We start from the raw sequence: 288,358 nt of genomic DNA on the forward strand, positions 1-288,358 counted from the left end.
GTCCCTGATTGCAACTTAGGATCAACAGAAGAAAACCACAGTGTACTCCTAGACCATCACATAGGATGCTCTGCCTCTAGTTTGTCCATCTGTAGCTTCACCAGGGCGACAGCCTCCAATCAGGGCACACCTGGAGCCTTCCATTTTTTTCCACTATAAAGCTTTCCCTCTCCTCTGCCTACATTTGAGTCTCTGCCAAAATGCTAACGATAGAAATTGACTCTTTTGTGATAGCAAACCCTGAATAAATAGCCTTTGCTTTTCTCTTTGCTGGCTGGTTATTATTCCCACGGGCTCAGTATGTGTAATTCTATGTAATCACCACCCAGATCAAGATACGGAACATTTCCAGCACCCTGAAAAGCTCTCTCATCTCTTCCCAGATAATACCCAACTGCCAAAACTCCACTACCTAGAGACAATCTACTCTGACTTCAAACATAATAGGTTAGTTTTGCCTCTTCTTGAATTAAATGGTACAATACGAGATCATGCACTATGTATTCTAATGTTGCTGTTGTTTAGTCGCTAAGTCGTGTCTGACTCTTTTGAGACCCCATGGACTCTAGCCCGCCAGGCTCCTCTGTCCATGGGATTTCCCAGGCAAGAATACTGGAGTGGGTTGCCATTTCCTTCTCCAGGGATCTTCCCCACCCAGGGGTCAAACCTGCACACCCTTCAGTGGCAGGCAGACTCTTTACCGCTGAACCACCAGGGAAGCTCATGTATTCTTACAAATGGAATCAGAAAGCTTGTACTCTTGTGTCTAGCTAATTTTGCCCAATATTTTGTCTAGGAGATTCATTCATATTTTGAATTCATATTTTGAATGCTATAGGAGTATAGCATTTGTCTTTTCTCCTGAGTAATCTTTTATATGAATGTAACACAACTTTATTCATTCTACTATTGATAGGTCTAGGTGATTCTTTGTTTCTTGGATTTTATGAATAAAATTGCAGTCAATATTCATGAATATGCTTTTCTCTGTAATCAGCCTTCATTTCTCTGAGATATTACTTAGAAGTTGAATACTGAGTCATAAAGTAAGTGTGTGTTTGGCTTTAATAGATACTTCCAAATAGTTTTTCAAGGTGATTGTATCAATTTGCATCTATGAGACCTCCGATTACCCCACAACTTTGATAAAATGTGGCGTTATCAGTCTCTAATTGTTTGCCATTCTGGAAGCTGTGTATTATTATCTAATTGTGGTTTTCATTTCCCTGATATATACTGTACATCATTGTTTTGGTGTTTTTAAACAATGTCATTACCTAAATGGCTATTTCTGCTTAGAGAGGAAATGACTATGTATAGTAACACAGATCTGTGGGCTTGAATTGTATATAGTACTGATCTAATATTTAGATACTGTTGATCAAGACAAAATTGGGAAATAAGCAAGCAAGTCATCTAAACTATTTGATTTCCTAAAATTTGTTTCTACTTCTAATGCCATCTAAGTGGGGTTAGTGATCTAGAATATTCCTTCCCTACTTTCTAGCCTCATAGGAGTTAAAATCTTGCCTTGAGTGTTTATGCTTAGTCCTAAAGGGTATTTAAGTCTCCTCTGGTGCTATGGGCTGCATCTAAACTCCAGGAACAAAGCCCCAGAGGCATGAATCTACAACTCGAAGCTTGGTTTTGCCTCACTGCCAGAGACTGTGGAACTTGTGGGTACCACTTTACTTAAATAGAGATTAAGATGATGGTGACAGTGCTAACCAGGATGCTTTCTGGCTGCAAAATGAAGAGTTGGCCTCAGTTATCTCTAAATCCCTTCCAACTAAAGTCCCAGAGTCCTTCTCCCAAGTCAGCAGTGCTGGGGCTCAGGTTTCTGTCACTCAGTCATGTCTGACTCTTTGCCACCCCATGGACTGTAGCCAGGCTCCTCTGTCCATGGAATTTCCCAGGCAAGAATACTGGAAGGGTTGCCATTCCCTTCTCGAGGGAATCTTCCTGATCCAGGGATTGAACCCGGGTCTCCTGCTTTGCAGGCAACTTCTTTACCGTTTGAGCCATCAGGGAAGCCCAAAACTGGTAAAATATCTGTTAAATGGATGAAAGAGAAATCGGGGTCAATTTGCTGCCCCCAGCAAAGTCCATTTCTCCACCAGGAAGTAATATGATGGCAACTCTGTGGTATGGTGACAATTACCCAGTTGGATGGCATCACTGACTCAATGGACATAAGTTTGGGTTAACTCTGGGAGTTGGTGATGGACAGGGAGGCCTGGCGTGCTGCAGTTCATGGGGTCTCAAAGAGTCGGACACGACTGAGCAACTGAACTGCACTGAACTGACAATTACCCAGAGAAAATACCCCTCCACAGATTAGGATAAAGCAGGAGATGAACAGATGGCTAAAGCAGGAGATGATCAGACAGAGTATGACCCCTTTTCTTTCCACCACCCCCTCAAGAGAATGGTTCAGGGAAGGCTCTGGAAGGCACCTTGTGTAGGATAAGGAAAAAGTTGGGTACGGGAGATGTCTGAAGAGCCTTTGTAATACAATCTCAGTATTTCCTTTGAATTGGAATTGTAATCCTCAAATCCACTTCTCAGCACAGCGTCCTGGTTTTAGCTGTGGGGGAGGTGGTTCTGCAGGAGGCTGCAAAAGCAGCTTGGTGCTCCCCCAGAGCTGCTGTGCTCACAAGGCTGAGCCACAGAGCCCTGCGGGGAAGGCGACAGCCCCACTCTAACCGCAGCTAATGACACCCCCAGGCTCCCCCGATCCTCCCAGGGGCAGCGGCCTGGGTAATTCTAATGCTCAGGTGTAAATCTTGGAAGATTAATCATGCCCTCATCTCTGGCCTCTCTTGGCACATTTAGCACTTAACAGAGACACGCTCACAGGTAATGATGCTAGGGACTGCGGCAGAGATCATGGAGGTCAGGGCAGCTTTCTCTGTGACCAGCACTTTCTATTGCAGCTTGGTGTTAAGGCTGTAGAGAGTCTGGACATGTCTAGGGCTTGCTTAGGCTCCCCTGGTGACTCAGACGGTAAAGAATTTGCCTGCAACGCAGGAGATCTGAGTTCGATCCTTGGGTTAGGAAAATGCCCTGGAGAAGGGCATGGCAACCCAGTCCAGTATTCTTGCCTGGAGAATCCCATGGACAGAGGAGCCTGGCGGGCTACAATCCATAGGGTCGCAAAGAGTTGGATACAACTGAATGACTAAGCACAGCAAAGGGCTTGCTCATGGCATAAAGTGTCGCTGATGTCCTTGTTGGAGTCCCAGCTCCCTGTGCGTGTGGCGGTGTAGAGTCACAGGCCCCAACGCCGCTAAGTTTCTGAGGACCAACCATGGCAGCATCAGCAGGGTGGAAACACACCAATGGGGCAAGGCCTGTGCTGCGTCCTAAGAGCTTTCCTCAAGATGCCAGGAAAGTGTGAATCATCTGGGAGAGTCGTGTCCAAGCAAGGTTATTGCAGCCTTGTTTGTAAAAGCAAAATTGCCAGTAACCATCATATCCATCAAAAGGAGAACGGCTAAATAAAACTTCTTTTTTGACTCACACATTTAGGATAAGAGGCAACAATGAATAAGAATAAGGTAGATCCAGATGTAATGCCATGGGAATATCTCCAAAATTTATTCAGTTACTATATTTTGAAGGCAAAAGGAGAAGAGGAGGGCAGAGGATAAGATGGTTAGATAGCTTCACTAACCAATGGACATGAATTTGAGCAAACTCTGGGAGATAGTGAAGGACAGGGAAGCCTGGCATGCCACAGTCCACAGGGTCACAAAGAGTCAGACACAACTTAAAAACTGAAAAACAATATTCAGTTAAAAAAAAAAGTAGAAACAGTGTGATGCCATTTCTCATAAAACCTACAAATCAAAACCAAGGTTTTCTAACTAGAGATACATGTATGTAAATACACAGTAATGGATCTATAAGGACATATACCAAAATGATAATTATGGAAGCTTTCTAGGTAAAAGTGGACTGAGGAGAGGATGGTCGGTAGTGGTGGGGACTCCAGTTTTATTCATAGTTCTTGGGTTTTTTATTAATGAGAATGTATATATATAAGGTATGTCTTTAGTAATAACTTTAAAAGTGCTAATAAATAAAACACAACAAAGATACTATGAGAAGGCACAAAATGTCTTTTTATCCTGCATAATGATAGTATGATCCATCTCAACGTGGTCCAAAGTTTTGGAAAGTGATATTTTGGAAATTTAAACTTTGACATATTCAGGCAAATCCTTATTGTTATGAAGTAGATCTTTATGTGCGTTTAAAGCCAATAAGAGAATATTTGCACTCAGAAGTTTTTCACATGAAATATGTATCTAAAACTTAGATGCTTTTCATTTATTAGAATGCAACAACTGAAAAGACTGAAAATAAATGGTGAGGACAGGGTGGGTGGGAATAGGCACAGGGTAAAAACTCTTTCAAGGGCACTTACCATCTATCGAAATTGTAAATACTAATCCCCTTGACCTAACACTTCCACTGCTGGGAATTCCTCCTACACAAGTCCACAAAGATACACATTAGGACTCCTCACAGCATTATTTCTAAGAGCAAAATCCTAGAATCTTGTCTCAGTTCAGTTGCTCAGTCATGTCCGACTCTTTGCAACCCCATGGACTGCAGCACGCCAGGCCTCCCTGTCCATCACCAACTCCCGGAGCTAGCTCAAACTTATGTCCATTGAGTTGGTGATGCCATCCAACCATCTCATACTCTGTCGTCCCCTTCTCTTGTCTTCAATCTCTCCCAGCATCGGGGTTTTTTCCGATGAGTCAGTTCTTCCCATCAGGTGGCCAAAGCATTGGATCTTCAGCTTCAGCATCAGTCTTCCAATGAATATTCAGGACTGATTTCCTTTAGGATGGACTGGTTGGATCTCCTTGCAGTCCAAGAGACTCTCAAGAGTCTTCTCCAACACCACAGTTCAAAAGTATCAATTCTTCAGTGCTCAGCTTTCTTTATGGCTCAACTCTCACATCCATGCATGACTACTGGGAAAAACCATGGCTCTGACTAGACGGACCTTTGTTAGTAATGTCTCTGTTTTTTAATGTGCTGTCCAGGTTGGTCATAGCTTTTCTTCCAAGGAGCAAGCATCTTTTAATTTCATGGCTGCAGTCACCATCTGCAGTGATTTTGGAGCCCCAGAAAATAAAGTCTTTCACTGTTTCCATTGTTTCGCCATCTATTTGCCATGAAGTGATGGGATTGAATGCCATGATCTTCATTTTTTGAACGTTGAGTTTTAAGCCAGTTTTTAAGGATCCTTGTGAATATTCATAAATGCATGTTTTTCAAAGCACTGGTAGCAGTAAAATGGATAAGTGAGGATGAATTTGAGGTGGTTTATCAGTGAGGCTTGGGGCTTCCCTGGTGGCTCAGAGGTTAAAGCATCTGCCTGCAATGCGGGAGACCTGGGTCCGATCCCTGGGTCCGGAAGATCCCCTGGAGAAGGAAATGGCAACCCACTCCAGTATTCTTGCCTGAAGAATCCCATGGATGGAGGAGCCTGGTGGGCTACATTAGTCCATGGGGTCGCAAAGAGTCGGACACAACTGAGCGACTTCACTTCACTATCAGTGAGGCTTAGTGACTTCTACGGTTGGCCTGGACAACAGTGTGGGTGGTTAAGGCAGTCACTGAGACAAAGGTAACATAAGGTGTTTGTGGATTATCTGAGTGGAGATACCAGCAAGTACATTAGTTTCAGTGCCTGTGTGGCATGTGAAATCAGAGGAAGTTTGGGGTGAGGGTGGGGTTGGTTGTCAAGGAGAAGAAAACAAGAAGCACTAAGGGTTTAAAACAAGGTGAAATAGTGAATATAAATAATTCTAAATTTATTTAGAATTTATCCAGGGATCAGCCAGACCTGGATGCTTACCAACAAGAATCATAGCACTTGAGAAATTATGTAATTGATGTGACTAAAGCTATAAAGCTTTAAAGGGCTGAAATATGATTTGAATTTAGTTCCATCTCTTCCCAGGTGATATTAAGCTAAAATGCCCCTGTTGTGGTAATATGTGATTATCAAAAAGACATGAATGTAGTGAGCTGATATAACAAAATTCTATGAAAAAACAAAATTATCAAATATCAATGCCTGACAAGTCTCTGTAATATTCATCAGTCTGTAACATGGGAATAATGGTAGTAATATACACTTACTAAGATAGATATAGGACCTTTCCTGATGGCTCAGCGGGTAAGAATCGCTTGAAATATAGGAGACACAGGTGACATGGGTTCAGTCCCTGGGTTGGAAAGATCCCCTGGAGGAGAAAAATGGCAACCCACTCCAGTATTCTTGCCTGAAAAATTCCATGGACAAAAAAGCCTGGTGGGCTATAGTTCAAAGAGTCATGAAGAGTTGGACATGACTGAGCGACTATGCATAAACACGAAGGTAGATACTAATGTGTGGGTTAGGTGCCTTATATAAATAATCCCATTTAATCCTCATCAAGTTCTTCAAGGTAGGTCATATCTGTCCCTATCCTACAGATGAAGAAATGGAGGCTCAGAAAGACTGAGTGGTTTTTCTGAGACCACAGCCCTGGGAAGTTAAAGATTCTCATAGAAACTCAAACGTAAGCACTCCTGAAAATGTTTTTCCTTGTGCTACAAGGTCTCCTTTGGGGATAGTAGTACCTACCTATCTGCCTCAGAGGTTGCCTTGGTTTAACCTAGGGAATTCTGAGGGCCTGGGAATCTGTCTTTTATTTATTTATTTCATTTTTATTATTTTTGACTGCACCGTGAGACATGCAGGCTGGACCTGTACCCCTGGACCACCGGGGAAGTCCCCAGGAATCTGTCTTCTAAGATGGCACCCTGGTGATTTTCATGTGGGTGGTTTTATGTGTTTTGAGAGTAATAAACCATGGCAGCCCTATGTAAATGTTATCGTTATTATTATTATTGATTGCCATGAGGTGTCTTAGAAGGGACAAGTCCATCTTCATCTAAAACCCTGAATGAATATTTTCTCTGTGTATGTGAGTGTGTGTGTATGTGTGTGGTTTTACTGCCGTCATGAGTGTGATGGATTCAGGTTGCTTTCTCAGCCCGATTCCAGCCTGGCCAGCTCCTTGTTTGGTTTATTCATGCATGTCGCTGAATCACTTTCCTAAGAACCGTGTCAGTTACAGGCTTGCCTCCTTCCCGTTACCTAGGCATCAAGAGTAAAGGGCTTGGTGTATGTGGCTGGATCCTGCTTTTCCTTTCTTTCCTGCTGATGGTCATTACCTTCCCGATCTCCATATGGATGTGCTTGAAGGTAATACCCTGGGAAACAGATTGGTCTTTCTGTGTGAGTTGATGAACTATTAACACTAAATGCTCTCCCTTCATCTCTCAGATCATTAAGGAGTACGAACGTGCTGTTGTATTCCGACTGGGACGCATCCAAGCTGACAAAGCCAAGGGACCAGGTATAACACTGGTTTCGCTGAACTATCACCAGGTTTAGCTGAACTCTATGACATTGCTAATGTTTGTTTTCAACTCACCAAAATGGCAATTTCATGGGACAGATTCTAATATTCTTGAAAGAAGAGTCTATTCAAACTAACTTAAAAGGCACATGGAGGAGAAGGGTTATTTGCTATACCTCTCTAGTATCATCTGTTGTCTGCCCCCTAATAAGGTGTATTTAAGTAAAACCATTCTCTGTTCAGCTGCACTGTAGGGTCTCTGGGGAACTTCCTTATCCACGCCGTGTGCTCTGCACTTGGCCGTGTACTAAAGCAGGCGCTCAGGTGTCTGTTACATTTTTAAACATATGAGAAACTTCAAAAGGAGAAGCTTGTTACAGAGACCTGGCCACTTCAAGTAGTATGATCCTACTTGTCTAATATAGACTTCCCTTGTGATCCAGTGAAACTGAAAGTCGCTCAGTCGTGTCTGACTCTTTGTGACCCCATGGACTATACAGCCCATGGAATTCTCTGGGCCAGAATACTAGGGCTTCCCTGGTAGCTCAGTCTGTAAAGAATCTGCCTGCAGTACAGGACGCTCAGGTTTGATCCCTGGGTCGGGAAGATCCCCTGGAGAAGGGAATGGCAAACCACTCCCGTATCCTTGCCTGGAAAATCCCATGGACAGAGGAGCCTGGTGGGCTGCAGTCCACAGGGTCGCAAAGAGTCGGGCACGAATGAGTGACTAACACTTTCACACTGGGAGTCCAGTGGCTAAGTCTCCGAGCTCCCAATGCAGAGGAGCTGTGTTCAATCCCTGGTCAGGGAGTTAGATCCCACATGCTAAACTTCCATGCCTCAAGGAAGACCCTGTGTCTTGTCTAATAAGGAACCTAAGGGAAAGAAAGCAAGAAATGCTTGTTAACGGGTATTTTTAGACGTTCATCCAAATAGAGGTGATGGAATTATCCAACTGAGGAATAACAGAGCAAAGCTAAATCTTCTAGTCGTGTTTTACCTGGTGGAGCCAAGATTATAACTTAGAAAAAAAACTGGATTTGAGAGAGGTCAAATAACCACAGCTTGAAAGACTCTGGAGAAAAGTCTCTTCTAAATGAATTTTCCCAGAAGAGTTCACCACTAAATGTCCCAGGATAACAAATCTCGTCATACACGTCTCTGGGGCAAAGGAGTTATCTCAGAATGTCACAAGAAGCAGAGGGAAACAGGCCAAATTGCTAACAGAGAATCTCTCCACTTCTGTAAATCGTAAACTATTCTTTAACAATAAAAGTGTTCATAACAAGAGCTGCTACTTCTTGAGCTCTTAGTACATGCCTGGCACTATGATTTTTTTAAAAATAATTTTGCTTATTTACTTTTATTTTTGTTTCTTCTGCATCCTCCTTGCTGTGTTTTTTTCTGTAGTTGTGGTGAGCGGGGGCTACTCTCTAATTGCGGTGTGCGGGTTTCCCATTAGAGTGGCTTTGCGGGCTGCAGCAGGGCTCTAGGGCATGCAGGCTTCAGGAGCTGCAGCTCCGGGCTCCAGAGCACTGGCTCAATAGTGGTGGTGCACAGGCTTAGCTGCCCTGTGGCGCGTGGGATCTTCCCGGACCAGGGATTAAACCTGTGTCTCCTGCATTGACAGGTGGATTCTTTACCACTGAACCACAGGGCACTACGTTTAGCACTTTTTTTTTTTCGTTATCATGTTGTGTGTATACTGGTCGCTCATTTGTGTCTGACTCTTTTCGACTCCATGGACTGTAGCTGGCCAGGCTCCTCTGTCCATGGGATTTCTCAGGCAAGAATACTGGAGAGGGTTGCCATTCCCTTCTCCGGGGGATCTTCCTGACCCAGGGATCGAACCCAGGTCTTCTGTATTGCAGGCAGATCCTTTTACCATCTGAGCCACCAGGGAGGCCATAATCATGCTTAATCTTCACTTTCATCTTACAGGAATTAGGTGACTGAAGCTCAGAAAAATTAGATGAATGTTCCTAGGTCACAAGCTAGTAACCAATAGGGCTAGGGCTTACCGCTGTCTAGTTCTAAGGGCCATGATTATAACTGGTGACTTAGCACCCAAAAAAGGAGTAAATTAGGAAGTAATCCTCACCTCAGAGAGGCTTAGCGATCAAAAGAAAGAAAGCAGCATAGCAGTGTTTTCTGTTGATGCTACCAGCCCTTTTCAAGGTATTCAATGAAAAAACTTGTTTCTTCTTTGAAAACAAAAACAACAGCACCAGAATCTTTCCGGTAAATGGAAATGAATGGGTGTCCCCATCTTGCTGACATGCTTATGGTTCTAGTCTTGGTCACTCTTGCTGTAGAGAAGCTTCACCAGAGCAAAGTTAAGGCATCATAGAATCCTCAAATGAGTGTCCTCAGCCCTTCCCGCCCCCCAGTCTAATCCTTGACAGCTCAGAGAGAAGTAAGAGTATTCACAATTGAGGAAAGTTGTATATGAGCTAGAACACAGTTACAGAGAAACTACAAACGTTGTAATACACTAGTTTTAGGGACACTGAAATCCTGGGGAGATTTTAATGCTAACGTTCCTTCACTCCTGAAGAATATAAATGAGAATGTGGACAGACACTGATATTCAAGGCTTAAAGTCTGTGCTTGAATCTTTTGTACAGATACCTTTAACCCAGGGAAAAACCAATTTCCAAAATATTCTTATAAATAAATGTCTAATTCAATACTTGAATTAGAAGTAGGTCCAATGTTTTTAAATTTTAACTGGAGGATAATTGCTTTATAATATTGTGTTGCTTTCTGCCATACATCAACATGAATCAGCCACAGGTATACATATGTTCCGCCCCTCTCGAAGAATATCTAATAATTAAATGTTAGGGCTTCCCTGGTGGTCCAGTGGTTAAGACTCGGTACTTTCACTGCAAGGGTGTGGGTTTGATCCCTGGTTGGGGAGTTAAGATGCCACAGGCCTCTCAGCCAAAAATCCAAAATGTAAGACAGAAGCAATATTGTAACAAATTCAATAAGGACTTAAAAAAATGGCCCACAGAAAAAATATTGAAAGAAATCAAAATTAAATGTCGAGAATCTTTAGTTTCTTAACAAAAGATTTTAATTTCTAGGGAATCACTTTCCTTTAGTCTTTGACTCATAAGGGGAAATAATTACCCCAAAGTTAAAGATGTACTTATTGAAGATCATCTGAGAAGCCTTTATACTCCCACAAAAACAATGTACTGTATATCTAGGAGACAATCTGTTGCAGTTATTTTCAGTTGGGTCAAATTTTAAACTGTATTTACTTTTGCACAGGTCTGATTCTGATCTTGCCCTGCATAGATGTGTTTGTCAAAGTTGATCTTCGGACCGTTACTTGCAACATTCCTCCCCAGGAGGTAATGCTGACTAAAGATACGTTTCTGGAAATAAAACCAATCTCTTCCCTGTTACATGGACAGTTGAGAATTCATAATATGTTTTCAAACGATAAAAGGAAAGATGAACTGAATTCTTAGAGACCTGCTGGAGGAGTCCTAGGTGGCACTTGAAACTTTTGGGCCTTGTTTCGCCAAACAAGAATGGAGCCAAGAGCAAGGGCTGAAAAGCTAGAAGAGGTGGAATGATTGGGTGGGAGAAAGTCTGAAAGAAGAGAAAGAATGGATACAGAAGGCAGAGAAGCTGAGATGCAGAATGACAAGCAGATGCTGGCGAGGGTCTGACAAATCATTTTAAGGAAGAGCTGAAATTAATTTGGTAGATGGCAGTCACTGGTTATGATATTATCCTTTTCATCACCTTTTCAGAAAATGCTTTAGTACCATCTGTATCTCTCACCTCTGCTTTAAAGTTTTTCATATGTTTGGATGCAACAATGTGAGATGGGCATGGAGAAGGAACACCCAGGGTGCAGGCCTCACCTGCCATTGGATTTCAAATAATTCTTTTCCGTTCTTGAAGTGCTGAAACTGAAGGAAGCAGGCCAGGGACTGGGTGACAGGGGAGAGAAACAGAGTTATTAACAGTCATGCAACTTTCTAATAAACAAAAACAATCCAGGAAGAGAAAGGAAAGTGTGTGGAAGAGCAAAGGGGATTAGAAGAGAGAAAAATCAACATCTTTGGGTAAATGATAATTTTCCTCTCTCTGGTCCAGAAAACTCAATCAAGACCCAACCATGATGTCTTCATGCCACTGGCGGAAGTTACAGAGTCCTTACGTTAGAATTCAGCCCTAATTATAAGAGACCTTGGGATGCCTAGGGACCTATCACAGGCTTTTTATGGCTCCATGGTAAATAGTTCTAGATGGGAGAATGGAGTTCTAGGGCCTACTTCCGTGGTACACCCAGAAATCTGATTTTTTCCAAAGTCCCTCATCATGTTAATGCAGAATAACTAACACAGAGCCTCTATAAAGTTAAATTGGTTTTTCTTTATCTGAATACAGAACACGGGTCTCTGGTGCCATCTATGTTTTCTAAGAAGCATTGCTATTCATCAAACTGATGAAACTGACCGAAAAGATTTCAATTATAGGGGAAATGACGTTTCTACCTCTCTTTAGAAGGTAGAATTTCAGCAGGGTTCTACAATTTAAAGTGGAAACACCTACTTCACCTCTGAGTAGGGGGTGAGACTTCCATAAGATGAAGTTACAGGGATAGGTACATATCACACCTATGTAGGAATTTGGTTACTGATTAGGATGATAGTAGATTCAAGTCAAGTGCTGCTGGCATGAGTTGTCGTGAAGGCTCTCCTTTGGTGGAGTGGAATCCGAGGCAGTCTGACGCTTTTTTGGTCATTGTGAAAGTCATGTGTATGTGTGCTCAGTCGCTCAGTCGTGTCTGACTCTTTGTGTGAAAGTCATATGCATGTGATTTTCCGTGTTCTTGCTCTCCAGATCCTCACCAGAGACTCTGTGACCACTCAGGTGGATGGAGTGGTCTATTACAGGATCTATAGTGCCGTCTCGGCGGTGGCTAATGTCAATGATGTCCACCAAGCCACATTTCTGCTGGCTCAGACCACTCTGAGAAATGTCTTAGGGACACAGACTTTGTCCCAGATCCTAGCTGGCCGAGAAGAGATCGCCCATAACATCCAGGTAAAGACACTGAGAACAAATAGCCTGCATTGTTAATCCACTCATTTTAATTATCAGTGATAATCAAATATTAGCAGTTCAAAGCACCACCTCCATTTGTGCACACACATGTGTGCACTGCTCCTCTTAACAGATGGGCTTCAGTTGAGCATTTCTTTTCTTTTTTTTTAAACAATCATGAGGTCCAGATTTAAATATGTAGGTGGGAAAAGGGAGCCGCTGGAATTGCTTTTGGAACTCAAAATGATGAATTGACATCATACACTTCAGCTTTTTCCTCCTAGGAAAGCTGACTTCGTGCTCCTAATGTCAATAAAGATGTGAATAGCAATCGTAGTTATACTATTGATGAGGATGTAACAGGTAGCCCTCTTACCTCTTGTTCACCCTAGATTATGTATATGTGTGTATGTGTGCTAAGTCTTGTCCAATTCCTTGTGATCCCATGGACTGTAGCCTACCAGGCTCCTCTGTGGAATTTTCCAGACAAGAATACTGGAGTGGGTTGCTATTTCCCACTTCTACTTCCTGACCCAGGGATTGAACCTGCATCTCTTGTGTCTCCTGCATTGGCAGGCAAATTCTTTACCACTGCGCCACCTGGGAAGCCCTAGATTATAGACAATCACATTTCTGTGTTTTTGGAATCAATTACGTTTTTATTCTGAGCCTGCCTTCTCTAAGAAGGAAATTGATCTTTGGTCCTTCTCGGCTTCTGCTCCAGTCTCTAAGGTAGTGCAAAGTCCCTGAGGCTTTATAAGATAATATCAGTTCTGCACGATAATGCTCCACGCCATTTTAAGAGCTTCACAAGTTCAATGACGCAGATGTTTCCCCATCACAGTCAGGTCAGTGGCTTCTTGGGAGGTCTCCCCATCTCCTGGCTCTCTGCAGGCATCACAGGAAAGCAAGGGCTCATTTGCTATTTGGTAGCCTGGAGATCTCTGCCCTTTACGCTTTGGGAGAATTATTCATCTGATCTCACTATTTCTTGAGGCATTCTTACTCATCCCTACCCCTCCAGGATAACCAGCAAGTTATCTTCAGTTGTCTGAAGCTCTAACGAACGATGAGGATGTCTTTGGTTTTAGGTTTCATCTGCCCTAAAAAAACATGTATGCCTTGCTACCTGTTTAAAACTGAGCCACAGGTCAGAGGTTAAACAGAGCAAGAAAAAGAGTATCTCAAAAAGTACCCAGTGATAATATTAATATGTATTGAATTATGACTGGGCCATGATAGATATCTTATGTGTATTCTATCCAAACCTCATGACTATCCTGAAAGAAAACCTTTCATAGGTATGAAGACTGAGAATCAGAAAGGTTAAGGAGTGAGCCCAATGATTCACAGCTGTAAATGGCAGAACCAGGACAAAAGCCACTGCTGGCTGCTTGGTGTCAGGGACAAGAAAATGTTGGGTATTTGCTCAAATCTAGATGGACAGTGTATGTTCCTTAGGAATGGTTTGGGTGCATCTGCTGAGTAACCACCTCCTAAAAGAAATACCAACTTTTGTTTCTGACTCTTTCCTGGGATTTACTTCAATTCCAGGAAGGGAGTGATAAGAATTCTTATTTTCTTCCCAAATAGTCTCACTCCAAATGCTGTAAATTCAAAAGGAGAAAAAGAAGAGGGCTTCTCTTGCATATGTAAAATATAGCAGAAACTTTGATTGCATTGCCTGGATTCTGATCGATGTCCTTTCTTTTGACTTGGAAACAGACCTTACTTGATGATGCCACCGAGCTGTGGGGGATCCGGGTGGCCCGGGTGGAAATCAAAGACGTCCGGATTCCCGTGCAGTTGCAGAGGTCCATGGCCGCTGAGGCCGAGGCCACCCGGGAAGCCAGGGCCAAGGTAAGGGCACCTCCAGTTGGCACTGGAGGGCGAGCCCCCCACCCTGGAGCCGATGAGGAAGCAGCTTGAATGGAAGCTCAGGCTTCCTCAATGACGTCAATAAGAAGAGGGCTGCTTCTTCTCCTCTTTTTTTTTTTTAGAAGGTTTACTGAGAATTTCTTCCTGAATTAAAAGGTCATGGGCAACTTTGAGGGGAAGGAGGGGGGAAGCGATATTTAGGCAGTTTGGGATGGACATGTACATCTGCTGTATTTAAAATGGGTAACCAACAAGGACCTACTGTAGAGCACGGGCAACTCTGCCAATGTTATGTGGCCGCCTGGATGGGAGGGAAGCTGGGGGAGAACGGATACGTGTATATGTGTGGCTGAGTTCTTTTGCTGTCCATCTGAAACTATCACAGCATTGTTAATCAGCAATGTTGTTCAGTTACTCAGTCGTGTTGGACTCTGCGACGCCAGACATCCCTGTCCTTCATTATCTCACGGAGTTTGCTCAAACTCACATTAATCATCTCTGCTGTTAAATCACTTCAGTCGTGTCTGACTCTGTGCGACCCCATAGATGGCAGCCCACCAGGCTCCCCTGTCCCTGGGATTCTCCAGGCAAGAACACTGGAGTGGATTGCCATTTCCTTCTCCAATGCATGAAAGTGAAAAGTGAAAGTGAAGTCGCTTAGTCGTGTCTGACTCTTCACGACCCCATGGACTGCAGCCTACCAGGCTTCTACATCCATGGGATTTTCCAGGCAAGAGTACTGGAGTGGGTTCCAGGCAAGAGTACTGGAGTAGCCTTCTCCTAATGTAAAATATTATACTCAGTGACTTAGCAAGGTGGGTCTCCTTGAGAGACATGAGCAAGGCAAACACCAATCCCCAGGTCTCACCTCAGACTCAGTGAAGCAGAAGCTCCAGTGGGCCCAGGAACCTACATTTTTATGTAGCTGGCTGGGGATTCTGATGTAGCAACCTGGTGCCTGCCTCTGGAGCATCAACCCTCTAGTGTGTTAAGTGAACACACTCGATTAAGAGGACCAGGTGACTACAATCCAGGTTCGAGTTACAAAATGTGAGTGCAACTTGGTCTCGCGTGTTCTTGAATCTCTTGGATTCATAGCCTTCTTGTCTGTGTGGATGAATTTCCTGAAGTATTAGAAACCAACTGAGATTAGAAGCCTCCAACTATCCTCTTTGGAATCTTACTTGGGAGTCCAGGAAGATTCCCTCTATGTATCTCTGACTTCTCTGTTGAGCTCCAGCAGCTTCTAAGCAGTGGACTTGGGAGGCATTTTTGCACATGGGCAGTGAGTTGGATGCCCCACGGATGGGGCAGTTGAGTTCCAAGTCATTCCTGGGCAGCTGGAGAACCAGAGGATGTGCAGGGTGCTTAGGAGAGTTCCAAAGAGGGTTTGCAGACTGGCATTGCTGCTGCTTGTAATCAAGAGCAGGCGGAACTGGAAACAATTCTTACATTGTAAGAAGGAACAAAATTGGAATTTTTTTTGTTCTAATTCTGTGAAAAGTGCCATTGGTAGTTTATTAGGGGTTGCATTGAAACTGCAGATTGCTTTAAGTAGTATAGTCATTTTCACAGTATTGATTCTTCCACGCCAAGAACATGGTACAGCTCTCCATCTGTTTGTGTTACCTTTGATTTCTTCTGTGAGTGTTTTTAAAAAAGTTTTCTGAGTACAGGTCTTTTGCCTCCTTAGGTAGGCATTTTATTCTTTTTGTTGCAATGGTAAATGGGATTGTTTCCTTAATCTCTCTTTCTAATCTTTCATTGTTGGTCCATAGCACAGGGAGCTCAGCTGGGTTCTCTGTGATGACCTAGGTGGTGGGATGGGGGGTGTGGTGGGAGGGAGGTCCAAAAGGGAGGCGATATATGTATACATGTCGCTGATTCACTTCCTTGTACACAGAAACTAACACAATGTAAAGTAATTACACTCTAATTAAGAAATGAAACAAAATTGGCAACAGAAGGAAATTTTAAAAAGTCTGTGATAAATAAAACTCACAGAAGAAAAAGCCATTTGGAAGCCTTGAATTTCAGACTTCTCCGCAAATGAAAGCAGCAGATGGGGAGCATAGATTCAAGAGCATCACTAGGGTGGCTGGACCGGTATTTGTTTGGGTTAAAGGCAGGGCTTTTATTTTGTTTGGAATGAAAACTAGGGACTCATAATTTGTAAGTTATCTCCCTGTTTCCTGCAACCTCCTCAAATGTCTCTAATCACTTAAGGATGTGAAACTCTAATCCTTGCCGAAGAAACAGTGGGGGCTGGGAGGGAAACATCAGTGCAGACCCAGATAAAGAAATCACTAGTCACAGTCGGGAACCTTCATTTCTAAAGTCTTTTCTTTCTGTTGGTGTAGGTCCTTGCAGCGGAAGGAGAAATGAATGCTTCTAAAGCTCTGAAGTCCGCCTCCATGGTGCTGGCTGAGTCCCCGGCAGCCCTCCAGTTGCGTTACCTGCAGACCTTAGCCACCGTGGCCACAGAGAAGAATTCCACCATTGTGTTTCCTCTGCCCATAAATATGCTAGAGGGCATTGGTGGCATCACCTACGACAACCACAAGAAGGTCCCCAACAGAGCCTGAGGTCCTCCTGCTGCCTCCGGCCATCACTTAGGCATATCTGTTCCTATGGCAACCCCAGCAGTTAGCAGTGTTGAGAATGTCAATACTATTCAAGCAGAGTAACTTTACAGCTAGATCAGCATTAGCAGGAAAAGGCATAGAGGCTACAAAAAGAAAATAGAAAGAAAGAAAGAAAAAAAACGGCTGTATGCTACTTTTATTTTTAAGAAAGGAAAGAAAACTTTGCATTAGTCTTAGGATAATCAGTAAGTAGGCATCGCTGACTTAGAGCAGGAACTTTCTTGCTGTAGCTGGGGTGATCTTTGGGTGACCGTGATTAAGATTTCAGAATTACTTTTTAATGAGTTTAAGCAGGGCTTCCCTGGTAGCTCAGATGGTAAAGAATCTGCCTGCAATGCAAGAGACTTGGATTCAATCCCTGGGTTGGGAAGATTCCCCTGGCACTCTAGATAATCGGCAAAGTAACACATTTATACTAGCCATTTGCCTTATCAATTGAAAGTGATTATTTGCTCACTTTCCAGTTCTAGCTATCTGCTTTGTAATTCCAAAGTAGTTATTAGCTAAATTTCTAATTGTGACAACAAAATCCCCAGAATGCTTAAAATTATGATTGATTTTGATGTTTAGGACTAAAGACGCACTGAGGCTTCTGGCTGCAAATTTATCACCACCTCCCTCTCCCAGGCTGATTGCCCTCAGCTCCCTGGCTGCATGTCCTCCTCCTGGGACGGGTGGCCAATCCTGGCCTCCCAGCACCTTTGTCAGAGGGTGAGATGAGATGTTTGACCCTGCAGGCTCCAGTCTGCTTATTTGTTCACAAGTGAGAAGCTGGCAAAAGGTTGTGTTGTTGGAACTCACGGGGGAACAGTAGCCCGCGAACTTCTTGTTTCCAGTCTCTCCTTAGTCCCAAGAGCCACAAGTCACCAAGGATTGTTTGTAAACTCTACTGTTCCTCTCTAACCCATGCCCCCAAACCTCTCAGAAATAAAGGCTCCATAGAATGTGAATGTATTTTAAAAATTGCTTTTCTGGAGATTGTTTTGTTGCCATGGTGCAGTTTTCTTTTGGGATCCATTTTGAGCAATGGGATAGAATTTTTCAAAGTTATCCTTTATTGAATGTCTGCTGTGTGTGACGCTGTGTTCAGCCCCTCATGGATGCTAAAAAGTATTCTTACGTTTAAAAAGGGAAAGTGGTGTCAAAAAGTTGAATGACTTATGCAGAGTCCCTTAGCTTGTGAGTGATGGATTTGGGACTGGAAGTCAGATCTGCCTCCAAAGTTCTTGCTCTTAAAAATCATTGAGTTTCCCCGGGGGGAGGTGAGTGGGGGAGGTGATGGAGCCCTTGCATTGCTTTTTTGACTTCAATTCCAATCTTTTAGGTTCTAGAAGTCTGGGTGCTCACTATAGTTTTCCACTGTGTCTTGAGACACTTGAGACACTCACTGACTCTTGAGAGCTTGCACACACGTGTGCACACGAATCATCATACACTCAAACTCCTTTTCACACTCCACCCATACTTCCCATGTAACGCCCACCTTCACTTTCTCCCTCTCCACCTACCTCCATCTCCATTCATATTCCCTCCGTGTGCTCCCCTCAAAACACAGGAACTATCTGCATATAAATGCAAAATGGAGATCCCACTCTACTTTTGATTTTCTAACCTGTTTTTTCCCCATAAAGCCATATCATGCTTTGTATGATTTTTGGACAATTCATAACTTAGGAATTTTTCAGTCGATTCAACTGACTCTACAGCTCTAGTGAAAGAAAGAGTGAAAGTGTGGCATCTGACTCTTTGCAACCCCAGGGACTGTAACCCACCAGGGTCTTCTGCTCATGGAATTCTCCAAGAAATAATTCTTTCTTTCTTGAATCCAAGAAAGCCTCCTTTCTCTGGCTCTAACACTCTGGTCCAGATCTATGTGCTCCAATCACCCCAGTACCAGACACTAGATAAGCAGGGACAGCTCTGTCTAGAGCCCAGTGAAATGATTCAAACCTAATAATTTCAGCTCTGAATTCAGTTCATCCTAAACCAGTTCACCTGCCTTATCCATCCCTTCCCATGGAAACCACAGTGGTGGCTCTTGCCTACACTTTACCTTCACTCCTTTTGCCTCCTGATGGACACTGTTGCTCCCCTGGTGTTCCTCTTGGGAGCTGAGTATAATAAGTATCTTTTCAATAGCAATTATCTCTTAATCTGTTGGCCTTGTCATACCTGAATTACAATAAAACTTACATTTAAGAGTTTTATTGGGCTTCCCTGGTGGCTCAGTCAGTAAAGAATCTGCCTGCAATGCAGGAGACCCAGGTTTGATCCTTGGGTTGGGAAGATCCCCTGGAGAAGGCAGTGGCAACCTACTCCAGTATTCTTGCCTGGAGAATCCCATGGACAGAGGAGCCTGGCGGGCTACAGTCCACGGGTCGCAACGAGTTGGACACAACTGAGAGACTAGCACTTTCACTTTGCATTTAACATATGGCAGCTGGGGGTTAGGTAGGAGTCTGTATAGGGTCAGCTCAAATCGGCCTGACTCGTCTCCTGATGGCTTTTTTTCTCTAGTCAGGTCCACTTTGACGAATTCCAGTTTGGGGACGTTTCGTTTAAATTGAGTGCCTCTGGGAGTGGTTGTGACTTTCTGGCAGGGAGATCTTAGTTCGAACTGTGAGCATCCTTCTGGAGCTGGATGATGGTCAGTCTTCCCTTTCTTGGTTCCCTTCCCCAAGCTCCTGAAGGCCAGGCTTTCTCTCTCACAACTTGGAAATTTCCAGCACACAGACCTTCTTTTTCTTCTGTGGTGGGGACTGATCAATCCATACACACATTTCTGTTGCTGATCACAACCTTTCTGCTAAAACACAACCTTTTCTCCCCTGAGTCTTGGAAGTGTTGGGAGAACTTTGACACAGGAGTTTCCACCGCCTCCCCCCCTCCCCAGCTCCACCTAATTCTGTATATTTTGCCCATTTTGGGGGATAATTCTTTAATAGCAGGGTTTCCCTGATAGCTCAGTTGGTAAAGAATCCACCTGCAATGCAAGAGACCCCGGTTCAATCCCTGGGTCAGGAGGATCTGCTGGAGAAGGGATAGGCTACCTACTCCAGTATTCTTGGGCTTCCCTTGTGGCTCAGCTGGTAAAGAATCAGCCTTCAATTCGGGAGACCTGGGTTCAATTCCTGGGTTGGGAAGATCCCCTGGAGAAGGGAAAGGCTTTCCAATTCAGGGATAGAACCTGAGTCTCCTGCATTGGCAGGTGGATTCTTTGCTACTGAGGCACCAGGGAAGCCCATTGACTTAGGTTAACTTTGCAAAGAAGTGACTAATCTCCTTGGCAGTAAAGACCCTTGGCAACAGATCAGATGATTTGGTTCATCTTCACCAGTGCAGCTGGGCAGGTTCAGAGCTTAGCCAGGTCTGGTCAACCTTCCCTCTCACCCCCCATGGTCCCACCCCATGAAGTGTTAGTCACTTAAGTATGTTATTGCCTCTAAATATCCATTGCCTTGGCAGCCCTCTGGCTGTGTCTGCCCCTGTTACAATGGGTAGGCAGGCGCTAAAACCCTGAGGAGCAGCAATATTTTACCACCAGCATTAAGGAAGTCATGGGGGTTCAGGTCCCAGGCTGAAAACCTACAGATGCTCAAGGCTGTAGAATCAGAATGGAAAACAACTGCCAGTCATTGCAGACTACAGGGATTCCATGATTTTTGTGTGGCTAAAAGGTATAGAATACCCCCCAATGACTTAGCCATTTGAACACTTTTATGTTTATATGGGTTTTATTTATATTCAACATGTGATATGTTGTAAAGGAAAACTGGTGCAGTTATAAAACACAAGGGGTAGCAAGAATTCGTTTAGACATGGACTTAAGACTGAATAACTCCAAATTGCTTGCATAATTGAATTCCCAGGGATAAACTTCAATATCCAGCAAATATGCAGTGCCTTAGTAAATAGAGGAAAAGAACCTAGACTCTCTTTGAGGAATTCCCATGGGAAAAAAATCACAAAGGCTATTAAGTTCTCAAATAATTCTATTACACACAGTTATGTCACTTGGTGGCTAGACAAACATAAATTTGTTGAGTGTTTTGGAGGGCACTTGATATACAAGCAGGCACTTAAAATGATTATAAAGCATACAATTCTTTGTCCAGGATAAAGTTTTTTGTATAGACAAATGGACTTAAAAAATATCTTGCCAAAAGTTTGAATTCCTAAAGCCACAGACAAAGACTGCTTTGTACTTCTTTTGTAATGTGCTTAATGTGGGCCCTTACAGAAATTTTCTTTTAGTCTTACCAATAATTATCTTCTTATATAAGTGATTTTTATTATAATGGTCTTTGTTTTTAATGTTAGTTTTTAAAGTTTACATTTCTCTTTTCTTTCTTCTTATTAGCTATAGCACTGTTACAGGATCTGTCAAACATCAGAAAAAATAAATATCTGTAGCAGAAATTCACTGAGAGTGTCTAAATAATCATGTACTCAGTGGAGGCCACATCTGGGCAGTAGTAAAAGAGTTTTGTGCATTTGATGATTGTAATTTTAAACACTTCAACATTGTTAACATTTTAACAAAGTTTTTGGCCATTCATTTCATTCCAAGGTATTCCATCATCCAAAAGAACCTCATCTTGTGATCTTTGACCTTTTATTCTTGCTCAATTAAATTCTTAAAGGGATGTTTTTCACATTTTAAATGTCAATGTTAAAAAAAAAAAATAAATGTCAATGTTGAATCTCCACTGAGAGAAAAATCAAGACAGATTGTCATCACATTATTCAATATGATGCTTTTGATCTTTTGCAGGAAGTTCTTTCTCCCCCTACATCCAAAAGCCTTAATGTTTTCTAAAGAAGGGACACTACACAAGCCCTGTGCTCACTTGCCAGCTTTCAGATGACTGAGAACACTAATGATTTAGTGAAAACAGTAATGGTTTGAAAACTAAAAGGGAAGCATTACTGAAAAAACGACAAATCTCAGGGAGGGAAAAAAACAAGCCCATGAGAGAAACAAGGAAAGAAAGGAAAGAAAACAAAGTAAAAGTAGATATTGTTGTTAGAGCGGTTGTTTTTGATGTTGTTGCATTTGTTCTTTAGCAAAACACAATATTGAAAAAAATATAAACAAATGTCAAGGAATAGAAAGCAAATGCACTTGAAAGACAGGAAAGGAAAAAAAAAACCTTTCTTGTTTAAAATTTGTAAGTTCAACGTTCTCCTTTTTCTTCCATGAAAACAAAGAGTCTCACATTAGTCTGTATTGTTTTATCAACTTTAGTTCTAAAAGAATCAGCTTTCTTTCCCTATTTTAAAGGTTTCTTTGTAATCGTTTTAGTAAAAACTGTAGGAAAATATCATGCACTTTTGTTTTAGAATCTCTTATCAAAATAATTACCAAAATCTCAAAGCATTATGTTCTTAATATCCTAGGATATGGAAACAAAGAATTAAACAGGGTTACCTTGAACATGTGGATAATAGTTTCTAAGAAGAAACTAGAAACCTATGTCATTACTATGTATTAATAATAATAGAATCAGTTCTAGGGAAAAGATCTCTTCAGGAAACACATTAACCTTCGAATTAGTATCAAAGAAACTCCCCCTGTGGTCTGTTTTTACAAATGAGCATTGTGTTGACCTTGAAAATCTTCATAATGGGCAATTTCAGTTAAAACTATGGTTTTCGGGTCATTATTTCCTAGAAGTGTGATTTTTTTTTTTTTTTTAATGCATGTGAGCTTCTGTGTGTGTGTTAAGACAGTATTTATAGTTTCTGGCCAAATTATACTTTTTAAAGCCTTGACAAGTTGGACTGTTGAGCATGTGCATTCTATTCATTTGCCATATGGTCAGTGAAGACACCTGTTTCTATCCTTTCATTATTGCTATCATGTCTAGAAAAAAAATGAAAGTTTCAAAGATCCATAATATTCTGGCTTTCAAATTAGTACAATTATGTAAATTCTAATTTGTAAATTATTTACATCTTAAAAAAATTTTTTTTCCTATTAAAGTATAACATTGATTTCTAAGTTAATCCTAAATAGATAATTTCAAAGCAGTAGCTGAAATCAAATTTCCAACTCTTAAAATCTAAATGTCGTTACATTTCACTGTTATTGTTACCCTAACATTTCTCAGGCTGGGGCTATTTTAACCCCTGGCACCGAATTGTCTGAGGAAGGGCTCTCTGTGGTTTTTATGCAGTTCTGTTTTCATTTTAAAAATTGACTTTGGAGTTGGTGAGTTGACTGGTGGCTCAGATGGTTAAAAATCTGCCTGCAATGCAGGAGACACAGAAGACACCAGTTCGATCCCTGGGTTGGGAAGATCCCCTGGCGAAGGAAGTGGCAATCCACTCCAGAATTCTTGCCTGGAGAATTTCATGGACACCAGGCAGGATACAGTCCCTGGGGTTGCAAAGAGTTGGACATGACTGAGTGACTGACACTTTGCAGTTGGTACCTTGAAAAATAATAAGAGGTAAGGTGACTTGATAAAGAGACTCTTTCATTGCTTCCAGAACTGAATCCCTTGGCATTGAGCCCAGAGTCAACCCTCTAGTCACAAACGCTCTGCAGTAGAATGGCAGCAGATTTCTAGTTGACCTTTCTTCATATCATTTGCAAATCGTGATGCTTGTGTGAATCACGATGTGCAACTTTAGGAGATGGGGTTGATGTTTAAGAACCAGTAGAGCTTAGCTGTTACACCACATCCTTGGAATAAAGTGGGCCTATCTTCCATGAAGAAGAAAAAATATGCCAGGCCTCCCACATCGCTGGGGCTTCCCTGGTGGCTCAGTGGTAAAGAATTTGCCTGCCAATGCAGGAGATGGGGGTTCAATCCCTGGGTCAGGAAGATCCCCTGGAGAAGGAAATGGCAACCCACTCCAGTATTCTTGCCTGGGAAATTCCATGGATGGAGGAGCCTGGCGGGCTACAGTCCATGGTGTTGCAAAAGAGTCAGACACGACTTAGCGACGGACATCTCGGCAACATACTTTCTCTGAGTGGTTTTGCAAAGGATGATTCCATTAAATTTCTGATTTGAAATATTTGGTGTTAGATCTGCGTTCAGAATGATCCATAACACGTTGGGTTCTTTAGATGGAGAAGAGCTGACTCTTCTGCTAGAATCGAGAGAGAGACTGTTAAATTGTAGTTCATAGATGGGCTTAGAGTCTTCTTCATCCAAGATCGAAACAAACGCAAGTCTTGATTCCTTTCGTCCAAAGAAACAGCCGCATTTGATTGTAACCTGCCCCAGGGTAAGGAGAGTAGCTTGGGCTAACCCTAGAGGAACATTCAGTAAACATTAACTGAGGGAATGAACTGAAATAAATAAAACCATCTGTTAAAACACACCTATGTATTTTAATGCTTCCTGGTTCACATGCCAGGTGAGAAGTTAATGCTTAATACTGAGTTTTCTGTTTCCTATGCAATGTCAACGGACCTTGTTTTATTGGAGTCAGAAGCTACTGAGATCTAAGGAGCGATTTCTGCTTACACCCTGTCCTCACTGGGAATTTATTTTAGGTATTTATTTTATATATATATGGGAATTTATTTTATCAGAATGATTCTCTAAAAATAGAATATTGAAATTATTCTACAAGGGTCTGTCTTACTTCACAGCAAAGCATATGTCTGATGCCTTTTTTTTTCCCCACTGAAGAGTTTTTAATGATTAGACGTCATTAATGATTAAATCACATATTATGTATACAGATATTAAAAAATGATGCAGAAGTCCAAGTAGTTCATATTTAAGAAAGCTATACCTGCCTATTTCCCATAGGCTCTTTTCCCTCCACCCCCATGGGGAGGAAAGAAGGAAGAAGAAGAGAAAAGGAAAGAAATAGAGGAGATGGGCAGAGAGGAAGAGATTTTTCTAGAAAGGGCATTTGCTATATTATGTGAGCTCTCCAATTTATCCAAAGTCATCTCATCAGAACAACTCATTGCAGAGAGAAGTTTGGTATAAAACCAGCCTGGCCCAAAGGCTTACAATAGGCTTCTTATAATGACATTTCACTGAGCATACTCAGTGACAGAAACCCCCAAGGTTGTATGACAGTCAGGCTCAGAGCATCTTAATTAAACATAATATAAAGTCAACTGAGAGTAGTTGTTCTCAGTTTCCATAAAACTGAATCCAATACTAAGTAGTAAAAAAAAGTCCACATGCTATTTAAAGTTGTTTAAGAAATGCTCATTCCTACGCAAGTCACGAGGTAGCCAAAGAAGCCGCTAAGCATCTACCAGAAAGCAAAGTAAAAGGAAAAGGGATCATTAAGAAAGTATTAATGAAAAAAAAAAGAAAGTATTAATGTTTATTTGATAAGTGATCTCCTGGGTCATACAGTACTTTCTGTGTATAGAAGTCCTCCCGTGGACCACCTACCTTGGAGTTGTAGGTGACATTTATGTATTCCCCAATGGAAGGAGACTACAGTCTACCTTATTCTTGAAAAGACTTTGAATGTCAAGTTCAGGGCTGCCCCAAAGAAGAGAGAAGCACTGGTTACTTCTGGCTGCTCTCCCAGCACCAACGTCACTTCTTTTCAGAGAAGCGAAATGACTGGGGCTCACAGACACCAGCTTGAAAGCGCCTGAATGACCTGCAGAGGCCGCTGTGACTGTGTTAGTCACTTAGTCGCGTCTGACCCTACCGCCCGTGGACTGCAGTCCACCAGGCTCCTCTGTCCTTGGGATTTCCCAGGCAAGTGGGTTGCCATGCCCTGCTCCAGGGGATCTACCCGACCCAGGGATGGAACTTGCGTCTCCTGCATTGCAGGCGGTTTCTTTACTGACTGAGCCATTGACCTTCTAAAAATCTCCAGGATGTCCAGGTTGGCCATGTTATGCCTAGGCATGAGAGGGAAACCCAGGCAGCACTTGAGGGTGAGTCTTTAGGTCAGGTTCTTTTCCTGCTGACCTATTTTCACTTGATTTTGGAAGACTGGTCACTAAACTACTTATATTTTCTCTTATCAACTGAAAATTCTGCTATTTGGTGAAAGTACATTTCTCAGAAAGAAAATGGGAGGCTTTCCAAACAAACTCACTCAAGTTCCTTGGATTTTAACCCTGGAAGCAGTATTTTTAGATACTGAGATGGACTGCAACGCGTCATTTCACTGAACTGAAGATGTCAGAGAGCTGAAGCTTTCCTCTTTGATCAAAGAAGAATATGATTGGGGATTCCCTGGTGGTCCAGTGGTTAGAACTCTGAGCTCCAGTGCAGGGGACATGGGTTCGATCCTTGGTTGGGGAAGTAAGATCTTGCATGCCTTGTGCATGGACAAAAAAAGAAGAAGAAGAAGAATATGATCAGTGATGCTGGCCATCTCTAAGATGATCTCTGGAATGACGGTTGAAGGGATTCCCATCGTTTGGACCAGGTGCTGATTAGAAAGCTAATAAAATGTCTTCTGGACAATTTAAGTTTTGGACCTCATTGTGTAATGCTACTGTGAGGGTTAACCTCATGTGTCATCGTCAAAATGTTCTTTTATTCTATATAAAGTATATGTAAGAGGCACTTTGGTTAAACATATTATATTAATAAATACCACTTTTCTCCCTTCACCATCATAATGACATTTCTCCTTATCATTTATGGGTTCAATACTGCAAACATCTAGGCTCAGTTCTTCGAGAACATTGTCTTGTAAATGGGGATCTAACTCTATGGCATTTCTTCATCATCAAACTGTCAGCATCCTTCTCATGTCCCACAAATGAGCACCAATAAGGTATATTATCATGCAAGAACTCTACTATTTCTTACTATGTACCCAAACAGAGTAGTCTCTCTTCAACCATCTTCTCCAGACTTAACATATTCTTTGGTTTAATTTAAAATTAAATAAGCAAATGAAACAAGAAGGATCCAGGGAAGATGAGGAACAAGACAAATGCAAGAGACTGAGCTACTTGCCCTCTATCTTTCCTTCCACTCCCTCTCAAGTAGGAAAAAGAGGTGATTTGTGGGTTGAGCTACCCTTGGTCGTAATTCCATGCTGTCTTCGCCTATTAGAAAACTTGTCACAATAAACAGTGTGTTTATCATTCTTCAAGACTACTAATGAAAACCTTTTGAGTACTAAAATGTTATATAATGAATAAGCAGTGTGATAATTGCACCTTCAAGATTCACACCAACATAGCAATAGGAGACTCCTGTTAAGTTTCTGAAGGAGTCTGTGAGCACCAGGTTCATCTCCACTGCGTAGAGAAAATGCCTAAGGTGAGTACATTCGTCGCCGTCTACCATGGCTCTGTGTGGCACTGGATATATACTTGATGCCTTCTAGGCAAGAGGAAAGATGTGGTCTACATCTGAATGTGTCCTCTGATGCCTGAACGAGTAGACAGAATGAGAACGTTCACTAGTACAGTCAGGTCCTCTGAGCAGCTTTGTCACAGAAGTCCCCAATTCTCTGCCGTCGACAGAAGCACTGGGTTTCGATTGTCTTTTTCTGGGCACTGGAGGAAAAGGCTGGGTTTCCCCTGCGGCCGTCAAACCTCCGAGCTGTCGCTGTGGGGGCTCACGGAGGGCATCATGGGCTCACGGCTGCCGGGGTCCTTGGGCGAGTCCTTCCTCCTGGCACCCTTCTTGCGCTGGTGCATCATCACCGCGATGGCAGTGAGGAGGACGGCCAGGAGTCCCACCGCGACGCCCCCCACCACCGTGAGCAGGCTGACCTCAGAGCTGGGACTGTCGAGCTCCCGGGGGAGGACGCCGTCAGGGGAGACCCTCCCGTGAAGGATCTGCTTCCTGCTGCTGCGGTCCAGGGCGATGTGCTGGATGTTTGTTCCCCGGTTGTTCTCAGCCCCGATTTCCCACGCCAGCGGAGGGTTGCTTCTGATCTCCCTCTTCTTCCGGCTCTTGGTAGCTGCCTGGGGCTTCCCTTGACTCAGCAGAGAGTGGGACAGGTACTCCACGCTGCGTTTGCCAATGCCTCGATTGGCGTTGTCTTTCGATCTTACTGTGTAGATGGTGTGTATATACCATTCTCGACCCAGAGCGACCTAGAAACACAATGCTACTCATTAGAAAATTTAATCCTAGGCCAACCTAAAATTCATGACTCTCTGCAAGAGAAATTCATAATAGAGATCATGAATAATCATTTAATTTAGTCTGCAGAATTAATATATTTAATATCGTTACATGTGTAGTCTGCGCAAGGCTTTGTGTAAAGCACTCTGTAAAATACTCTGTGCAGCTCTTAAGGGAGCATGTGCTGGTAAACATTTGTCAGGGCTGCAGAGAAGTCCAGACCACACAGTCTAACATACTCACTTAAAAAATGAGTGGATGGGAGGATGGGGAATGTATGTAAATCCATGGCTGATTCATGTCAATGTATGGCAAAAACCACTACAATATTGTAAAGTAATTAGCCTCCAACTAATAAAAATTAAAAACAAACAAACAAACAAAAATGAGTGGATAATACAGATAGAGAATAAATGAGTGGCTATCAGCAGAGGGGAGGAGCAACATAAGGATTGGGAAGTGGGAGATAAAAAAACTACTGGATGCAAGATAGGTTACAAGGATGTACTATATGACATGGAGATAGAACCAATATCTTGTAATATTAATACCTATAAATAAGACAGTAACCTTTAAAAATGTATAAAAATTAAAAAAAATTAAAAAATGAGCAAACGAGAATACATATCAGTTAAGTGACTTGCCCAATATCATTGAACTAGTTAGAATCACAGGCAGGTCTAGAGGTTCTGAAGCTCAGAACTCTTTTTCTAGTATGTCTTGCTGTGTATTTACATATATGGCCATAGAAAATTTTCCTGCTTTTTTCAGGGTCTGTGGAAAGAAGGTGTTTTCTGATGACTCTTCGAAGACGTCAGGATTTGACTTCAGGTCAAATGCTTTGAGGGTTAACAATAAAAACAAACACAAAAGAAAAAAAAAATCAGGATTTCCCTGGTGGCCCAGTGGCTCAGTTCCTGTGCTCCCAATGCAGGGGGCCTGAGTTCAATCCCTGGTCCAGGAACTAGATCCTGCATGCTGCAACTCAGAGTTCACATGCTAGAACTAAAGATCCTGCTTGCTACAGTTAAGACCTGGCACAGTCAAATAAATAAATTAACAAGTAAATATTCTAAAAAATCATACTTCAACTTCCTATTTGAAAAGATTCAGGATAACAGATATGCTTCCTTAAATTCCCTCTTTAGAGAAATAGTGAAGTGAAAGTTGCTCAGTTGTGTCCAACTCTTTGCGACCCCATGGACTATACAGTCCATTCAATTCTCCAGGCCAGAATACTGGAGTGGGTAGCCTTTCCCTTCTCCAGGGGATCTTCCTAACCCATGGACTGAACCCAAGTCTTCCGCATTGCAGGTGAATTCTTTACCAGCTGAGCCACAAGAGAAACCCTTAGTGGAATAAGGGTAATATATTTCTCCAGCCCATCCTATTTGGTCAATTTTCAGTAAACATTCTAAAAGATGCACTTGCTACCCCAAGGATTCACAATGTGAACACATCTCTGAATTTGTCTCATTTGTCTGCTCAGTGTTATGGTCTCCTGGGTCTCTTTCTACCTTCTGTCTCTAGGTTGGCTCTTCCTGTTTTGGTCTATGAAGAATGGAGATTTCTGTGCTGTGCACAGTTGTTTTTCTGAGTCCAGCTGTTCATTTAAGATCACTTTAATAAAGATAGTCATGAAAAGTCAAATGAAAGGAGATTTTGAAGAAGACCACCAGAGTTCCTAACCAATAGGTTTAGATTTATACTCTGGGCTGAATAAGGGTCTTCATTATACATAGACATAAAACAGGACGATGCATTGATAAACATAATAATAGCTAATGTTTATGGAATGCTCATGATGCACTCAGGACGGTCTGGTGTGGTTTACACGCATTATCTTACTCAAAGTTCACATTAACTCTACACAATATGGCAATTACTGTCTCTTTTGTGGGAAACATCTGAGACATTCCGATGTTAAGTGACTTGCATGTGATTGCACGGCTATCATAAGTAACCTTGTTTCTGGCTCACCTGAAAGAGTGGTGTTGAGTCGACTTTAAATCCATCAGATCCAGGCTGATTCACTAAGAGGATAGCTTCAGGGTCATCCACCGCCAGTTTGGCATTAAACAGGACGTTTCCAAAGCTGGTGGCTTGTGTCTCTGGTTGAGCTTTGTCCTTCAGGCAATAAGGAAAACGAGGATTGCTGTGGATAATGCCAACGTTTGTGAACGCAGGAGGTTTTCCTATTAGTTTGTGCAAGTACCCTTTACCATAAAATGTCACCATTTGGTTTCATTTTAAAAGATGCTTTTGTTTTAAAACAGAAGACAGAAACAATTAACTTTGACTGTCTAATCTGGTGCATTGTTTGGGTCAGAGCACTTACCACAATTTTAAATCTATATAAGAGTGAAGGCGAATCAGCCAAGCAGCCGTATTCTGCATTCGTTGGATTGTACTTGGGAACGTAGCCGTCGGCCCCGGTGCACAGAAACACCTTCTCGATGCTGCAGTAAAAGGAATCACCTAGATTCTGCACTGGATCCACCATGACCCGACCATAAATGATGTCACCTGCAACAGACACGTGGAAATGTCCTTTCGATTAAGGGATATGGTGTGTCTATGTGACACAGCAAACAGTCTATGACAATAATGACACTAACAGTAGTATTCCCTTCTCTTCCTAATCTGGTATCAAATGTTGAAGAACTTCCTGCATGAGATCAGGGTCTGGTCCACTCCCAGGCCTCAGATAGGACCACTTGGCAGATGACCACAAGTACTGAAGATTTATTGACCCTTACATGCCAGGGGGAATAACCTTGAGGCATGGCTTATAACTTAACATTCATAACATCCCATTGTAGTTCAAGTCCAGTTTACACAAGTACAGTAGTTGGCAAGATGTAGGCAAATCCTTATAGGATAACACAAAAAAGAAAACACCAATAAAAAGCCGAATTAGCTTTATTTGCTTTTAAAGGAGGGTTTAAGGAAACTCCCTGGTATTTCCTCATCTATTTCACAGCTACTACTGAACACCTACCATGTGTACTAGGCATTTTGCTAGGTTCTCAGAATATACCACTGAACAAGACAGGCACAGCCCTAACCCATGAGCTACATTCTCATGTACTTGAGTGTATGAAATATTGAGTGCATGCAAATTGAAAAAAAAAAAAACATTCAAGGAAAAAATTGCAGACTTGTTTCAAAAATCACTTAGTTAAGGGAAATCTCAGTTGGTAAAGAATCCGCCTGTAGTGCAGGAGACCCCTGTTTGATTCCAAGATCCCCTGGAGACGGGATAGGCTACCCACTCCAGTATTCTTGGGCTTCCCTGGTGGCTCAGCTTGTAAAGAATCCACCTGCAACGTGGGAGATCTGGGTTCGATCCCTGGGTTGGGAAGATCCCCTGGGGAAGGGAAAGGCTACCCACTCCAGTATTCTGGCCTGGAGAATTCCATGGACTGTATAGTCCATGAGATTGCAAAGAGTCAGACCGACTGAGAGACTTCCACTTCACTAAGGGAAATAAAGGTTGATTTTCTGAGAATAAAAACCAGCCTATAATATATATCTGGATTCCCAGGAGGCTTGGTGGTAAAGAATCCACCTGCCAATGCAGGAGATGTAGGTTTGATCCTTGGGTCAGGAAGATCCCCTGGAAAAGGAAATGGCAACCCACTCCAGTATTCTTGCCTGGGAAATCCCATGGACAGAAGAACCTGGAGGGCTATAGTCTATGGGGTCACAAAGCACATTAAACACAAATCGAGTTTCAACAACCCCCTCCCCCATCTCTGCCAAAATGATGAAGACCCAATTACACTCTCAAAACCATAAAATAAGTTATAATTGTCCCCCTCAATCACAATCCCAATAAAGCAAAGGATAACAGACACAATGGCAAACAGACAGAGCAGGCCTCCCCTTTGTAAAGTGATACCTTCTGCGAAGGCAACGTCGCTCTCCTGCCCAAATCCCATGGATCCATCAGACAACCAGAGGCTCTTCTTGGAGAGGAGGTACATCTGGGTGTTCAAGCTAAACTCAGCCGCCACTGGGTCACTGACCTAAAATCAAGTGTAAAAGCCCTCTTATGTGTTGTTGATGGTTCTGGTGGCGTACAAACACTTTATTTGCAGAAACGCACATGTACTGTACTCTGGCATAAAAAACACTAAACTGTACTGTGATCAATTTTCATATCCAACCAAACCGACTTAAGGAATTATAACACTGGCTTTGTCCTTCTTAAGAAGGCAAAATGGTCAACATTAAACCATTTTTTAAAACACTTTTTTATGTGGACCATTTTTAAAGTCTTCATTGAATTCGTTACAATATTGCTTCTGTTTTTTATGTTCTGTTTTTTTTTTGGCTGCTAGGCATGTGGGATCTTAGCTTCCTGACTAGGGATCAAACTTGCACCCCTTGCATTGGAAGCTGAAGCCTTAACCACTGGACCACCAGGGAAGTTCCAAGGTTAAATCATTTTTTGAATGGGACAAACGAGCATTGCTTGAGCTTATTTCCACTGATTTATCGGGATATACAAAGGATGTGTAAATATCACGGTCAGTGGAAGGCCAACATTTAGTGTAAGTTCTCGGGCAAAAGATTTTATCACATTTCTTTTAATGCATATTGACAATTAGGTACTTTGAGGTGGCATACACTACAGGATATTCATTCTCCTCAATGATCAAGAACAAGACAAAGAAGTACAGAACTCTGGGGAAAAGTCTCAAATCTCCGAGGCAGCAGACTCCAGAGGAGACCACATCACATAAGAAAAAATAACCCTTACATACTCTTAAACAGTGAATTTGATATACTGAACCAATAAGGAATAAAGGGCAATGCTTTCCTCTATTGCTCCCTTCCTGCCTGACTTCCTTTTTTCTCAGCATGCAAGAATTGAAGTCACTGGGTGAGATTTTTTTTTTTTTAACTGATAAAAGTAAACTATGCCTTTAACAAAGTGGGCTTCTACTTGGGAAAAGGGACTTCCCTATAACTCAAACGGTAAAGAATCTGCCCGCAATGAAGGAGACCAGGGTTTGATCCCTGGGTCTGCAAGATCCTCTGGAGAAGGGAATGGCAATTCACTTCAGTATTCTTACCTGGAGAATCCCATGGACAGAGGAGGCTGGTGGGCTACAGTCCATGGGGTCACAAAGAGTTGGACATGACTGAGCAACTAACACACACACACACACACACACACGTACACATGTACACACGGGAAAAGCATTCTATGAGACACACCTGTTGGAAGCGGATGTCAAGGTCAAAAGTGATAGGCTCTCTGGGGTTGCAGGTGACAGGCAGGCGGTATTCCTGATGGGATGGAGTGGTGCATGGCAGCAGTTTTACTGTGTAGGTCCCCGAGTAGTCACGGACCTTTGAGGATCAGAGAGGACATTCGTGTTTTTCACTTAAAAATCTGAGGTGCAACAAAGGCAGTAACAAAGATAAATGAAGAGTCTTAGTCACTTACTGCAAAGTCAGATATGAAGCTCCACTGCTGGACTGGCTGGTTATAGGTTGGTTCACTTCTTATGAGACGCAGGGAAAACGTTAGACCTGGATGATCTACTGACACGATCATTGAGCTTGTGAAGGATGCTAGAAAAGTGCCAACAACAATAATGGTCTAGTGGTTAAGAGGGTCATAACAGCTTAGAGTGTTCAAAGTGCCCTTTGATACATTATTTGCATGTATGCTTATAATAAGCCTGCAAAGTTGGTATAATTATCCTCATTTCGCAGATAAAGAAACTGGACTAAGAGTGACGGTGTGACTCTCTCCAGATCACACAGCTGGGATATGTGCCTTCTCATTCCTACTGCAGTGCTTTTTCCACTCTATAATTCTGTCAAAAAATAATTGTACAGAAATGCCTAGATGGTTCAAGGCTACTTTCCAGGGAGGCACAGCCATTCAATAAAGGCTGATGTGAATGCATTCATTGTGCACTGAAGCTATGAAGCGAACCTCAGTCTACTCGCCTCTGGGTAAACAGATCCGGGAAAACCCAATTTATAAATGGAGTCTAATTTTAATTAGATTGCCTCAATCTTGTCTAAACAAAGCCTCAGTTTATTAAAAAGGCAGACAGGCAGAAGGACACTGTAAAGACCAGGAAATCCTCATTTTCCCAAAACAGTCAGCTGCAATAAAGCTAAATGATTCTTTTTGGTTCTGCATTTTGGAACTCAGACTCACAAAATTACAGCAAATCATCTTTCTCTTCCTGTATCTTCAGCCTTAGTCTCTCTTTTATTTAGAGCTTGGATCCAGGAAAAGGAAGGACACAGAAGACAGCATGTGAACTATTTTCCCCTTCCAATCTGACATGAGCTGGCACACCAGTAAAACGTGCAAGCCAATTTAATAATGTGAAGTCGAATAAGAAGTTATTTCTGATGAAATGAAATTTTTAGAAAAGCTTAAACATGGGACATTAGTGACTGCCACATTATTGATATGCATAGCACAATCCACCAAATTAGTAAAATTATGTAGCTAATACTTAAGAGAGTTAACATGTCTGAAACTAGGTATCATAGTGAAATGCTACTTCTGACATCATTATAACGGTTTCTTACAATACCTGGAAAAGAGCTGTGCTTGCTGAATAAATGATCAAAATTCAAATTTCTGAACAATGCATTTGAAGTAGAGAATGGGAATGTTGTGGTTATGCTCTCTATCTAAAGGAAAATTCCTCTTAATTAACTTGGTAGATTTTTCTTTTATTTCTATTATTTAATTAATTTATTGTTTTGGCCGTACCACGTGGCTTGTGATATCCATTCCTTGACTAGGGATTGAATCCGGGCCACGGAAGTAAAAATGTTGGATCTTGGCTACTAGGGAACTCCCAATAGAGTTTTCTTTTAAATTAACTTTAACCATTTGGTATTTTTTCTAGAAGTCTCCAGCGATGATTTTGCAGCTTATGAGACATATAGCTGAACAATGTCAAGCCCTCTTGTAGATACTTGCACATACACAATTCATTTGAAATTAAGGGCTTCAAAGCTCATAGGTAAGCATGTGGAAACACATGCAAATATGGAAACCTATCTTCTTGTTGTCTGGAGAGTGGCTGTGTGTGGGCAATGGGGCTTACCAGGATGTGACAGCACAAACAAGCCATGGAACTGAGCCTCCGTCTTGAAGTTCACAACCAAACGCCCCTCTTCACCGATGCGCATGCTGGTTGGGTAGAGAGAACCTAGGATGGGATGATGCACAAGAGTGGAAATATTGGTGATTCTTCCAAAACCAAATTCAGATTCATCTCATTTTTAAGCATTCTAGCCAAAGGGTATTATCAGAAAAATTCTAAGTGATCAGAGAGACAGAAGTATTCTTATTTTGCTCTGTTTTTCTAACAAGAAGAATTGTCTGGAAGGTAGGCAAAATAGAATTAGGTCATACAAATGAGGTTCATATGAAATATACAGATTGACAACAATAGGTCAAGGTATTTTTGAAAGCTTTAGTCTACATAAATTAAACTGTAAATTGAGAGACAGAATGAACTGGTCAAACTTTGAAGATCTGCACATGTAGGTGGAAACAGGTTTTTGTTCTCCAGAATAATTCCAAATGTTATAGGCTTAATGAAAACTCCAAAGCCTTCCTAAGAAATTTAGCAAGTTGATCAAAGTTGGCTCCAGGTATAAGAAGGAAACAGGAGATTCTTATGTGGAAGCTGAGAACTGAGAGATGAATCTGCAGTAAGATTCATTTAAATGTACATTTCTAAGGCAAGATATGGGATTAAAACATTTACAGTGATCTAGAAGGTTTATTCAGGGTGATCATATTCCTTTCACATAGCTTTAAGGTATTCTTAATCTGTTTAAGATAATAGATTTTGAGATTTTGGAGAAAATATCAACAGTATTTTCTCTCTGTCTCATAAAAGGTAATGATGGTCAGATATGCAAAGAACCAGGACAGCAGTATGTGCCTGAAAACAAACAGCATTAATTCTACTAATGGAGTAATTCACTTTCTGCTTATGGACTTTGAGTTATGATTCTGACACTGAGATTGAAACTAAGTTATGTTTGGGGCAAATGATTTGGGGGCCCAACAGTTAGTGGCTCACACCACCACTCTTCCAAGGCATTCAGCTTAAGTATTACAAAACAATAGAATTTTTAAACTGAAAGAATATTAGAAGTCTAATCTATCTTTCATAAGAAATTGAGTGCCAGAGATTAAGCAATATCTTTGAGATCACACAGCCAGTTAGCTGTAAACCCAGAAATAGAAGCCAGGACACAATTTATACTAGGCTTTAAAATGCCTCTCCCACTTTCAGAAACAAAAATGTGGAACTTTTTCTCTGAATTCATTCCTTTCTTTCAATTGGAACTTCTTTCATCCATTATCTAAAATCTAGAGGGAGAGAGACTGTGTTGAGTACCACATGAGCGATTAATCACCCTTAAATGGACATTATATTTAACAGTCACAAATGCAAAAATTTGGGGCATTATTATAATTTAGTTAAAATAAATTTTTCCATGACAAAATGAAATTATTTTAAAGTATGAACGATAACAATAAAATTATTGGAAGTTGCTTCTCTTATTTTTAGCTGCAGCAAAAACGTCACTTAAGTCATTCATATAGGTAAGAAAATTTTTCATTCTCCAAGTCTCTGTTAACTCACCTTGGAGTTCAGCTTCTGGGGGGCTGCCAATTCCGTCGGTCCACAAGATGGCAGTGTCATACACGAATGTCAGACGGAGTTCGGACTTCAAGTCAAAATGCTGCCAGCCTCCAACCCCAACGGGGGAGTGGAACACGTAGGAGACATACAGAGGGACCCGAAGAGTCACATAGGACTGCACTAGGTTTAGGACCTAAAACAATACAATTATATCTACCAGCACCATCCGGGGTTAATTAGACACACTTAATTTTGTACAAGCCATTTTCTCCTTTCACTCATCTGAAGATTTTGAGTTAATCATAGAGGAAAAGAAATGGTAGCATTTACAGCACTACTGTCCCCTCACTTAATTTTGGATTGGGTCATGGAGGATAAACAATTATGTACTGAGCGCCTACTACTGTCATTGTGTTGGGTTCACAAATAAAGCTACTCAGTATTTTCATTCTCTCCCGTAATTGTATTTATAGGTATGGATGTATTTATAGGTGTGGATGACTGAATGAGTGGATAGAGAGGTGAAGGATAGAGACAGGAAAGTTAAGACTGAAAGAAATAAAGCAAATTTCCCAACAGAAATTTCCCACTTCCTCCTGGAGTAGCCCTGCCAGTAACAGAAACCAGTCTTTGGCCCATGCTTATTCTACTCTTTCACACTTGATCATATTCCAAAGCTGAGTGTTGTCTTATGATCACCTAACAAAGGTTATCATCCTTAATTCTCAGAATAGCTCTGAAGAATAGCAGGGCAAAGACAACTATCTTCTTCTTATACATGAGGAAATGGGCTTAGGTCAGATCATACTGCTCACAAGTTTGAGTCAGGTTTTTTGATACATCTATTTCTCTTTCTACCCTGAGCTGGCAACAGGAATCACACATGTGAGTTATTGAATAATTAAAAACATGATAAATTCTCATTTATCATGTTTTCATGGAGTTAAAAGTAAACTCCTCAAATCACAAAATGACCACCTGAATCATGAACAAAAATACATCAAACGAAAACCATCTGGGGCTTCCCTCATGGTAAAGAATCCACCTGCCAATGCAGGGGACACAGGTTCAATCCCTGATCCAGAAAGAAAAGATCCCACATGCTGTGGAGTAACTAAGCCCACACACCACAACTATGGAGCCTGTGACCTAAAGTCTGTGCTCCACAACAAGAAAAGCCAACTCAATGAGAAGCCCTTGCATTGCAACTAAAGAAAGCCCACCCAGGAATGAAGACCAAGCACAACCAAAAATAAATAAATAAAAGAACACCATCCACCAAGCCCATTATTTGATTTTCAGCTGTGTAGTAGCTAACACTCCCCGTTATCTGCTAACGTAGCCAGCAGAAGAGGGGCTTTACATCGAGGTCCTTTAAGATAGCATTTTCTAAGACTTGCTATTCTTGCAGTCATTGAGAAAGTGATCGTGAAGTGCAGTTTTAACACCCTGACAGTGTAATGGAGGGTGATTGCTAATCCATATGCCACCAGTAATTAAGATGACCTGTGATTTTAATAAATACTCATTAAAAAATAGGCTGCAGACATGGATTCCCAATTAAACTAAAAGAATAATTTTGCCTACATTACACACTATCCATCAAATGTTACTGAGTGTGCTATTTTGGAGAAAACTAACATTGATGTCCTAGGGACAAGTTACTTGGTGTACAGCTCCCTTACTATTTCTCACTTGATTTCATTTGATTTCACTGGTAAACTAGAGTTTAACTGTTTCTGGATGTGGAATCAGCATCTTATTGCATCTTCTTCTCAGCTTAGAATCTCTGTCTAAAGGAACTGGAACCTAAATGGAACTAGGTAGATCATCCAGGTAAATGAACATTTACCTGTTCATTCCTATAAAAATGAAGAATGCAATGCATTCATTTAATTTCTAAATGTCATGTGAATGAGCAGTTAATTTTCTTAATCCAATACATCAAACATACTACACTTTAATATGCCATCAATAAAAATAATTTTAATGTAATATTTTACATTATTAATTTTTCTTGCACCAAGTCTTTGAAACCTGGTATGAATTTTACATGCACAGCACATCCCGTTTTGGACTGATGCCGTTCTGAATGCTCAATGGCTACACATGGCCAATGACTGCCAAATTGGACAGCACAGATTAGACTCTTCTACCTGAGGTCTTTTAATTAGAACACACACTGAGAACAATAATCATTTAAAAATATTTGATAGTCACGTATCAACAGTCATGATGGATATGGGATATGTGATAGCTATGATATTCTATGTGGGATATGTGACTTGTGCTTACGTCAAGGAAAACTGAGCCAGAGTTGTTAGAATCCTATTTGAGGACTTCCCACTGGTTGAGATTTCTTTCTGTTGCTGCTTTTGTTGACAGACACATGTCTACATCATCAAGACGGTGGTGTGTGTGAATGTGTAAGGACAGCTCATATATCTCAATAGCTTGACGTCTCAATAAAGTGTGTACTTAGCTATTCAGCAGAGAACATTGTTTGAACAAGTTAGAACTCTTAGCCAAAGTCTCTTGAGTAATAGCAGTCTACACATCCAGAACACTTGGACGGAGACCTTGGCATCTGTCCCATTAGATGCCTTTCTGAACAACTGTGGTATCAGAGATGAATGAGGGACCTTGAAACAAGGGGGAGTCAATAGTAGTCCACACATTCTTTAGGAGTAAGGACAACTCTATAGGACGTTACAATAGTAGAATCAGAAATAATCTAAATGGCCAAGAATAGAAGAATGGTTAAATAATTATGATGGCACACCAACAAGGTGAAAGATCAAGTTCAGTTCAGTTCAGTCACTCAGTCGTGTCTGACTCTTTGTGACCCCATGAACCACAGCACACCAGGCCTCCCTGTTCATCACCAACTCCCGGAGTCCACCCAAACTCATGTCCATTGAGTCGGTGATGCCATCCAACCATCTCACCCTTTGTCGTCCCTTCTCCTGCCCTCAATTTTTCCCAGCATCAGGGTCTTTTCAAATGAGTCAGCTCTTTGCATCAGGTGGCCAAAGTATTGGAGTTTCAGCTTCAACGTCAGTCCTTCCAATGAACACCCAGGACTGATCTCCTTTAGGATGGACTGGTTGGATCTCCTTGCAGTCCAAGGGACTCTCAAGAGTCTTCTCCAACACCACAGTTCAAACGCATCAGTTCTCCTGCACTCAGCTTTCTTTATAGTCCAACTCTCACATCCATACATGACCACTGGAAAAACCATAGCCTTGACCAGACGGACCTTTGTTGGCAAAGTAATGTCTCTGCTTTTTAATATGAAAGATCAAGTAGTAACCAAAAATCATGTTTATGAAGGACTCCCTTGGTGATCTGGTAGTTAAGAATCGGCCTGCCAGTGCAAGTGACATGGGTTCGATTTCTGGTTCAGGAAGATTCCACATGCCACAGGGCAGCCAAGCCCACGCACCGCACCTGCTGAGCCTGTGCTCTGGAACAACAGAAGCCACCGCAATGAGAAGCCCACACACTGCAACTAGAGAGCAGCCCCCATTCGCTGCAACAAGAGAAAGCCTCTGCGCAGCAGCGAAGACCCAGTGCAGCCAAAAATAAATGAATAAATATAAGGGCTTCCCTGGGGACTCATTGGGAAAGAATCTGCCTGCCAATGCAGGAGACACGAATTCAATCCCTGGTCCAGAAAGATCCCACACGCTGTGGAGCAACCGAAGCCTGCATGCTGTAGAGCCTGTGCTCCGCGACAAGACAGTAGTCCTGCTCGCTGCAACTACAGAAAAGCCTGCACAGCAACAAAGACCCAGAACAGCCAGTAAATGAATGAAAATAAATAAATAAAATTTAAAAACACAGAAAAAATCATGTATGTGATGAATTTTCCTTGTCAGGGGGAAAAAGGATTATACTATGTTAAATTAAAAAGTCATAACCAAAGAGTATAAATAATATGCCGTTACTATTAAAAATGCATATCCATACTGAAAAGAGGCTAGGAAATATGCCTGTGTACAGTGACTGTGGGATAAGGAGTGAGTTCTTTTGTACACTTTTAGTTTCCCAGCTTTCCATAGTACTATCATTACTTTCACTAACCAAAAAAGCCTACATCACTAAAAATATTGACAAACTTGACAACATAGGAAGCAACGTAGTTCATGAAAGTTATACATTTTGGATTCTTGCTATTTCTCACAAAATGATTTCGAGTGGCTTACATGTTTTTTTTTTTTTTTTTGGTATATATATACTATGGAATATTACTCAGCCATTAAAAAGAATACATTTGAATCAGTTCTAATGAGATGGATGAAACTGGAGCCCATTATACAGAATGAAGTCAGCCAGAAAGATAAAGACCAATACAGTATACTAACACATATATATGGAATTTAAAAAGATGGTAATGATAACCCTATATGCAAAACAGAAAAAGAGACACAGAAGTACAGAACAGACTTTTGGACTCTGTGGGAGAAGGCGAGGGTGGGATGTTCTGAGAGAATAGCATTGAAACAAGTATACTATCAAGGGTGAAATAGATCACCAGCCCAGGTTGGATGCATGAGACAAGTGCTCAGGGCTGGTGCACTGGGAAGACCCAGATGGATGGGATGGGGAGGGAGGCGGGAGGGGGGATCGGGATGGGGAATACATGTAAATCCATGGCTGATTCATGTCAATGTATGGCAAAAACCACTACAATACTGTAAAGTAATTAGCCTCAAACTAAAAAAAAAAAAAACAAAAAACACAAAACAGTAAATTTGTGTGCTAAGTGGAAAATAATGGGATGGAAAGAGATGACTTCTAAAGTAGACTCCAGCCCCAGAGGTGTATGTTTCTAAATCAAACACATAGTTTTTTTTTAAAAAAGAAAATTATTCCACTAATCAACAACTAAAAAAAACATATATACTTTTCCAGAATCATATTATGTCTTTTCATGAGTAAACTGCCATTTCATGTGATTGAGGCTGAATTTCTGCAACTTGTTCATTCTCCATGAACAATGTTATCTGTTGCTAATAAGGTGATAGTTAAACCTCTGACCTTTCAATACTGCTGACCAGGATGTGAAAGGTGGAATGAACTGAGATCTTTTAGCCTTAAGAGAAATGGTTTACAAGAGAAAGTCTCCAAAAGAATCCAATGGTTTAAAAATTTAGTTCAACTTTAATAACTATTTTGCATCACTAGTGTTTTTCTTTGTGCACCCAAACAATTTAAAAGTTTATTTATAAAACAGGTCACACTAAACAATGGAGCAGAATAATTTTCAATTTATCTCTATTTTTCTCTTCCTGCTGTATCTGCTTTTACATTTTAGAAACTAACTATTAAGAGGGATTTTAGGATTGACTATCATTAGAGAAATTCCAAATTTCTTTTTGTTGGAAAGTAAATTGTTAACTTTTATAAGAATGAGTATTTAACTCCTATAACTCAACTTGGAGGGAGTTTAATGTCTGTGTTTGATGTCCTCACTGGGTACCCATACAGACCCTGGCACAGAGTAGGTGCTTATTGAAAATTTCTTTAATGACTAAGTGGGCAATAAATTAGATAGAAAAAGCAGAAGCAGTCTTATGTGTGTGTGTGCTCAGCTGTGTATGACTTTTTGCAACCCTTTGTATTGTAGCCTGCTAGGCTCCTCTGTCCATTGGATTTTTCAGGCAAGAATACTGGTGTGAGTTGCCATTTCTTACTCCAGCGGATCTTCCTGACCCAGAGACTGAACCCACATCTCCTGCATTGCAGGCGGATTTTTCACTGCTGAGACACAATGAATAAGATAGAAAAAGCAGAACCAGTCTTAATATTAGCTAAAACTAGTTGTAGTCAAACTGAATAAAACTTAATAAAACTTCATTTGCTGTTAACAGATAACTATCTTGGATATTTCATGTGATTCCTTCAGTTTAGCAACTCTGTCTTGTAAATTAAATAACTTGAAGCTGGGAGGTTAGACAAGCCAGAAACCTTTTTTTTTTTTTTAAGCCAGAAACCTTTAAGAGTGTGTTACAAACAGCTTTTTAATCACAAAGAAAAATGCAGAAACCTGGCAATATTTCCAGTCAGTAGCTTTTGCTACTAAAAACATTAAAGATAAAAATCGGTCCTTCATCATGTTGTTCCTGGCAGAAGCAATTACCACTTAGTAAAATTTGTTTGCATAGTGATTACCTTGATCTAAGTTGGCAAGTTTAGAAAAGGACTAGAAGAGAGAAAGGCATATCTATTTGCTGCTTGGCCAGGGAGATGTGGAATTGGCTGGCAGAGGACAAACAGACCTGGGGTTATTTCTGTTCTTGTATCAGGAACAGAGAACAAAGTTTATTTGTCTTTCTTGCAATTTCATCTGTGACCATAACCATTCCTCACATTCACCCAACTAAATGACACTGAATTCACTCAATTAAATGTCCAGATAAGTATCATGATGTGGTTAAGAGCACAGGCTTACAAATGAATTGAATTGGGATGAATTATTTGAATTTTTTTTGCTTCAGCATCTCCAAAAAGGGAAAAAAATTCGTATTTGTCTCATAGTGTTGTTGTGAGGGCAGGTTTAGTGGAAATATGTAAAGTACTTAGACATGATGACAGGTATATAGTAAACATTAAACAGATGTTGGCTATACTGTCTTCCCTGGTGGCTCAGTTGGTAAAGAATCGGCCTACAATGCAGGAGATGCAAGTTTGATCCATGGCTTGGGAAGATCCCCTGGAGTACGAAATGACAACCCACTCCGGTATTCTTACTGGGAAAATCCCACCAACAGAGGAGCCTGGCGGGCTACAGTCCATGGCATCCTGAAGAGTCGGACATGACTGAAGTGACTGAGCATAGGGTTAAGCGCAGGCTTTTCAGTAGGGAAGCCTGTCTGGATTGCATGCATAAAAGACAAAGAAGTACTGTCATTTTGCAGAGAAGATAGAAAACATTCTTGAGACTAAAGAGTAAACCTAGATTAGATAAGACCAACAGAGAAGCTCCATGGTACGAAGAGCTTTTTAACAAACAAGAACCAGAACAACAGTGGAATCCTATTACTGGGTCCCATTGGGTTTATGCCAGTAGAGCCCATGACTCTAGCAAGATCCTGAGAGAAGAGCATCCAGACAGAATACAGGGATGATTTAATAATGGATCGAAAACAGGCTCTGTGAGGAACAATCAAAGGACTGGAGATACTTGTCCTCTAAAGAAAAACGCTGATGTAGATGTGCTAACATGAATCTTTATTCTGGGGTAGGACTTTGCTTCTTTCATGTTTCTTCCAGGTGGCAAAGAGGGACTTGAACAGCAACACTTATGAGGGTTTAAGTAGCCTGCCCAAGAAGATGCAGCTGGAAAATGTCAGAGCCAACTTTAGGTCTGCATTTGCTAAATTTCAATATGCAGGCTCTTTACACTGTTCTATACTGTCTTCCTGTTGGTGTTCTTACTTGGGATTTTTAGTAATTCAAGCAAGTTTCTGGATATTTGTAGCTTTTAGAGGACATAGAGATAAGGTCTCACATCCTTGGAGTCCAATAGATCCCAGACATAAAATACAGGGCTATTCGACATCAACACCAGCAGAACTGGTCAAGGTTTACAGCTTTGCTTTAGGAGTAAACCCACAGTTATGATCTACGTTTCCCTTGCTATTAGTTGTCTTATATTTTAACATCACAGGAATATAGCACAGAAAGAAATATAGACTCATGGTTAACTTTTGAAAGACAAGATGTATTCTGGATACCATTTGACACTTTAATGTATGCAAGTGTGCAAAGCCTGCCAGGCTCCTCTGTCCATGGAATTCTTCAGGCAAGAATACTGGAGTGTGTTATTGTGCCCTCTTCCAGGGGATCTTCCTGACCCAGGGATCGAACCCGCATCTCTTACACCTACTGCATTAGCAGGCAGGTTCTTTAACCACTAGCGCCACCGGGGAAGTCCTAGTTTAATGTATAAGCCTACTTATATAAACTCTGTTCAGCCAGGTAGGATGGAACATGAGTTTTAATTCAAATACTCATTTCAAATCTAAGCTACACCCTATATATTTTAGATTTTCTGTTATAACCGCTAATGAAGACCTTGCTTCACCACCATTTTAACAACAACTTTACTGCTGATGGTGGTGGGGGTGGGGGGTGGACTGTGTTTATGTGTGTGTATTTTTATGTATAAATGTCTGCCTGTGTCGTATGAAGAGGAATAAGTAATTGTAGAGTAGAAATAACAGTAAGCTTTAAATGAAAATACTTTTGACTATGTTAGTGATGGACTATGTTAGTGATGAACCAGATAGGGAAGAAAAGGGGAGAAAACTAGAAAGATAAAGGAGGCAAAATGGAGGTAGAAGGAGAGAAAGATAGAAGGTAGATGAAGAAGAAAGTAAGGAGGGAGAAAAACTGGACAGACTCTGAGGACTAAATCCTTATTTTAGATGGTTCATGATACACCCCAGGCATCTGGAACATAACACAAAAAATGCAAATGTATAATTTGAAGAGAAATTAGTATTTGCAGTTTTATAATATCAGAGTAGATTTGGAGCTTACCGCATAGTTATATGGTGTCCTTTCAATCCAAAGATAATGCTACTGACCCATTGCTTAAAAAAAGACATAGATTTCTAGAAATAGAAATGGGTTTTTATAGCACTCATGCCAATCACCTACTCTTTCTTGTGCCCAATAACCTACATCACCAAGATGGAAAACAGAAGCCGGGACTTCTGTCCAACCGGTTTGTCCAGTGACCAAAGCTCAGATGTTAAAGGTCCATACCTGTCCATCGGTTCCAATGGTCCCGCCACAGTCAGTGAGTAGCTCGGACATGTCGTAGTAGCTAACAAACTCCCATAAGCAGGCCTCCAGGTTCAGGTTTCGGTAGAAGCGTAAGGTATTGGAACCTCTGATAGACGAGCTGTACTGGTAAGGATATGTCTCTCCAATTATTTCTGGATTTTTGGTAGCATCAGTCAAGAAACCATAGTGGGTCTTTACTTCGGTGTAATCCAAGAGGTTGGAGCACTTGTGGTTTCCAACACGGGTGCCATCAGGGCTGAGTGTGAGCTCAAAGTTGGAAAGCTCTTTGGTAGAGATTATGGGGAGCATGCCTACAAGGAATTGTGATAATCACTGTTACCATTTTCACCAACAGCAAAGGGTTTTGAGCCCTTGCTTCATAATCTCTTTATCTCTTGAAAAGGTAAGTGAGCAGTGATGGCTCAGATGGTAAAGAAGAGCCTGCAATGCAGGAAACCAGGCTTCGATTTCTGGGTTGGGAAGATCCCCTGGAGAAGGGATTCTTGCTTGGAAAATCCCAAGGACAGAGGAGCCTGGCGGGATACAGTCCATGAGGTCGCAAAGAGTCAGACACCACTAAGCGACTAACACTTTCACTTTCTTTTTCAGTGATTATTAAAGTGGTATTTAGGACCCCTGAGGATCCTGAGAATTTTTCAGGAAATCTGTAATACTAATGCTCTTTTCACGACTCTAAGGTGTTATTTGACTTCTCCATGCTTATTTTCTCAGTAGTGTACAATGGATTTTTCCAGTCTAAACTAAATCATATATTGTAATAGGTTGAATGTAGAAGTAGATATAAGGATCCAGCTCTTTTATTAAGCCCGACACTAAAGATGTTTTTAAAAATGTGAAACAATGCCATTCTTTTGTTTTGTTCTATAAAGTATAGTTCTTTTTCTTAAAAGTGTATTTTTCATGTTAACATGTAATGGATTTCTTGTTATTTTTTAACATTAATGAATAAATATTTAACAATTCTTCAATTTTAATTTTAAATCCAGTTAATACTTAAGGCTATAACCCACAAAAATGAAAGGTCTTTGTGGCTATAATTTTGAATGTGCCCTAAGACCAAAAATTTTGAAAACTACCACCATAGAGTATTGGATAAGAATTGCCCAACTTCTTCTATAAAGATTCAAATTGTAAATATTTTAGGATTTGTGAGCCATAAGGATCTGCTGTAACTGTTTAGAGTTGCGATTTCAGAGCCAAGGTTGCCATAGATGGTTTGTAAAGGAATTCACATAACTGTGTGCAAGAAGCCTTTATTAGGGATTATAATTTAAAATCCCATGGACGGAGGAGCCTGGTAGGCTGCAGTCCATGGGGATGCTAGGAGTCGGACACGACTGAGCAACATCACTTTCACTTTTCACTTTCATGCATTGGAGAAGGAAATGGCAACCCACTCCAGTGTTCTTGCCTGGAGAATCCCAGGGACAGGGGAGCCTGGTGGGCTGCCGTCTGTGGGGTCGCACAGAGTCGGACATGACTGAAGCTACTTAGCAGCAGCAGCAGCATAATTTTAAATAATTTTCATGTATCATGAAATGTTCTTTTGGTTTCTTCCAAACATTTAAAAATGTAAAAAGCATTCTTAGTTTGCAGACCACACAAAAACAGGCAGCAGGTTAGATTCGGTCGATGGGACCTAGTTTGTTGAACCTTGTGGTAAGCAATGCAGCAAAAAGGGCTATGAAAGAGGTTTTCTCCTGGAATCTTTTCTACCTCTCCTTCTTAGATTCTCCCAGAGCAAAATGCTGGCCCCACAAAAGAACTGGTCAGCTTCTGCAGAGCTATGAGCATTGACTGTCTTAGAAAATGCTAAGTCAAGCTCTAGGCGATGCATGAGGGACAAGTCTTTCTATTAGGAAGGACTGTTATAGGTCTGCCCGTCCCTGATGGTCTCCTCCACTGTCTGCATGTCTGAGTCACACCTCTCACATGGTGAGAGCTCACATGGGTCTAAAGGTAGGGTGGTCAAACATGGACCCAACTTTACACTATGAAATAAGGAGGGGCAGATTCCTGTCCATATAGCAAAAATTTGGGTATGCAATAAGCAGACAAGGCAAAATGATGCCCTTTTTTATGAGGCAGATAAATTCTACCTTATATATAAATTCTACCTTATACATATACATACATATATATTTGCTGTTGTTAAGTCTCTAAGTTGTGTCTGACTCCTTTTCAACGCCATGGACTGTAGCCTGTCAGGATCCTCTGTCCATGGGATTTCCCAGGCACGAATACTGGAGCCAGTTGTCATTTCCTTCTCATATATATATATATATATATATACATACACACACACACACACAAACACATACATGCATATATTTTAGTTTGTAATATTACCTATATTGCCTAATATTGCCTCTCCATTAGCTACTTAAACTATAACTAACATACCAAGTAATAGAATTAATGTTTATATACTTTAGCTATAAAGTGAATTAAGAGGAATAGAATGTGAAAATGTCTTCTGTACATGAGGAAATGTTCCTAAGGTGTGGATAAAGTTACTAATTTAGAAATTCTGGCCACAGTTCCCTATCCAGAGAAAATGAACACAAAATTTATCATTGTTAGGGGCATTTTTGTCTTATTTTAATGGCTAAGAAATGTCTTAGCTGTTGCAATAAATATTGGCAGAGATCTATGAGATTCTTGCTATGAAATAGCAAATAGATGTTGAAGGCAGGCATTGAAATACCATGTGCTTTAATGCAAGTCCAAATTTAAGAGTTTTGAAGGCACACTATGCCATTTCATAAAAGATAGCACATCAACCAAAGCTTTGTTTCATTGTGTTGTGACATGTATGACATTTACTTAATTTTAAGGGCTGAAATTGTCAGAAAAAATAAAACTGAGCAGACAGATATCAAAAAACACTCAAAAGAAGCAAGGCTTGAAACTTAAGTTGTAAACTGAGCATTTATTGTACGCTTGGTTATTCAGAAAACAGGCAGACCTCAGAGATACTGCCGGTTTGGTTCTAGATCACCGAAATAAAGTGAATATCAAAATGAAGTGAGTTCCATGAATTTTTTTTTGTTTCCCAGTGCAACTATACTGTAAAGTGTGTAATAGCATCATGTGTAAAACACAGTGGACCCATCTTCACTGGAAAATATTTTATTGTTGAAAAATGCTAACCATCACCTGAGCCTTCAGTGAATCAAAATCTTTTTGCTGGTGGAGGGTTTGAAATATTGAGAGAATTACCAAAATGTGGCATAGAGATGTAAGCAAGCAGATGCTGTTGGGAAAATGGTGCCAACAGATTGCTGGAAGCAGGGTTGCCACCCACCTTCAACTTGTAAAAACCACAGTATCTTCGAAGTGCAATGAAATGAGCTCTGCCTGTTTTCAGTAAAATAAACCAGGTAAAGAGAAGCCCAAACTATCTCCACGGCTTTGCTTACCCAAGTCACCTACCGTCTATGTGGGGCATCGTGACAGTGAGTTTGATGAGGTTCGTGTACTCTGGGTCCTCGGGGCCCGTGTAGCGCAGTTTAGCTGAGAAGGGCTCTGCTCCCACTATCCCAGGCACTCGGGGCTGGCAAAGACCTAAGGCACAATGAATATACATTTATGCTAAAAGAAGATAACGGTTGACACCTGAAGTATATACATTTTTAATAGGCACTATTATTTTTCTATGTACTTTAAAATTCTCTGTGGACCAAGGCATTGCTGAGAGTAGATATTATGAGGAATCAAAAGACCATGGTGTGAGAAGTAACTCCAGCAGACAGTTCAATGGCTACTTCTTAAGACTTGGAGTATCTTCTAAAGTTTGAGAAAAAAACAGTTACTGTTCAACGTGATTTAACATGTGCTGCACATCACCAGTTATGGTCATATTTACAAGATCATTTTAATATAAACAGATATAGTAAAAATGACTGAAAAACAATAGGAGAAAAGTAAGTGTCAGTTCAGTCGCTCAGTCGTGTCCGACTCTTTGTGACCCCATGAACTGCAGCTTGCCAGGCTTCCCTGTCCATCACCAACTCCCGGAGCTTGCTCAAACTCACATCCATTGAGTCAGTGATGCAATCCAACCATCTCATCCTCTGTCGTCCCCTTCTCCTGCCCTCAATCTTTCCTAGCATCAGGATCTTTTCCAATGAGTCAGTTCTTCGCATCAGGTGGCCAAAGATTTCCTGTCTTTTCAATGTTGTCTCCAGCCACATCTATTTCTCACCTCCACTGTGTCTGGGCTCCAGTCCTGCCTCATCATCAGTTACAGTCATATTCACAAGATCATTTTAATATAAACATAGTAAAGATGATTGGAAAACAACAGGATAAAAGTAACTATTGCTTAACTAAATGAATGAGATTGTTATCCTAGAATTAAATACTTAAGACTAGTCATAAAAGATACATTATTTATAATAAAATAAAGCTAAAAATGTACTCATTTTAGAAACAGAAACTAGAATCAGAGAGTCTTGAGACAAAAATATATAGCTTTCTCTCTATATATGATTTCTTACAGTATGTACATCCCTTATTAACTCCCTTGTAACAATAAAGTATAGATACTCTTACATACGTCTGTTCTTGGACTGTCCTTCCCCTCCTGACCCAGCAAGCTCTTGCGCCCAACAACCAGAGAGGAGTGCCCTGGCTTCACACCTTTCACATGAGCCACCCTGCCCAGATCCAACCCACGTGTACCATCTGCTTCATCTGATTGCCCCTCCCCTCCCTCACATGTTGCCTTATTTTTCCACTTGCAGCTCCCAGAATACTCTAGGTTTCTTCATGCGTCTATGAGTCATTGCTTATGCCTTTCCCCCACTCCCGTTTTCAAGATTCAGCTTAAGCATCTCCTTTTTGATGAAACCTTTCATGATCCATTCAGATTAGAACTCATCACAATGACTTGCATTTCTGTGCCCCCGCCAGACTAAAATGCATCTGTCTTCAACTTGCGTGTGAACTCCGGGAGGGCAGGAATCATGCCTTATTTTTCATATTCCAGCAAAATTGTGACATTTGCACAGTGACTGAAAAGTGAACAATGAGTATATATTTGTTTTCTAATGACTATTTTTGTAAAAATAGATTATCATTTTAAAATACCTATCATTTTAAGAGCAGCAATGGCTCAGATGGTAAAGAATCCTCCTGCAATGCAGGAAACCAGGGTTCGATTCCTGGGTTGGGAAGATCCCCTGGAGAAGGGAATGGTAACCTGCTCCAGTATTCTTGCTTGGAAAATCCCATGGACAGAGGTGGGCTACGGTCCATAGGGTTGCAAAGAGTCAGACACAACTGAGTGACTAACACTTTCACTTTATCATTTAAAATTATCAACATATCACAGAATACATGGGGCATTTGGACGAATGAATAACTAGAAATTAGACATATATAACATTCCTTGGTATTCCAGCAAACATGTTGTGAAAACCGCCATGTACTACCTTCTTCTCTGCCGATGGTCACAATGGGACTCATCAGCTCCAAGCCTTCACTGCCGTCAGCATTCACAGCTCGAGCTGCACACTGCACTCTGGAGCCAGGCTGGAAATATATGGAGTCTAAAGTGATCATCTTGGACGACGTGAAAAAGGTGTCAAAGTCCACTTCTCTCATGGGGCTGGTCACGCCATCGGGGCCCGCGGGGGCGCTGATCAGCCATCGGTACCGGGTCAAAGTGTCATTGATGTTCTCACTTGCACAAAGAGAGCCTGTTTTTTCGTAGTCTGAATATTTAGGGTTGCAAGCCTATGGGAAACAAATAACTGTGTTAGGGCCACAGGATAGAACAAGGTGGAAATTATTCCTCTTAAATTCTCTCTACTTTACTATCTTCAGTGCTACTCTTTTCCCCCCTAAGTCAACAATGCTACTCATGCAACTTTCAATTTCCTATTCCTAGCCATGCTAGCTTTCAGAGACTCTGACCTTGCATTTCAAACAGCTTATGGAGCTTTTCCACCTTTAACTTGATAACTTGAATAAAAGTGACACTCATTTCATCATCTCTCACATCCCTAGAGTTGTCAGATCATCCCTGTCTTTCTCTCTCCCTCACTCCCCCACTTTTTACATTGTCCCCCATGTCCGGTGGGCCAGTGAACTTGGTTGATTCTTTTTGTGTCTCGTAAGCTGGCCCCTTCTTTCCATTCCCAGCATCACCTTTCTATCTAATTCAGAGCCTTTCTAGTCGGGGGGCCACTGTTGCCATGGTAACACTCCCACTACAACCTGTCTGCTCCTGTCATTCTTCTGGGCAGGAGCTCCCTGCTACCCAACAAATGAGGTCCATGTTCCTTAATAAATTTCAAGACTTCTATTACTTGTACCACATAATCATTGCTTGCCTTGATAACCCAACACACACTTACTGTATACCTATTATATATAGGTCATTAAACCCGGGATATTGCAATATAAAAATAAGTAGCGGAAGGAAGGGTTGGACGAATTGGGAGAGTAGTGTTGGGATACATACACTACGTGTGTTAGTCACTCAGTTGTGTGTCTGACTCTTTGTGACCCTGTGGACTGTAGCCCGTCAAACTCCTCTGTCCATGGGATTCTCCAGGCAAGAATACTGCCTTGGGTTGCCATTTCCTTCTCCAGGGCATCTTCCCAACCCAGGGATCAAATCCATATCTCCTGCATTGCAGGCAAATTCTTTACTGTCTCAGCCACCAGGGAAGCCCAGTACATACACTACCATGTATAAAATAGATAGCTAGTGGGAAGCGGCTGGGAGCACAGGGAGCTCAGCTCAGCTCTGTGATGACTTAGAGAGGTGGGAGGCAGGCCCTGAGAGAGGAGACATGTGTATACAGACACACAGCTCTGTTGAACAGCAGAAACTAACACAAAATTGTAAAGCAACATAAAATAAGTAAATGTGTCCGAATTTTTGCTCACAAGGTGCTTATAATTTATAGCAAAGAGATGGTTCATTACTAAAAAAGGTAATGATACTATGCCATTTGTAATGCAACCACTTCATTCTGGAATGATGTTTCCTTATGTGACTCAAACTACTGACACTCCATCAGACCATCCCAAACCTTCCCTCACAGGTGGAGCTGCTGTTCTATTTCCTAGTTTGTATCATGATAATGCTCATTGTGCCTTATAGTAGAGTGATAAATTCGTACATATTTTCCTCTTCCTTATTTTTAAATTCCTCAAGCACAAAGTTTATATCTTATTAATTTTTCTCTCTGAGATAATATGAGACACACACTATGGGCACATCAGTTAGTAAACCTTTGTCGGATGAAGGGAGAAAAATGGGAGCTTCACTTGAGTGATATTTTCCTTTCCAAAGACCAAAGAGTAAATCCTGCAGTATTTTCCCACTTTTATCTCATCATGGCAAAGCCCATGCTACCTTGGTTAATGTTCATAACTATTTTAACTACTTTACAATTTTCCTCCATTTCCTACTCACTGTGATACAGACGACAGGATAACCAGACACAGGTCCAGCACTCTCTTTGGCCCTGGAAGTGTCATCGTAGATCAGCAAGGACACAACTTGAGGGACAGAAGGAAAAGTGACATCGGCCATGCTGTTCATTTCTTCTATATACACAATGGCTTTGGTCGCCTTGAAGGAAAAGATAGTTATCCATGATTATTGATATATCAGACTCCTGATGCTTCTGTTGTGCAGAACAATACAGTACTTGGCAAGTACATGGTTTCAATATAATAGCAGTTGTCATGCCCAGAGACCCTGCAGTGTGACAGGTCCTATGTGGTTTGTTTCTAATAACCCTAGCATGTCCAAGGAAGGGTACCTGAGCCCAGGGCAGTCTGTTGGCCAGTGGCCCACAAAGCATGTGGTTGTAATTTTTTCTCCAAATTGCAATGATACTAGCTAAGTCTAACTTGGTTGTAAAGTGTTGTTGGGGTTGTAAAGTGGAAGACGATGACAAAGTCAATTGATTAATAGCAGGAGGAAAGCTGAAAGACACCATGGGAGAAGGTAGGTTCTAGGGACCCTGCTGAAGTGGATGGCCGTGAAAAGTGAAGCTTCAGACGAGCAGAAGCACAGCCTGAAACAAAGGCAGAGGGAGAAGCTGAGTCGCAGACAGAAGAGGGTCCCGTGAACACCTACTGCTGGTAGGGTGATAAGAACACCTTGCTGATAAATTTACCTTAGCTCCTGAACCACCTTTCAGAATCTGATGACACATCACAGTTTCTAAGCCTATACTTACCGGTGTCCTTAAAAGAGGCTTTGATCACTTGAAGTCATTTGAATGAATCTCTGTTCCTCTTACTCAGGAGAGGTTAATACAATGCTCCATAAAAGTTAAAGGCTCATTTCTTAGGTGATCAAGACTTACATTTGAAAAAGATTTGCTGTCCCTACTTCTTGAATTTTAACTATGACTTGAAAAAACCCAAGGCACTCTAAATACCATCAAGTAGCAAAAATTATAAAATATTAAAAATACCTGTACTTAAGGGAAATATATCTTACACTAATAGTGAAACCACTAATATATAAAAGAAATATAATAAATGTAAGCACAGATAATATAAAAATTGGTCAGTTCCTTAATTCTTATATCACTTATATGTGAAATCTTAAAAAAAATGGTACAAATGAACTTATTTACAAAACAGAAACAAATGAACAGATTTAGAGAATGAACTTATGGTTACTAGGGGGGAAGGGTGGTGGGGAGCGATAGAATGGGAGTTTGGGGCTGACATGTACACACTGCTATATCTAAAATAGATAAACAACAAAGACCTACTGTATAGCACAGGGAACTTTGCTCAATGATCTGTAATAACCTAAATGGGTAAAGAACTTGAAAAAAAACAGATACACCCATATGCATAACTGAATCACTTTGCTATAAACCCGGAACTCACACAACATTGTTAATCAACTATTCTCCAATATAAAATAAAAATTTAAAAATCCTTTAGTTTTAAAAATTAGATTTAAAGGTCACAATTCTATGGAAATTATGTTTATTTTGAAGAAAATCTGGTTGATGATACAAAATAAAATTAAATGAAAACAGAAAAGAATTGTTAGGACCATAACATTTGAGTCTTTGAGCCTCTGGACATCAATTTAATGGTTATGATGAACAGGTGGGAATTTTGGGGGTTAGAAAATTGTTTCATGGGTTAAAAATGTGTGTTTTAATGAGTTGTGGCACTAAACTAATAGCCTCATCTTTGTGCTGAGACTACAAAGCACAAAGGTTAATCCCAGATTCAATCATTATTGACTAAAATGGAAAGGGTAAACTGGGCTGCCGTGGGACTCAGACTCTAGTCCTTGACGTCCTACAAACATGATTTTTCAAGAAAGAGACCAGAATCTTTTTTTTTTTTTGGCCGTGCCACTTGTCTTGTGGGATCTTAGTTCTCTGACCAGGGCTCAAACGCAGGTCCCTGGCAATAAAGGCATAGCGTCCTAATCACTGAACCACTAAGGAATTTAGGAATTTCTTCATTCTTGCTTTCCAATGGAAACATTTATTTAGGAGATGAAAAGAGATTATATGCATCTTCTTTATACAAGTCTAAAGTCCATGACTTAACTGTATACTTGGGATGGTTACACACATTTTCCCTGATAAAATGCTGGCCATGACTTTATATCCATATCTGATTACTTACCTGTGTCTCTGCTATCATATTTTCATCAGGTTTTAGGTGGACAGTGAAGGCCTCTCTCATCTCTCTTACGCCATCAAATATTATTTCAATTTCAACAATGTGCTGGGTTTCTCCCTCCTTAAACTCAATTTCTACAAATGCAAAATCACAGGTTTAAATCCTTTACATAAGAATATGAGAGGTTTCTGGTAACCTTTGACAATGACCCACAATGAGAAATACATTTTATATTGTGGCCCAGTATACTTAAGACTATGTAAACATACTCACATCTGTTTGTGTGCACGTAGAGGTGTGAATAAAATGAATAAAGTTTTCAAAACATCATCTATTCTCACTACATGCATTGCATGCTAATATTTTTCCATTCCGTTTTATCCAGAAGAAAACTCTAATCATAAGCTACTAAATTGATTTTTTTGATCCACAGTTTGAAAAAATGCAGAGTGATGGAATAGGCAATTCATAATTCTAATGCTGGAACAATCAGACAAACTCACCTCTCATTTCCCAGAATTTCTAGACCAATAGGACGGGTGTCAAATATATGATCACACAGATATTACTGAGTGTGAACAGTATTTTCATTATGTATGTATTTAAAAAAGCTGGGCATAAAATGGTTGAAATTTTTAACATCATGCCAAATTATATTTTAAAAAGACTTCTTTTGGTTGTTGATGTTAATCTTAGAAATGCAGAACATTGTTTAAACAAAAGTGTTAATGGCGTTTTTGCTTTCACCCTGTTCCTCATCACTAAAAATAATTCCTTCATTGTTATGAAAATTAAACCCAATCATGATAATCCCCTTTTAATCATTTATTCTAAAATTCTCAAGATATTAAAAAATTAATTGATTTTATTGAACTCATGAATAAGCAGCTGACCAAACTTGGATAAAAAATGTTGTGGGCTTTACAATGTCTTTTGAGAAATTGGTTCAGGAGAGAAAATAAAGAATATAATGCATAATCATTCCAATCTGAGAAGATAACAAATGCTGCAGTATTTGATCATTACAATTCTAAATTAAGAAGTCCTTTAAAATGTGACAGAAGAAAATGTGTCTTTAGTGTATCTTTCTTTGCCTACTTCCATCAATTATGAAAAAGATTTTTTTCTTTAAAATTGTGTTAGTAAGCCAGACTCATCTTTCAAGTTAGTTCTGTTTCTCGGTAAAGCCATTTCTCACATTGGCCTTAGGCTGTACTTTGAGTCTATCAGTCTTAGATTCCTCCCACCCCAGGAGGGCTTATGCTTCTTGTTCCAGAGGGTGAAAATAGCTGATCACTTCCAGGTCACCAATTTGTTTGGCTTGACCTGTGGTGATGTTGCAATGGAAAGTTAGTTTCCAGTCCTTCAATATCCGGGGATTTCACAGGAAAATACAGATTTTTCATATCTTTTGCACTTTTCTAACTGCACACAGTCATCTGGCTATGACCATACAAGTTTTGCTCAGCAGGGAATGGACTTTCTGCTTGAAGAAGATTTCCATTATTCCATCTTTCCCTCACACCCTCCTTGATCTACTCACTTTCATTGCTTGTCTTAGCCTTATAAACATCTGAGTTCTGCAGTGCTGTGAATTATACAAACCCAGTTTCTAAGAAGTCAAAAACTTAAGTACTTATTTTAAACGCTTAAATTACTGTCTTCTTACGTATACACGCTAAACAATAGTTGTTTCTTCAACCACTTTATAGTGTTTATCTGCCACTTCAGTCATTTTTTTAGTTGTTTTTTTTTTTTGATGTGGAACATTTAAAATTTTTTTATTGAATTTGTTATAATATTGCGTCTGTGATGTACTGATTTTTTGGCAAAAAGGCATGTGGAATCTTAGCTCCCTGATCAGAGACTGAACCCGCACTCCTTGCATTGGAAGGCAAAGTCTTAATCATTGGACTGCCAGAGGAGTCCTCAGACATTTTTAACACAAAAATATTTCAACTTTTATTCTATGTTTCATTTTTTGTTTATTGTAAAGGACTGACCACAATTTGGTTCATAAAAAGATGTTATGTTTCAGGAAAGATTAAATCTTTATTATAAGCATTTATAAATGGCATGCTAATATTTATAGGACAAAAGAGACACAGTTTGATTTAACATTTTATGTTTTTTCTGACTTCATTTGTCAATTTACTATATACATATGACTTTGTTTTTGTTTTAGCAAAAGAATTGTTTTATTTCTAAGAAAAATATTTTCTGTTAAAGCTCATGTTGTACATATTTAGAAGATGTTTCCTTCATGTAAAACATGCTTATGTTAGAAATACTTATTTCAGATTTTATAATTTCATAGCTGATCAGTTTTTTCCTCTCCTTTTCAATTTTAAGTGATTTATTTCAAATAGATTATCATTCTTTACATAGGAAATAATATGAGGATAACTTTGAAGCTCTGTAGTAGTTCATCAAACTTTCACCATATATGCAAAGAAAATACATGCTCCATTGTAGAAGATGCTATTTTTTCCTACTGTCTCATTAACTCAGTTAATGACTGATTAGTAACTATTAGGCACTTTCTAATCTGTTCTCAAGTTAGCAGACCAAGATGAATGCCTGTAGTCTATGATCACCAAAAACTGTTGGCTGTGACAGGTAGAAAACTAGAAACAAAGTGGATAAGGACAACTAACCACAAATAATTCATAAACTTAATTTTGGACATCAGTTTATGTTTATTTTGCCAGTAAATAATCCAAAGAGAGAAAGAGAGAATAATTGATTTGCTTTATACTTCTAAAAGTAAATGGTGAAATGATCCAAAAGTTTGAAGAAGAAAAGGGATGGATGAAATGTATTTATGACAAACTCCTGAAGCCCAGAGAATTCATGGTCTCTATGGTTGGTCATCTGTCCCCCTTTTCACTGCCTTCCATTAACACAAAATTTTCAAGCTTTGACGTTTTGGATTGTTGGTATTCTATAAACTAAAAAAGACTATCTTCTTGGCTATGACACACATTTTCCATGTAATAGAATATTCAGGAAAGTTATTATTTAATATCGAAAGACCATAATGAAGGTAAAGATTGTTGAAAATGAAAGTAGACTCAAAACATCTAGCAACTTTACTCAAAATTTCCTTAAATCCTAAGACTTTGATTTTGTAAATTTGATTTGTAAATCAAAAAGGAAATGCCTGGAAATAAATTCCATTGACTTTGTTTTTCTGAAGGAAGTTAACTTAAAGGAGTATGTGAATTTGTATTTCAGATGAATGGCTATTTCTCTTTTTTTCTCAAGGACACCAGCACCAATGCAGTGTGAGCACAACTCATCCAGACACATCCCGAGAGCCCCCATACCTTCGGACACAGGGTGATAGTCTTCTCCAGAAGTGGCCGAGCCATCCTTGGTGTGAACTCTCACAATGGAAACTTTTGAAGTGTCTCCTTGGCGAATCACTGGAATTTTTATAAACATTGACTGTCCTGGTTCTTTGGGTTCACTGACGCTGAATTTGGTCTCTCCAAATTTAATAATTGTCTCTGAAACAGTGGGAAACATGGGCAAATTAGTTTGCAAAGGGAATGCTTTTTCCTCCATTTCTGACAGTTTTTTTTCCCCTCATATATGTGCATGTTAAGTCATTTCAGTCATATCCAACTCTTTGGGACCCTATGGACTGCTGTCCGCCAGGCTCCTCTGACTATGGGATTCTCCATGCAAGAATACTGGAGTGGGTTGCTATGCCCTTTTTCAGGGGATCTTCCTGAAGATTGAACCCATGTTCAATCTTCAGGGATTGAACCCACGCCTCCTGCATTGGCAGATGGGTTCTTTGCTACTAGTGCCTCCTGGGAAGCCCCTTTTCCATGTGGGAGGAGCTTAATTATATCATATGCCAGGCTTCCCTCTGTCCCCTCACTCAGTATAACTGGGGAGTGTGTCAGGAGAAACTGGGCATGCGTGGCCCAGCTCCTTTCTTGGAAATTAACCAGCCCCCAGAAATCGCGTGCTCTGGGCTGTCTCTGTGTGCCAAAATTTGTACAGGAGTGGGCCACTGGATTGAGGGAGGGGAGGGAGGAAACTGTCGTCCCAGAACTACCCACACTGAAGGCAGGAGGAGTAGCAAACAGGTATGAGTGCTCTGGACTCAGCATTTACGTATAAACAATGTTCTTCATCATCAACTGACAGTTGTAAATGGTTCACTGCATTCTCCATTTATCTTAGCCTTTTTCCTGTTTCTTTTTAACAATCTTTTTTTAAAAAAGTTCTTTTTATTTATTTAGCTGCACCACACAGCATGTGGGATCTCAATTCTCCAAATAGGGTTTGAACCTGCACCATCTGCATTGGAAGGTGGAGACTTAACCACGGGACCACCTGGGAAGTCCCCTTTTTCCTATTTCTCAACCACTTAAAAAGCCTAGTCAGGAAGAGGGGCTTATTTTCTGAGCCACCTAAAACTTGAACACAGATGGATTTCAGTTCCCAATTTACAACGGGGCACAAGACACGGCTTCTTACTATCAGCATCGTCTCGGATCCTTATCAGAGTTTCATTTTGTTCCCCAACTGCAGCTCCAAAAGGAGAGTTGCTTTGTGGGGTGCCAAGAACCAGTCGGAGCTCCTCTACCTCCTCATACAATACGTCATCCATCAGCTCCAGGATGCAAGGCTTTTCGATCTCCCCTGGAACAAACATCATGACAGCAGGTTAGTCACACCCCTTAAGCCATAAGGGATACCTCTGCAGCTAGAAGGTAAACGCCATGAGGGCGGGGATGTTTTGTCCCTTGCTGCATCAGTAGTGCAAAGAGCAATGTCTGGCATGTAATAAGCCTTCAGTTACTATTTGCCGAATGAACAACGAGGTTTGAACGTATGCAATGACAGGTTCCTGTCTGTACAGGAAATTTCTTCAATGTCTGTCTTTAAATTTTGTCACTCATGTCTGAAAACAAGGGGAAAAGTGCAAATGACAATATCATCTACAAATTTCTAACATTATGATCAGGATGCAAATTTAGCAAATTTGTACCAGTTGGTCATTGTCAATTGGATCACAGTACATGTTTCTTGGACTGCATAGTCCATGGGGTCGCAAAGAGTCAGACATGACTGAGCAACTTTCACTTCCACTTTTCACATGTTTCTTACACAATTATTGGATCAAAGCAGTCAAGTATTTTAAGACATTGAATCCATATTTAAAACGTGACACCTATTTCTTTTCATGTCTATCATTTGAACACTAAGTCTTTCCCACCATTATAAAATCTGTACATGCCATTTTCTGCTGAATAAGTTTTGAATAACCAATATAGCGTGTGTGCTCAGTAGTGTCTGACTCTTTTGCGACCCCATGGACTGTAGCCTGACAGGCTCCTCTGTCTATGGGATTTTCCAACCAAGAATACTGGAGTAGGTTGCCATTTCCTCCTCCAGGGGGATCTTCCTGACCCAGGCATCAAACTTGTATCTCCTGCATTGGCAGGCCGGTTCTTAACCACTGATCCACCAGGGAAGCCCAAACAATATAGCACATCACTGCAAACTAATCAATACACTGACAAAGAAACCAAAGGAAAACGCATTCAACCTGTTAAAATCAACCTCACTTTATTATCATCTAGTGCACATTAAACTATGTCAGAAGCTTGAGGGAATCAAGAACTTGTAGAATCAAGTGTCCTTGATAGATCCTTCATACCCGAAACTTGGCTTCTGCAGACTCCACACGAAAGCTTCAAGCTGAAACGTACCAGGGAGGAATGTGATGATGGAGATGTCAGTGTTGGGGCGCTCTTCAAAGTCCATCATCACCTGTGCGGAGCCCTGTCGCGTGTAGCATCTCACTGAAGACCGGTATTGGATATCCCCACTCCGGTGGATCATGGCGACTATCTGCCCATCATTTTCATTGCCAGTATATACTCGTTCTTTGAATTGCATCTTAGGTACTGCAGAAAACACGAGAACATAAATACCTGAATCAAAGTGAACAGAAATTTGAGGAAAATGGAATTTCAGAAAACATGGTTCAGTGGGAAGAATACCAGAACAACAACAAGAAGAACCGGATCCCAGTCTCCGCTCGGTTACTGGCCAGTATTTTGGGCTTGAGCTAACCACTTAACCCAGAGTTCTGATTTCCTTATCCTTGACATTTTGCTCTGCCTCTTTTGTGGAGTAGGGAGATGCAATGAAATGGGAAAAAGTAGATAAAACCAGAGACTTTAAGATATCTGTATCTATATACATTGGGTTTCCCTCATAGCTCAGTCAGTAAAGAATCTGCCTGCAATGCCGGAGACCTGGGTTCAATTCCTGGGTCGGGAAGATCCCCTGGAGAAGGAAATGGAAACCCACTCCACTATTCTTGCCTGGAGAATCCCATGGACAGAGAAGCCTGGTGGGCTACAGTCCATGGGTTTGCAAGAGTTGGACATGACTTAGTGACTAAACCACCACCATCTATATATATTGCTTAATCAAGAGTCTTTCAGAATTTCTTCATATGAAAAACATTAAAGACTGTGTACATAATTACAAGCGTAGTTACCCAAACCATAATGGAAAAGACGACAATGACTATAATATGTATATTACATAATACATGTGAAATTGCATTAAGAAGTGCTAGTCACTCAGTCGTGTCTGACTCTTTGCGACCCCATGGACTGTAGCCCACCAGGCTCCTCTGTCGTGGGATTCTCCAGGCAAGAATACTGGGGTGGGTTGCCATTCCCTTCTCCAGGGGATCTTCCTGACCCAGGGATCGAACCCCGGTCTCCTGCATTGCAGGCAGATTCTTTACCATCTGAGCCACCAGGGAAGCCTTTATATAAAACACAGGTAACACCTATGCCAGGTCAATTAACTATAGATGTCACTGACAATAGGTTAGACTCCTCCAAGTAATGTCAAGATCATCATGGTAGAAGATTATTCAGAATTTCTTTTAGATGACGAGTCAGAGAGCCTTGCCTTTGCTATATCCTTAGGAGTAATTTCAGGACTGTCTGGGTGTAGAGAGGTCACAGAAAGTGTCTGGTGTGGAGAAGTGGGAAAAGACCGTTAATACTCAAGGGTCTGTGCAATCTCACGCAGTTGCACCCACCTGTGGGAGGGAGTTCTTGACCCACAAGCAAGGTAATGATAACAATCTCACTTTTACTTTAATTTGAAAGGAAGACTGAAAGTTTTTCTTCTGAGACTGTCTAATTCTATCAAAACAATCAGAAAACAACCAGGAGAAGAAAGACTTTGTCAGCTAAGGTATAGTTATGGGATGAACTGTCTGTCTACCCCCACCCCCCGCCCTCCGTTCATAGAGTGAAGTCCTAACACCCAATACCTGAAAATATGACTTTATATGGAGACACGGTCTTTACAGAACTAATTAAGGAAAAACGAGGGCATCAGCATGGGCCTTAATTCAATATGACTGGCGCCCTTATACAAAAGGGAAATTTAAACACATAGATACACACAGAAGGGGATGTAAAGACACATACGGAAAAGATGGCCACTTGCAAACCAAGAGCTGGAACCGATCTTTCCCTCACATCCCTTCGAAAAGGTTGTTGCCCTTATTCAGTCGCTCAGTCGTGTCTGACTCTATGTGACCCCGTGGACTGCCGCACGCCAGGCTCCCCTGGCCTTCACTATCTTCCAGGGTTTGCTCAAATTCACATCCATATAAAGCCTAGTTTATCATTTTACTTAACATTTATGTAAACTCTAGCCTATCTTTTTACTTATCATCATCCATTAATAAACACTCACAATCTGAGACAGAATCATTTATGGTCACCGTGGCTTTGCTGGGGTTCCCAAGGGCTGCATTCATAGGCATTCGGAGCACCAATTCAAATTGCTCAATACCCTCCAGCACTGGTTGTCCGAGATCATCCAAAATGATAACACAAACGGTTTGCATGTTGACTCCAGGCGCAAAGTCTAAATTACGGCTGATTCCCACATAGTCTGTTCCGGCTGTGACAGGAACAAAAGAATTTTTCATCTGGGGACTGCCTAAATGTACACAAAATTACGAGATGCACACTATGTATTCAACAGACTTCTTTAGAATTCTTTTAAAAATATATTGACTAGCATAACATTACAGAGGAGTATATTTAATGAAATGTAAAAGATTAGCATTTACATTGGTTATTGAGATGGTAGCTCAAAGATCAGGTTCCTAACTCTGTCTTATCTATGTCTAAGTTTATTTTACTTTTTTGTTATTTTAGCTTTCTGTCTTGTAGTTTATCTATTCTGGAATTCTCAATTAGAGCTAATAAAAATCAGGTCTAAAATTAATCAGCATATCAATCAAATATTTGATCATAATAAGTTATGAAATATAAACATGGAAATAGTTAACCTTAGTTAAAAAACCATTGTTATTTTCAGAAACTACATACAGAACATCTTATTTAGGTGCGTGAATGCCTGCTGGTTAAAGCAACATATTTCAAATATAAGCTTTTGTCCAACACACTTCACCCATTCCTACCCCTGGCAAAAAGAGTAATCTTTTATTCTCAAAGACATATTTTATTTTTAGTGTATTATTTTTCAGACTGTTGGATGCATACTAATGTTGACACCTCCATATATGTCTAAAGTATTTAAGAAACAAAACTTTCTCTTAATCTTTAGGCATGACATCCATGAAGACTGGGAATAGGGGAGACAGTTCAGTATTATCTCTTTGTTTTCATATCTAATGCTCTTCTAACTCTAATTTTGTATCTATTTATCTCTGAATATGCAACTATAATTAAGTACATGTCTTTAATTTATTTTTAAAAATCTCTGTATCTCATTGTGTTTCCTTTTGTATTTTTCTTGTCCTCTGCTTCTACATCTTTATTCTCATCTCTCTGTTTGATTTGAATTTTCTCTAAAGAAATGACTAATTTGGCTAAACAAAGATTTATTGGACACGGACCACATTCAAAGCACTCTGCTGGTTTTGCAACATTTAAAAAGTGAAAACTTAAGGGTGACTTTTAAAATGGAATGCCACTACTTGCTTTGTGTGATGAGCTTGTAATGTGTGTCTTATGCGTGCATGTGGGTATGATTGAGAAAGAAGTAAATTGTACTATTGGTCATTTATTTTTTTTAAGTATTTTTATTTATTTATTTCTTGGGCTGCACTGGGTCTTAGTTGCAGATCTCATGGTTTCAGCACGTGGGATCCAGTTCCCTGACCAGTTCGATAACTGGATCTCTTGCATTGGGAGCATGGAGTCTTAGCCACTGGGCCACCAGGGAAGTCCTTTATGGGTCATTTAAATGAGACAAGAGAAGGAAATTTCATATCTTATGTTTGTCCTAAGTTTCATGATGAACTTTTTGCAGATGTAGATTCCAGAATCAAAGGCAAGCGTGTGTGAGTTAGGACAGATTGTATAAAGAAGGGTAGAAAAAGTCTTTGGGGCTCAAGTACTTATGGGGATGCTTGTTTAAAATGAAGAGGGAGCTAAGCCAGAGACCCACGCCTGCATGATACTTAAATGTCACTAGATTCTGTAAGGGTGGCCTGCAAGATTGTTCCTGTTTTGCAATGACATCATAGGATTCAGCCATGGTAGATTTGCCAAGTACAGGGAACCTATTTGGGCAAAAGAAGGCATTCAATGTTAGAGTTCTTGACTTACATGTTTATAACTTAGCTTTCAATCTGTGGCCCTGGGGTGCATTTTCTCACAAAAGTAAACAGAGTGTAAATTTAGCTACTGTATAGCAATAACGCCAGGAAAAAAGAACATTCAGTCAGACTGCTTTAACAGAAGTGAAGGATTTGGGCTTTAAGGCATTTTGCCATAGGAAGTTGAAAATTGTAGAATAATCAAAAAGAATCATTGCAGGAAACGCTCACCATCAGCAGAGGGAGGGTCTGTTTTCTGCGAGGTCACGGTGACACTGGAAGCCTGGGACAGGTCCGTGCCGCCCCTCCACACCCGCACCTCCACCAAGCCCGCACTCTCATCCACAGAGTACTCGACGTCGCCAAAGTAGAAGACGGGTTCTGTGAAGAAGGAAACAGAAACCACTTCACTTACATTTACTTTTCCACATCAACTGTGCATACGTAATTACAAAGAATTGTAATGCCTCATCTCATAGACTTCCATACAAGGTCGTGTTTTTTCCTTTTAGCAAGATAACACCTCTCTGTATTTGATTAATGTATTTTGGCCATGCCATGAGGAATGAGAGTCCTAGAACCCTGACCAGGGATCAAACCAGTGCCCTCTGCTTTGGGAGCACTGCGTCTTAGCCACTGGACCACCAGGGAGGTCCTGATGACATCTCTTTAATGTCTAGACTTATACAGGGTTTCAGATCAAAATGTCTCTGTTGAAAAACAAAAATACACACAGTAAAGTGTCTAATGGAACTTTTTTTATTGCTTGTTTTTGGGGTTTTTTTGGCCGTGCCTTGTAGCTCCCTGGATCTTAATTCCCAGACCAGGGGTCGAATCAGTGCTCCCTGAAGTGGAAGCTCGGAGTCAACCACTGGACTGCCAGGGAAGTCCCTCTAATGGAACATTCTTATTTTGAGGCATGTGAGTTACTTTGTCCCCTCTATATGGAATTATGACTGGTTCCTAAATGCATTTCCTAAACGTTTAGCTGGTAAAATAACAACAAAATGAAACAAAACAAATAAGACTAAAATTTTATAAATTTGGCCCGACTGGTCAAAATGTCTCCTACTGAGTTATCACTTTGGAGACTATTTCCTTAATGACATCTTCTAGTCCACTGAAAGTGAAAGTTGCTCAGTCCTGTCTCTGTGAACCCATGGACTATACACTCCATAGAATTCTCCAGGACAGAATACTGGAGTGGGTAACTGTTCCCTTCTCCAGGGGATCTTCCCAACCCAGGGATAAAACTCCAGTCTCCCGCATTGCAGGCATATTCTTTACTTGCTGAGCCACCAGAGAAGCCCAAGAATACCCAGGGAATACCAAGAGTGGGTAGTCTGTCCCTTCTCCAGAGGATCTTCCTGACCCAGGAATTGAATCGGGGTCTCAGCAATACACAAACTGTGAACTTCCATATGTTCAAGTTGGTTTTAGAAAAGGCAGAGGAACCAGAGATCAAATTGCCAACATCCTCTCCGCTGGATCATCGAAAAAGCAAGAGAGTTCCAGAAAAACATCTATTTCTGCTTTATTGACTATGCCAAAGCCCTTGACTGTGTGGATCACAACCAACTGTGGAAAATTCTTCAAGAGATGGGAATACCAGACCACCTAACCTGCCTCTTAAGAAACCTGTATGCAGGTCAGGAAGCAACAGTTAGAGCTGGACATGGAACAGACTGGTTCCAAATAGGAAAAGGAGTACATCAAGTCTGTATATTGTCACCCTGCTTATTTAACTTATATGCAGAGCACATCATGAGAAACGCTGGGCTGGATGAAGCACAAGCTGGAATCAAGATTGCCAGGAGAAATAGCAATAACCTCAGATATGCAGATGACACCACCCTTATGGCAAAAAGTGAAGAAGAACTAAAGAGCCTCTTGATGAAAGTGAAAGAAGAGAGTGAAAAAGTTGGCTTGAAGCTCAACATTCAGAAAACTAAGATCATGGCATCTGGTCCCATCACTTCATGGCAAATAGATGGGGAAACAGTGGAAACAGTGTCTGACTTTATTTTTTTGGGCTCCGAAATCACTGCAATGGTGACTGCAGCCATGAAATTAAAAGATGCTTACTCCTTGGAAGGAAAGTTATGACCATCCTTGAAAGCATATTAAAAAGCAGAGACCATTACTTTAAAAAGTAAAGACCATTACTTTACCAACAAAGGTCCGTCTGGTCAAGGCTATGGTTTTTCCAGTGGTCATGTATGGATGTGAGAGTTGGACTATAAAGAAAGCTGAGCGCAGAAGAATTGATGCTTTTGAACTGTGGTGTTGGAGAAGACTCTTGAGAGTCTCTTGGACTGCAAGGAGATCCAACCAGTCCATCCTAAGGGAGATCAGTCCTGGGTGTTCATTGGAAGGACTGATGTTGGAGCTGAAACTCCAATATTTTGGTCACCTGATACGAAGAGCTGACTCATTTGAAAAAACCCTGATGTTGGGAAAGATTGAAGGCAGGAGAAGAAGGGGATGACAGAGGATGAGATGGTTGGACGGCATCACAGACTCAATGGACATGAGTTTGAGTAAATTCTGGGAATTGGTGATGGACAGGGAGGCCTGGCGTATTGTAGTTCATGGAGTCACAAAGAGTTGGACACAACTGAGCGACTGAACTGAACTGAACTGATAAGGTTTTGAGGGTACTCTATACCAATGGAGGTTCCGCTAGAGAAATGATCTCATACCAAGGAGTTTACATTTGTCTTAAACATGTATGAAAATTGTGTGACTTAGGTCATTAAAATAGACACATACATTGGAGACTTTATATTTTTCTCCAGTACTGGTGACGAATTGATCTAACGACATTCCCTGATTCCCCTTGTGACCAGCAGTTTACCTTGCAAAACAGCCGGAAGTCTGAGGGACTACAGTTAGCTGACTAATGAAGAAAGTAGAGAGATGATTTGTGAGCTTATTTTAAAAAATCCCCAGACTTATTCTGAAATATTTATAGGCTCATGGGAAAAGGCAGAAATAGCATATAAAGCGTACGCTTTACCCACTGTGAGTTTATTTTATAAGCAACCATTAACAAAGATAAATTAATTGCATATATTCACGTAATAAGGCAAACAGCCTTTAGCTTGAGACATTTTAGTCATCTGTGTGGTTTTACAAGACTCCAAAGGACTAAGTCTAAAAGGTCACACAACTCACATCAGTGTTTCCTAAAAGGCAGGGCCATTCAGGAGATGACTATCCCATTTCAGATCGTCTAATTGAATTACCAAACACAAAAATTAGACAAAACTCGACAATCGTGGCTCACAGCCACACAGGAAAGCCAGTTTGGGGCACTGCTCAAGTGGAGTAAAGATTCTTTATTTTCCTGTCTGCAAGATAAATCATCTTCATTGAAACTAGTGTTTTCTTTGTTTCTTCCTATGGGTGTACAATAAAAAGCATAGAGCTCCTTGGACTCTTGAATAACACAAACAACCTTGGACGTTTTGCCGCACGTCTTGGTTCACAAAACGATAAATCTGCCCATAGCATACTTGCACCTGCTTCTCGTCCTTTAGACTCGGAGGGTGCCTGGCATGTCAGTGGATGTGTGCAGATGAAGGTGTTATCTTATTCACCTCAGCCAAGGTGGACCTCAACTACAAGCCAATAAATTCCTTACATTTCTCACACCTGAGTAGGGGGCAAAGGTGAAGACAGAACCCTGAAAATGCTTACTTGGACCAGACAGCCGCACCAAGCACATTGTATGTCTTTTAAAGGCTTTTATTAACGTAATTACGGCAGAGGCCTGATCATCCGCACCAGCGAGGAATCTAAGTCTCCTTACATTCCTGGCAAACCACATCACTGTGCAGATTAGATTTGAGGTATGGGGGAGATCTGGGAAGTGCAGTAAGGAAAACCACCTATTTAATAATGATCCCTCCTGTCCTCCTGTCTCCCTATGCCTCCCAGACACATACTAGAGGTGGAACAGAAGAAAATCACTTGAGGGAAGGTGATCATTAATCACCAAATGGGCTCCACAGAGCCAAAGATTTGTTCTGCCATTGTGTGTTCAGACTCACTCCGTCAACTGCAGATCATGTGTTTTTATGGTATCACTCAATGTGCATTTCATATAAGAAAAAATGCTTGACGTAGTACTCTGAAAATTTTTAATCCTAATTGTTGTTAAGGATGAAGAGTGATGAAAACAGTTACCATATGTAAGACATTTATTATGTGTCTGACTTATGTTCCCTGTGTGTGTGAGAGAGAGAGAGAGAATAAGAGAGGAGAGAGAGAGACAGGTGGGCGGTAACGGTGCGTGTAACAATACATAAGATTTATGGGAATGATGCAAACCACATTATCATATCGCTATTGCGTAGTATGTAGTTACTTCCAGCAGAAAGAAAGAGGGAAGATGGAAGAGGAATTTTAATCCTAAATCTCTCAATTTTACTACCGCAGGTAATAGAAGGCATTAAGAAAGATTTCTTTCCTTAAAATGGACTTTTGCATATCTATGGATTTGAGTTATTTACATAATTTCTCTTCCTCTCTGTGCTCTATTCATGATGGCTGGAAAATAGGTCTACTAATCAATTTGAAATCTTTGTGATTAAAGTATAAAGTGACTATAATGAAATTAAAACACAATTGAATATTTTTAGAAGAGAAATAACTCTTGTTAACTGCCTAGTTTCAATTTCTCAATACCTCATCATCCACCTCTAAAACTTAAAGACTATTTATATTTTGTCAACATTTGGACAGAATCTCATGTAATATGAAGGACTTAAATATCCTCAAGCAATGAGTTGAGTTATAAATAATCATTCAAAATAACTAGCAAGAGGTTACTGGACATTTTAATGCATAGATAATAATCAAGTGAAAGGAAGAAAGAATAGACGCATGAAAACTGTCAACAGCTGAAAGACATCTAGGCAAAATCCCAAAAAATTGCTTGTTCTCGCAAATTATTATAATTTATAAATAAGATTTTAACTCACCTTTCTTTGGTACAATGCTTGTTTGTTTTTATATGGGCACTTGGTTTCTCTAAAAAGTTAAGTAAACTGTAGACCTTTGTCTATTAGTTTTGTAAATATCCACATTACAACTTCAAGCAAATCAGAAAAAAAGACCTATTTAATTTTGTGAACAAAAAAAAATTTTTTTTGGTCATGCCCCATGGCATGGACCTTAGTTCCCCAACCAGGAATTGAATCCATGCCCCCTGCATTGGAAGCAAAGAGTCTTAACCAGTGGACCACTAAGAAAGTCCCTAGAGTCAGATCTTAAATACACGCTGTGTCTTGTAAGTTCATAGTCTTAATAGAGAAAAGTCAGCAGCTGATATTACTACCCGGAATGAGAGAATGATCAATTATAGTCATGTATGCCACAACCCACATCCACAAAATGCCATAAAACAGTCATTCTTCACCACTCCATCATCCACAGAAAATACGGCAGAATGCATGCTTATTCCCTCTGGAGACAAAAGATAAGTTATATCCAAATAGTGTGTGAGCACCACAAGGGAAGTTTTAAATTGGCCACATGACATAGTGTGAAATTAAGGGAAGCCAAACTTTACTCTCTGTATTCTTTGCGGTCTTAACACTTCTAAATAAAGGCATTGACTACAGAAAAGTCTGTTTTAGTTCATTAAACATTAATATGCCTTTCAAGGTTGGAGAGACTTTCAACACAAACAACACAGATAGGATCACGTCTCTTTCTTACAAACAAAGCTGATGAGGACGGCTGAGCAAGTCGCACAACACACACACCTGCAGTGAAGACAAAGGGAAAATAACTCAAGTTTTTCCCCACAGGGAAAAAGTGAACTTTTTTCCCTTGCTGAGCCTGTGGTGTCTAGATTGATGTTTACAATTACTTTGTGTCTCAGGAGATGAAAGGAAGAGGTGCCTGGAGTAATTGCTATCTGGAGCCAAATCTTATTTACTCACGTGTACCTGGACTATCAGTCAAGTAGGCGTTGTGGCTCTAAGATGTTTGCTTAGAACTGAATGAAAAAAAAAGACAAAACAAAACAAAAACTTTTATGCCGTCTTTTGGTTCAGTGCTGCAAATAATACAAAGGAACCTCCCTAAATTATTTCCAACTCAGATCTCTCTTCTGAGCTTTGGATCTTGATAACCAGCTGCCTACACAGTCCCATGCCATGGGCACCTCAAGGAAAACTTGCAAACAAGAAAGTATACTCACCACCACGGCCCTGCCCCTGGTTTCTCTCTCTGTCACTGCCCCTACCCTAGATGCAGCCCGCATCACCCCAGCATCACCCACCATTGAACCCCTCTAGCAGCCACTCAGCCAGGTTCTTAACCAGAAGCCATCCACCAAAGCAAATCTTACCATGGGAATGCCTTTGCTGAAAGCCTGTCAGTGTTTCAGTGCTCTTAGGATTGAAAACAGGCTTTTTTATTTTAAATATTTTATTTTATATTGGTATATAGCTGGAAGAAATACCAACAACCTCAGATATGCGGGTGATACCACTCTGATGGCAGAAACTGAAGAGGAACTGAAGAGCCTCCTGATGAGCGTGAAAGAGGAGAGAGCTGGCTTAAAGCTCAACACGCAAAAAACTAAGATCATGGCATCCAGTCCCATCACTTCATGTTAACAGATGGAGGAAAAAATGGAAGCAGTGACAAATTTTCTTTTCTTGTGCTCCAAAATCACTGTGGACCATGACCACAGTCATGAAATTAAAAGATGCTTGCTCCTTGTAAGGAAAGCTATGACAAACCTAGACAGAGTATTAAAAAGCAGAGACGTTACTTTGCCGACAAAGATCCATACTGTCAAAGCGATGGTTTTTTGAATGATCATGTACGGATGTGAGAGTTGGGCCATAAAGAAGGGTGAATGCTGAAGAACTGATGCTTTTGAACAGTGGTGCTGCAGAACACTCTTGGGACTCTTGAGAGCCCTTTGGACTGCAAGGAGATCAAACCAGTCAATCCTAAAGGAAATCAACCTTGAATATTGATGCTGAAACTGAAGCTCCAGTACTTTGGCCACCTGATGAGAAGAACTGACTCATTGGAAAAGACCCTGATGCGGGGAAACGAGAAGGGGCGGCAGAGGATGAAATGATTAGATAGCATCATCGATTCAATGGGCATGAATTTGAGCAAACTCCGGGAGACAGTGAAGGACAGGAAAGCCAGGAGTGCTGCAGTCCATAGGGTCGCAGAATCAGACACAACTTAGTGACGGATCAATAGCCAGTTAACAATGCTGTGATAGTCTCAGGTGGACAGCAGAGAGACTCAGCCATGCATATAACACGTATCCATTCTCCACCAAAATCCTCTCCCATCCAGCCTGCCACACAACGCTGAGCAGAGTTCCCTGTGTTATATAGAAGGATCTTGCTGGTTATTCATTTTACATATAGCAGTGTATATGTGTCCATCCCAAACTCCCTAACCATATTTTCACTAATTAAAAATGCTGGTCTGTAAAACCCTGAACATTTGGTTTTAAAAACATTTGCCTTTTAAACTGCACTTTGGCCTCCTTTCTATCCAATAATCCAGTGTCTTGAATGTCAAATGTGGCATGCCCAGTCATCGCCATTGCCTTGAGCACCCTTCACTCCTCCTCACTGGGATAACTCTTGCTCCTCTCGGGTTTCAGTTTAGAAGTCACTTGTGCTAGGGAGTCCCCTGTCTTCTCCATCAGAGCCCTCCCTCCCTCCAGCCATGGCAGGCTTGCATCTCCCACAGGCTCTGAGCTCTCTAAGGGGAAGAATTCAACCTCCTTTATTCACTGATGTTTTCCTAACAATGCCTGGCCGTAAGTTGCTCAATTATTTGTGGAGTGAATGAACATCCTGTAAAACAGGACCATTGATTTGCCAGACCAAATGAACAGATACAGGAAGTTCCCTACATATGAACCTTTAAAGTTGCGAACTTTCAAAGGTGTGAACGTGTATTCGTATGCTCAAACACAGAAGTTAGTTCATACGTCTGAACTGTCACGTGCGTGCGTCCTCTCCCAGCGGCTGTGCTTCGGGGCACTTTATTACACAGTCCTATACAGAGCGGGCTGCCCAGTGGCTCAGTGGGAACGAGTCAGCCTGCCAGTGCAGGAGACGCAGGTTCAATCCCTGGGAAGGGGAAGATTCCTTGGATGAAGAAATGATAACCCACTCCAGTATTCTTGCCTGGGAAATCCCATGGACAGAGGAGCCTGGCGGGCTACAGTCCATGCGGTCACAAAAGAGTCAGACGTGACTGAGCAACTAAGCATGCACACATGCACTGTACAGAGTACAGTAATAGAATATCTTTATTTTGAACCCAGAATGTCCTGAAGCAGGTGTAAAGGCAGCAGGGATGTAGCTGATATTACTGTCCTATGAGATTAAAAATGTTTTCTTCTGGAAATAGAACTGCCATATGACCCAGCAATCCCACCCCTGGGCATACACACCGAGGAAACCAGAACTGAAAGAGACACATGTACCCCAATATTTATCGCAGCACTGTTTATAATAGCCAGGACATGGAAGCAACCTAGATACCCATCAACAGACGAATGGATAAGAAAGCTGTGGTACATATACACCATGGAATATTACTCAGCCATTAAAAAGAATACATTTGAATCAGTTCTAATGAGGTGGATGAAACTGGAGCCTATTATACAGAGTGAAGCAAGCCAGAAAGAAAAACACCAATACAGTATACTAACGCATATATATGGAATTTAGGAAGATGGTAACGATGACCTTATATGTGAGACAGCAAAAGAGAAACAGATGTATAGAACAGTCTTTTGGACTCTGTGGGAGAAGGCAAGGGTGGGAAAAATAAATAAATAAAAATGTTTTCTTAGTTTTCTGTGTTTGTGTTTTGTATGTATTATTAACTTATTATAGCACAGTTACAGTTATAAACCTATTATAGTACTATATGGTACTATATAGAACACAAATTGTGTTAGTTGGGTGAAAAGTGTTAGTTGCTCAGTCATGTCTGACTCTTTGGGACACCATGGACTGTAGCCCACCAGGCTCCTCTGTCCACAGAATTTTCCAGGCAAGAAAAATTTTCAGGGTTTCCATTTCCTTCTCCAGTGGATCTTCCTAAGCCAGGGGTTGAACCCATGATTCCTGCATTGCAGGTGAATTCTTTACCATCTGAGCCATCACTGCTTACCAAGGTTAACTTTGTTGGACTTAGGAACAAACTGGACTGACCAGTGTGCTGTCAGAATGGAATCATTCGTATGTAGGGAACTGACTGTGTGTCTTTGTGGTGGGTGAGTTAGAAGACCACAGTCAGCAGCATGCAGTGGGGTTACAAAGCCTCAGGAGGGTGAAGAACTTGTCTGCAGTAAAATGACTGTGGAGGGCAGCCCTTTGAATCTGGAGCAAGCCCACAGGGGCGAGGGAAAGCCACCACAATGAACTCCAAGAGATTTCTTAACTTTCACTTTTAAAATACTTTGCCTGCAGGCTTTTCCAGGTTAGATGTGCATCAGATTTATCCAAGGAGATTTAAAGATACCGAGGCTCGGTCTCACCTCGAATCAGAATTTCTGGTGGGGTGACCCCCAGACACCAGCGCTCTTTTTCTTTCTCATTTTTCAGTGGACTATATTTTTTAGAGCAGTTTTCAGTTCACAGGAAAATTGTGCAGAAGGTACAGAGATAACTCCTATTCCATCCATGTATCACACCAATGTTTTTGAAACCCTCTACAGGTCTCAGCAATGTGCAGGTTGTTTTTGCTTATGTCAGTGTTTTAGCAAACAGTAATTCGTGGTTAGATACAACACTATCTTACTTCATCCTTACAGCCACCCAATGAGGTATGTGAATCCTGTTTCCACAGATAAGGAAACTAAGGATTAGGGAAATTAAGAGATCTGCCTAAAACCACACATCAGGGGACTAGTGGATTATGATCCATACCAAGAAAAAGTGTGTGTCCTTGTGTGAATGCTCAGTTGATTAAGTCGTGTTCGACTCTTTGCGACACATGGACTGTAGCCCGCCAAGCTCCTCGGTCCACGGAATCCTTCAGGCAAGAATACTGGAGTGGGTTGCCATGCCCTCCTCCAGGGGATCTTCCAGACCCAGGGATTCCACGTCTTTGTCTCTTGTATTGACAGGTGGATTCTTTACCATGGAGCCACCCGGGAAGCCCTGTGTATCCTTAAGCTCACCAACCTTAACTAAGGCAAGAGAGAGGTCATAATACAAAAGGTGGTCACAAGATTTTAACGAACATAACGTTCACCCCACAATTCAACAAGTGGGAGTTAATAAAACAGAAATGTTGATGTAAATGTACAAAGATACATACACAGGTACATGTTGTACTTCATTTATACCAGGGCATAACTGAAAACAAGCGCAAAATCCCTCAGAAGGAGACTGCTTGTATTAAGTTCATTCATAAACTGAAACACGAGGCTAGGAAGTTGATTTTTTTCCTTTCCTTTATTAAAGGTATATATGTATATATAAAAGCTAGTAAGACATTGATGTCTGGTTAAAGACAGTTTTGTGATTTTATACCCTCTACTTGGCTTCATCAGCAGTACTGAGAGATTAAAAATGAAAGACAGTATGACATTTCTTTTTGGTAGCTTTGACGATTTCCACTTATCATTATTATACTTGATAAGGAATGGGACAGCTGTGTTCAAAAGAAGGTAAACATTTCTGTGAACTAAAAATGTAAGAGAGCAACAAGACATCATAGTGGTGAGTGGAGCCAAAAGTGAAAGCTTTTGCTGGTATTTTAAGGCCATGAACCAATACTGGAATCAAAGAAAGCAAATGAAAACAGAATTCAAGGGCAAAATATAGATATTCTCAGCGATCAAAGACAAAGGTTTTACTCACCTATAGATACACATTGATAAATTGCTAAAAGTACAGAAAAAAAGTAAAATCAAAGAGAAGAACTGAATAAAAGAGACTTGGCTGAGCAACTGATAAAATCTGCTGGTAAATCCAACTACTTATTGCAAGCATAAATGATCATGATAAATGATATTTTCAACTTAATGCTGAAACTGAAACTTGAAACAACAGAGAGAAAGTTAGGAGGAGATCAGTGGGTCTCTAAACTCTTCCATGTCCTCGTCTTTTTCAAGAGAGTAAACTTTGTTAGGCAGAGAGTAAAGTATCTTCATTAAAATTATGACTTGTCACTAATAGGACAGAAACCAGCAGAAAATAAAAGTCACAAAGGATACAGAAAACTTTCTTGGCAAAAGAAGAAGCCGCAAAGGAAAAATCCACACAGACAGATGCTAAATAAAAAGCACAAATATATTACTTAACTAGAATAAGGTAAACTGTTTAACTTTTCTTATTTAAAACCGATAGACTGGATTAAAGAACAAAAAGACTTATAAACACAGCTGTAAACAAAACTGGAGGAAAATAGGTAAAATAAAAGGATGCAAGAAGGCTATATTAAGTCAATAAGAAAAAAGCAAGGGGGTGTAGAATATATACAGAATATATATTAAACTGCTAACTTGTTATTTCCTAGAGATGGGATTAGGAAGAAATTTGACCTCCTTTGCTATCCATTTCTTTCACACACTAACATGCTATATAGTTTACTTTTTTTCCCTCAAGTAGCATGTATTACTTTTGTAAATAAGAAGAAAAATAAAATCAGGTTAACTTCCTTCTATAAACAACATCTTTTAAAAAAACTAGTGTTAAATAATTTTGACTGGGCCTTTCTGTACTTTTCTTTCAAAAAATATATAAACATTCTTAAGAATGACTTCATATTTAGTCTTTAACAAGCATTTTCAAAATTCCTGTTGAAAAAATAAAGTTCAAATATAGGTTCAGTATATATCAGTTTAAAGGCATGTTTTGACATTTCTTTCCCTTGCCAACTATAATTTCCTCAGAAGGAAGAAAGAAAAGACAGGACATGTCTAAAAATGCTTATAACTTAAGGACTGAATCTTTCCAAGATTTCAGCTGAGAATATGTGGGGAGCTTTTCTCCAGAAAAAACAATGTTATCAGAGATTCTACTGTCAATCTAGTTTTACTGCCAAACTCTGATTTTGTCATTTTCAGGGTTGATATAAGTTTAAAATAAAATTTAAATGTCAAGGTCATTAGAGTTTTCTACCATCCAGTAGCCTCTGAAGAAGGCTTCCTGAATATTATTTATTCAACAAATACTGTTGAGAACCCACCTCTAGAAGAGTGTTTTTAAGACTTTTAATATTTGTTTCATATAAACAAGGGACAGGAAGGAAAACTGATCATAACTCACTAATTGATTTCTCAACTCAATGGATTCAATGCACAATTCCCTAACCACTATTCTTTATGGCATCTAAAACCTAATGTAATGATAAACACTAGAGAAATAAAAGATATTTTGCATATGTGAAAAAGATATTTACTATCTCATGTGTGTAACAGAAAAAAGATCTGAAAACAAGTTAAATGCTCATCAGTAGGGAATTTTTAAAATATGTTACAGCCACACTGTGAAATATTGTGCAGCCACTGAAAAGAATTAGTAGGGTTTATGTGTACCATCATAAAGTTTTTCATGATACACTGTTACGTGAAGTAAGTATAACATAAAATAATATTCATAACACGGTCGTTCAGTTGTGTCCGACTCTTGGCAATCCCATGGACTGTAGTCTTCCAGGCTCCTCTGTCCATTGAATTCTCCAGGCAAGAATACTGGAGTGGGTTGCTATCCCCCTTCTCCAGGGGATCTTCCCAACCCAGGGATCAAACCTGGGTCTCCCGCATTGCAGATTTTTTTTTTCACCATCTGAATCAGCAAGGGAAGGCCAAGTAAAATAGCAAACATTAATTGAGTATTTTTAGTGTGCCTGAATTGTCCTAAGCACTAATAACCCTTTGAGGTAGGTTTGCTATCATCTCTACTATGCAGATAAGGAAACTGAAGTCCAGGAATTCAAGATCAACAGCCAGTAAGTGGGAAGGAAGACAGACTGTCTCCCATATTCTAGGAAATATGTGCTCATTGCTTCTTTGCTATAACAATTAATTCTAGTCCAAGTCAAAAGAAACGTGTGCATGTGACTGTGTGCAAAAAAGCCACGCATGATGCGCAAGTGGCCTCCAGGGAGACGGACGGGTTTGACGACGGAGCTAAGGCTGCTGCCGTTCAGGTGATGTACTTCTATTTGGCTCTCATGCAACGATTTTGTAATAAAGATATTAATACTAAGCAAGGATTAATCTGCATAACATGCCTCCATGAAACACAGCCTCAAAATATTAAATCTAATATTCCTTAAAATATTAGATTTAAGAAAAGTATGTATGACAAAGCAGAGAGTCTCTTCTCTCTTGTTAAGATCGGAAACATCTTAAACTCTTAATCGAGTCTGGCCTCTTTACCGCCTTGCCGCAGCATTTTGCAGTGCTGTGGAGCAGTGTGCGTTCCAGGGAACTGAGAAGTTATTGTGCTTTCAAAAAACCACTATCTAAGAGTCTGCAAGGCCCTGCAGAGTTGGCGTCTTTCCGTTTTCACATATAACCTCCTCCCTGCTGACAGTCAAGCAAGTCCGGTCAGCTCACACTTCTCATGTTGCACTTTTCACACTCTATTCACTCACTCACTCCTCTCCCTCATTAGGCAGAGACATCCCCAAAGGCAGAAATCAAGTATTGTTCATCCGTAATCATCTGTAAACTCCAATGAGAAGCATAGAGCCTGACACATGAGATCATAAAAAAGAAAAAATGTGTGCAGACTGCTTCCAGTGTCACCAATACGGATCATCACATTTAGGGCTTCCCTGGTGGTCCAGTGGTTAACAATCTGCCTTGCAATTCAAGGGACACTGGTTTGATCCCTGGTCCAGGAAGATCCCACATACCTCGGGGCAACTAAGCCGGTGGCCCAGCAATGACTGAGCCCATGTGCCGCAACTATTGAAGTCTGCATGCCCTAGAGACTGTGCTCCACATCAAGAAAAGCCACTGCAATGAGAAGAGCCACTGCAACTAAATAGGAGGCCCAGCTTGCTGCAGCTAGAGAAAGCCTTCACACAGCGAGGAAGACCCAGCACAGCCAGAAATAAAGTATAAATAAATAAATAAATATTTAAAAACACAAAGTACTCATTACGTTTCTAAACCTCATCTTGTGAAAACACACCAATAAATATTACAGTTAGTGCAAGAGTAATATTATGACATAATTGCTACTTTTACCAAGTGTCTGCCTCTTTAGGTCACATCAGAATCTCTAGAATCTACTCTAGTGCTCCCAACAGCCTATCGGTTAATAGGCTTGTAAAGTCATTGTTTTTATCTGCTGTTTACAAAGCAAATGAAATGGAAACTTAGATTAAATAATTATCTTAGGGTTACATAGCTTGGATGTAGTAGACACAGGATTCAAGCCTAAGTCTCTAAGATTGCAAAAGCTGTGTTTCTTTTCATGATGTAGTGCTGTCTCTGAAAGTGATTAAATAATGGAAAAGTTTGCACTTTTTTTACAATATTACTTCTTTAAAGAAGCATAATGAGAGTCTGTAAAGACAGAGCTGGAATGTTCCATGTAAGAGAAAAATTAGAATATGTTATAGATCAATATTTCTCAGTTATGAAGAAAAATGTCTTCATTAAAAATAAAAACAAGATCAAACCTTTATAGAAAGGAAAGAAAAATAGGGTGTCACATTATGCTTAATTTCTCCCTTTAAAATTGTTACTGCTCCCCAAATCACCCATCAGAAGGCAGGCATATACATTTGTATTCCTGCTGACTAAAGTGAATTTCATAAGTAAGATTTCAGAATCCATAGAGACTTTGACATCAGGATGATTTATGTGGGAATCCCAACAGCTGAACGGAGAAAGAGTACGGCCAATGTGGTGTCAAGCACAGTCTGTGTGAGGTCTCAGGAATAAAGGCATGTGGTTGACACTGGAAAAATAAATAACCTTGACCACAGACTGTTCAATAATTGACACTTGAAACACGCCTGCAGGCAGCAAAGAAAGGGATTCTAGAATAAATAGCTAAAGCCATTCCATTTCCAGCTGAGACAATGGGCTCCTTTTTTGTAAGAATCCTCCTTCCCTGTTTTCCCCCGTATTACTCAGCAGCAGTGGGCGACTGCGCTCCATTGCATCTTAGTGTAGAACCTCAAAAGTGGTCCAGGACTCTTCCGTCCTCTTGCAGTGTGATGAGGAAAAAAAAAACAAAAGAAGCTCTCCTACAAGCCATGCGTGAAGTCCCCTTTCAGCCATTTCAGAAATGCCTGACACTGGGGAAGTCAACTTCTTTGGCTCTTAGGTTTCTGGTCTGCAATATGGAGAAAATCAGCCCAGCTGTGCAAAGTCAGGTCATTAAGCTTTCAGGTCTATGCAAATTCCCTTCCTGGCCTTCTCAGATTGGTGCTTTTCTTGTCGATAATGACACTAGTTCTCTCATTTAACATCCATGCGACCTGTTTATGCGGACTACCCCCATTCTTTATTGCAAGGAAAACAGTTGCTTCCTCTCAAGGAAAAATAAGAGTTAGAAAATCATCCTTTCTTATAAATGGTTTGCACAGTAAGGAGAAACCATAAACCCAGAAGATAAAAATATAGACACTCTGATTTTCAAACAATTTCTCATATTCAGATAAAATTTACTCAGTAATATATCTGGGTCCCAAGATAACATCGTATTTCACCCTTTCAACTTGTGCTTTGTCTTAATTCATAGAGAATGAAGAGCTATCTGATATTTTTAAAAAGCGAGATTAAAAAAAATAAAGCCATATAACTTCCTGGGATAAAAGGAACAACTTCAAGTGTCTGGGGGCTTAGGAAGCATTTGGCATGGCTGGTATGCTACTTGGGGTGAGGAGATGGGGGAAAAGTGAAAACAGAAGGCATCAGCCAGGGACTTCCCTGGTGGTCCAGTGCTGAAACTTCTGAGCTCCCAGTGCTGGGGGCCCAGGTTCAATCCCTGGTCAGGGAACTAGATCCCCCATGCTACAACTAAGACCCAGTGCAGTCAAATAAATATAAATAAAAAAGAAGGCAATAGCAGGTCACGTGTGCTATGCCAAGGGGTTGGAAGCTTACCCTAGAAGTTATCACATGACAAGTGGGTTCAGTTTCAAGAAGGGGAGAGATGTGATGAAATATACATGTAAAGGGTCTGGAGGATGGATGCCCGTGGCAGGTGGGCAAACTGGAAGCAGAGAGACTAGTTAGCAATCTCAGGAATGGAGGCCAGGTAACGAAGCTGGCTGGGTGCTTCCCCAGTGGCTCAGCAGTAAAGAATCTGCCTGCAATGCAGGAGCCGCAGGTTCAATCCCTGAGTCGGGAAGATCCACTGGAGGAGGGCATGGGAACCTACTTCAGTATTCTTGCCTGGAGAAATCCATGGACAGAGGAGCTTGACAGGCTACAGTCCTCGGGGTCACAAAGAGTTGGACATGACTGAAGTGACTTGGCATGCACCCATGCACGTGAAGCTGGCTAGCACAAGATGGTAGCAGTTCCGATGGGTGAAAAAGACAGTAAACACATCACATTTGGAGGTATAAAGGAAACAGAATCAAGGATCTGGGGTGGAGAGTGGAAGATAAAAGTCTAGTCATAGTAGAACTAGTCACCAAGATTAAAAATTCAGGAGGAGGGACTTCCCTGGTGGTCCAGTAGCTAAGAGTCCACATTCTTCATGCAGCGTCCCAATTTCAATCCCTGGTCAGGCAGCTGGATCCCACATGGCAGCAACTAAAGAACCCGCATGCAGCGAATAAGACTTGGTGCAGCCGAATAAATAAATAATAAATTAATTAATTAAAAAAAAAGAATACAGGAGGAAAACCAGGTTAGAGCAAGGACTACTGTTTTCTACTTTTTCCCTTGATTTGCATTGATTTCTTTCAGAAGATAAGGTGCTAGGGCCATGGTGACTTATATGCCTATGTTACTTTCCTTGTTTCAAGAGAAAAATAAGAAACAGACCCCTCACATAACTTGATTATCGGGTCCCCCACAATGATAACACAGAGTTTAATGGAGTTTCCCTCTTCACAGAAATGTCAAGGGATATCATGTTTTGAACACAGTAATGAAGTTGTCCTCAGAGAATTAATCAAACCTCTCCTGCTAATAGTTTATTTGTCCTCTCAGTATATTGAAGTAAGTTTGGTACATAGAGCTGTTAAGATGTGCTGACATTTTAAAGAACTTTATATGTTCTGGACAAGTGTCAGTTAGGGCAAGCAAGCTAGATGCATTGGGAGGATAATGACCCCTTGGAAAGTGGGTTCAAATCTCAGTATGTCTTTCAACCCTGTTGGGTAGTGTGCGTGCTTGCACGCTAAGTCGCTTCAGTCGTGTCCGACTCTTGTGACCCAATGGACTGTAGCCAGCAAGGCTCCTTTGTCCATGGGATTCTCCAGGCAAGATACTGGAGTGCGTGGTCATTTCCTTCTCCAGGGGATCTTCCCGAACCGGGGATCAAACACACATCTCCTGTGGCTCCTTGCATTGGCAAGTGGATTCTTGACCACTGAGCCACCGGGGAAGCCCATTGTGTAGTGTAGATAGTATTTTACCAGTTTACTGAGCTAGGGACCACACACCACAGGTCCACAAAGTGTGAAAGTGGCATCTATACCCTCTACAATTTTCTTCTGTACTTAGTGGATCACCCTGCAGGACTAAGAATGCGAAGCTTTTTAAAGCTTTCCCTGGTGGTGGGTGCAATCCTGAAAAATCACCCTTCTGAATAAGCGTGATTCTCAAACAATGACAGCAAAAGAAGATCGGATTTCTTGTTGGCATTCTGACCACAGAGTTCCAGCTTCGTGGCATCCTCTCCCTGAGATTGTAAAGCAGACTGTTTGTGAAACACCCTCAGGGAAATGGAAGCTGAGATACATTTCAGCCCTATGAAGTGTAAAGAGAAAGCTATCCTTCTCTCACAGTGTCAATATTCTGACTCTTCTGACTTTTAAGTACTGACTAGTAAAGCTCTACCAGTCATTTGATTTCTTTTCCCAGGACTGTGTTTATTAACTCCATGGCTGCTGACCTGTTCTGTGATTTGGCTCATCCGGACACTGTAGTGGTCTTCACGGTGATGAGACTGTCACAGCCGGAGGGGATGTGTGACAATACACGTCAATTTCTGGGCTGCCAACTCCCATGACTCAGTCTTCCTGACTCTTGGTGTGGCTTTTCCGGAACCTCAGGCAGCACTTGATGCTGTTTTGAAAGCACCACTGCATGTGGAGCCTGGTTTTATCAGTGGCTATCCTGTATCTCTTTGCCTATTTTCTTGAGGAAATCCTCTATAGATTGGGCCTGTCTTGTTCATCATGGCGTCCCTGTTGCCTTCAGGGCTGCAGGCTACTCAGGAAAGGTGCTACTAAGTGTTATGCGGTGTTGATGTGTATATATATACACATATACATATCTATCTATCTATAGATAGAGTGACTGAGGGCAGGACAAATCCTTTCTTTCACCCCAGCACAGCATCTGGGGCATTAGAGATGCTCAAAAAACGTTTTAAATAAGCAAATGTCTGAATATATGTTATTTCAGTCATCTGTCTCACTACATCAGAATGAAGACCTGTTTCTTAGGAAAAGGATGAAGAGATGCTTTATGTCTCTAAAAGTGTGAAAGGAAAGTTTTATCCATAATTTTAAGTGCTTCAAATTGCTACAAATGGCCCAAAGAAAAGAGGCTTTTCTAGTTTTAGCTACACTTGATAATCCTAACATACATTATTATTGTGATTCTTTGTAGCATGATGCAGCTCACTGGTTTTATCAAATGATATTACCTGTATTCTTTATTGGGTAATTTTGTATCTCTCGAGGTCAGTAGCAAGCTTCTTGACATCATTTAAAGGAAGATTTAAAAGGCCAATGACAAAAAAAAGTATGTATGTGACTGATAAACTAGGAATAAAGGGAGAGAAGAAGAGATGCAAACGTCTGGTTCAGTAAGGCAGGATGAAGACCTGATTCTTAGGGAAATCGTAAAATTCATGAGCCTCCTGTGAAAGGTAACATCTACCTGTGCAGAGCAAGGAAGATATCCAGAGAACATGGTGGCCCTTCCAGACTTCTAATCCGAGATCTACCTTCATTTGGTGACAAGTGTCGTAGTAAACCAAACTAACAAGTGTCACATTTCTACACTGACCAGTTGCTTAACCAAACGTCTCAGAAAACAGTACATAAATTCCAAAACGCTTTCCTAACTTTTCATTCTTAAACAGTTAGAGATGCTGATGTCTATTTAGTAATTGATTTTATGCAGCATGTATTTTCAACAGATCACAGGTACATATATGTGCACTGTCTGGACTTATTAAATAAATACTCAGACCTCTGTGATTCAGTGTAGTATTTCATAGATTCTCATTTCTCTCTACATCATGGAGCATGCAGGTCAGGCTTTAAAAGTTCTGTTTTCAGATTAACTGTAGCTTCAGCTTATCAGCATTTTGTGTTTTATGATTTAGACAAAAGGATACATTAAACTTCTGTTGCTGGTGAATAATTTGGAGTTTCTGATGCTGACACTAACATTTACTGAGAGATCTTTTCTAATGGTTTGATCCCTAATGAAGTTTGTTGTTTTTAATTTTAATATCTCTTTTAATAATAATTTCAAGCTTATTGAAATTGGGCTTATTAAAATCTGAAGTCTAGGATCTGAGAAGTTGCTTCTCACATTTATATGATTTTTAGCACTAACATGGAGCTCACCTGTGACTGAGATCTTGAGGTTTCTAATGTTTTCAGTGACCTGCTTCCAGGGATTTAGTGATAATAAATCAGCAATATTTATCCTTCAATGTCTACAAGATGGTATTACATAGCCAGCATTCTCTCTCCCATGTGGAAAAGAGGGGAGTGAGGCAGATAGTATTACCAAGCAAAAGACAAAACAAACACAAGATGCCATTTATCCATAAGAGCTCGACAAGACAGTTCAAATCCAGTCCTTCAGGTGGGAAAACCTTCCACTGGGCACTTTGCTAAACGATGTGGAAAAGCAATGCTTTACTTTGTGCAATTGAACAGCCAGACTCCACTCATATGTTATCCTAATGATCCTGGAGGAATTTTAATTGATAAAGGTGAAACAAAATAATTCATGCACAAGTTAGCCTAATACCTGTAACTGCTGACATTTGAAGTATTCTAGGATCATCAAGTGCTGCATGCATAGAAAAGTATACAGCTTGTTTCATCTCTACTAGGATGCCTCATGCTATTTTCAAATATTACAGTGTAAAATATACAAAATATAATATCTGTTAAGTATACATGCTGCCAGTACACTATGATGTGGGCAGCATACCCACTGGTGCCTTGGACTCTGTGGTCAGCCTGGCAAATTCTTCTCCGCTATTTGACCCTGAGCAGGTTACCTAGCCACTCAAAGATAATAAAACTGAGTATAACAGAACCATGCTCATAGTCTGTGTGTCTCTGTATTAAATGAAATCATTCAAGTAAAAGGCTTAGCACATCTAAGCTATTGTTACCATATACAATAGTTATATATGACTCTGCATATATGCTAAGTCGCTTCAGTCTGACACTCTGCTCCCCATGGACTGTGGGCCAGGCTCCTCTGTCCATGTGGATTCTCCAAACAAGAACACTGGGGTGGGTTGCCATGCCCTTGTCCAGGAGATCTTCCCGACCCAGGGATGTAACCCATGTCTCTTATGTCTCCTGCATTGGCACGTGGGTTCTTTACCACTAGTGCCACCTGGAAAGCCCCTATTAATGACTATATATTATAGTTATTGGGCTTCCCAGGTGGCTCAGTAGTAAAGAATCCACAATGTTCAATGCAGGAGACATGCGTTGGTCCCTGGGTTGGGAAGATGTCCTAGAGAAGGAAATGGCAACCCACTCCAGTATCCTTGTTATAGTTATTATTATATAACATATATGGAGACCTGAAAAACAAAGATATGAGTTGGCTTAACACTGCAAAAGTACGATCCTATTCAATATTGCAGCCTTAATATCTTAGAATCACTCTAGAAGACAACACAGCTGTTAGCTTACTCTCCATGAATTTGAGAGCTTACTTCTGGGTGAACCGTCCCCACGCCCTGGCACAGTTCCCTGTGCTCACTTTCTTGGGAGCCATAAGGTCATTCTTCAATGTAAATTATAGAAAATGGTGAGCAGTTCTCATAGAGAACTCTGGAGCTTTTGCCTTTTCTGGTAATAGCCGTGAATGTTTTCATGAGACTGGCAGAAGAGATTCACGTGGCTGCTTGCCAAGTTCGCGTGTGTGCAGAGAAACAAAGCTCTGAATGCCTTTCCTGCTGTGAGCAGTACACTGTATCAACAGTTTCAAAAAGGCTAGTTCCCAACAGCATTGTAGCGAGGTCCTTTAGAGCCGACGACCACACCAGGTTGAGTCAAAGGTACCCCCATTGCTAACGAACCCACCCCAGCAGCCTCAGGCGCTTGCTCACTTGCCTTTACTTTAGTGCATGTCCCTGCACCCCAGCCCCATGGAGCTGTTCCCAATAAATAGCTGGGCTTCTAGGCTCTGTGTCCAGCCAGGTCCAGAATTAAGAAGAGAGGACAGGGGTTGGGGACCCTGTGGGTCCTCCCATCATCAAGCCTGGAAAGTCTCCCTTCTCTGGACCCTCCTAAATCATATTTAGGGGATGACTCACTCATTCACATTCACAAACATTTTTTTTCTTCCTGCCCTCTCCCACTCATGAGTTTGTCAAAAATAAATTGATCCTGTAATTGCACAACTCCTCTCCTGAAACTGTTACAATTTGAAAAAATGTTATGAAGCGACCCTTTATCATAATATGGTTTATGTCTAACCCAAAGGAGGTACAAAATGAGGGAAGTAGACCTGAATATTTTAGTTTTTAGTTATTTTAAAAAGAGGCAACATTTCGGGAGATGGTGAAGGACAAGGAAGCCTGGCATGCTGCAGTCCATGGGGCTGCAAAGAGTCGGACACGACTGAGCGATTGAACTGAACTGAGCTGCCATCTTCTGTCTCCATTTTACTGTTCCAAATGATCATTTATAAATTATTCTCCTTTAACTTTTTATGTACTTAGGTTTTTTTTCCCAAACAGATTTTAAGCTTTGTGAGATCTTGGCCTCTGTATTAAATGTCTCTATAGTCCCCACACATTACACTTAGTAAGTATACAATAAATATTGGCTGTGTGTGTGGTATGTGAGATTAAATATTTTTTTAAAAGGCAAGACATTTCATATATGTTTTCCTTTATCTTATTTTTGTTTTCAAAGAGTGTAATATCTACATCATTAAACTAGTATTCTTTCCATGTGGAAAAAGTGTATAATCTTTACTATTCAGCGCATTCTTGCAATGCCTCCCACAGGCTAGAACCTCATTAAACATCCATTAGCTTTCACTGAATCCTTAGCATCATCAACTATATTAAGCAATCTGTTAATGGCTTCAATGTATTAATATTCTGAGCAGTTAAAGAAACTCATTTTTCCATTTCTTGATTTTTAATATTGTTCTAACTCAAGCATACTAAATATAGAATGTAACTTTGTCATCATTTCTCGGCCTTTTGGCTAAGATGAAGTACAGAATGTCACTTCATCAAGCTGTTAGTTTAACTGAGTTTGGCCATTCCTTGCATATTGACCTGGCATTATTTAACTGCTGAGGTGAAGGTGAAAGTTGCTCAGTCGTGTCCAACTCTTTGCGACCACATGGACTATACAGTCCATGGAATTCTCCAGGCCAGAATACTGGAGTGGGTAGCCTTTCCCTTCTCCAGGGAATCTTCCCAACCCAGGTCTCCTGCATTGCAGGTGGATTCTTTATCAGCTGAGCCACAAGGGAAGCCCTTACTTAACTGGAGTTTACCCAAATGCAAATAATAGTATTCAAGAATAAAAAGGATGGTGGCCAGGCCTGTCAGTTTAGTACAAACGAATAAACCATATCTCACTCACACACCATGCCGTGATGTATTTTTCTAGCACTAGAAATATTTTCTTCTCTATGGTACTCCTGCTGTTGAGAAAGCTTTTCTAATGTCAGTAAGCTTTTGAATGGCACTGACTTGAGTTCCATTTACCACGGGGTGCATCGTTCTACCTTTTACATGTCTCTGGTTTATATCTACCAGCGTGATAATTTCTCCAGGGTCGTCAAGGAAGCCAGCCACTATAGCTAAAACCCCTGCGGGCTGGCACACAAAAGCAGAAAATGGAATCAGCTGAAATGTTCCTTAATTAATTTCCAAAGATTGACAGCAAAGATTAGTGAAATATTGCTAGCACTGACTTAATATACTCTTCCTAACGAACAAACTGGACTTCCCTGGTGGCTCAGATGGTAAAGCATCTGTCTAGAATGTAGGAGACCTGGGTTTGATCCCTGGGTCGGGAAGATCCCCTGGAGAAGGAAACGGCAACCCACTCCAGTACTATTGCCTGGAAAACACCATGGATGGAAGAGCCTGGTAGGCTACAGTCCATGGGGTCACAAAGAGTCAGACACGACTGAGTGATTGAACTTCACTGAATGAACAAATGTGTGCGTGTGTGTACGTGTGTGTTAGTCACTCTTGTACTGCAGGTGGATTCTTTATCATCTGAGCTACCAGGGAAGCCTGGGAGAAGGATTATTTTATGGTAATTAGGCTTCCCTCATGAAGAAGAGTCAGGATAAACTCTCCTCCTTTTTGGAAGCCTATTGGACTTAATTTCCCATATACTTATCACCTTCCTAGTTCTTCATTTAATAGAATTGTCTGCTAGTTTCTTGGTTAAACAAGTGCAAACACAGAGATTCAAGTTACAAAAAAGAAACTTTTACAATCAAAGCAAAACAAATAAAATAACAAATCATTTACTAAAACTGCTTTGATTCTTCACCATGAAATTTTTAAAGTTTAATCACTTAACGGGACATGGCATTATCAAAGAAACTGTACAAAGGAGAAAACACACAAAGGCGTGACTTTACCCTTCCAAAGCAGTGAATCAAGAAAGACAATGGATAGATGCAGCCAGCCTAGAAACTTAATCACACTATAAAGTCAAGCATAAGACAAATGTGCACATGAAAATTCTTTTACACTCTCATTCATTCCGTTTAGAGGACTTTGTCTCTAGAAGGTTTAGAGGGCTGGTCTGCCCGGTAGGAGGAATAATTTTTAGGTAAATTAGTACTTACCATCGTCTTTGTCGGGTTTGATTGTAACCTGAGCCCCTGGGAACTCTGATCCAATTCTCCCACCCATCGGCATGCTCAGGAGAACGTGGAACGTTTCTTCCTCTTCATACAAGGAGTCATCAATTATAACGACCCTACACATCCTCTCCCGCTCATCTTTGTCAAAGCGGATAATACTGGTGTGGTCCTCGGGCCGGGATATGTAATCAGAATAGGAGAGCACAGACGTAGGCACGGTTCCTCTTGCTGTTCCTGGAGGCAGGGAGGATCCAAAAGGGACTTATAAAACCTACTACAAGGGTATTTCCAGAAATGATTATTTTCATCTGTAGCATTTTGATGGTCCATCATATCTATGAACACTCCTGGAAATCACAATAGCGCCTCCATACTGTTCTAGCATCATGAGGCATCTTCATAATGGTCTCCAACATATGACAAATATTACATTTCAAGTGCTTTCTCCTCTACTTCCTGCCAGTGGTCTTTTTAAAGCAACACAATAATATAATATAATAGCTCCTATTCTTCAAATGCTTATGGTATGCAGGCAAAGTGCCAAGTGATTTCCATGCATTGCCTCCTTAATACTCTTAACCAGTCTATTGGGTTTTACACGTTTGGTAACTGAGGTTTATAGAAGTCAAACCACTTGCTCTGGTACCCAGAGCTCAAGGTTGATCCTGAAATTTGCATTTTGACCACCATACTTTACTGACTTTAAATTCATATACATTAATGAAAATTTTAATGACAGTCTGCTAAGGTGTTAACTGCATCTATGACCTTTTCTTTTATATGCTTAGAAAAAATGTACATGTTTCCTAGAAAGGTGTTTAGAATACTAATGATATTATGTATTAATCTAAATTTTGTTACATAAAATCACCTTTCAGAGCAAGCTGACTCAATGAGCAAGACAAGCGTTTTTATATTTGTTTGCAATGAGTCTCAAACTAGTTTAAAATTAGTTCTTTTCCTTGGGTATGCATTTCCTTGCCTCTTTCTTTGGTTGTTGTTTTTAATAGTAACCTCCTTCTACTTGAGCAGGCTTGAGTGGGCAAGGGGAACTTCAATTTCCTGCAGTCCCAAAGGCCTTGATTATTAGAGTAAGTAAACCAAGTAAATCAGAAATGTTTTCAATAAGCATCAGAGTCCTTCCAGACCCTCCTCTCAAAGGTGTCATAGTAAAGGAGGATGTTTGCATGCAATTTTTTTCTTTTTGAAAATTGTACTAATAAAGTATAACCCTCATGGCTTAACGTTATAGCTCCGACATGTTAAGAGGCTTATTTATATCTTTGCGGGGACATTTTATTTCATTTGTAAATTGAGCTACCTTGCCGCGTATAACAGATCACCATCAACTCCTGGCTCACATCTCCACTTCTCCTGATGGGAATGAACAGTTCGCCAACGTCCTCTTCGATGGAGTATTCAGACTGGGGGATGAACACAGTTGATTCTAAGGAGAAAATACAATTGTTTTTGTCTGAGCTTCTTATATGTGAAACAATCTTGTGCAAATCAAAACTGCTCTTGTGACTGATCATTTCCCCTTGCATATTCTTTTATTTTAAAATTTTTCTTTATGTATGATCTCAATTTTATTTACTTATTTGTTATACATCTCGGTTTTATTTATTATTCTTCTTAATATCATTATTATTTTGGTTCATTGTTACCCTCCTGTTCTCTTCCTCTTCTTTATCATCATTATCATAATTGTTAGCCTGGTGCTCTGTGATGACCTAGATGGGTAGGACAGGGGGAGGTGGGAGGAAGGTTCACGAGGGAGGGAATATATGTATACTTATGGCTTATTTAGTTTTTTTTTTTAACTCATTTTTTTTTTTTTTTGGATTTCCTTCCCATTTTGCTCAACACAGAGCGCCGTGCTATACAGTCGGTTCTCACTAGTTACCTATTTTATACACAGCAGTGTACATATGTCACTCCAAACCTCCCAATTCATCAACCCTCCCCACCCCACCCTCCCTGCATGCCCCCCCCATATCTACATTTCTGTCTCTATTTCTCCTTTGCAAATAAGACCATCTTTACCATTTTCTAGCTTCCACATATATTCGTTGATATACCATATTTGCTTGTCTCTTTCTTCCTCTGTATGACAGTCTCCGTGTCTCTGCAAATGACCCAATTTCATTCCTTTTTATGGCTGAGTAATATTCCATTGTATATAGGCACCACGCCCCTCCCTCTCCCCCTCCCCACATACTCTTTCAGAAGAGCACAGTGTGAGGGGAAGGAGGGAAGACAGGGGAGAAGAAACAGCTATAATGCATGTAGGCTCTAGACCAATGAATTCTTAACCTAGAAATAGAATACAACATTGTTTTTAACTCCAGTAATTGCTTTTTCCTCAATTAGTGAGTGCTGCTGACACACTTCCTTTAAATCCAACCTCATTCTTTTGGTGAAGATCACCATCTTCCAATGGAGCAGTTTGGTTTTTAGATGTAGAAGAGACCGTAGAAGTACTCTTGTCTCACCTCTCACTTTGATGAGGGAACTTAGACCCACAGAGTTGAAATTACTTGTCAAGAACTCTTACTGATCAAGTTAAGATTAAAATTCAGATCTTGTAATGTCCATTCTATTATTTTTTTTAACCCCATGTGTCCCTTCTAAATGATTAATGATTAAAAGTATAATTATGCATTGTTTGACACCTGGTGATTTTGTTTGCTGTTTCCTAAATAGCAGTCCCTGTAGAATTGATAAATCTATGTATTGACCATAAGGGACACGTCTGTCATTTCCTTCCTCTCCTAGAGGAATAACCATAATACTGAGTATACAACATTATATTTATACAAGACTGTAAGTCTCAATGATTCATTTTGTAAAGTAGAGAAGTAGTGTAAATAGTAAAAATGGCATAATGAAGTTGTTAAAAATTATGGTTCAATGTAAAACTGTCTATCCGTCATGTACTCAGTCAGGTCCAATTCTTTGTGACCCCGTGGACTATAGCTGCCAGGCTCTTCTGTCCAGGGGATTTCCCAGACAAGAATACTAGAGTAGGTTGCCATTTCCTTCTCCAGGGGATCTTCCAGACCCAGGGATTGAACCCATGTCTCTTGCATCTCCTGCATTGGCAGAGATTCTTTACCACCAGCGCCACCTGAGAAGCCCTGGTCGTTTCCCAATTCTCGCCCTCACCTTTGCAAATAGTCTTGTTATTCAAGGATTTTAAAATTGCTAATTCTGAATGTGCCTTTTGTTTTCTCCTGGGACTCTGGTATACAAGTTTAAAAAATGGCACCATTAAAAAAGCTGTGGATATAAGCTTTCACAACTAATTATTCATTTATCAAACATTGATGGGGTGACTTCAACTTGCCAGACGCTGAACTAAGCAGAGCGATATGGAAGTAAAAAAATCCCTGGTCGCATGGAGTTTTCATTCTAGTTGGGAGTGAAGAAGAAAATACACAAATATTCAAGAAAATATATAGTATGTCGGGAGGTGATAAATGATACGGAGAAGATGAAGTGTGTTGAGGGTGTAGAGAGGGCTGGGGCATGTGTATGCCATGGCAGGTCCGTATTAAACAGGAAAGTCTCTTTGATGGAGTCACATTTGAGCTGAGATTGTAAAGTGATAATGAAATACCCCGTGTGAGTAACTCAGAGAAGCAAATTCCAGGCAAAGGTATGAACAAGTGAAAAGGGCCCCGGGCCAGGTATATAAATGGTGGTGGTGGTTTAGTCACTAAGTGGAGTCCAACTCTGAGACCCCAAAGACTGTGGCCTGCCAGACTCCTCAGTCCATGGAATTTCCCAGGTAAGAATACTGCAGCGTGTTGCCATTTCCTTCTCCAGGGGATCTTCCTGACCCAGGGATCGAACCTGTGTCTCCCACAGCACTGCAGGCAGATTCTTAACCACGGAGCCACCACGGAAGCCCATACAAGGAACGGCCAGGATGCTAATGTGGTTTGAGTAAGCTGGGCAAGGAGGACAGGACAGAACACGGGGCCAGTGAAGTGTGATGAGGTGGGTGATAGGTGGATCCATGGAGCTTTCAGGACTAAAGTCCATTGGAAGCACTTTGGTATTACTCAGAGCAAGATACTGTGGAAAAAAAGATCACCCTACGGATGAAACAAGCAAAGGTGATTTATTCAGAGCTTTGCTATAGCAAGGGGGTCAGCCACCATTACTTATATTTGGCTGAGACCCAAAGCAGTCAGAGGAGGGGGAAAGTTTTATTGTGGAATAAAACGTATGGTTACCAGTGGGGAAAGCTTGGGGGAGCAATACATTAAGAATTTGGGATTAACAGATACATACTACTGTATACACCAAGAGACAAAGCAAGGGTGATATTGGAGAAACAGTTGAACTTTCTACTAAGTAAATGTGTGAGCTGGGCTCAGTCGTGTCCAACTCTTTGCAACCCCTTGGACTGTAGACTGCCAGGCTCCTCTGTCCATGGGATTTTTCGTGCAAGAATACTGGAGTGGGTTGCCATTTCCTACTCAAGGGGATCTTCCTGACCCAGGGACCAAACCTTCCTGACCCAGGGATTCCAGGGGATCTTCCTGACCCAGGGTTGCCATTTCCTACTCTAGGGGATCTTCCTGACCCAGGGACCAAACCTGGTCTCTTGCATCTCCTGTACCCTGCATCTGCAGGCAGATTCTTTATCACTGTGCCACCTGGGAAGCCCTTACTAAGTAACAGAGACACAGAAAAGAGTGACTGTGGGGTCATCCTCTGAGATGTAAGCAATGGTTATTTTCACATGGTAGGACCACAGGTGACTTTCATTTCTTTAAATCTCTGAATTCTTGACAAGGAACATGTGTTACCTTTATATCTTCAGATTGGTCTCACTATTCTTTGTTTTGAAAGATGAAGTCGAATAAAATGAATGTACTCTGTATTAGTCTATGTGACTAAACTGAAAGAAGTACTTTGATTCATCTAACCGCAACTTTATTTTTAGGTTTTGACTGTGCTGTAACTCAGGCAAAAAATGACTTCTGTTCTCAGAAATAAAACAGTTGTAACTACATTTGAAAGATGTCCTTTTCTCAACTATATTGAGCAGATTGAAAGAGAGAGACTGCTAAAAACAGGATAGAAAAAAATATCTCCTAAAACTCTTTGCTGTAATAGAACAAAGAAGGGAAAGAAAAATACAGTGCCTGGACGAAGGCACTGAGTGTCCATCATCTTTAAGAAGTTTGGAATATTCAAAAATGTCCCAGAAGATATTCGGGGACATCTTCAGGCTGCTCGCATGCCCCCAAAGTAACCAACACATAGCACTGAATGTGGAGTCTGCCACTGATAGTTGAACATCTATGGAAAGGATGGAAAGCTTTCTTACATTTCAATGTGTTTCTTTTTTTTTTTTTTTAACTCCAAAACAGATAAATAGGCTAATTTAATAGGAACTTTAAAAAATAAGAATAATGAAAACATATCTAAGTCACATGGTAAGTGTGGTAAGTTTGCATTAGGATACCATGAGGTCCAAAAATTATTCTAAAGCACCATGGAAATATTTTGGTTAGAGTGAATCTTTGGGTAATCTTCATTCACATCATTAAATGTTTTTATTTTGGAAACTTTTGGAACGTTTTCCATCACATGAAAGTTTTATTTGGTAGCATTTTTTTTTTCTTATTGACCTTTTGGTACCAGAAATGTATAAATGTGTGTGGTCCTTTGAACAAGTGTTTAGTAATTTTTTCTTTCTCTTAAGACAATGACCCATGCTTCACAGCAATAGAAGTCAAAAAGAAGAACTTTATCAAGTAAAATGCCTACACTGGTCCAGAAGCCGGAGAGGTAGTGAGGTGAAGGAGTGAATGAAAGAAGGTGTAAAATGTGTTGAGAATACTGCCTGGCACACGGCAAGTGCTTGATGAATTTCAGTTATTACCACTATCAGTATCAGTTATGGGTAAGTAAAGAGCTGGCAAAAGTTATAATGTTAAATGGCTAATAAGTAAAAGCAGTTCCCAGCCTAAGACAAAGCAGAGCTGCTGTTCTCCCCTTCTTGTTCCCATAAGGCACATTCTTTGTTGTTCTACATCATTCTTTGTTCTACTACATCACACTCTGTTGCCATCACTTATATATAGATCTCTATTTCCCATTACTCCATACGTTCTTTGATAGAGATTTATCCTATTATCTTTGCATCCCCAATACAGAGTTCTGCACTCAGCACCAGTGTGAGTTGGATACATTTTTAATACATGCAAAAACAGTGTCATAACATGTCCTAGAATTAATATGCAGCAAGAGAGCTTATAGACACAATGGTTCCTAGAGCTAGTGAATTTATAGGTGAAGAGTTATGAGAGAGTAGAAAGAAACAACTGAACTTTTGAAATGGTTAGGAAAGCAATCCTTTGTGGAAAGAAAAAAGATTGCTTAATCTGTGAATATGAAATCTTACATTATATTTATGATAAGAGAAATAACAACCATATTTGTGTTGTGCTTCTTGTTTTTATGGAACTCTTTCATAAGAATGCAGCAAGAGAGTAATTTTTCTTTTTTGTTCATTGGGAAGCAAAATATTAATGAAAGCTATTTGACTTGATTAAGGTCAGACAACTAGAGATAGTAGGGTTGGGAATCAAAGCCAGGTCTTGTCATTTCAAGACCACTGGTCTTTGACAAGACATGGAACATACCAGGCACTTGCTGTAGCAGAACATTTGTGAGTCATCACAGGGATGATCATGGCCTGGAATGAATGGGGCTGAACTTCATCCTGAAAATGCCAAGACAGCTTAGATGACCATTACATAAGACGAAATTATGGCAAGTTTTTATTTGGTAGCCTTTAAGATTATATAAAGAGTATGCATGTGTGTGTGTGTGTTTGTGTGTGTGTGTGTATTTGTTATTAAAATCCCACTTCTCAGACTTAATATGAGTAGAGAGTATTCTGTGTAACACTGGGCTTATAAATAGGAAAGCACATGAATTTAAGTGTCTTATTCCTTAAGGTCAAGTATGGCAATTATACCAATGGGCAAATACCAAGCAATGGCTTCAAACAAGCTCTAAATAATGGGCCAGTTTATATGTAGTAAAGCTGTCATAGACTTGTTCCAAAGAGAGAAGCTTTATTATGCTAGCTTACCCAAAACTTACCCAAAACTCAGGACTAAAAGAAAATTTAATTGTTTATTCCTAGATAATGAAGATAAAATTAAATGTAATTAAATTGTTAACTGTTCTTTAATGGAAATGATAAACATAACTGAACTTCATTTTCAACTAAGGACAAAGATGTTAAACAAACAGAGCCAGGGCTCTGGTTCTCCTATCCTCTCTCCTTAATTATGCTCCGTTGTTAAACCCAGAGATTTCCACACACGTCTCCATTTCATGTACTCAGTAGATTGTATCTTCACAGAACATTTAAGAGTTTTCTGGCTGATGAAATAAAGTAGGCTGGCAGTTTAAAAGAAAGTCACGTCTGTCTTCTGACAGGATTTCAGCTTTAGCGGAGTCTCTCCAAGTTTTGTATAAATGCCAGCCCTCAAAAAGCCAATTCAACCTTTTTTTTTCTTCTTGGCTGCACTGAGACAAGTCAGGACTGTAGGAGTGTGACAGGGGAAGGGAAGGTCAAATTACACTCAAAAGCAGGGAGGTTCATTTTAACCAACATCAGCCAAGGCTGTGCAATGACAAGAAAACGTGATCTCATAGAAATTAGGAGCAATGATTCAAGACATTTTTCACCAAAGAGTGGGGCTGGGTTGGCGGTTATGTAAGAAATATGGATAAACATACAGCAGGATGAAAAGTTTTGACTGGTGATGATATGAAGAAATTTGAATAATTAAGTGTTATATGGAGAACAAATTAATCCCCAAACCACCGAATCCTTAAAGTATTTGTTTAAATGACATTCAAAAGACTTAAAAAAGTCCCTGATGCTGGGAAAGATTGAGGGCAGAAGGCGAAGAGGGCGTCAGAGGATGAGATGGCTGGATGGCATCACCAATGCAATGGACATGAACTTGGGCAAACTCTGGGAGATAGTGAAGGACAAGGAGGCCTGGTGTGCTGCGGTCCACAGGGTCGCAAAGAGCTGGACACGACTGAGTGACTAAACAACAACAACGAAGTCATGAAATAATTCTAGAAAAATGAGATCAGTGATGTTGGTTCTAAAGGATAGAATGACAATGAGAAAGAACATGTTGATAATCCTATGCATACTCGTAGTTCCCTGACTTAAAAAAAGTGGAGCTTCTCTTCTTTCATTTTTGAGTTCCCTAATCCAGCAGCATATCTAGGAATGCTGAACCATTCATCTAGAAAAGTCTGCGCTGTGGAAATCCAAACAGTACAGGTAAACACCTCCTTTGCAAAGTGCTTTGTCATAAAAATCCAACAGCGACAACACGGGCGAGGTGACAGCTGCTCTTACCATCTCCGGGGTCTACGATCTCCACTGCGGTCACTGCGGGGAACTCCAGGGCAGCCAGCACAGGCTCTGAGAGAACCACCTGGAAGGTCTCGGACTGCTCGTGCTCCCCGTCGCTCAGAATCCGCACTCTCCACGTGGCCCGGGTCTGGCCTGGGTTGAACTGCACTTGTTTCTGCGCTTTGCCCTTGAAGTCCTTGTCTTTCTTTGCAGTCCCATCTCTTGTGCCAATACCTTCACAAAAACACAACATCCGTAGTTTCATTTTCAGTTGGGTTATTAAGGGTTGTTATGTTGGGTTGTTAACGTTCTGTGTTACGATATCCTGCAGTGCAAAGTAAATCCTGCTTTGATTCCATGAAATGGATAATTTCAAGTGTCTTGCTGTAGGTATTAACAGTCCATGATTTCTGTTCTACTGTGGCCCCAGTATGGTTCTTTCGCATATTCTTTTTTAAAAAAATCTTTATTTGGCTGCTCCAGGTCTTAGTTGTGGCAAACAGGAATTTTAGTTGAGGTATGTGGATCTAGTTCCCCGACTAGGGATTGAACCCAGGCTCCCGGCAGGGGGAGCACAGAGTCTTAGCCACTGGACCCCTAGGGACCACTGGACCCTCTGTCATATATTTTTGAGTTAAGTTTGTATTAGAACTGCTTATAAAATGAGATAGAGGAAACTGATGCTCATGCTCTGAAACAGTCTTACACCCACAAATTCATATAACCTAAAAACTCTTCACACTTACTTTTTTGCATGGGTTGTATTGTATGTGTCATATTTTAAAAACTTGAGAAAAATTCTCTAACTAGAAAATATAAGCCTGACTCTGTGAGTCAGTGAATTCTTTGATAATCTGAGCTGTAAATGACCAAGCATAATACTAAAAACTTACAATATTCACTCAACATTAGAACCCTTAAAAAATCTGATTCACTGTTTGTCAACATGACTATTGCCAGGTTTTTCTTTGTGGAGCACTGCAGAATTCCATGAAGCCAAGTGAACAGAACTGGAGAGCTAAATATATACGACTTTTGTGAGCAGTATGTTTGGCTTACTCTGTGGGTTCACTCAAGGTCAATTTCCACTAGCTGGGAAGGTTGAAGGAGCTCTGAGTCTCCAAGAACATTATGAGAAGATCTTTATTTGCCATTACTATGCCACATACTCAAATAATAAAATATATTATCTATAAAGCAATGAATAAGAGTCAACAAATTCAACATCACAGAAAAATTACAAAATTACAGTTAGTACTTGTTCTATCTTTGGGCACTGAATTAGAACCTCTTAATGATTCAAGTTAATAGAATAATTTTCAAATATATTCCTTTAAATACTGGCCATTTTCAGAGAAGTTGGTAGAAAGACAGATTTAAAAGAAGAAAAATAAAATTTTGAGCCTACTGGAATTAAAAAGTCTGAAAATAAATTCTTTGCATCACTTCTCACTTAATTGAAAAACTTATCTTGTTTCCAGAAAAAAAAAATGTCCCTTTGTTTTTCAAACTAGAAATGAAACTGGACCAAGTAAGATGCGTTCAACCACCAATATACATAGAGCACCTACTATGCATGAGACAAAACAGATAAAACCTCTGCCCCTGTGGTGCTTATACAAGAACAATTTGAATAATATTTCTTCATCTGAATATATCACTTCTTATAGATCTCAGAAATATTGCCTATTGTTCAGTAAGAGGTAAAGCATAATTTATTGAATGGCAACAAAAAAGGGGCCCAGAACCAGGAATTTCAGCACTACATATCTTGTTGAGCATTTCAGGCTTCCTGTTAGCTCTCTGGTTCCTAGAACACACAAAGTGGCTGTCAACACTTCTTAGATCCACCACAATTTACTGCCAAGGTGATGATGAAAGGAATCATTCTCTTTGAGGTTCCAGCACACACGCGGCTCATTGACCCATTTATTCCCAGTGGTACGACCAGCAAAAGAATCTATTATTTCACCTCTGATAGCTACTGCCCACTTTTCTGTTTTGTTTTGTTTCATCAGCAATGCATTATTTCCCCAGAGATTCAAAAGGCAGTGAAAAACCAGAAGGATTCTGTATAACACAAGGAATGTCCACTAGTTCCAACTAGTCATCCTTCTCATTGATAATTAAGTCATCCAACCTAATAAAAAATAAATTGCAAAAGCAAATCTCAGTTGTTGCTGCCAAAAACACCCAGAACTTTCCTGGTGGATTTTATAAGAGATTTTCAATTGGATGTGATGTATAAACAGACAATATCTTTGATTTATCAAATGAAGAGAAATAGATTTCTATTTTGTGGAAAAGATTGTCATCTTAAACTGTTTGACATGTTTCTCAAACATGAGAAAACAATGAAAGGCATGTCATCTTTTTTAAAAGGTTGACTAAGAGCCAGATGGAATATTTAACTTGCTTGGAGTAAAAATAAAGATTCCCTTTTCATAATTAACACATAGGATCCACTTTAAACACAGGGCTAGTCTACCTTGTTACTTGAAGTGTGGTCCATGGGTCAGCAGCTTGAACAAGATCTGGGCACTCAGAAATTCAATTTCAAGCCATACCCCAAACTTACTTAATCAGAATCATTTTAACAGGATTCCCCATGTAATGTGCATAAGACTCACATGGGTGGGTAGACACATACTAAATACATCATACCTCCATGAGGCCCTACACAGAGGTGCCTAACTTTAATAAAGGATGAAGAAATAGTGTACAGATTGTAGAGGAGATGGTCCACACTTGAATGCAATAGACGAAACAGTCACATAGTCAATGTTCAAAAATATTGCTCCTACTTGGAGACAAAAATACTCAGCTGGAAAACCAAACCTATTACAGAAATATTATTATACGGGGCAAGAATAATTCTGGAAAGTAAAAGCTTACAAATTAGGCTTAAATTGATGTTTCTTTTTTTCAAAGATAATTATTAAAAAAACATATTACTCTGATTTACTGAATAAAGTTACAATTGCATCTCTTCCTGTGGTGTGGAAAAATTGCATGGAGGTTAAGTAAGGCACTTTGGGCTTCCCAGGTGGCGCTAGTGGTAAAGAACCTGCCTGTCAATGCAGGAGATGTAAGAGACACAGGTTCGATCCCTGGGGGAAGAAGATCCCCTGGAGAAGGGAATGGCAACCCACTCCAATATTCTTGTCTGGGAAATCCCATGGACAGAGGAGCCTAGTGGGCTACAGTCCATGGGGCCACAAAGATCAGACACGACTGAAGTGACTTAGCATGCACTTTGGAATGAGAGGTTAGATTTCAGTCCTTCCTCAGCCACACAGAGGCTATGGGATCATGGGAAGGATTTAAGAAGCCCTACACGGTGGTAATTAAGACAGTCAGGCTTGGAACCAAATCTCACCACTGCCCCTTAGTAGCTGTGTAACTTTGAGAACATGGTAACCCTTCTGCTTCCTTACCTGGATGTAAGGAAGGATGGAGGATGTAATGACCCTCTTCTAGTGGGGTTGACAATGTAAGGTATTCAGAACTAGGCCTGGCCCATTATAATAACTCAATAACTCATTACAGGAAACTCCCAGGTAGCTCAGTGGTAAAGAATCCACCTGCCACTTCAATCCTTGGGTTGGGAAGATGCCCTGGAGAAGGAAATGGCAACCCACTCCAATATTCTTGCCTGGGAAATCCCACGGACAGAGGAGACTAGTGGGCTATAGTCCATGGGGTTCCAAAAGAATCAGACATGACTTAGTGACTAAACAACATTATAGTCATTACCTCATAGTCCATTTTCTAACACAGTGTCTAGCACTTATCAAGCACTCAAGAAAATACTAGTTGAGTTAGGGAATAAAGGATTGTAAAGTGTAAAAAGCGATCGGTAAAGTACTTAACGTGCTTAGCTGAATAGCTTGTATTAGGTAAATGTTTGATAACTGGAAGCAATTATATCTTTGAAACTGAATTTCTTTTGTGAAATGCAAATACAGATTTAATTTATTACTGAGTTATTATGGTTATAAAATGAACAATTATCTCTGGAAAAATCTATGTATAAAACTCATGATTTATTAACTGTGTGCCTGTAGGTAAGTAACATAATGCATGCGTGCTCAGCTTCTCAGTCGTGTCTGACTCTTTGTGACCCCATGGACTGTGAGCTCCTCTGTCCATGAGATTCTCTAGGCAAGAATACTGGAGTTGATGGCCATTTCTTCCTCTGGGGGGATCTTCCCTACCCAGAGATCAAACCCGAGTCTCCTGCATTGGCAAGTGGATTCTTTATCACTGAGTTGCCTGGGAAGCCCCATTAGCTATAATAAAACTATCCAATTCTAAATGTCCATACATGAAATTGGAGGTTGTAGGGGAACAGTCATATGAAAAAATATCCATTGTAGAACTTCTATGGGATGACCCTTCACATTAACCTGACTTTTCCATTCCAGTCCTAATGTAAATTCTATTACCATCTTCAATGATTGATGAGTGAGGGCCATGCACAGAAGTCTTTCCAACTTTCCATCACCCCAGGTTACTGAGTAACCTGGTGAGGTTAGCCTGGTAGAGCGATAGAGCCTTTATAGGATTGTGAGTGATTTCCATACTAGAAGGAAATACTGGTTCATTGAAAAAAATAACTGCAGGAGAAAAAAAGAGCACTCATTCCATATTTTAGCATCCAGCTTAAAAGTGCAACAGAGAGAAAAACCTGAAAAGATAGGTGTGTGTGTGTTTTTTTTTAAATATTTTGTTTGATGTGGGCCATTTTTAAAGTCTTTATTGAATTTGTAATAACATTGCTTCTGCTTTACGTTTGGTATTTTGGCTGCAAGGCACATGAGATTTCAGCTCCCCAACCAGAGATCGATCCACACCCTCTGCATTGGGCAGTGAAGTCTTAACCACCGGACCTTGAGGGAAGTCCCTGAAAAGATAGTTGAAAAAATATTTTTCAACTATTAACTTTCCCATTCCTATCAAGTGACTAAGTGAGTGAATAATTAAATTCACACACTAGGAGTGGGAATTTAGGTAACATGCAAATAGATGAAAACTTGCTGAAGAATCGCTAAGATGCTCTATTTTTCAGTTATTATTTTCCCTGCAACTTCTCTGCTCTATTTTCAAGTACAAAGCAGAGTTAAGGCACACCACTGACTATGTAAGACAGAATCAATTAGATTTCTGATCTGAAGGTCACACTGTGTATGCACGGAAACAGCATAGTTCTTTGAGGGCAATAAGAGCATTCACTGTGCTCTAGAAGGTTAAACGTGGCTGTACATGACTGTCTACAAACAAGCATGTGCTAAAAGCAAAGCTGGGGGATGGGCCTAAGGGTCAACCAGTCCTCCTGAAGCTAGAACAATCTTGAGGAACTGGCGAAGCAGGGTGTGAAAAACCCTCCTCTAAAATTAAAACAACAAAAAGCATCTTTGAAATGAAGGGTAATTAATATACTGCAGCCAGGCATCAGGAGTAATCACGGCAGGTGGGTGGGGACAGAGGTCCTGGCAAAAGCTTGGGGTGTGGGCTTGTGTGTGTGTGTGTGTGTCTGTGTGTGTGCACGTGCATTGATATGGTTCTACTGTTTCAGGTTTTTTAATTTTGTGGACCAGTAAAATTTCAAATAATCATTTTGGAAACAAACACAGGGTTATCAGCTTTTTAATTTTGCCAACATTTCCCTAGATTCTTTCTTTAGTTGATACTCTCAATGAAAGCTATTTCAGCCCATGAAAACTCTATGAGCCTAGATGTCTGTATAACATTGCTGATCTTGTTTAGTCGCTAAATCATGTCTGACTCTTTTGTGACCCCAAGGACTGTAGCCCTCCAGGCTCCTCTGTCCATGGGATTCTCCAGGCAAGAATACTGGAGTGGGTTGCCAATTCCTTTTCCAAAGGATCTTCCCCACCCAGGGATTGAACCTGCATCTCTTGCATTAGCAGGTGGATTTTTCACCACTGAGAGGCCAGAGAAGCCCCTATATAACATAGGCTACCAACCAATAATATAATTGCCTGGGGTGCAATCACTCTTCACTAAGATGCCAAATATCTTGTGCCGATAAAATGGCTGCTTAAAATTACAAATATACCTCCTTTTCTCTATTTTACGCTTACATGAAATTGAGCGTGAGATGAGAGCTCGTAAAAAAAGTACGCATGTGTTTCTGACTCTCAGTTTTACATAGAGGGGTAAAGCAGCAAAAAGTGATGGATATTTAACACCTTTCTCTTGATTCTGAAGAAAAGTTACAACATATATCTTTTATGTAGCACTTTTATGTAGTGTTAGGATTCTTGAAACTTTTAGCGACCTGCCAGAACATTTGAATGCAACAGATAGTAAATTATGCTTCAATGCCTAACAGGTCACTAAGTAGGTTTTTTGTTTACTTATTATCAAACTAGCTTTCATAATTTGATATTTCAGCAGACATTTATCTTATAAATTACAGATTTGCTTGAGCCTATCCTAAGATTTTGGAGAAGGAAATGGCAACCCACTCCAGTACTCTTGCCTGGGAAATCCCATGGACAGAGGAGCCTGGTAGGCTACAGTCCATGGGGTTGCAAAGAGTTGGACATGACTGAGCGACTAAACAACCTTCTAAGATCTAGTGACATTTAAATTATTTTCACGTATGAGCAATTATTGACATTTTATTGTTAATTTATACCAGGGTAATGTCATATGTAGGTAGAAATTTTGAAGAGATATATATTTTGATTACATATTCCTTATTTTTCAGCCTTTGTTTCTTTGATTTAGCCTCAACACAAAACTTTTGGCATGTTTCATTAGGAGTATAAAGAGCCTTTAATTTAATTGTCAGTCTCTCCCTAAGCTTTAAACCTAGACCAGAAAAATGAAACATTTTTTAATTATTGTAAAATCATGAACTTTTGATAGAAAAAGGGATATGGGGACAGAAGTGCAAATTAAACTTACTTATAAAGGAAGTCTCTCCCAAATAACCTCTACGCTTAAGCACAACATCTAGAAATTTGGAGTCCTCATTGATCAAGTAATATTCCTTTTCAAAGGAGATCCATGCCCAGTTCAGACGAAAATGCTGCTTGGTTAATTTGTTTCCACCTGGAAAACAAAAGTGTAAAGCCTCAGATTAGCGCTCTCTTTAATGAATGACCTTAGACATTCCAAAGACAATTCAAATGGCGAAACATTAGGAATCCCTCTAGTTACTTGGCTTGATTCACAATCTAGTATATATCCAAGGAAAACCAGCTTACTGTCCACCAACTGTCATGAAGACACACAATAGCTGACATAAATCTTCACAAAATGCCTTAGTCTTTAGCAGGGGAAATGGATTACTAGGAAGGCGCCCAGGACTACCAAAAGCAATTCTGTTTCTTCACAAAATCAAATATTCAAGCTGAAGGATGACTCACTCCCCACAAGGTGCCGCTAGAGAGCAAGTTTTACCAGAAAGAAAGCTGCAAACCGTTTTTGTGGTGTTACACACACACACCGCTCACAAATAGCTTTTTCTGGTTCACTGAGCAATTGGGTGGAAGGCTTTAATTATAACCACTTAAGGAAAAACAAATATCCCTTCTCCGCCTCCCTTCCCCACTAGAGTCCACTCCATTCCTTAGAGCAAACAGACAGCTCCTTTCATTGATTTCATTCTACTCTGAAGATAAGGCTTTCTCCTCCCACCATCCCCCCAAAATGGAGCTGGCTTCCTATGCGGGGAAAATAAACCTTGTGTGTGATCTCTATAATGTGAAAGCTGCTCTGCTAGGTAAAAGAAAAGAGACGTGGTTATCAGCTGATCACTATGCATGTATCCTTCTATTTCCTTTGATCTACACCAATTATTTCAGAGTAAGGTGAGGTTTATAAACAAAGGCGTCAATAATTGCTTTTAAGTCTTTCTGTAAAAGGGTGGGAAAAGGCCCAAATACTAAACACAGCTAGAGGCGCAATTTTAATTCCAGTTTCTTTCCTTCTGAGTTCACACAGGGCTATGCTAGAGAGAAAGAAATGAGACAGGAAAACATCAAGGTTTTAATAGACTGAGGGCAAAAAAATCTGCACATGGAGAAACATAGCAAGTGAACAAACATGTGAAACAAATGCTCATCTTCGCCGGAAAATTTTATTTTTTAATAGCAGCATCTTTGAGCTTTGAATTGACATGTGCTAAAGATGAAAGAGAACACCCAGTAGAGCTGAGATTACGTAAGGAAATTGTTTTTCTTGTTTATTGCTGTTTAAGTCGTAAATTAGCACAAGCCATTTAGACAGCTACATGGCAATGTATGTAAGAGACAAAAAAAATGTTCATACCATTTGATCTCGTAAGTCCTTCTGTGGGAGAAGCAAAAATATATTTGTAAGGGACTGTGCATTGCAATACCTTCTGTAATAGCCTCCAAATCGAAAATCTTAGAATTTATTATTTTTCTGGTATATAAAAATCAATGAAAGAGAATTCAGCCATTAAACAAAAAAATATGAAATTTTTGTTGAAATACTTAAAACACTTAAAATACAGAAACAATGTTGATGCTTGTCAATGCTGGGATGCAACATGAGACGTGACAAATAGGGAGCTGCTTGGTGTTTCGATGGGTGGGGTTGAAGATGTTTCAACTTGTAGTTTAAGTTTTAATCTTAAGTCTTAAATTTAATTTAATTTAAATTTAAATCTTTAATTTAAATTTAAATTTAATCTTAAATTTAAATCTTAAATTTAATTTAATAAGATAAATAGACTGGAGAACAGGAGTTCCTTCCACATTCTGCTCTTAACTTATTGTGCCTGCCATGTCCTAGACACTGGGAACTGTCCTGGAGGGGGTCGCGGCACAGGCTGGGTGCTCCCCAACCTGGAGTCCACAGCCCACTTCACTTCTATCTGCTGTTTGGTTTTGAGCAAGTTTCTTTCCTAGACCTCTATTTCCTCATCTGGAGAGTCAAATGAGGGTAATGTTAATTGATGCCTGGGTCAAGTGAGATAAGCCTTCTATGCATGCATTACAGTGTGATACAAATGTAGCCTCCTTCGACAAAAGTTCGCTCGCTCCTCGCGATGCACCACGCCTGCTCAAATCCACCCAGCTCACCCACTGCCTGACTCTTGATCTGCCTTAAATCCTCAGTCCTCCTTTGCCCCATCTCCCTACAGCTGCTGCACACATCAAGCCATGAGGCCGTCTTGGCAGGTTTCTGGTTTTACCTGCCCTGTCTTATTCCACTTGCCTCTAACCTGCTTACTCTGAGGTTGAGCCGAGTCCTGCTGCTCCGTGGATTTGTCACCCTGACTCTTCTTGTCAGTTCTACTCTCCTGCCTGCAGTGATGGTATCCCCATCATTCTTCTGCTTGAACTTTCTACTCAGAGTCTCCCTTTACCATCTCCTCCATGAAGCCTCCCGTCATCATTCTAGCCCTCTCATCTCAGTAATTCTGCAGCTGTTCATCTGTCGATAGTTTTGGGCAGTTTTGCAATTTAGTGGATAGCCTCTCCTACTGTTTAATTGTACACACTTCCTAATTGTGCTCATTTCCATCAGAGACTGAGAGTGGCCGTTCATTCTTCTACTATCACCAAGACCTGGTCTTACTGTCTTTAAAAATACTTTTTTACAGTATTGCCTTTATGTTCTATTACTGAGAACATTTCTTCTAGAAAGTCATAGATACCCAACAAGAATAGAATAACATATTTAATTACATAAGTTAATACCTAACAGCTTTCTGATTTCTCATTATTACTTGAAACAACTTTATGCTGCACTTCCCTCTCATTCAGATTGTGGCTCCATCAAGTCCTAGACTTTCTTCCCAAGTTCTGGTCCAGTTATACCAAGCCAGTCAGTCCATCTGAATACCTACAGCTTCATGTCCCATCACTTCTCCGCGGGGAGGAACATCCACTCATACCCAACTTCTTATTGTTTTCTGAACTTGATGAGTGATTTTTGCATGTGGGAAGTCTTCTGCTCAGAATACCTGTAGCTTCCTCAGTTCAGTTCAGTCGCTCAGTCGTGTCCGACTCTTTGCGACCCCATGAATCACAGCACACCAGGCCTCCCTGTCCATCACCAACTCCCGGAGTTTACTCAAACTCATGCCCATCGAGTCAGTGATGCCATCCAGCCATCTCATCCTCTGTCATCCCCTTCTCCTCCTGCCCCCAATCCCTCCCAGCATCAGGGTCTTTTCCAATGAGTCAACTCTTCGCATGAGATGGCCAAAGTATTGGAGTTTCAGCTTCAGCATCAGTCCTTCCAATGAACGCTCAGGACTGATCTCCTTTAGGAGGGACTGGTTGGTTCTCCTCACAGTCCAAGGGACTCTCAAGAGTCTTCTCCAACACCACAGTTCAAAAGCATCAATTTTTCGACACCCTACTCCTCCTTAATTTGTTTAAGGCCAAATCACCAGCTCAGGAAGCCTGGCTTAGCATGCTGTGTGCACTTCTTCTGTATCTTCAATCAGGGTAACTGTAGTTCTTTATCTTCATGATTATTCTACCCAAATCCCCCCATCCCCCCCACCCCAGAACAGGCCCTGGTCAAATTCATCCTGCTAGTGTCCAAAGCCAGTGTAATGGCAGCGACACTGTGAGGTCTACCGACTTCTTCCTTGACTATCAATAAAAGGCCTATGGAGTAAGTACGATATTCAGTTATAAAATGGGTACTTTGCAACTCCTGTTTTATTCCTTATTTCTTAAAAGTTCTCAGCTTACAAGAAGAGAAAAATAAAACACATACTACAGTTTGACTTGACTGTGATTAATCACGCCTGAGCTATTCAGTAACTCTTGTGTTTAATGTGGTCAACAAATGAATTTTATTATAGTTCTGTACACTTTCTTCCTGACTGTTTCTTTCCCCTATGTTTAAGAATGAGATCATTAAACATACCATTTCTCTTTAATCATTTTTAGCTAATTTTAAGATCTGATTCTAACTCTTTCCTGAAATATTCAGGAAAATATTACCCTTTTTCTAAATATTGTATGTTTTAAGAATCTCAAGTCAATGAGGCCTTTTCTTGACATTCAATATGAAACGGCAAATACCAATAAAAAACCCAGCATTTTCTAGCACCTTTATTCTGGGTAATTTTTCCTTACAGTGCTTTCCACAACCTCATATCCCATTTATGCTTTTGTTTTAGTTTGTTCACTCTGTCTCCTCCCATTGTAACCCATGACCCAGGAGAGCAGGGAGTTCATTCTGCTTACAGTTAGAAAAGTGCTGATTTAATGAATTAGACACTTTAACATCTTGGTTGAAAGAAGTTCAGAAATGCCTCATTTATCGGGCAATATAAATATCCTATATAAGTGTAACATACCCTTTTTAGCACTTTATCTTTTTAAAACAACAACAAAAAAAATGTAATTAAAACAATCTTTTTTTGACTGTGCCATGCTGTTTGAGGGATCTTAGTTCCCCAACCAGGAACTGAAACTGGGGCCCTGGCAATGAAAGTACCAAGTCCTAACCACAGGACCACCAGGGGATTTCCTAAATAAAATTACTTTTAATAGCACTCTTCCTAAAGTGTGTATTCTTCTATGAACACCATGTAAAGATTTTAAATGATTGCCTATGAATGTGAACTACTGGGATTTGGATTTGTCTCGATCAGACCTCCAGAGGTTATTGATGACAAAAGCCCTGTTTAACCCTTCTGTTGCATTATAAAGTAGCAGAGATGGTCTTAGGGATGGCCAATTTCACCTCTACTTACAGATTTATAAAGCTTATTTTCCGGTTGGTGTTTATGTCCTGGAAGGATCAGAGTGCCAGGTTACTGGTTAATCGGGGTTTCAAGTGACAGACAGCTGAATAAGTTCGCCAAGGACTTCATATGTCCACCACTTTCAGCTTTTATTTGAAATAAAATTCAAAAGAAACACTGAGAAACTTTGCTTCACAAGATTGAGACTCAATCCAGGTAATTGTTTTAAATGCTCAGCATTCACTCTACATTGAGGATTTTTAAGTAGATATCTTACTAGAGGCTAGAATGTTAGTGTATAAAGCTTCACTTTGAATAGAATTAAATACTACATAACTCTTCTGATTTCTACATATGGGAATCATATTGCATCTCAGATCTGCAAAATTTTAGGCATTACTTATTGTGCAGGAGTGCTATAAGGATCTGAAGACCTAAGCTGAACTTTATTGTAACTCTGATTATTAAAATTGACCTTGCACATAAGTTCATTTTGATGCAGCTCCTAGTTTTAGTTCAAAGGAATGAAATTCTGCAACATTAAAAGATTTAAGGTAAAAAAAAATAAAATCGGTCTTGCACATGGAACTCTGTACTTCATCTAAAGAATGTAAAAGGACTTCCCTGGAGGTCCAGTGGTTGACCTTGCCTTCCAATGCAGGGGGTGCAGGTTCGATCCCTGGTTGGGGAGTGAAGATCCCACATGCCTCGTGGCCAAAAAAAACCAAAAAACAAAAAACGCAAAACATAGAACAGGAAAAATACTGTAACAAATTCAATAAAGTCTCAAAAACTAGTCCACAGAAGAAGAATGTAAAGACATGTTATTTACTACACGTTACAGGTTACCTACCATGTAAATTCCCCTAAAACCTCAAAGTATAGGGATAATCAGTGTTGACCCTTTTAATAATAATAGCCACAGCTTACTGAATGTGAAATTTTAGATGAATTTAAACAACCTAAAAAACTGACAAAATTTCACTTCCACGTCATTCTTTGCTTTTCTAAGAGATTCTGTCATCTATGATGCTCAAGGAGCTATTCTCATTGGAAATAAATTAAAGTTGTAACCGGTGTCATAAATCCATACAACAGGTGTCTGACAGCTGATAACTACACTCCCAAATGCTTTGTCCCCAAACCCTGACACCACAGCCATTAAGGCTGTGATGAAAAGACCTCTTTTGAACTTTTCCAGCTGGTCTTTAGTCATCTTCAGCTTCTTTCTCAATGGGAACACAACAGATTTTTTTTAGAATAACAAAGAGTCTCAACCTTCAATTAGCCCTCCCTAGGAACTTAGGGCTGCCTAATTTCTGCAAAGACAAAGGACACTGCTTTCAATACAAAACTGGTGTCACAACTTTGACTTGTGCTTAAGTAAACGGTCATTTCTGGGTGCCTGTTGAAGCTCTGACAACTTTTTTTTTTTTTTTCCATGAAGAAAAGTTAGCTTCCAATAGAACATAATTCCACTGGTAATATTTTTCCAACCTGCTAAGATTTTCTTATTGAACCTGGGTCTCCTGCATTGCAGGCAGATTCTTTACCATCTTAACCACCAGGGAAGCCCTAGGGTTTTCTAGCTTGCTCAGTTCTCAGTTCAGTGGCTCAGTCATGTCTGACTCTAGCTTGCTACAGTTCCATTTGTTCAGAATAAAGTTCACCCTGGGAGTGAATTGGAAATCAAATATATGGCTATTTTAAAAAGCTGGATATCAACCTTTAAATCAGCAGTAGAGATAGATATTAATATAGAAAAGATTAAGATGACAATATTACCTAATGTATAGGGAAAATTTGATTTTTAAGCAGTCTTGTTCTCTTAGAAAGTAAGGGCAGTAGCCATGCAACTACCATCAGCATCAATGTTATTAATTATTGTGATAATCAAAAATGAAAATTAAAATAAGGAATTTATTTCATTGCCCTTTTGGTGTTACGATGAACTTTTAAACTTTGCTAGAGATTGTCATGGTGAATGAAGTAAGTCAGACAGAAAAAGACAAATATCATGTGATATCACTTATACGTGGAATCTTATAAAATGGTATAAATGAACCTATTTATAAAACAAAAAGTGAGTCACAGATGTGGAAAACAAATTTATGGTTACCAGGAAGGAAGTGGGGTGAGGGATAGACTGGGATTGACATATACACACTATTATATATAAAAGAGATAACTAATAAGAACCTATCATATAGCACAGGGAACTCTACTTAATACTTATAATGACCATGATGCTGGGAAAGATTGAAGGCAGGAGGAGAAGGGGGCAACAGAGGATGAGATGGTTGGGTGGCATCACCGACTCAATGGACATGAGTTTGAGCAAACTGTGGGAGATAAAGAAAGACATTGAAAAAGAAAGAGAGTTCCAGAAAAACATCTACTTTTGCTTTATTGACTACGCCAAAGCCTTTGACTGTGTGGATCACAATAAACTGTGGAAAATTCTTTAAAAGATGGGAATATCAGACCACCTGACAGAGGCATCTTGAGAAATCTGTATGCAGGTCAAGAATCACAGTTAGAACTGGACATGGAACAACAGACTGGTTCCAAATTGGGAAAGGAGTACGTCAAGGCTGTATATTGTCACCCTGCTTATTTAACTTATATGCAGAGTACATCATGCAAAATGCTGGGCTAGATGAAGCACAAGCTGGACTCAAGATTGCCAGGAGAAATATCAATAACCTCAGATATGCAGATGACACCACCCTTATGGTAGAAAGCGAAGAAGAGCTAAAGAGCCTCTTGATGAAAGTGAAAGAGGAGAGTGAAAAAGTTGACTTAAAACTCAACATTCAGAAAACTAAGATCATGGCATCCAGTCCCATCACTTCATGGCAAATAGATGGGGAAACAGTGGAAACGGTGAGAAACTTTTTTTTGGGGCTCCCAAATCACTGCAGATGGTGACTGCAGCCATGAAATTAAAAGGTGCTTGCCCCTTGGAAGAAAAGGTATGACCAACCTAGACAGCATATTAAAAAGCAGAGACATTACTTTACCAACAAAGGTCCATCTAGTTATAGCTATGGTTTTTTCCAGTAGTCATGTATGGATGTGAGAGTTGGACTGGAAAGAAAGCTGAGTGCCAAAGAATTGATGCTTTTGAACTGTGATGTTGGCAAAGGCTCTTGAGAGTCTCTTGGACTGCAAGGAGATCCAACCAGTCTATCCTAAAGGAAATCAGTCCTGAATATTCATTGGAAAGACTGATGCTGAAGCTAAAACTCCAATACTTTGGCCACCTGATGTGAAGAACTGATTCCTTGGAAAAGACCCTGATGCTGGGAAAGATTGAAGGCAGGAGGACAAGGGGATGACAGAGGATGAGATGGTTGGCTGGCATCACTGATGCGATGGACATGAGTTTGAGTAGGTTCTGGAAGTTGGTGGCAGACAGGAAAGCCTGGTGTGCTGCAGTCCATGGGGTTGCAAACAGTTGGGCATGACTTAGTGACTGAACAACAACATGGGAATAGAATCTAAAAGCAAGTGGATATAAGTATGAGTGACTCATTTTGCTGTACAAACAGAAAGTAACACAACATTGTAAATCAACTATAATCCAATAAGAAAAATTAATTAGTAAAAAAAAAAAGAACAAAAAGTTTGCTTGACCTTAGAATCTTCCATAACAGAACCTCTGAGAGCTCCTGGAATTCTGTTTTCTGGCCCTTATAGTCAGGTGGATTTTACTGTTTATGGAAAACCACCAGGTACAAAGCTGGAGCCAACTGGCTCTTAACATCCACCCTCCGCCCCCAGGAGTTGACACTCAAGTATGGAAGATGGCATGAGTATGTAGATAATGTGTATAAGCTAGAGGCTGACAAGTGCTAGGAGAGAGCCACTGATAAAGAACCGGGGGAGCTCACAAGAGTGAGAGATTATGCTAACCTGAGGGGATCAAAGACAAATTCATGGCAGAGATAGCGTTTAAATGCAGTCTTAAGCACAAGTATTTGGATACTCAGCGAGATGGTGGGGAGGGGAGGCAAAGTGTTCCTGGAAGATTAAGTATAAGAACGGAGATAAGAAATTCAGTAAAAGGGGAACTTCAAAGAATTTGATAGGAGCTCAGGACATTTACTCAATATTTATTTCCCTCTCCTTTTTCTATTGAAGTAACTGAATATTAAAGACAAAGAGGGAGTAAGTAAGTAAGTGTTGGTCACTTAGTCATGTCCAACTCTTTGTGACCCCATGGACTGTAGCCCGCCAGGCTCTTCTGTCCATGGAATTCTCCAGGCAAGAATACTGGAGTGGGTTGCCATGCCGTCCTCCAGGGGATCTTCCAGACCCAGGGATCGAACCTGCATTCAGAGGCAGACTCCTTATTGCTGAGCCGTGGGGGAAGCCCTCCCACTATCAAACACATTCTGAAAAATAGGCTGCATAGCACAAGGGGTCAGATCCACAGAGACATGTAGAGAATATATGTAGAAACATACAGAAAAACAAGGACCATGACCAAGACCCAGAGCGGGAGAGAAATACGCACAGCACATATTGACTTCTATGGATACATATGCTTGTGCAGAGGTCTTCTAGGCCATTCTTAGGAAAGGCACTTACACGCACACCCTTCCTAAGAGAAAACACAGGTGCACTGTGATATCTGGGTAACTGTCACCTAAACCACGTGGAACTGAGCTTAACCATGCATTAGTTGAGTCATGTCCAACTCTTTTGCGACCCCGTGGACTGCAGCCTGCCGCGTGCCTCTGTCCATGGGATTTTCCAGGCAAGAATACTGGAGTGGATTGTTATTTCCTTCTCCAGGGGATCTTCCTGACTTGGGGACCAAACCTTCATCTCTTGCATCTTCTGCAATGGCAGGCAGATTCTTTACCACTAAGACATGGGCTTCCCAGGTGACACAATGGTAAAGAATCCACACACCTGCAACGCAGGAGACACAGGAGATGTGGGTTCAATTCCTGCATTGGGAAGATCCCCTGGAGAAGGGAATGGCAACCCACTCCAGTACTCTTGGCTGGGAAAACACATGGGCAGAGGAGCCTGGCGGGCTACAGTCCACGGGGTCGCAAAGAGTCAGACACAGCTGAACGACTAAGCAACAACAGCAACAAGAAACAGTAGGTGATAGACCTAGGATTCAAATCCAGCCTGCTAGTATTGCTTTTACACTTCTTCGGAATAATCAGATTACTTCCTTTAGGTCACCATTCTATGTACAGATGACTCCAGCTGAATTTTAATTTGCTTTAGCCTAATTTCTAAATGAGTGCCCATGGACCGAAGCAAAACTGAAGGTCTGAGTGTGCTTCCCTGGACCATCAGGAAGTCCTCTTGTGTTATGCAGAGTGAGGCTGACAAATAATAAGAATTAAGTGGGGAAACAAGGGAATGAAGGTCAGTTTTCAAATATCTGAGATTGAATCACAGAAAAGTTAAGGATACGACCCTCTGGTTTTATGAATGAATTGGGGGCCATAGCCAAAAGCAAGGGATGCTGGGAGGAGATCCCTTCTTCCAGGTTGACCGATGTGCTCCATCAGGGCCACAGCTGGGTCAGAGCCAGCAAGCCCCAACCTGCAGGAGTCCTCCACAGTTCTCCAAGCATGGGCCCTACCCCCAACTCCATCTCTAGAGAAAAAAGGAATGTGCTTATTTTCAGCCCCTGTAACAAAATGAAAAAAGTAAGGGGAGAACTATGAGCTTATATCTCCTAACCTAGGGCTTAAAAATACTTCCTTAATCAAACCTAATTGTGCAATACTTTGCTTTCTTAGTTAGGAGTTTAAACCTGGTGGAATGAATGTCTTCCCTCTTGGTATGTATGCCTAGGATATGGAATTCAGAGGTAGCTCTAGAGAGGACAAAGGACAGGGCAAATTACAATTTCAAGGTGAACTCTTATTTACAACAGGCAGGTTCCAAGCTGATCACATGCAATCAAAATTAAAAACTAGCGCCATCATTTTCATGCGGTAATATGAGTAACGAGTGAGACTATTTTCTGAAAATGAAAGTGGGATTCTGTATTCAGATCAAGAACATCAACTAATTCAAGGAATAATTATGTTGTTGAACAAGGCATGTATAAACTCCAAGCACTTTAGAGCAAGAATGAACTCTTGATTGCATTTTTTCTCATGGCCCTGTTTTCCCAAGATCCGGAAAGGCTGTGATTTGAATAAGATTACAAAGCAGCTGTTTGCAGAAGAGGAATAAATCCCGGAGGTTTTCACTCCTAGTCTACTGGTCTTTCCATTTAAGAGACTGCGATCTCAAATACTGTGGTTAAGCACAAAATCATAAAAATCATGTGTTTAAAATGATCAAATATATATACATATTTAAATGTGGGGAGACTTCCTCATTTCTTTTAAAAGCAACCCAGGAATAATTAATTTTCTATCATTTCCTCCCCCCCTCCCCATTTACAAATAGGAGTAAAATTGAAAAACCACCATACTTTCATAGAAACAATAACTACTTCAGCAAAATTGTGTTAGTTAAATCTGTCAAGAAGATTCACGCCCTCTCCTGCTTTTGGGGAAAAGAAAAAAATATACAAAACCAAACACCTGGTGAAGCAAGATTTCACGCAGGCACTGCCTGAGGCAACGTAGAAATTTATTAGATCTCTGGCAACACATTCTTAAAATAAACTTAATAGCCTTCAGGTTTCTGTTCAAACTGGAGCCTAATTCCTTTTGTGGCGCCAGACACCTCCCCCCAGCCCCAAGGAGACTCTGCAGGGAAATGAAAGCCACTGTTCTTTCTCCTGTACCTCTCGGAGTAACCGGTTTAGCACCATTTAGTTAATTCCCTGTGAAGTGAGGTGGCTCCCTAATTCCTATTTGTATAAGAGGACCATGCACATTACTATAAGACACAGCCATGACAATTAACAAGGATTATAGATTGAGTTCTATTTTGGATTGTCTTTTGAAAATGTGTTATATCTACCTTGAGATAAAAATATAAAAGGGGGAGAGGAAACGCCAGAAGTGCTTTAATCTGGTCGTTAAAAAAGAAATCTTCTTTAACCTAACTTGTTTATATTATCACCACAATTTAAATTTGATGGCTGGGATGGAGGGATTAGTCTGGTATGGCAACACAAAAGCCATTCTATCAATAAAACATGATTTTTAACTTAGTGTCCTAGGATGTTAGCGCTACATGAGAATTCCCTGAAAATTCAAGCTTTAGGTTAACCTATTATCATTGTTTTTAAATCTGAGTCATTAACACAGTTTTAGATATATTTGTTGTCAGAAGTAAAATCAAGATTTGGAAATTTTAGATTTTTAGATTGAAAATTAAAAAGAAGTGTATGGAATTGTATCACAACTGGTTACCTAGTTATGGCTCCTGTGATGAACTAAAAAAGCCTTGTCATTGATGTCTATCCAGGATGAAAGGAGAAAGGGAAGAAAGGAAGGAGGGGTAGGGTGGGGGGAAGCCGGAAGCGAGTGGAGTAGAATACCATCAGCGTCATATGTTTGTTTTCACATTCTTTTCATTTATTTCAGATTAGTTTTTCAAAGCTGGCTCTTATGTTCAACTTGTGTATTATTTAATTAATCAAACTTTTTGGTGGTTGCTCCGATCCCTTTAAAATTATGCCAGAGCTACCCTGGGTGATTTTACTGTCATATATAGCTGCCAAAAGACAACAGACACAGTAAGTATAAAGACAGGTTGGTATAGTTTAAAGCACCAGACCTTGGAAGGAAATAAGACAACATACAGTGAATGTGTTTGTTTAATCAGAGCCCTGTACAAACACACGTGTTATACAGTATAAGGATGGTTCATGTATAGTCCCTTCTGTTAAGACTTAGACTCTAGCAAGGAGGGCAAACCAAAAACCATATGTAAATTATAATGCAAAAACATAAGGTGAAACGTTGAACAAACGGGACCTGGGCTCAGAGAAGGGATGGGAGGACAGTCAACTGGGACCACAAAAATCTTGGCAGAAGAGACACCGTGGAGGGGCAGAAGGATGGTGTCCCTCTGAGAGGAAGAAATCCCAGAAAACAGGTGCAGAAGGAGAGCCTGTTATATGCATCAGTAAAATAGTCCAGCTTTGTAGGGTCTGCAGAAGTGTGGTCGGGAAGGAGGAGATAAGCTGTGGAGGGTAGGGGGGGAGAAGGAAATTTGGGGTAGAGAAGGGCAGAATCTGAATTCTGCTTTCACAAATATTAATCTGATAAAATTATTCAAGGACTTGTTAGAATTGGGATTGGGAACCAAAGGTATCATTAGCAATGTTATTAACAATGTTATTTATTTATTTGTTTACTTATTTATCTTTGGCCACCCTGGCTTGCAAGGATCTTAGTTCCCCCACCTGGAATTGAACCCCCACCCTCACAATGAGCCAGCAGAGCTCTAACCACTGGACTGCCAGGGAATTCCCCATATTAGGTTTCTGCCAGTCGAAGATATGATACAACTGAGCATATGAATATTGCCATAAGGAAAAGAAAAGTTTTGCTTACAATAAAACAGGAGTCCTTAAAATATTAAAATTTACCCAAGAATAAATAACATGGCTAACCAAAACACCCACTATAAACAATCAATGTTTATATACTTGAACTGGTAGATTTAATATAGATTTTTGCCAAAGTGCCCCAGGTAAAAGTTTCTTTCTGACTCCTCTCTCTCTACTTAAAATGACAATCAGTATGACAAAATTCTCTTTCAGGCCAAGATAAGCTGCATATTCTTCACTTGGTTAATATGCAATGTTGTGGCATGATTTGAATATTCTGAGGATGTGAGACAACGCTGACTGCAGAGAATTCATGGGTTGCAGAAAACTCTTTGAAGACAGACTTAGAAAGCCAATGGACCTCCCTTGTGGCTCATCTGGTAAACAATCTGCCTGCAATGTGGGAGATCTGGGTTAGATCCCTGGGCTGGGAAGATCCCCTGGAGAAGGGAAAGGCTACCTACTCCAGTATTCTGGCTTGGAGAATTCCATGGACTATATGGTTCATGGGGTCGCAAAGAGTTGGATGCAACTGAGCGACTTTCACTTTCACTAGAAAGCCAATATATTGACTTTGCAACTCAGAACCTAGTCCAAACAGATAGTTCTCAGTGAGGGAGAGAGGGTTAATGATTTTGCCCTCGTGGAGACATTTGTCAACACTGGGAGACAGTTTTGGTTGTCACAGTGGGGGAGAGAATGAGGGGAGGTTACTGGTATCTAGTGGGTAGAGGCCAGGGAGGTAGGGACCCTACAGTCAAAATTAGACTGTGAATTAAGGATTAGAATTACCTGGCCTCAAATGTCAATCATCTAAAACTTACTATATTTTGATATATTAACATATATAACCTCTCATAAATATACGATCTGACTTTTCTCTGTAAATTCATGCTTTCTTATGAATTGATGGTACATGTGGTCGAATGATAAATGTGCCTTCTCTTTGCACATGAATATGCAGACATTCTCAAAACCATTCTTGATGTGGAAAGTTTCCAGTACAAAGAGTGTATTCTCTTGTTTCAGGAAGTAGTTGAGCCAGTAGTTTTCCTATTTGGTCAAAATTTATGGCAGATCAGGGAAGTTAGGAGTGACTGTCTCAAGAAATGCATAAACTATGTCAAAGTGACAGTGTATGCATGACGGATTTTAGTATGAAATCAAGTATGTGGGCAGTGATTTCCCATCAGGAGCTTCTGAGCAGATGAGGCTTCACCAGAAACAGCTGAGAGTTGAGAGTATGAAGTCGAAGGGCTTTCAAAGGTCATTTTAGGAGGGTGAAGCTGGGCACAGGTCACGTTGTTTTCCATTTTTGTTGTTTTTTGTAGTTGAAAAGAGAAATCCTACCTATTCAAACGCACCTGTGTGCTGGCACACACACATACCCTTTCTTTGGCTTATACAAAGAATGAAAATACTGTCCAAAACGTCTTCCAAAAGTACAGAATACACAACCCTTTGACAGGTCTTCCGCTAAAGGAGTTAGAGAAGCATTTCCCAGGATACATTTTTTCCAAATTGTATGTTTCCTATCTGTTCATAAGCATTTTGTTTTGAAAAAAATCATCCTGAGTCAACTAGGAGAGAAATGTCTTGGGATTAAACTGTCTAAACAGAACTCTTCACTGAGGCAATTCTTAGGGGTTTAATATGTGAACGTCACTGAGCATGCACAAGAAGCATGCCAGAGGGTGATGAATTTCCCAATCTCATTTCACCAGGGAACCCATTCCTGAAGCTATCCTGTGAGATTCTGGTCTACAGACTGTACTTTGGGATAAGTTGACTTCAGGTATGCTAAGTCACTTCAGTCGTGTCCGGCTATTTATGATTCTATGGACTGTAGCTTGCCAGGCTCCTCTGTCTATGTATTCTTGTCTCCAGGCAAGAATACTGGAGTGGTTGCCATAAAGCATTTAAAATCCAGATATAAGCAGACAGTCCTGTGGAATGTTAGTCACATCCAGGTCACATCATTTTCAGTTGTTCACATTTGACACCAAACATTGGAATTGAAATTCACAATCTTGAGCAAAAACCAATAAAGTTAAGGGATTTCCTACCATCAACATACAAATTCTGGCTCAAGGTGCTTCCATTTCCTAATCCAAGTGGAAAAATAAATATGTTAGCTTGCAGAATGCCAAGAAAAATAAACTAAGTTCAAGTAAATACAACTGATTACTGGTAAACTTGTTCCCTAGAGACCACATTTACTGTTCAAGACACATGCCTTGCCATTTTTATGGCTTAACACTATAGTGCCTCAGCTCTGTTTTTTAATTAGTCAAATGTGGGATCAGATGTCAGAAGAGACAAAGATTAGAATTTTTATCAGTTCCAAAAAAACACATCGAAAATCACCAACAATGTAAAATGAGCCATGTCAGCCTCCCATTTGCAGTTGGATCTCACTCACTGTGGATATTTGAACCCGATGATCTGCCTAACTCTGATAAGGGATTTAAAGGCTTACTAAGAAGAATGCTTCTGAAGCTATTAAAACAACAGGCACGGGAAGAACAGACTTAGCTGGGTTTTGGAAAGAGGATAAGGCTGCAACAAAGACTTTTAGGTTGATAAACAGATTAAAAAAAAAATGTGAAAGCACATTGTTTCCTAGTCTGTATTTCTTCCTCACCTTGATCAGTAATTATTTCTCATGAGAATACCAATCAATATGACAGCTTTGTACTCATCAATTTCAGGAGGAAGCAGAAAAACATCATTGGATCATCAATTCACATCTCAACCGACTGTTGTAATGACACTAGCCAGCTCTCCTGGAAAATATCATTTATTCACTGAAAGACCAAGTGCAAATAGTTAATTAACTCCACTATTGGGGTATATATGTATAGAAGAGTATATATTGCAAAGTGTATATATATTTAGATACACATTCAAGAAACTGAAACTGAAAAATCTTTACAAGAGAAAATTCACACAAACAGAAAACCAGACCATGTGTATCTTTTAAAGAATAATAATAGGAAAACTATTAGGAATATAGAAGACTCTCAGGATGCTTTTTTGGTCTGTCCTATGACAAGGCTGGAGACTTAAGAGGTGTGGGTCTGAACCCTGGGTCGGGAAGATCCCCTGGAGGAGGGCATGGCAACCCACTCCAGTAGTCTCGCCTGGAGAATCCCATGGACAGTGGAGCCTGGCGGGCTACAGTCCATGGAATCACAAAGAGCCGGACACAACTGAAGCAACTTAGCACGCATGCACAAGCTGCATGCGGGATCATAGCTCCCTGACCAGGACAGGATCCATGCCCCCTGCACTGAGAACGCAGAGTGTGTTTGTATTTTTAATTGGAGGATAATTTCTTTACAATGTTATGCTGGTTTCTGCTGTATAATAACATGAATCAGTCATATGTACACGTATATCTTCTTCTTCTTGACCCTCCTGCCCGTCCCCCATCCCACCCCTCTAGGTCATCACAGAGCACCAGAATGAGCTCCTTGTGTTACACAGCAGCTTCCCACTAGCTATCTATTTTAAACATGGAAATGTATATACTTCAATGCCACTCTCTCAGTTCATCCCACCTTCTCCTTCCCCCAGCTGTGTCCACAAGTCCATCCTCTACATCTGGGGAGTTCAGAGTCTTAACCACCGGATCGCCAAAGAAGTCCCCGGATGCTTTCTTAAGAGATGAAAATCTTATAAATATCTTTTAGTCTCTTACCGATCATAAAATGAGTAAAATGGTAAGCAATACTCCTATTTCTTCTCTTTTTGGCTCTTGTTTCTCTTTTCTCAATACGGGAGGGTCAGGAGAGGTGAAGGATGGGACCCAAACAAGGGAATATCTGATAGAAATTATAGGCTGGGCTAAACGAATTTAAACAAGGGGGAACCAGACTGAATTGCCCCAGTTTGTGATCAAGTTCTGAGTTAAGATGTCTGCATTGGTTTGGAAGGCTGCACCTGGCCAGTGTTTGGTACCCTGCTCTGGTTTTCATCAAGGACCCTGGCAATATCGCCAGGTAGGCAAAATCTGCCTCTATGTGTCTCTGCTTCACCTTTGTTCTCTGGAGGAATCAATCACCTTCAGTCATTTAAAGCTCTTATTCCTTCATGCTAGCCCTCCAACTCTACAATTTCCCTTCTTTTTTCCTAACCTCCATTTTAGAGACCTTCATCTGAAAACAGTCAGCTGTTAAACAACTTCTCTTAAGTAAGTCAGCCTAAAATACACACACCTTTATTTTTTCAGGATTTTTTTTATAAGTGGGGAGCTTCTTAACATCAATTAGATATTTTAAAGCATGTATTTCAATAATTGTTTCCTATTGTAGACCATTATTCTTACTTAATCTCCCAGTGAGAAAATTCATAAAATTACATGATTGTTGCACTTTATCTTTCTTATACCAACCCCTGGCCAGCCAGCATCCCTTACCCCTATCATTTCTAGGGAGAGATTTTTGGTTAGAAAAGTGATCTGCATGTTGCGAATATGAATGTGGACATTTTTATGTGTCTTGGCAAAGTCAGGATCAGGACCTTATCATTCCTCATGCTCAACACATTTAGACAGTATTACAGATTTTTCAGTAGGATCAGTCTAAAGACTTATGGAAGCTTCTAAGTACATACATTTCTCTACTTATGAATTCTGTTTGCAGCCTTACCAAAAAGTCAAATAGGCTTGGAGATGCTGTCATGAAGAAAAACAAAGTACATGGTTACCAAGCCTATGTTTAGAGCTTCTTGTTAGCACAGAAGTGGTATAAAGATCAAGAAGATCCCCTGGAGAATGGCATGGCAACCCACTCCAGTATTCTTGCCTGGAGAGTTCCATGGACAGAGGAGCCTGGCGGGCTACAGTCCATAGGGTCACAAAGAGTCAGACATGATTGAGCAATGAACACACACACACACACAAAGGCCAAGTTAGGACAGATGAGTAGAGATGATTGCAATTGTAAGAGCTCTATAAAAAGTACACTCGTTCATCTAATAGTTATTTCAACTCGATTCAGCGAGGCAAGATTTCCTGATTTGTACAGGGATCATGAAAGTGAGAAATGGGATCAGATTCTTCGTATAGAGGAATGCTGAGGTCTAGAAAGCATACGTTACCAGAATGTGAACTAGGCTCAGGGGGTAGCTGTGGGGAGCCAGGAAAGCAACATGAAGAAATGAGGTAGGCAAACACATGCAGGCAGAAAATTCCTGTGTTTGCCCTAGATCTCTTCTAAGAATATGGATAATCCCCCCAGTGACCTAGTCAGCTTCCTGGTTTTGATGTGCTCCCATAATAGAGAAAGGAAAAAAAAAGTGGTAACGGGGTTATCATGACAACCTAGACTTCTTAGGTCAATAGAGGAGAGGAAGGGAGCAAAACATGAGAAATATTTTTAAAGTTTACATTTTATTTCTTCATAAACATTTTTAAGAGACAAAATATGTGAAAACCACACAGGAAAGACAGAAGTAAGCCTGGTATCTTCAGGGAGGTGATTAAGTACCACCTCTCAACTTTTATAAGCAATCATACCCCAGAATGAAATACACAGAATGCTATTATGAAATGTCAGGGACTATATCCATAACAAGTATGGGATGGAAGGTCAAATAACTGTGTTTAAATGAGGTATGTTTCAGGATAGTTTCTAAAATTAATTTATTTATATGGCCATGCCAGGTCTTAGTTGTATCAGGTGGAATACCTAGTTCCCTGACCAGGGATTGAATCCAGCCCCCTGCATTGGGAGCACAGAGTCTTAGCCAGTGGACTACCAGGGAAGTCCCACAGAATAGGTTTGTAGCCCAGATTGGAATTTTTTTTCATAAAGATGTATCACAAAATATGAAAAGCATGCTCAACAAAACTTTCATTTTATTACTGTATTATTAAAAACATACTTCAACAAAATTTAAAATAATTGAATCAGATTAAAGCCTGCTTAATGTATGAATATTTAGTCCCAATCATGGGATTTTATGTACTACTTATGTGCTCCTCAATTTCTATTTTCTATATTTTTTACAATAGTTCTCTTTTCCATGCAGGCATCACCTTCATATTTGAGGATTATTGAGTCATTTATACTAGCTAATATTTTAATGGCCGTGAAGTCGTTTGCCTAAGCAAAAAATAAGATATAATCCAAATGTATACAGTTTGACTTCTAGTGAAAAACAGATGATTCAGTGAACTCCACAGCGTCATGTTCGTTTATATAAAGCTAAATAAATAATGACTGAGATTATTTGTTATCACATGGCCTCTATGAGTAAAAGTCCTGTTGAAATCTGCTTAATTACCTGGATAAGGAAGGTGGCATCCTTTTTAACTGAAGAGCTGGCTTCTTTTCTATAGAATTATTTGGGATTATCTTAAGTTCAGAAACAAGTTGGAGTCATTCAAAGAAAAACTAAGGTTTGCCACTGATCTGTAAACTAGAGCTGTAACAACAAAATATTTTAGATGCTTTTCTTCTGACTTCACAGATGTTGGTAGTTTATGGTCTTAGCTGACACCCTTTAAATCCAAAAACATCTTCATGTTTACTCTGTTCACTTTGTCTTTTTTCTACCTCTCCCATTTCTATGAGAATTAGGAGAATTTTTTTTTTTTTTTTGAATTAGGAGAATTTGTCTTTATATGTTTTTATAAGTATTTCTCTGCTCTTAGGTAGCCTTTTCATTTAATTGTTTCTGTCTATCTACCTACCTGCCTATCTTTCTACATTGCTAGCCATTTTGTTAAGCCATTTACTGTACAAGTAATTACAAGTGGCTACCACGAACCAGGCACTGTGCTAGGTGCCAGGACCATGGATGTAAAAAGCCACCTCATGACGTAATAGGGGAAAACTCTCTATGAATAGAGAGATATCTTTATTGTTCTGCTTGCTAAGGACTGAGATAATCAGAGAGTAAAGGGTGCTACGGTGGTTGGCTTAGAGGCTCCGGAACACAGTTATGAACAGCTGTTATTACACTACTCTGTAATAAAGCAATGCCTCTTGGCTTATTGAGGAGCACAAGGCTTTCTGTACTTACACTAAATAGACTCCATTGTGCCCTCGGAGTTTCTGGCTTGTTTTAAAATAGATTTTCTCTTTCTTCTATTATTGCAAATTGTTTGCTGTCACTTATGTTATAGAAGCTCTCCTCTTTTAAGTAGATGCTCTGCACCCATCCTAATGTGCTCAGTTGCTCAGTCCTGTCTGACTCTTTGTGACCCCGTGAACTGTAGCCCACCAGCCTCCTCTGTACATGCGATTTTCCAGGCAAGAATACTGGAGTGAGTTGCCATTTCCTTCTGCAACCCATCCTGATATCATCTTTGAAATCTGCTGGGGGCCTGGAATAAATGACTAACTGAACTCCATAGACTGAGTGAAGCAAAGAGGAGCAACCTTGGTGCACAATGTTTTTTTGGGAAATAGCATAAAGGTAAAGAACATGCTACTCAGAAAAATCTATAGAAAACTCACCCAAGTATGCAAAAAATTAAGTTAGCTGAGGCCTCCCTGGATTGTATAAGTGTAGATTTGGACAAAAGGAGATCCTCCCTCTCCCCAGCATAAGGGAATGTCTGGGAGGAAGGCGGATAAGATGGGGTATCAATTTTGTTCCTCAGAACTTGTTTTGCTTTACTTGTTCCTTTTTTTTTTTAAATCAATGCTCCATACAGATAAGTTTGCCAACTATGCTGTGTATCACACATGTGAAATGTTACAATATTTGCAGTCCTAGTTCAATGCCTAAGTTAGCCTGCTGCTGCTGCTAAGTCGCTTCAGTCGTATCTGACTCTGTGCGACCCCATAGACGGCAGCCCACCAGGCTCCTCTGTCCCTGGGATTCTCCAGGCAAGAACACTGGAGTTGGTTGCCATTTCCTTCTCCAATGCATGAAAGTGAAAAGTGAAAGTGAAGTTGTTCAGTTGTGTCCGACTCTTCAAGACCCCATGGACTGTAGCCCACCAGGCTCCTCCGTCCATGGGATTTTCCAGGCAAAAGTGCTGGGGTGGGTTGTCATTGCCTTCTCCATAAATTAGTCTAGCAAATCTAATTCAGACCTTGTGATTGAGCCATTCCTACAAGTTATATGGTTGCCATTGCCCTGACGGTCATTTAACAGTTGCAGTAATTCACAGGTGTTGGCTCTTGCCAACATAGAAGATGTGTGCGTGTGTGCATGCTAAGTCACTTCAGTTGTGTCTGACTCTTCGCAACTCTATGGACTATAGCCCATCAGGCTCCTCTGTCCATGGGATTCTCCGGGCAAGAATACTGGAGTGGGTTTCCATGCTCTCCTCCGGGGGATTTTCCCAACCCAAGGATCGAACCTACATCTCTTATGTCTTCTGCATTGGTGGGCTGGTTCTTTACCACTAGCACCACCTGGGAAGCCCAATTTGTGTCTAAAGACATGAAAAATTGAGCTCAGAAATTGATGGCACCAGGTAGATCCTCACAGTTAGCCTCTGTTTTATACCTTCTGCCAAATTCACATTATGATACATTTTCTAGTCCATAAAATTTCTGTATGAGGAATCTGATCTCACGTCTCACTTTCATGATCCCTGTGCTGTATAAATTAGGGAATCCCGCCTCATGGAACATAGCAGAAATAAACACTCATTATCAGATGTGCATGTGTATATTTTTTTGTAGAACTCTTATAGTATATCCATCTCTACCCGTCTGTCCTAAACAGGTCTTTAAAACACTTCTACAGAGTAGTAACTTTAAACGTGAGCTCCATCTCTGGTAGAGATCCTTAAAACCCGAACAGTTGAGAACACTGCATGGAAGAAATGTTGACAGATAGGAAAATGATTACCTAGATGTTATTGTAAATAAAGTGCTAGTTTGCCTTATTTTAGGTTCATAATTCAAAGCTATATTTTTAGCAGTTTATTTCTAGTGTATGTCCAGCCTCTGAACAACATGCATTTTTTTTTAACTTTCAGTATTTATTAGGTGAACAAGAGAAAGAAAAAAAAAAAAAAGAGGATCCTCAGTGCCTCCTCTATCCTGACAAGCATATCAAGACTTCAGCCCTAGATTTACACATTTTGGCTTTGGAAACATTTGCACTGGTATTTTGATGAAGTGATTCCCATTTTCACATCCTCAGAAAAATGTGTGCCAGGAGCAGTGGCTGTATAACTATTCATGTGGATAATTACCCTCCATGACGGATGAAGACAGCTGCATCAACTCAAGTAAGGGAATGAAAACAATGCTTCCTAAAGGTTAAGAGTCAGGGAGCCCATTAACTGAAGTGCTATTAAGGTAATAACTACCTCAGATTTGTGCTGTTTCCTAGGAAAAACTAAAAGCACAGAACCTTAACATCTTGATGTACTTCTGACAATGATTGGCTTGCCATAACAGAGCTCCATGTTTGTAAATGTTTGCCACAGACTGCATTTCACATCCTCAAGAACGGACTTCAGTGGCTTGTGTATATTGATTATTCAGAAAGATGTGTTGAATTCCAAACTGGTGGCAATTCAGTGAGTAATTTCAGGGCATTAAAGTCCTCATTAGGCTATCCACCCCAGTGTTCTTGGGCATCCCCTGTGGCTCAGCTGGTAAAGAATCTGCCTGCAATGTAGGAGACCTGGGTTTGATCCCTGGGTTGGGAAGATCCCCTGGAGAAGGGAAAGGCTACCCACTCCAGTATTCTGGCCTGGAGAATTCATGGACTGTATAGTCCCTGGGGTCGCAAAGAGTCGGACACGACTGAGCGACTTTCACTTTCACTTCTGGGGAAACTTTGCTTGTTTGCCACTTATTTGTCCGTAATATTTCTTCCTTGTTTTCAGTTCAGCTGCTCATGTCTGACTCCTTGTGCCCCATGCACTGCAGCACCCCAGGCTGCCCTGTCCTTCACTACCTCCCAGAGCTTGCTCAAACTCATGTCCATCGAGTCAGTGATGCCATCCGAACATCTCATCCTCTGTGGTCCCTTTCTCCTCCTGCCTTGGATCTTCCCTAGCATCAGGGTCTTTTCCAATAAGTCAGTTCTTCACATCAGGTAGCCGAAGTATTGGAGTTTCAGTTTCAGCATCAGTCCTTCCAATGAATATTCAGGACCGATTTCCTTTAGGATGGACTGGTTGGATCGCCTTGCAGTCCAAGGGACTCTCAAGAGCCTTTGCCAACATCACAGTTCAAAACCTTCAATTCTTCGGTGCTCAGCCTTTTTTATGGTCCAGCTCTCACATCCATACATGACTACTGGAAAAACCATAGCTTTGACTAGACGAACCTTTGTCGGCAGAATAATGTCTCTGCTTTTTAACATGCTGTCTAGGTTGATCGTAGCTTTTCTTCCAAGGAGCAAATAAGTGTCTTTTACTTTCATGGCTGCACTCACCATCTGCTGTGATTCCATGTTTTAAAATGTGTTAAAAGAGCACAACGTACTTCTGTCACTTGCTCATCTTTCTATTTCACAACGTCTAGCGCTGTTTCGCCCTCTTGTGCCTCCTGGTGCTACATCGGGCACAATGTATTGTCTTGCTTGTGGCCAGATGACTCTCTTTTAGACATATAGTCTGAATCCCAGCTTTTCCAAATATTCCACGGGACTTGAGGTCTCTTATTTAGTCCCTCTGTGCCTCAGTTTCCTCCCTTGCAACCTTGAGCTGAACACCTTGCAGGATAGAGATTTGAAGTCAATGAGTACAAAGCAAAAGCATATATTCTTTATATTATTATGTAAGTTTATTTTTCCTGTGTGTGGATGACCTGCATGTACATAAGAGCCTTGCACTGCTGAAAGGTAAAGCTTAATTTCACCTGCTAATTTCACTATTAAGGCAGGAAAGAGCCAAGAGTTGCAAGTCCAGTCTCATTTCTATCTTTTAACACTAACCATTAGTAATGGGGCAAGCTTCCAAAGGCATGCCTTGCGTAAAAGTTTCCTAAAACCTTAACATACAAGAACTCATTTTTTAAAATTGACCGCATGCAACTGTGCTTCTATTTGCAATTAAAATTTTAATTATCATCATCACTTACTGATACCTACAGGGCCAATAACACTACTAAATTTTTCACCATGACAGATGCTATAACGAAACCAGAGAACTGAATACAGAATGATCCGTTTGTTTCCTTAAGAAGAATAATGCTTGCAAATGGGATACTGCAATTGTCTTTGCTTCTTTTGTAAAGAATGAAGCACAAAGAGCAACATGATCATTAGACTCACCCACTGGCTCCAGTTAATCAAATCAACAATTCACTATTCTCCTTTGAGAAGTCTTAGTTCCTAATGGTGCATGTCTTGGTAAAGGGCTGTTTCAATTTGTGCGTGTGTAAGATCTCAGATTCTCGTTTTCTATTTTGCTATGATTCTTTACTGTTTCTAACTCAAAATATTACATTTCTATAGCATGAAACTATATTATGTAATGAAAATGTTATTTTTAAACCATTTTTTTCTCTATGGCTTGTTAAATATTTGAGCAAACAGCCTACTACTTGTGTTTCAATGAATGACTTATTTACTTACAAAAAACATTAATTGAGGACATATTAAAATAGATTATTATAACTCATCACTGAAAGTTTTCTTAGAGTTTATAAAAACACAGTTACAAGTTTTGGTAAAAGTATGGATGTGGTTTGGCTTTGAACTGCCAAAAAGAATCAGTTAAATTATAGGTGGAAGGAATAGCTGAAACTGTGATCCATCTTGTTATTTTTAACAGGCTTAAATGTAGCCACTCTAAACTGAAGGACAAAATTATGCTGCTATTAGCAGGCAATAATACCTTTCTCTGAATGCTTTCAGACTCTGTGTATATCAATTTGAGGTTTTGATACCAATCACATGGCTAATTTTTAAAAAGCAACTTTAAATTACATTACAATATATTCCAGTTATGTTATCATGATCAATAAAACAAGTTCCAGCTAAGCACTGCATAACCAAGTAAGACCCCAAATCTGTGTCCTCAGAGGCATGGGCTAGAATCTCTTTGGGAAATGGTGGCACTAAAGTGATCGTGGTAGGTATTTTTGTTTTGCTTTTTATTTTTTGGCCACACCACAGGCCATGTGAGATCTTAGTTCCCCAACCAGGGATTGGATCTGAGTTCCCTGCAGTGGAAGAGCGGAGTCTTAACCACGGGACCACCAGGGAAGTCTTCATGTGAGGTGTTGGTGCAGAGGTTCTGTTTGAAAGGAGGGAACACAGGAAAGCCAGTGAAAGGGGAGATGAGAGGAGACTTCATGGAGCTGTTGGGTGTTTGGCTGTTTTAGAGAGAAGGATGATCAGGGTGGGGCTTCCCTGGTGGCTCAGAGGGTAAAGAATCCACCTGTGATGCAGAAGACCTAGGTTCAATCCTTGGGTCAGGAAGATTCCCTGGAGAAAGAAATGGCAGCCCACTCCAGTATTCTTGCCTGGGAAATCCCATGGAGAGAGGAGCCTGGAGGGCTACTGTCCACGGGGTCTCAAAGAGTCGGACATGACTGAGTGACCAACACAATACACTTAGAAGGATGTGTTTAGAAAAAACACACTGAAACCAGCTTCTGGTTTCTAGGAAGGAAACAGTATAAGGAAAGGAAGGCAAATATAGGAGGAACCATTCAATATTATGAAGGGCCAGGCTGAACAGATCAGGCGTTGGCAGCCTCAGAGGGCTAAACCTAACAGTTATCCAATTTGTCTCCTTCCCATAAAAGTCAAGGAGGACTCAACCTAATGAATACTGATTTCTTCATTAATACCTGATCTCTATTGCAGCAGGTGTTCTGGCCCCTGGAAACCTGTGTTCACCAAGATCACCAATCAAATCTCAGTAGTCAATTCCATCAGGCAGCCTTTAAGCTTGCACTTTGCAATAGGTATTTGAAAGAAAAGTGAACACTGTGTATTCCTCCCTTCAGATTGGTCTTGGATACTGTTCTTAATTTAAAGAAACCTAAAAAGTAAAAGCAGGAGCATTCCACACACCTCACAGTAAAATAACAACTGTACAGGGGAGCTTCTGGGATTTCTAATCATTCAAAAGTGAAATCTAATTCATTGTTTTATATATTCAACAAACCGTAAAAAAATGTGCCATGTGCAAGGGGCTGTTTTAGGGGTAGATAGTACCAAGATGAAGGAGACATAGCACCCAAAGGGAGATGGACAAGAGCACCAGCTGCCGAAATGCCCACACCGGGTATAAACACACACAGGACTTTCATGGGTGGGGAGCACAAAGAAGTGACATAATCCTTGTCACCAACAGTTTACAAAAGGAGACCCTGCAGAAACTGACTCTCTAAAGACAAAGAGGACTTGGTTTAAACAAAGATGGGAGTAACGACATTTGAGACAGAGAGACTGTCAAATGCAAAGGGAACTAAAAGTAAGCTGTAAGAGAGAAAACAAAAAGAATTATGGAAGCCGTAACGAAAGTAAACAGTTTATTTAATTGTGTGTTTTCTGCTAAAAGTTAACACTATCTATTGGTGAATGGAATTTTCATCACAGGGAAATGTGTTGGTTTTGAGCATCAGTACACATTTCTTTCCATGGCGGTTTTCCATTGTTTATTAAGACTAAGAATATCTACTTATTACCTGCTTTGTTTTCCTAATGCTTCAGGTTGAACCATATATGTATGGACCTGCATCTCTTACAAGCCACATGATCAAAAGGGCCTTGCTATATATTATGGATGGAGAGAATATAGTCTAATATAAAAATAAACATTTGGGATGAAAGTGTAAAAATGGAACCATTTCAATGCAAACCACCAAAAAGATTTCACATGTTGAAATAGCATAAAATACTACAATCAATTATAAATACCCTTTGTTTTTTGAAAAACAATGCCTGCTCCCTGGTTACAGAGAGCAGTTTTGAGGATATACTCATTAATAAAATCATAAAACTTCTAAACAAGTTGCCTTCACAGATCAGTCTCTCCAACCTCTATTTCCGTCATCTGCTTTTAGATGTTTTCTTTTGAAACAGTTTTGTAGCACCCCAAGGCCAGAAAACGCAAGCCAGTTAGAACCACTTGCTATAAACCATTCTTCCAAATAGGTCACTTTCTAGTTAAAAATTATCTTTCAAGGTTTGAGATATCTTGTATCATTAAGTGAACCTCTGAGGCAAAGCAAAGCTTGATTGAGTAAACAGTGCAAACTAGTCTGGTTCAGAGTGCTTGTGGCTGGATGTGTGTGTGAGTTTGGAGGGGGGGTGTTAGAATATACTGAAGTGGATTCATGAGCCAAAGAGAATCATGTTCTGCACCCCCCTCCCCATTCTGCCACTGACTGCTAACCCTCTGCTCCTTGGATAAACAGGGATTCCAGTTTTCACAGCAACAGCATCTCTGTGACTTTGAGGGGGTCCGGTAAACTAAATCCCATTTTCCTAGCTTCATCACCTGGAAAGAGGGGTGGAGACAGTAGTTGGGATGAGGAGGCAAGGGGAAGCCTTCAGTGTTACCTGCCTGGGCAGGTGCTCACGGGTCCCCCATGCACTCACTCACCTGGAACAAGGTTTCCAACAACAGAAAAGTCAGCTTCTGGGTCTACTCAAAAAGCCACTCCGTTGGTTCTCTGACTAACCAAAACAGTCTTGGACTCCTCACTGATGTGTGTGAAGCTGTCCAGCAACAGCTATTTAAGTTGTCCTAAGTTGTTCCCAAGTAAGTGTTTTTCAAAAGCTCTTGCTATGATTTCCTGCTACGCTGATAAGTAATTACTATTTTGATAATTTTTTTCTTTTTACCAAGAATAAAAACTGAAAATAGGATGACAAAGGAGCAGTGATCTTTTTCAGAGATATAATTAAGAAAGAACCATCTTACTGACATAGACATATATCCATGATGATATGATCTAAATGAATGTATATAAAAATATAACTGCTTTCCATTGTAAAGGTTCAGGAGTGATTTTAATTAAAAAATTTTTTATTTTACTTGTTTGTAATTATTCTATTATGTATTACCTATATCAAAGAATTTTTAAAATGCTAAAAAAAAAAGAGAGATCCATCAAAGAGAGCAGATCATTCCCACCTTAAATATAGCCAGTTTCAAATATAGCCATTATTGGATATATATACATTGTGGTCAGAGGTCTCTGCTTATCAAAATGTGACCATATAATTTCTAAACTAAAGGACACATTTATAAATTGGATTATGATACATGTTATAAATTGAGATGATTTAAACATCTTATGGTGGCACAGTGGTAAAGAATCTGCATGCCGAAACAGGAGATGCAAGAGATGTGGGTTCAATCCCTGGGTCAGGAAGATCCCCCAGGGTAGGAAATGGCAACCCATTCCAAAATTCTTGTCTGGAAAATTCCATGGACAGAGGAGCCTGGCAGGCTATAGTCCAAGAGGTCACAAAGAATCAGACACATGACTAAGCACAACACAAACATCTTACACATAACACTTAGCCTCAATTTCTAATAATTATATATAGTATGAAGATACTAAAATTCTCCACAAGGAAAAACAGTGAGGCTGAATAATTAATATACTTTGACCCCAATGACTTATCACTGCAAACTGAATGCAGAATCAGATATGAAAATCAGATTGTCTTTTAATTAAACCTAATGTTAAAGAGATTTCTAGAAATGTACAGCAGTGCCACTCTTCTCACTAAGATTTTTATTTAGCAATATATAGCCATTATTAATAAAAATATTAAATAATGAAAATGACAAATAATAATGGGTTCATTATTATTATGTTTAAATGAATTAATAAATGAATACTTTAAAATTTTCTTAGTTTAAATTATGGCATATATCTATAGATATATCTTCCCAGAGGTTCTTTGCAATCCTCAAGAATTATGTAAGAGTAGAAAGTTTTAAATCCAAAATAAACTGAGAACTGCTGCTACATAATATGCATAAACAATAATTTAATCACAAGGGTTCAGGGGTCAAGGAAAATCTTTTAACTGTTTATATAAATAAAATACTTCACAGCTGCAAAAGCAAGAAATACATTTTGTCCCATTAATCTGTCTGAGGTTCTCTTTTCTCATGTTGTTCTGTGCCTCTTGCCAGACTCAAAAATGTATATTGAACATGTAAAGTTCAGAAAACATGTGGTTACTGAAAAGATAGGGCAATACATGCTATTTTTTTTACAAAGTGAAAATTTTTTTTAAAATGTAAGCTGAGCTTTTAATTTTTTAAACTGTTTTTCCCCCCAGTATTTTAAAGTCTTTATTGAATTTGTTACAATATTTTTTCTGTTTTGGTTTTTTGGCCATGGGGCATGTGGCATCTTAGCTCTCCAACCTGGGATTGAACCCACACTCCCCACACTGGAAGGTGAAGTCTCAACCACTGGACTGCCAGGGAAGTCCTGAAACTTCCTAAGAATGAGCTCATTTTACTTGGTTTGTTCATTTGAAAATGTTTTTTTAAATAAGAACGTAAATAGGCAACCATAAAGTCCAGTGTTTAGTATCAATGTTGCTTTCCTTGTATTACTTACACAACCTGTTCACTAGGCTTCCTAAACATTTGTTTAAGTGAGCTTTTTTTTTTTCTCCCTGACTTGAGACTAGAAGATTTATTTTTATCATTAACTGGGTGGTAAATACAGTTCTATGTAAGCTAATTATTTATCAAATGCAGACAGCTTACGTTTCCCTAAGATAAATATCAGAGGTATTTTGTCCAATAATTTCTTACAACAGTAAAACAAAGGAAAGGGATTTGAACTGAAGAATGACATTATGCCTCCGTTTTAATCATTATACCACTTGCTGTAGATACATACAGATTAAAGATTTATAAAACTTTTTTTTGGACCACTCTGCGTGGCTCATGGGATCTTAGCTCCCTCACCAGGGATTGAACCTGGGCTGCTGGCAGTGGGGGCATGGAGCCCTAACCACTGGACCACCAGGGAATTCCCTAAAAAACTTTTTTTTAAAAAATTATGAGAAAAATCTTCTACTGTGATTCATGTAATCAGTGGCTAGTGAAATTATTTTAGTGGGTGGGTTGCAACCAATGTTTTAGTAAAAGCGGTAGACCAGAAAATGTTCATTTCCTGTAGATAGCAGGGATAAGTATGGTTTCTGGAAAAGAGCTGTGCCCTTTGTATCCCTGCTCTGTTAGAGGCAGACATTCCTGTGCATTTGAGGTTATCTGTTTTCCTTCGCTGTTTTGTCCTCACCACACCTGCACATCCCCAGGAGAAACCATTGCCCCCCAAATCGGCTCCACTAGAGGCCGCCCTGTTCTGACTACTCATTCATTAGTGAAGAGGAGGTACTGGTCCATTCCTTCATCCTCGGTGCCTCTTAGAAACGGGCAGTTCTACTCCCAATTCCCTCTTCAGAGTCCATATTACTATCTAGACCTTCAAGACACCCTTTCTCATTACTTGGCGACTCTAGCAACCACCTGATAGTTTTTCTTCTCTCCATCATCTGTTGCCATCCTCTGTGCAGGTAACTAAATACTCCATAATGAAGGCTCTTTCCTATTGTCCTTGCCAAAGAGCCTCTTCTGACATTGCTTTCACCCCAAATAGTTCTTTAACCATTGTAAAATTACTGAGACAATATCAAAACAACACAGTAATATTTCTCACCATTTACCAAGCCAGTGAGATCTTCCTCCCGTATCAGGATTCCAGATTCTGCTGGTGGTTCCACAAACCCCGTTTGATAACGTTCTCTACAGGTTCACTATTAAGTCCGTACTGAATCTTCATTGAGATTTGATAATTATTTTTACTAATTTCTTGTGAACTTCCATTATTATGCTTGCTGGGAGGATTTCTTCCTTTCAGAACTTCCATCAGGTCCTTTAGTGAGCGTTAGTGATATTTTAGAAGGACAGCATAGCTGGAGACTCGGCACATAAATTATGGACTCTGAACCCAGTCTGTCTGACGCCAGCGTCGGTTCTTTCCTCATTGTTATACCTCTTCCTGCCAGGGACTGTATCTTGGCAATCTCTGTCTATTTTAACGTGCTATTTGTGCGAAAAGTATTATAAACCTATTGTAATATAGTACTATGTGACCGACTGTGTTAGTCAGGTACCTAAGCTAACTTTGTTGGACTTAACGAAGAAACAGGACTTACAAATGTGCCTTCAGAGCAGAACTTATTCACATGTAGGGAACTTATTGTAATGACATAAAAGATCCATTTGACAAGCTAGTACATCTAACAGGGGACTTGCTGATGGCTACTTCTCATTGACATAATTTCTGTCTACTCCCCCCTCCCCCCAGTAATATCCATATGATGTTTTTTAAGCCAATTTATCTGAGAATAACTTCCATCATTTAATTTTTATGCTTAAGTCATTAGAATTTTCTTGATTTAATATTTAAATTAGTTACCAAGTAAAATAAAGTCAGTGAAGCAGAAATTATTTCCTCAGAGGCTACAATTTCTGGAAGTTAACCTAGAGCTCTCAGTCTTATCTAAGTTATTTGCTTTTTCTTTCCACTCTTATGAAAAGTTCTATAATATAAAATTTTGAATGGGGTCCTGTTATTTAAAAGGCAGTAGGCAGAAATGGAACACTAAGCATTAAGCTTTGCATGTGGATTTAAGTTCAAAAACAAAATGAATGGATCCTTTAGTTTAAACAACATTCACAGCAGCATTAGTATTTCTCAGCAAAGACATAGATGAAGACTTTGAAGAAGAGAAATTTATGGAAAATTAAGTTGCATAAAGATACTTTTATTGTCATTTTGGTGTATTTGGCTAGAATTTAAACTTTTGAAACTTGAATTAAAATAGTGTCTTTGAGCTTTCCCTCCTTTAATAGACAAACAATAATATTTTTGACTATTTTCCTCATCTTACCTGCACCTCTAAAACGAAGGCAAGGAGCCTTATCTAGATGACAAATCACGGTTCAATAAAAGTACTTTAAACTTGTAGGAATAAGCCATGAGCACATCTCAAATCACATAGGTGCAAATAATAGGTTTGGGGAGGGTGGGGAGTGAGGGTGAGTTGCCTGAGGAATAGGTCAAATATAATTCTTTTACTTTCTTCTTACAACTCTTTCCAAGAAAGTGCCAAGTCTTAATGAGAATCTCCAGGAAGGCAGCATTCCTTTCTCCCAGAACGGGATACTGATTCACACTGATAGCAAAGCGAAAGCTCACAGAAATCCCTCTAGCAAGCACCTAAGTGCCTTTACTAACTGCCAAGCTGCCAAGCTTCCCTGTACATGTTCCATATATGAAGTTCTTAGATGCCACTTGCATTTTTACCACTGAATAATGGTTGAGAGAATCACTTTATAAACAAAAAGAGTAACCATTTATAAAGAAGTTAAATGTATAACTATCCAATCCTCCCCTACACTTTTTCTTTAAACAAATGCACCAGCAGCATACTGGAACAGTCCAACAGAAAATAAGAGAATCTCAACAGTGCAACAGAAAATAAGACATCTTCATGCCGCAACCGAGGGGTACCATGAGATGTGCACGACAATGGATTCTCAGTTTATTTAGCATTAACCGAAAGCAGCATTCTAACACTGTTTCTAAATTCTTGGCCATCAGGGTTCAATCTCCTCATCTCTCCTAAACAACTATGCTCTAATTGTACAAAAAAAGAAAAAAGAAATTGCTCCTAGTGTTTTTGATCTCTTCATTTATCCACCTCATAGATTTGTAGCTTTATTCTGACAGCTGTCTCTGTTTTATCATTAAACAAATTTGGATAAAACTATGGTTAGCCAACATAAGATAACTTAATGTTTACTGCCAGGTCATAAATAAGGCTATCATTTCTCCTGATGTTACTAATTCAGTATATGAAATGATTTTAAATACTCTATGTACTTTTTTGAAAGAAACATATTGACCCCAGCTTTGACCACAAACATTAAACTACTAGGTATGATAGAGCCCACATTTAATAGTGGTGCAAACATCTAAAGAAAGCTTCAGTCCACCTATCACAATTTTGTACTCATCAAATGCATCACTCACAAACAGGTATAGTGTCCTTAAATAAGTATTTATGGGTAAATAAAGTTGATTGAGGATTAAACCCAAGTCCTTTAGAAACACTGGAGATGACAGAAATAAAAGTAGTCTAAATTCCTAGTTTGGTGTAGAATTCAGTGATAATGACTAAAATAAAATGTAAGAAAATCACAATCTTGCTGATGTTGCAATAATGGAAATTATATGCTAAGATGTTCCTGAGGCCATGACAGAATTATATTACCTTTTCGGACAGCTATGTAGCAATACATTTCAAGAATGACATACAAGTTCTTATCTTGCTATTATCTCATATATAATTCAGGGGGAAAATATCACATGCACCAAAACTCATCATTCTCTCCATAGTGTCCACAAGCCATGTTTTGGAAAGAACAATTCTACGGTATCCTAATTGATGCTACTTGAAAAAGAAAATGTCTGTGATCAAATGAGTATGGGAAATAATGAGTTAAAGGTTTCCTTTCTTCAGAACTCTCAAACTTTTAGGGCACTTTATGAGGAAGATAAAGTAGGCAGTAATTCTGAAAGATAGAGCTTTCTGTGGATTTTCTTTCATGGACTATCTCATGGGCTCAGTGACTTGTGAAACATATTCATGGAAATGATAGGGTTGGGAGCCTTAGTGAATGTTCCATCTCAAACATAAAGCCATTGATACGTGACCTTCTCAATCACTCAAATGGAGACTACCTAAGCTCACACTTACTGTATATTCAGTCCCGTAGTATTAATCCTGCTTGGTGAAAAACGGTAACACTGGCTGTCCTACCAATAATAACATTGGTGCCCTGGTCCTCATCAAAGAGTCAGGTGGAAACCACCAGGTAGAAAAAAAGAAAGGAAAAAGATATACAATGTTCTGTATTATTTATGATATCACAGTATCTGAGGATTTTAGTCTTGAATGCAACGTGAACGCTCTGTGTGAATCTAAGTGCATCCTAAACCTCTACTTGCCTAACTTCCTTCATCCAAGAAATGGGCCGACCTCACATCCAATATGCATTTACAAGGTTGATCTGATCTGGCTGAGCCGCTCAGTAGTGCTGCTGCTGAGTAACCAGCTGCCCATAAGCCATGCTCATCCAACAACTTGGATTCACTTGCAATTGTAATTAAAGATAAATAAAATTAATTTTATAGTCCTGGATTGTTCCACTTCCATCACTAAAATTACATAATGAAATTGTGAAATATTTTTGGCAGAAGCTAAACAGGGCTGAAGAAAAAAAGATATTGAGGTTACGCAGTGCAAAAAGCATGAGTACATGGCAACACTTATTACCTATCAATAGCTAATAATTAGAGAAGGGAATGGCAACCCACTGCAGTAGTCTTGCCTGGAAAATTCCATGGACAGAGGAGCCTGGAGGGCCCCAGTCCATGGAGTCCCAAAGAACTGGGCAAGACTGAATGACTGAGCACACATAATAATTCCTGTTGCTTTAATTTACTTGGTGTCCATGCATTCATTCATTCACTAGATTTTACTGATAGCTTACTCTGTGCCTGGGCTTCCCTGATAGCTCAGTTGGTAAAGAATCTGCCTGCAATGCATGAGACCCTAGTTCAATCCCTGGGTTGGGAAGATCCCCTGGAGAAGGGAATGGCTACCCACTCCAGTATTCTGGCCTGGAGAATTCCGTGAACTAACTTATGCAGTCCATGGGGCCACAGAGAGTCGGCACGACTGAGTGACTTTCAACTTTCACTACTCTGTGCCTAGGACTATGCTGCATGCATGCTCAGTCAGTCAGTCCTGTCTGACTCTTTGCAATCCCACGGACTGTACCCTCTAGGTTCCTCTGTCCATGAGATTTTCCAGGCAAGAATACTGGAGTGGGTTGTCATTTCCTTCTCCAGGGGATCTTCCCGACCCAGGAATTGAACTAGGGTCTCCTGCATTGCAGGCAGATTCTTTACCACTTAGTCACCTGGGAAACCCAAGGGCTATCTATGTTAAGTGCCAGATAAAATGATGACCAAACATGGTTCCTACCTTCAGGCAGCCTGTAATATTTTATCGATAAAAGAAAAATTTCCAAATGCATTTGAAAAGCAGAGGTAGATCTGTATTTTATGTAGCATTTAAAATAAATGAATTGAATAGTACACTATGCAGAGGAATTCTTTAAAAATTACTTGTATCGGTGATATGGTACAGATTTCTATCCTTTAGACTAGAATCTAAAACCTAAATACCTACAATTTAGAGGCGTTTTGGTGCAATAGAGGAAAATTTCTGGTTGAGTACAGCTGAAATTATACCTAAAGCATAAAAACTACCTCTGACAATCTTTGGGGAATTAAAACAATACTTTCTTTGCACCTTAATTAAAGTCAGGAAAGAATCTTACTTTGTCAGACCTGACAATCACCACTTTTCATTTCAACTATTTTAATTAAAATACCTAGCAACTTGGCAGTAGTCTTACCGATTAACTGAACCACCACTTAACTCTTTTAGAAACAGCTATCAGATTCCAAGTGAAGGTGCAGCAACAGCTGTAAGTTCATTATATCCATACTGGGTAAATATTTTTATTTTTTTCCACCCACAATCACACATCTAGGCTAAAACATCAGTAAGAATAGTTTGGGCAACAAGAAAGCAGTTGCAATTTCTTTGTCTAAGCTCCCTACAGTCACTCTTTTCTAGTGGAGGGTGAAAAAAAAAGCAACAAAAAGTATTTTTCCACCACTGTTTTGGATATTATTTTTAGCATTTACCAAAGGTATCTGGGAAGGGGCTTCTCAGGTGGCGCTAGTGGTAAAGAATCTGCCTGCCAATGCAGGAGACAAAAAAGGTGCCTGTTTGATTCCTGGGTCAGGAAGATCCCCTGGAGGACGGCACGGTAACCCATTCCAGTATTCTTTGGAGAATCCCATGGACGGAGGAGCCTGACGGGCCACGGTCCATGGGGTCACGAAGAGTAGGACCGGACTGAAGTGACTTAGCACAAAGGTGTCTGGGATAGTGAATAATTCTCAACCTTTATTTAGCACCCCTGCCCTCATAAACACATAATAGATGCCACTTACAAATTCATACCTCCAGTCCTAGATTAACTATATTTTCTGATTTTCTGTAGTTTGTTTTGGCCACATCCTGTGGCATAAGAGATCTTAGTTCCCCAACCAGGAATCGAACCTGCACCCCCTTCATTGGAAGCACTGAGTCTTAACCTCTGGACCACCATGGGAGTCCCTGATTTTCTGTATTCTTGATGTTCTGGAATCTGGGGTCTTGCTCCCAGTCACAGGCTTTTCATATGCAAAGCAACTCATCCAGAGCTTGTACTCTTTACCAACTCCTCCATTAGGTTCTTACACTCCAGGAAGCAATACTACTTTGCTTAATCATCCCAGGGTCAGGTACCAGACTGTTAAAGACAGTCCTGTTCTCCAGAGACTGCTGAAATTTTTCAAACCAGCTGCCTTTTTCTCCTAAGCCTGCCTACCCCACCTTGCCTGTGCAAAAGAAACAGTAAAGGCTCCTACCCATACTTTCCCCTTTCCCCAACCCTGGTTCTTCTCCATGTGGCCCCACATGACATGATGTACTCCTGCCTCTTGGGAACTGTGAGTAACAAACTTTTTTTTTTTTTTTTTTTATGTTTTGGTTTTTTGGCCCAGAGGCAGGTGAGATCTTAGCTCTCCAACCAGGGATCAAACTTGTACCCTCTGCATTAAAAGGTGAAATCTTAACTCCTGGGCCACCAGGACCACCCAAACCATCTTTTTAATAGCAGTCATAAGACTAATCTGTTGGCCTCGCCATATATAAATAATAATAAAACTCACATTTCAAAATAGGCCCAGACTTCAGTGAGTCCTAGATCCCATACGAAATTGCACACCCGCCGCCTCATTCGGAGACATCTCAGTCTTGATGTGTTTAAAGTAGAACTTTTCATTTTCCCCAAATTACATCCCCACACCACCAAAATGCCTTGCCATTTATCCAATTACTTGAGCTTGAAAGATGCCCAAATCAGTTCTCTATAGATCTGCAAAAGTAAATTAAATGAATGCTTTCAGCTGCTCAGAAACTCTCCATGACATCCACTGTATTTTAGATGGAATCCATGGCTATTAAGAGGGTTGTGTGCATGCTAAATCGTGACTGACTCTTTGCAATCCCATGGACTACAGCCCATCAGGCTCCTCTGTCCATGGGATTTCCCAGGCAAGAATCCTGGAGTGGGTTGCCATTTGTTTCTCCAGGGGATCTTTCTGACCCAGGGATTGAACCTGTGTCTCCAGCATTGCAGGCAGATACTTTACCACTGAGCCACCTGGGAAGCCTCTTACGAGGGTTAACATCTCTGAATGATCTGGCTTCCACTCACTTTCCCTCTACTTCAGTTTCCTTCAGCTACTCTGGTCTTCTTTCAGTTCTGAAGAGGTGAGACTCTTTTCTACCTCAGGTCTTGGCAGAAATGACCCACACTGTTCATTCTGAGTGTTTCATTTTCTCCCAAGTCTTCCTTGGTCTAAATCCCCCTCACCTATTAGGGCTCAGCTTAAATGCAGCTTGGGGCTTCGTTAGTGGTTCAGACAGGAAAAGAATCTGCCTGCAATACAGGGGACCCGGTTGGGAAGACCCCCTGAAGAAGGGAATGGCAACCCACTCAAGTATTCTTGCTTGGAGAATCCCATGGACAGAGGAGCCTGGCAGGCTACAGTCCATGGGGTCACAAGAGTTGGGCATGACTGAGAAGCTAACGCTTTAAATGCAGCTTAATGAGGGTCTTCACTGGAAGACCTTGCCTAGGAAAGTTTTAATACCTCCTGTATCTCCTCTATTTCCCCATCATTCCCCCACAATTTGTTTCTTTTTATTTTTAGACTATTTACTATGATCTATAACCATTTAAAAATTTTACCTGTTTACCTGTCCATTGTTTTTTTTCCCACCCTTAGAAGAACTATAAAGGCACAGATTCCTTGTTTTCTTCCTTGTCTAAAACCTGTACCTAATATTGTACCTGACACAAAATTGCTAAATAATGAACAGCTAATGAATGATTAAATTAATAAATGAATGTGTGTGTCTGCACATCCATTTACACACCCAAATCACTGCCTGTGGTTGACAGAATATATGCTGGGGTTACATACAATTCCCCAAAAGTCCTAGGTATAACTTCATCTTTTTCTTTTCTTCCCTAAAAAGTATATTTCAAAACAAGCGTAATTTACATTTAAAAACTGTCCATTTCAGGATTTATTTCTTTCTCCCCCAGCAGCATGGATAAGCAATCAGTGCACAGGCAGATAGATACAAAGGAAATTTTCTCTATGTAAGTGGTATCATCAACTATTTCTTCTTATATCTGACAAAATGAAAAACTCATGCCTATGTTAACAAGCTCTACTTGCTTACTGTGTGCCAGACACAGATATTAACAGATTCAAGATGAATAAACACATTGACTGCAGCACACCCCCATGGGCATCTTGAGCTGGCCTTTAAATACTTCAAAGCTCAAATTTTCAACATTCAGCAAGACTTTTTGCAAGCCTCTTCAACAGATTGTCAGAAATGAGTAATAAATAGGAAGTATTTGAAATCTCGTGTTTGATATTAACTCTGGGTCATAGATTGAATCTCTGAGGTCAAGTAGTCAGGCAATAGGATGGAAAAAATATTACCAGATATAAACTCTGCTTGATTCTATCTTTACATCATCTTGTTAGAACAGAGGTTCTCAAAATGCGCTTCTGAATCAGATACTCTAGGGGTGGGGCCTTTTAATCTGTGTTTTAACAAGCCCTACAGGTTATTTTGATGCATGCTAAAATTTGAGAACCACTTCTCAAGCAATGTAGACTTAGCTTAGTCAGTTAAATCAGTGTTAAAAAAAAAAAAAAAAAAAAGAGGTCAGAATTCCAGGCAGGATTTAGAATTTAGAGTCTAAGTGTGTTTCTCAATCTTTGGCTGCATATTAAAATTACTTGAGGAGTTAAAAAAAAAATAGCAAATGCTTGGGTCTCAGCTCCAGAGATTCAAATTCCTGGGACTGGCTTGGGCTTTGGGATTTTTCAAACTGTCTGTGTACTTTTGATACCTGACTGGGACTAAGAAATTACTCTCTCTAAGCTATAGGTGGTATTCAAGAACAATGGTCACTGTTTTCATTTTCAGAGGTTTATTTTCTGGCACTAGTAGCTTTGGGTATCATAAGGAGAAAATGAGTGTGTATTTATTCTACTAAAATGTAAGAGTAAACATTACTTAATTTACTGTTACTTGGAATAAAATTTGGCAGATTTCACTCAAATGACTGGATTCAGCAGTGCTAAAATGTTATTAAGAGTTAAACTAGTCTCAGAAATAAGAGTTATGAAAAAAGTCAATATTTTTTCCCTTGCAGCTTCACAGTGTGCTGAAATTGTGTTGCTTGAATATGCATACTCTTTCTCATAAAATGTGCCATTAACCTGCCTTTTGGATCAGCATCAGTAGATGTCACCTTTGTCACATCCATCATTGTTCTGGTACAAGTGATAAGACTGCACTCCCCCCGCCCCCTCCAAGATTGTTTCTGATGAGGACTATTTTTAAAGCATTTACTGGATTTGTTACAATAATACTTCTGTTTTTTGTTCTGGGTTTTTGCCCACAAGGCATGTGGGATCTCAGCTCCCTGACCAGGGACTGAAGCCGCTCCCTCTGCACTGGGAGGTGAAGTCTTAACCACTGGACCACCAGAGCAGTCCCCGTGGAACTCTTCTTAAAGATCAGCTTACCACTGTCCCACAGCAAAGGGGCCTCCCAGGTGGCTCAAAAGGTAAAGAATCTGCCTGCAATGTGGGAGACCTGGGTTTGATCCCTGGGTTGGGAAGATCCCCTGGGGAAGGGCAGGGCAACCCACTCCAGTGTTCCTGCCTGGAGAATGCCATGGACGGAGGAGCCTGGAGGGCTAGCGTTATTGGGTTTGCAAAGAGTCGGACACGTCGAAACAACTTGCACCACAGAAGCCCCCAGGGACTATAAAGCTGTATGGCTGGCCTGACTCTCTGTCCTCGGTGGCTCCCTCTGCCCCCCTCATCTCCCTCTGGTCTGCTGTCTTCACCCAAGGCTCATCCTCTCTTCAGGGTTGCTCTCTCTTGCCTTCCTGGTCCCTACCTATGCGCCCCATTACTCTCTTCCCTCTGATGTCTTATCAGTTAATCTCATTTTCCTCGAGTTCTAGAGACATCTGGAGTCAATTTCCATGCACTGTCAGCCTACTAAACATCTTTTTTTCCTTCCTGATCTACCAAACACACAGTTACTTCAATAGTCACAGCACCTCTTTTCATCAGTCATGATCAGAATGATCTGTGTGCTCCCACATTGAGGATACCCTCAGTAGTAGGGGATCCATAGTGAGGAGAGTAGTAATACATCTTAGAAAAAGGACTCCTTCTTTTGGACCCTAACCCTCTGGGTACCTGACCATCTCTCCGCTCACGCCAGGGAGGTCAAGGGGCCCCATGCTGTTTAGGTTCAGTCTTTCTCCCTCCCTTCTGAAGTGGGTTGCTTGAACCTGGTTTCTCTAGGGTCTGCCATTTGTCTCATAAAGTATATGCAAAATGCCCCACAGCATCTTCACTTTAATTCAGTTCATTTGGACTGAGGACTTTAGCTTTCTGCCCCTTGGGCTGTGGGCTGGGAGCCTACCCTTACCCTGGTCCAGCTCAGGCTCAGAACCCCTACCTCTGTGCATGGGACACTCCAGATACTTAATTTTATAGAATGTGATTCAGACAGCTTCCTTTAATTCACATAGATCATTCTGGTCTGAATTTATAAACCCAGGTTTTCGTATGTCAGTATCCACTCAGAATTGAGACAAAATTCGTATCTGTGAGAGCCCATATGGTCTTCCCAGGTGCTAGTATAAAGAATCCGCCTGCCGGTGCAGGAGTTGCAGGAGACTCGGTTTCAATCCCAGTGTCGGGAAGATCCCCTGGAGGAGGGCATGGCAACCCACTCCAGTATGCTTGCCTGGAGAATCCCGTGGACAGAGGAGCCTGGTGGGTTGCAGTCCACAGGGTCGCAAAGAGTCGGACACGACTGAAGCGACTTGGCACGCGCGCATGTAGAGCACATGTAAGCCCATGTTTTTAAGCAGTGTGGCTTGCACATACCAAGAAATCAATGAAATTTTGTCCAATTGAATTGACTACATTTAGTCTCAATCTCTGTAGACAAACCTACATCTCCATTCTAGTTGATAGTGAGCCAACTGATTTGCTTTAAACTGTCAAGTATCAACAAGAGAGTAGTAAATAAAGATTAAGAATACAGAAAATACATCAAGGAAAAGTTCCAATGCTGTTTGTACATGCCTCATATTCCTGAGTAAGGGGGAAATCTTACCAGTAAGACTAGCTCTGGGCCAAACGATGTAATAGACTAGGAAGAAAATTAGCATCATTCTGCTTCCCCTTTCAATGACCTTCTTTGCTACCCTTTTCCCTACTTCCTGCTCCTGAAATGTTCCTTGTATTCAATAAGTTGTCAACAAATCTCCTGAGGACCCATGGTATCTGAATTTTACTTGGGGGAGCTTGAGGGACTTTCGCACATGAACCTCAAAGACACTAATTCTGATGGTGGATTTTCAGGTATCATGGCAGGCAATGGGTGAGATATCTTTGCATAGGAGGATCTATTTTGTGGCTCTTGAGTTCTACTAACATGTGGACCAACTTGGGACTTGACTTGTCACTTGGTTTATTTCCTACAAGCAGGATTACTTTAGTAGGAAGAATAATGGCTCCCCAAAGATAGCCTCACCCTAATCCTTGGGGAATTTGTGAATATGTTAGCTTATGTGGCAAAGAGGACAGGGAAGCCTGGCAGGCTGCAGTCCACGGGGTTGCAAACAGTCGGACACGACTGAGCAACTGAACAGCAACAATAAAATGGTGATAACAGAAACCACTGACTGCTTTCCTGCTAATCCAGTAAATTGACTAGGGTGGATTGCTGGTTACACAGGAAGTATTCAATACACACTGTTTCCTATCTCTTCTATCTGCTGGCCCATACCATCTGCCACCATAAAGCTTGCAATGATGGCTCTATTCAAAACTGAGGGGATGTAATTAACAGATAAGCATCTAATAGACTTAATAGAATTATCTCTTCAATGTATTAGTGTAATTTTTTAAGAAAGAGAGAGAGAAACTGGTAGAACAAGAGCTATTAGCAAATACTAAAAAAACTCTGTTTAGGTATAGCTTATCACTGGGGGATATAAAATGACTTCGGAGCTAGTAGATGCTCTGAATAAGCATGCCAGGAATTCAAAGTTCAAAAGATTATTATAAACCATACTTTCTTTCCATTAATCCTAAAAAGGGAAAAGGAATGCCGAGGGGGTCTTGGTCTCATCAACTCTTAAAAGTAACAAGAATACAGCTTGATTCCACCTGTTAGCATGGAAGAGCAATACAGATGGGTCCAAAAATATTTTATAAAGATGTTTAGAACACCGAGAGAACAGACATGCCATTAATAGAAATGGGGACGACAGAAGCGTCGCGTTTGATAACAGCCACCTAACTACTATAAGAATTAAATGCCAAATCAAATTACCATCCAGGAATAACTCAGAATGTGAAAAAATATTTTCAGCCTTTTTTCATATTATCACTTAAGAGGGCAATTTTGAAATTGATATCAGAAAATGTTATTTAAATTCATTAAGGTGTAAAACTGGTTGACAAAAAAGTGATACATGAGGATCCCACAGGAGAAGTCTGTGTGTGCGTGAGTGTGTAAGTGAATGTGTGTGTGTACTGCCCTGTTTCAAAGTAACTGATGGGGTAAAAATAGAAACATATATAAAATGCTTTCTGAATTCTACTTAATAAAGATACTGAAGGATCATTAAAATATGAGAATGGGTCTATATTGATATATTATCCTACTGTTAGTCACTCAGTTGTGTCTGACTCTTTGTGGCCCCTGGGACTTTGGTCTGCCAAGCTTCTCTGTCCATGGAATTCTCCAGGCAAGAATGCTGGAGTGGGCAACCATCCCCTTCTCCAGGGGATCTTCCTGACTCAAGGATTGAACCCGGGTCTCCTACACTGCAGGCAAATTCTTTACCATCAGAGCCAGCAGGGAAGCCCCAGGATAACCCCTAAGGAAGTAGTAAGAATATGGCAGAATCGGTATTAAAGGAATTTGCTAGATTCAAAAGTGCCTTAATCATGAACTTAGTTGTATATATTATTTACAATAAAAAAAAAACCTTGGGCCAAGTAACTCAATCACCATGGATTAGGTAACTATCTAATAAGGCAAAATCATGATTTTCTAGAGAATTACAGAAGAGCCCTTACTCAAAACCAGTCTATACATCTGTGTTTCCAGTCTGCCCTATTTTCATAATTCCTTAACTCTTAGTTTCAGGAATCTATAAGTTAAACCATTTAATTTAAAACTGTTTGTGGTCATGGTAGATATTTGTGGATAGGAATAATGAAGTGTCAAATGCTCTTTTAATTCATGCTTTTATAATTACATGGACTTGGTTTACTTCATTTTTTCAGGGAAAAAATTGTTTTAGAATTCTAAAATTATTTTCAATTTTTAAATTAAGTAGTAAGACTTTTAAAAACTACCTCTAAATGAATATATTAAGCTACTGACTTGGTTAACATATTAAAACTTTAGGAATCTTCTATTTAAAAGGCAACTTTTTGTCTGAAATCTCAAAATCAAATGCTATATTGTGTCTAAAATTCTGAAGATTGTGTAAGTATGGTCTTCACCACATATGCTATATAAATTCATACAGGGAATGTTTAATCAAGCAGGTATAAGCAGAGACTGGTTTATTTCTAGACACGTTTACTTATCACATCACTTAGCAACACCATTTATTCAGAAGAATCTCTGGCATAAAATGCTCTGCTAATCCACTTTATCTCTTACAGTGTTACTTTTCTCCCTAATTAAATGAAACAGATATCAGGTAACATTTAATTGGCTTTGTATCTTTTCTTATCGATGCTGACTTTCACCACACACATACTTGAGGTGGTAGAAGGAAAAAGGAGGGAAAGGGGTGAGTAGTTTTCTCATCTTTGTCAAAATGATGTTGGAAAAGGGGAGTGAAGTGAGTCTATTAAGAGTATAAACTCATTCCATTCTCAGTGGTGTCTAGAACATAAATCAGTAAGATTCAGTACGCTGATTATTATACCTAAGCTAGAGAAATTGCAGCATCTACAAAAGCTGAAATGTCTAAAAGCTAAATCTTTAAACTAGATCATATCCAGGCATCACATGTAAGAAGAAGATCTCCATTATAATAAAACCAAGACAGAGTCTGATGTCACCATGAAAGCCTATGCGAAGAATATTGGGAAAGTGCATGTTCACATATAAGAATGTTCAAAGTGTTAGTCTCTCAGTCGTGTCTGACTCTTTGCGACCTTATGGACTCATGGACTTGTAGCCCGCCAGACTCTTCTGCCCATGGAATTTTCCAGGAAAGTACACTGGAATGAGTAGCCATTCCCTTCTCCAGGGGATTGTCCTGACCCAGGGATTGAACTCCTGCATTGGAGTTCATTGAATTGGTCTCCTGCATTGCAAGCAGAGTCTTTACCCTGTGAACCACCAGGGAAGCCCAAGAATGCTCCAACCACCATACACTTGAGCTCATTTCACAAGCTAACAAGGTAATGCTCAAAATCCCTCAAGTCATGCTTCAACAGTACATGAACCAAGAACTTCCCCATGTACAAGTTGGATTTAGAAATAGTAGAGGAACCAGAGATCAAATTGCCAAATCTGCTGGATCATAGAAAAAGAGAGAATTCCAGAAAAAAACATCTATTTCTGCTTCACTGACTATACTAAGGCCTTTGACTTGTGTGGATCACAGCACACTTGGAAGATTCTTAAAGAGATGGGAATACCAGACCACCTTACCTGCCTCCTGAGAATCCTGTATGCAGGTCAAGAAGCAATAGTTAGAACTGGTCATGGAACAATGGAATGGTTCAAAATTTGGAAAGAAGTACGTCAAGACTGTATATTGTCACCCTGCTTACTTAACTTATATGCAGAGTACATCATGAGAAATGCCGGGCTGGAGGAATCACAAGTTAGAATCAAGATTGTCTGGAGAAATATCAGTAATCTCTGATATGCAGATGATACCATTCTAATGGCAGAAGCAAAGAGGAACTAAAGAGCCTCTTGATGAAGGTGAAAGAGGAGAGTGAAAAAGCTGGCTTAAAATTCAACATTCAAAAAATGAAGATCATGACATCCAGTCCCATGGCAATGGGATAAAATGTGGAAACAGAGGCAGATTTTATTTTCTTGGGGTCCAAAATCACTGCAGACGGTGACTGCAGCCATGAAATTAAAAGATGATTGCTTCTTGGAAGAAAAGCTATGACAACCCTAAACAGCATATTAAAAAGCAGAGACATCACTTTGCCAACAAAGGTCCATATAGTCAAAGTTATGGTTTTACCAGTAGTCATGTTTGGATGTGAGAGCTGGACCATAAAGGAGGCTGAGCGCTGAAGAATTGATGCTTTCGAATTGTGGTGTTGTTAAAGTTTCTTGAGAGTCCCTTGGACTGCAAGGAGATCCAACCAGTCCATCCTAAAGGAAATCAGTCCTGAATATTTCATTGGAAGGACTGATGCTGAAGCTGAAACTCCAATACTTTGGCTACCTGATGTGAAGAGCCTACTCACTGGAAAAGACTCTGATGTTGGGAAAGATTGAAGGCAGGATGAGAAAGGGGACAACAGAGGATGAAATGATTGGATGGCATCACTGACTCAATGGACACGAGTTTGAGCAAATTCTGGGAGACACTGGAGGACAGGGAAGCCTGGTGTGCTGCAGTCCGTGGGGTCGCAAAGACTTGGACACGACTGAATGACCGAATAACAGTGAACAATAATAATGACAAAAGTGAGGGAACAGCTTGATCTTGTGTCAAATCATTGCCCAGGGAAGGTATCCTTTACCTTGTGAAAGCTGCTTGAAATAAAAGATGACATTGAAACAAACATTTTATTATATAAATGGCAGCACAAATAATTAAAAATAGCATAAGAGGACTTCCCTGGTGGTCCGGTGGTAAAGAAACCGTCTGCCAATGCAGTGGACACAGTTTCATTCCCTGGTCCAGAAAGACTCCACGTGTCATGGGGCAACTAAGCCCGTGTGCCACAAGTACTGATCCTGTGAGCCCTAGAGCCTGTGCTCCACAACACGAGGAGCCACCACAACAAGAAGCCCTCACACAACTAGAGAGCAGCCCCCGCTGGACGCAGCTCCAGAAAAGCCTGCGCGGCACCCAAGACCTGGTGCGGCCAAAATTAAATAATAATAACAAACTATAAGGTTGTAAGTGGAACAATATATTATGCATATGTATATATGCTTTATAGAAGTGTTTCAAGTGTACGATTATAGTACAACTCACTCATCAAATCTTTTTTTTCAATGCCAACAATTTCTTAAATGGTTAAGTGTAGCTTACTTAATTCTAGAGCAATGATGCAGTGCATTTAATTTGGGGCTATTTCTACATAAACATGTAAAGCAAGAGAAAGACTATGGGAACACAAAACAGTGCTTTTCTGGCTCTTGGATTTCTGAAGTCTACTGACCAGTTTTACTACTCTCTTTTCAATTCCTGAAGTGGCTCTCTTGAGCTACGCCTGAAAACACTGTTTTTAGTGTTCTCCGAATATGCCTGTAACAGCTACACAAATGGAGTTAAAGGTACAAGCAGGGCATTACCAGGATGAGAGGATCAGACCTTTCTGCACCAAGGAAACCAGCAAAGAAATGGAGAACAGGCAGGTCTGCTGTCTCAGTTTGGAGGACAGTCATCAGAGCTGTCTCGAAACAAAACGAGGAGAATTGTGTCCTGGCTTCCTTCATCAAAAGATACTCTAAACGCACCATTTTCTAAGCTTTCTTCACAATTAACAAGAAGGATAAAAAGTAGTTCTAAACTGAAAACCAGATATAGCGAGATAATTATGTTCCCTTAATCTTTTCTTTGGAATTTCTTAGTACCAAGAATATTAGCAGCATTGGCAAGAAGTGAATCTTACTTGAGACATTACTAGGAATAACTGAATAACTTATTCTCGAATCTTCTACCATAACAACACTATAATCATCTAAAGACACATTGTTTTCTTAACCTAATATTTATATTATTTACTCCCTAAGTGAAAAATCACTTTAGGCAACACGGCTTGGCAATTGATTTTTTATTCTTAGGGGCAGAAACAGGTCAATAAATCAATGATTTTAATTAATTTACACTGTTTAAAAACTAAAAGTTCAGGAAAACTTTCCCCCTTCATTTACACAAACATTATTGTTCCCAAGAAATGTACATTATGAAATTGATCTACATTTGTCAAACAAGAACCAAAACATCTATATTTTTGTGTGTATGTGTGTATGGTTCATACATTCCTCACTTTATCACAATGCTAAGCTTTAATAAACCATATTGTCCCTTATTTGCAGTCAGGATTAAGTATGACATTTGTCCCTTTGACTTCACCGAAATATAGCAGAAAGATCCATGGCTTTAATACTTATAAGGTAGAAACAAATAAATGAGGCTGCTAAATAAAATGTATGAAAGTTGCTCAGTCATGTCTGACTCTTTGTGATCCCATGGACTATACTGGAATTTTCCAGGCCAGAATACTGGAGGGGGTGGCCTTTCCCTTCTCCAGGGGATCTTCCCAACCCAGGTCTCCCACATTGTAGGCAGATTCTTTACCAGCTGAGCCACAAGGGAAGCCCAAATAAAATCTATAAAGTAATAACTCAAACACTATTTATAAGAACATTAGAGGGACAAAGTTTTAAAAAGCAACTAGTTTTCCTGTGATATCATAGGAAAATAAGATTTCACATTTTTATTACATAGAATCAAGAAGTATCTCTCTACTACAAATCATTTGCACAAGCAATACTGAGTTTCTAAGGAATGCTAGGAGCAAAATTTAAATATCCACAGCCCTTATTTTCCAATGACATCAATGAAGAATTTAAAAATATATGCTGCCTTATTACTTAAATTTACTAATTTTCTCAAAGATGCATTTATTGAACTGCTATTTTCTTTATAAATCTGTCAGTTTCATGACTACAGCTTTCTGTACTAAACATATTTAGTTGACTCTAAGACCTGGACAAACATGGTATGTTATCACTATCTTCAGCTGGTTGCAGCCCAGTGTATTAGACTTGCAATCAAAACTATCCTTTGAACCTCCTACAACTGCTAAATCGAGGTGTTTCAGAGTACTACATTTTGGTAAAAGTGCGTTACTATATTTAATCTTCAAGTCTATAAAAGGTACACTTCCAAGCATCAAAAAAGAGAAATAAAACATGCACAGTGAGCTCAAGAAGTATTGCATTCCCATGATTTGGCCAAAGTGGAAACTCATTATTATTAGATTAATGGAAATCTTAGCTTAGCTACTTACTAGTGGTCCAATAACTTTGGAAGCATTGTTATCCTTTAAAGTCAGCACTGAAGAAGTGTTAATTCTCTTTCCACTTTCATCCCTCCTATCCCCTCTTTCCACCAAAAACAGTCAAACTACACACAGTTACTGTGAGAAAGGCAAGAGAAAGGAAGAAAGAAAAGGACAGAAGGAGGAAGGGAGAGAGGGAAAATAAAAGCAAGGAAAAAAAAGAAAAAGAAAAAAGAAAAGCTCTGGAAACCCTCACTGTAGTAGCTACCTGCACGGTTGCTACCTTGCCACAGAAACTGTACTGCATGAATGATCCTATTTCCATGAATAATTTTACTGAAATCTTCAAAAGAACCCTAATAGCCAGGTGCTATTATTATCCCACTTTAAAAATGAAACCGAGGCTGAGAAAGGTTCAGTCTCCTGGCCCAGGGTCATATCACCAATTCTTGTTGGAGGCAGAACCTATATTTATTCCAGTTCTAATTCCCCTCACTCTGATTTCCATCAGAGTGATTTCCATCAGGAAGATATGCAGGGTCAAGAGACTGGCCTTCCTGTGTACACATTTCAAAGAAGTGAGACATCTCATAATTAAGACGTTCAAAGTGACCTCTTCATTTCCTCCCTTATACCATTCCCACGCCCCCCTAGTCTTTCCCATCTCAGTGAATGCAACGCCACTCTCCTCTGGCCAAGAAACCCAGCATCATGCTTACGTTCTCTTTCTTCCAATCCATCAATAAGTCCTGTAGATTGAGATGTGAAATTATGCAAGCCCATCCTCCTCTCCATATCACATCTGTCTTCCTGCATCAGCCCCACATCAGTCTCCCTTCTTCCTCCTTGAAATGCCCCCTTGACTCTCTACCACCACAAGAGCTATTGTCTGAAAACAGAACTTGTGAACTCCCTTGTTTTAAAAAGATCTGGGGGCGTCTCTTTCCCTTAGAACAAAATCTGAATGCCTACCCTGGGTCTGTAAGGCTCTGTACCATCTGGCCTCCATCTAGCTCTCTGGCATCCACTGCCTGGTGCCACTCTCTCACTTGTTAATTGAGCTCCAGGTGTGCTGATGCTCTTCTGGCCCCTTGAACACACCAAGCTCTGGGCCTTTGCACATGCTTTTCCTTCCACCTGGAACATTTCTTCTTCCCTTCTTCCTGTGGCAGCTTCATCTCATCCTAAGTCTAAGCTTAAACATCACCTTTCTGAAGACTTTCCTGATAGGTGCATCTTTATCTTGGATTCACTGATAACCTCTGCAATAGTTTAAACAATGTACACGTGTTGTATTTGTCTACTGTTCTATTATCCATACCTATCAGAACTTCAGATCAGATCATAATTGCCATGACTGTCACTGTTTTTCAAGGTCCCGATAGACACCTGAAATGTAGTGGCTGCTCCAAAAGTACTTGCTGAATAATTCAATAAACAAATGAATAAGGAAATTATTTTCACCCAGTAAGTTTCACCACAGAAACTCTTTCATTGCATTCTCGTTCTATTGTATTCTTAAGTGTGTGTGTGTGCTAAGTCACTTTAGTTCTGTCTGACTATGTGCGACCCTGTGGGCTTAGCCTGCCAGGCTCCTCTGTTCAAGGGTTTCTCCAGGCAAGATTACTGGAGTGGGTTGCCATACTCTCCTCCAGGGGATCTTCCGGACCCAGGAGTGGAACCCACATCTCCTTATGTCTCCTGCATTGGCTGGTAGCTTCTTTATCATTATTGCCACCTCAAGTCCTGTCCGACTCTGCGATCCCATGGACATAGCCCACAAGGCTCCTCTGTCCGTGGAATTCTCAAGGCAAGAATCCTGGAGTGGGTAGCCATTTCCTTCTCCATGGGATCTTCTCTACCCAGGGACTGAACCTGGGTCTCCTGCATTGTGGGCACATTCTTTACCATCTGAGCCACTAGGAAAACCTCATTGTATTCTTACAGGTTCTAACAAATATATAATTATACTAATTACAACTGTGTACTAGACCACTGAACATCACCACATTCTATTTCTCCTGACTGCCCAGAGCAAACTTAAAGAGACAGACTGGAATATTTTTGAGTTATATAACATATACCATGAATAAATATTTGATTTGAAACTATGGTATTTTAATCACTTATGAAACATTTGCTTAGTTTTTAAAAGGTGATTATCATTTGTTGTGAGAGTAAACATAGAACCATACTAAACTTCAAAGATGTGTCTAGTACTTATCTTGGTTGCTTCCAATTGCTGACAGTTAAAGTAAAGCTGCTATAAACAAACAAAAAAATGATATATCTAATACAGATTCATATTCATGGGAAGATTTAACGCTTTCAATAAAGCTTCCTCTGAACTAAAGCTAATAAAAATGGTACATCCATAAAATTTTGGAATGAACCTAAACAATAATAACTAATAAAATGTAGTTTATATGTTTCTACTTAAAAAGTACAACTTCCTTCATGGATACAGCACAGATATTTTATAGATTCATAGTTTTATTTTTTATTTGTTTTTTTTTTTCCTTTTTGGCCATGTGATTTTAGTGGCTTGTGGAATCTTAGTTTCCTGACCAGGGATTGAACCAGTACCCTTGCAATGGAAGCATGGCATCCTAACAACTGGACTGGAGGAGAATTTCTGATTCCTGCTTTTAAAGGCAGCGGTCTGGCATTGAAAGACCTTGATGACTTGAACTGTTCTGAACTGCTCAATGAAAAAAGGAAGGCTTACAAACATTATGCCATAGTCACCAACACCTCCTGCCAGGATCAGTTTTCTAGTGGATCTGTGCTCTCTTACAGATTAAAAAATACTTGCATCAGTGCCTGACATTACTTCACTTTCTTATTACAACTCCCTGAGACACTAGTATCTTTCCTCTGGTTCTCATGTCACTAGCAATTAACTTTATTGCCAAGAATGCTTGCTTTTTTTCCCTCTCAGCTGAATATTTGTATAATCTTTTAATGCTTGTACTCAGACCTCATTTTCCGACTTACTGCGCTTATCTATATTTTTCCAGCCTTGCTTTAAATTCAAGTTAATTATCAATAATGACTTTGCCTTAAACCGTAAAGTTACTGGTCACCTTCCAGAAGAAAGTTGTGCTCCTTCTCACCAGAATGAAGAGCGTCCAGTCTCCTTGGGTCTTGACTATTCAGTCGTCAAGTACGGACTAAAAATCTGAAAGACTCGTCCTCAACTGACATTTCACATACAGAAATGACTTTGCAGCTTTTTCTACTATGTCAAGAAGCTATTTATATCTTTCAATAGCATATGAATTAGGGATCTTGGCGGATGAAAAACTAGACCACAAAGCACAATCAAAGACAGTGGCAACACATGTCTGGCTACGGACCAGATGCTTTATAATGGCCAAGACACATATCATGTCTGACACCCGAGTTTCAGGGCCAAAACCGGAGACAGACTCTCTTAGTCAGCATGCCTGTGTCATATGAGAGCTGAAATGAGGAAATGGCCAACAATTTCCATAATGGAGAAAAAGTAGGGCCCCTCCTACTTAGTATAACCAGCCAGATGATCACATATCCTAGTTCTTTCTTCTGCCCATCAAGAAGTATCTTTATTTATGTCAGAGTCTGGGGTTGACATGTACACACTACTCTATTTACAACAGATAACCAACAAGGACCTACTGTATAGCACAGGGAACTTTGTTTAATATTCTGTAATAACTGAAGGGGAAAAGAACTTGAAAAAGAATGGATATATGTATATGTATAACTGAATCCCTTTGCTGTATGCCTGAAACTATCACAACATTGTTAATCAAGAGAGATTGTAGAAAAAGTGAACTATCTTGAATCTGATGAATCTGATGCTGACACCTTGAGACTTGAAATAAGAAACAGAAAAAATGTATATAATGACTTTTTAATAAGAGTTGAGGATAGTTTATGCTAATATACTTTCTACTTCTCTTCTTGTTGTAAAGTTGCCTCACATGAGGCAAAAAAACTGGGGTGACTAAAAACACTTTAGGCAGTGGTTCTGACTTAAATATTTCAGTTCAGTTCAGTTCAGTTCAGTCGCTCAGTCGTGTCCGACTCTTCACAACCCCATGAATCCCTGCATGCCAGGCCTCCCTGTCCATCACCAACTCCCGGAGTCTACCCAAACCCACGCCCATCGAGTTGGTGATGTCATCCAGCCATCTCATCCTCTGTTGTCCCCTTCTCCTTCTGCCCCCAATCCTTCCCAGCATTAGGGTCTTTTCCAATGAGCCAACTCTTCACAGGAGGTGGCCAAAGTATTGGAGTTTCAGCTTCAACATCAGTCTTTCCAATGAACACCCAGGACTGATCTCCTTTAGGATGGACTGATTTGATCTCCTTGCAGTCCAGGGGACTCTCAAGAGTCTTCTCCAACACCATAGTTCAAAAATATCAATTCTTCAGCACTCAGCTTTCTTCACCATCCAACTCTCACATCCATAAATATTTCAGTGATTTATAAAAAATGTCTATGTTTCTTTAAATTTTTTAAATTGTATTATATGATACAATTGTTTACATAATACACTGACAACTATTTTATTTTCTGAAAAGAATTCTTTAAAAGTAATATGAGCTCTAAACTGGTGTTTACTGTGAATCTCTTCAGTCTTAAGTATATTTCACGGACGGTTTCAAAGGCATTTTTATAGGAGTTAGTTCCATGTGTTTAAAAATGTGAAAGCTTTACTAAAAATCTTTTTTGGTGCCACAGGGATTTAAATTAATGCTAGGATAAGAGAATGTTCTAAAAGAATGCACAGGTCCCCTGGGAATTGTTTATAGGAACTTTTCATAGAATACTATTTAATCAATCCTTATTTAAAATAGAGCTTCTTTTTGCCATTTATCTATTCATTTATATTAATATTTGTGAAATATTTACTCTGTGTTTACCCATGTGCAGGCACTGTGGTGTAAAGATTAATGACATCTTTTTGATTTGAAATAGTTTCTTCTCTACAAATGAAGATCTTAACAGTAGCAAATAATCAGGATACAACTTTCTTGTTATAAATAAAGATAGGGACAGAAGCACACACACACACAAAAGGCATGACAAATTTTGTTATCAACATGCTGGGAACAACTCTAGAGAGGGAATGACATTTGAGTCGAAAGTTGAAGAGTGATTAACAGTCTTTAGGGCTGAGGGTGGGGCATGCCTGGAACAGTTACCTGAGACTGGGTTTCACATCACAATAAAGAGCTACAGGAGTTTATTGGCGAGAAAACTAAAAAGGGACAGGAGCGCTTCCATGTTAAAATACACAGAATGTGAGAATAGCAAAATTACAGAGTTAAATGCTGAGAAAAAATCAGACAAGAAATGCTCTGTTAACAAGGGGATAAAAGAATGTGTGCTTTTCTCAGAAATAGAGACACAGACACATATAACAAACGTGGATAACAAGAGGGGAAAGGTGAGGTGGGATGGATTGGGAGATTGGATTGACACATAAAACTACTATGTATAAAATAGATAACTAATGAGGACCCACTGTGTATCACAGGAAACTCTACTCAATGCTCTGAGATGACCTAAGTGGGAAGGAAACCCAAGGAAGAGAGGATACAGGTAAACGTGTGGCTGCTTCACTTTGCCGTACAGCAGAAACTAATACAACATTGTAAAGCCACTATACTACAATAAAAAAAATAAAAGAAAAATAAAAGAATGCATGCTTTTTTTCTTCCCACAAAATTCCAGCATACTAGATATGGAATTTCATTCAAAGAGGCAATTATCAAAAGAGGATGTATTTTCCAAGTCTGTATTATTATTATTATTATACTGAGTTACCCTTGTGAAGGCATAAACAGTATGGACATGGACAAAGACAAAAGACATGGACGACAGTTTAGCTAAATCCAGGTGGTGCAGTGGTAGAGAATCCACCTGCCATTGCAGGAGACGCAGGGTTCCATCCCTGAGTTGGGAAGATCCCCTAGAGGAGGAAATGGCAACACACTCCAGTATTCTTGCCTGGAAGATTCCATGGACAGAGGAGTCTGCTGGGCTACAGTCCATGGGGGTACAAAGAGTCAGACACAAGCAAGCATGCACTCATAGGTGATTGTAATGCACACTTATGTAGGAAATCTTCTCAGCAGAAGCCGCAGATAACAGAAGCACATCTCATAACTCCAGAATCTGACCTTTCAGATTGTAACTATGAAAATGCATGTGTTGCTTGGCCCCAGAAAATCTGGTTGGATGACCTATTTTGATATAATATTTCCTTTTTTTTTTTTTTTTTTTGGCTGCACCACGCTGTTTGTTGGACTTTAGTACTCTTAACAGTGAAAGTGTGAGTCGCTCAGTCATGTCTGACTCTTTGTGACCCCATGGACTGTAGCTCGCCAGGCTCCTCTGCCCATGGGATTCTTCTCTTCAGTCAAGAATACATTTCCTTCTCCAGGGGATCTTCCCAACCCAGGGATCAAACCCGGGTCTCCTGCATTGCAGGTGGATTCTTTACTGTCTGAGGCATCAGGAAAGCCCACCAGGGATTGAACGCGGGCCCTTAGCAATGAGAGTGCAGAGTCTTAACTGCTGGGTCACCAGGGAATTGCTGCATGTTCTTTATTAATATTCCAATACACCTATTTCATTACTAAATGATCATTTTAAGAATTACAGTATGACAACTTTATAATTATGAATTTTCAGGGCTGTATAACATTTTCTGGTGTTGATACCGTTACTAAAAAGCTCTTCGTATTTTTATTGGCATTTAGAGCAATTTCCAGATTGCTATTGTTCACATGGTGACATGCGTGTGCCTATAAGTCTTTGCTTCTGTTAAGCTATGTCTCAAGTGGAGTCTTATAGCCTTCCTGATTCCATCTACAACTCAGAGTTGTTTCTTCAATTTTATTTTCTTAGTTTTCAACTTCACAAATAGTTTGGAAGTGTAACTGTTTCATCATAATCTCTGAGGTGAATTTTTTAAAAGTTTCTTTGTAATTGATAAAACAAGTATAAAATGGTATCTTAAGATTGATTTGATTTGTGTTTAACTTTAGAAAGAATACATTTTTCTCCACATCTAGTTAGAAAAATTACAGTGTGGTACCAAGAAAGAATACTATAAATGTTAGGATTCAGTGACCTTTAAGGTATTCTAAAATAAAAAACTTACTCCAAATGATGCAGAACTTTTACCTATCAGCAGATCCTAATCTTCTGATAGGTAAAAGGAGGAGAGTGAAAAAGCTGGCTTAAAACTCAACATTCAAAAAATGAAGATCATGGCATCTGGTCCCATCATTTCATGGCAAATAGATGGGGAAACAGTGAGAGACTATCTTTCTGGGCTCCAAAATCACTGCAGATGGTGACTGCAGCCATGAAATTAAAAGACACTTGTTCCTTGGAAGAAAACTATGACCAACCTAGACAGCATATTAAAAAGCAGAGACATTACTCTGCTGACAAAGGTCCATCTAGTCAAAGCTATGGTTTTTCCAGTAGTCATGTATGGATGTGAGAGTTGGACTATAAAGAAAGCTGAGCACTGAAGAATTGATGCTTTTGAACTGTGGTGTTGGAGAAGACTCTTGAGAGTCCCTTGGACTGCAAGGAGATTGAACCTGTCCATCCTAAAGGATATCAGTCCTGAATATTCATTGGAAGGACTGATGCTGAAGCTGAAACGCCAATACTTTGGCCACCTGATGTGAAGAACTGACTCACTGAAAAAGACCCTGATGCTGGGAAAGACAGAAGGCGGAAGGAGAAGGGGACGACAGAGGATGAGATGGTTGGATGGCATCACTGACTCATTGGACATGAGTTTGAACAAGTTCCAGGAGTTGGTGACGGACAGGGTAGCCTGACGTGCTGCCGTCCACAGGGTTGCAAAGAGTTGGACACAACTGAGTGACTGAACTGAATTGAACTGAACTCTTCAGTCTCATCTATCGAACATGCAAGACTCAGTCTGGAGAAACCAGAAGGATTTGAGCATTCCTCCCTCTCAAGTCTCTCCTGAATGTGTCAAAGTTACTATTTGGGGAAAGAATCCAAGATTCAAACTGGCCTCTAGTTGCCTCATCATGCAACTTGCAAAAGGTCAGTTACCTATATCTGTGATTCAGTTTCCTCATCTGTCATATATATATTTAACCATGCTGGGAGCTATGAAGGCAAAATTGCATAAATGATAGTCTGATAAAAGATCCAATTGAAAGAATAATGACACATGAGTATGTGTGCATGAGGTATGAATACATATGTATGTGTGTATAATATATACCTGCTATATTAAGTAACATTCATTAAGTCCAAACAGAGCAAAACTCCCTGAGGTGAAAATTCTGACATTATCTATTCTTTGAATAGATAACTCTATAGTCCTGTCATTTGGTAATTGCCCCCAAGCCCTCCAAAAACTGAAAAGTAGAAACTCTGTCCTAAGCACCACCCATTAGTAGTGGATGGTCCCAGTCCATTACTACATGTTAACAGAAGAATTCTGTGGCTAGCCAGGTTCTTGTGATAATTAAATCTGAAACAGAAGATTTTATTTTTCTGTTCTCCTTCCTCTCTTCTCCCATTCTTGATTCCTGAAATTCAAAGCTATATTTTATTTTTAAGATTATTTGAAGATTCTATTTGCTCTAGTAAATTTATTTAGACAGTTGCTATTCTAAAATAAATATGGTAGATTTGAAGAAAGTGAATTTAGTGGGTTGAAGAGAGAATTGGTGGTAGAGAGTTCTTGGTTTTATGATGTGAGACTTTGATTTGCTTCCCAGATGTGAAATGTTAAAAGCATTTCATATATTTCATGAGAATGGTTTATACATAGGCTTACAAAATTATATAAAGTATTGATTGCTGTTGTTTAGTAGCTAAGTCGTGTCTGACTCTTTGTGACCCCATGGACTGTAGCCTGCTAGGCTCCTCTGTCCATGGAATTTCCCAAGCAAGAATACTGGAGTGGGTTGCTATTTCCTTCTCCAGGGGATAGTCTCGACCCAAGAATTGAACCCACATCTCCTGCATTGATAGGTAGATTCTTTACTACTGAGTCACCAGGAAAGTAAATAAAATATTGATAAATGACAATAAATCACAATAGCTGAATTCAATAACCAAACCCTCTGGTCTAAAAAGTTTGTCATCAGATGGGGAGAATAAATACCCTTGAGGAGCTCTTGTAACTTTCTGGAAGGATGGTCGTGTTTGGGGAAATTATCTGGTTGTTCCAAGACCTGGATCCTTCCAACTGAGAAGCAAGGCTAATCCTTGTTCATAAGATTCAAGTACCTGCCATAATTCCTGAGACATACATATCTTTGAGAAGTGTTAAATGATATCATAAATGTGTCTTCAAAAACATGCCATCTAGTTGATGAAATTTACATTGTTACATTTGACCATATTGAAAATACATGTTTTTATTACAGTCTATAAAATAGGGCTTTTCTAGAATGGATTTTGATGAAATTATTGACTGCACAACTAGAAGATACATAGCTAGGTCAGAAAAAATTTAAAATTCTTACTATAATATTTTTGTAGAAAGGAAAGAAAATTATTTTTTCTTTCCTCACAAATATTGCAAAAAAAATTTTTTTTTTACTTCTGTTTGTCAAAATACCTCACACTTTCCAGAGAGAAGAATTTCACTCAATATTCTCTGTAAGTTTAAGTAGCATTGCACTTCTCATTCAAATATTAGGATATGTTATAGACAATGGAAAAAATAAGTATCAGACTAAAAATATTTTGAAATACGTATGTGACTTTTCAGTTTTTAACCTTGCAGGTTCTCTATGACTATTCCGTCAAAGAGAAGTTTTCTTGCATTGGGGAAATTAAAAATAAATTCTGTTCCACTGAAAGTTGCCAGAATCTGCCTGAACTCTATGAGTAACACATGATCAGTGGGGAAGAAAAGAGTAAAGGACAGTATCTCTGGACGTTTTCTCTCTCACATGAAACTCTAGCTCTGAAAAAGCTCCCGAAATGATTTAGTTCCTATTTCCATAAACACAGTCTTTAGAGGCTCATTCATTTTTTCAGCAAATCCAAAAATAAACCCAGTCTCTTCAGCTAGTCATTCCTCACTTAATATTGTGAAATATGATACAGCATAGTGTTTTCTCATGTTTGAACACAGACCAAAATTTCAGAGTAAATACTGAAAGTCCATCCAGCTTAGGAAAGAAATGTGCAGAATAACAGAGCATATATGTGAATAAAAAGAAAGAAAAAGTAAAATATATAGAAAAGTAAGGGCTATGATGTCTTGGAATTGTAGTCATTGGGTTTGAAACTTTTTTGGCAGTTTTAAAGAAAATGATACTTTTGTTATTGAGGTTTATTCAGTCATTCTGAGATATATACATGGTGCTTTAAGCCAACAATTTAGTCCTTAAGTTTATATATTTTTTATATATATATATACATATATATATAGTGAAAGTTGCTCAGTTGTGTCTGACTCTTTGCGACCCCATGGACTATACAGTCCATGGAATTCTCTAGGCCAGAATACTGGAGTGTGTAGCCTTTCCCTTCTCCAGTGGATCTTCCCAACCCAGGAATCGAACCCAGGTCTTCCACATTGCAGGCGGAGTCCTTACCAGCTGAGTCACAAGGGAAACCCAAGAATACTGGAGTGGGTAGCGTATCCCTTCTCCAGCGGATCTTCCCGACCCAGGAAATCGAACTAGAGTCTCTTGCACCGCAGGCAGATTCTTTACCAACTGAGCTATGAGGGAAAACATATGTGTGTGTGTGTGTGTGTGTGTGTGTGTGCTAAGATGCCCAGTCGTGCTTGACTCTTTGTGACACTGAACTGTAGCCTGCTACGCTCCTCTGTCCATGGGGTTCTCCAGGCAAGAATACTGCAGTGGGTTGCCATTTCCTCCTCCAGGAGATCTTCTTGACCCAGGGATAAAACCTGTGTCTCTTACATCTCCTGTGTCTCCTGCATGGCAGGCAGATTCTTTACCACTATGCCACCTGGGAAGCCAACAAATATATGTGTGTGTATCTCTGTGTGTGTGTATATATATACAAAAATATGTGTATATAAAATACAAATCTGAATTATTTCAGAGTCTCATTCTAAAGTTTACTCACAGTGAAATTTCCCATTTGAGCAGCAAGATTCAACAAGCAGATTAGTTTTCTATAAGCTGATTTCCTTCTCAGAATTTGGTTTCCTACTAAGATTCACTTATCAATATGTGGAATAGTAAAGTATAATTTGGTTGATAAAAAATAAAGTTATTAAACTTACTAAATTTAGTTGAACCCAAACTGACACTTTTTTTTTTTTTTGCCTCTCTGGCACACACTCAGCAGATGTCATTTTTCAGAGCTTGCAATCCTGTTACGTCCAATGATATTTTAAACAAGCACGATTTAATACTTCAAAAAATAGGAAGGGTAAGCACAGAATCTTTTTGAGATAGATGACAGAACAGTGTGCATTTTTATAAGGTGTCATAAAGAAACAGATGACTGAATCAGAATTATTTCTCCCTCTCTCTTCCCTTGCACACAGGTCCCCTCATTTCCTGTGTCCTGTCCACACATTCTTCCTGAGATCCTTTTGCTTCTTCTGAGAGCAAACAAGAACACAAACATCTTTATGACCAATCTAGAAGTGGCCAGCTTTCCTCCTAGGGTGTGAGAACTGAACAATGGGAGTGGCTGTCAGGGCACTGAGGGAGTGACGACAAAAAATTACCGAGGTGGCTTAGATCTCAGGTCATAGTCTATACTCTGCAGTATTCAGACTCCACTAAGGAAAAGTTTAGCTAGACTAAGTCTCTAAATTCCCCAAACTAAGACAATCATTAGACATACTGAACTTGATGAGATGAAACGTATATTTACTTAGCATTGATCTCTTGGTGAATGCTTTGTATCATCCACCAGCCTTAGTCCACACAGCACCCAAGCAAATTAGAAAAAGGCACCCCCTTTTTCTAGATAGGACATGCTTTGCAAGTGGGGCTGGCGGGTTCAACATCCTGTCCCCTCAAGTAGGCAGCTTTATGCAGAGCAAAATCTGAACAACTGGACATGAGGATCCTATTTATATAGATCTTTCTCTTTAGTGCTTTACAAATCACAAGACAAAAATAATATAACTAGGACATGTATTCACAATCACTGCAGAGTAGGATAGTGTCTGATTGAGAACGTAAGATTTTCTAGAGAAAATACCAAATTCACTCCATAAAAATTTAGGTGAGCCTAAACTGATACTTGATACAGATTCCTTGTATGAAGGCTGTCAAAGAGCGATGAATAAAAGTCACTCTTCTTGTTTATACTAACAGGAGAGTGAATACTTACCCCCATCTTCAACCGTAAAGTGGAATATGTCACTCGTGGCATTAGCCCCTTCTCTTAAGACATAGCATATTTTCATATCATCAATGTCAGCTAGAAAACAACCAAATAACAAGATGATTAATTACTAGGGCAAAACTGGTGATTCATTACGGATGGTAAGTCCTGTTGGCTGTTACTCTTCTGAACCACGTTTACATCTTCTTCTCCTAAGGGAATTGGTGCTATCTTATTTCTCCTATCTCTAAGCCCCCTTGATTTCAGCTGTGCCTTGGAAATCTGATCCCTTACACAGATAAATAGAGTGCAAGAGTTAGGCTATAATAATAGCAAGGTGTTGCCCCTCCCAATGGTATTTGCATGTTCATGCACCAAAGGAGTGACTATCTAAATACGGAATGTCAGACTCCATGACAGGTGGAAAGGGAGATATTTTGAGGCATGGCAGATTTCCTGGCACGACAGAAATCACACCCTTTGCCTCCCTGGCCCTGAGAGGACAGAGGTTCTTCTGCTTTCCCTTTGGGCTAACTTTTCTTTCCTCTTGTGTTACAGCAGGCTGTTTCTAAGCTCTCCAAATTTTTGAAAGAAAAAAATGAAAAAAAAAAAAAAATCTCACAGATTGAAGTTTCTATCATGACCCAGTACCAAAGAGAACTTAGAAAACATCTAGTAAAAGCTGAAACCTTTATTCAGAGTGAAAAATTATTCTGCCTCGGAAATGTTTTTTTCTACTATTTTCTATTCAAGCTCTCAAGTTCACTGGTATGGTTTATGTTCAGTATTGACTAATACACAATTTTAAAATTTATTCATCCATTTTGTGTTTTTCTCCGTAACAATGCCACACAGACAACATAATAAAACAAACATCATTCTGCCCTGTGACACTCCCATGACTCACTAGTAGACCACTATTATTATAGATCTGGGCCAATCAGAAAGTAGTTATTTTCAAGATTACTTAATATCAAGATCATGGCTAAAGATTGCTTCAACAGTGATAAGCAATATTTGTCTCGTGTGTGGTTTATTTATCTTCTAAGATCTTTAATCAGTTCAAGCTATGGAGTTTATAGGCATCACGTATAAGAAAATGATTTTATGAAAGTATCACGTGATGCACAGTATTAGTTTCTATTTTCTGTTTGTGGTTTTCTGGCTTCGAGGCATGCGGGATCTTAGCTCCCCGACCTGGGATTGAACTTGTACCCCCTGCAATGGAAGGTGAAGTCTTAATCACTGGACTGCCAGGGAAGATCCCTCAAGTGATGCAGAGTATTAAAAATGACCAGTTACTCCATGAACTTCTATAGCTCCAACATACAATCTACCTTGGCTCGCATAGATTTGAAAGGTGACTTGCTTACCATCAGACATTTGAAGAGGGGGAAATCTGATTTAATAGTTAACAGTACCTTCTTGTGCATAAAGATACTTAAGGACAAAGCAAGTTCAAGATGTTTTGTTCTCCTTAGAACTTCATCTCTAACTCTAATTTCCCCAAATTCTGCCTCTTTCTGCATGGTTACCTTCTGTAGAAGGTTGAAAATTTTTGTTTTCTGTTTCCATGGTCCTTTGCTCAAGGATCTTACACTCAATAAAGGCTCAAATGTGTCTTAATCTAAAATTAAAGAGGCTGGAGGTCTGGTAGCCCACACTTGCATCTTTCCCTTTGTATGGATGATGTTTCTGCAGGATAAGGAGTGAAACCTCATGTATTGGTCTTTCCCAGTTTACTCTTACAACTCTCAACTTTAGTTTTATTGGTGAAGGAGTGAAGGGAACTCTGCTCTGACTCTTAGGTGCTTAGCAGAAAGACAACATCGTCTGGTCATGTGGAAAGGTCATCTTTAATTCTATAAGAAAATCTAAAGGTTGTACTATAAGAAAAAGAAAAAAAAAAAAAACAACACCCAGTCCTTGTATCAATGTTTTCTAAACAAAAACTATAGTACTTGGGAGATCGTTTCATTAAAACAAATTACCACTTCAAGGCTGATTTTTCAGAAGTTTTCTTTTTTAAAGTAATGAGAACATGAATTCAGTTATAAGATACTCAAGAGTTAAATTTTCCCTCCAAGTTAGACCTAAACTATTGATTAGATGAAACAAACGAAAACTCTTTTTATAATTTTCTTACTAATGCATTGTTCAAAATCTCAAGTAAAGACTTTGATTGCAACAGTTATTCTATAGGTGCCTCTATATATAAGTATTTATAGAATATAAATAAGTATTTATAAAATATAAGTATTTTACATAAAATGTATATGCTTATATATACTTTTATATATATGTATTTATATACGTGTGTGTATATATATATATAATGTGTTTATATTATATATAGGACTTCTCTGCTGGCTCAGCTGGTAACAAATGCACCTGCAATGCAGGAGACTTAGGTTCAATCCCTGGGTTGGGAAGATCCCCTGGAGAAGGAAATGGCAACCCACTCCAGTATTCTTGCCTGGGAAATCCATGGACAGAGGAGCCTGGTGGGCTACTGTCCATGGGGTCACAAAGAGTCAGACACGACTGAGCGCCTGAGCATATTATTATGTTTATATATATATAAACACTTGCCTCTTAAGGCACAGAAGTATTAAAAAGATAAAAATCTAATAGCCAAAATGCTGTCTTTTAAAAGTAAACTTAGGATAATTAACTAGATTTTCTTCTTGCTCTTAAACTTGCATCAGATTTATTTCAGTTTATCTACACAATCATTTCATTTTTTTTTTTTTTAATTCTAAATTAATTGACATTCCTGGTAACCACACCTTGGTTATCTTTGGGGAAATCTCAGAAAGTGATAAATTATCTCCCATAAGCTATCACTATGTATTTGTTGTACAGAAAAAAAATCCTGGTACTTGAGACCTGCGGTGGACAGAGCAAAGAAGCATATCTCGACAAAACATGATGTTTGAAAAGAACTAAAAAATTTCCCTAATCTGTCTAATTCTACCTTGGTTACTTTTCCTAAGAGTGAAAGTTAGTATGTTTTAGAAATCATGGTTTTTTTTTTTTTCTCTTAGGGACCATTTAGTCAACCTATTTGGCAATAACCTTCCCAAGCCATATATGCTAAGCTGACTTAATTCAGTGTATTGAAAATCCATCAAAATATTGTTCAGCTTGTCCCTTCATGATAAAACAAAGAAAAAGACAGCACAGTCGTCACTTTAGACACTGCTTCCACTTCCTCTGGCAGAGGATGAGATGGTTAGATAGCATCACCGACTCAATGGGCATGAATTTGAGCAGACTCTGGGAGATGGTGGAGGACAGAGGAGCCTGGTGTGCTGCAGTCCACGGGGTCGCAAAGAGCAGGACGTGGCTGAGCGACTGAGCAACAGCGACATGACTTCCTCTGCTGCAAGAGCAGCCATGGTAACCGCGGTAATGGAGCTTTCTCCATTTTCACTCACTCATCTGATTTCCATAATAACTCCTCTGAATCAAACACCAGCCTCAACTTGTTGAAATGAGTCCTTGTGTGATTAAATAAAAACAATTTTCCTATGTTCAGTATTTGCATTCTCATTGGAACGTGATGCTTTCTCCTAAAATGTAATCTTAAAAATTTATATTCACTTTTTATAATAAACTCACAGCTACTCTATATTTACAAATGACCACAAAAAAGCAATCATGGTGATTCCAAGCCAGTGACAGAGCAAAGGTCTGTACTGAAATAGCATGATTTAATGACTCAGTATTCAGGAAATAATATTCCAATATTTTGAGCTGTTGGACTTGGTCCATGGAATTTAAATTAAATATCCTTGCCCTATTTTCATTCAGAAATTCTTTTTTTTAAAAAATCACTACAATCAGATTCTTTTTTCTGATCACAGGATTCATTTGAAGTAACATTTTCGATCCTCTAAAGAATAACCTTTCAATATTCCTTTCATCCTTTTTCCTTTCCAAGAAAAGAAACCAGTCTAAGAGTGCATGCATCTCTATCCTCAGAAAGCCTTCACACACGTTTCCTGCTGGTCTTGCATGACACTTGGCACCCAGAAGTTTTCCTGTCCCTGCAGGCCCTAGGATATATATTCAGGCTTTCAGCCAAGAATCAGGAGGTTGAAGGGTAGGGCTATTTGCCAGAATCTAAAACAGAGAAGCAGTTTACTTTAACACTACACTCTGCGACATCCATGTTTATTAAAGCATTTGTTACCTAAGAGTCTAACACTGTTACAGGACAATAACACTCCCCCTTGGGAAGCCCTGGGGTTTAACTCCATCTGGAACCCACAGAGCTCACACAGGAGAGATCTGGTTTCCATCCTGACAAGGGTGAGATTTTCATGAAAGCAACCCAAAACTCTTTGTAATGAAAGTTGCACATTCTAGAAAACAGAGGTCTAACTCCCAAGCCAGCAGATTGAATGGGCTTCTCCCTTTAGTCATTGAGTAACTCTGCACAGGTCACCTGCCCTTCCTGTCTCAGACTCTGTGGACACACAAAGAAAATCGAGGTTACAAAAATGCATTCATCTCCAAGAATGCAGATGCTTGAGGCAATACCATTTGTTACTGTGTTTGACACAAGGCAGAGAGGAGGTGTGAAATGAGAAAATAATTTCCTCCTACTACTAATTTTGTTAAAATATCTTTAGGCTCTTAACAATGAACTGGATATATATTTTGGTGATGGACTTCCTGTCTTCTTGTTGTGCTAAGTCACTTCAATCGTGTCTGACTCTTTGCGACCCCAGGCTCCTCTGTCCATTAGGTTCTCCAGGCAAGAATACTGGAGTGGGTTGTCATGCCCTCCTCCAGGGGACTTCCCAACCCAAGGATCAAACCCCTGTCTCTTACGTCTCCTGCATTAGCAGGCAGGTTCTTTACCACTAGCGCCACCTGGTCTTCTTACACATTATTAAATATACTTTCTTTTCTTGTGTGGTTCAGGTAACATGCCTTGTACATATATAATCGTTCTAAATCTAGATAAGTGTTTACCTGTTATATTTTTGGACAGGTGTTAGTCTCATAAAATCTTATAAAAATTCTAAAATCTACAAAGTAAATATAAATACATCTTTCTATTTTCATTACAAAGTTGCTAACAATAATAATAGTCTTAGAACAACCCTCTAAAAAGCAATCAAATTAATACAAATTGGAAAGGTCTATTTGAATGGTAACACACGGATGTGCTCAGTCATGTCCGACTCTGTGATTTCACAGACTATAGCTCGCCAGGCTCCACTATCCATGGAATTTCCCAGGCAAGAGTACTGAAGTGGGTTGCCATTTCCTACTCCAAGGGATCTTCCTGACCCAGAGATGGAGCCTGTGTCTCTTGTGTCTCCCGCATTGGCAGATGGATTCTTTACCACTGCAGCACCTGAGAGGCCCCTATTTGAATGGTGGCTGGTAATAATAATTATGTGGATTCAGAAAATTTAGAAAGCACATCTTTCTCTAAGATGCTAACATGCTTCATGAACTGTCTTCCGCATACAAAACAGGTTGCTCAGAGGAATAGTGGGGCTAATGGAACAGAGTTGAAAAGCCTGCTTCAAATTTAATTCACTGAAGTTCAGCTCTTTCTTTGGCATCTTAGCTTATATTTTCAAAATACAATACTCCTACTAATGAAGGTCACTACAGTGAGACATATGGCAAGAAGGGAGCTGTTCTCATAGGAAACAGAGTCCCTGTATTTTCGCCTTTCTTTTATTTCCCTTTCCTTCTCTTTCCTTGGACTCTATTTTTTAATTTAATTTTTTTTTGGCAGTGCTACGTGACACATGGGATCTTAGTTCCTGGACCAGGGATCAAACCCACACCTCCTGCATGGAGTCCTAACCACTGGACCACCAGGGAAGTCCTCCCTGGCCTCTAATTTGACACTCTACTTACAAAGTTATCAATGACAGCCATATCTTAAGAAGTAAGACTTGGAGTGCCCTTTGATTATAAAGAAAGAAAAGTGAACCATACCTTGTGTAAACTGAGTCACACTGTGGTTGCCTTGGCCCAGGTTAAGGAGATATCCATGTCGAGGGGCCTCCGTCACAATAAACTGGAGAGAAACATGTAAGCTGTCTCTGTCCTCTGCTTTCAATACTTTACTTGTGATCATGAACCCCAAGTGGCCTGTGGCCAGAGTGCGAAGTGTAGAGGCCCCTTTGTTCACTGCAATTTGGGGGACTCTGTTGTCAATAGCTAAGATCCGGATCTTCATTACTTGGGGTCTTCTTGTTTCAAAAACTGTATCAGGAAAAACATAGAACTCTGTATGGGAACCATCAGTCACTGTGAAGGAGAAGCTGTCTTCACTTGACTCGGTACCATCATGTCTGTAGCTGATTAAGTTTTCATTCAAGTCCTGCTTGGTAAAAACCAGGGCGGGTCTGGTATTGTTGAATAGGAGTTGACCATGAACAGGCACCTGGGTGACAGTGAATTTCAAGAGTTTGTCTGGAGTATCCCTGTCTTCCACGGTGAGTTCAAAGGGAGTAATCAGCTTCTTTTCACCTTCACTGACAACCAGGTTATGGATGGTGACCACTGGCTTTTTGTTGTCCACATCGCTGATGGAGATACGGAATGTCCGAAAGACAGGGTTACGTCCATCAGTGACTTGAAACTCAAAACTGTCCATCTTTACCTCATCATCAGCTGTGTGGATATAGTAGATTTTGTTGCCAGCCAGTTGGAGCTGAGTGAAAGATGTGATAGACACTTGAGGTTGGTCTGTGCTTTCTAAGTGGCCTCTCATGGGAGCCCTGGTGATGGTAAAAACTAAGTTTTCATCAGGGCTGTTCAGGTCACTAGTGCTCAGTAGATCTGTTGTGAGGGTGACCTTACCGCCTTCTTTCAAGGACACTCCTTTACTTATCACATCGGGGAAGACAATGTCAAGGCTTCCAACAGACACATAAAAGTAGCGATCTATGAGGGCATTGATTCCATCCGTCACATCAAATTTAATTAGATCCCGAATGCCCTCTTGCCCAAAATGGACATACTGAATCAAATTTCTGTCTACTTCATCCTGAGTAAAATTCATGCCCAATGTGATATTTTCAAAGACACCTGCAGGTTTTTGTCTCTGTAATAAGCCATGTCCTGGCCCATAACGAATAATGTAAACCAAGGATTTGTCTTCGGAATCTAAATCAGTTGCCATTAATATTCTGTTGTTGATAATTTTGGTTTCCCCGATTTCTATTTCCAGTCCATTATTGATGGCCATCCTAGGGGTCTCGTCATCAACAGGAATAACCATAATGAGGACCATCTTTTCCACAGAGTGCTTACCATCTGTGAGTTTAATCACGAAACTGTCTTCCTGAGTCTCAGAGTCATCGTGCTCATAAATGATGCTGGAACTCTCTATGATCTGGTCCAAGGTGAAGCTTTCCACCAAAATGGTGCCATTTATCAGCTGGTTCATGACGTGACCGTGGGTGGGAAACCTGGTAATAGTGAAAGTTAAGTCATCCGGAGGAACATCAGCATCAGCGGCATTGAGGATGGGTGTATCAACCACCAGACTCATGCCTTCCATCACCATAAATTCCCTGATGAATATTTCTGGCTGTTCATCGTTGGTGGGAATGATTACAATGGGGAAAAAATGTCTCTCTGAAAAGTTAATGCCATCAGAACAGCGAAATATAAATCTGTCTTCCACCGGTTCTACTCCTTTATGGACACTCTGGACATAGTTTATATGACCTTGCCTGAGATCTTTCAGAGTAAAAGCACTTATAGCTATTCCTGCTCTCGATTTTTCAGAGCCGGGGGCTGGAGAGATGTTCTCCACATAACCCGAGGTAGGCTGAATGACGATGGTGCACAAGATGTCATCATTGAGAGAATCGATGTCTTCAGCACTTATGTGCATTGAGGTTATAACGCTTTTATCGCCTTCCAGCACGATAAACCGTTCACCTACAGAAATTTCTGGGGCCTGGCTGTCAACAGGGAGGATGGTCACCCACACGGTAACTCCTTGGATAGTGGTACCGCCTATTCTCCATTCTTGAGACATATCCGACAGACTCAGGTTGAAAGAGTCTTCTTTGGGCAAGAGACCTATCTCCCCACTTGTGTGAGCATAGACGACAGAGCCCTCCAAGATGTCTCTTTGGGTAAACTGCTCTGCTGGAACTCCATTGACCAGGATTTCTCCATATAGGGGTGGATCTTCCAAGAGGAAAGTCAACATCAAATCATCAGCATCCCCGTTGGTCCCCCTGATAACACTGGCAGTGATTTCAGTAGCCCTGTTTTCTAAAACGTCCAGATAGGACCCCAGCATGCCTGCAGGAAGGCTCAGCATGGGCACCTCCCCATCCATTGGCCGGACATTCACTCTGAGAGTGACGGGCACCACGTGGTGTCTGTCACTGACCTCCAAGGAGCAGCTGTCGGTCAGAGACTCAGCCCCATTATGGGCGTAGGAAATCCGACCCTGTTTTATGTCCTCCAAGTGGAAAATCCCACCGACATGCAGTACCTGTCCAGACAGCTTCATGTGGCCATGTTTGGGCACCTGTATGAGTGTGAAGGTGATGTGGGCCACATCAGTGTCCACATCACGCACGCCCAACTCAGCCTCACTCAGGATGTGGTGGCCCCTCTCCTGAACGGTGAAGCCAGTGTTGAGGATTTCGGGCGGCTGGTTGTCCACTGGCTGCAGATAAAAGGTGAAGGTGCCTGGAGCCACGTTCCCAGCTCGGTCCTCCACCTGGAATTGAAACTGGGCCACTCGGGCTGCCACTCCCAGCTCCTGATCTGGAGGCCTGTAAGCAATTTTATGGTGGTTGACCTGCGCTTGGGTAAAATGGGCGACCACCACCGAAGGATCGTCGGTCAGGACCAAGGTGCCCAGTGGGGCTGGTGAGTGGTTTTCATCTGTGTCCATCGGGGGCTGGGTCACCGTGTAACGGAGTTCTCGGTCATCCGTGTCCAGGTCCGTGTAGCGTAGCCACTTCTTCCTCAGAGGTGTGAGCTGGGATTCCTGTACCACCATCCGAAGGGGACAGCCGCTGCCCAGCTCAGGAGGGAGGCGGTCTACGGGATGAATGCGTATCATGAACCTCTGTAGCCCAGACTTATTAGGGGGGTCGTGGTTATCCTGGACACGAAATGTGAACTGGTCAATCACTGGCCCAGGGCTGTGGGGCCCAGCGTGCCTGTAGAAAAGTCTCCCCTCTGTTATGTCTTGCTGCCGCCACTCTGTCACTGTTTTCTCATAGAATGCTCCCTGTTTTCTCCAAGGGCTCCCAAGAAGCATCTCCTCCCCCTGGGGAAGATGGGTCTGGCGGAGAAGCAGATGCCCTGCAGTGGAGGAGGGTGACTCGAGCACAAAAAGCAGCAGAGAGTCCTCTGAGTCCATGTCAGTTGCACTCAGAGCTTGGGGCAGGATGGGCACAGTTTCGCCCTCTGCCAGCGTCAGCCCCGTGTTGGCATTGAGGACTGGGGGCTGGTCATCCACAGGCACTAAGGTGATGGGGAACAGAAACTGTACCTGGTGCCTGCGTCCCCCGTCCACCATTCGGAGCACGAGGTTGTCACTTAGCGAGCCGTCTTTGTCATCGTGATGGTAGACCACTCGGCCGGCTGCTAGCTCAGCTACAGTAAAGGTCTTAGGGGCAGAGTTGCCATTGGAGGCACCCAGAAGGACAAGGTGACCATGCCGGAGCCCGGCCACCACCTCCAGCTCTACGGCCTCTAAGTCGTCTTCATCACTGATGACCAAGTTTTGTGGTCCACTGCCTGCAGGGCCAGTGAGGGGCCGAGATTGGCCCTCGTAGAGAATAAGACCAGTGTTCCGGGTGACCACTGGAGCCAGCGTGTTCATGGGCTTCACCACTACCATGAAGGAAAAAGGATCGGAGGCAGCGCCTTCTGGGTCCACTACTTCCAGCTCCAGTTCAAAGAGACGCTCCTGGTCAGAGTCTTCAGAGGGGGGCTGATAGGCAATCTTCAGGAGGTGCAAATCCCTCTGAGTGAAGGAGGAGAGGGGCAGACTGCGGTCGTCAGTGCTCACCAGGAAGCCCTGGCCGGGCTGGAATGGAGAGGTGAGATTGAAGATCAGCAAGTCTGGGGCACACTCCGCATCCTCGGCGGCCAGCATGTCTGGGGTCAGGGCGGTCAGGACAAACTGGTCCACCTCCATCATCATCATGGCCACGAAGCTGGGCTTGGGGGCGGTGTTCTCAGCCCCTCCTCGGATTCTCACCAGCACTTGGAAGTGCTCGCGCTTCAAAGCCGGGCTGCCCACAGGAGAGCCTCGCGATCGCAGCTCCACCACCATGGGCACCCAGTCCCTGTTCGGAGAACGACTGGGGGCGGTGTGGCGGTAGCGCACGCCCAGTTCCTGGAAGGCTTTGCAGTCCATCAGGAGGGGCTCCTGGGTGTCCCCCTCGCTGGCCGGGCCCGGGACCTGCGGGTAGTGAAGGAGTTCCCCGTAGCGAGGCAGCGCGCCCAAACCAGACAGGATGCCCACGCGACACTCCTCGGTCTCGGGCTGGTAGGCGAATTCCAGGCTCCGCGCGTCCAGGGCATTGCTGGTCCCCAGCAGCTCCTCCACGACCAGGGGCAGGTTCCGCGTCACAACCTCCAGCTGGGTGAAGACCACCTCCACCTCCAGCACCAAGGGGAGCACGGCCGCCCCTCCCGGCGCGTCGTAGCGCAGCTGCAGCCGGACTCGATCCCGCGACGGGCTGCGCGCGCCCAGGTGCGAGTAGCGCACCTCTCCCGCGCCGAAGTCGCAGGGGAAGCGCTTGGGACGCAGGCGGCCGGGCCGCTGGGCCAGCGCGTCGTTGTCTAGCACGGTCACCGCGCACCGATCCCCCGGTTGCACCTGCAGCACTAGGTCCTGCAACGGATCCAGCCAGACCTCACGGCCGAAGGGCACCCGGAGCCCGCGGTTCGCCAGCACTATGGCTTCTTCGGCGGGGACCCCTGCAGCCCCCGCGAGATCCGGGGACAGCAAGGCCCGGCCGGGGTCAGGTGGCTGTGCCCGGACGCGGCTTACCAGTGACAGGAGAAGCAGCAGCACCAGCCCGGGCGGCGTCGGAGGCGTCGGTGGAGACTTGGTGGGGTTTCCTGCGGGGCGCGTGCGCGCGGTGACCCCGGGGGTCCCGGTGGCTCGCATGGTCCGGTTGTGACGGCTCAACCCGGTCCCCTGGAGAGCGCAGTCACTCCCAGTCCCGGGCAGTAGGTGAGAGCGTCCTCCGGAAAGTGCCAGGAACTCCGCACGGCGCCCGCGGCGTCTCACTGCAGCGAGGATGGACCAGAAGGATGGGAAAGTGGCCCCGCGCGGTCCAGGCTGGGGCTGCGCGGGGAGGCTACACCATCCCGGCCGGCCCAGCTCCACGGCTCGCGGCTCAGGCGCGCGGAGGACTGAGTCTCCTCCACTCCTCCTTTCCAGGTCCCGGGACCCTGAGCTTTGAGGGAAATCCCACCCCTCGCACCCCCTTAACTCCGGTCCTCCCAGGAGGCCAATCGTGAGTCCGGGGAGGAGGCCCCGAGACCAGGGTTGGGTAGCGACTCCTGCCAATCACGTCCTGGGGGCCAAGGCGGGGAAACGGCGCGCAGGGGAGGAGATAGAAGGCGCAACAGGTTGTCCTGGAAGTGAGGGGGCTCGCTTCTTTCTGAGCTGCTAGGGTTGGGACTTCAGCCTCCTGCAATCCACGAGAATCCCCATTTTACCTCCCACTCCCCAAATCCAATGGGAACCCGCCCAGGGAATGTTTATTTCTCTCTGAAACTTGCAAGCCCAAGAGGCAAGTTAGAAGCAACTTGGCTGGAGTTTGAATCAAAACCCGGGGCAGTAAAGGGAGAAACTCGGGCGCAAATTTGCATAAGAAGGAGAGCTGGAATTAAAAGTCAAACTAGAGGAGGCAGAGCCTCCCCCTCGCCCCCTGCTGTCTCCTTTTAAATTATGACGGGTACAGTTCTCGGGATTGGTGAGATTTCAACAAGCCCCCGCTTTGCAACCAAATTTCATTGCGAAAGGAGAAAGAGGCTTTTGGAAAGGGTGAGAAATGCAGTCAGATAGAAATCGCTAGGGTCGCCCCAAAGAATAAGTTCTGGGGAGTGTAGCCCCAGGCTCTTCCAAAGCCCGCTGTTAGGGCAGCTGTCATTAAAGACGTTCCTGTTCTCTTCGCAGTAATTAGACCAAGTACGAACTAAACCCGCCTGTCAGCATCACAGTTCTTGGCTTGCCGAGAGAACTGATAAATATCCGGAGGGCGAGCTAAAATAGGTTAGCTCCCTTCAGGCAGCCGGTTTTGAAGCCTGACTCGAGCTCTGCCTGCCCCCTTGTGTTTGTCAGGCTTCAGAAGTGCGGAGATTCCCCTCCGGAAAGGTTTTCTAATTGCTCCCCTCCCCCTTGAACCCTCACAATTAAGACTCTACCGTTTTCACATTTGTTCTTTAAGCAGTCTTGCTTTTCCTGAGCAAGATGTTTTATTTTAGGTCACATTCTTTTCTCTCCAATAATACTAATCAGACAATTAGTTGGAATATAAAATTGAAATAATGGTCATTCTGCCCTTTTCCTGCTCAAGGGTATTTTAGATTTGGGGGTGGGGGTGGGGAGGAAGTGTAAGACAGTGTTAAGTCCTTTTACATTTCTGTCCAAACTGAAGATGTAAGATACATTGTTGTTGTTTAGTAGCTAAGTCGTGTCCGACTCTTTGCGACCCCATGGACTGTAGCCCCGCCAGGCTCCTCTGCCCATGGAATGTTCCAAGCAAGAATACTGGAGTGGGATCTTTCTGACCCAGAGATCAAACTAGCGTCTCCTGTTTGGCAGGTGGATTCTCTACCACTGAGCCACCAGGGAAGCCTTTAAGATGCATATGGGGATACATTTCGGTGAGAAGCATTTATCCGTTTAACCGTTTGGTGCTTTTATCCGGAGCTCCTCCAGCTTAGGGTTTTGATGGCTACCTGCAGCATTGAGAGCTATTTTCCAGGACCCAGCACCACCTCTACAAGAGTATTTGAGTGATGTCAGAGTCCGCTCCAGGAAGCCCACTGGGCAACCTCTGCCTGGGAGTGGAGAGGGAGAGAGTTTAAGTGAGTCACTTATCCAAGCAAATAACATTTAGTTAATGGAATATATTTCAGCCTATTCTATGTATATTGTACTTCTGGAGAACTTTGAACTCCTCTGTACAATTCATACATGCATTTTACAATTTAGTACAAAATGGACATCCAGGAACACAGAAGGGATGTGACCAATCTTTTAAACATATGAGAAAATCCCCATCCAACTCTTCATCAATTTCTGATTTGTTTTGGTATTGTTACTTTATAATTTAGTATGCTTGTTTATTATTATGTACAGAATTCAAAAGAAAAATTCTATGATGTCCTATTCACAAATAAAACGAACTGGAAGGGACATCTGAAAGGGATGACTGAAAGGCCAAATGTAAAGGGACATCATTTTTAGAATATGGTTCTTTATGTTTTATTTCAAATCCTGGTATGGGTCTTGATTGAAAAATGTCAGGCATTGTGACTGTGGGTTCTTTCTGACCAGTGAGACCGCCAGCCTGACCCCTGGTGCTTCCCAATGGCTGGAGGGCTTTCCTTTCTTCCTTTTAAAAGTCCAACTCTGTTTGACTTGCAAGCAATGATAAGATCAGCATTTGAGGTATGGCAGTATGCCTGAAGGGCAGAGTTCAATATTTTGTTTAATGGTAAGAAGAATAGAGGTCCACATTTATTTTCAAGTAGCCTAAGGAAATCAGTAAATTATAATTTTTTTGACTTTTTAATTTAGGTTGCCTTGATAGAGGTGAAGGAGTGACTCTAAGAAATTATTTTTGGTAAATGTCTTAGGTACTTGTTTTTTTAAATTACAGAGAAAGTAACACATACGTTTATTTACTTAAATGTATTTTGCATTGATGATCATTGATAAAATGGTGAAATATTAAATTCTCATCTGAAAGCAAAGATTATTGAAGGTAATGATCCCTTATTTGGATAAATACCTCAGTGTTAAAATATTTCTATACTTAAATTGGCAAAGAAATATTTTATGACCAACACTTGCAAATCTTAAGAGATAAAATAAGTTGACAAACATGTAGTTTTTTAAAAATGCCAAGCTTAAGTCTTCAGTTCTTGCCTTTTAAAGCTTTTATACACCTGCTGTATATATTCTGGGGAAAATATCCTTTACAATAAATTTTTAAATTTGTTTACTCTACGGAACACACACCAAAATGTCTCCTCAAACCAACTTAAAGCTAAGTTTATTGATTGTTAAAGCTCAAAGGATCTCTGACCTAAGGTTAAGCACCCAAGAACTTGTGTTGTAAAATAAAAGATGCAGGCAAGATATTCAGGTAGAAATGGGATAGTAGGTTTGGGGCTCTTAAGTCAGATGCGCTAAAGATACACATGGTCACATTTTGATTGTTTCAGAGTGGTTTCTCAGTTTATTTCACCTCTCTTATGTTCCGCTACTGGCTCAAAAGACCACTAGAAGAGATTGCTCAATAGGCATCATTAAAGTGCTTACAGACGAGTGATTGAAGTTTTAGGTAAAACATCTGTAATAGTTCTCAATAGGATTTTATTCTTTGTTAGTTTCAGAACCTCAGCTTACTATAAATCCAAACCTAACTAATTTCAGAGTGGTGCTGAGAGGGTGAACAGCCTTGTGCTGGTTGACCAGAAGCTGGATTTCAGCCTTGGCTCTGACATCCACCAAGTGACTTGGAGCAGTTCCCTTTGTTTAGCAACCAGTCTCCTCAACTATCAACCAAGGCCCTCAGTCTTTGTGGACAAATTCCTCTTTGGTAATATTTTGATTTTTGGTGTTTGGTGCCTTAAGACCAAATTTATGGGTGACCTTCCAGTTCCTTCCTTATGTTCTATGCTCAGAAGCAATAGTTATCATTCTTGCTGGCAAGATTGACTCCACTAATGAAAAAATATGACTACTACCTAGTCAGAAAATTAGAAGTCAAAGCTCATGCCCTTTGCCAATGGGTCAATTGTTTCCTTTTAGATAATATGAAACAATTTTTGCATTCATTGACATGGGTAGCTTACATACATCATTAAGTAACTATATTTTTTAATCAAAGAGAAAATCAAAATTAAAACCTAGCAATACAAAACTAAATTAAAATTCATTAGGAGGATAGATAAATTTTCAAGATGAATCTATTATAAGGTGATACACATAGTGTCATATATACCCAATCTTCTAGATAAAGCTATGCTCAAATAGGGGTCTACTCTGTGGAAAAAAGAAAGCACACTGGACTAGAAGCCAGAACCCTTGTTTTTTTGAAGCTGGCTTTTCCACTTACTTGCTTTGAGCTCTGGACAAGTCACTGTCTCCACCTCTAAAAAAATGTGATTGGAAAGGAGAGAAGGAAGATAAAAATATTGCCTAGACTTTCCTCATGATGCTATTGGAAAGGTGCAATATTAATAATAAAATATGAATGTATTTATGTGTATGTATATATGCAAAGTTGAAATAAACAAAAATGGTCATTGCTTTCAAATACCTTTCTATATCTAGAAATATGTAGATATAGATTGATCAATAGAGATAATATTCCAAATTTTTACTAAGTAAAGATGGCAAACTCTTAGTTTCTCTTTGGTTCTCCTTTTCTCATTTGCTGAACTAATTTCTTAGTATCTTATATCCTGATCCAGGAATCAAACTGGGGTCTCCTGCATTGCAGACGGATTCATTACCAACTGAGCTATCAGGGAAGCCCCCCAAAATATTTGGGTCAGTGTGAAAGTGAAAGTCGCTCAGTCATGTCCGACTCTTTGCAACCCCATGGACTATACAGTCCATGGAATTCTCCAGGTCAGAATACTGGAGTGAGTAGCCGTTCCCTTCTCCAGGGGATCTTCCCAACCCAGGGATCAAACTCAGGTCTCCTGCATTGCGGGTGGATTCTTTACCAGCTGAGTCACAGGGAAGCTCTGTTAGTGAAAGTGAAGCATTTGATTGTGATCATAACAAATAATAAATCCTAACCATATTTATTAATTGTTCTATTAGTTTTCCTCTCTCACTTGGATTTCCAGTCTTTCTAATTGCTTCCTCTTTGATTAAAATCTTGCTTAATTTTTCCTATTTTCTAGAAAAACAATGTCCCTCGGTAATAGCAACCCCTCAAGCTATGCACACATTTCTCTCTTTCTGAATTTTTTGAATCATTTGTATCTACTGTTTCAACTTTCTCACCAGACAGAGTTATAAACCTGCTACAAAGTGACCTTCACCCTCCAAGTCATCTTGACTGAGACTCACCTCATTCTCTACAGCTGTGAAGTTGGAGAGACTCTATCTCCACAATGCCATTCACAACTGTCCTCTCTTCCCACCCTTGTCTGTCATCATCCTAGTTCAGTTCATCATTTATTTTTCTTTTTTTTTTAACTTTCTTCAAATCCCAGTTTCCTGGCTGTTGTATCTGCCATTCTATGCATTGCTCCAGAGAAAAAATGAAAGTTCTTCTTTGATCATAGCATTTTGCTAAGATCTCTTCTAGGCTTCCCATTGCCTGTCAAGTAAGACACATTGTCTTCATCTCTATATTTTATGCTAAACTCCACATTGTTTGGGTTTCCCTGATGGCTCAGATGGTAAAGAATCTGCCTGCAATGCGGGAGACCCCAGTTCAATCCCTGGGTTGGGAAGATCCCCTGGAGAAGGGAATGGCAACCCAATCCAGGATTCTTGCCTGGAGAATTCCATGGACAGAGGAGCCTGGTGGGCTACAGTCCATGGAGTCACAAAGAATCAGACACGACTGAGCGACTAATACTGAGCCAGTCTGTCTAGGGACTGGACTTTCCAACACTGGGTGTGAGACAGCAGCTCTGCAAACACCGCCTCTGCTGCCCTAAGAGTCCAGATGTCACGGCAGTGACTGACCAAATGAACTCTCTCTCTCTGTCACTGTAAACTCACATATCCAGGCAGGAGGGGATTATCCCAGCTTAAGTCACAGGCCCACATTCCAGCTGCCAAGGGCACAGGGGACCTGTGCGTCTGGCGTTTTTGTCCTCCTGGTGTTGAGTGGCTCTCTTTACACTAAGATTCACACTGTGGGAATTTCTCATGAGAGAAATTCTTTCTCATGAGAAAGCAGTTCACATTCCAGGGAGCCAGATACAACCACAGCACATCACAGTAGTTAAGTATCAATATCACCATTTTATATTTGAGAAAACTCTTCCCGGGTGGCTCAGATGGAGACATAGCTGGGTTCATTCCCCGCCTCCCCCTCCAAGTTCATGCCATTAATCACAAAATTAGAATTAAATAAATTTGATGAGATGAAAAGTAAATGAATTACAATTCAATTACAATCTGACTACTGCTAATTTGTTTTTTCTTTTACATTCTGAAATATGTCATTAAAAAAAAAAACACAAAAATCCTTGAAGCATATTTGGCAAAGGCTTCCTACATTTCTCTTACTTAGGCAAAGGCTTACTGAGCACTGCAGAGAGAAGAAAGTGGTTCATGATAGCATCACATTTTTTGTTTTTTAATTTGGAAGATAATTGCTTTACAATGTTGTGGTGGTTTCTGCTATACAACAAGATGAATCAGCCAAAAGTATACATATATCCCCTTCCTCTTGAGCCCCCTCCCACCCAACCCCATCCCACTCCCAGCATCATCTTCTGATGGCCTTCACTAATAGGGATAACTAGATCCATGCACTTGGAAACCTACTCAATCCATACAATTGTGAAAATTCTTCCTGTTGAAGAAAGCAATCAAAGGAGGAAGGAGAAGAGAGCGGCCAGGTCATTGTGCTTTGCAGGGACCTGAGCTGAACTAGCAATAAAAATTCAGCGTGGCCCGAGGTTCAGCATAAGTGCCTTAACTCGGCACCCTTTAACATGGTTGTCCCCAAAATTTGGCTGTGTCATGTTAAGATATATTTTTTTTAAACTCAGTGATCCTGGGATATGAATAGCTGTGGATTTTTCACCCATAAATTTTAAGCAAAACTCAGAACAAAGTGGAATTTAAGTTGAAACAAGAGACCACCACTCAGCTTAACCCAGAAGAACTAAACAAAGAACAAATAAGGGAAAAAACTCTTACTGGGATTTAAATTTAAAAAAAAAAAATGTATGGGATGACTTCTGTAGGTTTCTTACAACAATACTATTCTTGACCCCCATTAATAGGCCTTCACTGAGGTATGCATAGTGTCCTAGGAATAGACCACATGAGTTTTACAAAAGCCCCTCTGAAGCAGAGGACTTTTTCGCCTTTACATCTCACACAAATTAATTCTATAAAACAGAGTAATCTAAGAGACAAATTTTAAAAAGTTTTAAAAAATCTATCTAATTTTAACATGAGATGAATAGTGTATATACTTCTAGAGGGGAAAAGACCCTTTAATGGCTTCAAAACAGAATTATAAGGTCAGAATACAGAAACCATTACACATTTATTTTCAGAAGCTATTTTTCAAGATGACTTTGTTCTTGAGAATGAAGGTAGATCACTTAAACATTTCCAAAAATGTTTTTTTTTTTCATTTTTAATTTATGAATCCATCTCTAGACCCAATTTTCCAGGAATTTTCTAGCCCCCACCTAAAAGATGCCAGCCTTGCTTCTGCCTGTGCCCTCCTAGGATCTCCAGCCATATCCTAATTTGCTCTCTGCAGGCTCAGCCCTGTTATCTTTTGCCAGGTCCCCCAAATTCCATCCCCATCTCCTGCCTTCCTGGCCAGACTTCAGTATTTAAATTTCACCAGTTGGATAAATGGTCATCTGGCTGCAGCTAGAGCCCTTCCAATGACAGAAAGCTTGCTAGTGCAGATCGTAGTCAGGTTTATCACTGAAAAGCTGTAATTAATGGAAAGTTCATCCTTCCATAAAGCTGAACACTGCCTCCTTGTGATTTCCATCTATTCTCTTCGCTGGCATGAAATGGATTCTATCTACTCCTTCTTCCACATGATAGCTCCCCAGGTATTTGAGGTCAGCCCTCGTGTCCCTACCATGTTATCTTTTCTCCAGACTAAATATCACTGATTCACTCAACTGCTTTTTTGCAATACCTTTTCCAGATCCTTTGCCATTTTATTTGCTCTGTTTATCTGTATCTCTTTGAAAAGGTGGCATGAAGACCTAAGCACAATAGATTTCTTGGGATGGCATGACTGATTAGTGACTGAGCTGGGCTTTGAACCCACTTTATATAGATCTGATGACTGGGTTTTTCTATTCTACACAATCTTGTCTGCCAACATAGTGCTTCCGTTATTTGTGTTTCAAGGGTATTTCAAAGTAAAATAAGCCATATTATTCTGCTAAGCACAATTTAAAACAGCAGAGAGAAATTAACTGGAAAGTTCCCTAGTTCCATTTCACCTCTTCAGTTTTTAGAGAAACAAACACAACAGCATCAGAAATTTAAAAGGAAAAGAAAAACAAAAAAGGAATCTTAAGTTATAGAAAACGTGTACACTGTTACCACACTCTTTGGAAAGAAATTAGTTTATTTGTTAGTATATTGGTTGGTTCCCAATGAAGAGAGGATATTTTTATTCCTTTGAAGAAGTTATTGTCATTTTAAGAACTTATCCTAGGAAGTAATGCAATGTTAAAATGAGTTCTATGCAAATAGAGATGTTTATGATAATATTATAGATTTTAAAAAGTCACAAAAAACTGTCTAAAAGAAAATAGAAAGATAAATTAAAATGTAGCAAACTAACAGAGAAATCACTTGAGGAGTCGCTTTACACAGTAAGGTAGGCAATGCTGCCTTTTTATATCTGCCACTGCTCAGGTGGGCTGCCGTCTATGGGATCACACAGAGTCGGACACGACTGAAGTGACTTAGCAGCAGCAGCAGGTGCTCAATCATGTTCGACTCTGCAATTCCACGGTCTGTAGCCCACCAGACCCCTCTGTCGGTGGGATTCTCCAGGCAAAAATACTGCAGTCAGTTTCCATTTCCTCTTTCAGGGGATCTCCACAGCCCCCCAGGGATCGAACCTGTGTTTCCTGCGGCTCCTGCATTGTAGGCGGATTCCTTACTACCCAGCCATCAGGGAAGCCCCTGTACCTAATCCCTTGACCTTATTAACTTCATATCCAAAGCCAACAAATCAACACCAGAAAATCATTTTAGATCAATGTTTATTTAACAAGTGCTTGTTATAATTATTTATAATATTTTAAATACGGTTCCCAGGACCAGATGACTCAGGTGGCTGTAGGAACAAGGAGGAAAAAAGAACCCTTGGAAGTAAGAATGTATCATCACAGGTCGTTTGAAAAAATAATTTTTGAGTGCTTATTATGTGCAAGGCTAAGCTGCAGGGATTTGGCTGGATGAAGGAAGGAGATCTGGTCTCATTCATGGAAATTATCAGTTATAGAAAACAAAATGTGTTCACCTCACTATAAATGAATGGATATATTTTAACTTAAATACTAAATCCAATACATCTAAGAAACTAACTTAATAGAAACAAACTTTTTAATTGTTAGCTTATCATGTAAAACGTAATCATATTCTTTTCTACTACTTTTAAGAATATTTAGGTTTCTCGCCTTCCTTGGTTTGCATCTTAAGAAAACTAGAACAGCGACTGGAAGAACAAGAAAAGTAAAATCTGCTGAAGCAATTTCTGAAAGAGTTTTCAAATTCATATTAATGAGTTTGAACTTGATGTAACCTGCCATTTCCCATAACTTACATATATATTAAAGACATTGATTTCTTAGAAGGAAAAAGTGATTTTTTTTACATTTCTTTCAATTTTTTTATTCAAGACATTTTCTGACTTAGTGCATCAAGATCAGTAATAACATTGATAAAATAAGTAACTTTATCATCTAAGCCTAGTACTCATGACTTTTGAGCTTAAAGATGGTGATTAAAATCTGTCTTACCTTTAAAAAAAAAAAAACAAACTGAACCATCAAATTGGATAGACCAGAAGGAAGTTAAGGGAAAATTAGAAAGGAATTCAGAATAATATATAAATAAATAATGAATTTTGCAGCGTAGACTAAAGACTGTAATTGTTTAGGAAAAAAAGAAGTACTTGAAGTCGAAGATAGGAAGGCTTAATGAAGGGAGTAGGTTTGGGTTGGAAACTGAAGGATTGATGCACTTGAATAACTGAATAGAGAGGAGAGCCTGTAGGTCAAGGAGGACATCAGAAGTTAAGGGTGTGGGTAAAACTGTCCCTTAGGGAATTCCCTGGCTGTCCAGCAGTTAGGATTTCACAGTCTCACAGCCGGGTTCAATCCTTGGTCAGGGAACTAAGATCCCACAAGCCACACAGCCCAGCCAAAACAAAAACAAAAACTCTACATCTTAGTAGCAGATGGTACTGATAAAAATAGACCAAAACGTAGTGATAGAAATAAAAGTATTGATGAGTTTGCTGTAGTCATTCATGTTAGAGAGTCACTTTAATAAAAAAGGAAATGCACCGGGGTTGGAGGGGAAGGTGGGACAAATCGAGCGAGTGCATTAACATATAGACACTACCACGTGTAAAATAGCTAGCTAGTGGGAAGCTGCTGTATCACACAGGGAGCTCAGGTCGGGCTCTGTGATGACCTGGGGGGCTGGGATGGGGGGTGGGAGGGTGGCTTATGGACATTTGTGGCTGATTCACACTGTTGCACAGCAGAAACTAGCCCAGCCTTGTAACTCACTGTCGTAAAAAGATTAAAAAATGACATTAAGACTTGAAAACCAAACTAGCAGTGATTGCTGGGGATTTTCAAGGTGATCAATAATTAGTGTTGTCCTAGGAAGATTAATCTGGCAGCTAACTTCCTGTGTGGTAAATGAGAATATAGTGCTTAGGATGTCATTTCATTGGAATGACGGGAGTAAGGTGAGTAGGGTTGCTGCAGAAATAAGGAGTGAAAGGAAAGGCTAGAAAGTGTGGAAGTGAAAATATATCGATAGCAAGTACTTTGAGGAAATACTTGTTGAATGCTTCCTACATGCAAAGGAGTATGCTAAGAATGGACAGGAGTGTTATAGAGTGTCAAGATGACAGAAGAATTAAAGACAGCTTTATGGTTTCTAACTAGAAGAGTGGAAAAACAGATTTCACAAGGCATAGGAATGGAAATGTGAGACTTCTAACATGTGGGAAGACTTCATGGACCCAAAGAACTGGAATTCAATAGGACCTGAACAAGGGAGTCTTGTTCCAAATGAGCACGTGTTTACATCCATGTCCGTGTACACACCCACATCCACAGTGCTGTCATCAAAGGAAGGAAGGCTGTGATTATATACACAAGGCTGTTACATCTCTTTGATCTATTTCTGGTGTAAAACTGTTATGCTTAAAGATATTCATCATAGGCTCTGGTTACAGAGAGTTGTAATGTCTCAAACTCCAGTGAGTGTTTTCCTTCCAGCTCTTTGCGCTATTATTTTAGACTTTGAGATAATATAATTACGATATTTTAAACAGTGTAACTTGCCATTTAAATTCTAGAAGTTATCTTCTTCTTTTAATTATGTAGCCAAACTAATATTTTTCAGCACATTCCTACTTACTCCTCCTAATGCCTGCAGATTCCTGCATGTTGATATCTGTCTGATTGTGTCTATGAGTATAGCTTTCCAGGGTAGGTAGGACGGTTTTTGTAAAAATATGCTGTTAAGCTACATGAGTCTTAACTCAGAAAACATATATGTATATCTTTGGGTTCTGTGTTTTGTCTAGAAACATGTTGCTTTTATAGGCATGCTGATATGTGTATAAGATACTGCAGTAGAATATCTTTTTTTACATTATGATGAAATATCTGACTCTGCTTACTATCTCTGTTCCCTAGAGTATATAACTCACCACACTCATAGTATATTATGTTTCCGATAGGCTACTGTGTGTGCTTAAAAACAATATCTTAGGTACTGATTTTGCTGTGCTGGTGCCTGACTATAGGAGAGCTATTAAAGAAATAATAGAAATATGTACATGTATAAGATTTTATATACACACACACACACAGAGAAATAGAAAAAGTTGGTAAAACATTTTTTTGAGATAGTACTACTATGACATCATCTGGGAGTTTATGTGATGGAAAGCACTGGAGCATTACAATAACAAAAACCAAAATATTTCACAAGTGTTCTGGATAATATTAGATAGAGGAAAATAGCCTATTAAAATAACTAATGCCTTCAAATGAAAGTAGATGCTAAGTATGGCTTCTTTTTGGGGTTATGTTGCATGTCCTCAATGCAGGCAACGTGAATAAAGGTAGACAACTATTGGAATATCAGAATCCGACTTCTCCAATACTGTACAATTGATTATTTTCCCAATGTCACTGAAATGACATATTCAATTTTAATAGTGTTAGAAAAATCTCAGCAATTTTATAAGATGTGATGGCTCTGATTTATAGGAGTTCTTAAAAGGTAGCAAAAGAAAAATAAAACATGTAGCAATAAAAATCTGGCAATCCATGAGAAGAATATCAAGTATAATATTCCTTTTTGCTGAGAGCATTCATCATCAACACTCATACATTACCTGTATAATGCTAATCAGCTGGGGCAAAGACTCTGAGTTCTGTGCTGGTCTTTTCATAGGACAGCTGCTTTGAGTGTTGACTCATGACAACTCATGTCCTTTCCCTTCTGAGAGATCTACCCTCGGCCAAACGAGAACCACCTCAGTAGACTAGCCAATACTCCCTTCTACCCATTCACCATTAGACCAAGGCCAATGACATAAAAAGCAAGCCTCTTTGCCTCAAGGTGGGACAGACTCTGTGGAGTAATTCATACTTCAGAGATTCCTGGAGGAATCACACCAAAGCTAGGTTTTAGTTGATATTACATTCTTGCTTAGTTTTTTTTTGTCCCCTACACCTGTCACTTCCAATCTCACGAGAGTTCTTCCTCAATAAATCACGTGAACAAGAGTCTTGATCTCAGGCTCGGTTCCCACTGAACCCAACCTAAGGCTGTGTGATTTGGATAAAATCAAATGCTGTAACATGGGTTCCAGTCCTTCAACTCTCTCAGTGGCTTGGTGATGACTTAGTAACCTGAGTTTCTTCTGATTCCACCTGATGATGAGTAAATAATAGATCACATATTCATTGAGACACTGTTGTCTTTGGATCATTTCCTCTCTCAAGGACTCCTTTTTCTGCTCTAGAAACCCAAAAAAGACTCCATTAATATTTGTTTTTGTTGTTCAGCTGCTAAGTTGTGTCCAGCTCTTTGAAATCCCATGGACTGCCACACACCAGGCTCCTCTGGCCTCCACTGTCTCCCGGAGTTTGCTCAAATTCATGTCCACTGAGCTGGTGACGCTATCTAACCATCTCACTCTCTGTTACTCCCTTGTCTTTCTGCCTTCAATCTTTCCCAGTGTCGGGGGTTCTTCTATAAATATTTACCCCCACCTATTTTGAGAATTTCTGCCAATATCTCACATATAATCACAATCTCTCTAGGAACAATCTTTTTCATTACTTTTGCTACTGATGCCCCCTGTGAGACCTCTGACTTTTTTTGCCCAGAGGACCTTCTCCCAGAACCTTCCAGGTAACCATATGATTGTGCCTTTCTACTGCCATCTGGAGATGGGACTGGCTACCCACTCTAGTATTCTTGCCTAGAGAATTCCATGGACAGAGAACCCTGACGGGCTACAGTTCGTGTGGTCGCAAAGAGTTGGACACAACTGAGAGACTAACGCTTTCAATACCACCGTCCATCTGCCGATGAATCCCTCAGTTGACCCATCTATTCATCCATCCCCACATGCATCCTCATATTTAATCAACATATGCCAACAAACACAGATTCTGTCTTTGCCCTAATGAGAGTGCCCAGTGGTGGTTACTGATAAGAAAACAGACTAGTGCAATATAGATTGTCGATTCAGTATAAGAAACCGAAAGCTCAAAGATGAGTGGGCTGTTTATACATTGGTCAGGCACAGTCTCTCTGAGCGGAGCAGACTGTTGATCTCATACGTGGTTCAGAGAAAGAATGCAGTTCAGAGTCTGGCAGAATTTCAAGCATGTCAATGCATTGAACATCATCTATAGAAATAGATTTTGAGGAGATTGCTGACAATTGGTTGGCACTTAAAGGAGAGTTGAGAGGACTGAGTCTGAGTCTATTTCTGACTGGCTAATTCCTGATCCACCAGGAGCTGTTACTGCTTGGCTGGCTTACAAAAGTATGTTCCCTGAGGCAAGCTGTCAGAGATTAAATTGATTTTACAATGCTGATGGCTACTTATTAACATGGCTATATAACCAATAGTCTTTTCCTAGGAAAATGGGTTTTGTTTAAAATTCACAAATGAAATTCCCCCCAAGATGGAATCTAAAAGCATCCTGTGGAATCACCTACTTGGGATTTGTAGAGATTCAAGAAAACTTTCAAGAGGAGGCTACTTAGAACTGAAGGAGAAATAAGAACATTTGCATATTATGGAAGGCAATAAATTCCCCTCTCTCACTTTTTTTCTTGGGCTATTTTGAGCTGACTTTCTATTAATTACATCTAAAATGTCTTGCTAATCAAGATAAAATTAACGTTTTTATTATTAACCTATTTTATCATTACTTAGTCCCATTGAATGAAGAAGCGTTTATTACCTAATTCTGCTAAGGATGCTTTTTCCTTGGGATGGGGCTTTCCTGGTGGTTCCAATGGTAAAGAATCTGCCCGCAATGCAGGAGACCTCGGTTTGATCCCTGGGTTGGGAAGATCTCCTGTAGAAGGAAATGGCAACCCACTCCAGTATTCTTGCCTGGGAAATCCCATGGACAGAGGAGCCTGGCAGGCTACAGACCATGGGGTTGCAAAGAATTGAATGTGACTGAGTGACTAACACTTTCAGTTTTTTCACTTTTTTTCATCAGAATATTTTCTAACTTAGCTTAGACACATGCTTTGCTTCTATTTTGTATTTATATTTTAAAATTTTTAGTAAATTGCTTCAGTCTCTAGACTCTGTGTGAGTTAAGTATTCAGAAAAAAAGTGAAGACTGAGTCCTTTGTTTTTCTGTTTCGTATACCTCGGTTACTATATAAAGTTGAATTACTGTAAAAAGTTGAGAACAGGATCTCTTTTGGATTGCTTAGTTCTAAAATCTCTTTTCTGAGATTAGCCTGAGAAGTCAATTGTTAGAGTCATCTATTTTTAGAACAAGGGCGTAGTAATCTGAAAATGCTACATTTTAGATGTAGTGTAGGTGAATATCTTTTCTAAAACCGGGCATTTAAAAAATATTAAACCTGTCATTGAATACCAACTATCACAGTTCAGGATGGAAGGTGAGATGCATCATAGAAACTCTATGATATCAGTGATGTCATAGCAAACAGAAATATACTTTTAGATGTACTAGCAGAAGAAACAGAAACAAATAAATAAACACATACCTGTGTATGTATGTAGTGTATGTATATACGCATCAGTCGCTCAGTCGTGTCCAACTCTTTTCGACCCCATGGACTGTAGCTCGCCAAGCTCCTCTGACCATGGAATTTTCCAGGTGAGAATAGTGGAGTGGGTTGCCATTTCTGTTTATTTACTTACTCGTTTCTCTTTTATACATACATACATTTTGTGAGAGAAAGGACTCCAGGAAACATTGGAAGGAAAGCCTTAACTTCAGTAAAACCAGAGAGCTGGCACTTACAGGGAAAGAAGAGACAGCAGCAGTCAGCGAGCCGTTGACTGAGTCATCACAACAGAGCTGGAGCGAAAGGGCCCTGCAGGCTTGGGAGGCTGACCCTTAGGTGGTGGGAGGGGAGCTGGGGGGTTCCTGTTGGTGTAATTCTAATTTACCCTTATCAGCTAGCATCACAGTAGTGCAATGGACAATTCTGTTTCTTATCAACACTTTTTCAGCTAATACTTCCCTTGAATTTCTAAACAAAACATTTTTTTTTTTGATTTCTGAATAGGATTTGATATGTCACTCTTCTTTACTTTTTATGGCAGTAATTGACTCATATTTGCATAGTATGAACACTCAGGCAATTTTATCAAGGCTGTTGACCCCGTGCCTGGGAGATATACAGCTGCACATTTCACCCACAAGTGTGCCAGCAGGAACTTTCCTGGTGATCCAGTGGCTAAGACTCTTCGCTCCCAATGCAGGGACCACCCCCCCCCCCCCCCCCCCCCCCCCCCCCCCCCCCCCCCCCCCCCCCCCCCCCCCCGGCCACCTGGATTTGATACCTGGTCAGGGAACTAGATCCCGCATCCCACAGTGAAGACCTGGTTCAACCAAGATAAATAAATGAATAAAAGTAAAATTATATATATAAAAAGTTTGCCTGCAGTTTCAAGGAGTTCATGAAGAGGAACTTTCCACCCCTCCAGTTTATCCAGAAGTTCATGGATCTTAGATTTAAAACACCTGCTCTATAGAAACTAACAGAAGAAGCAAACAGCAGGCTAAAGACTGAAATTTCAACAGAAGGATTAAAATGGAACAGAGCCTGGAAACAGGAGGGGGAATGATCGAGAGGGGGCCAGTAACAGGATCTTTTCAGATTTAACCCTTTGGCTGAATCATAAAGCTCATCCCACTTTGTCCTGGTTTCTTCTGATTCTCTCTCCTTCCTTTCCTTTCCAGAAGTTTTGAATTTCAAACTAAGGCTGACTGATTTCAGAACCTCCTACTCTATAACCTTTGATTCTTTAAACATGTCCCCAACCCAATGTCTGTTTGACTTGTCACTAAGCTTCAGTGTGACTGATGTAGACATTCAAATGGAAATGAAAAATAGAGAAACAGTGTGTGGATATAACATGAGCTTTTTCAACAGGGAACATGTTGCCTTTTGTTGCTCACCTTGTGTGAACCTTGGTGTTTTCGTTGATTTACTTCATGATTGTGGGCAAATGACTTAACTTGAGATCCGTCAACTTTCCCACAAAACCTTTTCTTTACATCACCTGGTGGCTGACGCCGTGTGTCTGTCTTTGATTCGCAGAGGTCTGAAGGCTCTAAGATTTCTGGTGCTCCTGCAGGCAAAATACCATGCGTACATATTTGACATAATTCCCTCTCAGGCAGATTTTTATTATGCAAACACCAAAAATGACACCCCGTCAAGTTTGAACATGTAAAGCAGAGTTATTTTTCTCTCCACCCCAGCATGTCTCTTTCCACCTTAGTCAGGCTGATGAAAAGCAATGCTGACAGTTTGAAAAGCAGATACATGTTTCAAGAGGTAGATAAGATGCAGAAGGCTGCATGCACACTGTGTAGGAAGCAGTAAATGCTTGTTGATTAAGTTTGTAGCCAATTAGCTGGGTTGCTAAGCCATTCCTTGGTTCCGCGCACCAATCTAGACTTCGTGTTATTCACTCACTCAGGCGTGCCAGGCTCTGAGCTTATACTGTTGAATTAAAAACAAACCTATTTGCAGGGCAGGAAGAGAGATGCAGACGCAGAGTACGGCCTTGTGGACACAGCGGAGAAAGGAGAGCGTGGAATGAATTGAGAGAGTTAGCATTGACATATATACGCTACCATATGTGAAATAGATAACTATTGGGAAGCTGCCGTATAACACAGGGAGCCCAGCCTGGCGCTGTGTGGTGACCTAAAGGACTGGATGCAGTGGGTGGGAGGGAGGGCTACGAGGGAGGGGGTATATGTACATACTGATGGCTGATTCACGTTGCTGGACATCAGAGACCAACACAGCATTGTAAAACAATTATTCCCCCAATTAAAAATTAAAAAAAAAAACTAAATCAAACTAAACGAAGCAAAACAAATGTATAACTTAGCACAAATGGTAAACAAGCAAATCACAAGTTTTATCACCATTAAGAAAAAAGGCAAGATACCCCCAGTGGCATGATGTTTATGACTTTACAACAAGTTTTCCCAATTATACTGTGGAAATGCAATGCCACATAGAGGTTTAATGACAGGTTCCATAGTTCAAGCACAAAGAAAAAACTTTTTTTTTTTTTGCATATTGGCTTCTTTATCTGATTGATAAAGACAGAGTTTTTTTTTTGCTGCTGATTTTCGTCCTAACACTGCAGAGGGAGTGGAGTTGCCACGTAGAGCAGCCACTCTGACACCGACAGCTGGTGGGTGATACTGAGAGGGAGGCAGTGAGGAGACCTGAATATTTCAAGAAATATTCAGTGAGAAATTGCAAGTGAATCAAGCACAGGTAAAATGGATTGAGAGATTACAGGAAAAGGCAGTTGTGTGAAAAGGCTGGAGAGTAATAGGGCAGCTGAATTATTGTGTAATTTAAAGAGCTGGGAAAAGTGAGCAATTATTCTAAGTTCCACACTGGGTTTGGGGCGACACGGCAGTACAATTCTCATTGACAAGTAAACAGGAACAGACAGCAAAGAGTGACAGGAAAGAGAAGGTCCTTCCGTTCACTGAGCACCATTCATTTCATTTTCCTATGATGATCCTGCTGCTGACTCCTACCCTTACTTTGTGCATGCATTTAGGATTGGAACACCCCTGTTGTCCACAATGTTGATTTTGTCTCAATGCCCCGTGAGAAAGTGCACATTCTGGGTTTCCTTGGAAGAAGACAGACAGACATCTTCAGAGCAGGGGACGTACCCCTTAAGGCTCACAGCTCACAGCGTGGGAACTAAGCTTTTAAACAGAGAGAGATGACCTGACTGTCCTACAGATCGTAAGGGAAGCATGGTTTCTCTTGACCCTCTTGTTCATCTTTCTGTTCCTAAAACCTAAAATAAATCAGACACAGGGTTAGTGCCCTGCGCTTTAGTGAATGAACACAGCTCACCCTGTAGTTCCCACCCCTTTGGGTGAGGATGGGGCTGGGGATTAGTGCATCCCTTTTAATGTTTCTCAGATAAAATCACACACACACAAAAAGGATGAAGAACACTGTTATGCGCTGGGGAGCCCTCCAGAAAGGCGAGTTACATCTGAATGTAAGAATTTAAACCTAGAGTTAGTAATTGCAATGAAAAATAATTACATTTTTTCCTTTGTTTAATTTGGGAGAAAAACTTCCCACCCAGGGTTCATGTGAAGACAGAATTGGTTCAGTTATTACTTCCAGAGAGGAAAAGGTTAAACGTGCTTCCATCTAAGTTGTCTCTGTGTCAGTTTTCTTTTTATCTCAACTGGAAGAGTTACTGATTGTAAGCAGCTGGGGTCTTGCCCAGGTCTTCAGTTCAGTGATTCATACAGCCTCTCATCGTAAGAAGACAATTTGGAACTGAATTTGTGAGCAGCCCCCTTTTTTTGCTAAGCATGCTTGGCAGATAAAACAGAGAGTGCTTAGAAGAGAGGACAGTGGAAACTTCTGCCCCTTGCTCTCCTCTTCCAGGGAGAAGAGAAAGAAAAATACTCCATGCCTGTTTATTCAAAGCATATTTTCAGAGTCCTTGCAGAATAGACCAGAACACATGAGCCTGTTTTACTTTTTAATTTTCTTTCTCTAATCTATAGATTGATAAATGGCAAAGCTCAGGGTAAGATATCAAGCATTTCCAGTTTGGAAAGTCTGGATGAATCAAGATTTAAAAGAGAGTAATTAATAAGCAATTCTTTTTCTTTCTCTACCCTCATCCTTACCTGTTTTTCAGGAAGATAATAAAGCATGATAAAATTTCAATCTTATCATTATCAGTAAAGTTCAAGGTAGCTTTACAGGCAGATTTTTGGGAGAGGGAACATCTGAATCTTTGGATAATCTCTTTTTTCTTTAGGGTATATGCCAATTAACCGCAGAATTGACTTTTTATCTCAAATTTTAATTTAAATTGTAGATTCTGAGTGAGCCCTGTTTAGCTTGGATAATACTTTTTTTTTTTTTTCTTTCTGGGTTCCCAGGAACTTGAGAATAAGCATATAAAGAGAATGATTTAAGATGTTTTGTATTAATATATATTGCCTTTCTGGTTTCCAACAGAATCAAATTTTTTTTCATATTTAGATCTATTTTTTGTAGTCTTCATTTCATTGTAATCCATATATGTGAAAATATAATACTATAGTGATTTCTTTAATATCTTACAAATGCCAAAAATTGCTTAGAATACTCAGTTTTCAAAAATAAATATAAAGTCCTTTTAAGCTTCTCTTTCTCTCTAGCTCACTTACTCTTCAAAAGGTCCTTGGATAAAACCAATCACAGCGTAATGTCATAATTGTGGAAGCTTGGCCTTCATCCATGCTGAAACTTCATCAGAAGCTGCTGGTACAGGGAGAAATTCAGTAATGAGCAGGCCCAAAGACACTAGAAATATGTATATTATAGGTCTCCCTCTAGTATTTTAGTCCAAATTAAATATTTTAAAAGGATACAGAGATTTCAGATTCATATTTAACAAGAAATAAAGTGGATATTAAAACTTAAATGTTGTAGGTTACATTTTAGCCCAGTGCTTTAATTCCAGTGTGGGAAATGGACATACAATTAAGCATAGTGAAAGTGAAAGTGAAGTCGCTCAGTCGTTTCCAACTCTTTACAGTAGATGCGATTTTCCAGGCAAGAATACTGGAGTGGGCTGCCATTTCCTTCTCCAACAATTAAGCATAACCCCAAGCATATGGTCAGGGCACCCGTGAAAGGTGTGTGTATATGGCAGGGGCAGGAGGAACTGAGGCAGGGGCGTGGGCTGGAGAAGGAGGAGGCGGGTGAGGGATCTGATATGCATGTACTTAGGGCAGCAGGATTCATTATATTCTGCTGCTCCATGTTGGTGAGTCTAAGCCCACAGGAATGAAGACTTTCATGATGAGGACTGGCTCAGGGTCTGAGCTGAGCAAAACTTAAAAGTTCAGTAAAGATAATGCCTGCATATTAGAGGAGTTGGAGAAATTAGGCACTAACTCGTCCATCTTGGAAGCAACCCAGGTCAGAACAAATGACCTGGGTGAGTGTGTCTCTAGGTGTATATGAGAAGCCCTTCCCGCACTCACTGTTGCCTTTAATGTCCTTCAACCCAATACTCACAATCAGGTCATATAGAAATGTACAGATAATCTAACTGTCTCAAGTGTGATAGAACAAAAAAATATAATTGTAGATGAAATAGAGACACCTACCTTTCATATTATTTGTTTTTTGACAGTGTAAACAGCATAACATTTTCACCAAAACAGAAACTAAAAGTCATGATATACTACAAGTGCCACTTCATAGAGATATTTAATGATATTGTACTAAGGCATCTTCTGTGATCATGAAGATTTCATTATTTGGGGTAGAGGGTGTTATTGTTTATATCTTTTTATGTTACTGACCAGACCAATGTACCCCAAAGAAAGTAGATCTCTATAGGAAAGACTCCTGATGGTCATAAATTCCATTTTTTCTTCTTGGCCAGATATAAAAAGCACATTTTGCAGCTTTCTTCGAAGTTGGGATGGTGCTGTGTGGCTGAGTTTGGTCACAGGATGTGGGCAGAAGTAAGGTACATAGTTTCGAACCCTGGTGATAAGACCCCCATGTGATACCCTCCCATGTACAGATGTGAAAAAATGAAAGAAACACATTGTTGATCCTTGGCTTAGACCACATCTAACTACAATGTGATCATGAAACATACTTTTGGTATGACAAGCGACTGAGTTTTGGGGTTGATTTAGCCTATCTTAAAGTCTAGAGGGACAGTCTTACTGGTTAGGGGGCATATAGGCAAATTGACTGAGATCCATTCCAAAGAAAAATTAATCAATGGCAGAGGTGGGGCAGTTACAAGGTATTCTTGTACCTGGAGATGCACTGGAATATAAGAGATTAGAATCTTCAAACCAAACGGAATTAACTTTGTCCTCCCTTTTGAGTTATTTATTGTAGTATTACAAATTACCCTAAGCTTAGTGGTTAAAAACAATTAAACATTGGCTTTCTCCAGTTACCGTGGTTCAGGGATCTAGGACTGGTGCTATCTCAGGTTTCGAGTGAAATTATAACAAAAGTGTCAGTTAGGACTGTAGTCATCTAAAGTCTTCACTGAGGGTGGAGGATTCAATTCCAAGAGTCTCCTTCACATAACTGTTGGCTGGAGGTCTCAGTTTCTCACTGTGGAACTTTTTCTGGGACTGTTTACAACATGGCAACTAATTTCCACAGAGCAAGGGATCCCAGAGAGAAAGAGAAGAGAGTGAAGCAGAAGCCACCACATCTTGTAGAACCTATTCTTGGAAGTAACATACTGTGCACAATACAGTTCTTACTCTAACTTGCCTGAGTTTGGTTAGATTTCACAAGTTCAGGGTACAGTCTCGTACAAGGCTGCCCTCAACCTCAGACACCACATCACCTGCACTTCTATTCTGCTGGCTACAAATTTGAGGGTTCCTATTATCCTCTCAAGTTCAATAATTCACTACAGTGTTTCACTGAACTTTGCAAAGCACTATATTTATAATTTTATAATGTTATAATTATATTTTACATAAATATATGTGATTATAATATATAGCTATAATTACATTTATAAATTTATAATAGTACACTAGGGCTTCCCAGGTGGCTCAGAGGTAAAGAATCCACCTGCCAATGCAGGAGATGCAGGAAACTTGGGTTCAATCCCTGGATATGGGAATGGCAATCCACTCCTGTATTCTTGCCTATGAAGAAAATAAATGTATCTATGTTTTGCTTGCATTTCTTATAAAATATTATTGGAAGTATTAAATTACTCTCACATAGTAGACATTTAATAAATATTTTGGGGTGTGAATTGGAAGGTAGCAAATAGAAATGCAGGTTTTTTCTTCTGGAGAAATAAATTATGATGCTTAATTTAAAATTACATTAATTACACTTAGTTTGCAGAAGGCAGCACTTAAGAAAAAACTAGCAGACATATGCATTTCTGTTAGAGGGTAAACTTTTTTCTAATAATATTACATTGAATATAAACCAAAAAATGAAATGCTTAGTTAGAAAGCTTTGTAATCCATTCCAAGACAAATAAAGGAAGAACAAAATTAAAGGAAGAACGGTAATTAAAAAAAAAAAAAAGAAAGAAACAAGATCTTTTCTTGTTTGGCTCTCATTTTAAAATCAATATGTCTGGGTTAAAGGAAATTTTTCTGCTTGGTGCAATCAATTTTCCTTCCTTCCTAATATGACATAGAAATTAACTTTAGGTATAACCTTTCTACTTAATTATAAAGTAAAAAGATTTAAGGAAAGTTTAAGAACAGCCAGAATTAATCTTTAATCGAGGTAAAATAGCAATCCAGTCATGTGGTTCAATAATTAATGAATACAGGACATTTAAATAAATGTGGTATCTTGTTTTCTTTAATCATGAATTTAAACCAAATGACTTTGTATGCTATGATATCAAATACTTAGAAATTTAACTAAGTATGTCCCATCCAAAGATTAAATTTAATTTATTTTATTCCCCATTCATTATCTTTTTTTGTGGTCCTCTGAAATGAATCTTTTCCTCATTGGAGCTTAATGGTATAAATCTTTGTTTAAGTTTATTGACTCTTCTTTTGTAAGTAGTCTTTGAAAAGGGTGTAAAGGTTCAGAAGAGAGTATGCTGTTATGAAGTCATTTCTTATCTTTACCTTTATTGGTGAAGGACAGAATTGTTTTCAAGTCAAAACGATTCATTCTTAGCTTTTTTTATTCTTTGTGCAATAAAGTGGACCATGTAATAGAAATTTCTCAAGAAATACAACTTTAAGATTTAGAGTTACCTTTTCAGGGAGTTATCTAAACACAAAGACAAGACTATTTTTAAATCATCTTGGATTGATCTCAGCAATTGTCTGGCAGCAGAAATGAAACATGGATAGAAAATGTTAGGGGCCCAGCAGGGCTTTTAAAAATTATTTTATTTAGATCCACAAGAAGACTAAGATTAGGGTATTTAAAAATAAATCAAGCAGGTGGTGGAAGAACCAAACAATTATGACTTGATGACAAAAGAAGCATGTTCTCATCTGGATATTCAGATAACAGATTATTGAGGTCCCATGAAAACAGGATTCATGTATCAAAGCTCTCAATTTAACTCTAGTAATCGAGCTCTTTGGATTTCATAGATTCTGAGCTATATCACTGCCCATCTCTAAAAGACTTCATTGCTAGCAATTTAAAGAAATTCAAGTCTAGTGCAAGATTCTAAAAACCTGTGAAACGAATCTATCTTTCATCAGTTTTTATTCTGATGAAACCTAGGAGTCTGCTTAGGAGATAGATCAGTCCACAAGTGCATGATATCATAAATTGCAGAAGCATTGATAGGAGAGTTTCATCTAAAAATTGCTTTAAAAGACATCCCATCTCTGGGCCCAGAGAACTATTTCCAAATGAGAAGATTAAGTGATGGTATTTAGGAGATAGGTATCTCAGATCTTTTAAAAAAGCTCTAAGAGCAACCATCTTTTGATCACTCACTATATACAAAGTTCTCTTGTCTGCTTAATGAAGAAATAAAGGGACATAAAAGATATCATTTGTACTTTGAAGGCATTTAAAGTGTGTAGAAAAAGACATGTCATGAAAACAGTAATTGGATGTGAAGTGAATGATACTGGAAATGTTTATATTATATATATAATATATTATATAACCTTAATATATGTAAGGTTAATGTTTAAGTCTATTTATAGAGGAATTTCTGAAGTATGTATCTGAGTTCAGTTTAATTGCTCAGTCGTGTCCGACTCTTTGCCACCCCATGGACTGCAGCACGCCAGGCTTCCCTGTCCATCACCAACTCCTGGAGCTTGCTCAGATATCTGAGAGAGATGATATTTATACCAGTTCAATTGGAACAGAGGGAATCTGAAGATGAGTAAGGGCAAAAGGCTGCAAAATAGATTTGGGGCAAATTGTAAGGTGATCAATGAAAAGTGAAAAATAGACTATTTACTTAAGATAAATAAGTTCTCAAAGTTGAATATTTTAGGAGGATTAATAAACTGCAACCTTCAGAAAGAGCTGTAGGTATAGAAATGGAAGTATAAGAAACAGGAGGCTATTGGAGTAGTTTGAGATTAAAAGCACTTGAACTTGTACAATGGTAAAGTGAATCCTGTGAAATTACTGATATTTGACCATTTTGGACCTACATAAATAGAAACTTCATATGGTTAAATATAGTAAGGTGAAGATTCAGTAAAGTTTAATATTTGAACAAAATGTTTGTGTTAGCCGCTCGGTTGTGTCCAGTCTTTGCGACTCCATGGACAGTAGCCTGCCGGGCTCCTCTGTACATGGAATTCAGGTGACTTGGGAAAAGATGCTACTTCACAAACAGAGGGTTCCCAGTTGGCATGAGTGGTAAAGAACCTGCCTGCCAATGCAGGAGATGTAGAAGTGGGTTCAATCCCTGGGTTGGAAGATTCTTGGAGAAGGGAACGGCAACTCACTCCAGTATTCTTGCCTGGAGAATCCCATGAACCAAGGAGCCTGGTGGGCTACAGTCCATCCACAGGGTTACAGAGTTGAACACAACTGAAGCGACTTAGCATACATGCACCACAAACAGATAATTAAGGAAGGAAAGCCAAGTGGTATGTTTTTTAGATGAAGTCTGGGAGAGTGAATAGGATCTCGAAGGGAAGGGAAGACAGGGGTGAGAAAAGAATAAGGTCAAATAGCCACTTTTTAAGGTGGGGTGGGGGGCAAGTGGCAAAGGCATGGTCAGAAGTAGAAGGGGACATGGACTGGTTCAGCAGGATCTTGTCTGATGAGAAATGAACATCAGTCATTGGATCTGATGATCAGAAGATGATGCACAATCTTCGGGGAAGTTAATTTAGTAGTGGAATGAGGATGAAGTCAGACTCTTTAGGAAAAAGAAAGCCCTGGATGAACATGGTCAGAGCCTTCTATGAACAAGGGGGCAGTACCAATCTGTCAGTCTGGCTGGTCAATAGAAGAAAATCCGCCACACTCCATGACTTCTGCCCCTAAAGAAGACCAAGCAGTGATCTCTTGTAGTTTCGTGCATGTTTGGGCTTCCCTTTGGCAGAGCCCTTTCCCTTAGTAGCACTCCGGAAAATAAATTAGAAGAAACTGTTTTCAAGAAGTTCCAATTTACAATTAAGAATGAGGGCCATGTTTACTATAATACACTGGTGTTGCTTGTGAATTTCCACCGTGACCTCAGCTATCAGGCCTGAAGCGTTCACACCCAGGTGCAGAAAGCTGTGGAGGCAGCTGGTGCCCTGTGCTCCTGTAAGGCTGCCAGGGTCCTTGGATCAGGAGTGCAGATAACCTGATAGAAGCTGGCACAAGCAACCATAGCCTGGAAGGAACTCCTTTTCCTTCTTGGTTTTTGTTTAGCCCAAACAGCAAAGCTTTAGTCAAATGCCATCTAGACAACAATCATGACTCAGTAAATAAACTTACTAGTTTCAATTTACATTATTCCTTCATAAGACATTCTCATATTTTTGGTGATGTGGTTATCACTTTCACTTCTGTCTCGTGTATATTTTTTTATTGTTTGGGTTATTGAAAACTCTTTGGAGAAGATTTTATTATAGGAGGAGACACATCAACACCCAGTGGAAATCACATAAAATTAATCACAATCTAGAGACTATGAAGATAACAAGAAAATTAACTAGATCATATTCACATTGCCATGGTCAACTGAACATTGAATCCTGATGTCAATTACTGAATTATTTTAGGGATTACTATGTCAAGACAATTTTCATATATTATTTTTTCCTTAACTTTGGTATGATTACATTTGCAACTTTAGTATTAAAACTAAATTTTTCATTCAGCTCAAACTTTTTTTTCTCCTAATAGCCATCACACAGAAGTAAGATTCTATAAATTTTCGCTTTTTAATGCATAATGCAGGAGACCTGGGTTTGATCCCTGGGTTGGGAAGATCCCCTGGAGAAGGGAATGGCTGCCCACTCCAGTATTCTTGCCTGGAGAATTCCATGGGCAGAGGAACCTGGTGGGCTACAGTGCATGGAGTCACAAAGAGTTGGACATGACTGAGCAACCAACACACACACACAGACACACAGACACACACACAGACACACGCCCCCTCCCGTTATGAGGCTCAAGAACTAGAAGACTCCATTGTCTGTGTTGTGTGCCACACCCTGATCCTGTCTGTCAAGGAGATGTCTTAGGACAAGCCTGGACCAGAGCTAACAGGAGCAGATGGAAGACAGAGGGCCTTCTAAGTGCTTATACTAATTGCATTTTTCTAAAATACCCGTATTTGATTTTCTTAACTTTTTGATGGATGTACAAGTGAGACATGAAGAAGATAGATTTAACATTTTCTTAACATAAACTGAAAAGAGTTGAGAATAGGATATGACATTTTACCATGAATAACATCATTAGAGTTTACTGTTGCAAAGAAAAATGTGCAGAGTTCAGATATGGGTAAAACAATTGCCTCTGGCCTTTGAAGAATTGATCATCTAAGGGCCTACCCAGGGCAAATCAGTATGAAAAAAATAAGAACCATAGAAATCTATGTCATGATTAGGAAAAATTCAGCTTAAAATAAACTAAAAGAAAAGGAAAATAGTTTCTTCTTTCAGTGGGAGAAATATGTGGCTGCTAATCATAACTGTGGACTTCCCCAGGGGCCCAGCGGTTAAAGAATCTGCCAGCAATGCAGGAATTGCAGGTTCGATCCCTGAGTTGGGAAGATCTCCTGGAGGAGGGCAGGGCTGCCCACTCCAGTGTTCTCGCCTGGGAAATCCCATGGACAGAGGAGCCTGGCGTGGCACTACAGCCATGGCGTTGCAGAGAGTCGGACACAACTCAGCAACTGAGCACACATGCAGTCATAATTGTGCCGCTCATTCAACAAAGGTTACTCAGTACCGACTGGGTGCTAGTGGTCTAGGCACTGGGAATGCAATAGTGGAAGATCTCTGCCCTCATAGTGTAACATACATTCCTCTGTTATTCCATGTGCCAGGCTCTTGGAACACAGAGGAGGATGTTTCTCAGCCTTAACATCACAGTTTCAGAGGCAGAGGAACTTACAAACACTCAAGTAAGTGCAATAATATCATGTACTAAAGACAGAAACCATTGCTCAGTCATTGCAGGGAGACATTTATTTAACAGTGTATTTTCTGGATGCTCAGAAAATATGTCTGATACAGGACTTTAATGTAACTTTTGTTTTTTTTTCAGTTTTTGAGATTGGCCAGTAGCCCTGTGGCCTAAGGAAGTTGTTAGAACATCTCTGCTGGACTTTTGTTTATGCTTCCCATTGGCTCCTGTTGTTTCCGCCATTCTGAATCAATTCATTCTTTTATTTGTTCTGTGTTTAAAGGTGCCCTCTGGGAACAACAAACAGAGGACTCAGTTTTATTGACCCCTCTTGATTAGTGCAAGATTTTCCTGTCCTTTGGTGTGGGCATACCAAGTAAATAGCATCTTTTAATAACAATGCCGGAACAAAGATTAGTTTGGTGGGTTGTTTTGTATACAGCCAAGGTGCTAATTACTGCCAGGAGAAAGGCTAGTCAATTTCACCACAATCTATTCTTCCTTACTGGGTCACATGCTTTTGGTCACACGGCCATCACCAATCTTTTTTAGCTAGACATATATGTCTGCCAGAGTTGTATCCAGTGTGTATCAAAGGAAGAGTGACGTATCATAACATAGCTCATTCTAATCTTTTTAAAAAAATTTTTTTATGGACTTCAAACAATTCCTTTCAACAGTGTTTGATCTCTTTTTTTGGTAAAGTTCCATAAACCAAATAAAAATACGAATCTAATTTTACATAAGGCATTTGTAGCTATTCCTTAGTCCTCACAAGTATTTTAGAAAACAAACATGTGTCTTGGTTACGAGAAACAGCTGCCACCTGAAAAGGAGGAGCCTGGTGCTGCATTTGCTCTTGGAGTCAGATCAAGGTTTCCATTCTTTTCCCAATAACTTTCCTCATTGGATTAAAATCACATGATGGGAACCATTCCATGATAAAGATTTCTTCTATTACTGTTTTATTATTATTGTGCTGGTAGAAACAAAAGCTTCATTTGGTCAGGGTTGTGTTCCGCTTTTTCTTTTTTAAATTATTGGGATTTAAATATCAGGTCTCTTGGCCTTTTGCACTGAATCAGCAAATGTAATGACGTACAAAACTCTTGGGCCTTAGCACAAGTCAACACCGTGTACCAAATGACCCTACTGGTCATTTCTTTTTTTCACCACCAGTGTATGGGCAGTTAAGAATGTCATTGACACAGAAGCAGACATACAAGCCAGCAGCTTTCTATGGAGCTACATGTTGAAAGATTTGTCAGAAATGTAAAATAATGCCAAGTTTCTTGCTTTTTTTTTCTTTTAGAAAATGTAGTTATTTTTCATAAAAGTATGTTTACATGTGATAACACCCAATGGATTTGCATTATGCTTAATGAAATTAATTAAGATTTTTTTGATGTGGACCATTTTCAAAGTCTTTAATGACTCGTTACAATATTGTTTCTGTTTTGTTTTTTTGGCTATGAGGCATGTGAGATCTTAGCTCCCCAACCAGGGATCAAACCTGCACCCCCTTCATTGGAAGGCAAAGTCTTAACCACCAGACTGCTAGGGAAGTCCCATGTATTTTAAAATAAGGTTATAAATTCAGCTTTTAAAAACTTCTCAGATTTAATTTTTAATATAGTGAATAGAAAAAGATATAGCCTACATAAACAAAAAAGCCTTTGAGATCCTCAATAAATTTTCAGAGCATTTTTTGGAGCATGAAGGGGCCACAGGGCCAAAAAGTATAGCATTTCTCTTCTACAGTGTATTACAGGAAAAATCAGGAAAAAGATTTTTTTTTTTTAAGTGCAGAAAATCAGGAGGCATCATCTCCTAGTATTATATAAAATCTATGTGAGGCAACTGGAACCCTGGTTGGAATGTCATTCTGGTGTTTGTATTGGGAGTTCATGACTTCTTGCTAAGGTATAACTCAGACTATAGAGCTATCAATGTATAATTCAGGAAAATAATTTAAGTGAGTTAATGTAGAATAGTGTGCAGTTGTAGAAATCAGAGGCAGAATGCCTGAATTTGAATCCTCCCTTCACCATATACTACTTGTGTAATCACTGAACAGATTATTTTATTTCGTCCCCTCTCAGTTTCTTCATTTGTGAAATAGAAATATGAATATTCCATGAGGTATTGTTTAGCTGACTGGCTACAGGAATTGGATGAAATAATACATGTAAATAGAACGGTGATTGCATCAGAATCATCATTCATCAAATACTATCCATTATTTTGTTTCTTCCTGTCCAATACCTCTTCCACTTTTTATGTTCCTTTCATTGCTTTCAGTTTCTAATATTTCAGTTGATAACTTAATTGACAAAAATAATGCTCTCTAATTTTTAATTGCTGAAATAGTTTTATGATGCACTCTAAATGGGCATGTACATATACTACAGAAAGTTTTTAGGATGTCAGTAACTAATGCTTCAGGGCTTCCCTAGTGGCTCAGTGGTAAGGAATCCCACCTGCCAGTGCAGGAGACACAGGTTCAATTCCTGGTCCAGAAAGACCCCCTGGAGAAGGAAATGGCAACCCACTCCAGTATTCTTGCCTGGGAAATCCCATGGACAGAGGAGCCTGGTGGACTACAGTTCATGGGGTCGCAAGAGTTGGACATGACTTAGTGACTGAACAACAATAACAACAACTAACGCTTCAGATAAACAAACTTGGAAATTTTCAACATGCTGATTCCAATAAAAAAAACCATGTAAAATACTCTTAGAGAAGTAGCACACACACGCCAATTTAATAAGCCGAGAGCCATGCTTAATACTTAAATCTGTAATTTTTTTTAATGTTCATAAAACTTTGCAAATAGGTTAGGGCCTTGAGACATTTTTCTTGGGTTAGGCAGCTTTTGGAAACAATCCAGGATTTGTAATACCAGAAGAGGAACATTCTTCAACAGTGGCAAGGATGAAAAGATTAACATAGCAAATAGGGATTTTGTAAAGAAGGTTTTTTTATGTCGGGATTTACATTAAACAAGCTAGCCATGTGTTTACCGTTTTCTGTTTTTACTCTTAGTGTTCTCTTTACTCCTTTTACATCTCCTGGTCTAGTGTCCTCACGTAGGCAGAATCAAACATCTTGATTTTAAGAAATACACCCTTTGCCTTACTTTACACCAGAGCACGTGTATCGGGTGAGAAACAATCCAAGGGAACAACTTTTATAAAACTGACCTTTTAGAGAACGGACATGTGGACACAGTGGGGAAAGGAAAGGATGGGGCGAACTGGGAGAGTAGCACTGACATATACAGACTACCACGTGGGATATGGACAACCAGTGGGAAGTTGCTGTATAACACGGGGAATTCAGCCTGTTATCAGTGTGATAACCTAGAGGGGTGGGGATTTGGGTGGGGGTGGGAGGGAGGCTCAAGAGAGAGGAGATATATGTATACTCATGGTGATTTACACAACATTGTAAATCAATTATCATCCAATTAAAACCAAACTAAAACGTTTGATGAAACCTCAAAAAAAGAAAAAACCCACCCAAACCGATCTTTTGACATGAGTCCTTCAATTTGTTTTGCTTTGTAGAATTTGCTTACAACCAGCCTTTTTTTTTTTTTCCAAAAAGAACTTTATATAACTGGGGAGAATACCAAAACAAGAAAAAAATAATTTTAACATTTTCATGCATACAGATATATATTAAAATGAGACTATATACTTATTAAGAGTATTAAAGAAAAGCTAACATTCAGAAAACTAAGATCATGGCATCTGGTCCCATCACTTCATGGCAAATAGATGGGGAAACAGTGGAAACAGTGGCTGACTTTATTTTTGGGGGCTCCAAAATCACTGCAGATGGTGACTGCAGCCAAGAAATGAAAAGATGCTTGCTCCTTGGAAGGAAAGTTATGACCAAACTAGACAGCACATTAAAAAGCAGAGACATTACTTTGTCCACAAAGGTCCATCTAGTCAAGGGTATGGTTTTTCCAGTAGTCATGTATGGATGTGAGAGTTGGACTATAAAGAAAGCTGAGCACAGAAGAATTGATGCTTTTGAACTGTGGTGTTGGAGAAGACTCTTGAGAGTCCCTTGGATTACAAGGAGATCCAACCAGTCCATCCTAAAGGAAATCAGTCCTGAATATTCATTGGAAGGACTGATGTTGAAGCTGAAACTCCAATACTTTGGCTACCTGATTCGAAGAACTGACTCATTGGAAAAGGCCCTGATATTGGGAAAGATTGAAGGCAGGAGGAGAACGGGATGACAGAGGATGAGGTGGTTGGATGGCATCACTGAGTCAATGGACATGAGTCTGGGTAGACTCCAGGAGTTGGTGATGGACAGGGAGGCCTGGCATGCTGCGGTTCATGGGGTTGCAAAGAGTCAGACACGACTAAGCGACTGAGCTGAACTGATTCATGTCAGTAAAATCGAGATTATTTTTAATGGGTTAAAATATATACATCTACTTGTGGGTGATATTTTTTGTGTATGCCCAGGAGTGGGATTGCTTACAACCAGCCTTTTATGCATGAAAACTTCTGCTACTTTCAGGACTGAGAGGAGACTGAGATTCTGTGCATTATGAGAACTCGTTTGACTTCAGAGATTCCTGGTAAGACTTGGCGAAGTTCATTCCACACACAGGTTGCATTTGTACCTGTGCAATTCCATAAAGACAAAAAGAGTTCTTAATAAAGCAGGTCGGTTGCCCAGACATTGTGGGCTAAATATAGGAATAGACAGACATGTATTATTTTATGCTATTAATATGTTGGGCTTTCTTGGTGGCTCAGCGGTAAAGTGTCTGTCTGTCAATGCAGGAGCCCTGAGTCAGAAAGATCACCTGGAGAAGGAAATGGCAACCTGCTCCAGTATTCTTGCCTAGAAAATCCCATGGACAGAGAAGCCTGGCGGGCTACAGTCCATGGGGTAGCAAAGAGTCAAACATGACTTAGCGACTAAGCAACACTAATATATTAGAAGGTAAAATGAGTCCAGATACATTTTTAAAAGAGTTCTGTGCCTCAATCCATCACTCACAAGTGAATTTAGGCATTATACCACTCCTAGATTTCTAAGGAGAAAAATAAGAGGGTATCCCCAAGTCATCTCTACTGATGTTATAAATCTGCATTCTTGAGGATCAGTTTCCTTGCCTTAGACTTAACAAGAGTTTGGTCTTCCTACTGTCTAGTTGGTGGTAAAGTACGATCAAATCATATGAGATTTATTATATAAGCTTTCTTCTAAGGATGCTAAAATGTATTTTTATTGTTAATTGATTATTCCACAGAAGTATGGTTTTTAAAATTCGTTTCACTTGAACTATATCCCTTGGTTTTATTTCCTGATGTTTAGCTGTTTAATTCACATCTGTCATCTGCTTCTTACTCCTGTTTTGTTTTTTGTTTCCTGTTTGTGTTTCTTTTCCTTTGATCATTTTTCTACCCTCCTTTCATATTCATCTATTTATACTCCTTCTAATTTTGTCATCTATTTTTATACCCTAAGTCCTGGCCAAACTTCTTTTTTCTTTTCCTCTAATCTAACCATTAAGAGATTATTTAGTGGTAGTTAGGTTAGCTACAGAATGGCATTACAAAGGCAATTTAAAATGTTTTCTTCTGACTTAGGAAGGAGAGAGGTATGCTTTAAGATTGGGAAAGTATTATAAATAGTTTCACTTGAATGTCAGTGGAAGAAAACTACTTTCAGAATATGAATAATGGTGACTTTCTAATTTTGTAACATTTCTCAGTCGTGTAAGTATTTGGATCTTGACATTCATTTTATATTCGAGTTCAATAGGCAAATAAGCAAAGCTTAATCCTAAAGAATTTGTATTCCTAGTAACTAATGAGTATTCACTAAATGTTTGAACTAAACTGAATTGTTTGTTAAAGTAAGAAAAGAAATTCCACAGGGTCAGTCTTCAAGTATATACTCTATCAGCACTCTAGTTCTAGGTTCAATTGCAAATACTTGAACGCAAATGGAATGATTAATGGCTCTCATTGCATAAACAAATAATCTAGGAATGCTGAACTATCACTTTAGGTACTTGTCTTAAAACCTATGAAAGTAATGACCTGAAAGACTCTGTTGAAACTTTCTTATTTGGCTATTGTTTATATGTTACATCAAATGAAATTAAAGAACACTTTCCTTGGTTATGGCTTCCTGATTACAAAATATTAAGGTGTTTTGTTTAAAATATTTGAATATATAGTTTTCAACCCCTGTTAATACAAAGCTCTCTGAAATGGTTTTAAGCAAATTTATTTTTAAAATGTCCATAGTCTTAGGAAATTTCTTTTCTAGGATGCAATTATAGCAAGTCCTTTGCTACTGAAAATGAGGGGCTGAGATAGATGCTTTATATAAAAGTATTAACATTGTTATTTGCATGCCTTGTATCAGAAAGTGTTCAATCAGAGAAAGAACAGCAGTAAGAGATGTGTATCAAGACATGTATTGCAAGGAAATTGGCTTATGTAGTCTTGGGGATGGTAGACAATTCCCAAATCAACAGGCAGGCTGTCAGAACAGGCAGGCTAGAACTCTGGAGCTGAAGATGCTGTCTACCAGTTGAGTTTCTTCTTTATCTAAGCCTTATCTCTGCTCTTAAAGGCCTTTCAACGGATGCAATCAGGCCCACCCACATTATTTACTTAATGTTGACAGATTCTGAACTTGAATTACATCAGCAACTAAATGATTGCTTGATTGAATAATTGGGCATTGTAGCTTAGCAAAGTAGACCCATCAAAAGACCATTTTACCCAGAAACACTTCAGGTTACTTTTAATAACCTGCCCCTTATTTATTGACTTTTAGTGAGTTTTTTTGTCCTTTTGACTTTTATAATTCTCTATTTTATTGATTTTAAAATGTGATGTTTATGTCAAAAGGGCTTATTTTTCCCAATTAAGAAAAGTTGTTGAAAGCTTGCTTATTCTGCTCATAATACTATATTTCAGCTAAATAGCATAATCATTATTTCAGAATACATTCTAAGTCTCTACTGAAGCCTTGTCCATTAGAAATAAATATAGTCAGTGACTTCTTTCTTGAGATTTATAACAAGAAAAAAGTGAATATAAATATATACCTAAACTTAATAAAATTTATCTCATATTTTTCTAAAAGGCCCTATATATATATTTATAGTAATGAAGAAAGACTTGTATCCATTATATTCTTCTAAGAAGCATCTGGAGCTTATATTGTAAGTGGTCATCTAAAATCATTCTGTCCTCAGCCTATATTGAATATTTACAATGTAGAGATGTAGGCTCAAGATATTTGGGGATTTACACAGTAACTGGAAAGACAGATCATATTGGAAAGATGAATAAGAATAAAATCAAAGATACATGCAAATAATTACATGTAAATAAGTCTAAGGACAATTCTTGAGTCAGTATGAGGTTTCATTTGGAGTCGTGGTAAGAAATAAATAGCATACTAGTAAGTGATTCAAGGAATTCCCAAGTGGTACTGTGGTAAAGAATCTGCCTGCAATGCAGGAGGTGTGGGTTTGATCCTTGGGTCAGAAAGATCCCCTGGAGAAGGAAATGGCAACCCACTCCAGTATTCTTGCCTGGGAAATCCTGATGGGTTACAGTCCATGTGGTTTCAGAGGTGGACATGACTTAGTGACTAAACCACCATCACCTCTAATTGATGCAAACACACAGAAATGTTTTGACTGTTTTCATCTATAAAACATGCCCTCTTCTTAGCCAGCTTAGAGGGCATTTATAATAAGCGTGATTGTATCTACTAACAGTGAGAATTATCCAAGGGCAGAAGGTCAAAACAGCTTCCCCAAATCAACTGTCTGCTGAGAACATTACAAATGTCAGGATGAAAGTCTCCTACACCAATGGCATTTGTACCATAGTTCAATGAGTCTCAGGGATTTGATTAGAAATTCAGACATTCTTACACATCAAGTATTTAATGGATTCTATGATCGATTATAAGTCATGTAAGCACTGTTTTTATTAAGCAATTACTAACACCCCATGCTTCACAAATTATACTCTGTTCCATCTTTAACTTGCCCCCAACACACACACACACACACACACACACACACACACACACACGTATTAACACCTATATGTGCTTCTCCCTCTGTTTACTATATGACTTCCTCATAGTCCCTGCATTTTCCTCCTTACATAGCAGTCTGCTGATGTCTTGTTTCTTTCACCAAGCATTTACTGAAAAGTCTGTACAGAACATTGCTCTATTACATGTATGTTATATTTGGTATTAATTTTATTTTGGTTTGGTGACTCACTCATATAAATATAGTTATGTGCATTCTTTCTCTGATAAAAAATACTTCATCAATGTTTTTAGTGATGATGGTGTTTCGGCATCTATTCCATGCTTAAAGTACTACTATATTTCCAAGGGAACTGTTCTTACAGAATTTATAATTAGCTTATGTATTGCTTGTGTATGTATTTAAACATGAGGATATAATGGAGAGATGAAAATTGGGCCCACTGGTTTTGATGTTTGGGATATGCTTATTTTATAAATAATATCTTTCAAAAGCATGGTGTCCAATTGGCTGCATATAATATCTAGTAAAATAGACATTTATAATGGGCAAGTATGTATGTTTTCTCTGGAGGAGGGCATGGCAACCCACTCCAGTACTCTTGGCTGGAGAATCCCATGGACAGAGGAGCCTGGTGGGCTACAGTCCATGGAGTCACACAGGGTTGGACGCAACTGAGCATGTATGTATGTATGTATGTATGTATATACGTGTATGTATGTATGAGCAGCAGCATATGTATGCTTTCGAACTGTGGTGCTGGAGAAGACTCTTGAGAGTCCCTTGGACAGCAAGAAGATCAAACCAGTCAATCCTAAAGGAAACTGGCCCTGAATATTCATTGGAAGGACTGAAGGTGAAGTTTTAATACTTTACTATCTGAGGCAAAGAGCTGACTCATTGGAGAAGACCCTGATTCTGGGAAAGATTAAGGGCAGGAAGGGAAGGGGGCAGCAGAGGATGAGGTGCTTGGATGGCATCATCAACTTCATGGACACGAGTCTGAGCAAACTCTGGGACATGGTGAAGGACAGGGAAGCCTTGCATGCTGTAGTCCACGGGATCGCAAAGAGTTGGAAATGGCTTAGTGGCTGAGCAACAAATGTTTATAAACATAGGAATTTCTTACATTTGAAAACATTTTCATTAGCATACAAAACTAGGGCAGAGATATAGTTGCCAGGAACATTTATAGCTAGAAGACATCATTTATCTTTATCCCTCTGCCTAGAATACTTTCTTCTCACATTTCCTTCTGGCAAGTCCTTAATCATTCCAAAAGACACAGAAAATATTACTTTTTCTGTTAAATAACCTATATTTTCCCTGAGAGAGTCACATCTTTGCACTCCCCAAATTCCCTCATCTTTATCAGAGAGTGCAAGTCATATTTGTATGTAATTATGTTGGATTACCTTTGTTTCTCCAGTTCACCAGCAAATCCTCAAAGGTAGACTGGATCCTGTTTACCTCTTGTGTTTCTCCACATCTGTATATTGTGCTTGGGGTAGAGCAGATGCTTTCAAATATCTGTTGAGTTAATGAAAAATTTAATTGAAAAATACATTAAAGATTTTTTTTTTTTTACATTCTATCAACCAGCATTGACCAAAATAGAATGCCTCAAAATGATACATTTCTTGTGAAAAAGCTCGACAGGAAAGGAGGAAGTGGATATTTGGCCCTTGAGTCAGATTATAAAAGAGCTCCTGATTAATAATTCAGTTCAAACACATACATTTCTCATGGCAAAAATAAACCCTCCTAAACGATGTCATCGTGTTCCCTTGACATCTTCCCCCTTGAACTCTGTGCTCTAAATCATCAGACTGAATCCAGAGGTTCTCATTTTTTTTCTGTGCTTGGCACACTTTTCTCTGCTTAGGAAACATCCACCCACCTTCAAGACTAAACTCTAATGCCTTCTCTTTTATAAATCCTTTCTTGCGCCCCCTGGAATACTTACCCATATCATCTTCTAACATCCAGGGGTACTTGGATGCTTTTCTATGATAGTCTTGTCACTTGGTGTTTATTTAATTATTCATGACTACTATCACATGGCGAGGATCTCAAAACTCAATAAATATTTGCTACAGTTTGAAGAAAACAGTCTTCAAACAGTGCCCAAAAAGATGGGCACTGATTTCTTATTCTCATATGCAAGCTAAATAACTTAGAAAATTCACGGCAACATGTGAACTCTCTCAACATATATGAGCTTATAACAAAGACATGAAACTTGAATATGATTATGTAAACTGATGCTGATTGCTCTTTGGATTGTAAAACCTAATCAATTTATTGTTGTATGACCAGGGTCTAGCACTGTACTTGATATATAGCACAAATCAACACATAGCTATTGAATTAATTAATAGACATGTATAACAATTTTAATCTGAGATTCCTAAGGTTGACATGTGTCATAACCTTGTTTGACATATTCTCGTGACATGCAAATAGGTATAATGTCTATGTGACTGCCAATTCTAGCACTAGCCTGAAAATGTCACAAAGGAAGGGATCATGCTTAGTTAGCTAACTATTGACTCTTTAGCACTTAGAGATGTTCATTTACTATTTTTTGAATATTGCTAAATGCTAAACTCCTCGGCATTACAGAATAGAGTTTACTTTGATGAGAAAGAAAACAGTCCTACTTATAATAATATCTTTTATTCCAGTTACATATGCTTTCTTTTAAATAATGATTGGATTCATTAATAATTGAATTAACAAGCTCATTAAGTGATTTATTTGAAATATTGAGGTAGGGATAATAATATTTTAGTCAAATATCTTGATAGTCATATAATAAAATAGAACATGATATTTATACATGTTATCTATATCTATACATGTTATCTATGTTATCTATACATGTTAAAAATTTTGGAATTTGGGAGTTACTTCAGCTCATCCAGAGAAATGTTTTCGTATAGCTCAACATAGTGACTGTGTGTGCTTCATTTGTCAGTTGTGTCTGACTTTTTGAAGCCACAGGGACTGTAGCCTGTGAGGCTCCTCTGTACATGGAATTTTCCAGGCAAGAATACTGGAGTGAGGTGCCATTTCCTATTCCAGGGGATCTTCCTGACCCAGGGATCGAACCTGTGTCTCTCATGTCTCCTGCACTGGCAGCTGAATTCTTTACCAGTAAGACCACCTGGGAAGCCTCAATATAGTGCTTAATACAATCTCATGATTGAATTAAAGAAAGTAATTTACTCAGTGGCAAAAGTTTATGTTCAGAGTTGAGAAGAACCCCCCCCCAAAAAAAACCTCCAAAATCAGAAATGTTACCTTTATCTTGCAAGTTTTGAGTGTTCCTCTGATACAGATGCCATGGATAAATGTCATCCAGTATTCTTGCCTGGAAAATCCCATGGACAGAGGAACCTGGTGGGCTAGAGTTCATGGGGTTGCAAGAGTCGGACTCGACTTAGCGACTAAACCACCACCACATACTTATTATGGCTATGCATCCTTAAAAAGATCTGTACATATTTTCCCACCTGAGTGATAATTTTGGTGGTTAGAAATAATTTTCTTTGACTCCATGGCCTGCTAGTTTCCAGTGTTGTAGTTCAGATGCCTGATGGCACTTTGATCCTTGATCCTTTGATTTCGATCATTTTTTTCCCTCAGTAATTTTTAAAATTTATATCTTTTATGCACAGAGTTCTGAATTTTTTCTGATGCTGTAATTTCACACAGGTCTTTTTTTTTGTCTTAGGAACTCGTGGGCCTTTTCAGTCCAAAAGCTCATACCCAGGTCTAGGAAATCATTTCCTCTCTAGTTGTTTTTTTGGTTCTCTGTCTTTCTAGAAGGCAGATATTGATTCCTAATTTTCTTATGTACTTTATATATATATATTTTAATTTTTTTTCTCCTACTTCGTGGGAAACTTTTTCAACTTTGCTTTTCAACCTGTTTTTAACAATTTCCATTCCTGTAATCTTCTTTTCAAATTTTCCTAGTTCTTTTAGCAGAATGTTCTTTTTTTTTAATAAGACCGTTCTAGAGTTCCCTGGTGGTACAGTGGTTAGGACTCTTCACTTGCACTGACGGGGCCTGAGTTACATCCCTGGTGGAAGAAATAAGATCCCACATGCCCTGTGGCTGGGCAAAAAGGAAAAAAAAATTCTATTTCACTTTAAGAATATTATATACTCTCATATTTTTGAAGATAGTAATTAAAGTTTTGGGATGTTTTCTTCTGCTACTTGCATTTCCTATGTTCTTTTCTGGGTTACTTCTTTGATTATTTTGACCTTTGCCTTTCAGGTTAGAATAATTAGAGAGAGAGAGAGTGTGTGAGTGTGTTGGAAGGACCTCCCAGGCGGTAGGTCTCGAGTAGGGTGATCTGGCTGGGTTGTTTCATTGGAGAAGCGCTGAACAACCAGCGTATGTGTTCCCTCTTGGTCTGCTTGGTCTGAATGGTTTCCCCTGAAAGGGATTTTCTGTTCTTAGAAGGATAAGAATAAGTCAGTTAGTGTTTCCTTAGGGTTGACAGCTTCCCTTGTGGCTCAGCTGGTAAAGAATCTGCCTGCAATGTGGAAGACCTTGGTTTGATCCCTGGGTTGGGAAGATCCCCTGGAGAAGGGGAAAGCTATCCACTCCAGTATTCTGGCCTGGAGAATTCCATAGACTACAGTCCACGGTGTTGTAAAGAATCAGACACCACTAAGTGACTTTCACTTTCAGGCTTAACAGGGCTAAATTGTGGGAGACTTTTCTTTTCTTACCTGGGTTTTTCACCACATCTGCAGTTCTCAGTTTCAGGGGCTCACTTTCTAGCCAGTGGAGCCTGGTGTCTGTTCTCACATTCTCCCCAGTTCAACCTTTCTGGAAGGTACGCTTGTCGTCTGCCTGGATGGATGAGGGGCAGTTACTCAGCACGGTGGGGTAAGAGTCAGGATCTGGGCGCTAACTACTACATACCTGCACAGTTAGCTTATCTTAGTTTATTTTTAACTGAATCCTTACTTTCAGATACACAGTCCCTCCAATTTCTGGGCTGCTTTGGGTTTCTGCAGCCCAGATGGTTTTTACTGATGGCCTTTCTCTGCTGCCAACTCAGGTCCTGGCTCCCTCTAGTCTGTAAAGTTAGATATTAATCAATTCACTGGATTCTAGCTTCCAAAAACTGGCTCCTATCACATCTTCTTTGCCACTGATTCTTGTGCATTAATGTTTTACAAAAAATCCCCTTATCATCATTTGAGTGAGTTTCAGTAGGAAATAGAAGAAAATATCTGTATGCAGTCTACCTGTGTTTCTCTCCTGTATTTTCCATAGTCATTCACTTAACCGTATGTGTTATCTCATCAGGGAATTCTGCCTGGGCATTAACCATGTTAAATATGGACCTCTGTCATCCTTTCCCCAGATCCCTACCTTTTTCTTCTGTCTCATTCTTCTATATGGCCCTTTCTCAAGTGATTTTGGAATATGCTTTTCTTTATAGACTGTCTCAATGGGCTCCTGATGGACTTAAAAATAAAATTATATTTAATGAACTCAAACTCTATAATCCATGCTTCTGGATGCTTTGGTTCATTGTCCAAAAAAAAAAAAAAAGAAAGAAAGAAAAGAGAGAAAGAGAGAGAAAACAGGATTATTAGTTGCAATAGCCTAGGGGAAAGATTGTGACCTAAAAATCCACTTCTTCCCTCTTTCATATATCCCATGCAGTTTTTAGGCTTAACTGCAATGAAATTTTGTAATTCTGTTAGTTAAACTGCATTTACTGGGCTTCCTTGATGGCTCAGTGGTAAAGAACTTGCCAATGTAGGAGATGCAGGAGACACTGGTTCGATCCCTGGGTTGGGAAGATCCCCTGGAGGAGGGCATGGCAACCCACTCCAGTATTCTCTCCTGGAGAATTCCATGGACAGAGAAGTCTGGTGGCCTGCAGTCTATGGGGTCACAAAGAGTCAGACAGAGAGGGAGTGACTTAACACACCCACATACAAGCTGTATTTAATACTACCAAATATTAATCAAAATTTGCTAATTTTAGAAATCCGTTGCAGAATAAATTATTTTCACTATTTTTTATAACTGAAATGTACATGAAGCAGGTTTTCTTATGACTAAAAGAAATAATTCAAATTTGGTTTAATTTTAACATTATAAGTGTTGATTAAGAAAATAAATGCAAAAACTGAAAGTTAAGAACTATGTTTTACTCCATGGAAATTTTTAGGATTTCATCTCAAATAACCCTGAGAGAACTGCTCCATGGAAGCAAGGTTGGGGGAGCCAGCATATGAGTTTTGCAACAAAGAGCAGATTGTACAAACTGCTAGCAGAGCTCAGTTGTGTCTGACTCTTTGTGACCTCATGGACTGTAGCCCATCAGGCTCCTCTGTCCATGGCGTTTTTTCCAGGCAAGAATACTGGAGTGGGTTGCCATTTCCTTCTCCAGGGTACCTTCCCGACCCAGGAATCGTGTCTCCTGCATATCTTACATTGGCAGGCAGATTCTTTACCAATGAGCCACTTGGTAAGCCCAAGATTACTGTTAATTAAAGAAAACTAGACATCTCAAGCTAAGGGATTTCATATTTTTCTGTGTATGGAAAGATGCAGGAATCTGGGCTCACTGAAATCATTCCTTTGATAGGCATCTCTGCTATTGGAGCCTGCCCTGTGCTTTCTCATCCAGAGTATCCTCAGGGCTCACCACTGGGAGTGGCAGTCTGATTGCTGCTGAAAGTGTTACTGGCTCAGTTGAGACCAACTCTTTGCAACACCATGGACTGTAGCCCGCCAGGCTCCTCTGTCCATGGGATTCTCCAGGCAAGAATGCTGGCATGGGTTGCCATTCCCTTCTCCAGGGGATCTTCCCAACCCAGGGATCAAACCCAAGTCTCCTGCATCACAGGCAGATTGTTTACATCTAGGCCATCAGGGAAGCCATCTAGAAGCCATCAGTGGTGACTTCTAGAATGCAGGTGTTTTTGGTTTCCTTCCTAATTCCCTCAGGGCTCACCAGCACACTATAGGCTCTGGTTGCAACTGTGGCATCATATGACTGACATCATCATGACATCACATAACTGTGACATTGTTTATTTACTAATATGGCAGACAATATTCCATTTCTCATAAGGTATTTTATATTTTTAGAGGGTAATAAAATCAAATTGTAAAATATGTATTTATAGTTGTGATAATGATTTAATAGCAATATATGGATTCAAGGCTTTCTTATCCCCAAATCCAATATACTCAGATCATTCTTTAATATGTAACATGTTCAGAATAGTAACATATGTTAAAAATTAGTGAAATAGGTGTTTTTCTTAATTATATATAGGGTTTGCTTCATTTGGAATTGCATTTAGGCTTTTCTATATTAAAGATAATCAATGTCTATATCAAATGTCTTATCACTCATCTAACATCACATCACTGTGTTGGAGTAGTCACAAACATTGTTTACCAAATACCTGGTGGTAACTATTCCGACCATGCATTTCCTGGGCTACACATACCCTCAACATTCTCAGCCACAAAAGTCTCATAATGTGGAGTTAAAGTTTAATAGGTCTTTGCTGATAACATGCATTGATGGAGAGTTGCCAGACCTGCTCAACTTGTTCTTAATGACTTACATTCAGAGCAGACGTCCACCAGACATTACCCAAAGAGCTGGATGCACACTAGTGTGTTTTTGTTATTGTGTTCCTTTTTCTTGCCATGCCACACAAGATCCCCAGTGTGTGGGATCTTAATTCCCTACCAGGAATTGATTCCACAGGCTGTGCTGTGGAAATGCAGAATCCTAACCATTGAACCACCAGGGAATTCCTTGATGTGTTTTCCTGTTCACCAGTCATCCATGCTTTAGATGGGCCATCCCTTTTGGATATTATTGGAATCCCTTTAAGCAAAGTCTGTGTTGATACTGTGAATTTTAAGTTTATTACAAGTTTCAAAGATTACCAGAAAACATTATCTACTTATGTATCTTTCTACAGCCTGTTTTGTTTTTTTTTAACATGATTTCTAGAGGTTTATTTCAGCAATTATATGTGAGGAAAAAATTAGTGTTGTCTGACTACCATTTATTTCATTTAAACAGCCTTGTAAGTTAGCAGAAAAAATCCTGGCTAGTAAATGTTGAGAACACAGCAATGACAATGACAACCACAATAGAGCATCTTACTATAGAATAAACATGCATTAACATGAAGACCTTGGCTATTTGACTATCATAAATTGTTTCTTGCTCTGAATAAATTCTAAAGTAGCTTTCATCAAGGTTATTTAAACATGGAGTCATTGATAATTTTTTTCTTCATTATTAATTTCCATACAAAATGATGTTTAAATTTAAAATAAAATTGACTTAGTTTATTTGATTTTAAAAGATTCTGTAGAACATACCCAAATTTCTGCTTTGTAAGGATTCTTTGAGAAGAATCCTAAGATGTCTCACATTTGCTTAATGTGAGAACATGTGCATATCAGTGAATAAATGAAAAAGTACCATGTACAGTGAGCATCACTTTGTATCAAGTAGTGGAGGTCTCTAAGGGGAACCAACATATAGCTCCTTACCCATCAAGTTTCTGCACAGATTAAGATGTAGCATGTGCTGTGCTTAGACTTTCAGTCATGTCTGACTTTGCAGATGTAGGCATAAAAGAAGAGTAAAGCTGGCCTCATCACCAGCAAACAGCTTGCTTCCAGGTTTGCTCCAAAGGAGAAGAGGCAGGGCATGTTTATTCTTACTACAATTATCAGTCTAAGTCATTCCACTTGAGGCTGAGACTAAGTAATGGGGCAAAGTAAGCCCAGATGTCCCCAGAAAATTCTCTAACAATTGGCATGGAAAAAGTAAAGAGCAAGGGAAAGCATTTTCCCTCCCACCAAGTATTGTACCAGGCTCTGTCCCACCCACCTTAATTATTCACAGTTAGAATCCACCACCATGCTTGCTGTTCTCGTTCTTTCTTTTTTCTTTTTCTATTTCTTTTTGTCTAAGGGACCAGTAAAGAGTCATCTACTTAGTATTTCTAAAAGTTTTGCATCACATACAGGGGTTTGACAATATTCTGATATTTCTGTGCTGAAGTGTAAAGATGCTAAGCTCTTCTGTGATACCCTAATCTTTGTAATCTTTCCCATGCACTGCAGGAAATGTACATCAATCTTCAGATGGCCCAACACCTCTAGCAGATTCTCTAAGCGGTACAGGATAGCAAAAATTTAAAAAACGACTGTCCTCTAGGGCAGGTAATATCTTCCTGGCATCTTGATCAGCCATCTTAAGCATGGCTATTCTGCATCTCCAAGGACAGACTGTCCTGGGAGAGTAAAGCTCTGTTCTGTTCCCCAGTTGATTGGCTGCTATTTTTTAACATGAGTGAATTGGCATTACCTCAGTCCTACTCACATCATATATCCAAAATGCCCTATAGTTGTCTACATAGTAAATGGATAAATCTGCTTTGTCCTGCTTGGACCTCCTCTAAGCCTTATTTTTTACCCAGGGGACATGTGTGTGAGGAGGGGCTTCTCCAAATTCTTAGCAACTTTCTCCCAAACCCTGCTTCTATGGTGTCATCTCTGACTCCAAACAGGCCCTACATGCTTGGTTTCTTCAATCTAATCAGACTGAGCGTGGGGGTGGGGATGTGGGGAAAGAATGATCTGTAGATGAGGTACTTTTGCATGGATTTTTTTTTCCCCCTTAGGGGTCTGTTCTGTGCCAGAGACTGCCCTCGGCTCTAGTGACATTAAGACAAATAAGACACAAAGCTTCAGTTTGGGAAGGGAGTGGGTTTTAGACATTATGTGATTTTTCATGTTCTCATGTTGGACCAAAGCCAAGTCTGTGAGATATTCCCAGAGAGTGCAAAGCCCAATAGAATGGACCAGAAATGGAAGACTGGAAATTTTCAATACTTAAATAACTTTATCTATGAGAATATAGATAAAATCTCTCAAGCTAGTGTCTGACAATCTTATTTCCCCTTAGAGGAACCAGTAAACTAATAAATGATAGACCTCAACTGAAATAAATGTGCATGTGATTTTACAGTCATGTCTGACTCTTTGTGACCCCATGGACTGTAGCCCTCCAGGCTCCTGTCCATGGGATTTTCCAGGCAAGAATACTGGAGTGGACTGGCATTAAGGGGACCTTCTCGATCCAAGGATAGAACCGTCTCCTGCATTGGCAGGCGGAGTCTTTACCACGGAGCCACCAGGGAAGCCCTTCATGGTTAAAGGGGCTGATGCAAATATTGTCTACTTTGGAAAACACCAGGATCAAGATTCCCCTCTTCTGAATCTTTCATCTCTCCCTTAAGCAAAGGAAACTCAAGAGGCCATAAAACTTTCCCTTATTGCCCAGCATCCCTTCAAAGGAAAAACCCAGGGCCACCTTATTGGTCTTCCTATCCTTCTTCATCCCCAAACAAAACCATTTTCAACTTCTTCAAGCCTTTTTCTATCTGTGTGACCTTCTGGAAACCTCAAACATCGGCAATCTCTAAGTCTTCATCATAAATGGCGATGAGATGAATAAAATTTATGCCCCAAACATTTTTTTTTTTTAAATTTTTTTATTAGTTGGAGGCTAATTACTTCACAACATTTCAGTGGGTTTTGTCATACATTGATATGAATCAGCCATAGATTTACACTTATTCCCCCATCCCGATCTCCCCTCCCACCTCCCTCTCCACCCGATTCCTCTGGGTCTTCCCAGTGCACCAGGCCCGAGCACTTGTCTCATGCATCCCACCTGGGCTGGTGATCTGTTTCACCATAGATAGTATACATGCTGTTCTTTTGAAACATCCCACCCTCACCTTCTCCCACAGAGTTCAAAAGTCTGTTCTGTATTTCTGTGTCTCTTTTTCCGTTTTGCATATAGGGTTATCGTTACCATCTTTCTAAATTCCATATATATGTGTTAGTATGCTGTAATGTTCTTTATCTTTCTGGCTTACTTCACTCTGTATAATGGGCTCCAGTTTCATCCATCTCATTAGGACTGATTCAAATGAATTCTTTTTAATGGCTGAGTAATATTCCATGGTGTATATGTACCACAGCTTCCTTATCCATTCATCTGCTGATGGGCATCTAGGTTGCTTCCATGTCCTGGCTATTATAAACAGTGCTGCGATGAACATTGGGGTGCACGTGTCTCTTTCAGATCTGGTTTCCTCAGTGTGTATGCCCAGAAGTGGGATTGCTGGGTCATATGGCAGTTCTATTTCCAGTTTTTTAAGAAATCTCCACACTGTTTTCCATAGTGGCTGTACTAGTTTGCATTCCCACCAACAGTGTAAGAGGGTTCCCTTTTCTCCACACCCTCTCCAGCATTTATTGCTTGTAGACTTTTGGATAGCAGCCATCCTGACTGGCGTGTAATGGTACCTCATTGTGGTTTTGATTTGCATTTCTCTGATAATGAGTGATGTTGAGCATCTTTTCATGTGTTTGTTAGCCATCTGTATGTCTTCTTTGGAGAAATGTCTGTTTAGTTCTTTGGCCCATTTTTTGATTGGGTCATTTATTTTTCTGGAATTGAGCTGCAGGAGTTGCTTGTATATTTTTGAGATTAATCCTTTGTCTGTTTCTTCATTTGCTATTATTTTCTCCCAATCTGACGGCTGTCTTTTCACCTTACTTATAGTTTCCTTTGTAGTGCAAAAGCTTTTAAGTTTCATTAGATCCCATTTGTTTAGTTTTGCTTTTATTTCCAATATTCTGGGAGGTGGGTCATAGAGGATCTTGCTGTGATTTATGTCGGAGAGTGTTTTGCCTATGTTCTCCTCTAGGAGTTTTATAGTTTCTGGTCTGACATTTAGATCTTTAATCCATTTTGAGTTTATTTTTGTGTATGGTGTTAGAAAGTGTTCTAGTTTCATTCTTGCCCCAAACATTTTTAAGAGAGTAGAGAGTAAGCACTGTTTTGTGAGAAACAGTGCAAGGCAACAGGGATGTGTAGTGAACTTAACACACACGGTCCTTGTAGTCCTTGTAGCAGTTAAACTTCATCTAGTGGAATAGACTGTAAACACATAAACGCATAAGGAGATGGCAGTTGTAAAAATCCCTATACAGGAACACACAGAAAATAGAGGAATAAATCAGAGAGTGCTGGTGCAGTTCCGGACTACCACAATAAAGGGAGTCACATGACATTTTTGGTTTCCTATTGTATATAAAATTGTGTTTATATACGATACTGTAGTCACTAAGTATACGATAGTATTAGGTCTCAAAAATGCACGTGTTAATTTAAAAACGACTTTATTGCTAACAATGATGACCATCATCTGTGCTTTCAGCAAGCCATAATTTTTTTTGCAATATTAACATCAAAGATCAGTAACTGTAGGTAATCATAACAAAGTAACAACAATGAGAAAGTTTGGAAATATTGCTAGAATTACCAAAATGTGTCCCAGGATGTGAAATGGGCCAGTGCTGTTGGAAAAATGGTGCTGATAGACCAGCTCCAGGCAGAGTGGCCACAAATCTTCAATGTGTAAAAAATGTGAAGTACAATAAAGAGAAATGCAATAAAATGAGGAATACTTCTACTAAGCTATGTGACCAAATTTAGTCTGGGGAACAGGCAAGGTCTTTCTACAAAAACGAAGTTTCAGTTTTGATGGAAGGATAGTAAGATGCCATCCATGGTGATAAAATAATACACTGGGAAATTTGCCTTTGGTGCACTCATGGAACATAGTATCATTCCAGGAAGCCAAATATGAAAATATTGCTTTGCTTCAGACATCCTTCAAAAGTATGTGAAAGAAAAATCCTGAGTCCTTAAAGTGATTCAAAGTGGTGACTTTAAAGTGACAAAGTGAATGGAGAATTAATAATCACTTAAATTTTGTTATCAAAATAACTTAATGCTATTTGCAACCATCCTTAATCTTGTTGACTTAAAAAATATGTGCAACCTAAAAGTTGAGAGTTATGTTTTATTTGGTAGGAAATTTTTAGGACATCAAGCCTGGGAAGCAGCATCTCAAGTAACCCTGGGAGAATTGCTCTGAGGAGGGTAGGGGGTAACTAGATTATGCAGAAATTCTGCAATAAAGGACAGATAGTCTGGACCATCAGAAGATGATTGCTAATTAGAGAAAAACAAATATCTCAAGTTAAGGAATTTAGCCCTTCTCTGTATATGGGAAGCTGCCAGAGCCTGATGGCTGCTAGGTGGCATGTATTCTTACCTTCCTGAGTTTCCTCAGGGCTCACCAGCTCACATTGGAGGGCTTCAATCATTGATGACATCCTTGGTTTACTGATAAGGTAGGAAATATTGTTTCTCAATCACACTGCAGAGTTCAGGTAGCATTATGAATAAGGAAAGCATCTCTCTATTTCTCTGATGATGCTTGATTTTAGCTCAGTGTTATTTATGATGTTCTTGGCTTTTACAGTGCCCATGCTTTTGTCTTACCTACAAGAATTATCTCTGCATTAAACTTTATTGATGTAAAGTTTTTATATTTTAAGTAAGAGAATAAAACATGATGGGCTTTCTATTTTAAGATTCTGGTTATTTTCCCCATACGAAAAAATCATAACAACATAAAAAGTGAATAATAATAAGGGTATTATCGGACATCTCAGGTTCCAGGGACAAAGACATTCCCCTTGAGGGGAGCTTGAGCCAAGGATTTAACATTTTGGCGTTTAAGTTAGAAAGCAAATAAAATGATTCTAGCAAGGAAGAAAAAACAGGTGCAATGTGCCCCACAAATAAATTCCCATTCCAAGTACTACTCTTTCTTGTTTTTCACCTGAAAGCCACCAAAAGTCATCACATTCCTACTTGCTGGTGTATTAAGTTTATTTTTGCCTTAAATTTCTATCTTCTGTTTTGCCATCTGTCCCCCAATACTTGCAGGGCTTGGGCTAGAGGACAAATGGAGACCCACATCCAATATAGAAGTTCTGCTGATGGATCAATGAGGTTTAAATGAATAATAAAATAAAGACATTCACAATTTGTACTTATTATTTATTCTATGAAACTTTTTTAAATGCCATTGAGAAATGGAATATTTCCTGCCATATCGGTAAACAAGGATGTTACTGTCACCAGCAATTGCAGCTGCAATGGACGGTGAGCTGGTGAGACCTGAGGGAACTCAGGAAGGAAAGAATACTTGCCATCTAGCAGCCATCAAAAGGCGGCCCCTCCCAAATAGTGAGCTCTGAGGAAGCTCAGTCTATGAAGACACAGGATACTGGTCCCAGATACCTGAGATGCATATCAAAGGAATGATTTAAGTGAGCCCAGACTCTAGCATCTTCCCAAACATAGAAAAGCACTAAATTCCTTAGCTTGAGATACTTGGTTTCTTTAATTAACAGCAATCGTGTGATGTTCCTGACTACCCACAAAGCACTTTGTATATCCTGGCTTCTCCTCTCATGTCCTCAGAGAGTTTCTCAGAGCTGTCTGAAACGCAGTCTACCAGGCTGCAGTCCTCATTTTGCCCCAGATGAAACTTAACTCACTGTGCAAAAAAAAAAAACCTTTAACACCATTTTAGCAAAATCAGTAATTATGTTGTTATAATCCAGATTTTCATGTAAATCATGTTTTATTGTCAGGAATGATCTAAGGCATAAAGAAAGAAAATAATTACACAGACTTAAATCCCAAAAGCAAAGTCAACATTCAGAAAAATTTGAATGAAGTTCTAAGTCTTCAAGAATGTTGCTATTGTAGCCTACCTGGAACTTTGCCTAAAATCTGCGTTCCACCTCTATCATTTTTGTCTATTACTGCCTCCTTGCAAAGCTGCATTGCTGCAGGCTTATCTTCTCAAGTGTAATCCATTGACAAGTGACATTCAAAAAAAAAAAGACTAAACATTCCACGAAATCAAAGACAAAAAGGTGATCACAATTAGTTGAAAGGAAAGAATATGTGGTTTAGAAAGTACTGGTACAGTGTCTGTGAAGTCATTTAGGAATTCATGGCATATATGTATTACTTTCTAATGTGATTTGTCCTATTAAGTGGGAAAAAAGTATATCTGATCCAGAATACTTTCAACCAGTAAAAAAGTCTCCAAGTAAAAAAAGTACTGTGGTGGATGAATAGGAAATCTGAAGAAAGATGTTATTTGGACAGGCTCCATCTGCCCATCAGTTAAATTTGATATATCATTCATTACAGTGTTTACTCCAGGAGTCAAAGGAATTTCAGTTATGATTTAGCACAACAAGATGACTTGGGGCATCTCTGATACCTTCCAGAATTCAGACAGTGCCTACGAAACCTACAAGGAGAGTCTGGGAGTAAGTGAGGGAAATGGGTGTTTGTGCAGCTTTCATTAGGAGCCAGATATGTATCAGACTTACTATCATAAGCTGTGTCATTTCATTTAACAGTATTCTATGGATACTATAGATTTAACAGAACACATACAGGCAGTCATTCTGATTGCAAGGATCAGCAAATCTGTCTGGCTCACACAATGAAAGGTATAGTAGTTATTAGGAATTTAAGAAAAAAATATCATATAAAACCCATAGTGTGCATGCATGTTCAGTCATGTCTGACTCTTTGCAACTTCATGGACTGTAGTCCATCAGGCTCCTCTGCCCATGGAATTTGCCAGGCAAGGATACTGGAGTGGGTTGCCATTTCCTTCTCCAGGAAATTTTGCAGATGCAGGGACTGAACCTGCGTCTCTTGAATCTCCTGAGTTGGAAGGTGGATTCTTTACCACTGCACCACCTGGGAGGCCGCTAAACCCTTAGCAGTGGCTTCTATATAATCTCTCCACGCTGCCTTGACAATGACTCAGCCCTCTTAGGCTCTGCTTCTCCAGGGTCTCTTGTCACTTTCCTCTAAGTTGTTAGATCAGACAAATCATTCTCTTTCTATAGTTTCTCTGTCTAAGTTGTTGTTGTTCAGCCGCTCAGTCATGTCTGACTCTTTGCAATCCCATGCACTGCAGCACGCCAGGCTTCCCTGTCCTTCACTATCTCCTGGAGCTTGCTCGAACTCATGTCCATTGAGCTGGTGATGTCATCCAACCATCTCATCCTCTGTTGTCTCCTTCTCCTCCCGCCTTCAATCTTTCCCAGCATCAGAGTCTTTTCCAATGAGTCAGTTCTTTGCATCAGGTGGCCAAATTATTGGCGTTTCAGCTTCAGCATCAGTCCTTCCAATGAATATTCAGGATTGATTTCCTTTAGGATGGACTGGTTTGATCTCTTTGCTGTCCAAGGGACTCTCAGGAGTCTTCTCCAACACCACAGTTCAAAAGCATCTGTTCTTTGGTGCTAAGCCTTCTTCTTGGTCCAACTCTCACATCCATACATGACTATCTATAGCATCTATTTACTAATAATCCAGTTCGTTCACAATCATCATATGACTATACATTTTTTTCTTTATGACCTTTTAGTTTTTCTTTCAGTTACTAAATTCTTTTTGCATGTCTATTCAAATTTCTAAGAGGGAACAATATCATTGACTGAGTTCTTTCTTACTAGACTGAGTTTTTAGATTTCAGATTACTTCATTGCCATTGGCAAGCTTATGTATCAGCTGTCTTTCAGATGCCTAGCCATGCGGCAATCAGCTAGGACTATGAGAGGGTTCCAGCACAAGTTAAGTGGGAAAAAATGGTCTCCTCATAAAAATGGTGCTCAGAGAACTGAGTATCCACATTCAAAGAATGACATTAAACCCTTATCTCACACTATACACAATGACTGACTCAAAGTAGGTGAGAACCCTGATTGTAAGAGGTCAAACTATAAAACTCTCAGAAGAAAATATAGGTATAAATCTTTGCAACCTTTGAGTAGTCAATGATTCTTAGCTATGACACCAAAATACAAACCAGAAAAAAATAGACTGGACATCATCAATATTAAAATCGTTTGTGCTTCCAAGGGCATCATCAAGAAAGTAAATAAACAACCTACAGAGTGGGAAAAAATACTTGCAAATCAAGTCATGTTTTTGATAAGGGACTTGTACCTAGAATATATAAAGAACTCTTACCATTGAAAAAAGACAAATAACCCAACTGAAAAATGGGTAGAAGTTATGAATCAACACTTCTCCAAAGAAGATATAAAATAAGCACAAGAAAAGATGTTATTAGTCGTTAGGGAAAACAAAATCACAATGAGATACCACTTCATACCCACTAGGATTGCTATAATAAAAAAGAGAATAAAAAATATTGGTAAAGATGTGGAGATATTGATATCCTCATATATTGCCCATGGGAGTGTAATATGAAAAAGAAAAAACATTAAAAAAAAAACAGTATGCCAATTTCAGAAAAGGCTAAAACACAAAGCTACAACGTGATCCGGTAATACTCCTTCTATGTATGTATCCAAAAGAATTGAAAACATACACGTCCACCTAAAAATTTATATGTAAGTGTTCATAGCAGCATTATTCCTAATAGCTAAAACAGAAACATTGAGAACAGACCTGTGGACACAGCAGGGGAAGAATGTGGGGTGAGATGAGAGAGTAGCATTGAAATATATACATTACTGTGTGTAAAATAGCTAGTGGGAAGTTGCTGTATACCACAGGGAGCTCAGCTCAGGGCTCTGTGATGACATAGAGGATGTGAGACGGGAGGGAGGTGCAAGGAGGAGAGGATGTATGCATACTTATGGCTGATTCACACTGTTGTACAGTAGAGACCAACACAACATTGTAAAGCAAGTATTCTCCAATTAAAATAAAATGTGAAAACAAATTAATTGCCCATCAGCTGGTGAATGAATACAAACAGATGATTGTCAGATATCTCTCACTTTTAATGCTGAGCGTACAGTCACAAAGTTACAGTGAGCACTCTATTTATTTTGCAAAGTTATGTACTTTGAAAATTTAGAAATTTCTGAAATTTGGAGACATCCTGTAAGAAGGTAGTTACCCTTTGTATGCATAAATATAAGGTAAAAGAAACTATTTATCAGACAGAATAATAGGAGAAAGTGTGATTCTAAGCAAGTGGGTTGCCTTTTTCTGCTAATACTCAGCAATTGAGACAAAGGTTTTCTTTTTGTACATTGCCCCGGATGCCAATAAATTGGGATTCTCCTGTGTAGAAAGGAAGTCAATTTTAGAGCCAAGCCCTTTCCACCCTATTTTTTTTTTCTGTCTTTTTGCATTGATACATGACACGCTTGAACAACTGTCTCTCTTTTCAATGGGAGTGTCTTCTAGTGACTCCAGAAAGAATTATCCTAAGATGCTGAGCCTTTATAATTAGGGTTGAAATGTGAACAGCAAACATCATGTAATGTCTTTTCCTGTCACATGGGAACAAGACTTTTTCAAAAACATTCCCAAAAGCTTCTGTTACTCTTGTGCTCTCAGAATGAAAATACACACAAGCACACACCCATCCAGACTCTCTTTCTGACAAACAGACCTTGTGCCTACACACTCACAGTGTTTTTGTTATGAAATAGTATCCCTTGAAGTCGTATTTCAAAGAGCTGTCCTCCTGCTTTTCTTCTCTAAATGTCTTAGAGAAGTTCTAAAACACTATGGCATCAACAAATAACCTCGACCTGTGTAGCCCTTTTGAGAAAGTAAACTTAAAAAAGATTGCAATGCCACATTTAATTACCATTGTTTGAAGCTACTGAGTACATTGGAATGAACTAAATATGAAATTGCAGAAAATGAGTATAAAATTTACCTATTTTTTTAAGTTTAAAAATTAAAATTGAGGACTCAGGATATTATTCTTGGACAGTTATGCCTTTTAAATATCTTATTAGACATGGAAATAATTATCATGAGACAGTGCTTGTTCTCACAGTAGGGAATCATGGGGAAAAATGAAATCTTAAGAAAGCAGTCGGTCCAACTTAAAAACAAGGAAGGTTGTAATACTATGTGAAACTGGTACTTCCAGATTCCAACTTCATAGAATGAATTGCAAAGCACTGAACCAATTGATTAAAAAAAAAAATCTGTTGCAGTTCCAACAACAGAAATTTGTTCTATTCACATAACTTTAGGTTTATACTCATATTTTGCTGCCCCCACCTCACTGCCTTGACTGCTGTCCATCTGACACTGACAATGTGCCATGCATTGCTGTGGACTGGGAATAAAAAATATGTATAAATGAAATAGGACCCTTCTGGGCCTGAAATAAACACAGCCTCACTCAACGCCATTTGTAAATGTGGATAAAATATCACACAGGACAGAATTACAGTGTGTTCTCATCGCTGGGCTTCCTTGGTGGCTCAGTTGGTAAAGAATCCGCCTGTAATGCTGGAGATCCTGGTTCAATTCCTGGGTTGGGAAGATCCTCTGGAGAAGGGAAAGGCTACCCATTCCAGTACTCTTGGGTTTCCCTGGTGGTTTAGCTGAATTCATGTATGTATAGAATCTGCCTGCAGTGTGGGAGACCTGGGTTTGACCCCTGGGTTGGGAAGATCCCCTGGAGAAGGGAAAGGCTACCCACTCCAGTGTTCTGGTCTGGAGAATTCCTTGGACTGTATGGTTCACGGGGTCACAAAGAGTCTGACACGACTGAGCAGCTTTCACTTTCTGCACAGTAAAATTTATTTTTTTCTTCCTTATGACTCATGTCACTACTTTACATAATATTATTTAATAATACTTGTTAGGATTTCTCCCAATAAAATTTTCAGCTTCATGAGAGTAGAATGAAATCTTTCTTTATGGAAGAAAGCCTGTCATAGAGTGGTTACCCAACAGATGTGTGTTGAATGAATGAACCAAAGAGTGAATGAATGCAGATGTAAGCCATCAAGTATGGGAGTTTTTACACTTGATGGATTTTAAGGGAGAAGGAATTCAATGCAGTTAAAATATATTCCTCTCACAGTCATTTTTTTTTAAAAGATACAATGAAATATGCATAATATCCAATTTACCAGTTTAAGCATACAATTCAATGACATTAAGCACATTTGCAATGTTGTGAAACCATCACCACCCTCCAACTTCAGAACTGCTTTTATCTTCCAAAGTTAGAGCTTTGACCCCATTAAACAGTAACTCCTCACTCCTTCCTGCCCCCAGCCCCTGGCAATCACCATTCTACATTCTGTCTCTATGAATTTAACTACTTTAAGTATCTTATGTAAGTAGAATTATACACTTACACATACATATGTATACACAACATATACATATATAGGTTCTTTTGTGACTGGCTTACTTCTCTTAGCATGATGTCCTCAAGGTTCATCCATGTTATAACATGTGCCAGAATTTCTTTTCTTGCTCTTGTTCAGTCACTAGGTCGTGTCTGACTCTTTGTGGCCCCATGCAGAATGGGCTGCAGAATGCCAAACTTCCCTGTCCTTCACTGTCTCTGAGTTTGCTCAAACTCAAGTCCATTGAGTTGGTAATGCCATCCAACCATCTCATCCTCTGTCACCCTCTTCTCCTCCTGCCCTCAATCTTTCCCAGTATCAGGGTCTTTTCCAATGTGTCGGCTGTTCGCATCAGGTAGCCAAAGTATTGGAGCCTCAGCATCAGTCCTTCCAATGAATATTCAGGGTTGATTTCCTTTGGGACTGACTGGTGTTTTTAAGCCTGACTAATATTCCAAGACCATCCCCATGGAAAAGAAATGCAAAAAGGCGAAATGGTTGTCTGAGGAGGTCTTACAAATAGCTGTGAAAAGAAGAGAAGTGAAAAGCAAAGGAGAAAAGGAAAGATATTCCCATTTGAATGCAGAGTTCCAAAGAATAGCAAAGAGAGATAAGAAAGCCTTCCTCAGTGATCAATGCAAAGAAATAGAGGAAAACAACAGAATGGGAAAGGCTAGAGATCTCTTCAAGAAAATTAGAGATACCAAGGGAACATTTCATGCAAAGATGGATTCGATAAAGGACAGAAATGGTATGGACCTAACAGAAGCAGAAGATATTAAGAAGAGGCGGCAAGAATACACAGAAGAACTGTACAAAAAAGATCTTCATGACCCAGATAATCACGATGGCGTGATCACTTACCTAGAGCTAGACATCCTGGAATGTGAAGTCAGGAGGGTCTTAGAAAGCATCACTACGAACAAAGCTAGTGGAGGTGATGGAATTCCAGTTGAGCTATTTCAAATCCTGAAAAATGATGCTGTGAAAGTGCTGCACTCAATATGCCAGCAAATGTGGAAAACTCAGCAGTAGCCACAGGACTGGAAAAGGTCAGTTTTCATTCCAATCCCAAAGAAAGGCAATCCCAAAGAATGCTCAAACTACTGCACAATTGCACTCATCTCACACGCTAGTAAAGTAATGCTCAAAATTCTCCAAGCCAGGCTTCAGCAATACGTGAACCGTGAACTTCCACATGTTCAAGCTGGTTTTAGAAAAGGCAGAGGAACCAGAGATCAAATTGCCAACATCTGCTGGATCATCGAAAAAGCAAGACAGTTCCAGAAAAGCATCTATTTCTGCTTCATTGACTATGCCAAAGCCTTTGACTGTGTGGATCACAATAAACTGTGGAAAATTCTGAAAGAGATGGGAATACCAGACCACCTGACCCGCCTCTTGAGAAACCTATATGCAGGTCAGGAAGCAACAGTTAGAACTGGACATGGACCAATAGACTGGTTCCAAATAAGAAAAAGAATATGTCAAGGCTGTATATTGTCACCCTGCTTATTTAACTTATATGCAGAGTACATCATGAGAAACGCTGGGCTGGAAGAAGCACAAGCTGGAATCAAGATTGCCGGGAGAAATATCAATAACCTCAGATACGCAGATGACACCACCCTTATGGCAGAAAGTGAAGAGGAACTAAAAAGCCTCTTGATGAAAGTGAAGGAGGAGAGTGGAAAAAGTTGGCTTAAAGCTCAACATTCAGAAAACTAAGATCATGGCATCTGGTCCCATCACTTCATGGTAAATAGATGGGGAAACAGTGGAAGCAGTGTCAGACTTTATTTTTGGGGTTCCAAAATCACTGGTGATGGTGATTGCAGCCATGAAATTAAAAGATGCTTACTCCTTGGAAGGAAAGTTATGGCCAACCTAAATAGCATATTAAAAAGCAGAAACATTACTTTGCCAACAAAGGTCTCTCTAGTCAAGGCTATGGTTTTTCCAGTGGTCATGTGTGGATGTGAGAGTTGGACTGTGAAGAAAGCTGAGTGCCAAAAAATTGATGTTTTTGAACTGTGGTGTTGGAGAAGACTCTTGAGAATCCCTTGGACTGCAAGGAGATCCAACCAGTCCATCCTAAAGGAGATCAGTCCTGGGTGCTCATTGGAAGGACTGATGCTGAAGCTGAAGCTCCAGTACTTTGGCTACCTCATGCGAAGAGTTGACTCATTGGAAAAGACCCTGATGTTGAGAGGGATTGGGGGCAGGAGGAGAAGGGGACGACAGAGGATGAGATGGCTAGATTGCATCACCGACTCAATGGACATGAGTTTGAGTAAACTCTGGGAGTTGGTGATGGACAGGGAGGCCTGGTGTGCCAGATTCATGGGGTCACAAAGAGTCAGACACGACTGAGCGACTGAACTGAACTGAATTGAATATTCCATTGTACATATAGACCACAGTTTCTTTATCTAATTCATTCCATGATGGATACTTGCATTTTTTCCACCTTTTGGCTATTGTGAATAATGCTTCTATGAACATAGGTGTGCAAATATTTGTTCAGGTTCTGTTTTAAGTCTTTGAGTATGCACCCAGAAGAGAAATTTGCTGGGTCATATATGGCATGGCATCCGGTCCCATCACCTCATGGACAATAGATGGGGAAACAGTGGAAACAGTGGCTGACTTTGTTTCTCTGAGCTCTAATATCACTGCAGATGGTGATTGCAGCCATGAAATTAAAAGATGCTCACTCCTTGGAAGGAAAAATATGACCAACCTAGACAGCATATTAAAAAGCAGAGATATTACTTTGTCAACAAACGTCCATCTAGTCAAGGCTATGGTTTTTCCAGTGGTCATGTATGGATGTGAGAATTGGACTGTAAAGAAACCTGAGCACCGAAGAATTGATGCTTTTGAACTGTGGTGTTGGAGAAGACTCTTGAGAGTCCCTTGGACTGCAAGGAGATCCAATCAGTCCATCCTAAAGGAGATCAGTCCTGGGTGTTCATTGGAAGGACTGATGCTGAAGCTGAAACTCCAATATTTTGACCAGCTGATGTGAAGAGCTGACTCATTTGAAAAGATCCTGATGCTGGGAAAGATTGAGGGCAGGAGGAGAAGGGGACGACAGAGGATGAGATGGTTGGATGGCAAAACCGACTTGATGGACGTGGGTTTGGGAGGACTCCGGGAGTTGGTGATGGACAGGGAGGCCTGGCGTGCTGTGGTTCATGGGGTCGCGGAGAGTCAGACACAACTGAGCAATTGAACTGAGCTGATGGCAATTCAGCTTAAATTTTTTCTCACAATTATTTTTATGCCTTTTTTATTTTGGGGTGTGTGTATTTTTCTTTTTAATTCATTGGCATTAAACCTTGAATCTAATGAAACAAAACCTCACTTATTTTAAGGGAATGCTTTTAGGAAGTAAATATCAAAAATAATTCCTGTTGGCAAATTAGCAAATCTGTTGCAAAGTATACATAATCCACTTGTTTCCTTCAAAAAACCCATTAGAGCAGTCACAGAAACAAAACTCCACCCTGCTAATCATCTCTGAATGTGATGTAACTATTCTTGGAATCTTGAACTAAAAAAAAAAAGAAAAAAAAATCAGGCCACCCAAGATACATTGAAAAAATTTAATTATTGAAAGGGATTGTAATGAATAATCTGTGCAGGGAGGAGATATTTGCTATTGCTAGAACTGGCTTTCAGCTGACAACAAGGTTTTTTTTCTGAGCCCGAAACCTAGTTGGATAGCACAAGTCTCCCTTTGAACTCAAGCACATATAAACAGTTGATAATACTTATTATTACAAACGCAAGCTACAACTGTTTATTACTTACTATGTACCAGTTACTATGCTAAGCCTCACACATTAATTACCCTATGAAACACAACAGGTCTGTAAGGTAGCTTTTTACAGTTATTAACCTGGTAGAGTCTGTTGCTGTCCACTGATAGTCTTCCAACTAAAACTCAGTGGACAGCACCCCTGAGTTTTAGTTGGAAATATGAATGCCCAGCCAGAGTACATTTTGTACTCTGTAGCTCACTTTGTTGCCTGTATCAGTTATTGTTTAGTCACTAAATCGTGTCCTACTCTTTGTGACCCCATGGACTGTAGCCCGCTAGACCCCTCTGTCCATGGGATTTCCCAGGCAAGAGTACTGGAGTGGGTTGCCATTTTCCTTCTCCAGGGGATCTTCCCAACCCAGGGATCAAACCAGCATCTCCTGCTTTGGGAGTTATCCTCTTTACCACTGAGCCAACTGGGAAGCAAATTTATTCATATCAGTAGTTCATGGCTTTTGATCACTGACTTGTATTTGGTTGTGCAGACTTGCCAGATTTGTTTATTCATTATCCTACTGGTGGATGCCAGGGCTTTCTGGTTTTTGGACATTATGGAAAAGAACTGCTGCCAACATTTGTGTGTTTAGTGAGTATGTTTATTTGAAATGATGGAGAATATTGTGATGGGGTTTATTGGGAGGTAGAAGCGCTCATCAGCCCTTCGTGACATCTCCGATGGCCCACAAGGAAATCATCTGATTCTCCACATACGAGGCTAGGACCTTCATCCCTTGTCTGGTTTTGCCAGTCTCCTGCCCCAAGATTGGGAATCAATTTTTACCCCCATTCCTTAGTGTTCCCCATCTACAATACAACCCCCATTTGATATAACCAGGGAATTCACTTCTCACCCTTCAAGCTGCAGTCTAGATTGCATATTTCTCTAGTTTGCATATTGATTTAGACCCAGAATCAACTTGGGGAATCATCTCACTCATGTGGTTACTTGGTTTAGAAGTTAGTCTTATGGTCTCTCTATCTGTTACTGCCAGCCTGACATTCGGTGGACAACAACAAGCCATGGTTTATAAAATCTCCTTCTGGGGGCTTCCCTGGTGGTCCAGTGGTTAGGACGTCATACTTCCACTGCAGGGGTCATGGTTCCACCGTGGTTGGGAAAGTAAGATCCTAAAAGCCAAAATGTGGTCAAACATAAAAGGGAGGAAAATAACTACTTCTGGATGCCCAAATGTGTCAGAAATTCCAGTCCCATTGTTTCCAATATGTAGGATAACTATTATTCAAACAAGTCAAGAGAAAGCTCAAAGAGAAAGCAAAAGCAAATGGTAGCTATTAGAATAATGTGTATACAAGACGTCCTTATTCCATGTTTACTTAGTTAACACAAGTGAACATAAAATAGAATGAACTGTCTATGTTTGGATAGAGGAGATCAAAATGCCATTTCTGTTTTCTGCATTTACGTCAGCAGTGCTTACGATCATGTCTTGTATATATTAGATATCTGATGAATGTCCACTGAACTTATTAATAAATGAGTGAATGTTAGGTAGGTTGTGCCCCAAAGGCACATGCTAAGACACAGCAAACATTTTTTTCTCTGTTGTTTGACAGCGAGTGTAAGCCGCAGCTGGTCAGAGAGCTAAAGCAGATGCTGTGAAAGACACGTCTAAGTATGAAATAGCTGAGCGCGTTTGGGAGCAGGCTGCTTTTTTTGTCGTGTATCAGGTGTGAATGGATTAGAGACTCTGTCTACAGCAGCTTAAAAAATAGTTTCTTCTCACAGTCCTATCCAATGTGGAAAACCATGAAAATATATAGCAGTGAAGTTATTTACATGAAATTGAAGCTATGACTCTATGCGGTGATAGTAGTGAATTGCAGCTCATTCATTCAAGTGAGGTAGTAAGTGAATACTATAGGAATGCAGAAAAAGATTAATCTTTGTGCATCTTATAAAACAATAAATATGTTGAGAGTTAACAGCTGAAAAAAAGGCTCACTTACCACCCCTAAATGTGTTAATTTCACTCTGTAAAGATTGTAGATTCAAACACAGGGTGAGAAGCCCAGTCATTCATTGAAATACAAGTAGGAAAGGGGAAGGGGTGGGGAAGAAGAAAAGGAAGGAGAAAGACAGAGAGTGAGTGAGCAAGAGAGAGAAGTTCCCTTAAGAAGCATGCCCTTAGTAAAAGAGTAAGGAAATCCAGTTAAAGTGTGATAAGAGTTTTCAAACTGCCTGAGGCATGCATTTAGTCCCACTCCAGTGTTCTTGCCTGGAGAATCCCATGGACAGAGGAGCCTGGTGGGCTACAGTCCATGGGGTCACAAAAGAATTTGACACAACTTAGCAACTAAACCACCACCACCACCACAAGAGTTTTAAACCATCTGAGGCATGCATTCAGTTCCACTCCTGTATTCTTGCCTGGAGAATCCCGTGGACAGAGGAGCCTGGTGGGCTATAGTCCGCGGGGTCACAAGAGTTGGACATGATTTAGCAATTAAAGCACCACCACCATCACCACAGGAGTTTTTAAACTGCCGAGGCATGCATTCAGTCAGAATCATTGTGCCCCTGGTCCAGATCAAGACAAGATTACATCCGCCTTTCCTGTGTCCAACCCTTTCTGTGACCGTCAGGAATGCCTCTGTGGCTGTAAACCAAAAGTCAACATTCCCAAACAGGAACCTAAGTAAGATGGAGACTCATAATATATATTAACCAGCACACTTACAAGCATCAATGCTTATCACAAAGAGCCTGCAGTTTTGAGCTACATCAAATATGTGTGAGTGCTAAGTCGCTTCAGTCGTGTCTGACACTTTGTGACCCTGTAGTCCGTCAGGGTCCTCTGTCCATGGAATTCTCCAGGCAAGAATACTGGAGTGGGTTGCCATGCCTTCCTCCAGGGGATCTTCCTGACCCAGGGATCGAACTGGCGTCTCTTTTGTCTCCTGCATTGGCAGGCAATTTCTTTACCACTAGCGCCATCTGGGAAGCCCTACATCAAATATACATCAACATAAATTAATTTAAAACAAATCTCTAGTATTCTATAAATTTTCTATTTCTATAAATAGTTCTGTACTTAATCATACCTGTTTATATTAAGCTAAATTGTGAGTTCATACTGATATCTCCAAAATGAATTCATTATCTTGTGGATTATTCCAGCCTTTCCCTTCATGTAATAAAACACCCTACACATAATGCATTTTTGAATGCAAAGCTTTCAAAACTGAGACTACTCCACGCACCTTGGAAGGGACCTTGAGCTTATAAGGAGACTCCACAGGTGGAAGTAGCTGTATATAGTTATTTGCCTGCACTGTGCATTCCTGCAGACCAGGAGGATTATCTGCTTCTGCAGAGTACACCCTTCTGAGAAGATATATGGTCAAATGATTCATCTCTGGCAATTAATTAAACTTGTTGACCATTCTTGTGCATTAGTGGTTCTTAAACCTCGAAATCCATCAGAATCAACTTGTGGGTTAAAGAAGCAAAAAAAGCAAAGCAAAGCATTCTACCCAAAAGTGACTGAATCAGATTTTCACTCCAGGGAGTGATCAGACCCTGTCCCCCAGTGAAAAACTCCATGTCCACCAATTTGACTCCTCTGTCCATGGGATTCTTCAGGCAAGAATACTGGAGTAGATTGCCATGCCCTTCTCCAGGGGATCTTCCCGACCCAGGTATTAAACCTGGATATCTTACGTCTCCGCATTGGCAGGCAGATTCTTTACCATTATCGTCACCTGGGATGTCCCATCGATTTGACAACAAATGTGAAATTCACTGATTCATTGAATGACACAAACTGCTGAATTTCATAGAAGGAGAAATAGATCATCTGAATAGGACTATACTATTAAAGAAAGTTTATATAAAAAATCTTCCAAGTAAGAAATCGCCAGGTTCAGATCGTACCACTATGGGATTCTACCAAACATTTAAGGAAGAAATTATACCAATTCTCTACAACCTGTTCCAGACAATAGAAGCTCTTACTATGAGACTGACATTACTCTAAAACTATATAAAGACATTACATGAAAGAAACACTACAGACCAATTATGTTTAATGAACACAATTGCAAAAATCATCAACAAATGTTAACAAATGAAATTCAACAATGTGTAAAAGAATCATACACCACAAGGAGGTGGGATTCGTTGTAGGAATGCAAGATTAGTTAGATTAATCAATTATATAGAGTAAATAAAGCCATGTGATTGATGAATATGTTTAATACTTTGGTTGTGGTGATGGTAACTCAGGTGTATGTATATGTCCAAACTTACCAAGATGTATACATTATGTGGTACAATTTTTTGTATATCAATTTAACCTCAATAAAGCTTAAAGAAAAAAAAGGAAAATGGTGTGATAGTATCCATAGATACAGAAAAAGCATTTCACAAAATCCAAAATCTATTCACTTCATGGCAAATAGATGGGGAAACAATGGAAACAATGACAAACAATTTTCTTGGGCTCCAGAATCACTGCAGATGGTGACTGCAGCCATGAAATTAAAAGATACTTGCTCCTTGGAAGAAAACCTATGACCAACCTAGACAGCATGTTAAAAAGCAGAGATATTACTTTGCTGACAAAGGTCCATCTAGTCAAAGCTATGGTTTTTCCAGTAGTCATGTATGGATGTGAGAGTTGGACCATAAAGAAAGCCGAGTGCTGAAGAATTGATGCTTTTGATCTGTGGTGTTGGACAAGACTCTTGAGAGTCCGTTTGACTGCAAGGAGATCCAACCAGTCCATCCTAAAGGAGATCAGTCCTGAATGTTCATTGGACTGATGCTGAAGCTGAAACTCCAATACTTTGGCCACCTTATGGGAAGAACTGATTCATTTGAAAAGACCCTGATGCTAGGAAAGATTGAAGGCAGGAGGAGAAGGGAATGAAGGGGATGAGATGGTTGGAGGCATCATCAACTTGATGGACATGGGTTTGAGCAAGGTCCAGGAGTTGGTAATAGACAAGGAAGCCTGGTGTGCTGCAGTCTGTGGGGTCACAAAGAGTTGGACACAACTGAGCAACTGAACTGAACTGAACCACTATTCATGGGTAAAATAAAAACTCTCAACAAACCATAAACGGAGAACGTTCTCAACTTGATAAAAACTTGTACTATTTTTTAAAAAGGAAACTGAAAAAGAAGTGAAAAATAAGTGCTGATAAAGCAAACCTTGATGAAATGGCAAATAAAGTTTTAAGATGTTGAGGTATTATTGATATTAAGGATGAGTTGTTTTACATGAACTGATATTGAATTATGAGCAATTTCATTTGTATTGGCTAAGTTACTTAGTTTGGTTCTAGAAATATTTTGTTGTTATCTTTGCATCTTCACAATTCATGTTGAATGAGAATCAAAGGTATCAAGTCTGATGAGAAAAACTGTCTAATCTTAATTTATGTACATACCTTCTGACAATCTCAGGAGTTCCCATTATAGAATTGACAATTATAGAATTGACAATTATATAGTTGTCATTATAGAATGACAGAAGAAAATCAGAAAAAGATTTCAAACTGTTTTGAGAGTACTTTATAAATATCTCAAGAAGTTGTTCATTTGGAATGTTTAAATAAAACCAATATATAGGGTCAAAAAAATAATTTTTTTTAATTTTTCTAGTCAGAGATGAAAAAGAATTTATTGGAGATGTGAGAAAGATTCAGACGGCAGTTCCTTTACCATTCAGATGGCAGTCCTTTAACCCCTGAGACAGACTTTCCTATCTCTTTCCACACCCTTTTTTTTTTTCTTTTTCCCAAAGCAAGAGGAATTGACAATTCAATTCAAGACCTATTATTCACTGGGCAGTGCTTCTCAAGGGGGAGGATTTACTGTATCATGGGGCTTTCTCTCTCACCCCCCCGTTTCCACAAACTAAACTCACAAGCACAGTCACCTCTTTAAAAAAGTCCTCCAGTGATCTTTTTTTGTTCCTTCCTTATCAATGAATAATTACAAATATAGTCTATCCAAAGACACAGTGAATTTAAATTCAAGTTTCACCTAGATTTCTTACCATCCACCAAATACTCCAATCCCAGTTGTTACCAGGACTTCACCTTTGAAAATACTGGGATTTCACATCAAAGCCCACAAATTAGAAATGGCCGACTTGTTGAAATCACAGCTTAACCTGTATTTCTACAACATATGCTCGTTTTATTACCTAAATAATCATATGGTTTCTAGCCAAATCGTGTTTAATAAAACTTACCAAATCTGTTCTTTCTATTTTTGTTAAGAACTCTCTGGATATAACCTTTGAGTGATTATTTCCTCTTTTCTATAGAATGCGTCTGGCACACTCAATCTGATGGAAATATTTGTATAAAACCCATTGACACGTTGAAATGATATTCTTCAAAAGTTAAAGGTTACATAATGTTATAGCCTTGTAAGTGATGTTTTGGATAAAGCTTCTGTAAAGTATGATCACTTTTGGATAACACTTTATTACGGTAAATATTTGAGATGAGAATTGGAGGAACAATAAAGCAGAAAAAAGTTTTTAAAATAATTTACCAAAGGAAGTCATAAATAGGCAGAAAGAACAAATGGTTGGGGTTTCTAGTTGTAATTCTGCCATTATCTTAGGTGGTTTTAGGCAATACACTGTGGTCAGCTTCCTCTTCTATAAAGAGGAAAAAGGGGATGAAATGAGGACACTGTTGATCTCTGAAATCTGTTTTACTTAGAAGGATGACTAACTAGGCTTTTATGAGACCAAAGCCTCAAGCACTTGAACATTTTTGGAATGTTTAACCACCTGATGCTATCGCCATGTGAGGGAGAGGGAGGGGGAACTTCTCTGTACAACATTATAGTATTTCACTGATTTCAGGATTTTCTTGTGACTTTTACAATTTTTTAAATGAACTTTACCTTTTTAAAGGTTGCAGAGCACAAGGTTGTCTTAGAATCTTTTTTTTAAAGTAATTTTTATTAGTGTATAGTATTGTGTTAATTTCTGCTATACAGCAAAGTGAATCAGCTACACATATACATATATCCCCTCTTTTTCAGATTTCCTGCTCATTTAGGTCAGCACAGAGCACTGAGTGGAGCTTCTGGTGTATACAGTAGGTTCACACTAGTTATCTATTTTATCCACAGTATCAATAGTGCATGTGTGTTAATCCCAGTCTCCCAATTCATCCCACCTCCTCCTTTCCCCTTGGTATTCATAAGTTTATTCTCTATATCTGTGTCTCTATTTCTGCTTTGCAGATAAGATCATCTATAGCGTTTTTCTAGATCTCATACATATGTGTAAATACAAGAGTTTTTTGAAATGCATCAAGCATTTCTCCACTTTCCTGAATTATCTGGAAATATCTTCAAATATTTTTGTGACATAGAGCACAGTATTCCTTACATCCTACCAGAGCTTGGTCCACACTATGAAGATGAACAATGTACAGAGCAGCAGACCTCCTCAACGTTCCTTCTTTAAGGAAGGAACGTGGTTGACTGTTTAGCACTCCACCATCTAGTCTAATTAACTGTTTAGAAAAAAGGAACATTTTACTTTTTATTAATAGATTTTATTTCTTAGAGTAGTTTTAGGTTCACAAAAAATTGAACAGAAGGTACAGAGATTTCCCACACAAGCACAGCCTCCTCCATTATCAACATGGTCACCAGAGTAGTATGTTTGTTACTATCACTGATGAACTTCCATGGATACACCCTAATCACCCAAATCCATAATTTACATTAGGGCTCACTCTTGATGGTATACATTCTATGGATTTGGACAAATGCATAATGACATGAGGGTTTCCCAGGTGGCTCACTGGGTAAAGGATCTGCCTGCAATGCTTGAGACACAGAAGTCCAGGGTTCAGTCCCTGGGTGGGGAAGATCCCCTGGAAGAGGGCATGGCAACCCTCTCCAGTATTCTCTGGAGAATGCCATGGACAAAGGAGCCTGGCGGGCTACAGTTCATGGGGTCACAAAGAATCAGACACGACTGAAGTGACTGAGCATGTACGCATAATAACATGTATCCACCATTGCAGATTCATACAGAGTAATTTCACTGCGTTAAAGTCCTCTGTGCTTTGCTATTCATCTCTCCCTTCCCTCAGTCCCTGGAAACTAACGGCTTTCTTACCATCTCTCTGTGGGCTAAATCGCTTCAGTTGTGTCTGACTCTTTACGACTTATGGACTGTGGCCCTCCAGGCTCCTCTGTCCATGGGATTTTCCAGGCAAGAACACTGGAGTGGGTTGCTGTGCCCTCCTGCAGGGGATCTTCTCCACCCAGGGATCTTTTAATCGCCACTATTTATGGTCTTTATCCCATATCTCTCCTATATATAACCTGATTTTCTGCCAATCAAAGCAGGTTGCCAGAGATTCGTTTAAAAATGCAGGTAATCATGTCACTTTCTAGCCTAAAATCCTCCACTGGTTACTCAGAGTTGTAGATAAAACTCAAGTAAGCAAGTGCAGATATCATGACCTCGTCATCAAATGCCTGCCTACCCACCTAATGCTGTCTATCACCTCCACAAATGGTCCATGTGTCAGTCCCATAAAACTGCCTGACATTCTCTGAACACGATGACTGTTTTTGACCTTCTAACTGTTACTTCATCAGGGAAAACTCTCTCCAACTCTGTTCTTGATTAGTCCCTGCTGGCCCCAAGGTCCAGCTTAGGTTAAATCCCCTGGAACATCATGTCAGATTTGCGGTTTTTCTCCTACAGTTCTGATTTACATCTTCCTTCTTTGAACTTTGGTAGTAAACTCTGACATTTACTACATTTCTTTGGTGGTTTTAGCTGCTTTTGTCACCAAACTGTGGCTTTTGTAAGGTCAGGAATTCTTTCAGAATAAACAATGAATAATTATTTTTTTTCATACATGCTCAAGATCATATATTTGTGAATCCATGGCTTTCAATTGAATGGCAAAAGTTCACTATACAAATGGAAATAAAGCTCCAACACGTTACAGGGATAAACTGATTCACATGCCCAGGGCTTTTATTCAGGTTATCTTTAGCTGGATTTCAAAACCACAAAAAGAAATTTATCACCACTGCTTTCCTTGGAGCATAATGATTCATGTTTATGTTGGAAGTTGCTTTATCACTTATTTGAAGAAGTCAGATCCATTAACCCATCTCATTAGGCAACTCCACGAATGGAGAAGTAGGACCGTGTGGTCTATGTGATTCCTTTAAAGAAAGTGGAGTGTTTTGTTAAGCATCATACCCGCTGCCACCCAGCAGGGTTAACCGCAATTCTTGCAGTGATAAAGATTTCTAGACCACCTGGGTTTAGTAGTTATGCTCAACTCTTTTAGACTAGGCAGACTTGAAAAGGAGAAATCAGTGAACCAAGTGCATGGAATTATTACAAAGGAACAAATATTAGAAACAGGTGTGAGATACTACCTAGGGAAAATAAAGCATTAATTCATTCTAACTGGCAGTGGACCATGCTACATTTCCTGAAGAATTAGCTGCCTGAAAACATTTTGACAAAGGAGTTAATTATAAATGTTGCTAGTTATTTTTCATTTCCAGCCCAATTTTTCTGAACCATAAAAGTGCATTAAAAACTTTTACACAATTACGAAGTCTCAAAAAGCATTTTTATTTTCCATCTATTTCCCAGTTAAATTTATATTTTCTGAGCATCTGTATACACGAAGTGAATTTTTTATTATATGGAAAGCTTATAATCCATGTTTTATGCTTGTCCTAAGGCTCAAATCCTACAGTAAAATGTATAGCATCATGTATATATCTAATGTTTGGTTTTATGAAACTTTTATCCACTTGCTTCATTCCTGAAAGGATTTGCGGTTGTGGCATTGAATAAGTTGCGTGTTGATTACCTTAATTTTAACTGCATCACATACTCTTTTAATATTTAATTTTTATATGGGAGAAATGCTCTTATTTTGCCAAAATTAATTATTGATGAGATAATTACTTGTTTGATAAGAGCATAGCAGTTATAATCTTACAATGTCAATAAAACATTAATCACTACAAATGTTTAACATCAGAATGACTATATGTGTGGCTCTTCTCACAGTTCCTTCCAGTGGTCTATTAGCAAATGCTTGCTTCCCTTCATTGCAACTAGGGACTTTTATGATTTAAGTCTTCTAAGTTTCCAAGAAGGAGTGTTTCTACTGGGAGATACAGAAATGGTTTCATAAAACTAAAGGCTGAGATTTCCACATGTCTGCCTTGTGATTTTCATAATATGAACCAAACATTTGACAAACTAGATTACTTGACTGACTGGGGTGGTTTGTACTAGCCACTGGAAATTGAGTTGCTACTACAAAATATAAGATAGCGATACATAGGTACATATATATCACGGACTATCATTCAGCCATAAAAAGGAATGAAATTGGATCATTTGTAGAGATGAGGATGGACCTAAAGACTGTCATACAGAATTAAGTCAGAAAGAGAAAGACAAATATCGTATGTGGGATCTGAAAAAGTTGATACAGATATCTTGTTTACAAAGCAGAAATAGAGACACAGATATACAGAACAAACCTATGAACATCAAGAGGGAAAGGGAGGATGGGATGAATTGGGAGATCGGGATTGACAGATACCCACTATTGACACTTTGCATAAGAGAGACACCTAATGAGAACCTACCGTGTAACACAGGGAACAGTCAGTGCTCTTTGGAAATCCGAAAGAGGGGATATGTCTACACGTATAGCTGATTCACTTTGCTATATAGCTGATTCACTTCACAAAACTGTAAAGCAACTATACTCCAATAAAAATTTTTAAAAACAGCAGCACATAAATTTTGAAAGATTCGAAGTTTGTACCTTAATTTAGTAACCTTTGAGGATCTATAAAATGAATTTATCATTAGAGCCAGTATAACCTCAAATTGCTGAATTCTTCATATTTACAGCACCTTCTGGAGATTAGTTAGAATGTGATAATGTTCAAAATACAACACTAATGAAAATAATTTTCTATTAATGCCTGTGTATAATCCAACTACACACACACAAAAACACACAGAGCCTTTTTCTTTTGATGCCTCAAGTGACTTAGATTAAGAACACTATGGATCTACTGCTTTATGTAGAATATCTGCGACACTGACATGGACAGTGGTTTGCCCTCCAAATTGGACTTTAACAAAACTAGCTGACAAGTTTAATCATCGTAAATCAGGAGACAGTGTTAACTCAGTAGTTTTTCTCCTCATTTTTGACCTTTTGCCCAAAGATACATATTTTTGTAGATCCCTTTAGGTGAAGGAGTTTCTTGCATTCCAGCTGTCTTTAAACTGCTGAGGTTTTCTGAAATCAACTTCAGTTCACCAGCCAGACATCTAAAAACCATGTTAATACCACGTTTGCTTGTAGATTTCTTGTCTGCATCCCAAACTTCCGAATTTTGTGTAGCTTCTTCCCAGGTTTTGTGAGACCTAAAGAAATAAGAGCTTCCTTTTCCTGCTGCTGAGCTCCTCTCCCCTTTTTCTTCTCTGCTATTCCGCTTACTTCTTGAGAGCAGCCTTTGGCAGTCTCTTCCTACAGGTGCTCTTCTAGCCGCCTCTCACGCTAAGTGGCATTAATGCTGTTCTGCACTCGTGACCATAGCCATCAAAGGTAGTCATGAGTGAAATCAACAATGTTCTGATCATTTGCTTCATCATTCTTGCTTGCTAGATCCTGACACTTTGTGGAGACCAGAACTTACGTCTGTGTAGCTAAGGTGGGGTCAGGATGTAGATTCTCATTGTATTTGTGATGACAATTTTTAAGCACTATTTCAGAGTATTCTTTGTACACCTTGCTGTTTTGTGCATGCTTTGCTGCGCTGTTCCTTGGAAGGAGGACAAGGATCTATTTCTGTTGTAGGCTGACAAGAAGAGCTGAGTAGAAAAGTGGTAGCAGGGACTCTCTGACTCTGCTTGTGACCACGGACATAAATGCATCTCCATAGAACTATTCATTTATTTATACTGCCCCAAACGATTATGCATTTTAAGGTAAGTCTGGGGAATGCAGACAAATATTTCAAAACACTATGTACCTTCATCCTTTGGCCTAATGTTTTAAAATTTCAGAATGGTGTCTCTCACATAAAACAGCATGAATGGAATAAAAACTGGTCAGACAACCTGCTTCTTCTGTCAGCTTTTAAAAATATGTGAATGACTTATTTGCTGATGAAACTTATTTTCTTTTCATGTGTGCTTTGACATTCCGAAAGAGGCTCAGAGAATATTTTGTTAATAATAGGAAATACAAATTACCTGTTTTGTATCCATAAATCAAGTTTATTATCTCTGAGCCTTATTCATTTCTGGGGCAAAATGTAAAGTGAGACAGTAATTTCTCAGTTATTACAGATTTTAAGTTTTGGTTAGTAGAATATGACTTCTTTTCTAATTTCTTACAGTTATATGATATATATATACACACATTATATATATATATATATAAACTCTCTCTATACATTCTAAAATGCAATACAGTGAAATGACTTAACTGACCACTCAGATCTCAATGATTTTGGGACCAGTTAATGCATCTTAATTCTGGATATTCTCAACAACCATATTTCAAGATTATTTTAGTATGAAATTAAGGGCTAAACTCTATTAGAAATATAACTACAGAATTTCTGCTTGCTAGTAGACAGCGTTATTCAAATAGGTGATTTGTGTTCAGACTAATTTCTTAAATTTAACATCTTCATGATCTAGGACAACTGTTAAAAAAATAAATTTATTCTGAATGTCATTTTAATTCAAAATGACTAGACAAGGTCAATTCAAAATGACAGACACATAGCAGCATGATTAAATTGCTGATTGTCGGCCAGTTTTACCAAATGTTCATTGTTATCTCAATAGGGAAGCCTTCTGTCTCTTCATCCAAGCAGAATCAATTATTTCCTTTGCTATGTCCCCTCAGAAATGTGTATTTTGAATTACATAGACTCCAGATGTCTGTCACCCATATCTATACAATGTTTGTTTGTTGTTTTGTGTCTGTTCTCAAAAACCTCAGTTGTACATAGGTCATAAGAGACGGAAGTGAATCAATTTCTTTTTCTCATTATTTACGTCTTCTCTCTTAGACCTTTGAATTTGTTTTTCTCTCTGCTTGAAACATTCTTGCCTCAGAGAACCAAATTGCTGCTCTCTAATATCCTTCAGCTTTTGCCCAAATATTACTTTACCAGTGAGACCTTCTCTGATGATCCTATTTTAAACTTTAAACTCTTTCTGAAGTGCAATTTTCACAAGGTAAAATCCTGTAAGGAAAAATGAATATGTATAAAAATGTCATTTAACTCATTAATGAATTAATGAGGGAAGAACCTATGTTTGCACAAATTCAAAGGAGACCCTTGATATATGTATAAACGTGCATGTATACATATATGTTGCAGGGCTTCCCTGGTGGCTCAGTGGGAAAGAATCTGCCTGCCAATCCCTGGGTGGGGAAGATCCCCTGGAGAAGGAAATGGCAACCCACTCAGGTATTCTTGCCTAGAAAACCCCGTGGACAGAGGAGCCTGGTGGTCTGCAGTCCAGGGGGTTGCAGAGTTAGACACAGCTTAACACGCCTGTGCATATACAAAGACACACATGTGTACAGTCAGGAATGCTGAAATGAAGTTGCTAATAGATGCAAAGCTGGCAAGTATTCTATAAAGTAGTAAAATGTTTGAGGTTGTCTTTTAAATTTTTTTTTTAACAGAGTAGAAATAGATTGAAACTCTACCAGACAAAGTTTATTTACATCATGATGAATGGTAGTTATATATTTATATATATATATATATATATATAATTATCATTTTTCTGCAAGTTAATTTATACCCCTACAGAGATGTGAAGCAGTCCAGCCTGTAACAATCAATCAAAAGTACGCATTTCTTACTTTAAAGATTTTATAAATTTCAATTTATTTACTTTTGGTTTGCTGGGTCTTTATTACTGCACAAGCTTTTATGTAGTTGCAGTGAGCAGGGACTTGGTCACGGTGTACTGGCTTCTCACTGCAATGGCTTCACTTTTGCGGAGCACAGGCTCTAGGGCGCGTGGGCTTCAGTATTTCTAGCTCTGTGGGCTCCACAGTTTCAGCTCCTGGGCTCTAGAGCACAGACTCAGGAGTTGTGGCACATGGGCGTCGTTGCTTGGCAGCATGTGGAATCTCCTTAGGTCAAGGATTGAACTTGTGTTTCCTGTATTGGCAGGTGGATTCCTCACTACTGAGCCACCAGGGAAGCCCCAACGTGCCTATTCTTATGTGTATAGGACTTAGGGCTAGAGAGCAAGGGGAAACCTCACCTTCCACATCTCTCTTCCTACCTTCAGCTTTCTCATGCAGTAACATACAGCTACAGGCCTGTGGACACCCCGGCCCTCAGGGCTGGATGAACACATACCCTTCACCCTGTGGATGGCTTGTCCAGACAGGAGGTGCATGGCCGGCGAAGGATCAGAACAGGTGCTTCTAAACTTCGAAGCCCAGAGCAGGAACCTAGTTGCCCATGTCTAGTGGCTGCAGATGTTTTCTGCCATGAGACTTATTTACTTATTTACTTGCTCACTGTTGTCCTTCATTACTTTGCAAGTTCCATGTGGTTAAGAATGTTTATCTGTTTTATTCACAACTGTAATTTTAGCTCCTGGAAAGATATTTGACAGCAATTTTTTTTTTTAAACTTTGGATTTTGTATTGGGGTCTAGCTGGTTAACAGTGTTATGATAGTTTCAGGTGAACAGCTAAGGGACTCTGCCATACATATACATGTATCCATTCTCCCCCAAAGTCCCCTCCCATCCAGGCTGCCACATAACATTGAGCAGGGTTCCTCGTGCTACACAGTAATCCCTTGTTGGTTATGCATTTTAAATATAGCAGTGTATTAATAAATATGGTTGAATGAATCCTGATCCTCAACACAGTGCTTGTTTTGTGAGATATATTTATAAATATATATTTCAGGAAAGAATGACAGTTTGAACAATAGTAGAATAAAAAATTAATTTCTGAAGTGCAAACATTTTAAAAAATTTAATTTTATAACTTAATATGTAATATAATGGTACATGATAGATTTTAAAACAGCTTATTGGTACATAGTTCATATACTGTATAGCTTGCTCATGTAAAGTATATAGTGTAATCACTTTTAGTTAAATCACAGTATGTGAAACCATCATTACAATCAATTTTAGAACAACATAAGAACTTTAACAGATTTTAAAAAGTGGAAATATGGGCTTGCAATAGTTATACCTCTGAATATATGGATAAAATAGGTGCCATTTTGTAGAATAAATTTTGTGTGCCTGTATAATTATATCTAAAGGATTAAAGTGTACAACTTACATTTTTCATAGAGTTTCTGAACAATGAAAATTGCATGAAGAAATTCAAAGCTTCAAAGGATCTAATTTGAGGTATTCTATAGTCCATTGTGTCTTCACAGTTTTTAAGTCAAAAATTCCTATTTGTCTACTTCAGATGCTGTTTCAAGGGCTAAAGATGATGTCAAAGAGCTATTAATTTAAATAATCTTAAAAATTTTGTGACTCTTTAAACCAAACCAAACAATAAATTAAAAGTATCTTTAACAAATTCGATGGACTCTTAAAAATGAACAAGGGAAATGTAGACTATTGAGGCTAAAACTTTTTATAATGTTCAACCAACATCTTTATTTTCTGAAACTGCTTTCACATTCCTTAATTATCTCAAGACCCTCCCCCATTGAAAGGGAGGCATTTATTGTTTCAAAAAGTCCCTGACACAAAGAAATTGCTTTGAAGTTTAAAATAAGTACAGCTTGTTGAGTTCTTAGGAAAATCATAGCCTAAAAGTAAGCACTTTTGATTTGTAAAAATCAGACCTATTTGAAGGAAGAACAGTTTTTCATTTAAATCCTGAATGCCACGCCTGGAAATCTGAAGCACATTTTCACAAAGAATTACAAGGGATAAAGGAGGGTGATGGTGGTTTAGTCGCTCAGTTGTGTCTGACTCTTGCGAGCCCATAGCCCGTCAGATTCCTCTGTCCACGGGGTTTCTCAGGCAAAAATACTAGAGTGGGTTGCCATTTCTTTCTCCAGGGGATCTTCCTGACCAGGGATCAAACCCATGTCTTGCATCTCCTGCATGGGCAGGTGGATTCTTTACCACCGAGCCGCCAGGGATGCCTAGTGGCTTTTTAAAAAGGCAGATGAGAGCCTGTAGGACTAAGTGACTTGAGAGGAAGTAGAGCTGAGAATTTGGATCTTCTGTCTTAGATTTAAAAGCCCAGGAAGTAGGACTGAGTTTTTCATCAAGTAAGTCACCTTGTCTACACTTTGAATTGTATAATCAACACACTGAGACAGGTTCAGATGAGTTAAGAACATCAAACTCAATGCAACTCTTTCGTGAATGCTGACAAGGAAGTGTGCAAACCTTTCAATTACATGGCATCCACTGGAACACTGAGCAAGCACTCCAACTCCTAACTGAGGCACAGTTAGGAGAGAGGGTGTCCATGTCCATGTTGGTGAGCCTGGGGCCAGCCCACCAGGCACTACATGCTCCATGGGGGTGGAGGGGAGAGCGACTGAGTAGCTGCTTTCCTGAGCAGAGGTTTAGAATGCAGAATGCAGAAGCATGCAACATCAGTGTATTGGAAGAGACTGCTGGGAAGGGGACCCCATCATGAAGGGAATGGCAGGCTCCATGCTCATGAGTGTGAGATCCCAGCCCAATGCTCACAAGACCCACAAGGATGCCAGACCTCAGAGGTGCAAGTTCAGGGGGTTAAAAGAAATCTGTTCAAAATCTGGTTACACTATGAATTTCTGTCTGATGATGAGTTCATTGGTTAAGTTCTGTGAACATCTCTTTTAGTTTTAAGAAGCGAGCCTAAAATACCTTCTTACAAGGTGGTTTGGAGGATTAAAAATAAGCTGTGTGTGTGCATGCATGTGTGTGTGTGAGTGTGAGTGAGTGTCTAGAAATGTGTGAGACACATCATAACTCCCCAAAGCTCCTTAAAGAGTCAAGTCTAGAATCCTGGGTTGCTTCAACCGCACCTCTGCAAAGAAAGGCAAATAATGATTTAAAACACTTAAGCAAATTGGCCATCTAGTCCATTCTTTACCACAGATGCTAAAAGTGGTAATATATTAATGAAAGTGAAAGTGTTAGTCACTCAGTTGTGTCTGACTCTCTGCTACCCCACGGACCTAGCTTGCCAGGCTCCTCTGTCCATGGAATTTTCCAGGCAAGAATACTGGAGTGGGTAGCCATTCCCTCCCCCAGGGGATCTTCCTGACCCAGGGATCAAACCTGGGTCTCCTGGATTCTTTACTGTCTGAACCACCAGGGAAATGTACATTTAATCTACCCCTTTCCTTTTCCCTCTATCTCTGATGAAAGTGATCATGAAATCTACAGAGCCCATAATTTAGAGAATGCTTAGGTCTTGGACGTCATACAAATGGGCAACTCAGCCTTGAAATGGTTGTCTGTAAGAAAATTAAAGTGTTGCTTTTCACTAAAAAGCCATACAAGCCAAAAGAAGTGTAATAAAAGTTCAAGAGCCCATATTAATGCATGAAGTTACCCATCAGGTCATCAACAACAGTCTCTACCTAACAGATGGGAGAGCTGGAGTGGGCCATCACAGTGGCTGTGAGATTAAGTGGAGGAAAAGTTACCTAAGTTACCTTTTGTGACTTCTCTTATTGTTTCAAATACAAGTTGGAGCAAAGGTTTTTTGACAGTATGTTCTGAAACATGGTGTACCCAAGAAGAACCACAAATTTGTCACCTGGATTCCTAAACCTGAATAACATAAGACTCTCCTCCAAACTAAACTACAATGGTAATTAGCAAATATAAGATGGATGTCCTTGGAAACAGAGATGCAGAGTAGGCTTTTCTTTTTAACAATCCATGAAAGTGTATAATAATTAAAAGTTAGAGAGGAGGAGTCATACAATTACAATTAATCTAACTTTTTTTTCCTTGTCTTTTTCCTTCTTTGAAACCTGCACTAATATCCCTACTTCATCCATAAAATATTTCTGTGCAACTCCATCTAATTTTAACCCTGGCCTTATTTAAGATTCTTTATGTACATAGTTTTTTTTTTTTTTTTTTTAACTATTCTCTAGTGAAGCCTGCTCTGTGAATATGTTGCTCGGTAAATATGCCCCTGAGTTATTTTGTGTATGCATTTCTTATCCTTTCTCTTTGATCATGATCTTCATGAATAAAGGAATAGTGCTTTCCTTTCCTCACTTTTTATTCGTTTGTTTTGTATTTATCTTTTTAATTTATTTGGTTTCTATTTAAATCTAATAGACATTTAATACCGAGTACCATCCAAAATAAATTGTATTTAAGGCAGAAATATATTTTGAGAACTTCTATAATGAAAGTCATTCATATTTGTTGTTGTTCTTCAGTCACTAAGTTGTGTCCAGCTCTTTGCCACCCCGTGGACTGCAGCACACCAGGCTTCCCTGTCCTCCACTATCTCTTGGAATTTGCTCAAGTTCATGTCCATTGAGTCCACGATGCTATCTAACCATCTCATCACCTGATGCCCTCTTCTCCTTTGGCCTTCAGTCTTTCCCAGCATCAGGTTCTTTTCCAATGAGTCAATTCATATTTATTGAGTGCTAAAGAGAGGTTGGTTCTCTGTCAGCTTTAGTTTAACAATCATTTTAAATAAACTTTAAAAAATAATATAGAATTATTGAAAAAATTTTCAAGTATTATGGAAGAGCAAAAAGTTAAATTTATTCTTAATAACAACCCCTTACTTAGTAGTTTAGTGTATATTCAGATTTTTTTTCTCCTTTGCTTTTTTCTTTCCTTCCTCACTCCTCTTTTCTTTGCTTTCTTTCTCTCTTTCTTTCTTTTCTCCCTCTCTCTCTCCCTCCCTCCTCCTTCCTCTCTACTCTTTTTTCTTTCTTTATCCTCAGTATAATCACTGCCTTTATTTTTATTGTGGTAAAATATACACAGCATAAAGTCTGCCATCACAGCCATTTTTAGGTGTACAAGTCAATGGTAATAATTACATTTACAATATTGTACAACCATTAATACTCTCTGTTTCTCAATTTTTCCCCTTAATTAAATACTATCCACACTGCTGCTTGCTTTTTCGCTTGCTCTATAACATCTCATTGGATGAAGACTTCATCTCCAAGTACTCTTTTAGCTGTTTCATAAAGAATTGGCAAGATGGCATGGGAGTTTGGGGGAGAATGGATGCATGTATATTTATGGCTGAGTCCCTTTGCTGGTCACCTGAAACTATCACAATATTGTTAATCAATTATACCCTAATGGAAAACAAAAAGTTTAATTAAAAAAAAAGAATTGACAAAACTGGGAAAAAAGATTTTATTTCTAACAATGTGTCTACTTAACATGTTGCTAGGATCCTTGAAGATGAGTGAAAAATCTGCTGGAATTATCTTTTTTCAGAGTGTAAAAACGAATATTTTATATTTAAGTAATAACTTGTTCCAGTTGTTATGCTTGGAACATGTTATTCAGAAGCTCTTTATCACTTTTATGAGAACTCTTTTCATAGAATAAGTGAATCACAGAATCTTTAGTTGCAAATGATCCCAATGGTCATCTGACCAACTCTTTTAAGACCAGAATCCGTTTTACAGAATCAGCCACTAGGTCACTGTGGCTCTTTAATCTTCTCTACTGATAAGGAATATATTACTATACAACCTTCCAAGGAAGCCTTTTCTTTTCCTGAGGTATCAAAAAAATTACTTCTTGTTTTTTTTCTCTCCCTACCTGGAACTTTTACCCATTGGGTTTATGTTAAATCCTAGTGTCTTATTAGGCAAATACAACCCTTCTTTTCAAGTGATACTTGAATATAATCATCAACTCCCTCCTGAATATTCAATTTTACTAAGATAAACACCCCAATTACTTCAACAGTTCTTGATAGCCTGTGTCTCATGTTCTTCACCAACCTGGTGATTTTCTCTGAGTTATATTTCCATTGAACCATTTTCTCCTTAAACTACAATGCTTGGAACTGAAGATAATAGTTCTGATAAATTCTAAATGCTTTCAGGTAGAGCAAAAATTTCTTTTATTGTTTTACTTCAAACTCTTAATTCGTTACAGAATAATTTTACGGTAGAGATTTAAGATTTCAGATTAAATTCGCTACTAACACAACATGGGCACCTCCTTTAATCATTTATTTCAGACTTGACTTTGTGACAATGGAGTCTTTCTAGTTTAGAAAGAACCAAAAATTCAAGTAACATGATCACATTGAGATATAGTTAAAGTCGAAACACATACCTCCCAATCTTGCTCTCTTGTGTGAAACCACCCGCTTTTCTTACAACATCAAAGGAGACACTGAAATGTGAGGCACAGGTATTAAGCTGCCAAATGTTTTGATGGGTTGCTTGTCATTTCTATAACTTTGCTGGAAGGAGTAATGTGGGAGTGTGAGAATTCATACTCCAGAGCTGGTCTTTTAGCAACATATAGCAGACGCGCAGAGGAGGACTAGTTCTGATAATGTAAGTGAGAATTCTAATGTTAATGCCTTTCTCTTATCCATTTTGAGGTATCACTACTTTCAGTGTGAAGACAGTAAAAAAGCACTTGTAATAATTGGGCCAAAGTCCTTATGAACTAGAGATATGTCTTCCCAGGTGGCACAGTGGTAAAGAATCTGCCTGTGATGCAGGAGATGCAAGGGATGCTGGTTCAATCTGTGGGTTGGGAAGATACCCTGGAGGAGGAAATGGCAATCCATTCCAGTATTCTTGCCTGGAAAATTCCATGGACAGAGTCTCTGGGCTATCATCCTTGGGGTCGCAGAGTTGGACACGACTGAGCATGCACACATAGCTAAAATTTATTACCGTAGGCTTCAGTGTCTTCACTATTTCATGTCCAACCTGGATTATGGATGGTTGTTTTTCCTTCCACTTTTTAGTAATATGCAAATATCCAGTAATATGTAAATATTAGTAATATGTAATTATTCAGGGCTTCCCAGGTGGCTCAGTGATAAAGAGTCCACCTGCCAATGCAGAAGATGTGGGTTGGATCCGTGGGTCGGGAAGATGCCCTGGAGAAGGAAATGGCAACCCACTCCAGTATTCTTGCCTGGAGAATCCCATGGGCAGAGGAGCTTGGCGGGCTACAGTCCACGGGGTCGCAAAGAGTCGGACACGAGTTAGCGACTGAACAACAGTGACAACAACGAGGTGTTGACTAGGACATTGGAGAGATCCCATACGGGGAGTCAGCAATTTACTATAACAAACTATTAGCAAATAGCTAAACTTAGGATGAGACAATCTGAATAGAAAGAAAAGAGGGAGAACTGACTGGGTTTCTGGTCCAATTGAATATAAAGGAGAAGGAATGAAAGATTTTGAAGTTCTTGGCTTGATGGAAGGGGAGCATGACGGTGCCATTTATGAGATAGGACACAATGTACCAGGAAAGATTTGAGGAAGTAGATGGAAATTCCCTTGAGTGCAGGCATTGAATTTTATGCATTTTTCTGTCATCAACATAGCCCAATACCTGGCTTATATTCAGTACTTTGACATTTCATTTGAAGAAAGCAGTGAGTAAGTGCATGAGACAAGGGGAATATAGGTGTACAATGTGGAACATGATGAGTTGGAGATTTCATCCAGGTGAAAACATCTTTGTTTTTAACTTCCCCACACTCCCATGATATATTTTCTAATATCTTCCTCAAGCATTTATCCTAGCTATCTCAGCTTTATAGCTATTTAGAAACAGGCCAAATTTCTTTTTACAAGACTATAAATACTTGGAGTCAGAGTCCATATCTCACTTAACAGCTATGCACACTATCATGCTTCATAAATATAGGACTAGAAAATAGTTGAAAGGTAGAGTCTGAAACTTAGAGACAGCATGTCTTTGATTTCACCATATGTTCCTTAAACCTGACAGTGCTTTAATAATAGTTGATGATTTAGCTGGAGTGGTTCTCAGTGATCTCCCCCATTTAGCAAGCAGTCCTGTAATTTTTTGTTAAAGTGGAGTGAAGTAGGTATACAAAAAGACAGTCTGCTAAATATGGTTAGTTCATAACAGAAATTAATGCCCGATGTGCCCTCCTAAAATATCTAAGGTCGTTTGTGAAGTTTCTTATATTTTCAACAGCAGGTCTCCTTTAAAAGTCTGCTCTTCCTCCAACTAATAAAAAAATTAAAAAAAAAAAAGTCTGCTCTTAATTTAAGAGACTTCAGAAAAGATATCAGTACAAAACTAAGTGAATTGCATTTGAATTCCATGTTATGGTGTTATCTATGGAGCTGACCTCCTCCTGACACCTTCAGAGAAGCTGGTAGAGCTGGATTCTGTAAAACAAGGTGACTTTGATAAAGGCCATGCCTCCCTCCAATCCCTAAAAAATCGGCCTGAGGAAAGAAATCACCTAGAAACATGATGACAAAAAGTCTTGCTTGTAAATCCAAAAGGCATTTTGACACTAGTAAAAAATCCATACTGTTGACTACTGTCCTCAGATCCTGAAAACAAAGAGACTGACTCAATTAGAGATTAAATTTACTATTATTTGCAAAGAATATATATGATGTCAGTTTAAAATCAGTCAAGTTTTGTTTCGGTGTTACAATTTAGACTTCTCAAATAATTTTAAATTAGCAACCTTCACAGTTCAGATTGCTGTAGTAGTCTATAAATTTGTAGATATCAACTATATCAGCACAGTGAAAACACAGCAACATGTTGATGGGACATGTGATGATGTGAAATATTTTAGGGTAATCTTGGCTTCTGCCAAAGGCTGAGTGCCTTTGCCGCCCCCCTGAAGCTATGACAACATTGTCAATCAGCTACATGCTGCTGTTTGTTGTTGTTGTTTGTTTCTTTGCTCAGTTTGTTTTTAACTTAGAGATATTTGAGATGTTTTTGTGCAGCTTACATGGAGCCAATAGCCCAGCCAAAGGCTGGGGTAAAGAAGAGCAGCCTGGAAGGAATGAAGAAACCAAGTATAGATGGAAAGATGGAAGCATCTTCAGCAGTGTGGGAACCCCTGATACAGAGAAGCCAGAAAAGAGGAGTAGGGGTACCACGTACTTCGTAGATGACATGACAAGAAGCTGAAGACTTACCTCTCTAACGGACCCCATTTTCTTTGCCAAGTGGGAGCTGAGACCCTGAATTTAGGATCTGGCCAATTATAGGTGTTCATTAAATGTTTTATAATGAAGAAATAAGTAAATGAAAGAAATAAGTAAATGAAAAATAAACATGGGAAAGATGTTTGGGTAGGAAATTTTAGCGAAGTTACAGAAGATTGTGGAAGAAACCATCTGGAGTAAAGGGGAATTTCTTAGGGTAGGAGAGGATGGTAACTGAAGACTCATTAAGACAGGTCCCCCATGAGTCAGCAGACAAACTCATCTGAGAGAGGTTTGCGTGATTGTTTCTCAGGTGTTTCCAGCAGCCTTGGGATTCGGGTTTCACAAGCATCAACTGTTCTGGGTGATAACAGTAGCTAGTTTGGAATGATGGTCTGAGGGTATTTGAAGTTGAATGGAGGCGAATATCCTTGGAGTTCAAGGAGCTTGTTTTCTGGGAGATCGTATGTGTTGTCAATGATGTGTTATTGGTCAGGGTGATGACAGAGCATGGGTGGAAAGACAGCCAGTCCAGCAGGTACTGTCGTTTTTGATGAAGGGCAGTATATGGAGAGTGTGAGGTGGCAGTGAGGACACTGATGGGGTGATGAGTCGTCCAGCAAACTGTGAACATCTGTAGTTTACCTTTCTAATCCAGAAGTCTAAAAATTCAAATCTTGGTACATATCAGAAAATAAATACTCACGTATACCTGGCATACAGCTAGCAAACATTTCCAGAAATTTAAGTCCTTTACGCAAATTTGTTCTCTAGTTGCTATCGCTCATTGATTTGAAAAATTAGAATTAAGAAAAAACAATCAGTGAAAGTCTAGTGAAATATTTGTTTTCTGCAAAAAGCCAGGGTGAAATAGCTTTATTTGGAGATAAGGTGAAGTTTTAGGACGTTATACACATATATGGGTGGAGTATAATGAAAAAGACTCTGATGCTGGAAAAGATTGAGGGCAGGAGGAGAAGAGGGCAACAGAGGATGAGATGGTTGGATGGCATCACTGACTTGATGGACATGAGTTTGAGCCAACTCCGGGAGATAGTGAGGGACAGGGAAGGCTGGCATGCTGCAGTTCATGGGGTTGCAAAGAGTCAGACACAACTGAGCGACTGAACAACAATGAATATTGAGGATACATTTGCACCCATTGCTGCTGGTGAGAACTTCTCTCCAAGGAAACAACTGTTCAATAAGCCCAATGCTTTCTCTTTGACCTGTTTCTGAATCCACTCTGAAGTGTGATTGATTTCCTTATGATTGGAAATGGTTCCTACACAAGAAAGTGTGCAATTTCCAAACAATGAGTCCAAAATTCACTTGTACTTGGTTGACATTTTTGGAGGTTAGAAACAAAATCTTGAGAGGCATGCAATGAAGTTGGTTAATTTTCTGAAAGCTTTAGAAAGCATAAGGGAGAAGGAGATGAAAAGAAGAATAAAGACTGGTTAGAGTAATGAAAAGGGGGCTTATAAGACCTAGAAAGCTTGAGACCAGGAATAAACTAGAGACGTTTGCTATAGTGGGAAGAAAATTTGATTCCTGAGTTCAAATCTTAACTGTGATACTTCTCACTTGTGAGAACTTGAAAAAGTTTTATAACTTTTCTCTGACCCCCAGTTTCCTCAGTCTGTGAAGTGGGCATAATGACATGAAAAGAATAGGCTGATGGTGAAGGTAAAAGCAAGAGCCTTTAGGTAAAGAGCCCACCACAGAGCCTGACAGATTGGCAGTACTCACCAGGGGTTTTCTCCCCTCTAGGGATGTTCTTTTTTAAAAAAAAAATTTTTTTTTAATTGAAGTATGGTTGATTTACAATGTTGTGTTAGTTTCAGGCGTGCAGCAAAGTAAACCAGTTATACATATGATATATATGTATGTATATATATACACACATACTCTTTTTTAGATTCTTTCCCCATGTAGGTCATTACAGATCACTGAGTAGAGTTCCCTGTGCTATACAGTAGGTCCTTATTAGTTATCCGTTTTATGTATGGTACTGTTGTATATGTCAATTTGCAGCAACATGGATAGACCTAGAGATTGTTATACTTAGTGAAATAAGTCAGAGAAAGACACCTATGAGATTGCTTAGCTGTGGAATCTAAAAAAAGGGTACAAATGAACTCATCCACAAAACAAAAATAGAGTCACAGATGTAGAAAACAAAGTTACGGTTACCGGGGATAAGGAGGTGGTGGGGATAAATCGGGAGACTGGGATTGACATATAGATACTACTCTAGGAATGTTTTAAGTTCATTGAAAGACTACTAACTTTTCACTGGCAGCTAGGGAGATATTACATTTTTAAACCAGGTTCTGATTTTTGTTCAACTTGATCGATTTCCTATTAGGAAAGACGGTTGATGATTATGGCATCAGGTATAGCCACCCGGGTGCTTCCTGTTTTCGGATTCTGTGTAGGCAGCAGCAGTGGCCCCCTTCAGCCCCTGGAGGGCTCCTGTCCTGACAAAGCTGTGGACCCAGCCCTGACCCAGGGTGCTCTGCTTTCTCATCCCACCAGGACCTTGATCAGCTGGTGCACATTCCTGCCCAATCTCGCTGGAGATTTGAATTACACATTGTTAGCTAAACCTGACGCTTGGCCAAAGAGGTGCTTAGTGGCACTTATGAAAGAACGAACGATCAAATGACACAGCCTTGCCAAAGCACCATTATCTTTCTGTTGAGTGATATTTTAAGCCTTGCTGTGCTTCTGGATCCTTTGAAGAGCGCAGTCTCCACGTCGGACTAGTTTAGGATGACCATGTTTGAAGATGAGGAATAGTGGCTAGAAAGTGTGAGGTTGCTATACACGCTGCCTTCTGACAGCGGGGGAAGAGGGTTTCCTCTGAAGCTGGCATAAGTGCTCGTCTTTGATAGCAAGCCTCTGCACATGGGGGTTCCAGGAAAACCCTACCTCAGCTTCCATTTCTTAATATGTCCCTGAATCACTTCTAAGTTTATGCTTTGTCATTTATTTTATGCGGAGGAAAACAATGAACAGTGTGTATCTTTGAAACCTCATAGAGAAGAAAAATAATTAGGTATTTGATATCACTTGTATTTCTCCATTTAGACTTTTTAAACTGTTGGAATGCATATCCAAGGACATTCAACTTTAATCATGTTGATAAGTAAATAACTTGCTTCAAAATAAAAAAATTAAAAACAAAGGGCTTAGCAATTTGTGGTGAATTTAAGGCCACTTGTTTACAGGAAATATTTTCATGTCAGAAACTGGAAAAGACCCTTCCTATCTCACATCTTAGAATTTTCTCTTCATTTTGACTTATAGTTTGAAAAAACTTAAGTGCTACCATGTTCCAAACACTGTGATAAGTATATAAAATACAAAAATGAACAGATGATAATCTCTTAGCCTCAAGGTTATATTCTGATGGAGAAATAAATACATGCAGGAACAAGTTAAAATTCTAGAAGAAATAGATTTGTCATGGATTCCCAGGTACTGCAGTGGTAAAGAATTCACCTGCCAATGCAGGAAACACAAGAGATGCAAGTTCGATTCCTGGGTTGGGAAGATCCCTGGAGAAGAAATTGGCATCTCACTCCAGTAATCTTGCCTAAAAATTCCATGGACAGAAGAGCCAGGTGGGCTACAGTCTGTAGAGCTGTAAAGAGTCAGACATGCCTGAGCACATACATAGCATTACAGAGAAGCATAAGAGAAAATTCTGGATTTCACCTGAAGGAACCAGAGAAGTCATCCTGGAGGAGGTGACATTTGAAGGAAGGATACATGAGGTTATGAGTCAGATGTGGTGGTGAGTAGTGAAGAGAGGGCAACATTCTGGGTAGAGAGAAAAAAAAAATCCAGAGTGCACATGGTTTTGAGAATATCAAGTAGTTAAAAAAGGCTGTCATGAAAGTTAATTGTGACTGAGAAATAGAAGGTGAGTGTGAATCTGAGGGTAAGGTTAACATAATTTTTAAGTCCTTCATTCTTAAATGACTGGTCATTTATGGTGACCAGCAGAAGGGCTTCTTTGCACGTAGGACATATCCAGGGGGGGACCTCTTGGTCAAGGCAAATGTGTATTCTTTTTACCATATATACGTGGGCAGCCTCTCCTTTTATTCTAGGTGACATTGACACAGAGGCTGCCGTACTTATGAACACTTTTGAACTTTCATTTTTGTATTTTAGTAATGAATTAACACCTTTTCTAGGTAAGAACTAGTAGAACTGCCTCTTCTTAGATATATACTCTTTATCTTGATGATTAGAGAATATAGAGGATACATCATGGATATTTTTGCGATATTGCTGGTGTAGTTTTACAATCATATCAATGCTAAATTAGCATCGTTCTGTTATTTATGGGTGGCTGTAACATGCCTTCTTATCCTGTTCAACTGCAAAGTAAACCAATAAATAAATAAATAAATAAATAAAGGGATTAACCTTTATTTATTATTTACAGCCTACCCAAAAATTGCTAACAGTTTTATATGTAGTATCTCATTCAAGCCTTACTATTATCTGATAGGACTATTTATTATAATTATGTTAACGTACTTTCCCCATTAGACTGACATCATTGAAAGCATCATGTCTATCTATGTGTTTTCAGTATTTTTCATGAGGTATAGCAAATAACAGGCCCTCATAAATATTTATTTAATGTAGAAATAAAGTGAATTTCCCTTGCCCTCATTCAGTTGAAAGTAATAAACACTAGCTTCTCTCAATTTCCTTGAGAAATTGTCCCTCAGTTGGCAACGTGCAAACACTGGTGGATCATCTGCTCTGTCCCTGCTCCTGGACCTCATCTCATCCATGTCTCCCAAACGCTTACTGGACTCTGGACACACACCTGTTTCTCAAATAAGCCAAGTCCCTTTCTCAGACCTTTCTCAGAACCTTGGCCCTTGCTCTTTCTCCTGCTTGTGATACTCTTCCCCTGGGTGTCCCCACAGGTTGCTCTTAAGTTCGATCCAGTTATTGCCCAAAGCATCAGAGTATAGACCAGGAGCACCACCTCCCTACCCTTCCTCCATCCAGCACTCCTGGAGTCCTGCTTTATTTAATTCTTTCTCTGAAGCATCAAATACCTCTTTGAAAAGATCTATCTACAGTCCATGTCCTTCCACCAGGTGTAAATTCTATGATGTCTGGCTTAGAACAGTGCTTCACAAACAGTTGTTAAGAAAATGGGTGAAAGGATGAATGAAAGATGAATGAATGAAAGAAGGTATGAAGATTACGATTAGAAAATTTCTCCCATCTGAGACACCCTCCTGACAGCACGGTTTGCAGCAACAAGCTGACCACTGAGGGTTCAGAACTGACCCTCTTTCCCCGATTCCCCTGCCTGCCTTTTTCTGATTCCCAGCATCTTTCTGCCATCAGTGGGGACCCTGCGTTTTGTATTTCTCCTCTACTTTTTTTTCCTCCCACCAGATGGCACTATGTCTTCAATATTGAAAGCTCTAGGTGTGCGTAGGTTACTTTTCTTTGTTCTTCTCTATACTGTGCGGATCTTCATATTTAACAAATGGGTTCCAACTTCCAAGATCCACAGTGTTAATGACATGTGCTGAGCCAACAGCCTTAAATACTACTCCTCTAAAATGAAAAAGTAGCTGAGCTTATTATATCTTAATATTATATCTTATGGCTTCCCAGGTGGCTCAGTAGTAAAGAATCTGCCTGCCAGTGTAGGAGATATAAGAGCTGTGGGTTCGATCGCTGGGCCAGGAAGATCTCCTGGAGTAGGAAGTGGCAACTCACTCCTGTGTTCTTGCCTGAAAAATCCCATGGACCGAGGAGCCTGGCAGGCTATACAGTCTGTGGGGGTGCAAAGAGTCAGATACCACTGAGCAACTGAGCACATTGTATCTCATGAACTATTTCTAACAGCCAGACACAAATGCAGTAAGTATATTGGTTCACACAACACCAAAGAAACTTGACTTATCTGAAAATTAAAGTGTGAAGTGTTATCACATCCTTATACTATAGAACTGGAGCGATACGGAGATAATAAATAAATGGAATATATGGGTATACACACAGACAGAGTATGGTTTACATGGTAAAATATACCAACTAAATTTGCCAGAGAGCTTATAAAGTCAGGTTTGACAAAAATAATTCCTATAACTAATACTGTGAAAGTGAAAGTCGCTCAGTCTTGTCCGACTCTTTGTGACCCCCCGACTGTAGCCTGCCAGGCTCCTCTGTCCATGGAATTCTCCAGGCCAGAATATTGGAGTGGGCAGCTGTTCCCTTCTCCAGAGGATCTTCTCAACCCAGGGATCGAACCCAGGTGTCCCGCATTGTAGGCGGATTCTTTACTGTCTGAGCCACCAAGGAAATCCAACTAATACTGTGGGGCAGCCCAAATGTTGGAACATTTCATAGAAATTCTACACTCAATGAAGAGAACTTTGTCATTATTTCTCTTATATAAAGTGGTGCATTAAGGTACGGGCTTCTCTTCAGTTCCAAGTTTATACAGACATACAGAAGAAATATAGAAATTCACACGATTGTCCCCTAATTTAAATGGAATTGTAAGCAGTAGGGCTAACACGCTTTCCAAATCTTTGATTGACTTTCAAAAATGTTTTCAAATTAATGGCAAGTGTTTCCAGGTTTTACTAAAATAATGTATTCCGCAGATAGCAATTTAAAAAATCTCTGAGAGAATTTGAAAATGTCTGATGTAGAATCATCTCATTATGGTGTAAAACCAATGCTTCTTGAAATCTTTAAATTATGTTTCATCTTACTGGTGCTCTCAGATTTAAAAGTTTTAGAAGGAAAGTCTCTAGTTTCTTGCAGAAAGCTCTCTGTCCACATTTCCCCATGCATGGTTAGTCCATGAGAATATTAAATATGCTTAACATTTTTCTATTAAATATTCTTACTCTCTTAGAAGAGTAAAACAATGAGGTACCTCCAAACACCTATTAAATTGGCTAAAATTAAAAAAAAAATGCTGCCAATACCAAATGCTATAGAGACTGCAGAGCAACAATAATACTTATTTGTCACTGCTAGGAATGAAAAATGGTACTTTTGAAGATAGTTTGGCAGTTCCTTACAAAACTATGGTCTTACTGTACTATCCAGAAATCACATTTCTAGATATTTTCCCAATTGAGTTGATAACTGATGTTCATACAAATACCTGCATGCATTTGCTTATAGCAGCTTTATTCCTAATCGCCAAAAAAATTGGCAGCCACTAAGATGTCCTCAATAGGTGAATGCATAAATAAATTGTAGCAATATGGAATATTATTCAGTAATAAAAAGAAATGAGCTATCAAGTCATGAAAGGAAATGGAGGAATCTTAAAAGCATATCAGTAAGCAAAAGTGGCAATCTGCAAAATCTAATTTTTATATGATTGCAGCTATGATATTCTGGACAAGAGAAAACTAGAGAGACAGTGTGCACCTTGATTGCTGACAGCCCTCTGGGGAGTAGTGGTGGTGGGAAAGATGAGTACCTGAAGTGCAGGGGATTTTTAGGGCAGTGAAATTATGTCCTATGACACTATATATGACATTATATACTTGTAAAAACCCAGAGAACTGTGCCTCACAAAGAGCAACGTTTAATGTGAACTATGGACTTTAAGAGGAGAATGGGGTGACAGAGGATGAGATGGTTGGATGGCATCATCGACTCAATGGACCTGAGTTTGAGTAAACTCTGGGAGACAGTGCAGGACAGGGAAGCCTGGTGTGCTGCAGTCCATGGGGTTGCAAAGAGTCGGACACCACTGAGCGACTGAACAACCATAACAATGGACTTCAGTGAATAATAATGTCTCAAATGTGACTCATTAATTTTAACAGATGTGCCAAAATTACGTAAGATCTTAATCTTAAGGAAAACTGTGTGTGAGGTAGGGGTGTATATGAGAACTCAGCATTATCTGCTCACTTTTAAAAATAAATATAAAGCCATTAAGAGTCAAGTCTATTAATCTAAAAAAGATACATAGAATTTAAAAGAATATGACAATTTCATCGATCGATTTTTATTTCATAAAAATTTTTTCAAGATATATTTTAAGAAACTAATGTTAAATTTTGCTACAGTACCAAAGAATATTAAACTTTATCTGCAAAGACTGTTAAATTACTCTTTCATTTTTCAACTATGTATCTGTGTGACACTACATATCTTTTACCTACTTCAACCAAAACAACATGTCACATCAGAGAAAGTAGAAAGAGATATGAAAATCGGTTATTTTTCAGTAATCACAATATTGATAATTTTGTAATTATTTTGCAATTAATAATTACAAAAAATTAAGGAATGCCTGTTTTCTCACTGATCTTTAAAAAATATTTTACTAAAAATTGTTATTTATGTCAGCATGCACTTATTATTTTAATTTTTAAATAAATCATAAGTACTTTAAAGTAAGTGGGTTGTGATACACATATTAGCAAATTGAAAGATGAAAGCTACATGATAATCTTGATAGATGCTGAAAAAGCTGTCAACAAAGTTCAACACCCATTTTTGATAAAAAGTAATTGGGGAACAACTTTGAGACTAGGTAAATAATTTCATTTCTTTCAAACTTTCACTCTTTAAAAAAAATTTTTTTTTATTTATTTATTTTTGTTTGTTCGGACTTTCCTCTAGTTGCAGCAAGCAGACGCTACTCTCGAGTTGAGGTACATGGGCCTATTGATGCGGTGGCTTCTCTTGCTGCAGAACTCGGGCTCTAGAGCCCAGGCTTAATAGTTGTGGTCCACAGGCCTAGTTGCTCTGTGGCATGTGGGATCTTCTCAGACCAGGGATCAAACCCATGTCTCCTATATGGGCAGACAGATTATTTACCCTTGAGCCACCAGGGAAACCCCTCACTCTTTTTATAATCACCCATTGATTACTGTTTCTTGAAACAATTTTTACTGAGGTGACTGCCAGAAGGGGGTATTCTCAGTTCATCATTCTTTCCAGTTTAATGGTTGGTGTTTTACTATTATATAAAGCAATCCTTTCTTCCACTAGCTTATTCACTCCTTCATTTACATTATATCAGCATGGACTCATGGATTCCCATCTTATTTAATGGGTTATAACTGATTGTTATTGTTTATTTTGCTGCTCAAGTTGTCCTTTTAAGGTGTTTTCTTTGCTCCCTTGCCATGCCCCAATATTCTTCAATCCCTTCCTTTCTTTCTGGGACCACACAGAATTCCAGCTCCATAGCATAAGTTTCTTGCTCTGGAATCATCCATTTTTTCCAAGGAGTCCTGGTTTTGTTTAGTGGAGCACAGTATTTAGAAACCAAGATTAGGATGCTAGGTATGGGGCTTCCCTGATGGCTCATTCAGTAAAGAATTCACCTGCAGTGCAGGAGATGTGGGTTCAATCCCTGGGTTGGGAAGATGTCCTGGAGAAGGAAATGGCAACCCACTCTAGTATTCTTGCCTGGAAAATCCCATGGACAGAGAAGCCTGGTGGGCCATCCCCATGGGGTCACAAAGAGTCGGAAATGACTGAGAGACTAAACCGCCACCACCACATTGGGCTTGCAGAACTCAGCAGCAAAACTAGAAATATATATACACACACATACACATATGTATATGCTCACTTAGATCTCTATCTCTTTTTATACTCATCCATCTATTTATATATTAAAAACCATGAGTTCACAATTCCAACCCAACACTTCAAGATTTATTCTCACCTTCCTCATTTCTATATTTGTATTTTCTCAAGCAGTGAGAAATCTGGCTTCCATAATTCTCAATATATTCACTTAGTTTTTAAATGTCTGTATATAAGTAATTTTTTAACCATATGAATCATTTCCTTTGCCTCAACACCTCTATGCATGGAGGTTCCTTCAGGCCAGTCAAGGCCATATCCCAAGCATCAGTTTCTCTGACTGCACATTATTCTAACATGGTGAATGTTTTCCATCATACTCTATCATATTAAAGGGAACAGTAGGATAAGTTATTCTGTTCAGTATAATATCCAATAGGTATGATGTACCTATTCAGGGTCAGCTACATAATCTGCAGCCCCAGTGCAAGATGAAAATCTGGGACCCCAGAAGGGGCAGGGAAGTAAATCTTCATTTCCTATTGGTAGCCATCACAAACATCACTGTCTGGGTGACCCTCAGTCCCAAGACTGTCTCCTCCAAGTTGGAACACATGGAGTTGGATCAAGTGTGTAACAGAGGCTTGCCTTCATCACAAATGCTATGATCCTGCCTGCCCAGGTATGGGATAACCATCACCATGCAGCCTCTCTAGACATCACAGGGCACATGCAAGTGACCCAGACCTGCCCCATGACCACTTCCCAGGCTCCTGTTGGGGTGAAGGACAACAAGAGGAATGTAGACCTCTTCCCACAAGTACGGACCTGTTGCTACCCTGGGTGGAAAATGACAGAGGTCAGGGAGTAGAGGGGAAGCAATGAGTGGAAGGAGGACAGGACCCAGGGGATCAGAGGGTGGGAAGTGGCTATTTGGGACTTCTACCATGGAGTCAAGAGGTGGTGGGAGTTGGAGGGGAGGCATGTGTGGATTTAGGCTGCAAGTTCTGGTGCATTATGTGTTGTCCCATTGGGCTTTAACTCAAAAACACACATTGAAAGAAATACTTACTAAAGATTTCAAGGTGGTAAACAGAGAGCAGAAAACTCCAAGTGCTGGGCCCTTTTGAAAGAAGAGTCTTGTGTCCTTGTACTGATCATCCATTAGTGAAGCTGGCACTGTACCCATCACAGAGTGAGGGATGACAATGCATCTTTGCCCTGGCTTCTCAAGACAGAATGGCAGTGGCAAAGTGGTCCATGGGAACTTTAAGAGGATCTTATTGGAAAGAGTAGAAGATGGAGTCATAAGGCATGGAGCCAGATTGGGGTGTGAAGGCCCAGGCAGCGAGATGGATGGACAGGAGATAGTCCACCCTGGGACTCCTTGAGAGAGCATCTGGGGTCCTGTAGGCACACAGTGGGATTCCATGCACCATTTTTTATCATTTGTGTGAATGTGACTGCATTGTATTCCAAGGATGTTCAAGCTGGAACTCTGGGGCATTTGCACCTCAGTCTTTCTCGCCAGTCTTCTGACTCTTCAGCCACTGAAGCCATCAAGGCTTCTCCTTTGTTTCTGAAATCCTTGGTATGTGCTTTTCACCTAGAAGGTGCTCAACAGATGTCAGCTGAATGAATCAATGACTGAAGAATGGAAATAAGCACCCACACATGTTCAAACATCACATTCAAGGTAATTCCATCAGATAATATTCTACATGGTTTAATTCCTAGTACAATGAAAATATTGAATTTCCTTTTTCCCCTTGCTTTAATTATGAGTCTCAGAAAGGGAGTAATTCCTTCTGAGAAGCAAACAAATGAGGTGCAAGTCAAATTTTGAAACCTCCACTGTGGTTTGGAGTCTGCATACCTGTTCCACTGAAGTGAGTTCTACACGAATGAAATAATCAGGCATCAAATCCAACAGCTACTTAGTATCACATCAAGTAAATGGTTGGCATTAATTTACTAGTGCTCCAAGTCTTTCTGGACAACTTGATCAAAAAATTATTGATGTAATTACTTATTTTTAACCTATTTCTTAACTCTTCCTCATGGGAGAGATCAAGGTAAAGATGTTAAGACAGAAAGCTAGGAGAAGAAATCTGCATTCCCTCCTTTTCCTTTATGCCCAGTGGGTCTCTGCTATTGAGATTAATGGCCAATGACAAACACTGTACGTCTCAGGTCTCTTCCCCTCAGGTAAAGCTGGTCCTAGTTAAAATTCTAAACTTGGTGATGTTTTCTATCAGTGATCTCAGTCTCCCCTTCCTCTCTTTATCCTGACTTGTGTGTTTAGTGTTTTAATGCTTTTCTCCTCTACTCGATCAAAGGATGTTCACAAGATGTGACGAATTAAGCAGTTAAGTAGAGTTAAGAGACCTGAGTTCAAGATCAAGTTCTATAGCTTACTGGTTATGTAACCTTGAGAAAATCACATTCTCTCTCTGAGTCTCCATTTCACCATCTGGAAAATTGCTATATTGATACCATTATAATGCTGTTTATGATCTGTTCAAATATGAGTGATAGGTTAGCTTTTCCATGTTCATATTAAATTTAATAGAGAAGTATTATCTTTGCCTTTTGACCAAGTAAATAAAAATATCATGGTGGAGTTTGGCAAGTAAAGCTTATTGATGTGGTTATACATATTGGATAAAAAGAGTTACAAAAGGGAACATTGAAAAATGTGTGTGTCAGCCTACTATTTTCATTTCTATTTTGAACTTGGTTGATTGAGCATTTATTTCCAGGTGAGGGAAAAAGAATACTGAGAAACTAGGACAGGAATGAATGACATTCGTGGGAATGTCACAAATGGACTGAAGGTGACCATTCCTGTCAATCCTAGAGCTTGTCTATACTGATTATGTTTGGAGCTTTGCTCTTGTGGGTCTTAAAAATAAAAATCCATTCTTTGATATCCATGTGAATATTAATATATTGATAAAGACTCAAATACAGTAGTATCAATATATAATTCTGCCATTGTTTAAAAGATGTTGTGACAGGTAAATAATATGTCTAAGACTTTGAAAAAAATGAGAGATTTGGTTATTTGATATATTTGTAATTAGGACATAGCAATCAAAATCAGATGAGAAAATTTCATAATTTTCCAGTTGAGGTAAAATACTCAATTGGAAAGGTACCTAGGTTTGTTTCTCTTGATACAATAATTTACCAAGTTGTGAAACACTTTTCTGCTCTCATAAGAAAAAGGTAAACTTTAAATTCAGCATTAAATTATCATTAATTACGAGGCTTACCTAATCCAGGGGAGTGGTCTGTTATCTATAAACCCCCAAATCATTTAAATGGCTTTAAAGACATTTTAATTTCTTTAGTAGCTAAAGGAAGAGATTGAAAATTTAATGCTGAGAATGCCTGTATTTGCTCCATATATTTGTCAGCAGAAAAGACGGCACCCTCAAATGGGGGTAATTAAGTGTAGTTTAATAAAGGAAATATTTGTGAAATTGTGGGCTAGACTAAAAAACAAAATAAAACAAACAAACAAACAAACAAACAAAAACTCCAAACAAAACAAAACATAAAACCCCAGCAAAACCAGCAAGGGGTGCCATACCTCAGGACTGGCAAAAGCCGGAAATTCTTAGCATCCTAGACCTGAAGGGGAATGGGTATCGGAGTCCATGAATAAATGTCACCGTTGCTTTCACTGTGGCCGTGCTACAGGAGAGGGATGCCAAACAGGTGCTCTGGCCTTTGGTGGTGTGACAACCCCTGCCAGCCTGCAAGCTGGCAAGGGTTAGCAGGGTGATAAATGCTGGGATCTCACTCTCCTTCACGTGCTAATACTTTCCATGGACCAAATCCAGCTGGAAGTCAAAAGAGCCTGTGCAACTGATGGAGTTCAGCCTCCCAGGGCACGAAGCAGGGTGGTTAAAAACAGAGTGTGGAAATCAAGGGAAATAGAACATCTCTGACATATCCAACATTCATTCTGTTAAAAATATTTCTTCTTATGACAAATCTCAGTGCTCCCTGATGCCCGTTTCCCTTTGTTCATCTCTAAGAATAACATACTTAGTAATGGTTGAAGGCACGTGACTTCTGTTTCCCATGGTGAATTTTTCAACTATATTCCAGCCTTCCTTCCCTCTGTTTACAAACATTTTAAGCTTTTCCTATGTAAGGCATAGATACTACTGGATTTGCTCCAATTTCTCTGAAAGAAGCTCTCACTTCTTGAAACAGTAATTCTTAAGAAAAGTTTTCAGTGTTGTAAACTTTGATATTTCATGGTATACACTGCAGGGAGATCAAACCAGTCAGTCCTAAAGGAAATCAGTCCTGAATATTCATTGGAAGGACTGATGCTGTAGCTGAAGCTCCAACACTGGCCACCTGATGTGAAGACCTGACTCATTGGAAAAGCCCCTGATGCTGGGAAAGATTGAAGTCAGGAGAAGGGGACGACAGAAGATGAGATGGTTGGATGGCATCACTGACTCGATGGACATAAGTTTGAGCAAGCTCTGGAATTGCTGATGGATAGGGAGGCCTGGCGTGCTGCAGTCCATGGAGTCACAAAGAGTCAGACATGATTGAGTGACTGAACTGAACTGACTGAATGCTGGTTAACCATGAATTTGCTTAGGATGAGTTTTGTATGTTTTTTCCCAAAGGTTTTATTCACTAGCTTGTACAGGTTTTAGGTTAAGGTATGGGTTATAGTAATGGAGGTTATTTATTTTTTCAGAATGATAGGTAGAAATGTAAACATATGTACACAGAATATTGCATTTGTTTAGAAGAGTTGAATAGATTACCTCTGAGCAGCTCTCATTGTCCTTGTTGAACTACATTGTTGAAAACAAATCCTTGGATACAATGCTTCCATTTTAAGTGTAAGTTAAAATAATATGAATAGAAAGCATAGCCACTAACAAATTTGCAGGTGGAAAATATCTTCATTGGAATTTCTAAAAGATAGGCAATAGAAATTATGGGTTATTTGAACTTGAAAAGAGAAAACATACTTATGGCATCCTTATTTCTTCCCTCTGATGCTGTAGCTTATTAGATTGCTTTGTAATGAATGCATGGCAGTGACAAAGAAGAACCACATTTCACCTTTTCATCCACATCTAAACTCATTTCCATTTTCTCCTTGGCCCTTGAGGAGTGACTAACAGCAGTAATTATTTTCTTTTCTTGCCATCTGAAAATGTGTTTCTATTTTCCTTGAAACTTTGATGTGGAAATCGCTGCTTCTGTGCAACTGGGGACTCTAGCTAGAAATATCATTTGACAAAACGCTGAACTGAAAATTAACCTGAAAATAGCAGATGAAGTCATTTTTATTAAGTCTAAGCTTGGTGAGGATGAAAAATGCCATGATGGATTTTGTGTATCTCAAATACTTCATTCATCTTAAATCCAAGATGGAATCTAATTTTCTGCTTTAAAGGGAGTGAACTCTTAAGTTTGAGGCATTATCAATTCCTTAAAAATAATTTTAATGGCTGTTTCCTTTGTCTTAAAGGACATAAAGCAATCTCACTGTCATCTTAAAACCTAATAAAACTATTAGATGTAAAGTGATACACATAATTTTTATAAGATAAAGAATTAGTGTAAGGTAGTTTGAAAAAAGCAAATGATATGGTTATGATAGAAAACTGCATTCATTTATATATTTTAATGGGCTTTTAAAGTCATGTTGTAGGATCTGTTTTCCATTGAATCCACCACTAATTGAATAATCAATCATAAATTAATCATTAAATATCTCCCTTGTTAGAATGCTATACTTTCCTCACCCAGGAATAATACAACAGGTTGATAAATCGATGTATTGTACAATATCCAGAAGAAACTGTTAACTACTAAAAATGTAAGGTTTGATGGAAATAAAATGAAAAAAAAGAGTACATAATTATCATCAGTGATTATCATGATTGTTAATAATTATTATCATTTACTTTAAACTTATTTAAGAAATTCTGTTTATAATTTAAAGAATATTAGTGTTAGAATCAAGAGAATGTGGATTTCAATTCAGGCTTAAACATTTGTCACCTGTGAGGCACTGAGTTATTCCAGTTTTCCAGGTCTGTTTTCTTATCTGTAGCGTGCTGTAAATGAAACAACTCATGCGGTTTTTGTGAGGATTAAATGATACAGTACCTCCAAGAGTGCCTGGAACAAAGTAGAAATGCAATACATTAAGTTGTCTTTCCTGCCTGCCTTTTTGCTTTCTTTAAATTCAGAAGCCATAGAAAATATAAGAGCAAATTAAATTAAAAAATAACTATTATAAAATGAAACATGAGAATATTAGAATGATAAGAGGACTCTGATAAGAATAGTCTATGTTTGTTTGTTTATTTAATAAATACTTGTTAAATATTTACTATATTGCAAAGCATCAATTTAGGTACTTTATAAATATTAATTCAATTAACTGATGTAACATCTCTGTTAGGTAGATACAATTATTTCCCATTTTTAAAGTGAGGAAACAGATACATTACTGTATATAAAATAGATAACTAATAAGAATCCACTGTATAGCATAGAGAACTCTACTCAATATCCTGAAATGGTCTATATGGGAAAGAATCTAAAACAAAAGGTGGACATATGTACATGTATAACTGACTCACTTTTCTGTACACCTAAACTAACACAACACTGTAAATCAACTACACCCCAATAAAAATTAAAGAAAAATAAAATGAGGAAGCAGAAGCACAGGGAGGTTAAACAACTTGCCAAGTTTATACAGCTAAAAAGTGCCATATTGAAATAAATAACCCAGGTATTTTCTTCCTAGAGCTCATGCTTTGAATTACTACACTACGCTACCTACTCACATGAGGCAGATGATAATGACAATAGCAATAATGGCTAATGTTTACATTTTACTTAACTTGTCACTTTCTAAGCACCATATCACAAACTTATGAGATAGGCATAATTATTATTCTGTCTTACAGGTGAAGAAATATGAAAACACAGATGTTAAACAACTTTCCCAGAGTCAAAGTTTTAAGGAGTCTACTTTTACATAAAACTTGTTTTAGTCCCATAAACATTTGATAAGATGAGATAAGGCTTCTGTTCAAATCTTAACCATGTTTATGATAGCCACCTGATGATTGCTTTTCTGTTAAAAAAAAAAAAAGGCAATTGGTTCAGGATGCTAAAACATTTTCAGCCTTCTGGAAACCTCTACGGGTCACCAGCAGAGACAAAGGGACTCTGTGCTTGACAGGATACTGTTGCTATAGCAACCCACTACCCAGAGAAGCCTCTACCATTCTCTCCTTACAGTAACCAAGAGAGCTCCATTTTTACCCTTAGCAAGCATGTCTGGGACTCCACCACTGGTAGGTAGTTGTATATGTACCCATCGGTTCAATTTGTCTAAAAACAAGTCCCACTCAACCCCTAAAATGCTCTTCAATCTGGTTCTCTCTCTCTCTCTTTTTTTTTGCACAATTTGTTCTTGCCCTAACCATTTATTTTGTTAAGTAGTCCCTCTGCCTCTAAATCTCTCCCTTTGTCCTCTAATTCATCTTTCTATTGCTGCCAGTATTATATATTCAACACATAGTGATTTTTTTTTAGCTTCTCTCTGTTTTCAAATATCTACTATGAGATGATGTCCAAATCTCTTGATACGGCAAAGTCACTTATAATAAATTAGAGGTATAGAGATGGTGGGCCAGAAAATAAACAAGGACGCATAGTATATTAATGTTGAACTATAAAATAATTTATTCAACTTATAGAGATTGATAATCCCTAAGAAATTAAAATGATGACCTTGAAAAAAATTGTTTATCTGGTGTAGAAAACAATAAGTAATCATGAGTTTAATTGTAAATAATATTTATGGATTATTCCTACCTCAAATATTTACATGACATGGGTAGTTTTTGTAAATGTTTATCTTAAAGTAAATAGACTCAAACTTGGTGGCTAAATTCTTTGGTAAAATAACTATCAGCAAGTAATACAATGTAAATAATGAGTTGATAATAAATAGACTTGTAGGAGTCAGGAAAGTAAGCAATTGATGTTTTTCAAACATTATTCTAGTTAGTGTAATTAGGAGTAGGGAGGAGTTTTCAAGTCTTTGGAAAAGTGCTTCTGCAACTTTATACAACCCACACTCCAACTCCGACTGTGAAATTGTTGCTCAGTTTGAATTCTCAATCCATAGAACAAGTCATTAGGAAAAAAAAGAAAAACAGGAACCCGCACTCCATCATGTTCTTAGTGAAACCACATCGCATGCACTCAGGCTCCAGGGTTCCAAATAGTCCAAGCTATTTCAGAACAACAGCGTCTATTTTTCGTTTTGAATGACTGCAATTTCAGTAGCAGCTGTTGCGCTGAAAATTATAATGGTCAACATTTAGTCAGCGCAATGTTTCCCCACCCCCTGCTTCATCAATCAATCATTTGCTTCAGCTACCGGAAAAATCTCAAACTTGAGTTAACAGTAACTTTAAAAGCCTCATTAGAATCTGGCCCGACCTACTGGTCTCCCATGATTTCCCACGGCTTCCTAACATGCAATCTGGGCTGTGTTTCAGCAGTTCCCATACACACCAGGCTCCCTTTGCTTTTCCTTGCTTCGCACATCTCGGAAACCATCTGTTTTTCCCCTACGCTGTACAAACACTGTCTTTTTTGACATCAAACGCTAGTCTCACCTCCTCAAGAAAGTTATCTTTGCTTATGCTAATTTAGCTCTATATGATTTCCCCATCTCTAGACTTCTGTAAACCTCTGAATTTTATCTTGAACAGTGCTTACTGGTCTTGTCTCCCTAACTTGACTGTAAATTTAGAAAAGCAAGAATCATCTCATCTTTTTCTAGCTCTTAGGAAGTACATGAGTCTATGCAAGTGTCTCTATACAAGAAATACGTATCTTGGAAAATCATTGTGTGTTAATATGACATTCCTTTCTCTTTCTTCTGAGTTCCTGTAATACTTCCCGTGATGTCTCAGCTTTTCATAAGGAGCTGACATTTATTCAATCATGACAATAGCTCTTTGAGTACTTACTCTATACTCCAGACTGTGTGCTAGATACTGGAGAAAACAAAATAAGCAAACACCTGCCATCCAAGAGTTAATAGTCTAGTGATCTTGGATAAAAGACCACCAAGTGAGGCAGAATGGAGGTGAAGTAAGCTTGGGGAAAGAGTTGGGGGACCTCAGAGGAGAGAGCTGCTGACCTTGTTGAGTAAGGGAAGGACAAAATGATTGAGCTAGGTATTAAAACAAGAGCAAGACTTCACCAGCGGAAGAGATAGTTAGGGAAAGGCTATTTAAGTAAGAACAATAACTTATGCAAACTCCCAGAGGTAGGAATTACAGTTCCCTAAACAGCGAGCAGCAAGCATTTGATGAGAGGGGAGGGTAGTGATGAAAGAGATGTTTGAAATGGTGGATTGAAATCAGCATCTTGTCCACTGATCAAGGCTTGTTTGACCCTTGGGGAATTCGGGTATCTATTACTACCCAAGAAATTAAAAATCACATATAAATCTAGGGTAACAACTCAGATCTGGCAAACAGAATCATCCAAGGTGGAGTGAAAAGTACTCTGCACAGCAACATCATAACAGTTTTTAAGAGATTAATTGTAATTTCAATCACTCTCTTTCTCCTTCTCAGTGTTTTGGTCTCGAACAACTCTAATTTCCAATGCCCCTACCCAACTTTCTTTTTAAACTTTCTTTCAAAACTTTTTTTCAATACTTTCAAAACTTCTTCAATAATGTCTTTTTAAATGTCATGTTTATACATACATTTATACATATATCTATACTGATATAGAATATATGATGTTGATACATATTTTTTGAGTACTTGATAGATGCAAGGCATCTATTTTTATTATCTGTTTTCGTGTATCTCTCTTATAATCACACCCACCATACAAATCACCTACAAAGCATTGAGAGGTTAATTAACTTGCTAAAGTTCACACAGCTACTAGACAGTAGAGCTAGGATTGACAGTCACCTGGACTTCCAGAGCTCTTGTTAAATTCAGCCACCCTGCCAAGAACAGAGCAAGTTTTGTCACCATATCAGGCTGTGGATAAACTTTCCAGGTTGCAACCACCAAGTACAATCTTCATTACAGACTCGCTTAAGCCTGGAAGGTGACTTGAATTAACACGGTGGGAGGAAAGACAGAGAGCAAATACAAACCAAAAAAGTTGCTTGTCCCTCTAACTACCTTTACACTCAGGCAATCAGCCCCTAACATTATCTTTGTGCTAAATGACAGGCAGACTTGAAGCTGAAAGTAAATCAAGAAACCCTTCTCCCAGAGTAGAAGACTCTAACATCAGGTTGAATCTCCAAGTTGGGATTTAGTAGTTGACTGCAAAATTCGGCTTCATAATTTTCTGAGCAATTTTTCACTGAAGGTTTGCCATTAAAATGTTTATGAATTCAACTTGTATGTGAGTACTTTATGTTATCACTGCATTTTCTACTTATACCTAATTTTTCTCTGTGTAAATCAGAGGACTCTCAGTTTACGCAACAGCCAGTTACAACATTTCTAGAACATAAGTGAGCAGTGATGGCTCAGATGGAAAACAATCAGCCTGCAATGCAGGAAACCTGGGTTTGATCATTGGATTGGGAAGACCCCCGGGAGAAGGAAATGGCTAACCTCACTAGTGTTCTTGCCTGGAGAACGCCACAGGCAAAGGAGTCTGGCAGGCTATAGTCCACGGAGTTGCGAAGAGTTGGATACGCCTGAGCGACTAACACTTTCACTTTAGTATGTACATATTACACTTTTGTTTCTTAGAGTTTCTCTTTGTTCCATTCTTTTGTCTGTTTTGATTATCAAATATTATACTGTAATAGTACTTTGATTTGTTAATATTGGTGAAAAAAGGTAAAACTTATTACTTGTGAGACAGGAAATTTGATTTATCACAATTATTTGAAATTCAGAATGAAGGATAAGTCAACATTTTTTCTTTGGTTGTTCACTTAAAGATGGTGTATTAAGTGGTTATTAAAAAACTGAGAAAGAAGCAGACTTTATTAAATAAATATTTAAAAAATTTTTTAAACTCTGGCTCAGCTATGTAAATAGGATGAGGAAAAATAATTTTTCTTTGTAGTAGTCTGAACTTAACATATATATATTATTTTCGATAAATGACTGAAAGAAATGGAAACTATACTAATTTTTTCACTTACTGTTAAGGTCAAATTATGAATAGGAGAAAAGAAAATTTCACTCCTAGCTTACATTTAATATTTTTACATTAAAATTTACCTAAAATGCTCAATATAGTCAACAAATGAATGGTAAAAAACTGGTAATGTTATTCTTATAGGTATTACACTTTAATTTTCGTGGTAATTTAATAAAACTAACAACATATTGATTTTATGTTTATATTTCCCTTTTAGTTTATTATATTAAAATACAATCAAGTATTGCTGGAAAGAATAGAGTATACTGAATGGGGGCCTTTAAAAAACATAGTCTATGAATCTGAATATTTACAAGATAGAAGATACAGATCAGTAGAGGGAGTTTCTAATCTGATAAACTCTAAATTAAAGGAGAGAAAGATTTTTTAAACATGTAAACATAATCATCAGAAAGATACTATTTCTTATGGTTAACATTGCCACATTATTCTCAGGTCACTTAGGATTTATTAGTATTTTTTCTCTTCTTTCATAGAAAAAAGATGTTTAGCAGGGCAAGAAGGCTATCAGAATTAAGACTACATTTCCCAACCTCTCTTGTAAGAAGCTATGACCATGTGATCAACATCTGGTCAATGAGGTGTTAATAGGAATATATTGCAACTTTTCCTTCCATCTTATCCCACTCACTTTATATAGCTGCTGAGAACTTGAATGGGAGGCTGACATTCTATTTCATATTATGAATAGTAAGGTCATAGCCTAAGGTTCATGGTTCAGAAAACTGGAAGGAGCCTGGGTCCATGAGAACTTTTTGAGCAATACTATCACATCATTCTTGGATTGCCAGAGCCTATGACATTTTTTTTTTAATGTGAGAAAAAATAAACTTCTGTATTTTTTGACCACTGTTATTATTTTTTTTAACTTGAAGTAGAACTTAATCCTAATTAAAACGTATTAAGGACTAACATGCAGAAACAAAGAATTTTATGGTAACCAGAGAAATATAAAATAATCTAACACAGTAACTATCAAACAAATAGATAAGCTAACAATAGATATATAGGAAGTTCAAATGTGTTTATTCAGTGATTTTAAAATCATTTTAACCTTTAATTTTTTTTCTTGTGAACTTTGTCTTACATTGAATGAAGGACATACAGCACATATGCACAGTTTAAAGAATTAAAATGAGCACCTATGGACGCATTGCTAAAACAAGTCAGTAAAGTAAGCACTGTCAGTATCTTTGAAGCTTTGTGTGTGCTTCTCCCTAATACATCAGGCTTCCTTTCTCTATACCCGGGGGTAACTTCTTTCTTGACTTTATGGTAACCACTAAATTTCATCTCTTGCAGTGTGTTATTCCACTCAAATAATGTTGGAAAAGACTAAGTTTGCTTTTAGCCTGATAAAAATAAACTCATACCAGTTCTTTGTTGTTAATACTGAAAGAAAAGAAAACACAAAACTGACTAATTCAGGTTAGACATTTCCACTCCATGTTTTGGCATCATGGAGTCACCAAGAGTTTGCCCCAATGTTGGATGGGTCTTAAGATTTCCAGTTTCAGAGTTCTCCAAATAATAGTCACTGACTAGTATGAACAACTCCCGATGTGTGTTTTGTACAATAATAAGTGATTTTGATTTGAACCATTTATATTTCACATATAGAAACAATGTAATATATGAGAGAGTGCTTTAAAGGCGTTTCTTTGCCATAGCTTATTGTCATTTTTTTCCTTTTTTTGGAACTTAGAGCAAGATTATATAATTACATTTATATTGAAATTCATAAATATTGCTTTCTCCATCATTATGGAAATAGTGATTTCATATATTTATTAATGTTTTTAGGAGACAAAAGATATTATAAAATGCAATTTCTGCTATTTGATTTTGTCTGAATCACCTAAGATAGAGCTTATCTTTTCTCTGATATTGGCCCCTATTTGTACCTTCCCATTTGCTCCTAATTAAAGGAGCATAACAAATTTGATTTTACAAATCAGATTATTACTGAGTTTCCTTATGGGCACAATACTATAAATATGCATGTGTATGAATCTCTCATTTGTATTAAGTCATAATCATTTTGGTTTCAATTTTAAAAAGTGACAACTGTTTAAGAAACAACTTGCTTTTATTAAAATTGGCATATTTGTCATTAAATTTGGAGCTTATTTTATAATGTTAATAATTTCCTTATTTTGATGATGGGGTATTTATTTTCCATACTTAACATTTGGAACTGTTATATAAGCAACTGACTCATGAATTTAATCTGAGTACTCAATGTGCTTGCAATCTCATGGAAGACAAGAGAAGTAAACAAATTAAATGACTATGAGACCTAAGCAAATAGGCATGTGAATCAATGATAAATGAATTTTTATTAACAAGAATATTAATGAACCAGAGCATCTCAGTCTATATTGATGATGAATTAGAATTTGTCTGACTTATGGTAATTAATAAAATACCCTTTCTTCTTTTATGAAACAGGATATATATATATGTACATGAAAGCTGCTTTGTTTACATGTATATATGTAAGCATATACATATATAAAGAGTATATGTATATAATGCTTTATTTGTATTATATATATGTAAACATTATATGTACATAAACATACACATCTATATCACAAATGCTTCAGGTGCAAGAAAACACATATAAAATGTATTTAGTCAAGTTTGAAGGAAGAAACATTGTGATTATCATAGACTATACATATCCGTTGTTCATCATAGCAATGTTGACCTGACATGTTATTAGGGAATCACTTGAATAGCTACAAGCTACACACCTATTAGTTTGTGTTATCATGACTAGTCCTCAGCCATAGACAACCAGATGCGGTATTGCTCTCTAGATCAGTGATTTTTTAAAGATCCAAAAGCCACTGCTAAGCATTCTTTATCTTCCCCACATTCTTATACAATAGGTTAAACACAGAAACACCTGCGGTGTAGGATAAAATCGAGAGCTCTTATATCCTGTGCTTGGGTTTGAACCCTGACTCTGTCAAGTATAACAAGCTGTGTGATCTGCTGGTAATTGTTTAAGCCCTTCGTGCTTTCCGTCTCCGCATCTCTTCAAGGTGGGAAAAGAGTCACGTCTCATGATGGCTGTGAGAATGAAGTGAGATCACATAGGCTGAACCCTTAGAGAAGAACCTGGCACATAACAAGCACTAAAAATCCCAGCATTATTTTCATCCCAAGATATGCTTATAATTTATATGAGTCTAGAAACCTTTTTCTTGAGATATTAAAATAAATCATGGGCAGATGTGAGTAGATATAGTAAGTTCCCAGAGTCTGTGGTCTTAATAACATGTTCATACATGTGTGCTAAGTCACTTCAGTCGTGTCTGACTCTGAAACCCCATGGACTGTAGCGTGTGAAGCTCCTCTGTCCATGCGATTCTCCAGGCAAGAATACTGGAGTGGGTTGTCACGTCCTCCCCCAGAGAATCTTCCTGACCCAGGGATTGAACCTACGTCTCTTTTGTCTCCTGTGTTGGCAGGCGGGTTCTTTACAGCTGAGCCACGAGGGAAGCTCAATAACATGCTCATCTCTGTCTTATTTCTGAGAATTAAATTTCTCACAATGCTAACAATTGTGGTACTGGACAGTTAAAAGTTAAACTTTATCTAGGTTTTGCTTACTTAGTACCCAAAGTATTTCATAAACATTTCAACTCTACCATTTTTTCAGAGTGACAAGGCAGGACCATCTTAGCCATCTTTCCATATGGTTAGCCTCTCTTACAGACAGCAGGTATTCAGAAAGTGCTGAGTTGAATGAGTGCAGTCAAGACTCTGTACCCTATGGTTCTGCATCCTGGAATTCCACCAACCTTGGATCAAAAATATTAAAAAAATTTTTTTTAGAAAGTTCCAAAAAGCAAAAGCTGAATTTGCTGAGTGCTGGAAACTATAGCATTTCCATTATATTTACAACTATTTATATAGCACTTACATTGTATTAGATATTATATAATCTAAGGACAATTTAAAGTATACCAGATGTATATAAACTGAAAGTGTTAGTCGCTCAGTCGTGTCTGACTCTGTGACCCCATGGACTGTAGCTCACCAGGCTCCTCTGTCCATGGGGATTCTGCAGGCAAGAATACTGGAGTGGGCAACCCACTTCCCTCTCCAGGGAATCTTTGCTACCCAGGGATGGAACCTGGGTCTCCTGCATTGCAGGCAGATTCTTTACCATCTGAGCCACCAGGAAAGACCCAGATGTACATAGGTGATATGCAATACTACGCCATTTGTGTAAGTGACTTCAGCATCTACATATTTTAGTATTGCCAGGGATCCTGGAATCAGTGCACTGTGGATACCAGGGGATGATTGTAATTTCTTACTCAGGGTCTGTCTGCTTACATGATGAGTGATAACCTAAAAGTATTTCTCATTTCCTCATCCCATTGCCCTTCAGATGATTAGGTCTGCCAGTATAGATGCATTAGAAAGTGAAAGAAAGTGAAGTCGCTCAGTTGTGTCCAACTCTTTGCGACCCCGTGGACTGTAGCCTGTTGGGCTCCTCTGTCCATGGGATTCTCCAGGCAAGAATACTGGAGTGGGTTGCCATTTCCTTCTCCAAAAGGGTGTGTTGCCTCCCCGTCGGGGAATCGAACCCTGGTCTCCCGCATGACAGGCGGGATACTCACCACTATACTAAAGAGGAGGGCGAAATTTTACGTTTTACATGTAAAATGTAATATTTTACATTATTGTTACCTAAATACCAAAATTCTAGATTTCTCCATGAAAATCATATAATTTTAGCAGAACTTAATGACATCAGAGCGCTGACGTGGGGACCACATTCATTATTCTAAGTGGCCAACAGAGTGTGCTGGTGCTCTGTATACAAGAGTAACCGTTGAGAACAGTAATAGTGGATCAGATTTATTTCAACTGTCTGGTTTGCTTGAAACAACTGAAGTAAAGAATGAGATTATGTTTTGGAGCAGGTAGCCCTTCCCTTCTCCAGGGATCTTCCCAACTCAGGGATCAAACCCCGGGTCTCCTGCATGGCAGGCAGATATTTTACTGTCTGAGTCAGCAGGGAAGGCCATCCTTTTTTCCTGCAATATAATTGCTTTACAATGTTGCTCTACAACAAAGTGAATCCGGTGTATGTATACATATTCTCTTCCCTCTTGGGACTCCCTCCCACTGCCCTCATCCCACCCCTCTTGGTCATCACAGAGCACCGAGCTGAGTTCCCTGAGCTACAAAGCAGTTTCCCACTAAAGAAAACAAAAGTTCAGCAACTTTAGTGTTATATAATGTATGGGCATGTTCAACATGAATATAAAACAAGAGAAAAATGGAAATTGTGAGTTTTCCTCTTTATATGGGTTTACTATACAGCATCCTACTCTATGAATATAAACTAAAGCTCTTACTAACTATATATGCTAAAATTCTGTACTCTTGCTCAATTGCATCTAGCATTTTAGGCTCCCATATTAAAAATAAGTACATGCCCTTATATATTTCATAGGCTAGAACTTCATACACTTATTATGACTTTTTTGATTTTAACAACAAAAACTTTCTCAGGAATATGATTGAAGAATACATTCAATGCATTCAATCCAGTATTCAGTTACCAAAATTAGCATGGAAAATATTTTTTAAAATGTCATTAACAAGCAAAAAGGCAAATGAAGAAAATCCTAAATGGTTCATTTCTATTCAGCTTCCATTTTTCATAGACTTGTCCAGCATTTAGAAAAATTAACTCTTTAGCTCTGGTTCAGGAGCAAGTATGCTTGTGATTTTATTTTCCGTGTGTGTGTGTGTGTGTGTGCGCGCGCTTCCCATAGTGTGTGTCCTGTGGGAAACTGACCATAAACGCTGATAAATAAGAATACCTGCTTAGGGCCTTAGTAGCCTGTCAGCTTCTCAGCATATACGATTCTGACCAATATGATGACAATTTTCAATTCAGATGTTGAAACCGACATTTGTCATTCTATTCAGCTGTCCAGCATCTGAATTGTCTGCCTATCTTTGGAGTAATATTCTGAGATCTTGTGAGTCTAGGGGGAAGAAGAATCAACCTTATTTTATGGAAACTGAAAATGCCAGAGGCTTGCTTTCCCATCCTTCTTTGCCTCTGGGCTTAGAAGTTTTGCCAGTCACAAGTACCTACCCCAAGGATGGAATTGGAGCCCTCTGGACCCAAAGAAGCAGAAAGTCATGAGTCTGTATGGGAGTGGTCATTCTCAGAGTACTAGGGCTTGCAATGCAAGCTGCAATATTCAGAGCTCAGCGTGGAAATAAGTTTCTTTAGCAGATCAGTTCTGTGTGTGATGTGGGCTGTTGTTTTTTCCAGGTATGTAACACTAAGCCTGGTTCTCCAGCCCTCCTGTTGATTCTGTGAAATGCCTAATTTTTTTTTTCAACTCACATCAATCAAAGTCAAATTCTGTTGCTATTCAATACTGCATAATGGTGATATACTTGTCATTTTGAAGTTGTTCTTCTCAGTGAAAGTCATTTATAGCTCCTTCCTTGCATTGTTGTAGGACATAGAATTTTAATGGATTGCAAAAAATCAAAGGGCAACAGCTTGAACACTAAGTTTGGCCAGAAGAGAGACAGCTTCCAGCTGCCAGTAAGCATGGTCATAGTCCTGCAGTGATTACAGCAGGTGGTCAAGGCCAGGTGGGGTTAGAGGAGGCAGACTTTGACAATTTCTCCTTAAAGTGAACGTTGAGCAAGTTCACAAGCAGAGTTTGAGAGGAGAACTCCTCAAATCAGAGAGCAACCATCGGCAGAGACAACCTGGGATGAGACTAACAAACAACACTATGTACAGAACTAAAAGTGAAAAGGGAAATTAAAACTAACCAACATTGGCTATTAAAGGAGCTCTGTTAGGGTCAGAGTTCCTTAGGGGCTGTGGCTTTTATCACCTTATCTCCAGCACCTAGCATGGGCTTCACACTCATTAAGCACTACTTGGTTCTCAGTAAACACTTTTTAAAGATAGTTGTGGTTGGTGTCTAAGTAAAAACATAAAGTGAAAAAAAAAGAGAAACTAACAAACACAAAATATTTTCTTGTTGCCTTTCCTTTGACAACGAAATGTTAAAGTTTATACGAATATCCCACAAAAGTGATGCATGATTTTACTGAATGTGTTTTAAGTGTAAAATGCAAATAATTCTCATCAGTTTATATAGATTCTATTAACTAATCTCTACTAGGGTGCTTTGTAAAAATCAATAAATAAACAAATGGAGAGAGAGAGAAAAATATAGAGAAAGAAACAAAGGAAGGAAGGAAGAAGGGAAAGAAGGAAGGAAGGGAGTGCAGGAGGAAGAAATAAAGGAAGAAAGGAAGAACGGGAAGAACACACACATCTCTAGAGGCACTGAAATGACAGTGCCCACAGGACTGGTCTTGACTCTCACAGACCATCACAGCCATGGCTTTGTTCCAGAAACCTTTGCCAGCTCAAGTGGGCAGGATGACTAGTCTGTTTGAAAAAGCTACTTATTTAACACAGAGCCAAATTCAGGGAAGGGAAGTGAAATCGCCCAGTCGTGTCCGACTCTTTGCGACCCCATGGACTGTAGCGTAACAGGATCCTCCGTCCATGGGATTTTCCAGGCAAGAATACTGGAGTGGGTTGCCATTTCCTTCTCCAGGGGATCTTCCTGACCCAGGGATCGAACCTGGGTCTCCT

The 288,358-nt window shown here is 39.6% G+C and overlaps 2 protein-coding genes across 2 annotated transcripts in view; one reads left to right on the forward strand and one right to left on the reverse strand.

Moving 5' to 3' along the window:
* Positions 1-17,987, forward strand: part of STOML3 (stomatin like 3) — a 25,186-nt gene extending 7,199 nt beyond the window's left edge. The window contains exons 2-7 of the mRNA XM_043478033.1: positions 7,176-7,279; positions 7,361-7,433; positions 10,719-10,801; positions 12,309-12,512; positions 14,238-14,372; positions 16,751-17,987. Coding sequence (XP_043333968.1) covers positions 7,176-7,279; positions 7,361-7,433; positions 10,719-10,801; positions 12,309-12,512; positions 14,238-14,372; positions 16,751-16,975 — 824 coding nt within the window. The 3' untranslated portion in view covers positions 16,976-17,987. The remainder of the gene's footprint in view (positions 1-7,175; positions 7,280-7,360; positions 7,434-10,718; positions 10,802-12,308; positions 12,513-14,237; positions 14,373-16,750) is intronic.
* A 4,721-nt stretch (positions 17,988-22,708) lies between these two features.
* On the reverse strand, positions 22,709-176,992 carry FREM2 (FRAS1 related extracellular matrix 2). Its single transcript, XM_043478121.1, has 24 exons — positions 171,530-176,992; positions 165,563-165,652; positions 104,436-104,582; positions 97,500-97,730; positions 90,399-90,524; positions 89,060-89,311; positions 65,068-65,217; positions 62,958-63,167; positions 60,932-61,129; positions 59,694-59,858; positions 58,526-58,708; positions 55,200-55,330; positions 52,996-53,154; positions 50,999-51,302; positions 48,996-49,127; positions 45,519-45,850; positions 36,741-36,933; positions 35,181-35,285; positions 33,542-33,669; positions 33,310-33,444; positions 31,985-32,111; positions 30,419-30,606; positions 30,061-30,207; positions 22,709-28,049 (listed from the first exon to the last, which is right to left on the reverse strand). Exons 1-24 carry the CDS (start codon positions 176,700-176,702, stop codon positions 27,537-27,539), a joined length of 9,519 nt encoding a protein of 3,172 aa, XP_043334056.1. The 5' UTR covers positions 176,703-176,992; the 3' UTR covers positions 22,709-27,536.
* Positions 176,993-288,358: the final 111,366 nt, after the last annotated feature.

This window comes from Cervus canadensis, chromosome 9 (genome assembly GCF_019320065.1).
Source record: "Cervus canadensis isolate Bull #8, Minnesota chromosome 9, ASM1932006v1, whole genome shotgun sequence".
NCBI classification, from domain to species: Eukaryota; Metazoa; Chordata; class Mammalia; order Artiodactyla; family Cervidae; genus Cervus; species Cervus canadensis.

Coding starts and splice junctions, on each gene's coding strand:
- FREM2 (XM_043478121.1), bottom strand. CDS start 176,702: ATGCGAGCCACCGGGACCCCCGGGGTCACCGCGCGCACGCGCCCCGCA. Junction 59,859..60,931: donor CATCATCACATTCCTCCCTG/GTACGTTTCAGC, acceptor TGTTTGTTCCAG/GGGAGATCGAAAAGCCTTGC. Junction 33,445..33,541: donor GCTTCATATCTGACTTTGCA/GTAAGTGACTAA, acceptor TGATCCTCAAAG/GTCCGTGACTACTCGGGGAC.